The sequence below is a fragment of the Diceros bicornis genome, chromosome 5 (genome assembly GCF_020826845.1).
Source record: "Diceros bicornis minor isolate mBicDic1 chromosome 5, mDicBic1.mat.cur, whole genome shotgun sequence".
In the NCBI taxonomy this organism is placed as follows: Eukaryota; Metazoa; Chordata; class Mammalia; order Perissodactyla; family Rhinocerotidae; genus Diceros; species Diceros bicornis.
Genome location: NC_080744.1, coordinates 54,404,899 through 54,654,471, shown reverse-complemented (window position 1 = coordinate 54,654,471; position 249,573 = coordinate 54,404,899). Strand labels below are relative to the sequence as shown.

The following is a 249,573-nucleotide window of genomic DNA, read 5'->3' as shown; positions in this document are numbered from 1 at the left end:
AGTGAATTCATCATTTAGCACCTCCTTTTCACAAAGAAGCCCTAAATTAGGCTGCTGTCTGGATTTTTAAGCATAGTCTACCTTAAGTAGGCCAAGTTCTGCATCTAGGTCAAAGTATGTATTTATACTAAGTTCATGTTCCCTAAAAAACAAAACAAAACAAAAACCCAAGTAACTAGACTGTCCTAGAATTTGAAAAATCAATTTTTAATATTTGGTTCACAATTATTCTGTAAGACCAAGTTTTTTTGAATAATAAAAATGTGCTATATGGTGTTCCAATAAGAAAAATTTACTATAGGATATAAAGGAAAGGCTGTTCTGAATTAGTCTCAACTATAGACTTTTTTTAAATGCCCTTTAAAATTTTTTTTTAAATAATGAAAATTAATCCTTAATGAAGTCCTGATAAACCAAGGTCCTAGAGGGCTTTCCTTTGATGAATAAATTAAGGATTTTTAATTCACTGGCTTTAATTCAGTGGTTTACTTGCTACTCCTTGAGGAAAGAATTGGCATCTAACACAAGCTTATATCAGCTATAGTGCTCAGCAAGCTGTCTTGAACAAGGCTGACTTTCAGGAACTAGCTACTGAACAGATGAATGTGCTTGGAAGGGGTGTGACAACCATTTGCTCTCTTGAGGAAACATTTCTTCTATATTTTTCATTTCATCATGTAATTGCCACTTTTATAGCCAGTGAAAAGCTCAGTTTTAGTTCAATCCACGAAAGAGTGATTACAAATTCCATACAAGTGGAATCCAAATTTATATAGTTTTATTCGATTTTAAGACGTGGCACTATAAATTGAGAGCCTTAAAAATATGCTTGCCTTTCACCCAGTAATTTGGCTTTTTGTGTGTGTGTGTGAGGAAGATTAGCCCTGAACTAAGATCCATTGCCAATCCTCCTCTTTTTGCTGAGGAAGACTGGCCCTGGGCTAACATCTGTGCCCACCTTCCTCTACTTTATATAGGACATGGCCACAGCATGGCTTGACAAGCGGTGCGTCGGTCCACGCCCAGGATCCAAACCTGCAAACCCTGGGCTGCTGAAGCAGAGCGCACAAATTTAACCGCTACACCACCAGGCTGGCCCCATAATTTTGCTTTTAAGAATACTAAATAATAATGAATTATGTAAAGATTCAGATAAAAGGATGTTCATTACCTGGAAGCAACCTAAATGTCCATGCATACACAGTGGAATAATATTCAGCCTTTAAAAATGGTCTTGTAGATAATTATTTAGTCACTTGGAAAGCTAATAATAATATATTATTAAGATGTTTTTTTTAAATCAAGTTAAAGGTAATCCAGTAGAGGTTGGGAGATTGGCTACATAAAGCAGATTGAGCAATGGGTTAAAAGAACTAGGTTTCTCGCTGTCAGAGAAGAGAGTTACAAATATGAAAAGAGGGAAGGTTAGAATTAACCCTGCAATGTTGGATTGAAATTAGAGATATTGTTGTGAACTCACAGTTTTCAATATGCATAAACATAAAACCAAATATAAAGGTAAGTGTATATGTATTATATATAATTTATATGTACATTTTCTGACTCCGTCCACCCTGGGTGCCTGGGAGCATCAACACTCCAGCAGCAATAAGCACACCACTGCTTAGGTCTTGGTGTCTATTTACCACTCTCCATTAAAAAGAACCACCGGCTCCTTGGAGAAACAGCTTCCAGGGCTAGAGCACGGAAAGTATATAATAAGCCTGGAACATCTTGTTTCAGAAAGTAAGGCAGTACTCAAAGAACAATGGGGACGTGTCAAAAGGACATGGAAACTAGCTTGCAAGAGCTCCCACTGGCCAAATCTGGGATAATTTAATTTTCAGAATAATTAATAATAGTAATAGATTATATCCCATTGAAAACAATAGAAATCTATGTATCTACACTGATATAAGTAAATGAATGAACGAACAGAAGAAAAAGCTCTTCCTTACAGCAGAATGTCAACTAACAAATGTAGAAGAAATAATGGATTTATGGGGCCGGCGTGGTGGCATAGTGGTTAGGTTTGCACACTCCGCTTCGGCAGCCCGGGGTTTGCAAGTTCCAATCCTGGGCGCAGACCTACGTGCCACTCGTCAAGCCATGTGTGGTGGCATCCCACGTACAAAATAGAGGAAGATTGGCACAGACGTTAGCTCGGGGCTAATCTTCCTCAGAAAAAGAGGAGGATTGGCAACAGATGTTAGCTCAGAGCCAATCTTCCTCACCAAAAGAAAATAATAATAATGGATTTAGAAAATCACCATTTGGTAACTATTGTAGTAGTAATGAATTTAGTTAAGAAACATCAAGGAATGCTAAAGCTAGTGGAAGAGAGTTGGATGAAGAATGGGATATATACATAGTCTCAGAGTATCTCCACCCAAAATATTTACTAATTACAAAGGAAAAACAAGTGATTTTACAGTGCAAAAACCTGGCAGACACCACCTTACTCAAGTAACAAAAGTTAACACCATCAGTAATCAACAAATCAGATTGCGTGCCATCTCATAAAATGCAGTAAGAGAGCACAACCACCGTTTGTGATATTCCTGTCAAAGATGCATAAGCTGAATCTAATGATGAGGAAACATCAGGCAAAACCAAACAGAGGGACAGTCGACAAAACAACTAACCCATAATGTTCAAATGCATCAAGGTCATAAAAGTCAAGTTAGGACTGAGGTCATAAAAGTCAAGTTAGTCCCAGAATGAAGGGAACTAAAAAGAAATGACAATTAGGAGCAACGTCTCTTTCTGGATTGGCTCCTTTTGTGTAAAGAACATTTATTGGTACAGTTGCCAAACTTGAATAGGATCTTTGGATGATGGGTTTAGGGAGTTCTTTGTACTGTGCTTTCAAATTTCTGTAAGTTTGAAATCATCTCAAAATAAAAAATCAAGATATAAAACAATATGTAAACTATAATCCCATTTTATAGAAGTTGTACATCAAAACACACAAGATACATAGAGGTCAAAGAATATACATCAAAATATGGTTATCTCTGAGTCATGGGACTATGTTTGTTTATATTTTTATTTTCTATTTGTGTTTTGGTTTATTTATATTTTCTAATTGTTAAAAAATGAATACGTATTTTCTTTGCAATGCAAAATGTTATTTTTGTCTTTTAATGTGTTAAAGATTATGTTCAAATTTAGGATTATTTTAGCTGCAAATACAGAAAAAATTGAAAGTGCCTTAGATGAAAGATCACTTACTATCTCACATAAAAAGTGGTCTAAAGGTGGCAGCTGCAGGGAAGCCACATGGAAGGTTAATTCAGTACCTCAACAGTGACATCAATGACCCAGGCTCTTTCTATCTTAACTCTCAGTGATCTTCAGGGTGTTGTCTGTCATCCTCAGGCTCATCCCCTCATTGTAGCAAGGGGGCTGCTGCTACTCCAGACATCAAGTTAGCAACCATGTCTGAAGGCGGAAAAGGCAAGGTTTCTCTTTTTATCAGGGAGGAAAACTTCACAGAACTTCATGAGCAGACTTGCCCTCAGGTCCGTTGGCCAAGACTTTTGGGGTTACATACCAATGCCCTAGCTGAAAGGAAGCTGGGAACGTATGATTCTGACATTTCAGCCTCTGAAATGGGAATCAGATTTGCCAGCAAGAAAGAAGTAGGGGAAGATGGAATGGCTGTTGGGTGGGCAACCAATAGTATGTACTATACCATGTGCTTTCTGCTCAGAGTCTTGCTTTTTCTTTTCTTTACTTTTAAACAAATATTTGAACTTTTTATATAGCTTCAAGTAAGCCTTAAATAAACCTGTCAGTTGCAATTCATATCTTTCTGAATATGGTGTTTTTATGAGACCTTGTTTCTATTTAACTTTGCAGCTATGAGAAGGATGTTTGTTAGTGGTCTCCTGGGTTTTCAATGGGCTGAACACACATAACTGTATTCCAGCACCTCTGTGCTGATAACATCGCACATTTATACCTGGGGCCCTATCCTTTCATGATAATAATGAGCATTTATATGACACTTTATACTTGGAAAAGCCATCTATTCGTATATAATATCTTTCAAACCTTACTATCGACATAAAGGCTGTGTCCATTTAATTAAAATGAGCAGGACAATAAGGAGGTTCTAGATCTAGCACTCCAGCTCTGGGCTAGTGAAAGCCAGAGACCAGTTAAGCCTCTGGAAACATTGTCAACAAACAGCTGCACCCCAGGTACTGGCCTAGAGCTCAGAACAGAGCGCCAGTCTCCAAGGGGAGGAAGACCAAGGACAAGATGAGACTTTAGTCTGAAGGGGAAGTTCTCTAATAGGAGATTAACAGATGAGGATTTAGGAATCAGGACAAAGATAGAGATCTACATATAAGACCTAAGACACAAGAGTATTCAAAAAAATCCAGCAAGTGCTCAATAAATTTTGATAAAGGAATGAATGAATGAGATACCAGACTTCTAGCAGAGGTGATCTGATACTAAGTCATTGCATGTTGGTCTAGAAGAACTTAGCATTACTCCTAGGAACAGAGGGCCGATTGGCTCTATACTTAGGAGTCAAAAGCACCATCCTGGGAATGGAGAGAGGAATGAAGCCAATTGGGGCTTTATTAATTCAAAGTTTACTGACAATAAAAGTTATCTGGAGAGCTTCCTAATTATACAGATTCTCAGCCACCTCCCTTAGTAATTCTGATTCAGGAGGTCTTGTGCAGGGCACAAAAATTTTTAAGAGGTACCCTGGGTGGTTCTGATGCTGTGGCCAATGGAATCATCTTATATTCCAAATTAAATAGTAAGCTCCTTAAGGATCAACAGCATACCTTATATTCCCTCTGTATCCCCCATAGATTCTAACTATATGACGTAAATTCTTAATAAGCGTGTCAATTGAAATATCTCCCATTTTAAATTAGGTTACTGGAATTGACCTCTTAGGATGATCATAGAGAGTCACCTGCTGAAGAAGTTAAGATCATTCACCAGCTTAATGCTAATTGATTACTCCCATCTTTAAGGTGGTAAACATTGTGGGGGAAACAGGTGAGCAGAACACAGAGTCTGCATTTGAGGTCATTACAAACTAGTGGGGTAACAGATCTGTACAGACGTAATTTAATACAAAGCAGAATTTGATGAGTGATATGATATGAATAAAAATGTTGGGAGAAGGTTAGCTATGCCTTGAAGAACAAATAAGATTTCAATAGATGGAAAAAAGAATGGTGATTCCACTCAATGACCTGCTATGTGCCAAGCACTGTTCTAAGGGTTAGGGATACAGCAGTGTACAAAACTAAGGTCCTGCTTATGTTCTAGGGGCGAGGGGAAATAGTCAATAAACAAATAAATAAGTAATAATATATTATGCTGTGCTTGATGAATACTGATGTTCTATCTCTTGTATATGGCAGCCACGTGAAAGCTGAATTGGAAGGGAGGAGAGGTGGGAAGAGGAAGGCCAGTTAGGAGACCAGGGTAAGAACTGAGGAAGACATGACAAGAATCCATCACACAGACAGTAAGAATGGAAAGAAATAGATTCTAGAGACATTTTAGAGAGAAACTGTAGCGAGGGCATAAAGTGTCAGACCGTAAATCACTACAAGGATAGCAAGAAAAACAAATATGAGAAAGTCACACTTTTCAGAACCTAAAGACCCAGGTCCTGACCCCCCTCTGTCGTCCATTTTCATCATCCCTAGAATGAAGCTCCCCAGGGCTCCCCAGTCTACCACGTAGCCCTGGAGAGAGATGAAGGGATAACAGTAGATGCTCCCTTCTCTCCACAGGGCAATCTGCTTCTGTGGGGCTGATCCCCTTTGAGAGACACTTCTTTCCATATAATTTCCCGATTATTTGTCTTTAAGGCAACCTGTAGAATAAAGCCCCAGGTCACTGACTTCAAGAGCTCGTGTTGTACCAGGCTAACCGATTGTAAAACATAGTGGCAGGGCGCTGTGGAAGCTAAGCAATGATTAAATTTTTCAGTTTTCAATCCACAATATAGGCTCTGGGAAGAAGTATGGAGTCATGGTGTTTTAATCGAAGAACTATCAATGACTCTCACCTTTGTTTTCACTTTTATGCCCTTGATACTAACCATATATGAATAGAAGGATGAAACGAAGGAAGAAAGGGAGGGAGGGAGGTAGGAAGGAGGGAAGGAAAAGGCTTTCTGTAACTAATGGATTCTAACTCAAATTTTTGTAAATGGAATCACCTTGAATACTCTAAGGATGTTTGATGTAAACATATTTGGTGTAAAATAATGAACAAGCTCTAAAAAGAACAGAAATTCTCATTTACTGCAATTATAAAATTAATGTTATTTAACACTTTACTGATTATAACATAGTTTCACATGTATCTCATATGTCCTAAAGTTTAGACTCAGTCTTGTGATACAGGAATTGTTATTACCCCAATTTTACAGATTGAGAAGCAATTCCATGAGGTCGAGTGACTTGCCCAAGGTGACACTGCTAGGAGGTTGTGGGCACAAACTCTAGGTTTTTTTATTTTGCTATTCTAAAGAGTCCTTCTTCCTTCTCTGATTTATATGAATAATAGATCTGAATTTGTATACACTGAGTTTGCTTAAATCTAGACACAACTAATTTTTTTTTTTGTAAGGAGGACTAGCCCTGAGCTAACAGCCGATGCCAATCCTCCCCTTTTTCCTTGAGGAAGACTGGCCCTGGGCTAACATCCGTGCCCATCTTCCTCCACTTTATATGGGACGCCACCACAGCATGGCCTAGCAAGTGGTGCGTCGGTGCGCACCTGGGATGACCGCAGCGGAGCGCTTGCACTTAACCGCCGCGCCACGGGCCGGCCCCAAGACACAACTAATGTTTCTATAAATAATTACCTCTACACAGTACCAAAAGGCTTCCTTGACAAATATACAGCTTGCTATGTTAATAAGTTGCCAAGAGGTTACTGACAAGTTAGTCAATAGACAATTTTTAAATTACTCAAGTGTACCTCACTTTATACATGATTTTCTAAAATGCATGAGAGGATTTTGTTATTTAAAGAATTCCTCGGGGCCAGCCTGGTGGCATAGCCGTTGAGTTTGTGAGCTCCGCTTCCACAGCGGCCCAGGGGTCACAGGTTTGGATCCCGGGCACAGACAGACGCACCACTTATCAAGCCATGCTGTGGCGGCGTCCCATATACAGTAGAGGAAGATGGGCACAGGTGTTAGCCCAGGGCTCCTAATCTTCAAAAAAAGAAAGAAAAGAATTCTTCTTTCAGAAGTGAATTCTTGACCTAGGAAAGTAATCATAGATATGACTATAATTATCATTGCATCCATGAGGGGTTTCAGTTGTAAGCAATTGAGACCAATTCTGGCAATCTTGAGCAAAGAGAGAATATATTGGAAGGATCTTGGGGGCTCACCAAATCAACAGGAGGCTAGGGAATCATGCTTGAAAACTAGGGTGCAAGGGAGCCGGATAAACCAAGGCCACCACAGCAACAGTCTGGCGTTTCACCAGCACTCCGTGAGAATGACCCTGACCTCCAGTGTTCTTCTTGTCTGGGCCTCCACTTGGTCAGGATCCAAAGTCCTGGGAGCAAACGTCTGATGGGTTGAACATTCCTTGGCTTGAGGAGTGAGTTGACAAAGAATCAGGTCCGCTTAACTTCTGTTCATGCTCAGAGTTGGGGGGGGAGGGGAAGGGAGCACTGGGAATTGCCGTCTCACTAAGACCACCTGCAATGCTGAATTCCCCCAAAAGGGAGATCCAGATGCTACAGGGGGAGTGGAGGAGTGCTGGATAATGGATGGCAAACAGAAAATTCAGTCCAAAAATGTTCATCACAGAATGGTTTATCATAGTTAAAAGGGGAAGGGGCATGGGAACAACCTTGTCTGACAAAGAGATTTAGTTAAATAAATTATGGTTTGGTGCACCAAACCACTTTCAACCCCAAAGCTATGAAAATGATGTTAGGGAAGAATATTTAATGATCTGAGAAGATAGTTCTCAAATATTATTAAGAGAAAAAATAGATTATAAAGTAATATTTAAAATAAGATTCTATTTTGTAAATAAGAACAGTGGAAGGAAAAGTACCCTAAGTTAATAATAGTTATCTCTGGGTAATAGAATTAAGAATGATGCTTATTTTCTTCTCAATGCTTATCCCCGTAATAGCGTTGTATTACTTTTAAATTTCTAAAAGCTAGTTTAATGTGCATATTCTTTCATTAGATAGGTAACTCAATTTATTTTCTGTTTAAATATTCATATACATTATTTGTATTTGCTTTAAATTGTATACGTGTGTGTATGTGTATATGTGTGTATAAATACATATACAAATATATTGTGAATACGTATATATATAGTATGGGTATGTGTGTATATATATTCCATAACTTCGTCCACTTCCTTCCTTCCAATATTTTACTAAAACTACTCAATTGTAAACTCCCTGAGGAAAGTGGCCTTGTCTTTACACTTTTGTGTCCTACAAAGCACTTACCACACACATTACACATATTAAGTATTCAGTTTTTATTTATTGTTGAGGAAAAATCTTATTAGCCAGTAAAAGAGCAATGTGGAGATTTAGAAAAAATCACAAGTTATATTTGAATCCTGGCTTCAGTGTTTAATAACAATGTGTCCTTGAGTGAGTCACTTTATTTCTCTGAGCTCTTTTGTGTGTGAAATGGTGCTGCGGTTAGAAATTACCTATAGGTGCATATACCCTTTGACCCAGGTACTCTAGTTCTCAGCATTATCCTACAAGTAAACTTAACATTCTTAAGAAATGGCATATTTACAGGTTTATTCATTGTAGCATTGTTTGTAATCGCAAAAGATTTAAAATAACCTAAATGTTCATCAATAAAGAACTGATTGAATAAATTACAGTACAAGAGTACAACGACATCATAAAAAAGATCGGGAAAGATCTTTTTGTATTGATATGGAACAATCTCTAAGATACATCATTAAATGCAGAACCATGTATATAGTATACTACCATTTATCTTCAAAGGGCAGGGAAAATATGTATTTGTTTACATATATACGCATAAATTAGCTCTAAAGAAACTGATAACATTAAGTACCTGTGGAATGAAATATCACAAGAAATGGGTAACATTAGTTGCCTGTAGGCAGGGTAGCTGAGAGGCTGAAGGACAAACGTAGCAGGGAGAGTTTTTACTGTATACTCTTGTACTTTTAAAATTTTGAAACTTGTGAATATATTTTCTATTCAAAAGTAAATAATATAATTTAAACTTAAGGGATTAAAAATAAAGAAATAACGTTGTAACATGTTGTAGCATGTGACTGGCACTTAGATACCAGCCTCTGATAAGGTATCTATCACTGCTATGAGTAGAGATGTAAGGCTGCTTGTTCTTTTCTCCAAACATTAACCTCGCTCCCTCTGGTGGAGACGCCAAGGAGTTGCACTAAGCAGGAGAATAAAGATTGAAACATGGAATTCATGAGTAAATGCGAAGCGAATTGGATACATACCTTCATCTTCCCTAACCACTCCAGTCCGTGCCTTTTCAAAGTAGCCCTCAACTTAGGGAGACTGGCACCAGAGTGCTTCCACAAGGCACACAAAGAGTTAAAACACGTGATCACAGTGGCCAGGGGATGTAGCTCTGTTTACAGAGACCTATGGATGCATCTTATAAAGCTTCCGGACAGTATATTTTTAAATAGACATCCTAGAAATAAATGCCCAAATATTGTCCAATGATTGGGGCAAATCAACCGCTGCTGTTTTCAACCACAAGCATGATTTCTAATGAAGATGAACAATTTCAATAGCTTCCCCAATGCAAGATCTCCAAGGCAGTTGTACTGTCCTGTATTAGTTGATATCTGTGTTGCTGAAAGAGTGATATTCCATCTACATCAGAATTTTTCCTACTGTGGGCCCTAGTGAAACCTCAGGAATGTTTAAATCCCATTAGCACTACCCCCACTGGAGGTGGAACTGATTTAATTGGGAGTCAACACACATTTTACACCTCTTTGAAAAAAAAAAATCTCAGGACTTGGATATGATTAACAGAAAAGGCTCTGTATGGCACTACGAGGCATAATCAAGCTATAAATTGTATCTTTGTTTCCCAAATGAGAAACGCCTTTTTTGAAAAAAAATACAATCCACTCTTTTCCCCCTGCAACTTTATCTGCCTAGGTAAATATAATTAGGTAATGGATGATGATTTGTTAGCATTTTATTTCCTGTGTTTGCAAGGGCATTAACAGTAATCATAAGGCTCACAACAAATACCGTCAGTTTCTGATTTTCAGAGGCAAGAACGTGACTTTTAAGAATCAGCTGGGCCAGAAGCAGGCATTCTTGCAAATTAACTCTTCCTGCATTCTGAACAGGATCAGAGAGACTTTTGTCTTAGCTGATTTGCATGCACTAATTGCTAGTTCTGAGTAAATATGGAGTGATCACCTACACAATTACATTCATAAATTAATATTTTTACTTCACAGTTATTTACACATAGGAAGAAACAGTACAATAATTTTAAGGCTATGTCTGCACTTACATAATGAAGTGGTTAATGAAAGTAATGAGCTAGTCAATGACAAGCCCAAAAATTTTTCATGAAATATCCATATAAGGGAGGAAGAAATGTCTTTGCCTGAATAATTCTCATAATTGCCTCAAGATTTGACTTCACTTTCTATGCACAGAGATTGTCCTAAGTGATGCTTTGGTTATGAATCTGAATTATTCTTTGATTTCTCATGGGCGGTGTGGATGCCAAGGCTGCCTTGGCAGCCTTGTTACCTTGCCAAGGTAACAGGATTAAACCAGAGGTATCATACAGAAGGACTGGAGACAGGCTGATTCAGGCAAGTAGGTGGTGCTGAATATACAGAAATAGAGGCTTAAGCTGAGTCTAGAGTAAGTCAGTCTTTGACTGTCAATACCAAGGGGCTCCTTTATCACCCCCAGCCCAGGGTGACCCATTCCACTTTTAGAGGGGCTCATCCTTTTAGGCAGCTCCAATCCTTTGATCCAATAGACCTTGAATCTTAATGTTGAAGACCAAATTCCCTCTAACTGCTTGCTTCACATCTGGAGTCAAGGGGCCTACAACAAACCCTAATCACTTGGGCTTGGACAATCATCTCACTCATTTGGGAAAAGATCTAGCTTTTTCCCTATTTCAGTGAACAGCACTCCATCCACTCAGGTGCTGAAAATGGAACTTTAGCAGTCATTCTTGATTCTTTGCTTTCCCTCATGTTGGTCTGAGCCATCCTCATCTCTGACTTGGGTCATTACAACAGCGTCCTCACTGGTCTCCTTGCCTCCACTCTTGCCAGCCTCAACTGCACCACTGATCTCCAAAGCCTATTCTCAATGCAGCAGCCAGAATAATTCTTTAAAATGTACATATATTATGTCAATCCTCTGCTCAAAATGTTGCAATGGCTGGAACTGAAGCTGTGGAATACACTCTGGATCTGGAAGCATATTGTGGGACAGCTTCTGTGGGATAGCAGAGAGTAAAGTACCCAAGAAGAGGTGGTGGACTAGAGCCCCTCTCACTGTTTGAAGTCATGACTAGGAGTCGAGCTCCTCTGCTCAAGCTCAAGGATGCTTTGTCCCAGGGATATGATTTATGAGGAAATGAGCATCTAGGGAGGTGAAAGCACACAGACACAGCCTCTTAACCTTGACCTGATCCAATATTGCCTTGTATATTATTAATATCCCCTAGGACAGGACCTGGGAGCAGCTGCCACTAGACTGGGTTCTAGCCTGAGGCCTCCAGAGGAGATCATGTGAAGGCAACTGTAAAGTTACTAGACAGCAGGACATAAGTACAGAAAAGAGAGAAAAATAAAGAAATAAAACAAAGAAAAAATCCCACTCTAGATGAATCTGAAAACCTAAATTCTAAAACAAAAGATGAAAACAAATTTTAAGAAAGACAGCCAAACAAAACTATGATTTGAAAGAGAAATTTACTTGAGATGAAAGAAAATAATAAATTTTTTGAAAAGTCTTTAACAAATATGTTTAGGTCCCACAAAGATATACATGCAAGGATAATATTCATTTGAAATAAAAACACAGTTGTGGAACAGGTGAAAATTAAACAAACATATGGTTAATAAAGAAAACTAATTAGAAAGGGTTCAAGTGAAATTTTACACTGAATAGACTTTTTAAAAAAATCAATAGAAGGGACAAACTCTGGATAAAAGAGTTGAAGAGAGAATTACTGAATTGGAAGATAGAACTGGAGGATTCTCTCAGTATGCACCACTGAGATACAAAGAAATGAAAATACGAAAGAACAGTTAACGTACATAGAATATAATTAGTTTTGGACATAATTCTATTAAGAGTTCCACGAGAAAAGAATGAAGAAAATACAGGAGAAGCAATATTTGAATTAAAAAAATAACAGAGAATTTTGCAAAATTTAAGAAAGACAGGAGTCCTTAAATTGGAAATGTACTCTAGAAACCAACAAGATAGGAAATGAATAGGTCCATACCTACACTTGTCTTAGTGGAACTGTAAAATATCACTGTTAAAGAGAAACTTTATGTGCTATCAATGAGAAAAAAATTACTTATAAAGTACAACTAGACTAATAGCCAAATTCAGTTTTCAGATGCCAGAAGGCAATGGAGAAGTAACTATAAACGTCAATTATAATTCCACACAAGTCTGAACTATAATTTAAGAATGAAAATGAAATAAAGACATTTTCTGAAAACTAAAAGAATTTACCAGTTACTGACCCTCAATAAAATAATTACTAAAGGATGTAGTACCTTGTCAAAGAGAAAAGTGAATGCACAGGAAAAAAGTAAAATGCAATGAACAGTGAGCATTGAAATTAGTTTTTTCTTAATGTTGCTAAATTCAAATAACTATTTACTGTATATGGTGGACAGAATTATAAGATGGTCCCCAAGACTCCCCCTCCCTGGTGTGTTCACCTTGTCTAATCCCTACCTTTAGGTGTGCATGGGATATCACAACCATGATTAGGTTATGTTTTGTGGAATAGTTGACTGTAAGAAAAGTAGCTTATCCTGGGTAGACCTGACCTAATCCATGAGCACCTAAATGGGATTGAGCTCTCCTTAGAGAGAAAGATTTGAAGAATAAGAAGGATATGATGAGAGGGAGAATTTCCATTGCTGCCTTTGAAGATGAAGAGGGCCACATGTCAAGGAATACAAGTGGCCTCAAGGAACTCAGAGCATCTCCCAGTTGACAGCCAGTAAGAAAGAGGAACCTGAGTCCTACAACCACAAGGAATTGAACTCTGCCACAGCCACATAAGCTTGGAAGAGGGCCCCAGCTCCAGATCGGAATGCAGCCCAGCCAACACTGATTTTAGTTTTGTGAGACCCTAAGCAAAGAACCCAATCACACCGTGTCTAGACTTCTGACCTACAGAACCATAATAAAAAAATGACTATTGTTTTAAGCCACTAAGTTTGTGGTAATTTGTTATGCAGCAACAGAAAACTGTTTTAGGTAGATTATAATGGCTATAATTAAGAGATATTGTAGTAGAAAGAATCTAGAGAACACAAAACCAGTTAGAAATTGCTATAGGAATCTAAGATGAGATGATAAAGGCCTAAAGTGAGGTGTTGACAGTAAAAACAGGCAGAAAAAAACTAGTAACAGATTGTGAAGGAAGAGTCCATCAGACTTAGTGTCCACAATAACATGCAAGGATAGTAAACTACTATCGTGATGTTTAACTGAACATTTCATTGGAAATCAGCCATGAACTTTCTTCTGATATCTTTCTTGCTCCCATATTGGACTACTATTGAAATGTCCCATTTGATTTTAGTGCGTGTTTACATTAGCTTCTCAACTAGAAGACAAGCCCCTTGTGGACAGAATTATTTAAACTTCACTGAATTCCCTCATGGAATCAAATGTTATAGACATGAAATGATTTAATTAAATTACAACATAACCAACCACATACCTATTAGGCTGGCTCAAATCAGAACAAGCTGACAATTCCAAGTGCTGACGAAGATGCAGAGCAACTGGAACTGTCATGCATTGCAGGGGGGATGAAAAATGTTATAGCCACTTTGGTAAATAGTTTGGCAGTTTCTCATAAAGTTAAACATACACTTACCATACAACTCAGAAATTCTACTCTTAGGTATTTACCTAAGGAAAATAAAGACATATATACACACAAAACCCTGTACTTAAATGTTTATAACAGCTTTATTCAAAATCCTCAAAAAATAGAAACCCAAATATCCATCAACTGATGGAAAAATTATGATACATCCATACAGTGGAATACTACTCAGCAATAAAACAGAACCAATTACAATATATGCAACAACATGTATAAATCTCAAAAAGCATTATGCTAAGTGAAAGAAGCCAAACTCAAAAGACTACATGCTGTAGTATGTATGTATGATTCTGTTTACGTGACATTCTCAAAATGGCAAAACCATAGGAACAAAGAGGAGATCAACAGTTGCCAGGGGCTAGGATGGGGCAGGTAAAAGGGAACTTCTCAGGATAACAGAAATAGTCTATATCTTATTTGTGGTGGTGTTTAGAAGTCTGTATACACTCGTCAAAATTCATGGAACTGTACATCTAAATGGGGTGAATTTTAATATATATAAGTTATACTTTGATAAGCCTGACTTAAGAAAAAAATTACAATACACCAACAAGCACTCTGTAGTAGCGTTAATATCTGTCTAGTGAAGTAGGCCCCTGTCCAGATCTTTACAGCTTTCGAAGGCTGGGGGTAAAGCATAGTATATAATATCCTCTCTTCCTCCACCTCCCACTCCCCAACCTCTGCAAGAAACATGTATGTATTAAATTAAGTAAAGTACTTTATTTTCACACAGAGAAATCTGACAAAAACAACAACAGCAATGGTTGAGTACAACCATTGTACACAGGAGGAAAGGAGAAGAAAGCATTTCAACAGGTCATGTTCAAGGTGATGAAGAGGTCTGAAAGCAAGGAGGGCCTGCCAAGCCCTGACAGTATATTTATGCAAATGTGCACCAAGCCTTCCAATCTGTTTTTAGCACCAATGGTAGCATCCTTCCGTTCTCCACTCTCTTTGGTGCCGTGTAGCAACAGCTGCTTAAATCCTAAAAGAGTTTAGAACCACTCCAAACACAGGACACCTGGCAATTTTATCCCTACTTTCCATATCTTAGAGAGGTCTCTGCCTATTGGCATACACAGGTATCAACGAGAGGTGAAGACTTAGGAAGGTCTGTGGCAGTGTTCCCATGTTCCTACTTCTACTGACATAAAATGCAGATACAACTGTAATTTCCTATTTATATTTGACCTGACTTGAATGTAGTTTCTATATAAATGGAGGGAGTGGACTATTATAAGAACCATCTCTAATCTTAGGGAAATGGAGGATTTACCCTATTCTCTTCTTGCAATTGCAGACACAAGCACATAAAACTTCCCCAGGCACCCAAATGACACAGTTTAGGAAAGTGTGTCAAGTGAGAAGTCGGTGTCATGGTGGGGCAGGAAGGAACAGAAACAATAGTACTAGTATTTGTGAAACCAGGAATACTGAGAGGACGTTAGAAATGAAAGCCAAAAGTGTTCTATTTTAGCACGATGGCACCTTATATGTTCAGGAAGATGTAGGCATTTCTGTTTTACTATATTGGTTGTCTTTCTTGAGTTTTATCTTTAAATTCAGGATAGGGGTATAAATTTTTTAAAATGATTAAGCACTGCTCCCTTTGAGAATAGAGGAATTTGAATTTAAAATTAACAGTATTTCCAATATGTTAAAAGTTAACTACATCCCATGTTCAATATTTTCTTAAATAACGATTGTCTATAACAGGCCATTCTGAAGTGTAATAAATGACGTCTTCTAAATTCTAATAATGGCTGGGATTACTTATGACCCTTTCTGTAGCAAAAGCCAATAAAAAAGATCATATTTTCAGTATATACATATCATTTTGAAGACCCTAACGTTCAGCAGTGAGTCAATTTATCTAATTTATAGGAATATGAAAACCGTTCTAGGAATAACATTTTATGATTCTACTCTCATCAATATCTGATACTCTAAATTTTCTTTTTAAGCATCTCCATTTTCTATTGTCATGTCTGAATTACTTTTATTATTGTATTTTACCTATTTCAATGTCTACTTCTTTTCTTCTATAAATGAATTCACCAGTTGAAGTCAAAGGAGCCTAGAAACACTTAAGATTTAAAACACACTTTAATTACCATATATCATGCCATTAAGAAAAATCAGATATAGCTCTCTCTGATAAGAATTATGTTTACATTTATCTCATCATTAAATTTGACTTATTAAAAATAATTTTCAATGGCAATAAAAATGAAAATAAATACTAAAAATTGTACTATAATTGTATAATACTATATTCTTATTTTATTATTTTAAAATTTTCAACAATTTGAATGCTAGTGCAACTGTATTTCCATCATTCTCTCTGCTTGTTTTACTTAAGAAAAAATTGTTACCCATTGAAAATGTACATGTAACAGAACCTATACATAAATAAATATATACAAAATAAATATATATACATATGTATATCAGCAGACAAAACTGTAAAATGACTCTGTAAAATCTATACTATTAAAGATGCTTCAACACCAGAGATCAGAAAATTATCAGAGATTTCTTTAGTTTAGAGAACAGCATAATTAATTTCAGATAAGCCCTGTCTGGTCAATTAAGTCCATGAAAACTTTCTTCTGGTTTTTCATTTATCACTTATGTTTCCCCATTAGGCATTTTATAATAAATCAGAATAAATCCAGTTTGTTATGATCCCAGCATTGTGAGTGTTTACAGTGTCTTATTTAACCCCCAAACTGTAAAAAGACCCACACATTTGCCTTCTATTTGAATGGATATTGAGAGAAATGAGAGAGAAAAAGAAATATGGCTTTGTTTCATAAAGACTAATATCATCTAAAAAGTTAGTTTACTGTCCATGGTTAAATATTTGACCCTCATAAAGAAATTGCATGATATGCTTTTGAATCACTTTATATTAATAATTGCATTAAACCTTCAAGCTTTCACTCCCATAATTATTTTCAATTCTCACCCATCCCTTCAATTAACTTTTCCCTTTGACTAGTTTATTTTCATTATCATGTTCACTTTTCTCAAACTAAATTTTGTATTTTCCATTATACATTTTGTATTTCCATAGAATAAATAAAATTATTCTTGCCCTAATAACCTAAATATGTTACAAGAGTAGATATTATTAAATGTGTTGCAGAATTTTTAGGATTAGATATCAGAGACAAAAATTGATACCAAGTTTTAAGAATTTTACTGGAAAGTCTTATGGCATTACACTCTGGTCCCAATTTATAGCTTAGAAGATTAGAGCAAAATAACCCAATATACAGATCAACAAATACATAACAAAGCCTGACATAAATGCTTTATTACTTATGAACATGTCTCATCTCCCCTGTTAGATGATTAGCCTCTCCAGGAAAGAACAAAAGTAATGCCCCCAGCATCTAGCATATGCCTGGTAAATATTAGGAAATAAATTTTGAGTTGGTTTTGTAAAGCCAATGAATCTTTGCCCTTTATATTTATTTATCTATATTTATTTATCCCAAAATGAAATGTTATGCCATTTAAGATGTACAGCTACTAAGTTATTTGCACGTTGTACGAGTTCTACACAAGTCTAACCAATCAACTTTTTTTTTCTATTGTGAGTTCCTCCTGAGTTTACATTTCTTCAATACACCAATCATGGGGGATGGGGGTTCTTTTGTTGCCCTTTTCTTAGATTGTATGTCAATCTTTATGATATTGTACAAAGCAGAACATTCCTTTGGAAAATAATTTTTGTTCCTGACTTACCTTTTTTGCTTTTGACATGGTTTGAGATTTTATGCTGATAGAAAAAAAATAAAATTATTTTAAATGTGCAAATAAAGGCCAACAAAAAACTGTTCTCTGCATTGCATAATAGAGCTTTAATGTATTTCTGCTGTCGGGTTGGTGTATTTGTGTGATAATTTTATGTGACAGTGTAATTAAATTGTAAAACAATTCCCATTTCCTATGTATTTTATCTGTTTATCATCATTTATTTCTTTACCTTCTTTTTCTGCAATAAATATTATTGTAAGGAGAGTTAAATAAGTTAAACCAATGCAATTACTTTTACGGATTGAAATTAACTTCATATATCAATTTGTATGCATTTATACAAAGTACCTACAGCTTGGCCGGTATAAATAAATGTGTTTATTGCAGTATATTTATGATGTCACTGTGGTTTCCATGTTTGCCTTCCCTTTGAGTAATGATCTATCTGTTTAAAGTCGACATTTTAACAGTATTTTCAAACAATTTCATTCATTATCAAATAACCATTTATTACACTACGGCAATTTCATACCATTTACTGAACCCTTTAGACACTCCTAAACAATGATTTATCAACCAATATACAGATTTTAATGCTTAGCACAGCAAATATTGAAAGTAACATTAAATGGTGACTTGACAAGAGATAACTAAATTTTCTTTTTAAAAAAAATCTTGATGAGTCATGTTTAGTGATAGCCAGTGTGTATTTACGGCTGTACTAGAAATTAAGAGAAGTATATCAGATTGTTATAGTCTTCATGTATTAAGATGGTTAATTTAAAACCTACATAGACATCAACCACATAACCCCAAATATTTCTTTTAAAGGAAAGTAAAGAGAAAGGGTATCTTAACACGTTTTGGGTGCTGACCTGCTCGGTAGCTTTTTGTGCCTGGGCTTCTCCATAGGAGGGACAACATTCCTGCTCAGTAAAGTCATCGCAGGGTGACAAATCTGGGGTGATCCAGATGGATCGTGTCGTGTGAGACCAATGGCTACTGACAATAATCCTATCTGCTTGCTGCACACAAGACTTATCCAGATCATCCTCATGAGGTCTCACCATATCGTCCTCACTGTAGCATCCCACAGAAGTTATGTGTTTGTGAACTTTATTTGGGGAGAAAATTGAATTTCTCCACCCAAAGGAGCCAAATTCGTGGCAGAATGTTATCTTTGTAGGATCACACAGTTGATCCAGTGAAGCCCACAGTCCTCAGAGAATTCTGAAAGTTTAGGTTTAAAAACAAACAATTAACAAGGATAGAGAAGAGGGAGAAACAAGACAAGCTTCCTTTCAAGGAGGATCATTTACATAAAACATTAAACCTGATAAAGGTTTCTGGCAGTATGTGGGAGGGTCTGTATTTCTTTAGTTATCCACATCCAGAATGAATTAATTTGACACTAATTGCAGAAGGATTAAATTTATTCAATCTCTGTAGACTACTCCTTGACTATTAAAATTAAATGAAGATAAAAATGAATTATTCTTTCCTAGATCAAAAATTAAACACCAAACCAATTTATGAGGATGTGGGGGAAGATGAGCAGTAAAGACCACAACATGTGACTTTTTTTATCTAAAATAGATTGGAATAAGAAGCTTATTTTTTGATAGATGTATTAATTTAACAAAAAGTTCCCTTATTTAGGAGGCCCCGGGACACCTTTAGAAAATATACACTAGCTATAAGAACCTAAAAATATATTCATTTTTATTAATATTTTAAAAATATATAGCTAAGCCAAGAGATTGGTTTGCTAGAGAATGGCTTTTTTACTAGTCAAAACACAAAAAGAACTATTAAAATGAAAGAGAGGAACGAGTTTCAAGTGATTTCATTTCAGCACATTTCCCCTATACCTTCAGGTGGGATAAAGAACTGAGGCAAAAAGTATTATGAGAAAAAGTAGTCTTAGAAACTAAACTTTGAAGAAACTCCTCATTTTTCAGAATGGTCTTTAAACAAAAATGATCAATTCAAGGCAATGCCTGAAACTCCCTGAGACTGCCATCTGTTTCTTCATTTGCTGTTGCCTATTTCCTAGTCTTAGAGAATGCATATTGCTTATGGGGAGGAGGACCTACAAATTCAATGGTCAAATTGGAATTTTAAAAGAAATTTGCTGATTCTGAGTTCAGGGCTCTGTCTACTGTATTGTGCAAACCTGCAAACTGTAAATATCAATATCCCTGGTAAATATTCAGATTCTTTAAAGGATCCTTCCAATCACTTGGCATGGATTTTGTGTACGTATTTGGGTTGTCTTCTTTTTATGCCATTTTTTTAAAGATAGATGAAAGCATGTAAGATGTGTAATTTTCAGATGTTTGTACTTAAACATCCACATAATATTTTAGTAAATTCCTAAAATTTAAAAAAATGATAAGCCCAGCTTTAGGCAAAATGCTAAATTAGGTAAAATGAATCTTTGGTACCTCATAAACTACTGACAAGGAAGCTGAAGGTCTGGGGAAGATAAGTAACTTGCCCAAGGTCACAGAGACTGTAGCAGAATAAGGACCAGAATGCCTCTCCTAATTCTAATTGAGTTCCCAGCCTTCCATTTTAGCATAAGGTTCATGTGTGAAACCCTTCTATGAAAAATAATCCCATTTTAACATGAATCAATGTTATAAGCTAATTAAGGAAAGACTAATAATGTAACTTCAGGCATTAGCCATGTTATTGATTCAAATTTGCCCCCACAGTCTCTCATATTCCAAACTATAGACAAGGTATATTAGATAAAATTTTTGTAAACAGTGCCTAGGTAAGGTCATTGTCAGATGGAATAGCATCTCACATATATATATATGTAAAGTTCCTCATATTAACGGGTGACCTGCTAAACAGTTAGTACTCCATTTTTTTAAAAATCTAGAATTTTAGTGGCCAGCCCAGTGGCATAGAGCTTAAGTTCGTGTGCTCTGCTTCGGCGGCCCAGGGTTCCCAGGTTCGGATCCCAGGCACGGACGTACACACCACTTATCAAGCCATGCTGTGGTGGCGTCCCATACAAAGTGGAGGAAGATGGGCACAGATGTTAGCCCAGGGCCAATGTTCCTCAGCAAAAAGAGGAGGATTAGCAATGGTTGCTAGCTCAGGGCTAATCTTCCTCACACACACACACAAAAAAAATCTAGAATTTTAGAGATTAAGGATCATTTAAGGATGATAATTCATGCTAAACTTCTGTCATTTCATCTCTCCCCTTTACATAAATACCAGAAACTGGAAAATGTTCTTCTTTTTGTTAGTAAGTATAATTTAGCAATTATATTAGAAGAAAGTATTTGTCTTTAATTATCTTAAGGGAACTATATAAATGAAAAAGTAATGTTACAATATTAATATTTTCTCCTCAATTGTACCGAAATTTATTAAAAAGAGTTGAGTTAGTACATTTTACCTATTTACGCTAATACATATTTTAAAATATAATAGGTGTTTTGTTTTGTTTTTTTTTTTCCCCCAAAGCCCCAGTAGATAGTTGTATGTCATAGTTGCACATCCTTCTAGTTGCTGTATGTGGGACTCGGCCTCAGCATGGCCGGAGAAGCGGTGCATTGTTGCGCGCCCGGGATCCGAACCCAGGCCACCAGCAACGGAGCGCGCGCACCCAACCGCCAAGCCACGGGGCCGGCCCTAATAGGTGTTTTAAAATATAAATAATCACCTAGATTCTCTCAGTTGAGGTAGTTACTTTTGAGGAGTAAAGTATTTTTGGAATTACATTTGTTGAACATTTAGCCCATTGCAATAGTGAATTAGATGATATCACTTTTTAATTTTCATATTTGTACTAAATAAAAATGCACTTGCTTACACAGAGCCATGTTAGCACTTTTCATTAAACAGAATGAAATTCCTGGTTGACCCAACAATTGTTTGTGTATTTTGAAGTGCACTTGTTTTCTTGAAACAAGTAAGATTGTACTTTGATTCTAAAGATGCAGAATAAATGATTAATGCTTTGGTGAATGACAGTGTTATATCTAATTTTGTGTTAATCGGGATGCAGGGACTATAACTGACCGCAGAACAGTTCACCTTAGTTGATCAATTCTCGCTTTTATTTACCCAGCCCAGAAAGAATTAAAAAAGCATTATTACCGGTAAAAATCATCATCATCATCATCATCATCAATCAATCAAGCTCTGATTTTTTTCAAGTTGGAAGCTATTACTTATTTGTATATTTCTAAATATAGATGGTCACACTGCTATTAACATTTCACATCTTAAAGGAAAGAGGAAAGAGTGAAATCTACTTCCCTCTTCAAAATTAATCTTGATTTTAGCAATAAACCAAGTATGGTGATACTATGTCTGCTACTTCTGCAAGAGTTTAATAAGTGCAGTGATTTTTTTTGGAATGACCCCTATTCAGGGTAGAGGGACCTCTGTCCATCATCTTCTTTCCAAATGACAACCATGATCTCCAATCTATTTGTTGCTATGATTTTGCCAAATTTTATGCTTTTGCATTATAAAATGTATACCCTCAGTTTTAAACTCATATTTGCCATTTTTTTATGACATTGCAGAAACATCTTCACAGAGGACTTGAATGTGGACTCTAAGATTTGTTCACACTATTAGTTTTGATGAGTAATCAAAGACAGTACTAGTCTTTCCTAACTTCTGTTGAATAAAATGTGTATCCTCCCTCCCTCAAAAAACAGGACTGTGTCAGGATCTGAACTCTTGTTCTCACACAACTTCAACCCATAACCTAGCTACTTCCCTGAATGAATTGAATTCTTAGAGTCCTGTTGACTAAAACTCTCCAGCAAATAAGCCTAGTTTTCCCCTTGAATGGCCATAACCTAACTCTGCATATGGAAATATTTCCTAGACACGTGTGCTGCTGCTTCCCTCTGTGTAGTCTGTGGAATGTGGAAGCACCACGCAAAGGTGATGTGTAATATATATGTGCAGTCCAACTGGATTTTCTGAAATAGGGAACACAAATTCTCTCTGGAACAATTTCTTTTACTGGTTCATTGTAGAAAAGACACTTGTCACCATGCCAAAGACAAAACTGCTGCTGGGTTTAGTTTAGAATTTTCTAAAGCGAATAAGTGAAAAATATATACACATTCATTTCAGACTCAAGTTATGAATAATTAAATGAATATATAATTGTATCCGGTTTTACCCTCAAGCTCAACCAGCAGAGACATCTTCAGCCCATGTAAAAGACACTTCATATTTTTTCAAAAATTATGAGTGAGCTGCCAAACATCACTGAATTTATATGCTCATAAGTAAGAATAACAATCTGTCTCTAAAATTATGCAGTGGAGAGTGCAACAGCATTCAAGAGTCTAATGTACATTATGCCTTCTGAAATTTGAATTTACACAAACATTTTCATAGCGTTGTCTCAAATGTCTTCTTTATCATCTCTCATCTTACCTCTGGTCCAAGGTTGGAGGGCGGAATGGGGAGCAGGTGCAGACTCAGCATCTCTTCAAGTCTATTTGGCTGAGTGCTTTTATTTTGATGTACAAAGTATGACAAAGTAACATGAATAATTTTAACACACATACTAAAGCATATATTCAAATGAGTGTCGTCCTTCTCAAAGTTGTTCTTTTAGGACTTATCATATTGATGCTGCCATGGTGCAGGACATGTTTCAATCCCTTCTTTTGGAGCACAACTATAAAGTAATAATTGATTGCTTTTCCATGTCGTGCATTATATTGGCTCTGAATAAATTCTTAGCATGAAAAAAATCCCTTTTTAATCTGGCCTTTGACTACTTATTTTTGTTACTGGCCATTCACCTCACTCACGTTCCCACTGCTTGTGCTCCAGTCACGATGAACAATGTGCAGTTCCTAGATGCCTCTGTGCATTTGCATATACCATTCCCTCTGCTTGGAAGATCTTCCTCTTATTACTAAGCTTGAGATCACCTCCTTCAGAGAGTCTTCCTTTATCGACCTCACCTCCCACCCCCCAATCTGTTTAGCTCCCTTCTATTTAGCTGCACCTTGGAAGTAAATCCACCAGATTGCTTACTGTCTTTGCTTGCCCCTTATCTGACTAGTCTGTGAGCTCCCTGAAGGCAGACACTGTGTCATTTTTATCTGTACCCTCAGGGCCCAATAGTATTGACTCACAATATTGTTCAATAAAGGGTTTGTCCAATGATGGTTTGTGAATGGATATAACAGTTTGTCAAAAGGTTTGTGAATGGATACTTGAACTAAGTGGGTAACCTAGGATGACAACTTTGAAGGTAAACATTCATTTGAGTCCTAGTTGAGTTCAAGAATTAATGGATTATTCAATAAATAATGTTAGGCACACTATTTTGTCAGTTTAGTAAAAATCAGATTCCCTACTTCATATCATAAGCATATATACAAAATTCCAGTTAGATTTAATGTTCATATTTTTTAAGATGAAAATATTAACAACTATATATTGTATAATTTTAGGGTGAGGAGGGCCTATTTAAATATAACACCAAAGCCAGAAACCACAAAGGAACAGGTTGATGGTGGCTCTGAGCTAACGTATCACTTTCCAAATGATACCTTCTACTTAGCGTCTAGAAGCCACACTTTCTTTCCCTCTCAATTATTTTCCAATTTTTAAGAGTCTAAATATCTGCCTACTCAAGGAGGCATATAGAACAAACTAGTATTGGTAAAAATACACTTAAGATTATCCCAAAAGTCTGGAAACACAGGGAAAATAGTGTCTTTTTATACTTTTTTTCAGATTAACAATTAGACCCACTGATTAGAGGTATTTCACCTAAAAAATATACTGAGCATATTATTTTAAAATGTAATTAGTATATTGTTTGAAAACAAGTTAGTCCTATGTTTCTGACTTTTTGGACACTCTATGAAGTGTTGTTTTTAACAACAAAAAAATGGAGCCACCTAAATATTCAATAAGTAGTTAGTACATAAATTATCCATAATAAAAATTATGGTGTTAAAATATACTTATTGGCCTGAAAAGGAGTTCATAATATACTTTTAAATGAAAAGAAAAAAATTAGATTATAAACTATTAGGTACATTAATTCACTTTTATAAAAACATACATATGCTATTTATACAGTTATATGTATACAAAAATCTGCAAAGATATACATAAATGTATTAAGTGTGATTATCTTTTTTACCTTATCTGTAGTTTCTAACGTTTCACAGTAAGTATGGATAATTCATGAGATGGGGATAAAAAGACAAATACTAGTATGGCTTACTCAAAACCAAAGCAAACACTGACCAAGCTTACTAAACAATAAAGTTACTGAAATTAAAAAGAAACTAAAGATTACAAAAATCACATAACTGCATATGACTTCAAATGATTTTCTGCCACCCTGTGGGGAATACTACTCATTGCAAGACTGAAATAAGCAAAATACGGAACTACAAAAAATCCGTAACTAAAGATGAAATTGCTTACAGGAGCATAGCCCAAGAAGTTGTTTAGCTAAGGCTCTGTTGATCAGCTTTGGTTGTTTTCTCTGCTAGCTTTTTAAAAAATTTCCAGAATGGGGGAAAATAATAATACCTAACACTTATATACGATTACACTACACAAAGCACTGTTCTAACACATAGGACTTTATCTCAAAAAAACCTATCAAGTAGGTATTAATCTTTCCCATTTTATAGATGAGATATAGAGAGTTTAACCCCCCACCAATAGTGAGTAAATGTTGCTAAAGCTATGTAAACCTGGGAGCTGCATTTTTGGGTCAATGATTTAAATTTTTAAGCTTTTCAGTTCCCCTCAAGCCCCACCATTCCCTAATGCCTTACCCAAATAGTTGACTGCTACACCTTTGTAGGGATTTAGTGGGATTTCTGAGAGGGATTATGATGTTCTCCAAACTAATCTTATTTCCTTGAAGCTGTAGAGCAGTCTTGCTACTCAAAAGTATGATCCACAGACCCGGGCGTTTCAGAGACCTGTTCGTTACTGGTCCACGAGACAAGTACAGAAATTGAGAGAAGCGTTTAGAAACCTTTATACCAATTTAACAGGTAATTTTATGGCTGCTGACTCTAACGATAAAATATGTCTGATATTTTAATTTTTTCTGACCAAAGCATGGCCCACAACTAATTGGAAATTTAAAAAAACAATAAATTGATCAATCCCTACTTATTGTATATAGTTTGTATCGTATATAGTATATATATAGTTTGAGAAGCACTGTTGTAAAGCTGTTCACCCTCGAGCATTTTACCAAACTCTTCTGAGGTTTAATTCCCCAAAATGTGGCCTCAGATATTTTTCCTCCCCTATTTTCATCCATAACATACAATTATCGTAATGATCAATAAAGCTAACATAAAGAATACAAAAATGGCTCTTTGAGACTTGAGGATCCACTCCCAGCGAGAAAGGAAGCACCTGCAGCCTCAGAGGCGCCGCCAAGGCGTCTCCGCGCCCCGCCCGCCCGGCGGGAGCGTGTGGGCGGCCGCGTGGGCGCATGCGCGAGCGATAGACTGCGCCAGCTGAGGGGACGAGGGGAGGGACTCCGGGGCTTCAAGAAGACGCCACGCCTCCGCCGGCCGCCGCGCCCGGAGAAGGTCGCGATGCTGTCATTTCCGTCGGGGCTGCTCTCTGCATCCGGGTCAGCCGCTGCCGCTGCGGCCAGGAAACTGGGCCCGGGTCTCTGCTGCCGTCCGAGGGGAGCGGGCTCCGCTCGGCGCTACCTTCTGCGACCTGGCCGTCAGCCCCACGTCGCCGGCCTGGAGGGGCGAAGAAGACGAGGGGGCCAAGGCTTCCTGCGGGGTGAGTGCGGCCCGGGACGACTGGGCACGGCGGGTCTGGGCTGCGAACGGCCCTGGGGGCGGCCGTCTGAGGGGCGCGTGCCCCCGGCCGGCCCGAGAGAGGAAGCCCAGAGGGTTATCCGCTGTAGGGGGCGCCGTGGAACCTGCCCGGGAGGCGCTTCCCGGATCCCCGCCCAGCTGGGGCCCCCGCCCTTGGCTTGGCTCCGGTTTGCAGTTGCCGTCGTTGCCCCCCACCCCTTTTCCGTTTGTGGTGGTTGTGCTCGGGATGGAACCTGCCCCCCTGTCGGCCCTCCGTCCCACACTCCGGTCTGGGTGCGGTGACGGGGCCACACTGGTCCCGTGTTTATGACCAGCGTCGGTCCTGGTGCAGAACAAAGAAACGGACGTCTGATGTGCCGCGTCCCCCTCGGGGAACAGACACGGAAGCAGCATTTGTAATCAGGGCTTTAACAGACCTTCCTACGTGAAAAGCCGAGTTCCTGGGTGGATTCAGACACGGCCCTTTGCTGAAATGGTTTGGGTTTGCTGGACACATATGATGCCACTGGAGATCCACTAGATCAACTCATGTTAAACCAGACGTTAATTTGGGTCTGTTAGTCGCTTTAAACTTCCCTTGCCTGCCTGGTCCGGGAGCTCTTTGAGAGCACAGCGTTTCTCGTGTTCATCCAGGTAGTCATAGCGCCTTCCATATAGTTAGTTGAATGAAGTGTGTGATTGCATTTTAGTGCTTTCTTTATCCTTGTCTTTTCTGATTAGGACCTCTATTTCTCTTAAAGGTAAATTACTTATTTTTTTTAATTAAACGCGTTCTTCTTTTAAAATTTTATAAGAATTTTGCGATTTGTCGATGGACATGTTTCCTCAAAATTATAACTGAAGTTACCCGATTTAGTTACCCTGAAGACTATTTTTCTGATGATCTTGCACATCCTTCTCCCTTCTTGTCATTTTACATTTTCTCGAAACTATTCATAGTCTTCGTAATCTCTTCTACTGCAGCCTAATATTGTTGGGCTTAGACAGGAAGTATGACAGGTCCACTTCTGCAAACATGGAACTTGAACTAGATCATCATAAGTCAGTGCTACTGTAATCTTTAGGCGGTACAGGACCTCTGAAGCTGAGTGTAACCAAATCTGACATTACAAGCTTATTCTGTATAAAGTTGCCAGTGAACTGGAGAGTGTGCTGTATTAGAAACAGTCTAGGTCTAATCTAGGAACCAGAATGTAGTGTCATTTGCCTCATATATAAGATAAAATGGGGATAATAACACCACAACTTTATATCTCACATGATGGTTGGAACATACGAGATGATGAATGTGCAAGTGGCTAGTAAATGTGAAAAGCACTCTTTGGGAACGTGGTTCTGTTCATTCCATCTGGAGTAGTGCTGGTAGATGGAGCAGCAGGAGGAAGGCTTCTAAGAAAGGACGTGTATGTAGCCAGATGCGATAAATTAACCTTGGCTGACAGTGGATTGAAAGATGTCTTTTTGGGGCCCGCCCGGTGGCATAGCGGTTGGGTTCACGCTTTCCACTTCAGCGGCCCGGGGTTTGCGGGTTCGGATTCCGGGCGGGGACCTGCTCACTGCTCATCAAGCCATGCTGAGGCAGCGTCCCGCATAGAAGAGCCACACCTCTACAACTGTGATACGCAGCTATGTACTAGGGCTTTGGGGAGGGAAAAAAAAAAGGAAGATTGGCAACAGATGTTAGTGCAGGGCCAATCTTCCTCAAAAAAAAAAAAAGTCTTTTTAAGCTTACATCCTATAAAACAGAATACTAGTATAATATGATGATAGTAATATTCCAAAATTATAATTTTATATTACAACTAATATTTATAACTCTACAGCAAGGTGTTAGAAATCAGTTATTAGACTTTAATCTTTTTAAAGATCTCAGAGCATCTCCGGCATGTTCTGCATACTGATAATTTAATAAATGTATCTTTTATAGGAGACATAATTATCCTTTGCTTTATTTTCACAATTTTAAGAAAAGTTGGCACCATTGTAATTTTTCTTGAATTTTGTGTTAACATTCCTGATGAAGTATCTCATTTCATTCTTTTTTTTTAATTGAGGTATAATTGACATAACATTAGTTTCAGGTATACCACATAATTCGATATTTGTATATATTGTGAAGTGATCACCACAATAAGTCTAGTTAACATCCATCACACATAGTTATAAATATTTTGTGATGAGAACTTTTAAAGTTTACTCTGTTAGCAACTTTCAAATATGTAATATAGTATTCTTAACTATAGTCACCATGCTGTACATTACATCCCCAGGACTTATTTTTCAAGTGGAAGTTTGTACCTTTTGACCCCCTTCATCCATTTCACCCACCCTCTGCCTTTGGCAACTACCAATCTGTTCTCTATCTATCAGCTTTCTTTTTTTTTATTTTTGATTCCACATGTAAGAGAGATCATATGGTATTTGCTTTTCTCTGTCTTGACTTAGTTCACTTAGCATAATGCTGTTAAGGTCCATCCATGTTGTCACAAATGGCAAGATATCATTCTTTTTTATGGCCAAATAATATTTGTGTGTGTGCGTGTGTGTATCACATTTTCTTTAGCCATTCACGCATCAAAGGGTACTTAAGTTGCTGTTGTAAATAATGCTGCAGTGAACTTGGGGGTGCATATATCTTTTTGAGATAGTGATTTCACTTCCTTCAGATAAATACCCAGAAGTGGAATTCATATGGTAGTTCTATTTTTAATTTTTTGAGGACCCTCCCTACTGTTTTCCATAGTGGCTCCACCAATTTACATTCCCCAACAACAGTGCACAAGGGGTCCCTTTTCTCCACATCTTTGCCAACACTTATTTCTTGTCTTTTTGATAATAACCATTCTAACAGATGTGAGGTTATATCTCATTGTGTCATTTCGTTCTTAAAAACCTACATGACCTTGCTCTCAAGGAAGCAAGCATACAGGATTTTTCTGTAGGTGTATTTCTCATAAAGGATTTTTCTTCATAAACATATAGGCTGGCCTAAAGTATTTTTCTGTAGTGCAACCAGTGTTGCCAACCTCAGAGGAAAAAGTGAACACACATTAAGTCCTTTCATTTAGATGGGAAAAGTGAAAGTCTTGCTTGGGCATTTCCTTCTGCCAACTGTAATTGATTTCAGCATCGATGGTGGTTACTAGCATCTGTTCTACCAGCATTGTTAAACTACATAATGGTAAAGTTGCCACGTAAAATTATAATTTACAATTCAGACAGTTCTAAATATTATCTTAATATTTAATTTTTGCTTATATTGTTAAGCTGCATAGGGAAATCCCCTTCCTCATCTTTGTTGAATTTACCACCAGACCTCCCTTCTGAAGCTGTGTCAGGAGCTTGATTTTCAACCTCACTGAGGTCAGTGGCTGTTTTGAATTTATCTCTGTGACCTCCACTGATAACTGGCATAAATAATGATGTGCCACCACTACCACAAGTCTGTTGAGACATCAGGTTATTCCTGTTGCATTAGGTTGTTTTAACAAATGGCATCTTAAAGTGTTATTTCCCCATTCTAGTTTACCAAATCTATGAACAAAAAATGGGAAACAACCACAGTTAACTTGTAAGTCAGCAATATCCTGATTTCTTTCAAAGTGGTTGCTCTTATATTGCTCTTTCTTGTTTGTTTCCTGTTCTTACAGCTGCTGATGATAAAGTGCTTCCAAGAACAGTACTCTCTCAATTGTTTAAACTTTTTATCTACCTGGTGTGCTTTTCCCCCTAAAATTCGTAATGAAATGTTTGAGTGAATCTATCTTCATCTCTCCTCCTAGGTTCTGTTTAACTGGCTTAATTAATTATCCCCAAACTAAATATCCTTGTCCATATGCTGTGGTGTGTTAACATCACATGATTCAATATGATATTAAAGTAAAAATTGAATGAATCTGCTGAGAGAGCTGAAGGACTTGGGCTCTCTGTGTTAAGAGGAACTATTTTCGAGTGATAGACTTGTTCAAGTGGGAAAGCTGCTAAAAGACATGGTTTGTCTTCTAGAATTTCACAAAATATATATTTCCTCTTACAAACGAGGAATAATTTTAACAACAGAAATTGATATTGCATGTATGTGGGTTGCCCCAAATATTTTCGTTATACTTTTTGGGGGGGTAACACATAACAGGAAGCCTATTTAATAAGAAAAATAAGCCTAAGAGATTGGGCAAAACAAAGGCTTGCTATCGAGTGTTGTACCTTTCAGTTAAATATTTATTCATTTAACTAATATTTACAGGCCTATTTTGTGCCAGGTACCACTAGGTGTTGGAAGTATAGCAGGAGCAGCTTGCAGTCACTGCTTTTATTTTTGAAATACTAAATATTTTTCTGAGTATGTGGGATATTTGAAAAAGACACTCAGAACATCCTATTTTTCCAACACCCAGTGAAAAGGTGAGACAAGATAGTAGAAAGCTTTTCTGATTATTGAATTTAGGAAAATGTATTAGTTCACTTTGGAGTGAGTATCACAGAGTTGAGAAAACATTGAGAAGTATAGTGAGTTAAAAATTTGAAAGAGACTGTCAGTTTTCAACCTTTAGTAATAGAATGCTTCAGTCTCACTTGAGCATTAATTCTAGAGTAACAAGTATTAAGTATTTGGTGCTTGTTGGCCATAATTTTGGGGTCTTTTCTACTAGTTCTGTGTTCTAAGTAGAAGAGATTGTTTGGTAAGGTAGATATGCCTTTTTTGTTCATTTTCCTCTCTACAGAGAGGAAGGCTGTCAGAATAATCTGAAGTCATCATTGAAGATGTGTGTTGATTACTTTAAAATTAGAAACAGAGAAACTAAGTCAGTCAAGATTATTGTACTTGAAGTGTGTTTTGCAGTAATTTCTCAAAATTACCTGGCTCGGTGTTTTCCCAGAGAATTAAAAGTGCCTTACTCCTGTATATAAATTAACTGGCTTTTCCAAGCAAATACGTTGGTGAGGAAAAGACAGCATTTGCCATTTTTTTGTGCTTGCAAATGGGTCCTCAAAAATTTAAACCTTTCGAGAATGTTTGAAGCCTTCCCTTGAACATAAGTAAGAAGAGACCCTCCCAGTCTTGGCAGAGATATGAAGTTAGTTTACCATGTGAAATCTAACACTTTAGAAAATTTCCGGGGTAATTTTGTTGTTGTTGTTCTGGAACATAATGCATTTTTTGTACAACTTTATGCATCTTTTAAATGTTGTAATGACATAGCAAATAAGGCAACCATAAAATATGACCACATCTTTGTTTTAGAAGACTAGTTGAAGTGAACATGAACAGCTGCCACCATTTGTTTTGTTTTTTTTTGCTGAGGAAGATTAGCCCTGAGCTAACATCTATGCCAGTCTTCCTCTATTTTGTATGTGGGTCGCCGCCACAGCGTGGCTGATGAGTGGTGTAGATCTGCGCCCAAGATCTGAACCTGTGAACCTGGGCTGCCGAAGCAGAGCATGCCAAACTTAACCACTATGCCATCGGGCTGGCCCCTGGCACCATTTGTTTTATTTGATAAGTATTTTAAAAAGTTATACATACATGGTTTTAGAAGTCACATTGTTTAGAAGGATTTACTATGAAAAGCATCAGCATCCCCATCCCACCCTCTTTCTTCTTCCACTGGTGTCAACTACTTTTAACTTTGTTTTTAATACTTCTAGTGATATCTAGTGATACTTTCTATATCTTAAGAAATATATGTTTTACTGCTTTTTAAAAAATAACTTTAGTCATCTATTGACTTACTCTCATGTGGGTGAACTAAATACTCACTTATACCTCTTGCCCCCTAAAGTTGTCACAGTTTTTGTTGCACTGTTAACCAAGTTGATCTTCCTGACTTCTTAAATAATATACTTAAACTTCTATTTCTTATTCCATCAACCAAACCAATGTCTAGATTCCTCATTTTGTAAAATGAGGATATTGGTACCCACGCCCTTCCTTGGAAAAACTAAAACTAAAATTTATGGCCTAAGTTAAAATACGTAGTTGCATGAATAGAAATATTCGCTAAGTTCAGTGTCTGAACACTTATGCTGAACTATATGAGAAAAGCTTGGTATAGATGTGAAGCAAATCAAAATTTAGCATAATTATTTTATTGGACAGTTACTGAATAGCCTTCTTCAAGTGGCTCAGAAATTGTGTCATTGAAACTATAGAGAAGGAAATATAAAAGACAGCACACTGCTTTGCTCTGCTGAATCATGAAAGTGTAAATGTTGTGTACTAGTGTTCAATTTCTTATGTCTATCCAGAGGACTGAAAATTTAATTATGGATCTAGAGTAGACAATATATTTATTTACTTTTATTCCTTATGTCCTAATTGTTTTTACATAATTCACAATACCTAATAAATTTTAAATCACAACCTGGGAGGCACATGCATATATGCAACTGAGACAAATATTTTCACTGCACAATATCCTTACTACAAACAGTAATTGCTTTACTAGAAGTTATACTCTGACTGTTTTCTATTCTAATTCTTTAAAAAAAAGGAGTAGGGGCTGGCCCGGTGGCATAGTGGTTAAGTTCATGCACTCCGCTTTGGCGGCCCTGGGTTCGCAGGTTCAGATCCTGGGCACGGACTTACGCACCGCTTATCAAGCCATGCTGTGGCAGGTGTCCCACATATAAAATAGAGGAATATGGACACAGATGTTAGCTCAGGGCCCATCTTCCTCAGCAAAAAAAGGAGGATTGGCAACAGATGTTAGCTCAGGGCTAATCTTCCTCACCAAAAAAAAAAGGGGGTAGTTGCAAACCAATAAATTGATTTCATGACGAAGGTAGAGGTGAGGTGTGAACAAAGGTATAAGATTATTGCACCTTTTCAGTAGATGAAAAGTAAAGTGGAAAATAAGTTGTTATAAATTTTTCTCTTTTCACAGGACATTGGCTCTCTGGATTATCAGGAGTTTGTAGTTGACATTGAGTCCAAGCTGAGAATGGAAGGTGTGGAACTTAAGGAAGAATGGCAAGATGAAGATTTTCCAATGTGAGAAATGCTTTTAAATGAAAACAAATTTAAAACAAAATTTCAAAATTTCTCTATTGAGATGTCACTTATTAAATGAACATTGGGCTTCTTAAAGAAACCCAGTATTGCAGGGTGTTCATTTGGTACTAGGAAATGAAAGTTCCTTCCCAACAGTTAGACTAATTCTCTTGTATTTTACTTTGCAACCAAACATATATGTGATCTGTAATCTTTCATTTTTGTTTTGAACATTTAAGTTTCAAAATTTTTGTTGTTTTAAACAATACTTTAATATGGTATTTTTTAAACTAGAGTCTGAGGGGTTCCTGGGAGAAGGGGATCTTTAGGTGTCTATAAGAATTGTTAAATTTTGTGCTTTTGTTTTAAGAAATGACTTATTAAATAAGCAAGAATTTTCTAGATCATCTGGCCGGCTAACTTGACACGTTTGCATTTGTATTTACAATTTTATTGGCACCAGTCAAGTTAAGAGAACAGGAGCAAAGGCAGACCTTATATTGAAACAATGTTTCTGTGCCATCAGGATCAGAAGACCATCTCAGTGCACAGGAAGGTCCTTTAGCAGTTGGAATATGAACAGCTGGTGGGAGTACTGAGTCATTGCATAGCACATGTTGGTAATAGTAATATAGAAATGCTGAGCTCAAAAGATTTGTAGTCATCATTACCATATTCCCAATGTGAGTGACGATTTAGCTTCATCATACATTGTGTCATACATCACATTAAATTCATGTAATGAATTATATTTGTTTTATAGGTTGTGTATACTTTTTATGTTTGTTTTATAGTTGTATTTAAGAGCAGTTACATAAGGAATTTATATATACTTTTATGTGTTGCTTATATAAATATGTAAGTCAACTCTGACAGCCTGAAAATTTTTTCTTTAAAAGTGGTTTGTAAAAGATAATACCATTTATAATTGCATCAAAAAGAATAAAATATCTAGGAATAAATCTTACCAAGGAGGTGAAAGACCTATACAATGAAAACTACAAGACATTATTGAAAGAAATCGATGATGACATAAAGAAATGGAAAGACATCCCATGCACATGGTTTGGAAGAATAAACATAGTTAAAATGTCTATATTACCTAAAGCAATCTACAGATTCAATGCAATCCCAATCAGAATCCCAATGACATTCTTCACGGAAATAGAAAAAAGAATACTAAAATTCATATGGGGCAACAAAAGACCCCAAATAGCTAAAGCAATCCTAAGAAAAAAGAACAAAGCTGGAGGCATCACAATCCCTGACTTCAAAACATACTACAAAGCAATGGTAATCAAAACAGCATGGTACTGGTACAAAAACAGACACACAGATCAATGGAACAGAATTGAAAGCCCAGAAATAAAACCACACGTATACAGACAGCAAATTTTCGACAAAGGAGCTAAGAACATACAATGGAGAAAGGAAAGTCTCTTCAATAAATGGTGTTGGGAAAACTGGACAGCCACATGCAAAAGAATGAAAGTGGAACATCTGCTATCGCCATTCACAAAAATTAACTCAAAATTGATCAAAGACCTGAAGGTGAGACCTGAAACTGTAAAACTCATAGAAGAAAATATAGGCAACACACTATTTGACATTGGTCATAAAGGAATCTGTTCAGATGACATGCCTACCCAGACTAGGGAAACTAAAGAAAAAATAAGCAAGTAGGACTTCATCAGATTAAAGAGCTTCTACAAGACAAATGAAACCAGAATTAAGATGAACAGACAACCCACCAGCTGGGAGAAAATATTTGCAAAACATATATCTGACAAGGGGTTAATCTCCATAATATATAAAGAACTCACACAACTGAACAACAAAAAACAAACAACCCGATCAAAAAATGGGTAGAGGAAATGAACAGACACTTGTCCGAAGAAGATATACAGATGGCCAGTAGGCACATGAAAAGATGTTCAACATCACTAATCATCAGGGAAATGCAAATCAAAACAACACTAAGATATCACCTCACACCTGTTAGAATGGCTATAATCACCAAGACAAAAAACAACAAATGTTGGAGAGGATGTGGAGAAACAGGAACCCTCATACACAGCTGGTGGGAATGCAAACTGGTGCAGCCTCTATGGAAAATGGTATGGAGGTTCCTTAAAGAATTAAAAATAGAAATCCCCTATGATCCAGCTATCCCACTACTGGGAATCTATCCAACGAACCTAAAATCAACAATCCAAAGAGGCTTATGGACCCCTATGTTTGTTGCAGCACTATTCACTATAGCCAGGAAGTGAAAGCAACCTAAGTGTCCCTCAACTGATGATTGGATCAAGAAGATGTGGTATATATATACAATGGAATACTACTCAGCCATAAAAAAAAAGACAAAATTGTCCCATTTACAACAACATGGATGGGGCTAGAGGGTATTATGTTAAGTGAAATAAGCCAGAAAGAGAAAGACAAACACTGTATGATCTCACTGATATGTGGAATATAAACCAACACATGGACAGAGAAAACTGTATTGTGGTTACCAGGGGCAGTGGGGGCAGGGGGTGTGCACAGAGGGTGAAGGGAGACATATATATGGTGATGGACAAACAAGAATGTACAACCCAAAATTTCACAATGTTATAAACTATTTAAAACATCAATAAAAAAAAAAAGAAAGGCATAAGAGCATTTCTTGAGGGGAAATCAAAGTTATCTAGATAATCTTGATGCTGTTAAGAAAAATTATCTAGAATTTAAAAATAAGGCTATAGGAAAACTGCTTATTTTCTCAATGTTGTAACAGAACATTGTCTTATTTGGGGATGTACTTTTGTTTTGATTTACTGTTTGCTATTTATTAGGGTCAAGCCTTTGTGAAATGGATGTGTTTAACATGTAGACTTTATCACAAAATTTCTGTTCTGAAGAAAGATGACTCTGAAGCTTACGGCTTTATTGCCCAGCAGCACATTAAACAGTTTTGCGTGTAACTCAAAAAAAAAAAAAAGTGGTTTGTAAATTGCTAAAGCTTAAGAAACACTGCTTTATTCAGTTTTCCACATAATTGTTTCTATAAGCTATTTTTAGTAGATCTTTGAACTTCAAAAAAATTTTTTTTTAATTTCTGGGTTAAAAATTATGTCTGTGTCTTCTAGACCTTTACCAGAAGATGATAGTATTGAAGCAGATATATTAGCTGTAACTGGACCAGAGAACCAGCCTGGTAAGAACTTGACACTTTTAGTTTCAATGAAATGATAGACTTTGTGCTATTTTTGAACATGTTTCTTTGTCAAGGAAAAAAATATACTCAGTTTTTGTTTCATCATAGGGAGCCAAAGGATAAATTGAGTGTTTAGAGAAAGCATTTTTGGAATCCTTTGGAAATCTAACTTTCTAAAAACATACCCTTGGTTTTTGTAAATTTCTACAATAAAGGGATGAGAGGAGATCATTTTTAGTAGTAAGAGGTGGCTATAAGGTCTGCCTCTGTTATTTAAAAAGACATATCCTTGCTGGGATACATCATCTTGCTGTGATGTAGAAGCAATAGTGATCAAGATTCCAAGTGTAAACTAGTGCTCTGGGATTGTGTTTAATTAATGTGATTTTTCTCAAGAATGAAATGGTTAAAATTTTCTCTTTTTCAACTTGAGCATCTAAGCATTTCTTCTAATACATCTTTCACTTTGTTTACCCATTCCAGGCTCACTAGAAGTTAATGGAAATAAAGTAAGAAAGAAACTGATGGCCCCAGACATTAGCCTGACCCTGGATCCTAGTGATGGCTCTGTGTTATCAGATGATTTGGATGAAAGTGGGGAGATTGACTTAGATGACTTAGACACACCATCAGAGAACAGTAATGAATTTGAGTGGGAAGGTAAATGTTTCATTGTTTTTATCTGAGCTTTAATAAATGTTTGTCTTTATGTACATACATGTTTTTACAATGGCATTCTCATATTAGGATAATTGGAAAAACTTAAAACTTGATCATGAAACCAACTTAAATCAATGCTTAAGGGATATTGTTGAAATATGATGTTATTCTTTCTAAAGTTCATATATTTGTTACTAAGGTATGAAATTCTGCTAACATTGAATATTCTCATGGTTTTCAAAACTATTAATAGTAGGTTACACAGGTGGCTTAATTTTTTTTTCTTAATGGCCCAGTGCTATGAAGGTATGTTTTTTTCATGTTGCTCCCAAAATATTGGTTAATAATTATGGCATGTTCTTTTATTTAGCTGATCAGCTAAGAAAAAGAGCTTTGAAGAGACATAATTTAGGGAATGTGCTAAAAATAGTTAAGGGTTTGCAGAGAGGGAGTTCTGAAGGGAGTTCTTTGAGGGTGATTTTTTAAATAGGTTTGCCTGATGGTGCTGCACTTTGTAAACAACCAACTTGAATTAATGTATACTCAGCCCCCAAATCTTATATTCCTTATCATTGGTTGTTTAGAATTCAGAGGAATTGGGATGTGTTCTGCTTTGCATGCCTTCTTTAATTAGATAATTGCTATCTGCAGTATCTTTATATAGTTGTTAATAATTTATGTATATTCCATCTTTAAAATGATGTTTACTTCAAAGCAGTGTTTAGCACTAGGTATCTTATCTGCAGTAAAGGGTAAGATCCTTGATATGCTGTATCTTTTGTTCCTTTTTTCTTTCCTGTTTTACTGGTTCAATAAGCAGTCCAGTAATAAGCAATATTTTATAAAGATAACTGAAATAGTTTTCTGCCTATGTGTTTTGTCTCTTCTTTCTTTAATGCTGCTGTAGTCATTTCCTGGAAGGATATTTTCCATTAACAGCTTTGTCTGGGAAACAAACAACTAACATGCAGTAGGTTCCCCCTCCCCCCATCTTTTGGTAAGGACTATGATACTAAAATTTTGAAAATCATTACTTCATTAAAAATCAGCTAAAATGCAATCTTGAAATATAAATTTTACCTAATCATTGGTGCTTATGCTTTGGCTAATGTCAATTTAAAATAGACTTTTGCATGTACACTTCAGAATATTATCAATACATTTCTGCTTTATAAAGCTGATCAAATCAGAAATAATCATTGACTAGTTAACCACTTTCTATCTGGTATTATAATGTTTGGGGAATAATTTATATGATGAACAATAACAAAAAACAGTTGGGTCCCAGATAGTTACTTTAAGTAACCAGTAGTGGAAACTGTCATGGACAATGTTTTTTGGGTTTTTTTGTTTGTTTTTGTGTGAGGAATATCAGCCCTGAGCTAACATCCATGCTCATCCTCGTCTTTTTGCTGAGGAGGACCGGCTCTGAGCTAACATCTATTGCCAATCCTCCTCCTTTTTTCCCCCAAAGCCCCAGTAGATAGTGGTATGTCATAGTTGCACATCCTTCCAGTTGCTGTATGTGGGACTCGGCCTCAGCATGGCCGGAGAAGTGGTGCGTCGGTGCACGCCCAGGATCCGAACTCCGGGCCGCCAGTAGCGGAGCGCCCGCACTTAACCGCTAAGCCACGGGGCCGGCCCGACAATGTTATTTTAAATAGAATCTGGAAAGACATTGTAGGGCCAGTGTACTAAGATTTGATGGCTGTATAAATTATCTTTTCTGAACTTGTGGATGTACATTGCACTGTGATTAGGTGCTTTCTGAATTAGGCAATAGAAAAACTTTAAAGAACCATGATTTCCAAAAACATAAAATGGCCTCATATCAAGAGCAAGCCTTTTCCTATACTAGGGAAGAAATAATTAAAATCCCACAGAAGTGTAATGAAAAATTCTCTGAACAATATAATTAGATAGTAAAGTGGTTAACATGTAATTTGATTTTTATTGTATAAATAACAATTTGTGATTCAAAAATCTTTATTTTGACAGATGATCTTCCAAAACCCAAAACTACTGAAGTTATTAGGAAAGGCTCAATTACTGAATACACAGCAGCAGAGGAAAAAGAAGATGGACGACGCTGGCGTATGTTCAGAATTGGGGAACAGGACCACAGGGTTGATATGAAGGCAATTGAACCCTATAAAAAAGTTATCAGCCATGGAGGTAAGAGTTACAAAGATTGTTCAGATTTTTAAGTGCAATATCAGAAATCTAAATGCTTAAAGAAACTCTCCTTTGAGATATTACATAATTTTGAAAGCATAATAAAGATTTACCATGTCATTTTAGAAACATAACAGGTTTGAAGTAAAAGGGTAAAACCAACATTTAAAAATTGTTAATACATGCATACAGTAAGTTGAAAAGGTCGAAGATTGTGCAGTGGAAGCTGTCTCCCACCCCTAATCCTAGGACCCCAAAACTGAGACTTTACTTTCACCCCTTTTTATCTATTTATACTTTATATAGAGTGAAATGCTCTAATCTTTCTCTTTTGTAGCAATTGCAAATTTCTTTTTTTTTCAGCCTTATTGTGATATAATTGACATATAATATTGTATAAGTTTAAGGTGTAAAATATGTTGATCTGATACATTATATATTGCAAAGTGATTACCACCATAGCGTTAGCTACCATCTGTATCACGTCACTTAATTACCATTTCTTTTTTGTGGTGAGAACATTTAAGATCTACTCTCTTAGCAACTTTCAAGCACATAATACAATATTATTAACTATAGTCACCATGCTGTGCGCTAGATTCCCAGACCTTATTCATCTTATAACTGGAAGTTTGTACTTTTTTTGTGTGAGGAAGAGTAGCCCTGAGCTAACATCTGTTGCCAATCCTCCTCTTTTCGCTGAGGAAGACTGGCCCTGGGCTAACATCCATGCCCATCTTCCTCTACTTTATATGGGACACAGTCACAGCATGGCTTGATAAGCGGTGCGTAGGTCCATGCCCAGGATCCAAACCTGGGAACCCTCTGCTGCTGAAGCATAGCTCGCAAACTTAACTGCTACGCCACTGGGCCAGCCCCATGGAACTTTGTACTTTTTGACTAGCATCTCTTCTTTCCTCCATCTCGCAGCCCCCAGTAACCACCAGTCTAGTCTCTGTTTCTGTGAGTTCCGCTTTTTTAAATTCCACATATAAGTGATATCACACAGTATTTGTCTTTCTTCTGTCTGACTTATTTCACTTAGAAATGCTCTAATCTTATGAGTTTGACAAATGCCCATATAACCATATATACCCCTGTAACCTACATCCCTAGATATATGGAACATTTTCATTGCCCCAGAACATTCTCTAATACTCTCTCTCAATGAATACCCCCTCTTCAGTAACTACTATTCTAATGTCTACACTGATGATTAGTTTTGCCTATTCTAGAATTTCCTGTAACTGGAATCATATAGTATACACTCTTTTGTTTACTTCTTTGGTTCAGCATGTTTTTGAGATTCATCCATATTGTTGCATGTATCTGTAGTTTATTCCTTTTTATTGCTGAGTGGTATTCCATTGTATGGATAACCCACAATTTGCTTATCCATTTTTCTTTTGATGGACATGTGTGTTGTTTCCAGTTTGGACTTTTATGATTAAAACTGCCGTGAACATTCTTGTACAAGTCTTTTGTGGATATAAGTAAAACTTGGCTTTTTAAACTATGACTCTTAATTTACCTTAAAACCCTGAAAAAATCAAATAGCTTTACCACCAAGTAGAGAACTAGTTCATTCCATGTTTCTATGGAGCACCTACTTAGCCTATTTGTGGGATATACAAAAATATAAGACTTTGTCCCTTCCCTTAAGAAATTTACAAGTCAAATAGGGAAAGCTATGAAGTACAATTATAACTTATATCAGTCTGACTGTGCTATATAGAAGTTTACCTAGGCATTGTGTAAATAGTGCCAGAATGTTAGAGGTAGTCAAAATGCAACTCACTCTGTAGAGCATGTCCTATTACCTGAAATCCTCCTAATGCTGGACAGGAGGCCACATAGGTCAAGCAGATAGAGTCATTTCCACTTAATTTACTCTCTCCCCAAATGCATTCCCCTGCTTATTTCTATAGTCTTTATTCATCTGAAAGCAAATCACTTGAATATTTGCAGTTACATTATTCTGCCTAATTTAATCTTATTCAGATGGAGAAAACAGAATAATCTGGATCAGGAAGTCCATAGACAGGCATTAATTCAGCTAGTTCATAGGAAGCAAGTTGTGAGACCTGCCTCATGGTTTAAACCTCATATCTTTCAGAAATAGATCTTTATTTTTCTTAGGGGAAAATAATTAGGGCCATTTTATCCTATTGAATTACCACAGTGTGTTTTGTGACTAGGGGATTAAGAAAGGTAGTGAAGGGCCAGCCCCGTGGCTTGGCAGTTGGGTGCGCGCGCTCCGCTGCTGGCGGCCTGGGTTTGGATCCCGGGCGCGCACCGCTTCTCTGGTCATGCTGGGGCCGCGTCCCACATACAGCAGCTAGAAGGATGTGCAGCTATGACATACAACTATCTACTGGGGCTTTGGGGGAAAAATAAATAAAATTAAATTAAAAAAAAAAAAAAGGTAGTGAAGATTCTAATGTACTTGACATGTTCAAACCTTTTCAGTGCGTGTTTGTACACAAGAGAAGTGAAAGTTAAAGCAAAAATACTTATTACTGGATACAGCTTAATATCCAGAGATTCTAATTGAAACATCCACATTTTAGTACTGTTTTTCTTCACTTAGAATTATGTCAGAGATGTAATCTTTTCTCAGTTTTTAATACCCTAAAATCTACAAAATGGTAGGCATCATTGAATGTAAAACTATTTTTTAAAAAGTACCCATTTTAACCATAAGTTTCTTAACATAAGAATGTTTCATTGCAGGTGTTGTATTGTGTCTGCTTGGGTTATATCACTACATTTGTCTACTTGCTAAAATAAGGTTGGCTTTCTCATTATGCTAGTTTAAGTGGGTTTCTGGTTTTTATGCCCACCCTTTCCTCTTCAAATTTTGTTGTTCTTTTTTTGAGAAGAGGGATTTAAAGATATCTATGCGACTGTATAAGGTAACAAAAACAAAAAAAACATACTTTTGGATCCAGAAATTTGTGGAAGGTAAACCGCTATAATCTGTCAACCATACAAATGTCCTCTGAAAAATCTTCAGAGTGAAATCATTCTGGTGATTTTATCTTTGGTTTCTTTTTCAGGATATTATGGGGATGGATTAAATGCCATCGTTGTGTTTGCTGTCTGTTTTATGCCTGAAAGTGGTCAACCTAACTATAGATACCTGATGGACAATCTCTTTAAGTAAGCATATCTTCACAAAAATGTTTGGACAGAATTCTGAGTTAATTAGATCCCAATTTAAGGAAGTGAACTTCAGCCGGGTAAAAATTATAACTATCCCAGTTCTGGTTCTTTAAGTGAAACTATCTGTTTTCCAACTCGACAGAAAAATTGTCTTTTTAAAACTGGAAGGGATATTTCAGATTATCTGTTCCAACTTCTTTATTTTATATTTGAGGACACATTAAGTGTAAAGAAGTGACTTTTATCTCAAAATCACATGGCTAAATTATATTTACCCCCAGGAAGCCATGGAACTGAGCTTTTACTGAGTTCTCTTGAATTTCCCCAGAGTCATTTTATTTCTCAACTTAGTGCAGTTTTTTAAAACTTTATTGTGGGAAATTTCAAACATATACAGAGGTAGAGAGAAGTATATTGAATGTTTCTGTACCAATCACCCACTTCCCCAATTATCAATTTATACTTCATTTTCACAATTTATACTCCCCCCACTTCATAATTTTGAAGCAAATCCCAGACATCATGTCATTTCATTTATAAACATTTCAATATGTATTTCTAAAAGATGAGAACTCTTTTTTTTCTTTAAATAATCATAATACCAACTAATGCAGTTTTAAATTTTTAATTGTTTCTGCTCTCATTGAAGGGAAGGGAAGGAAATTGTGTAATTTGGATAACCTAGTTTGGTTATGCAAAGCAGTATTTAAGGCTTAAACTTAATTTGTTTTTACAGGTATGTTATTGGCACTTTGGAGCTGTTAGTAGCAGAAAACTACATGATAGTTTATTTAAATGGTGCAACAACTCGAAGAAAAATGCCCAGTCTGGGATGGCTCAGGAAATGCTATCAGCAAATTGATAGAAGGTATTATAAATGCAAATTGAAAGCTAGTCTGAATGATTTTTATAATGGCCTGTTCAGATAAAATTTTATTTTCTGTTGCCATTTAAAGGCATCATGTACCTGCTTTCTGAATTACATTTATTAATTTCATAGCAAGTTTCTATTTTCTCAGGACAGTTTTTTAGAATATCATTGAGGAAATCAGTTTTGATGTGTTTGATAAAGAATAACTTTAATTCCTTAGAACAAACTTATAAAATAATTCTCTCTTTCTCCTCTTTTATACCACATTGAAATTTTCCTATAATTTACATTTTGGGAAAGGATAGAGAACTTAGTACATTTGCTATTTTATTACATTCTGAATTTTGCCTACTTTATAGTGGTTAGCATATTTTATGTCCTTAAGATGCTTGTTTAGCTGTAATCTTTCTTTGGAATGAGCTCTGGAAGTGTATTCTGGGAGTCAGTCATCCATGTCAGTTGAAGGAACTTTGATCCTCTGATTGGTTTGATTTGACCATAGCTAATTTGAACTAGTTTAATCAACTCAGACCCATTAATGGGTTTCTCTTCATACCTAAACATGACATTGGCTAGTTCTAGTGATTTAAAAAAAATCCTAATGATCATTTTATTACAATGTGAAATATGCATGGTAAAACAGCAGTTTTTATTTGATCATTTTAAGTTGTCTGGGATAATGCCTTTAGTCTCTTTTTTTTTTTTTGTGAGGAAGATCAGCCCTGAGCTAACATCCATGCTAATCCTCCTCTTTTTGCTGAGGAAGACCGGCTCTGAACTAACATCTATTGCCAGTCCTCCTCCTTTTTGTCCCCAAAGCCCCAGTAGTTAGTGGTATGTCATAGTTGCACATCCTTCTAGTTGCTGTATGTGGGACGTGGCCTCAGCATGGCCAGAGAAGCGGTGCATCGGTGTGCGCCCAGGATCCGAACTCAGGCCTCCAGTAGCAGAGCGCACGCACTTAACCACTAAGCCACGGGGCCGGCCCCTGGGATAATGCCTTTAATTTTTAATCTAAGTTTTAGACTTCATTAGAATATGTTAGATCTGATTCACAGTGCCTGTTCCTGTGGTGATCTCCACTCCCACCTTTTTGTCTGCACATTGCCTTTCATGGTGTTGAAGAAGTTCATACCAGTTTCCCCCAAGTCCTGGAAAATGAAAGCAGTTTACTTCTATATTTGTTATTGGCCTCTCCCCCTGGTTAACAGAATCCTGAAGACGAGTGAATGTATGCTGGGAGACATTTCATAACAGGCTGTACTGTGGACATAAATTTAGCCAAATGGAGTAAAGTTCATTTCATAGCAGTGGGAGGGACCATCAGAATTCAAGAGCGCATTTTCTTGTGCTTAGTTGTGCATCACCTCTAAATGAGAACTCTTGGATGAGGGCTTTTCAATTTTTTGTATCAACTTGCACGTACTTATTGATGTCTTAACTTTTCTTCTGGCATTAGAGTTTGTAGAGCTTTTTAAATTTTCTTTTTTTTTTTTAACTCCAGGTTACGGAAGAATCTAAAATCTCTAATCATTGTACATCCCTCTTGGTTTATCAGAACACTTCTGGCTGTTACAAGACCATTTATTAGGTAATTTTCTGAGAGCCATTGACTTTTTAAAAAAAAAACAGCAAACTCCTTGTATGAATTTCTTGTCAGTTCTGTGGGTCAGAAATATTGAGGTAATTATTTTTATTTTCTTCCATAGCTCAAAATTCAGCCAAAAAATTAGATACGTCTTTAATTTGGCAGAACTAGCGGAACTTGTCCCCATGGAATATGTTGGCATACCAGAATGCATAAAACAGTATGTTTTGTTTTATTTCTTTAATTGTATTGGATCTTTATATTTTGACGTGCAAAAGGTAAATATTTTTCCGTACTCATTCTTTCTCACTTCATATATTATAAATATTTTGTAACTGCTCTTGTTTTTGTAACAAAGAAAAACGGGAAGAAGCCATTTTTCAACACCTTCCCCATAAGTCACCATTTTCTTCAGGCTATCAGTTGAAGAAGTAGGAGGAATTTTTTCTGGTTGTGATTCATTTATATTTTTAAAGACTGGTTACAGTTTAAGAGGTGATTTCCTGATTGGTCAGTACTAAAAAACATTCTTCAAACTTGAACATACAGCTCTCCAAATTTAAATAAATTCATCATGGCATTGAATAATCATATTACTAGAGAAATAAAATATTATTTATGTCAGCCTAACCTCTATACTTGCCAGTGGCTGAAATTTATTCTGTTTACCAAATTCCCTTACTCCTATCTCACCTTTGAAAGGACTTGGTAGAAGGCTGTTAACATAAATGCTTGAGTATCACAGTGCTGTAATATAGAAAAAAGTTTCTTTATTCTGTTAATCTGAGGTTTTAGTCTGTTTAATTGTGTCCAAGTCAGATTTCTTAAGTGAGTTTTGACTTTCTACATAGTGTATTAAATATTTTTGGTTTTGCTTGCAAACTTATATGAGTCTATTTTTAGTGCCTTTTTTTTGTTTTTGTTCATCTTAATAACATGTATATTTACTGAAATAACTCTTCCCTACCAAGGTATGAAGAAGAAAAGTTAAAAAAGAAACAAAAAAGGTATATGCACACCTTGACTGGGTTGCATCTAGACTAGTCCATTTGCATCGCACAGACTAACTTTTCCTTATTGGTTGGTTAGCTTGTAGACAAAGATAATAGCATTTGTAAATATAAACGTACCCCAGAATCCAAATACAGAGTGAATCCAAAGTTCTTGGTGCTGAATATGGCTTGGATTCAGCTTGTTTTAACACCATATGTGATACCAATTAGGAATTAAGACCACAGCCCCTCCCCTCTCCTTTTTGGTATGAATACTGATGGTAAAACCAGAGAAATTACTAAAAACACTGTTTGAAAAACCAATTACTTTTAAGACCTCTCTGTTTCGCCGTATTCTTTAAATCTCTAACTTGTGCTTTTGAAATATTTGTGTACTTTTTTAAGGAATCAATTTATTTCCTTGGGATTAATGATTATATTTACAATGCACGTATTCTTTGGCTAACCAACATTGGTTTCCTTGTACGCTTAAATGGCCTGCTAACCAGTCAAATTCTACATGTTGATAAAATACCTAAAAGTTCAATGTACCATTTAATAGTTAAACACTCTGCTTTCCATCTTAAATTTAATTTTGAATACTTCTGCTTTGAGCATAACAAATATTATCTATTAATATCTTGGCGTAGAAGATGAAAGGCAAAGATATAAAATAGTTACCATTTTATATAGTAATTGAGAAAAGTGTAGGATTTGGATTTAACTTGTTAATGGATTTTTAAAATATTGACAATTAAGTTAGCAAAATAGTTTTAATCTTTCTTTCTTAAGAGTTAAGGTGAGAGATTTATATTTAGGTGAGAGATTTATATTTAGTTATCTTTTTGACCATTCTAAGGAACCAATTTTAAGGAACTGGAACTGAAGCATTCTTAACGTTGAACACATTTTAGCTCTGTTGATGAGCAAGAATTCAGTTGATGTAAAGAATCATTGCTTTACATTTCTATATGACACTTTGCAGTTTAACAAACTAATTTTAACATAGAGACGTGGACAGTGATTTTAGATCTTGCTAATTTTTCGTTCCTTTCTAGGCATTGGTGTGTGTTTTCCAGACAACTGGCTGAAATTAAAAATATAATCTGTAATTGTAGAATATTTTCAAGCCAGCTACTTCCTGGATTTCAAAATGAATTGCTTTTGTTGATGTAATTTGCTATATTGTGCCTTTTTACAAAGTTGTTAGTATTTAATTACCTGTTAGGTAATTTAGGCATCAGAAAAAAAGTGCACCTATACTTTTTATTTAAAAGTATTGTTTGAAACCTACCACTACTATTTTATCTTGATTTTTTTTTTTTTTTTTTTTTTTTTTTACTTTTGTTTAACTTTAGATAGAATCATTTCATATATCTTTAAGGCACTTCTTAGTTTTTATACAAAGTTTCTTTAGCCTTAAAAAACAGTAAGTCCTTGTCAGCTGGAAAATAATATTCAAGTTGTAGAAATAGAGGGGCATGTTTTTAAAACCGGAAGTTAACAGAGGCTATGTGTCGGGGAGCTTGCTTGAGGTGAAATCTCTATGATGAGTACTGGTGATACGGAGGATACAAAACTGAGTGTTATTTTGATAACAATATAAAAAATATTTTTAAATGTTGTTTATCTTGGCTTTATCACAGGCCAGGGCTTTTAGGTCTGATTCACTAATGTTCAGGTGATTATAGTAATGGAAACATGTGTGAAAAGTATCTTCATATATCATACCAAATTGTTTTAAATTCCCCTCCATCAGTAATTCAAACTACTACAAATATAATAGTAATAGATTGTTGTACATTATCTTTGAAAAGTTGTCTATAATTGTTGTGTGGTGATTACATAGTTCTTCTAATCCCCCCTTGCCTAAATTTTGATGTGATCTCTGTGCAGTCCACTACTAATCCAGTCAGATTTTTAAACTACATCTAGATATTTCTGATTATTAAATTCTGTGGCTTCTTACTATCAAAATAAGTGAAAGGCGGTCCTATTTTAAGTGTACCAGTAAATTTTGGAGAATAATTATGGTTTCTATAAATATGCATTTTTATCACTGAGTTTAAAAATATTAATTGATCAATTGGTTTCATTAGTTGCATTTTAATATCGCAGGTAACAAAATCATTTTTAGGGAGTTGTTTTTCGCGCCCCTCTCTTATCACTTAGATCCTTGCCCCAGCCAATTCAACATTTTAATATACCTGTTGTCATTTGAACTTTTAATAAACTTTATGTGCATTTGTATGTAAAGTATTTTATAATCTTTAAAGAAACAACAGTCACATTTCTTGCAAGTGCCCTCTTGCCTTTAAAAGTTATCTTTCCTGGTTAGGGAAATGTTTGGTAACCTTTTTACTACGTCTGCTTCTTTGCAAAGCTTTGTTTTTAACAGAATAATATTCTACGCTAAAGATAGTCATTATTTTTAGAAAGAAAATTATTGTTTTCTTTCTAAGTTGCTGGTGTCTTATTATCTGTATTGTTTTTCATTAAACAGAGTTGATCAAGAACTTAATGGAAAACAAGATGAACCGAAAAGTGAACAGTAAGTTTGGCAATCTAGTCCAAACAAGACTGAAGAATGTGCTGATGAAGCAATGCTCTGTTTTGCATTTATAATGCATTTATTGGCCCTGTTTTTTATGTAACCTGTTACAAAATTGACTTGACTTTTTCTTAATGGACTTTTGTGTAAGGGACTCTTCACTGCTGTATTGGTTTGCAAATCTCTTGAATTTAGTTCTTTACTAGCTAATTATATTGCAATCATTTTATATTTTAGATTGCTAAATAGCAAAGAACCATACTTTATGTAAAGCAATTTTTGCATTTGTTTATTGAATGATGCATCTTCTTCAGTAAAATATTTATATGCCTAACTGGTAAAGGAAAGAGATAATATATATTTTTATGTTTTTGAGCAATATTTTTTAATGTATACTTGTCTTGTGGAAGAGTATGCAGGTAAATAAGACCATGATTTTGTAAAGTGCATGTTAGAATTTTTGTTTTTGTAAATGGTTAAATACATTTCCTGGGTAGCTTAGAAAATAAAGTTGCTCATAAGATGAGGGACAGTTAAACTGGTTCTCGTGAATACCCAAAGGTCATGTACATAATCTAAGTAAATTAGTACCATCTTAAGTTTTCTTCTCAATGTGTGTTGTTTCTTAACTCAGAAGCGCAAAAACAAGTGTATTGCACACTTTTTCCTTTTTAAACTTAAAGACAAGTCAAAAAGCCATTTTTAGAACTAGAGAACTTAAGAGGCTAAGAATTGGGGTTTGTATATATGTATATACGGGACATTTTATCTTCTGGCCAAAAGTCAGAACTTGATAAAAATCTTAGGTTTGTTCACTAATGTGAAATAAGCTGTGTGTCCAGGGTATCACTCTCCTGAATTTGTGTGAGTGCAGTGTAGTATTCAGAGATTGTGAGGAGATATTCACTGTCACTACTTTTCTGTAGAAAACAGGGGCTGCTTTTTTAACTGCTCTCAATGTGGGCACTTTACCAAAATACTTTCATTTCAGTTATTTGAACTTGTTAGGTGTTTGACCTAGTCAGATATGGTGTGTTTTCACATTTTCTGTTGAATCATGTTGACAGTACTGTAAATTGTTTTGTAAGTCTTAGAGCATCATTATATTACATTGTTTTGAATAATGCATTTGATATAAGCATATAAACTCCTTGTTCAGTTTGGTAAATACCTTGACTCTACATTCAAATAAATTGTACTTATGCCCCCAAACAGAACTTAATTACCCACAAAATCATCCTAAAACAACAGATTGGTCTAATATTGTGTCTTATATTTGTGTGACTCATACATTTGGTAAACTTAGTACCCTCCTAATAGGATGGTCACACCATGCTCCAGCTCTTCCTATAAGGTAATTTAAAAAAGAGTGTCCTGGAGTAGCAAAAGTGAAGTGGATGAGAGCTAAGCTTTTAGGATTTATTCTATCCTAGACTGAACCCACATATGGCTTTTACTGTTGCCATTTTTAGTATAGAGTTTCTATTACGAAAGAGAATTTTCCTTTACTTTTTGTCCTCCTCAGTCATAAACTTGGCATGCTAACCTAAGTCCAGTTGTGGGAGATGCTGGAGGATTCCCACCATGAGACATTCCTCTGCAACTTCCCGACTTAACTTGGATCCAGGAGCTGTAGACAGATCCTGAACTAATGTCATTGTGGTGAATAAAGCCAAAACCATTATTGCTTGCTCAGGTCTTAGAAATACTTTGTTTTGAAAAAGCAAACTAACAATAACAACTTAGGCATTCCTTGTGAATTTACCATATGAGGATTATGAATAAAGGATCATATTGAATTTAGTTGAGATCAGAGTCTGTATTTGTAGAGTTCTGAAAGTAGTCTTGCATCACTCAAAGTGTGCTGAGCTTTTTATTTTATTTTTTATTATTTTTTGTGTGTGAGAGGAAGATCAGCCCTGAGCTAACATCTGTGCTAATCCTCCTCTTTCTGCTGAGGAAGACCGGCTCTGAGCTAACATCTATTGCCAATCCTCCTCCTTTTTTTCCCCCAGAGTCCCAGTAGATACTTGTATGTCGTAGTTGCACATCCTGCTAGTTGCTGTATGTGGGATGCGGCCTCAGCATGGCCAGAGAAGCGGTGCATCGGTGCGCGCCCGGGATCCAAACCCCGGGCCACGAGCAGTGGAGTGCGCGCACTTAACCACTAAGCCACACAGCCGGCCCCATGTGCTGAGCTTTTTAAATAGGTGGTTTTCCTCCACATGAATTATCCAGTTTTTCGGTTTCAACGCTTTCTTGTGTTTATTCACTTTTGCTTTTGAAAGCATTGTTCCTAACTATAGGTGCAACTTGTTGCAAAAGTGATGCGTTTTCCTAAATACTTTTAAGTAGAAGTAGCCTATATTCTATTAGAACATTAACATTCAGAAGGAATGGTGATAACACTTGGGATATAAAGAAAGGGATGTGCTGTGAATCCCTAGATTAAAAGGAACCTGTTCTAACCTACATCTTAATGGGATCTGGTATAGGGATGTGCCCCATAATAAATGTTTCATAACTATAATACTTAAGATCATAACTAGAGGTTTGAGGAAAAGCATTTATTAAATTTTTTATTTGTAGTTATGTGACATTTTCCCTGTATCAGTCAATTTGAATTTTCCATTACTTTTTGAGGTGAAAGTACATATAATTGTATTATTTTATCTTTCTGCCGGGGTCATGGATCTGACTTAACTGGTTTAATTTGATGCTTCTATCACTGTTATTTGTTATACTTGGGCTCTGAGTGCCTCGTTTTAGTCAAAAGTTTCTTGTATAAAGTAATTTGATTGTGTTCTGCTTGATCATATTCCTAAGTAGCACCAAGGAAAGTTGCTATATTGACCCCACAGTTTAAGCTTAATAGTCTTTAACTCGGGGAGTGGGGCATAAAGAAATATGATTCTAAGTAGGGCCTAGCAGGGTAGTTGGAAAGGAAGATAACAAAACAAGGAAGAGAAAGAAAACTATGAGGGGGTAAAGAGTGAGCTGTTATCTAAGAGGATACTGAATGTGTCCCTGTTAAGGGAAGTACTGTGTGTGACAGCTGCTGGTCTCATTTTTTGTATCCAGCAGGAAAACCTGCAGGCTACACACAGAATAAGTGAATAAGGAGACTGTGGAGTGAAGGGGGAAAAGGCTGATGATGCCTATAATGAGAACTTATATTTTCCTCTGCTTTCTTTGTCTCTTCATACAGAAACAAGTTTCAACAGAGAGGGTCAGCAATTAACAGTGCTCAGATTACAGTTTAGGACCAGGTTATTTTTCATATTTCATGGTTGGTAAATATTAATGCAGTCTTCCAAAATGGACATCACTATTTAGTAACTGCACTGAATTCTGAAATTTGCTGGTTGACAAGTATATATTAGTAGCTAGAATTTCTTCAACTACTATTTCAGAATTTTAAAAGGTAAGGGATCTGCTTTTGAATAGAGACTTCTTGTAAATGACTATATAGCATTACTGTTTGGCTGGTTTTATGTGAGTGCTCAGGGAGTTTGAAAGTGTTTGATTTAATGCAGAAGTGGCTTTTTAGATTTCTTCAATTGACAGATAAATTAGCAATTAGGATATATTGGGTAGAAGAGGCCAGTTTCCTGATGAGATTAATAAGGTTGTATATAAGGTGACAGCTTCGTCCTTCTTTTTCCCATGTTACATGTGTAAAATTGCTCACATTGCTTAATCAGAGGGGAGGAGGAGATAGGCTAAAAATAATCAATCACTACCCCATTCTATTTTGTTTTCATGCCTATTTTTTCCCCATCCTGTATTGATATTTAAGAAATGGATTCCAAATCTCAGAAGAATGGGACAGAGGAATTAATGTACTTATAAGTTAGACTGACAATTCTGTTAATCTTGTCATAGGGAACAGGAACTGTATAACTTGAGTTGCTGGGAGAAGGTCAAGAATTTAGACTTGTATGGGAGGGTGAGCTGGAAAGGAAGGTGGGAGATTAGCTACTCAGTGTTCTAATAGCACAGAAAAATTACCTAGGGAGGCTTTCATACCCCACCTTCCTGTCCCAAGATTCTGAAAGAGTTAGAATCAGATCAATGGTGAGTTCCAGTAATATAACTTTTCTTTAAAGTTCTAAGTGTTAACTGAAAATAAGGTAATGAGTTGAACAGTCAAGAGTGGCACTAAAATTTGAACAGAACTATTACTTTATTGCAACTATATATGATAGATCTACTTAATTTCTTATGTTTTGAGAACTACTTGAAAAGTGCTAGGAAAGTTCACATAAAGCACTTAATAACAAATCAAACACCAGGTGAAAATCAAGGGTTTAATGCTTCCAAATTAATATATTAAGCTGTTTGCTTCAGATAGCTATCTGATTCTATCTTATAAGACATTCAACAAGAGGTTAAAATATTTGCATTTTGAAATTTTTATGCATTTTCACATTGTGTGGTTAAGGAGGAACTTGGAAAATAATATTAATTAGCTACTCCACTGCACTTTTTGTGTACGGACTTGTCTAAAATTATGCCTCTTAAACAGTTTACTTACATAAACCTAGCTAGTAAATGGTGGTGGTGTTCAGGGCCATTGACTTGCACAGCCCTTGGGACACCACTCACATAGAACACAATTCTGAGTTTGTTAGACACTAACGCACTTTGATATATATTTCAAAAATTCAAATATTTTTCTTTCCATAAGTTCGCATGCTGCCATTTAGACACAATTAATGTACTGTGATCATTTTACTACTCTTCAGATGATGTTGCCTAACCTAGTGCTGTCATTTTACAGTGTGAGAAATTCAGTACTGATGACTGTGTGTGCAAGATGTTGATATGGTCCCTGTAAGAAATACTCGAGTTGGTCTTGATTTACTAAGGAGATGTAATGTTTTATTTTCCTTTCACTTGTTAGGAATACAATAACTTGTATCCTGATTTGTTGCACATCATATTTTTGCAACGTTAATGAATTTAAATAAATCAATTGGAAAATTTGTTTTTGAGTCATTTTATCACATTTTTCTATCTTCCATTATGCTATTAAATTTTTACACTGAGTTATCTTTTAAGCCTTTCAAGTAGTTTTAAACCTTTACTCTTGTTTCTCTTTCTATGGTCTGGATGCTGCTTCCTGTTCTTCAAGGGGGTGAAGAGTTCACCCAGCTTTAATTTTAAACAATTATAATCAAGCTTTGTATTTCATGGTTCAGAATTATTTTAGTAGTGGGGAATCCCATGATGAAATCAGTTCAATAAGTGGCTGAAAACATGGCATAAATGAGAACTTGTTTAGCTTATAGACCTGCTCAGAGGTTCCAGTTGGTAACACTTGTTTTTGCATTTACGCCTTAATCGCTGTTCAGCTGCTTAGTGGCAAACAGCTGTACCCGTTACTGCTGCCTTTAATCCACACTTAGGATACCGTTCGGGATTATGTAAACTCAAATATGTATTGAAGTATTTGTCTTGCATTACCCACAAATTTTAAATACAAATTCTCCCAAATTAAAATTCTTTATGAATCACCAACTAAAAGCTTGCTAGGCTAAAGGAATTGCAGCCCTGTTTTGAATGGTAAAGAAATACCTGCTATAATCTTTGCAGACTATATCTTCAATTTAGTATTGCAGGGTCTTCAATAGTATTACCCTGAACACACGTCAGGCTTAAAATGTGACTGCTCTATATTTTCTAATTGTGCATCTAACAGTGGAGAAGAGTAGTCTCTAAAAATTGTAATTCCCTTATGAACGATTTAGTAAACCCGGTGAATTACTCGAAAAGTAAGCCTTTCCACCCGTCTAGGGCTTGAAAGCTGCGGCCACATACCCCTCCTCTCTCCACGCCCCCGCCCTCCCCTTGCATGGTTTGAGTGGCGTGTGGGAGCGGGACCTCCCCGCCCCCTTGGGTAGTGTCACTTCCAGGTTCTGCGAGCACTTCCGGGTCGTCGGCCGAGCTCTGCGGTTTCTGCGGCGGCCGACGAGGTAGTGGGGGAAGTAGGTGTCTTCTGCTGTCTCCTGGTCGCGCCGCTTCGGGGCGGGAAGCGCCTTACCCACAGGTACCGGGTGAGCCGGGCCCGCGCTCCCCGACGGGGGCTGGGGCCGCGGTCGGTTGGGTCTTCTCCGAGGGCTGCGTGGAGGGCGAGGGCCCTTCCCTGCTGGGGCCCGGGGTCGGCCCATTACCGATTTCGCTGCCGGGATGACCCTGCGGCCCGTACCTGGGAAAGGAAGGGAGTCGGCGGGAGGCTTGTTGTCCACGGGGCGCAGGCTGAACGGTCCAGCACCGTATTTTTAGCCCGGTAAATGTCTTAGAGCGTCCAGGGGGTTTGGAAGTTTTGGGGGGCCGAATATCGGGGGAGCGCATTCCTTGAGTGTCTCATTCTTGGGCTCCCTCCCTTGTTTGAAGTCTGCCTTCCAACTTCATGCGAACTCAGACAGGGGAATGAATTTAAACTGGATGGTTTGATCTAGAAGGACTAGGATTATTGAGTTACTTCCGAATGTGGAGCCTTCTAATTTAGTTTTCTGAACTACAAGATGAAGGATACAGCTGATACAGCTAAAGATTTGAGCATTTCTCAAGAAATTTTTTAAGAATCTAAGATCATTAAAGCAAGTAATTTTAACGAACGTTTAAATAACAGCTATTTTAAAATTATTTTTATTGAGGTATAATTGACATATAAAATGTTAGTTTCAGGTGTACAGCATAGTGATTCGATATTCGTATGCATTGCAAAATAATCACCACAATAAGTGTAGTTAACGTCCCTCAGACAAAAATTTTTTTTTATTGTGATGACTTTTTTAAGATCTACTCTCTTAGCAACTTTAGAATGTACTATACAGTATTAACTACAGTCACCATGTAGTGCGTTACATCCCCATAGCTTACTTATTTTATAACTGGAAGTTTGTAGCTTTTGACCCCCTTTACCCATCTCCACCCCAACCAACAATCCGTTCTCTGTATTTGTGAGCTTAGTGTTTCTGTTCGTTTTGTGTTTTAGATTCCACGTATAAGTGAGATCATATGGTAGTTGTCTTTCTCTGTCTGACTTATTTCACTTAGCAAAATGCCCTCAAGGTCCATTCATATTGCCACTAATAGCAAGATTTCATTCTTTTTTAATGGCCGAATGATATTCCATTGTATATATATACACCACAATTTTTTTATCCATTCATCCATCCATGGACACTTAGGTTGTTTCCATATGTTGGCTTTTGGAAATAATGCTGCAGTGAACATGGGGTACATATATCTTTTTGAATTAGTGTCTTAATCTTCAGATAAATACCCAGAAGTGGAATTATTGGCTCATATGGTGCTTCTATTTTTAGTTTTTTGAGGAACCTTCATACTGTTTTCCATAGTGGCAGCACCAATTTACATTCCACCACAGTGCACAAGGGTTCCGTTTGCTCCACATCCTTGCCAAAGCTTATTTCTTGTCTTTTTATAATAGCTGTTCTAGAGCCGGCCCCGTGGCTTAGCGGTTAAGTGCGCGCGCTTCGCTACTGGCGGCCCGGGTTCGGATCCTGGGTGCGCTCCCACGCACCGCTTCTCCGGCCATGCTGAGGCCGCGTCCCACATACAGCAACTAGAAGGATGTGCAGCTGTGACATACAACTATCTACTGGGGCTTTGGGGAAAGAAAGAAATAAAATAAAAAATTTAAAAAAATAATAATAGCCATTCTAATAGGTGTGAGATGATATCTCATTATGGTTTTGATTTGCGTTTCCCTGATGATTAGTGATGTTGAGCATCTTTTCATGTACCTGTTGGCTGTGTGTCTGTCATCTTTGGAAAATGTCTTTTCAGATCCCTTGCCTGTTTTTTCATCAGGTTGCTTTTTGCTCTTGAGTTGTATAATTTCTTTATATATTTTGGAAATTAACCACTATCAGATATATGATTTGCGAATATTTTCTCCCATTCTGTAGGTTGCCTTTTCATTTTGTTTGATTTGTTTTTTATATGTAACTATTATTTATATATTATATCAATTTAAACCTCTTTACTGTATTTAGTTATATTCATTGTGCTCAACATTCAAGTTCACTTGTCTTCTTATCAGCTCAATTTAGTTTAATATTTAACTCATATATTGTGTTTTTTTAGCATATATAAACATATATGTATATATAAAGTCAATATTTTGAATATGGTTCAAAATTTCTGTCTGTTTTACATCAACTACATTTGTTTTTCTTTTTACCTCTTGACCCCATTTACCCATTTTGTGCCTCCAGCTTCCTGCCTCTGGCAACCACCATTCTGTTCTCTGTATCTATGAGCTTTTTTTTTTTTTTCAGATTCCACATATAAGAGAGATCATACGGTATTTGTCGTTCTCTGTCTGACTTATTTCACTTAGCATAATGCCCTCAAGATTCATCCATGTTGTCACAAATGGCAAGATTTCATTCTTTTTTAATGGCTGAATAATATTCCATTGTGTATATATACCACAGTTTCTTTATCCATTCATCCATCAATGGACACTTAGGTTGTTTCCATATCTTGGCTGTTGAAAATAATGCTGCAGTGAGCATGGGGGCGCATATATCTTTTTGAGTTAGTGTTTTTGTTTTCTTTAGATAAAAGCCCAGAAATGGAGTTGCTGGATCATGTGGTAGTTCTATTTTTAATTTTCTGAGGAACTTCCGTACTGTTTTCCATAGCAGCTGCACCAGTTTACATTCCTACCAATATTGTACAAGGGTTCCCTTTTCTCCACATCCTTGCCAGCACTTGTTGTTTCTTGTCTTTTTGATAATAGCCATTCTAACAGGTGTGAGGTGATATCTCATTGTGATTTTGATTTGCATTTCCCTGATGATTACTGATGTTGAGCATCTTTCCATTTACCTGTTGGCCATCTCTATGTCTTCTTTGGAAAAGTGTCTGTTCAGATCTTCTGTCCATTTTTTAATCGGGTTATTTGTTTTTTTGCTATTGAGTTGTATGAGTTCTTTATATTTTTTGGATATTAAACCCTTATCAGATATATGATTTGCAGATATTTTCTTTTATTTTGTAGGTTGTCTCTTCATTTTGTTGATAGTTCCCTTTGCAGTGCAGAAGCTTTTTAGTGTGATGTAGTCCCACTTATTTATTTTTGGTTTTGTTGCTTTTGCTTTTGGTGTCAGATTCAAGAAATCATCACCAAGACCTATGTCAAAGAGTTTACCGCCTATGTTTTATTCTACGAGTTTTATGGTTTCTGGTCTTACATTCACATCTTTAATCCATTTGAGTCAATTTTTGTGTATGGTGTAAGATAGTGGTCCGGTTTCATTCTTCTGCATGTGGCTGTCCAGTTTTCCCATCACCATTTGTTGAAGAGACTGTCCTTTTCCCATTGTATATTCTTGGCTCCTTTGTTGTAAATTAATTGACCATATATGCTTAGGTTTATTTCTGGGCTCTTGATTCTGTTCCATTGATCTGTGTGTCTGTTTTTATGCTGACATCGTACTGTTTTAATTACTATAGGTTTGTAATATAGTTTGAAATCAGGGAGCATGATGCCTCCAGCTTTGTTCTTCTTTCTCAACATTCCTTTGGCTATTGTGGTTCCATACCAATTTTAGGATTATTTGTTCTGTTTCTTTGAAAAATATCATTAGAATTTTGATAGGGATTGCATTGAATCCATAGATTGCTTTGGGTAGTTTGGACATTTTAACAATATTGATTCTTCCAATCCATGAGCATGCAATATCTTTTCATTTGTTTCTGTCTTCTTCAATTTCTTTCATTAAGATCTTGTAGTTTTCAATATACAGGTCTTTCACCTCCTTGGTTAAATTTATTCCTAGGTATTTTATTCTTTTTGATGCAACTGTAAGTGCAATTGTCTTCTTTATTTCTCTTCCTAATAGTTTGTTATTAGAACTATTGTGTAGAAACACAACAGATTTTTGTGTATTGATTTTGTATCCTGCAACTTCACTGAGTTTATTAGTTCTAACAGTTTTTTGGTGGAGTCTTTAGGGTTTTTTTAATATATAATATCATGTCATCTACAAATAGTGACAATTTTACTTCTTCCTTTCCAGTTTGGATGCCTTTTATTTATTTTTCTTGCCTAATTGTTCTGGCTAGGACTTCCAGTAGTATGTTGAATAGAAGTGGCGAGAGTGGGCATCCTTCCTTGTCTTGTTCCTGATCTTAGAAGAAAGGCTTTCAACATTTCACCTTTGAGTATTGATGTTAGCTGTGGGCTTGTCATATGTTGCCTTTATTATGTTGAGGTACTTTCCCTCTATACCCACTTTGTTGAGAGTTTTTATCATAAATGGATGTTTAATTTTGTCAAATGCTTTTTCTGTCCCTATTGAGATGATCATATGATTTTTATCCTTCATTTTGTTAATGTGGTATTATATCACATTGATTTTTTGTGTGTGGATGTTGAACTATCTTTGCATTCCTGGAATAAATCCCATGTGATAATAGTGTTATGATCCTTTTAATGTGTTGTTGAATTTGGTATGCTAGTATTTTGTTGAGGATTTTTGCATCTATGTTCATCAGTGATATTGGCCTGTCATTTTTTTTTCTCCTTGTGGCATCCTTGTCTGGTTTTGGAATCAGGGTAATGCTGGTCTCATAAAATGAGTTTGGAAGAGTTTCCTCCTCTTCTATTTTTTGGAAGCATTTGAGAAGTATTGGTATTAATTCTTTGAATGTTTGGTAGAATTCACCAGTGAAGCTTTCTGGCCCTGGACTTTTGTTTGTTGAAAGGTTTTTGATTACTGATTCCATTTCCTTCCTAGTAATCAGTTCTGTTTAGATTTTCTATTTCATCATGATACAGTCTTGGTAAGTTGTATGTTTCTAGAAATTTATTCATCGTTTCTAGTTTTTCTAATTTGTTGGCATATAATTGTTCATAGTAGTCTCTTATGATCTTTTGTATTTCTGTGGTATCAGTTGTAACATCTTCTCTTTCATTTCTGATTTTATTTGAGTCCTCCCTCTTTTTTTCCTGGTGAGTCTAACTAATAAGCCTTGTCAATTTTGTTTATCTTTTCAAAGAACTAGCTCTTGTTTTCATTGATCTTCTCTATTGTCTTTTTAGTCTCTATTTCATTTATTTCTGCTCTAATCTTTGTTAGTTCCTTCCTTCTGCTAACTTTGGGCTTTGTTGTTGTTGTTCTAGTTCCTTGCAATGTAAAGTTATGTTCTTATTTGAGACTTTTCTTGTTTCTTGAGGTAGGCATTTATCGCTATGAACTTCTGTCTTAGAACTGCTTTTGCTGTATCCCACAAATTTTGGTATTTTTCCATTTTCATTTGTCTCAAGGTATTTTTTTTATTGTCTTTTGATTTCCTGTGACCCATTGGTTGTTCAATAATGTTTAATTTCCACATATTTGTGAATTTTCCAGTTTTCTTTGTGTAATTAATTTCTTGTTTCATACCATCATGGTTGGAAAAGATGCTTGATATGATTTCAGTTCTCTTAAATTTATTGGGACTTGTTTTGTGGCCTAACATATGATCTATCCTGGATAATGTTCCATGTGCACTTGAGAAGAATATGTATTTTGTTGCTTTTGAGTGGAATGTTCGGAATATATCTGTTAAGTCCATCTGGTATCATGTGTCTTTTAAGCCAACGTTTCCTTATTGATTTTCTGGATGATTTATTTATTGATGAAAGTGGGGTATTAAAATCCCCTGCTATTGTTGTATTGCTGTCTATTTCTTCCTTTAGGTCTGTTAATATTTGCTTTATATACTTAGGTGCTCCTATGATGGGTGCATAAATATTTACAAATGTTATGTCCCCTTGTTGGATTGACCCCTTTATCATTATGTAACACCCATCTTTGTCTCTTATTACAGCCTTTGTTTTAATTTATTTTGTCTGACATACATATAACTACTCCAGCTTTCTTTTGGTTTCCATTTGCATGGAATATCTTTTTCCATCCCTTCACTTTCAGTCTGTGTGTGTTCTTGCATCTAGAGTGAGTCTCTTGTAGGCAGCATATAGATGGGTCTTGTTTTTTAATCCATTCAGCCACTCTGTGTCTTTTGGAGAATTTGGTACATTTACATTTAAAGTAATTATTGATCGGTATGTGCTTATTGCTGTTTTATTAATTGTTTACCATCTGTTTTTGTAGTTCCTCTCTGTTCCTTTCTTCTTCTCTTGCTGTCTTCCTTTGTAGTTTGATGACTTTCTTTAGTGGTATACTTATATTACTTTATCTTTGGTGTATTTACTGTAGGTTTTTGCTTTGTGGTTACCATGAGGCTTACATATAACAGTCTATTTTTGATGATGATTTCCTTTGCTTTGCAGAAGCTGTTTAGTTTGATGTAGTCCCACTTGTTTATTTTTGCTTTTGTTGTCTTTGCTTTTGGAGTCAGATCCAAAAAATCATCTCCCAAGACCAATGTCAAGTAGCTACCGCCTATGTTTTTTTCTAGTTTTGTGGTTTCAGGTCTTACATTCAAGTCTTTAACCCATTTTGAGTTAATTTTTGTGTATGATGTAAGATAGTACAGCATGTGTCGCTTGACGAAAGGGATACATTCTGAGCAATGCATCCTTAGGCGATTTCATCATTTTGTACACATCATAGAGTGTACTGAAGAGGAACAAAATTTGCCACCGCAAAATATGTCTCTTAAGCATGAGAATTATTTTAGGCTGATTATTTTTAAGAAACAAAAGACTCTTAAAAGTTTTTCTTGTTACCTCCCTCTTAACTGCCTAAAAGAATTCAGATGAAAAAACCTGTCTCAGGAAGTGAGCTATCACCTTAGCATAACATGAACTAGGTGGTAGACAGGGAGGAATCTAGAGAAGCTTGTTTGTTGGGCTCCCCTCTGTGTTCTTCTGTTTCTGTGGGGCCAAACACTTGTTTTCCAAACATTTGCTCCTTTTCACCTACCTGTGAATTGCCTTCCTTCCCTTTGAAGTCCTTGACTCTCCCCACCCCCAACATCTTCTTTTGTCTTTAGCTGAGAATGGTATTTAAGGTGAGGGCTTTGGCCATGTTGGCAAGTTACTCTGTTTTCCTGGGTTTTTCCCGTGTATACATGTTACTAAACTTTTGTTTTTCTCTTGTTACTCTGTCTCATGTCAATTTAATTCTTAGACCAGCCCAAAGAATCTAGCAGGGTAGAGGAAAATTCCTTCCTCCCCTGCAGTACTTAACACAAACCTAGGCTATGTGATACTAATCTTATGGGACCAATATCATATATGCAGTCCGTCACTGACCAAACATCATTATGTGGCACATGATGGTAGTCTAGTTTCACTCTGTTGTATGTGGCTCCAGTTTTCCCATCACCTTTTATTGAAGAGACTGTTTTCTCCACCTTGTGTATTCTTGGCTTCTTTGTCATAAATTAATTGACCATATATATGTGTGTTTATTTGATCTGTATGTCTATTTCATGCTACTATCATGCTGTTTTGATTACTATAGCTTTGTAATGTTGTTGGAAATCAGGAAATGTGATGCCTCCAGCTTTACTCTTCTTTCTCAAGATTGCTTTGGCTATTTGGGTTCTGTTATGGTTCCATGTAAATTTTGAATTGTTTGTTCTAGTTCTGTGAAAAAATGCCATTGGAATTTTGATAGGGATGGCATTGAATCTGTAGATTGCTTTGGGTACTATGGACATTTTAACAATGTTCATTCTTCCAATCCATGAGCACGAAATAGCTTTCCATTTATTTGTGTCATTTTTAATTTCTTTCATCAGTGTCTTATAGTTTTCAGTGTACAGGTCTTTTACCTCCTTGGTTTAATTTATTCCTAGGTATTTTATTCTTTTTGATACAATTGTAAAGGGGATTGTTTTCTTAATTTCTCTTTCCAATAGTTCATTGTTAACTATGGCTATTTTCTAGATAACTCTTAGACTTTTGTCAAATGGGCCTGACAAGATTCTGTACTCCTACTTTGTCAAGTTTATGTCTCCCTATTGGGACCTCTTCTTACCCTTTTTAATTCCCTTCCCCTTTACTTACTTACTGATTTTACGTACTTATACTTAGTGGGGTTTTTACCTTCGTTCATTTATTGAAAAATATTTATTTGGCTGCTATTATGTGTCAGGTACTGTTTGTTCTAGACATCTCATTTATTTCAGTGAACAAAACAGACAAAAGTCCCTGCCCCGGTGGATCTTACATTCTATTGAAGGATGCAGAAAATAAACATAAAATAAGTAAATTATATAATGTGTTAGAAGGTGATGGTGCCATCAGAAAAACATAGGAGGATAAAGGGGGATTGGTAAGTTCCAGAGTGGAGTTGGGAGCTGGTATTTTAAATATGGTCATCAGCTTAGGCCTCATTAAGTACGTGCTATACTTGAAGGAATTAAGAGAACCAAGTGGATATCTAGGGGAGGAGCATTCTGGATAGAAAGAACAGCCTTTACAAAGGCTTACATAGGCAGGAATATGTCTGTCATGTTCTAAGAATAACCAGGCATTGTGTCTGGAGAAGGGCAAGAGCAAGGGGGGAGATGGTCGATAAAGTCAGAGAGATAATAAGTAGTCAGATTATTATAAGGACTGAGTGAAATGGAAGCCATGGGAGGTTTTGAGCAGAGAAGAAATATGTTCTAACCTGCATTTTCAAAGATGACCTGGCTGCTGACTTGGGATTAGAGTGTAGGGGGCAAGTGTGGAAACAGGGAAACTAGTCAGGAAGCTATTCCAAGTAATCTAAATGACAGACGATAGTGGCGCAGATCAGGGTGATAACAATGGAAATGGTGAGAAATCGTTGGATTCTGAGTGCATTTTGAAGGAATAGTTTACAGGATTTGCTAGGGATTGGATGTGGAGGTAAGAAAGGGGAGAGTGAGAGGGGGATAACTTCAAAGGTTTTTGCCTCAGCCCATAGAAGTATGGAGTTATATCAGCTGAGATGGGAAAGACAAAAAGGAGAGATGTTGATTAGGCAGTTGGATCCAGGAGTGACTTAAGGGGCAAGGTCTGTGCTAGTATATGAATTTGGGAATCATCAGCAATGATATTTAAAGCCATGAGACTGAATGTTTTCACTGAGAAATTAGCATAGACAGAAAGCAGCAGAGGACAGTGTCTTGGGACATTAAGAGTTCAGGAAGAAGAGGAGCAACCAGCAAATGATACTGAGAAAGATGAACCAGCGAATTTAAGAGAACAACCCAAAAAGTGTGTTGTCCCAGAAGCTAAGCCAAGATCCTTTATCAAAGATGAAGGAGTAATCAGCTGTGTCAAATGCTTAAGTCTGGTGAGGACTGAGAACTGAGAATTAGCTTTAGCAATGCCATTGGTGACCTTCACCATGTGTTTCATTTGAGTGCTGGAGGCAAACGCCTGTGAGGAGTGAGTTTAAGAGAAAAGGAGAGAAAAGGAATGAGAGACAGTAAGTACAGACAACTCTTAGGAGTTTTGCTACAAAGAGGAACAGAGAAAGTGTAGCTGGAAGGGAAGTGGGTTGAGACTGTTATTTTTTTAAAGATTGGAGAAGTAGCCACCTTTTTGCTGATGGGAATGATCCATAGAGATGGGAAATTTGATGGTGAGGGAGAGAAGGAATAATTGAATTGTTGGAACAATATCCTTGAGTGTACTAGAGGGGATAGGACCTGATGCACAGGTAGAGGGATTGTATTTAGGCAACAGCATGGATGGTTCAACTATAGTGACAGGCAAGGAGGCAATACCTGTACCATGTGGGTACAGGTATTGGTAGGTGGTTAGATGCAGTTTCGAGAGTCTAGATGTTTTCATTGCTTCGGTGTCCTCAGTAAAGTAGAAAACTTTGTATGACACTTAGGTACTTTTATATGTGATGTTAGCACTGTGACATACCACCAAGTTATTTATTCACTAACAAATGCTTATTGAATACATATTACATACTAGGCGTTGTTCCAGGTGGTAAATATATAATTGTGAACAAAAGTCCCTGCCTTCATGGAATATCTATTTTAGTGGCTGGAAACAGAATAAGCATATATATGTCAGCTTCAGTCAATGGTATCAATGAAAATAAAGCAGTGTAAGGGGGAAGGGGAGGTAGGCCTTTTTTATAGGTTGGTCACAGAAGTCCTTTCTGATGAAGTGATATTTGAGCAGAGATATGGATCAAATGAGGGAGTGAACCATGCAGGTATCTGGGAAGAATATTCAAAGCAAAAAGAAGAGCCAGTGTAATGGCCCTAAAGCAAGAACATCTTGCCATATTGAAGAACAGCACGGGACCAGTATGGCTGGAGCAGAGTGAATAAGAGAGTAAGTGGAAAAAGATAAGTTCAGAGAGGCAGTGGGGGGCCCTAGATCATGTAGACCTTGCAAACCATTAGAAGGACTTTGTTTTTTACTCTGAGATAGGATGCTGCTATATGAGGTTTTGAATAAATGGGTGATGTGATTTGATTTACGTGTTAAAAGGCTCAGTGTGGCTGGGGTGGGGGTGGGTAGGCAAGAGTAGAAAGCTATCACAGTAATCTTAGTGACAGATGATGGTAACTTACTGCTAGCAGTGGAGATGGTAAAAGTTGTCAGATTCTGGTAATATTTAGAAGGAAGAGCTGAAAGGATTGGCTGACAGATTGGATACAGGGTGAGAGAAGTTAATGTTGACTGTAAGGTTTTGGGGCTGTCTTACTGGAAGACTAGATTTACTGTTTAATGAGGTGGCAAACTGAGGGCAGAAAAGATTTGGAGAGGTAGTGCAAAGGGCTTCTGGACCCAATTCCAACGTATGTGCATGTGTGGAGGCTTCCCTGCACCAACAAGTTCTCGGACACCAGCAGGGTGTCCAAGAATTCAACTCAAGTCTGACACTGTCTATGTGGAGATAGAATCAAATTCCATGCGTAAAGGACTCAGTCCCATAAGACCACCCCCCACTTCACACATCAGTCACAAGTCCCAGGTTGTGACCTGTACTTCTGGCCAACTGGCTATAAATCAGAGGTTCCCATGAGCCCCTTTCCTCAGGTTCAATTAAGTTGCTAGAGCAGCTCACAGAACTCAGAGCAACATGTTACTTACTAGATCACCAGTTTATTGTAAGAATATTAAAGGATATGAATACAAAGGATATTAAAGGATACAAATCAACAGCCAGATGAAGAGATAAATAGGGCGAGGTCCCGGAAAAAGAGCTTCTATCCTCCTGGAGCCTGGGGCCCGGCAAGGTGACATGTGGAAGCATTCTGGTTCCCCAACCTGCAAGCTCTCTGCAAAAAGATTGACCAGCCGTCCTTTTGGGTTTTTATGGAGGCTTCATTACGTAGTCATGATTGATTCAGTCATTGGGCATTGACAATTGATGCAACTTCAGGTTCCCCATTCCCGGAAATCAGGAGCTGGAACTGAAAGTTTCAGTCTTCTGATCACAGGGCTGGGTCTCCTGACAACCAGCCCCCACCCTTGGGTGGAGTCCAAAACTCACCTTCATTAACATAAACAAGAAATTCCTAGGGTTTTGGGAGCTGTGAGCCAGGAATTGTGGACAAAGACCACATATATATGAAAAACATATTTTGGTCATCTGAATGACCAAATATATATTTCTTATAAATCACAATATCGCAGGTAGTATCAGGAATTGGTTTTTGACAATTTAATTTGAACTACCTACTTGATATTTCCATCCACCGTCAAGTAGACAGTTTTATATATGGCAACAAGGGGAGAAGTCAAGACTGGAGATAGAAATGTGGGAGTCGTCCGCAGATACATAGTATTGAAAGCGGTAAGCCTGGGTGAGGTAACTATAGGAGTAAAGCATATAGAGAGGGGAAGACATAAGAAGCCTTAGGGCACTTAATTAGAAGTCAGGTTGCTGAGGAGGAATCAGCAAAAGAAAACAAACAGTAGTATCCAGTGAGGTGGGAGGAGAGACCTGAGTGTGGGGTCCCAAACGCCAAAGAAAAGGTTTCAGGAAGGCAGAAATGATCTAGTATATCAAATGCTCACAAGGTGTGTAATGTGAAGACTGATATCTGATCGTTATTTTTGCTGAGTTTTACCTGACGACTGTTCCTTGAATGTGTCTCCTGTCCACCTCTAAACTGACAGTGCTGTGAAGTCCGGGATCTCACACGTGACACGGAGGAGAAGCTCAGCAAGGATTTGTTGAATCTGGACTGCTGCCACCCTCAACTCTGTCTAATCTCACACTCAAGTACGTTCTTCACATTGCTGCCCATTTGTCTCACTTTTCCTGCTTGGAATGCGTCAGTGGCTCTCTGTTACCTGCACTGGAAAGCCCTGGCATCTCTCCTGACGGGACAGACCCATCCAGACCGTCTTTTTCAGCCTCATCTCCTACCACTTCCTGTTCATACCTACACCCTAATGATACAGAACAATTTATAGTTCTCTCCACAAACTGTGCTGTTTCTTCCTTCTGTGGCTTTCCTCATTCTATTCTTTTGGCCTAGGATGACTTTCCTCCTTTGCTTGGCTAAAGTCTAGCTTGAAGAATCAGGAAGTTTTTGTGAGCTAATTCATTCAAGTCCACAGACAGCCTCCATAGTACACTGTGTATATCTCGATCACAGTTCTTATTCTCTTGAATTTAACTTTTTTTTATGTCTGTTACCCTGTCTAGAGTATAAATTTTTTATGGTCAGGAGTGTATATTTATTCATCTTCCTCCCCCTGGTACCTATACAGTGCTGTCTTCTTGGTAGGCACTCTATAAATATCGAATTTTAAGAGAACAAGAAAAAAGGGGAAGGCATGCAAGTGTAAGCTGAAGATTGTCTGGATCAGTGACTTGGCAGTAAGTGGAAAGGAATGGTACAGGGTAAATTCTAGACTAGATCAAAAGGCAAACCTTTGAAAGAAATGGTCAAGATACACATTTTAGTAAATATAATATCTATACTTTGTATAAACGTGTATAAATGTATGTCAAAATAACAATTATATAGTAATTTGCAGTTACTAAGAGTTCTGATAGTATATATGAGAATAGATGAAGTAGACTATATTACATACATGGTTTATAATTTTTTTTAATACTTTTATATTAAATTTTTAGGACATCAATGCAAGCCTGAATAAGAAAAACAATTTCTTCCTCCTAAGCCATGGCATATCAGTTATACAGAAATACCACTTTGGGAAACAGTCTTCAGGAGAGTCTCGATGAGCTCATACAGGTGGGAGACTAAAAATCAACATTTTAATTTAGATGGGTCCATAATAATTCTTGTTATATCCCTTCTCCCAGGCAAAGAGATATGAGGTTAATTATCTTAGACTGTTTGACCCAGCAAGTCAGTGTTCAGGTGAATAACTTCTGATTCCTGTGCATTATACTGTCCTGACTACAGGGCATAAAACAATGATTGAATGATATGGTTGAATATATCTAGATTTTCAAAGATTTTTGTTAACATAAAAATTGAGATTGTTCATTTTCTCCTGTTTATAAAAAGGCATATTCCGTGTAGCTTTAAGATAATTTTGGACAATTTAATAAAGTCTTTTGAGATTTAAATTAGAATTTGAATTTATATTTCAGTTTTAAGAGAATAACCTTTTTATATAAACCTCTCATCTAAGAACATTATTTCTATTTTCATATATTTTATGAGCTTTGATAAAGTTTTTTTTTTTAATATATTATTGTCCTGTGTGTTTTATTTAAAAGAAACTTGGTTCCTTCAATTTATTGAATGCCTCTCTCCAGACACTGTGAAGAAATAATAGACAAAGTTTTGTCCTGGCATTGTAACATCACTGCATGTTTTCTTTTCAAAATTATGTTTGTGTCAAGATAGTGCAAGAAAATATTGTCCGGCTTTGCTTCTTAATTGTCAGTTATGGCAAAGAAGAGTAAGGAATTCTAGTTTAGAGGCTCTGGTTAACCTCAGTTAAATTTTAGATGATAATTCATATGTTTTGTTTATTTTCTCTTTAATGTTCTTCCCTAGGAGGATTTATGACCTTTACTTTTTCTCAGTCTCAACAGATCACCCCCCAACTTGCCCTTCAGGTTCTACTTCAGTTTGATAAGGCTATAAATTCAGCACTGGCTCAGAGGGTCAGGAACAGAGTCAATTTCAGGGTAAGGATATTTTCCTAAATCTAGAAGCCTGCACCAATGGTTGTTAGAACAGTGCTTTTTAGAACCCCTACATTTATTAATCATAAAAGGAAGAGATGGCTTGATCAAATTTTGGAACTTGTTTTATAATAACTAAATTATACTTTACTTGTAAATAACCTATATACTAAATTCATCCACTTAATATGAGATACAAAGTTGTTTTTAGATTTTTATTCCCTTTCACAACTCAACCTATGTATGTTTGGCTACCTTCCCTGAAGAGTTACTGAGATTCCAAACGCCTAAAACATTATCTGCAGGATTGAAGGTAAGTGACAGAGTAATCCCTAAGGTTCACTTATGTTTTTCAAACTCTGACCTTCACCTGTTCTGGGAAATACAGAGTTATTTCTAGAAACTTCATGTTGCCTCCCACCTACTGTTAGGTAACATGGCTTATAAAGACCTGAACTGGTGGTAATAACAGTCTATTCTGGTAGCTTGTTCTCATTTGAGTCATCTATACTTTGAACAGTAATCCTAAACTGAACAAAATTATCTTTCTCAATTTGATGGTAAATTCAGATTAAAAGGCCCAATGAAAGTATCATGGTGAATAGAAATGATTCTACCAGATTATGATATTGATGTAGATATATAAGATAGTGTATGATATTTGGCTATTTTATTCATCTAATATTTATGCTTATGTTATAAGGTATAACCATAAAGTAGAAATTAAAAGGTTGAAATATATGAAAAGAACATACAAGTTAATTTACATTTAAGAGAACTTGAGTGTTTGGGGGTATTGGTTTTTGTTCATGATGAAAAACACAAAAGAAAAATTTATCATTTATTCAGTGAACATTTCAGCACCTATTACATACCAGACATTGTTCTGGATGTTGGGTATACAGAGGAGAACAAGACAGACAAGGCCCCGTTTGACTTATATTTTAGTGAAGCGATAAAATCTGCATGTATTGTATATTCATATAAGTAAGTCTCTTAGTTTCACAAGCCTAAAAGTTATCTGGAGTAAAATGTATCTTTAAAACTATAAAATTTTATCACTGGATTCTTGAATTTTTTTTTTTTAATTTTATTTATTTACTTATTTTTTCCCCCAAAGCCACAGTAGATTGTTGTATGTCATAGTTGCACATCCTTCTAGCTGCTGTATGTGGGACGCGGCCTCAGCATGGCCAGAGAAGCAGTGCTTCAGTGCACACCCGGGATCCGAACCCAGGCTGCCAGCAGCAGAGTGCACGCACTTAACCGCTAAGCCACGGGGCCGGCCCGATTCTTGAATTTTTAACAGTAATGATTCTGACAAAATTAGTTTGCTTTTGTTTTTGTATAAATAAATGTAGAAATCTGCCCAGTTTGTTATTCAAAACATGATCCTTTCATTCTAAGTTGATCCATGCTAACACATAAACTTTTGCCCATGTAGAAAATTTGTTTGACTACTTATCAGACTCAGTAGGGTTCACAAGGCCTGAATAGTCTTCTAGTTGTATTATGGTAGGCTTCTAGTTTTTGGATCTGTTTAGGCAAAGTTAAAGTAATTTGACTTTTGCATTTCTCTTACATAGTGTTTTGTAAATTTGTCTATTTTCCAAAAGCTATAAGATCTAGTTTTTGACCAGATCTGACTTTTCATTCCTACTGCAACTGCTCAGGCTTTCATAACCCCCACCTCCACCCCCACTGTTACAGCAAATTTGATCAATTTCAAGTCCAGAACGTTTGCAAATAGCCTTCTGTTTAGCTTGGTGTGGCATATGGCAAAGACAAAAGAAATAATATATTGGTAATATCTAATTTTCACAGCCATATTGCCAGATCACATTTAAATCTGTATTGTTTACTGACCTAGCGATAAGAGCAAGGACCCACTGAAAGAACAGAGTAATCTTATGTAACAGGCTAAATTGTTTGTCTTAAATCCTCATGAATTTCATATAACTGAGATCATTTAATAGAATGTTATAGGAAAAAAACATTCTTAAGAGAGCTAAGGTTTTGATAATTTATATTTTGACATTTATTACTAAAAAAGTCAAAGTATATTTACCAAGGACCTTGAACTGAATTAATTTTTAGGGAGAGGATTCAGATTGAACTAGTATATATAACTAGTCTTTTAAAGAGCCATTGTGTGCTTTTGAGAGAATTTATCTGGCAGGTGCGAGTAATGATAAACATTATAATACTAAACTTCAAACAGTAATTAAGCAAGCATTAAAAGATTTAATGGTCAAGAAAAATAGCCCTTCTATTGACACTGACAATTTCCTTTTCCCTGTCTGTTCTTTGATGTTTCTACAATGAACATGTATTATATAACTTTTTTTTTTAATTTATTTTTATTGTGGTAACATTGGTAGATTAGCCCTGAGCTAACATCTGTGCCAATCTTCCTCTATTTTGTATGTAGGTCACCACCACACATGGCTGACAAGTAGTTTAGGTCCACACCTGGGATCCAAACCGGGGCCGCCAAAGTGGAGCGCAATAAACTTAACCACTATGCCACGGGGCTGGCCCCTATATAACTTTTTAACATGTTATTTTAACTTTAAAAAAGTGTTGCCCATGGAGCTGGCCCAGTGGCATAGTGGTTAAGTTCGCAGGCTCTGCTTTGGTGGCCTGGGGTTTGCAGGTTCAGATCCCAGGCGCAGACCTCTGCACCGCTCATCAAGCCATGATGTGGTGGCATCCCACATACAAAAAGTAGAGGAAGATTGGCATGGATGTTAGCTCAGGGAGTCTTCCTCAAGCAGAAAGAGGAAGATTGGCAACAGATGTTAGCTCAGGGCCAATCTTCCTTACCAAAAATAAAAAAAAAAAGTGTTGCCCAGTTAAAAAAAATTAGAGGGTTGGAGCCGGCCCCGTGGCGTGATGCTTAAGTGCACGTGCTTCGCTACTGGCGGCCCAGGTTCGGATCCTGGGCGCGCACCGACGTACTGCTTGTCGGGCCATGCTCAGGTGGCGTCTCACATAGAGTAACTAGAAGGATGTGCAACTATGACATACAACTATCTACTGGGGCTTTGGGGAGAAAAAGGGAAAAAAAAAAAAAAGAGGAAGATTGGCAATAGATGTTAGCTCAGGGCCAGTCTTCCTCAGCAAAAAGAGGAGGATTGGCATGGATGTTAGCTCAGGGCTGATCTTCCTCACAAAAAAAAAAAAAAATTAGAGGTTTGTTGAAGAGTTTGGCCAAATGACTGTTAAAATCAGTTACTTGACCAAAGCTAAATATTATCATTTAGAAGGAACTTTTTGAATATGAAGAATAAATCCAAAATTTTATTTGAAAAAAATATTTTTTGAGTCCCTATATTTGAGATACTAAATAGATTCTAACTTTCCAGCGAAGATATTTAAATAACTAAAAATTAAAGACAGTAACGATTAAGTTTATTAAACAATTCTAAAAAGATTATATTTAAACACAAGGAGAGATTAGGTAATAATACAAGTTTTTTTAACATTTGTTGGTTCAAAAGTTATCTAATATGGTCTCATGTTAATTGTCAATTTGTTTTAATCTAAATATTGGAAAGCATTTAATAATTTTTAGTATATAAAATTAACAGCTTTCAGTCAAGTTTTGTAGCATTTTACTTTCACAATAAAACAATACAATTTCAACATACATTTGAAAGTGACTGTTCACATACTAACCATAAATCCCAGTGACATGCCTTGTTCAAATGACTGACACAGCTACCACCAATTGGATATGACAGTAACCTACATGCTCATAGGCTCGTTGATGACACACAAGTTGAGGGATGCCAGAAATGAACACTGAGGTTGGCATTTGTCTGTTTAGCTTTCCAAAGGCTCAGACTGTAGCCAGGAGCAAATCTAATTTTTAAATTTATTTTTTTTACATGTACAATTCTTTGTCCTTTTTATCACTTACCAGTATGTCATACACTGTTATACTGTGTATTTACTTGTTTTAATGACCTCCCCTGGTAACCTAAGCTCACTGATGACAGGGACGATATTTCCATTGGTTACCATTGTATCCTCAGAGTCTAGCGTAGTCTAACAAATAGTAATTATTCGTATTTACTAAATTCACTAATATTCATAGCCATCTTAGTTTCCCTAATCATTCTCACTAGATAGACTATTTAGATAGAATCCAATTTTTGCTATTACAAGTATTACAAGTACAAGTTTTGCTATTACAATTTTTGCTATTACACTGTTAGAAGTAACAGTGCAGGGAACATTTTTGTGCTGAATGCTTTTTTTCTGAATTGAAGGTTTTAGGCATACAAGTGTCTTATCGAATACTAAATTTCATATGTGAATATGCATGTACGTGTATCTCAGGTTTTGATTGTATTCTGTTGGTGTCTATCCTTGTATTTTCACCACACTCTACAAAAATTTACTTTTAATGTTCAGTACATATTCCTGCTCCTAAAAAAAAAACACATTAATTAGAAGAATGTCAGTTGCATGGGACAATAATGTTGTAGACTTAGTAGCTAATACAGTAATTCATCTGAGCTAAGTACAGGATTAAAATGGAATGTTGCTAGGAAATCCCTGCTTTTGTACAAGTTCAGAGAATTAACATACACCCTAAAATGTTGCTTTAAAAAAGTGTTTACATAAAAATTCTAATGAACTTGCATAATTTAGCCACATGAGGGCAGTAGAAATTCAACTTTCCATTAAGCTTTCCTTCAGATTTCAGGTAAATAATTTGCAGACTCTTACAGTGCTGAAAATAGTCTGCTAAAATATTTTTTAATGCTTTCCTTAGCAAATTTATCTAGTTTCTTTTTAAGTGATTGATAGGATGAAAATTAAGAAAAATCTTAAGCAAGCTAAATAGTAAATAATCATACTGTTTTAAGAATTATATACTTGGTAGCTGAGTTCTCTTGAAAAATATGAGGGGAAAAAATGAGTTTTCATGGTATGTCTGAATGTTTTGTCTTAAAGGGCTCTCTAAATACATACAGATTCTGCGATAATGTGTGGACTTTTGTATTGAATGATGTTGAATTCAGAGAGGTGACAGAACTCATTAAAGTGGATAAAGTGAAAATTGTAGCCTGTGATGGTAAAAGTAAGTATTTATCTAATTAATGTGAAAGCAAAGCTACTTGAAATCTTGACTTCTGTTGGTGTCTGTTTTTATGAGTCTTTAGAAAATCTTCATCTGAAATTAAGGGGGAAAATGGCCAATGATCCACTCCCAGATAGAGACCTGGCTTCTACCTCAGCTGGACTCTGAATTCCAGATCTTAAATAGTCCTCTTACTGACTTTAGGTATAAACATTTCATATGACACGTAGACTTAACTTCCAACAGATTGAGTTTGTGTGGGGAAAAAAATAAGCAAATTAAAAAACGTTTCTTCCCTATTTCAGTTGCAAACTTGAAGTATTTATCAGGCTTTTCACAACCACCTTTTTCTTTAAGGAAGTTTATCGTATGGTTTCTCTGTTGCTGGATACCTGTACATTTTATATTTTGAAAGTGATTATTTAAAAGAACCTTATCACTCATAATGGTAAATATCCATTCCCCTGATTGTTACCTCTGTGCAGGTGTGTTTTCACAGCAGACCTAAGAACTTGTTCAGGTCCTTAAGTGTTTCAAAAACTATACATCTCAGTTTTCTGTTCCTTGATTACTTATTTCCTTTTTGCTAATTGTATGTTAAACATATACTTACTTTTACTCTATGATCTGAACCATTTGTGTTTAAAGCAGCTATTCCTGAAATGAATAGAGAATACTGTTACTCTCCCAGAAGGGGAGTTTTGAAAAGTAAGAGAAGAAAATGGAGAAAGTAATACCCTAACATTTCTCAGGTTATGGGTTGGATTTTTGTTTTTTTATATATATTTTGGGTTTCGAAAGAAAGAATCTAATCACTGGAAAACGTAGAGAAGACAGAAAAGCACACAGAAGAAAAACATCATTTGTAACACCATCTGTAGATAACATCACTTTTAATATTTTATTGTATAACCTTCTAGTCTTTACTTAGGTATATATTTTACAGTAATATATGTATGCATATATACACATTTCCAAATATATCATTTTTTACACATAAATCATTAACTGTTCTCTTAAACATGATTTTTAATAGCTGCATAAAATTATACCTTCAGCCCTTTTTAAAGAAATAGTCTCTTTCAGATGTCAGAAAGTCTCTGAAACTAGCAACGTTACAATGACTTATACCTTTTGGAAGGTTAACTAGGAATAATCATTCTAAGAACTTTAAGCATAGATGACTTTTTAACATAGTCATTACATACTTTGTTCCTTGCTCTGACAACAGAAAAGATCCATGTTATTTTATAGTTCCTGGATCACAAGATAACATTTCTATATGTCAGATAATGTATACTTTCATATTTTTCTTATAGTTTAGGCTAGTAGCATCCTCATAACCCTTAGGTTTTTAAGTTTTTACTAGACTGTAGAATTTAGGCATTAATTTATAACTCTTAGACCTCTATCAAAATGAGTTAATCATGTATACCAGTACTGTTCAGGAAAACTTTTATATTAATGGAAATGTTTTCTGTCTGCACTGGAAATATGTTAGGGCAACTGAGAAATTTAATGTTTTAAATTTATCAGTTAACTTTAATTAACTTAAATAGCCACATATGTCTAGCCAGTGGCTACCATACTGGACAGCACAGATGTAAACTAGGAGAGTGTCAGTTTCAATCATTTGAAACATAGCTAAGAACCAAAGAGTCCATGCAGACATATGTATTATTACTTATAGGAGCTTCTGTCCCGTGGTCCTTAGAGTTTATTACTCTGGCTTAAAGATACAAGATTATCTGTTTTTTCAAATTTCAGTGGATGAAAAGTGGCAAATCAGCCTCACCTATTGCATTGTCTTCTGAGGAGCTTGCTCCACTTACAGCACAGTGTAGTAATTGATCTTCAAAGAAAAATTGTTGAGTATTCAAGAAAAGCTTAGATTGTGTCCCATGTACTCTATGTCAGCAGAAAAGAATACAGTCTTAGAAAATTTTTTTCCAAAATTAAAATATAAATGGTTTGGAATTTAGAGGTAGAAGTTTAAGTAATTAAGAAAATACCATTCTTTAGTGAGCAGATAAATGCAGTGCTACTATCAAATAAGCCCATTTTTTTCTAGAAGTCAGCTTTCTGAAATAAAGTTGAGTTCCTCATATGGATGAAGAGAAAAAGTGATTTTGGCTAGAATTTTGGTCTGTTTCTCACCAGCAATTAAATACATTTCTTTTCTGATTGTACATTACAGTTGTTTATGGTTTAATATTTTGTGACAGTAGAAGACCTGAAAAAAATATATGGTTATATAGCAGTTATAGGAACCAAATGTAGTATAACTTGGTTTTTCTCCAGCATAAATATGGAGCTAAGCATTACCTTTTTACCTCTGCCTTAAAAGGAAAGTTATTTAAGTTCTCAAGGTTTTTCCACCATCAGCTTCCCTCTTCAACCTTGCCTCGTCTTCTTCCCCACCTCTCAAACCAGCACTGCCATTAGTTCCTATTTTATTTTTTAAAAGATATTCTTAAAATATTTAAAATTAAGTTGCTCCGTGAATTTACTCTTTTTCTTGTCTATTTCCTAGATACTGGCTCCAATACTACAGAATGAATGGGAAAAAAAAAAAAAATGGCTTCTTTATGCCATCTTCTGTTATTCGGCGCTTTTTGAAGAGAAGCATAGAAGAGACTTTTTTTTATTTATTCTAGCATTGCAGAAATGACTACACTGTGCTATACTATCAGAGAATTCAGTAGAAAAAAGCTTATAACTCTGTAGCCTCTCACATTACCTTTACTATACAGCATGAAGAAACAACTTTTTTTTAATGACAAATCAAACAAATATTGTTGCCTTCCTAAGAACATTCTTTAATAAACTCATTTTAAAACTCAGTGTGAGTAATAACTGGTAGAGCTATTAAGCTACAGTATGAAGATACTAGATAAGCATTTTGAAAGAGCACCATGTTCCTTGCAAAGGAAATTAGAAAACGCATTCATTTCAGTAAAGTCAAGTTAGTTTTATCAGTTGTAGCAGGGGCAAAACCAGATTCTGGATTGGAATTTTACTTAGAAAATCTCTTTTTTTAAAAGTTCAAAACCAAGGGTAATTATGGGTGTGAAAAACCTAAGTACAACTCAACCAGAAAAAGTTAAGTTAGATAATCTTGGGGCTGGCCCATGGCCTAGTGGTTAAGTTCAGTGCACTCCACTTTGGCAGCCCTAGTTCGGTTCCCGGGTGCAGACCTGCTCCACTCTTCAGCAGCCATACTGTGTCAGCAACCCACATACAAAATAGAGGAAGATTAGCACAGATGTTAGCTCAGGGTGAATCTTCCTCAAGCAAAACCTGGAGGCTCAGCAATGGATGTTAGCTCAGGGTGAATCTTCCTCAGCAAGAAAAAAAAAATTTAAAAAGCCAAAACAAACCAAAAACCATGTTTCCAACAACATGGTCTCCACATGTAAATGATTTCTTGAACTGGCCACATTGGAAAAGTTTCATACATTCTTAAATTATCTACATCTTACCAGTTATTAGACCTTCAATACAAAGTCCTACTAAATGTATGCCATATATTTGTGTACTTGAAGGAAAAAAGTTTCCCTTGTTTGTCAATCTCAGAATATATAATAAAGAATGTGGCATTCCTAAAATATCACAGAGGGAGAATGTCAGGCACCAGGTAATTGAGTAACTGGAATTTAGCAGCTGACTCGAGATGAATTAAGACCAACTATTTTTAATAAGAACCTGGCCCTGTTTACCATTTAGTAAGAGGAGGCTTTTGACAGCCCCATCCTGTAGTCAACTCCAATTCAATCCTAGTGCACTGTGCTGAAGCTACCACATAGGCATGAAAAATCTCCTTTTTCTCTCTGAGAGGTAATAGAGTTGGCAGTAATCTTCAGCAAAATAGCTGTTCATAAACTTATTAAAATGTTACACAGGGGCCGTGGCTTAGGGGTTAACTGCGCGTGCTCCGCTGCTGGCAGCCGGGGTTCGGATCCCGGGCGCACACCAGCTCACCGCTTCTCCGGCCATGCTGAGGCCGCGTCCCACATACAGCAACTAGAAGGATGTGCAGCTATGACATACAACTATCCACTGGGGCTTTGGGGGGTGGGGGGGAGAGATAAATAAATAAATGGCAAAGGAATTTAAAAAAAAAAAATGTTAAAGAGTTCTTTATATTGTACAGTCCCTACATCTTCAGCTGTAGAAGCATGTTATGTAATAAGTGTCATCATTTGTAAGCAACCAGTGCTCAAGTCGGATGTATTTAGCAGCACAGAAATGAGACTTTCTGCTTGTAAAATAATAGCCAACATAACTAGCTTATGGGTGAGACCAAGTGCTACACGTTACGTGTATTCTCCCGGATAATCCTCACAGCAAGCCTGGAAGAGCTTTCTCCCCTTTTTACAGATTAAGAAATTGAAATTTAACCTCGCTAAATTACTAAAAGTTATATAATTAAGATTTTTCTTAATTGCAATTAGTCAAAATCAAGGCCTTTTTACTTTGGAGGTTCAACACAGTGGTTAAGAGACAAATACATTGATAGTAAACTTAAAATGGCTGTAGAAATTTCTATTTCTTAAGGAGTAAGTTATGGTTTAAACTTTTTTCCTGTTAACAGTCACTGAGATCTTACAGAAAGGAGTATAGGGCTGGAGTTGTAGACCTGTTTGGGAATTTAAAATCCTATAAATGATGTCGATAGATTGTGCTTGCAAAAGAGTCAAGCAGCATATTGACCCTAGGTGAGGAGTTTCTTGAAAGATATGGTTGACTGGCTTGACCTACTAATTGGAGTAATAATGACTTAAGCCATTCTCTGGGTGCTCCTGCAGTGTTACCTCAGCATGTCAGCATAGTCCTCGACACTCACGTTAACACTAACTTTCATCCTTGCAGCCCATTCTGTGTAATCTGTTCTAGTGTTCTCTTCCTAACCATCCCTACCAACCATCACATAGTCTGTTCCAGTTAGGACTGAGAAAGAAACAAAGTCAGATCTAAGATTTCTCTTTTGTCTTTGGTTCTGCTGTTCCCTCCATTTCTCATGCCTTTCCTTTCAGAATCAAAATTCTATGCATCCTTCAAAACCTCAACCCAGTTGTATCTCTGAGTGTAACCCATATTGTCTCTTCTCTCCTGACCTCTTACAAAGCAGTTGTTTAGGTACATGAAAAACATATCAAAGGACAGGAAGAACTGGGGTGGGCTCCAGTACTCACTCAGGTCCGCATCCAGGTAACCGATGTGGAATGCCTAGGGGTTATGCTGCATTCCATCAGTCGAAACGAGTTCTTGTACTTAGGTTAGCCGCCATACACACCTCTGCTTTTGCCGAGGTGGGAGTGCAGAAGTCATAGCCTGACGTCTCCTGTCGGCTCTAATTACCTGCATCCACATCACACGGCTGACATTGGCATCGCGGTATAGGTGTTCTAATCTTCCCGTAGGGAGAACTCGGGCCTTACTGGAATTACAGAAAGGGGTCACAGCAAGAGCTCACACCACTTTGTGCTCTCCCACCTGGCCACAGGCTCCAGTGATAATAAGCATACTTGCCTATTAATGTGGAATAAGAAAAAAATCCATTAATTCTACTGTCAGGACTAAAAGCTGGGCTTTTGTGATAATGTAGAGTCATTACTAAATGCTGTTTTAACACCCAAATAGTAGACAAAGAATAGCCTCTTTGGGTTTAATGCCAGGCTGGTCTTGTTTGGCTTGTTTATTGTGATCTATCTTCAGCTAATTTGGGGGGAAAGTGAGTATTTGATCTCTTGGTAGACATCACGTTTGGAAACCAAGTGTTTGGCAACACAGAAACAGAAGAACACAGAGGGGAGCCCAACGCCTAGGTTCCTCCCTAACACCTAGTTCATGTTATGCTAAGGTGATAGCTCACTTCCTGAGAGAGGTTTTTTTTTTTATCTAAATTCTTTTAGGCAGTTAAGGGGGAGGTAACAAAACTTTGAGTCTTTTTTTCCTTAAAAATAATCAGCCTGAAATAATCCTCATGTTTAAGAGACACATTTTGTGGCAGCAAATTTTGTTCCCCTTCAGTACAGTCTATGATGTTCACACAATGATGAAATCGCCTGATGATGTATTTCTTTTTTTTGTGTGTGTGAGGAAGATCAGCCCTGAGCTAACATCCATGCTAATCCTCCTCTTTTTGCTGAGGAAGACCAGCTCTGAGCTAACGTCTATTACCAATCATCATTTTTTTTTTCCCCCAAAGCCCCAGTAGATAGTTGTATGTCATAGCTACACATCCTTCTAGTTGCTGTATGTGGGACGCGGCCTCAGCGTGGCTGGAGAAGCAGTGCGTCGGTGCACGCCCGGGATCCGAACCCGGGCTGCCAGTAGCGGAGCGCACGCACTTAACTTCTAAGCCACGGGGCCGGCCCTGATGATGTATTTCTCAGAATGTATCCCTGTCATTAAGTGACACATGACTGTGTCTGGTAAGGGGTTAACATCCAAAATATATGAAGAACTCATACAACTCAAAAGAAAAAAATCTGATTAAAAAATTGGCAAAGGATCTGAAGAGACATTTTTCCAGAGAAGACACACAGATGGCCAACAGGTACATGAAAAGGTGCTCAACATCACTAGTCATCAGGGAAATGCAAATCAAAACCACAATGAGATATCACCTCACACCTGTTAGAATAGCTATTATGAAAAAGACAAGAAATAACATGTTGGCAGGGATGTGGAGAAAAGGGAATGCTTGTGCACTGTTGGTGGGAATGTAATTTGGTACAGGTACTATTGAAAACAGTTTGGAGGTTCCTCAGAAAATGAAAAATAGAGCTACCATATGACCCAGCAATTCCACTTCTGGATATATACCCAAAAGAATGGAAAGCAGAGACTCAAAGAAATACTTGTACACCCATGTTCATAGCAGCATTATTCACGACAGCCACAAGGTAGAAGCAACCCAACTCTATCAACGGATGAATGCATAAACAAAATGTTACATATACATACAATGGAATATCATTCAACCTTAAAAAGAAAAAAAGTTCTGACATCCTACAACATGGATGAACCCTGAGGACATTATGGTAAGTGAAATAAGCACAAATAGTGTATGGTTCCACTTACATGAGGTACTTAGAGCAGTCAACTTTATAGATTACAAGACCCTCTACCAGCAAAAAGATTACCACTCACTGAAGGCTCAGGTGATGGTTAGCGTTTTTTAGCATTAAGTATTTTTTAACTAAGGTATGTACATTTTTTAGACATAATGCTATTGCACACTTACTAGACCACAGTATAGCGTAGACATAGCTTTTATATGCACTGGGAAACCAAAAACTCGTGTGACTTGCCGTATTGTGATACTCACTTTATTGCGGTGGTCTGGAACCGAACTCAGCATCTCCAAGGTATGCCTGTATGTAGTTTTGGCTTTGCAAGATGAAACAGTTCTGAAGATTTGTTGCACAACCATGTGAACAACAATGAACTGTACACTTAAAAAATTAAGATAAATTTAATGTTATGCATATCTTACCACAATGTTTTAAAAATCTTTAAAAAAAAAAAAAATGCTGAGGGAAAAATCTGCTGTCTTCTCCCTGCCTATCCCAGATCTGTCTGCTCTCCTCAAGCCCCACCACTTCTACGAAGCTTTCTCTCACCCTTTCTATTTCCAGTGTTTCTCAGCCTTCCCTGAACTCCTGTTTCACCCTACTTAGTATTGAATTATCTACCTGTCTTCACACTTGATCTGTAGGACTCTTGAAGAAAAGAACAGTGTCTTCAGCCTGTGGGCCCCTACAGTGCCTACCTTAGAGGAGGTGTATCAGTCAGTGTCCAATCAGGGAAATAGAAACCACCACCTAAGTATTTCAAACAGAAGGAATTTTTTTTTTAATTTTTTTTTTATTTTACTTATTTTTTCCCCCAAAGCCCCAGTAGGTAGCTGTATGTCATAGCTGGACATCCTTCTAGTTGCTGCATGTGGGACGTGGCCTCAGCATGGCCCGAGAAGCGGTGCGTCAGTGCGTGCCCGGGATCCGAACCCAGGCCGCCAGCAGCGGAGTTCGCGCACCTAACCGCTAAGCCACGGGGCCGGCCCAAACAGAAGGAATTTAACATGGGGAGTTTGTTAGAAAAGTGTTCAGAGGGCTGGAGGAGCAAAAGAAGAAAGGTAAGTGTATCTAAATAGTATCTAAGGAAGCAGCTAACATCCCTACTGCTGGAGGGAGCAAAAGAAAACAGTACGACCCAGAGTCCACAGTCACTACACCGCCGAGGCTGCTGCTACTGAACCAAGCTGGCCGGTCAGCAGTCAGTTGGCCTACACTAGCCGGCCATCACTGCCACTGTGCTGTCGCTGTCAATGCTGCTGCCGCCGCTGCACCTACTGTCGCTTCTGCTGCTCTCTGGGCCATTGCTTGTGACGCTACCAGAAGGCATAAGAAAAATGGTTTCTCCCTTCCTCTCACCTTCCAGTATCCCAGTAGCGCCTCTCAAAGGCAGAACTAAACACATCCAGCTGCAGGGAGTCTGGGAAACGGAGCTTGTGGATCTCCTGGCACAGCGGCACAGAGGGAAATGCAGGCGAGTTCACGTGGAGCTGCAAAGCGCAGACAGTGTCCAGCACTCTCCCTGGACTACTCAGTATATACACCCAGCATCTTGCCAGATTTAAGATTTCCATATAACAACTATCTCCTGTACAAAATATGCTTAATCTCTCCCCCAAAAGAAAGACGCCACGTCCCACCAGTCACTATGAACATCTGCACCATGTTAATTCCTCTTCTAGTTAAGTTAACCCGCCTGGGTATTTTGTAATCTTAAGCCTAAATTGTCAAGTTACTCACACCGAAACTTTGTCTATATAACGATAGAAGGGGAAGTGATTAACACATAAAAATATGTATATAAGAAAGAAAGAAGCAGCTGGCATGGTCCTCATTTTTATAAAGCAAATGGCTATCACTGATCTTTTTTTTCATAGCCCTTATCATTTTCCTGCTGCCCTCGGTCAGCACCTTAGCTGACTGCGGTTCTTTCCCTGGTGAGGAGACCCTAAACTTCACTCCTGAAATATCTAAGTCCTTAGTGAATCTTCCTGTAATGAGTTGCTGTTAGCCTTCCACTAACTTTTACAACTGAACGTGGGAACACTAAGGAGGCACTCCACTAGGGACACATTCCTCCCTTGGGACCCAACCAGCAGAGCCCCAAGTTGCAGGTACAGGAAGCAAAAATTCTGTGAGTGGGTTATTAGATGTAATAGAGAAGAATCGTTCTCACTTCCTCCCCTTGATTCCTGGACCCTCTGGTTCAGTGACCACCCATTAGCAAAGAGCATCCCTAATGCCCAAACTGTGGTTTATAAATACCACTCATACTTAAAAAAAAAAAAAATTCCTTGGAGAATGGCTGATTAAAGGTAAAGGATAAGAAATATAATAAGCCTGGAAAGTCGTCTTGTATCAGAAAGTAAGGAAGTTATCAAAATTACTGGAGTCATGTCAAAAGGACACAGGAACCAACTTTAAAGGGTTCTCACTAGCTGTAGTAGACTGAATTAATGGCCTCCAAATATATCGGGTCCTAATATCTGGAACATGCAAATGTTTCCTTATATGGCAAAGATTTTGCAATTATGATTAAGGATGTTGAGATGGGGAGAGTATAGGATAATCAGGGTGCATCCTAAATGCAATCACATGTATCTCTATAAGAGGGACACAGAAGGAGATTTGATACACAGAAGAGAAAGCAATGTAACCATGGAGGTAGAGATTGGAGTGATACGGCTACAAGCCAAGGAATGCTGGCAGCCACTGGAAGCTAGTGGAGGCAAGGAACAGTCTATCCCCTAGAGGCTCGAGTCAGAGTGTGGCCCTGCCAACACCTCGATTTTGGCCAGTGAAACTGATTTTGGTCTTCTGGCCTCCAGAACTGTGAAACAATAAATTTCTGTGGTCTTAAGCCACCAAGTTTGTGATCATTTGGTACAGCAGCTATAGGAAAATAGCACAGGAGCCAAAGATGGGACATTTTAAGCATCATCACAATAATAATTGCAGTGAATCACAGCATAGAAACTGTTTTTAAACAATTCGTGAGTTCAAAATGATACTGCTTCTACACACACAAACTCATTTGTCACCAGGTAACCAATTCATTGTTCTGCAAACTGACATATAAAGGTAAATGACTGTACTTCAGAGTAACAATACAGTTGATAAGGAAGTTTTGCTTTATAGAAAAATTCAAATAAAGAAGGATTTGTAGAATTAGGATATCACCATTTTGCAATCCATTATGAAATAACAGACCCAGGCAATGATCATCAATGGCTACTAAAACGATTAGGTGAAAAGGTAATGGGAAATTTATAATCAGGCTGACTACTTCCAAACCCCACAGTTCACTCCCAACATTAAAAAGAACCGACATGTACCTCCTGATATAATGCAATAGATACCAACTATGAAATTTTCTTGACAAAAATTCAAACCTGAATCTGATCAAGCTTCTGGATCTAAGTACCAGTTTACAAGAAATATTGGGGACAGAGGAATATGTTAAATGATACTGCTAGGATCCTATTAGCAGAATCCAAAATATGGGGAACTGTAGAAAAAACAGACCTAACTTCTTCAACAAATAAATTGCCAAAACAAAAAGGGTGGAGGGAGAAATCTATAATTAGTAGAGATTTAAAAGATTTATGAACCCAATGGGTCCTGATTCAAATAACCCAACTATAGAACATAATTATGAAAAAAACCATAATTTTGACACAGCAGGGAAAATGAAAAACATTTGGCATTTGATTAAATTAAGGGATTGTTAGTATTTTAGATATGGTATAGTTGGTTGTGTTCAAAAAATATCAATTACTTGAGAGATACATAGTGAAGAATAAATGAATGAAATAATATGATATTTGGGATTTACTTCAAAATAGTTGAGGTGGGAAAGTTAGTGAGAGTGTAGATAAAACAAGATTAGTCAGGAGTTGATAATTGTTGAAGCTGGATGATGGGAGTTTCATTATGCCATTCTGTCTACTTTTATATATGTTTGAAGATTTCCATATTAAAAATTTCTTTTAAAACTATCCAGTATAGATCCTCATTGCTTCCAGATAAAGTCCATACTCCTTGACAGAAGCAGAACACCAGGTTTTCTGCAATCTGGCCATCATCCAGGCTCATCTTCACCTGCCCTCATTCCCAGCTGCCTCCTCTTTAGCTACAAGGAGCCACATTCAGTTCTCTGAACATACCCCATATTGTCATACATTTGGTAATCCCATTTGCCTGCCTGGCAAACCCTTTATCACTTTCATTATTTGGTGAACTCTACGGCCCAGTTCAAATGTCACTGTTTCTGTAAAACTTTAATAGTTTCCTTGAAACAGAAGTAATCCCTCACTTCAAAGCAATCCCAACATGTCATGCACAAGACACTCCACTGTACCCCATCACATGATCCCAGCATCATCTCCTCCTCTCCCACCTTACTCTGATTAAATTCCAGGGGCCATCATTATGATCACTCCCTTGCACATAATCTCAACTCTTTTGTCCCTTTCTCATACTTGCTTGAATAAATCACAAATCTGGGTAAGGCCACTCTCTTCCTACTCTATGCCTGTACCGTTGCACCTGAGTGTGGATGAGTGGCTGAGTTCTTTTTAAACTCAATTTCCCTAATGTCAATGAGTCCTCAGTGCTGCCTATCATATTTTTCTCCTTAAGTCTGGCTTATTTTCCAATTTCCAATCTGAAACAATTATTGATACCTTCTCCTCTTTCCAAACCTCCAATATCTCCTCCCCCATCCTCATCTCATAAAATCATCTTGCTGTTTATTTCACTGAACAAAATAAAGGTAATCAAAAGAAAACTTCTACGATATCCAAATGGCTAATAAGCATATGAAAAGCTACTTAACATCATCAGTCATCAGGAAATGCTAATTAAAACTACAATCTGATATAACTACCACCCACCAGAATGTTTACAATGACAAAGACAGATAGTAATACAGGCATACATTGCTACAGGAATACGTCATTAGGTGATTTCATCATTGTGGGAATATTATAGAGTGTACTTACACAAACCTAGATGGTATACCCTACTACACATCTAGGCCAAATGTTACTAATCTTATGGGACCACCATCGTATATGCAGTCTGTCATTGACCGAAACATTGTTATGCAATGCCTGACTGTATTGGCAAAGAAGTGGAGCAAAGGGAACTCGCACACCTTGCTAGTGGGAGTTAAATTGGTAGATCATGTTGTAAAACTATGTGACAGTATTCACTAAAGGTAAACATATGTCCACCTTATGGCCCAGTAATTTCACTTCTAAATACACACCCAACTGAAATGTATACACATGTTCCCTATAAAACATGTTCAAGAAGGTTCATAGGAGCACAATTCATAATAGACAAAATCTGGAAACAACCCAAATTTTCATCAACAATAGAATGGATAAACTATGGTGTATCGGTATAATGGAATATTACGTAGCAGTGAAAATCACTACCTACTGCTACACGCAACAACATAGATGAAACTCAAGGTTGAGTTTAAGGAGCCATAAACAAAAGAGAACATGGCATTTATAAAAAATTCAAAAACAGGCAAAACAATCTATGGTGTTAGGACTGCAGTTATCTTTGCAGCAGCTCAGGTAGTAATTGGAAAAGGACACGGCCACTCCAGGTTGCTGGTAATGATCTGTTTCTTGATCTGGGTTCTAGTTGCACAGGTGTGTTCACTTGGTAAAAACTAAGTTATTTGGGGGGAATTTTTGTATTTTTCTATGTATATATTATACCTCAGATAAAACATTTAAAAAGAGAAAGAACTCCACAAACTCCCACCACCACGTTGACCCATCTGTGTACATCTGAGCCCACCCACCCTGCCTGCACTCCTGTTACTGTGGGTGAACTACTCATGCTTCCACCAGAGATAGGCCTTTTTTCCTGTGCACTACATAATTACCCCCCTCTTCTTCATAAGGATGTCACTCTGGCAAGTCTCTTGTCTCATTCCTACATCTTCTCCTCTTGACTAGATCTTTCCCATCAACCTACAAACATGCTATCACTTTTCCAATTTTTAAGACAAATTTCTCTTAACCTTCAGTTACTGTCCTGTTTTTCTCCTTCTCTTGGCTTAAAGCAAAACTCAAAAGATTTATCCATACTTGCTGAATCCAGATTTGTGCTCTTTGAGCCAGCTCCAATCATGTTCTCACCTCCACTCCACAAAAACTGATCTTATCAAGGTCACCTCCACATTGTTAAATTCAACAGTCACTATGCATCCTCATCTTACATGATTTTCAGCAGCTTTAGGCATTGGCATCCACTCCCTTTTCCTGAATCACTTTCTCCTCTAGGCTTCCAGAACACTACACACCCAGTTTTCCTTCCACCACAATAGCTGCTCCTTCTCGACTTTCTTTTGTTGGTTCCTTCTTATCTCCCTGACCTCTGCATTTAGCAGAGCCCCAGAGTTCATGTGGGGACCTCTTTTCTGTCTATGTTCACTCCATTGGGACTCTCATCCAGTTTTTCATGGCTTTACACAATTCATAAACTGATGAACACCAGATGTGTCTCCAGTCCAGACCTTCTGAACTCAGATTCCCATCACATTCATCTCTTCAACTGTCTAATAGGCATCTCCAGTTTTATATGTTCGAAAGCAACCTCATGATCTTCCCCTAAAAACCTACTCTTTTACAGGTTTCCTGTCTTGGTTACTGTTAACTCTGTCCTTCCAACTTATCATCAGGAACAAGTCCTTGAAGTCATTCTTGACTCCATTTCTCTCATAAACTCAATCTGTCAGCAAATCCTCAAACTGAACCTTCAAAACATTTCCAGAATCGGACCACTTTCACTACTTCTACTGCTGCTACCCCAGTCCAAGCCATTATTGCGCGTGTCCAGATTCCTGCATAGCCTCCTAAGTGGCCCCTACCCTCGTCTCCCAGTCTGTTCTCAACGCAGCAACTAGAGTCATTCTATCAAAACGTTAATCAGATCATGTCAGTCCTCTGCTTAAAAGTTGTCAACGGCCTCCTATTTCACTCAGAGGAGAAGACAAAAATCCATATAATGGCTTACAAAGGCCTTCAAGGGGACAATATATGCTTGTGCCCTGTACTCTTAACTCCTCTTCTTCCCCTCCTTTACTCTGCTCCATTTACACTAGCTTCCTTGCTGTTCCCCCAACATGGCAGGTGTGTTCCTGCTTCAGGGCCGTGCAAGTCTTTCCTCTTGGCCTAGAATGCTCTTCCTCCATTTATCCTCATGGATCATTCCTTCATCTCCTTCAGATATTTACTCAAATGTCACCTTTTCATTAGGTGCCTCCATGACCACACTATTTAAAATTTCAAGCGTCTTCCCTCCCCACCCCACCCTAACGTCTTTATCACTTCCTTCAGTTTCTCTCTAGCACTTGTCTCCTTCTAATATACATATATATTACTTATCTGTTTATAGCCAGTTTCCAAACAACATGAGCATGGGGATTTTTGTCTGTTTTGTTCACTGCCATATTCCCAGTGTCAAGAACACTGCCTGGTAAATAGTAAGAGCTTAGTTAATGTTTGTGAAATGAATGAATGAGTTATTTCATTGCTTGTCATACACTTAGGCTTCATAGAGACAGGAACCATATCTTAACCATCTTTGTAATAAATGACTGACTAAATGGAAGAAGAAGAGATCTTCAGTTCAATTAAGGTACTTAAGGCAGGCAATATATTTAATTGTTCCTTCCATCTTTAATCCAAATACTTGATCTCCCCAAATAAATTATGTCATCTGTTCCCAAACAAGGTTATCAACTGCCTTTTCTTCCTTTCTTAAAAAATTTTCAGGGGCCGGCCCGGTGGCACAAATGGTTAAGTGCGCATGCTCCGCTGCGGTGGCCCAGGGTTCACCTGTTCGGATCCCAGGCGCGAACCAACGCACCACTTGGCAAGCCATGCTGTGGCAGCGGCCCATATAAGTGGAGGAAGATGGGCACCGATGTAGCCCAGGGCCAGTCTTCCTCAGCAAAAAGAGGAGGATTGGCAGATGTTAGCTCAGGGCCGATCTTCCTCACACACAAAAAAAATTTTCAGGGGCCAGCTCAGTGGCATAGTGGTTAAGTTCACACACTCCACTTCAGCGGTCTGGGGTTCGCAGGTTTGGATCCGAGACATGGACCTACGCACTGCTTATCAAGCCATCCTGTGGCAGGTGTCCCACATATAAAGTAGAGGAAGATGGACACAGATGTTAGCCCAGGGCCAATCTTCCTCAGCAAAAAGGAGGATTGGCAACAGATGTTAGCTCAGGACTAACCTTCCTCATCAAAAAAAAAAAAAAAAAAAAATTTCACTCCATCAAGAGAACAGCAAAGATTACAATAAGCAGAGTGTGCAACAAAAATAGTTGTTAAAACAATGCTTACCAATAGTCCACAAATCAAAAATAAAGAGGAAATTCAAACCTTGAGAGGTAATACAAACATAGTTGCTCAATTTTCCTTTCCAGAGAAAAGTTAAAGAAACAGGTATGACTCAGAGGGAAGGAAAAATCAACAGATGTGTTGGTTTAATTGTTTGACTTCTAAGATACACTAAAACAAATGAGGGAGAAATTTGATCCTTCTGATATGAAGACCTTATATTAGTAAAGAGCACTTCCTACTCACCTGAATATATTTCTAGAGAAAATTTCAATGCTTGCAAAATTCCAGCAACTGCTCCCCACAAAATGACAAGTTCACATTTTAATCTTTTTAGTTTATTTACATAAAATTTAATAATTTATTTCACATGAAAATTGACAGAGGAAGTTGACTATGAGGCCAAAGACCTGAGTTCTTTTCTCAGAACACAAGTGCTCAGGGAAGATTTCCTGCCCACCTTCCACAGCAGCAGCACATCCCCTTCCAGCCCCCTCAAAGGAGGACTAAGGACAGTCACAAAGGCTAGCAGGTGGAGAGGTCCATGATCGCCACTGCTGCGAGCAGACCTTACAGGGCTCATCTGCTGAGTGTATGACTATTCATCAGTCGTCTCCATGGCAGGGCCAGGAGTGAGGTGAAGAGGACTCAATATTACGGTGCAGGTAAGTTGGTGGTGGCCATGCCCATTACCAAAGGAGTCTAACCTCACAAAAAGCAATCACTAACTTATAACTAGAAAAGTCACTGTGTCAGACACAGAGCTAATTATGTCAGAGTCTATGGGTTGCAGGGAAAGTTGATCGTGAGAGAAAACTTGATTAACTGAATCACCGTCAGAAATGAAGAAACACAGTAATGACATCATGTCATATTAATGGGAACATCATTCAAATGACACAAACTAATTTGTATATAAATCACTTTTCCAGAGTATATTATCTGCAGAAGATCAGCTGTAGTATATACAAGACATGCCTATCTTTTATATAGTAATCTTACCCATCACAGAAGAGCATGACTAACAGCCAATTGCCTTCCTATTGTCTGACAATTATCTCTGGAGCTTCATAAAAGAAACTGTTTCACTGGGTAACGTTGTGGGGGGAGGGGGGCAAATACACACACATGCGCACACACGCACACAATTGTCTCCCCACAAGGAAATGTATAAGCCACAGAACCACAAATAGTGACCCTTCCATCATATACTTAAATAATAGAGTTTTGACTCAAGAAGCCTAAACATGGAATAACCCGACTTCTGGTTTAGCTAGACAGTTCTAGTTTATTCTTGTTTCCCAACAACATTTTACTAGCACAGCCCCCACCCAACCCACTAAAATGTGTTCCAGTTTGGACAATAAATTATATAGTGACCTTACCTAAATGGGTATTATATTTGTTACAGAACGTTAAGCTTTGGCTGCGAGGCTGGCAAAATCAGTGCTGTAATTTTCCCATAAAGTTATGGGTGGTCAAATTGGTTGAACCACCCTGCCTTTTCCCTTACAGAAAAGTCACGAATCTGGCAATGTAAACCAATGTAAACAAAATAAGGAGCACTTTCAATAATAAAACAATCAGCTCTGTTCCTCTATATTCTTTTGAATTTGCTATTTATACAGCCTGCCATGAACATTTTAGAATAACGGGGATTCTCTTGCCAGCCCCCAGGGATTTTAAATGTCACCAACAGTTATGAGAAGAAGTCTCACACTTTTATTTCTGGCTTACTACACAAAAAGTAAAGGTAGGGTTTTGAATCAGGAGCTATTTATTTTTAAGTTAATAGTACAAAAGAGAAGGCCCTTTTTCCATCCAAGTCCCCCTCCCCACTACCAAGCCTAGAATTATCAGGAATGGCATCTCCACAGCGTGAAAAAGCTGACAACTAACATTCAACTGACATCTCAGGTCTCCTGCCACACTTCCCTCCCTTACTCTCCCAAATAACTGATTCTTATTCTCACCCAGTGAGAAAGTCAGTGGAGACGCTATTGAGAGAACAGTCAGTGTTCACCCAGGGCAGAAACTTGCACAGCAGCAGATCTACTTACCCACCCTGGATTCCAGAGCCCTGCTTGCCCACCCACACTGTCCCAGCATGTTCTGGGCATGTTTGCACATGTTCCTGCCCCCCACCCACCGCACCGCCCAGGCAGCAATTCTCTCACAGGGTATCTCCGAGTTCAGTCCCGTAGATGGCCTTATGACGTAAGTACTCTTCTAAGCACTGAAGAACATTATCATCCACCTTTGGGTCAAATTTGTTGGCCAACAGGTGATGGTTCTGAAGAATCCAGTGCAGGTCCCCAGTTCCATAAATACAGACAGCCCGCTGGTGGATTCCAGAGCAAGGTTCATAAGGTGCCCCCATACTGATGTTTCCCTCATGGTCCTGCCACTTGACCAGCCTGGCAATGGCAGTCATGTCAGAGATGTGAAACTTGGGGTGGTAGGGAACAGAGCCAGGCATCCATGGTGCACGGTGAAGGGTGGCCCAGAGGTGTTCATCTGGGCTATAGGTGTCTTTGACCCATTCAATCAGTTGTCGGGATTTGGGGTTTTCTAAGACATGTTGGATAAAGCCTCGAGAAGCCACAATGTAGGCATTCCCCGTGAACATAGGTAAATTATCAGGGGGAGGGTCCTTCATCTTGCCCGTTATGTGCAATGTGTCTGTCACCTCATAGTGATATTTCCAGCGAGACCTTTTGTACTCAGTAGGTATCTCTGACTCCATACTGTTCTTCCCATTCAACATCTTGAGGGCCAGGACCATCTCGGCATTGGTCTTGATAGGAAAGTCTGTCCCGCATGTATTTAGGAAGTATTTCCATGGCACTGGGCTCCGGAGCAAGTCTTCCATACAGTTTAAGTCAGCCTGCACCCTGGACCAGGAGGCATAAACCACCCGAACCAGCTTACTGGCCATGAAGACGTTAGGGAAACATGAAATAATCGCCTTGACTGCCTCCTTGAAAGTTTCTGGGGACTTCTCATCCACATGGATGCAGTATATGTTCTGAGGGGCATACACAGCTCGCAGCAGCCTTTCAAAGTTTTCAATCTTCTCATGGATCACCATAGAGTACGCAATAGGGAAGTCTAACTCTTCTTTGCTCAGTGGGAACCGTATGAACTTCCTTTTGGCCTTAAAGTGCTCACAGTCTCTGGTCATGTTGAGGTAGTCAGCGTCTGTGAAAGGCTGCCGCTTCTTCTTGACCTCCAGGTTGTCCAGGAGAGCCCCTATCACTGCTTCCCGGTCCCCGCGGATGATCCCGGAGCAGTTGATGGGTCTCCTTACTGGCAGCTTCAGGGACTTGTACAAGATGTCCCGACAGCGCTGGCTTTGAAAATCCCTGGACTCCAGATCCACGGAATTAAAGTCACATTTCAATCTGAGAGAAAATCTCAGAGCCACAATGGCCAGCAGCATATAGCAGCCCACGGCCCACAGATAATGCTGCCGGCAGAGTTTCTTCTTCCACCAAACCATCTTCATGGGATAGGAGCTGGCTAGAGCTTGGGCACAGGGAAGGAGGAGGATGGAATCCTTGGACAGAACAAAATGCCTTCAGTTACAAACTATCCCTGAACATGCTCACAGGAACATCAAGTTCAACTCCAAAGTGATGGCAAAAATATATTTCTTCTCTAGACAAATATCCTCAGTCAAGACCTGCCTAGGAACCTCTTACACCAGCCTACTGATGGAGGTCTATAAACTGACCCTACAAACTAGCTGAGCATCCTGGGGTCAGGATGGGGCTCCACCACCCCAGGAGAGGGATAAGAAGCAGAACTGAGCACCTGCTGACGTAGAGGGGTAATTAGTAAGAAGGCCCCACCCTTCAATCCTCATTCTTCCCCCCACGCCTTACCACTCTGTTGTTAACATAGCTCTTATCTGGGGCCTAGAATTTCTGATCAGTCTATAGAGAAAATCTATGAGATTCAGACATGCAGCATCAGTTCTAGAAATCCAAAGGTCCTTATAAAAGAAAAAGTACATTTCTTGCTCTTGTTTGGCAATTTATGTATTGGGATGCTTTCACCACATATAATTTATTGGTTAGATGTGATATCTAGCCACCCTTTTAAAAAAAATGTTCTTAAGTACAAAAAATTGGATATAATCCAAAAAATGCTTCATAATCATTCACATAGACAACTCTTAGTCTATAGAAATCTAAAATACATCTACACACGGAGACACACAGAGCTACGCATATGCAATTTTTGAGTGCTTTCTATGGGCCAGCAATATTTCTTTACATTGTCTCATTTAATCTTCACAACATACCTGAAATGTACTATTATTAAACCTCCTTTATAGATAGGAAAACAGAAGCTAAATAACTTGCCAATTATCACATATATTATAAGAAGCAAATCTGGGACTCTCCTCCACTACCCCTTCCCCCTAATATTTTTGTCTGTAAGCCTAACACTTGTTCCTCCAAACCACAGCTACCTTTTAAATACAACATAGGGTACTGAGTACCATCCAAGAAAATCAGATACTATAGGGAAAAAAAAATCCCTAAAAGGAGAGAAAGAGACACAAAATGTGATACATCCTTCCAGCAATGATTGTTTTCCCTTGTTGCATTCTCTTTCTAAACATAAGATTGTATCCTCTTTAGTAACAGCTTTCATGGGAATCTAGAAGGAAGAAAAAATGAAAAATTAAGAAAATTCTCACCTTTAATAGCCTCTTTCCTGCTTAGGGAAGATCTCTTGTCAGAGTGTGTTTCTATTTCCAAGGGAAGATTGGTTGGTCTTCCATGGAAGCCAATGTGTACACCATATCCCCTGGTCTTCTTTTAGCCCCTACAAAATATATTTTCTGATATTCACAGGATGTCCGAGAAACTGTCTCAGGCTCTTCCTTAATCCCTGGAGAGTAGAGAGCAGCAGGTGGCTCTATCACTCACCTTTCAGCTTCCTGCCCTCAGATGAAAGAACAAGCTCAGATATAACACTCAAGAGCAAACTGTCAAGAACGAGTCATTCAGGGAGGTGAGCAAGACAGGGAAAAAAAATGCTGCCGATATCTGAGAAGGCAAGCAGGTATTTCAACCAGAACAGCCCAGTCTGTATCTCTGCTCTCCTGCCACAAAACCATTCATAAACACCTGTCAAAGCTCATACAAAAACTGGAAAGCTTTTTCCACCTTAACAAGGAACCATAGAAACACACAGATATGCCCCTGCCTTCTACTGGCCTGAGTCCAAGTGCCACTCCTCTATGTTCCCTCAACATGACAAGACTGAGCAATAAAAATTCCCTTCAAGGACTGTTTCTTTTTTTTTTTACTCAAAAAAAAAAAAAAAGTCAATGAAAACCACAGTTTACTCTTCAAATGGCAACTACTGAAAAAAATCCATTTGCCTGACTTTCCGTGACTGTTCCTCTGTAGGTTGTAGAAATATGCACACGGTTCCAGACTGTAGATCTCCCTCACTAATGTCTGTGAGCCTACGGGTCTTGGCAGTCTGAAGAATGGTTAACACCATATGAGCCTGGACTTTAGTGAGAGCCCCATGCGACGGGTTTGGCAATACAGTGTGGAAAACGCCTTCTTCAAAGCCGCTGACATCCTTTGCCACTGTTTTCCTCCCCATGCCCCTGCGCCCAAACCACCCCTCCCCAAATGTAGCATTCCTGGACAAATATTTGAGATAGCAAGTTTAATATAAAGAACTTAAGTAGATATCAAGTTGTTAAATAACTAAAAAGGGCTGGAGGTGGGGGGTTTAGACGACACTAAATTATTAGGGAAGTAGCTAGCACTCCTAGGCTGAAGGAATGAAGATTTGGGAATTATTAAGTTTAGAATTCGGGAGGAGGGGTGCCAACAAGCTGAAACTCAGACCTCTGAGACGGGGACACGACTCAGATGGTGCTGGGGCCTCTGAGCTCAGAGGAGGGCCCCAGGCCGAGACCCAGACCTCTTATACGGCGGCTGGTGTCTCTGTCCTCCGTTACTGTAGAGCGGATTTAACGCAGCTCCATAAAGGAACCACCACGGCGAGGTAACGGACTGACGTTGACACGGCGACGCTCACAGCAGCAGGAAGTAGACAGGAAGCAAACAGGAAGGCCCGCTCCAGCCTGGCGGTCTCCCTCCAGCGCCCCCTCTTGGCAGAGCCTAATAGGAGGCCCCTGGAAAAACACAAAACATGGTTTGCAGAGTCTCCCTTCTGGCGTGGCAAAGCTGAGTCCAGCGGGGTGGGCTTCATCTGAAGACAAAGGCATATTAACGGAGATCAGTGTTGTCTTCCTACAAGGATTGTTTACGTAGCCCCCAATATAACGTAAGGAATTTAGGTCTTTTCTGTTTTTGGACCTCCTCTGCCTGTTGCTGACTCTACATGAAGACAGGCCAATGGCAGGGAGCCATCTAGAGTCATCTGCACCCCCACTTTTATGGCCCCACTCCACCGGCCTCTGTCTTCTGCCAGCTTCAGTCACTCGGATTCTGAGTGACTCTCTGTTGTTGAGCTGTAAAATCTCTGAGACAAAAATGATTAAAGGATAAACACTTGCTCTAGTACCTGAATCTAGAAAAATCTCTCCAATTTCTTGATATCTGACTTTTCTTTGATGGCTCCCTCAGAGTCCCACCTGCTTTCCCATAAAAAATCACATCATTGAGTCTCTCAATAAAGAGAAAATATTTTGAATATTTTTTAAGGTAACCAAAATAGGTATCTACTCATAATTGTTAAATATATGATAATATAACATTAACGAATTATGGATATATATTGTTAAGATAATCTATGTATTAGGAACACCAAGTGGGTAGTAGTTATGGGCACCCCTGGGCTTTGGCAGGACAGAGCTACGTCTGAATCCTGGCTTTGCCACTTTCTAGCTGGGTGACCTTGGGCAAACTCTGTAATCTCTGTGCTTCAGCGACTTCTTTTGTGTAATTGGGGCTAATACTTATTTTATAGGATTGTTGTGAAGCTTAAACAAGATAACACATATGAGGGACCTGGCTTAATAGCTGGCATATGTAGCACCTCAATGAAGGTTATTGTTATGTAGGCTCCAGTGCCAGCCCACAAAGATCCTATTTTACTCACAGAATAGCTCAAAGAGGGTACAAATAGCATTCTTGAACTCTGGACCAAGCAAAAGTATTGATGCTGGTGATGTGGCCAGATGGGTAAACCAAGGAAAAGACCTAGTATTGTCTTCTCTGTGCTCCAGAAAGAGACCCAGTTGTAAATGGTCACCGTTACCACCGCAGAGACTGGGGATGAGCTGCAGCTGATCCCAGGGAATTGCAGCAGAGGGAACAGAATGGGGCACAGGAAGATTGGGAGCCAGGCCACCTGTAGAGATCAGGTGGGCATTCGGAAAGATGGTCAGCGGGTTCCACACCTTAACTCCATGCTGGCCTTGAAGAGCAGATGGGGCATTGGCAAGAGAGAGGAAGGGCCCGGTCCCAGCATGCCTGAGAAACCAGGAAAGTTTCATGGCAGGAACCCAGACCCGGGGTATGAGGCCCTTCCTTACGGTTTCTTTTACCCTTCCTGATGCCCAGTGGCACAGCCAGATGAGCCTGGAGGCAAATGTACCCAAGAGTCCAGGATTACATGAAGATATTTAGAAGTCCCAAGCACGGAAAATGATGAGCACTCACCTCCATCAAGTATCCGAAATAAAAGCAACATTAAACCAGATAATGGGTATGAGGAAGTCCAACACAGCCCTGAGTTTTCCCACAATGGCTACCGCTATGGTGCTGTTTATGAAATAGCAAACTCTTCCCACTCAAGCCCTCAATCCTTTTCTCCTAATCATGAGTTTAGCCTGCCTATTAGGTAAAAGCTTTGCCTGCATCCCCTGAGTTTTGAATTATAAAGTCTTGTATGTTTGTGGGAGGGTCTCAGAGTTCCAGCAGTGGGGAGCAGAGAAACTAAGCCAGGCTCACCTGGGTATATCTGGAAGAATTCACTGGAGTTTAGTGTTAACTTCGATGGAGGTTCCAGGGACTCTACAGTCCCAACAATAGGGGCAGAGGAGGGCCCAGGCAGCAGGGATCCAACCATTTCAAGCTGAATTTACAAATTGGCAAATGCACCCTTTTACTTATTTTATTATGGTAGCGTTTCCCTCTGGTAAGTGTCAGCTTTGTCCTCTCATTAGACTGGAAGCTCCTGGAAGCCATGTTCTGTACCCGTCAGCACCCAACACAGTAGACATTAGCAGAATTCCAAGGCTGGCCAGGAGAGAAAGGTTGTGTGCGATCATGGATGGCAATGGCGGCCACTGACCAACAAAGAAGAGACCATGAGGCAGAGAGGCAGGAAGCGAGAATAGATAAGCAGGCACAGGCCAAGTTAATGTGTTACTGGATGGGCTGGAGCTGGGGTTTGAAAGAGACTGAAGGTACTGAGGAAGATAGAGCGGGGGTGCTTTGAACCTTAAACTTATTTAATGTTCTGTGTCAGTGGGCTCTTGGCCAAGATGGGGCTATGATCTCTGGGCACAGAGAAGTGGTTAAAACACCCAATAAGATCAACCTTGTCTCCCATCTGGGTTGTAAAACGACGCTCATGCTCAGCTGCAGGTTGCTGGCTGGAAGGGCGCTCTCCGGTCCCTCCTAGAGCTCCATTTCCTCTAGGCACCCAATGCCATCCCTCCCCGGGGACACGCTCCACGTGAGCTGCAGTGACAGAGGAGAGAGATTCAAGAAAGAAAAAAAAAAAAGAAAGAAACCCCATAGAACTCAATAAGTACTTAGTCACTGAATCTTCCCAGGTGAAATAATCCAACTTGCTCCTTTCTACTCATGTTCCCAAGACAGACCATTTGCTAAATTGTAAAGGACACCTCAAGTCCTTACTGCCCCCCGCCCACACACACATACACACATCTTTGGGTGGTGCTCCGCTCTCTACCAAGGCCGGGCTGCCTGTTCCTCAGCACCCTAGATGGGGAGGGCAATAACAACCATGGTTTTTCTATCCCCCCACCTCACGAACTAGTCTAAACGCACTTGTCCTCATCGTGGCGTCATGAACTCGAGGGCAGGGACCTCCCCACAGCAGCCAACACGAGAACGTGCAGAGGGTAGATTCACTGTGAATGTTTCCTGAATGAACAGCTACCACCGTGTCCCCGGGAGGGTCCCCTAAGTACTGGAGTCTTGGCACCATGGCTTACTAGTAGTTACTGGAATTAATGCATAGAGGCACCCTGAAGTAAGCTCAACACAGAAATAGAATGCCACAGAGCTGAAGCTAACTGAAATCCAGACAGCATTAAAGGGGTCAATTTTTCTTAGGAAACTTTCTCGGAAGTAACCTTCCAAAAATGAGATTTGGAGGCGTGTTAAGAATGAGATTAAGGTAACTCCTACTGTGTAATTAGCAGATAACCTTCGAAATGGAACCAATAAAAAATGGTACGTAACATGGCAGTGTTTCATTCATTCAGTCTATTTCATACCTGTTGATTGAGGAAGCTGCTAAGTTTGAAATGCTAGAGATACAAACTTCATTAAGACAGTCCCTACTGTCAAGGAACTCATAGTCTTGTATGGGAGAAATATTTGAAAATAGATTATAATGCCATGTGTAAGTACAAAAAGAGATATGCACTGGGTGTAATGGAAGCCCAGAGGTTGAAACTAAAAAGGGAACAGTTAGAAATACAAGTGCAAACAAATAAGTGTGGATCTTAATGAAATCTAAAAGAAGAAGATTAGGAGTTTGTCTGGATGCCTCCTACCTTGTCTAGGAAAGGATCTTGGCTGGTGGCTACAAAAGTAACAGATACATGGGTTAAAGAAAATGCCCCCTGAGAGCAGCAGCCATTTGGAAAAAGAAAGTTAGATCCCCACTCCACACTATAAACATAGATACATTTCAGATTTAAATTAAAAAAAAAGACATTTCTAAAATTTCCAAAAAATATATGAAATATTTGATACCTAGGTTGGGAAGTCCTCTTTAATATTACACCAAGAACAGAAAATTACAAACAAAAAAGAGACAGATTTGACTATGTGGAAGCCACAAACAAAAATATAATTGAAAGTGTGAAATGGTACTTCTGGGAAAGCTCCTTAAAAGGGGGGCTAAGCCACTCTTCTCTTCCTTCTTTCATTATCATGAATGTAGTTGTAATGGTTGGAGCTCCTGCAGCTATTTAGGACCTTGAGGCAACATTGAGAATGGAAGTGATGAGCTAAAAGATAGTAATACCATGGAGCCACTTCACCAGTTCTGGACTGCCCACCCACTTCTGGGCTTCATTTATATGACAGAAGAATTAATTTTTACTTTATTTAGCCATGACTTTTTCAGGTCTCTGACATAAGCATTATTCTCAAATGGCTAACTCATATGGAAGCTATTTCCTAATTCAGGGACATTTAAAATCATAAGTATGAAAAAGGCACATGGTTCAGGGGAGTCAAGAAGCTGGTCTGAAGCCTGCAGAGTAGAGAACAGAAGCTCTAATTCCCATTCTTTCTACCACCACCATCATCTTTTGTTTCTTATTTAAAAACACATTTCAGGGCCGGCCCCATGGCTTAACGCTTAAGTGCGCGCGTTCCACTGCTGGCGGCCCGGGTTTGGATCCCAGGCACGCACCGCCGCACTGCTTGTCTGGCCATGCTGGGGCTGCGTCCCACATGCAGCAACTAGAAGGATGTGCAGCTATGACATATAACTATCTACTGGGGCTTTGGGGGGAAAATTAATTAATTAATTAAAAAAAAATAAAAACACATTTCAGAAAAGAGTCTGCAAAGGAATGTACTAAGAGTTAACCCACATTCTGGGTTGTACGATTACTGCTGGATTTCAGTCTCTCCTTTTGTCTCATCAGTTTTCTAATTCATCAAGAATGCACATCATTACGTATTTTTTAATTTTTTTAAAAAACTATTTTAGAATCATCTTAGGAAACAAAACAAGACAGTGCTCTCTTTGATCGCAGAAGTCAACCATGCTTTTTCTTTATTTCACTTCTTTGCAGGCCTGTGTGAACAGATCTAGTCTTTTACTGGGGAAATTAGGATTGTGTGTGTGTGCATCTATGTCTAACTGAATCCTGGTAGAACTACCTTTCTAAGAATGTAAAATTGCATGTTTTTATAATGAGAGCAATATAATTTAAACAAGATAATTCAAATACTTGCATCACGTAACACAGAACATCACTTCACTGGCTCAAGTTATCTTTTAAAGGAAAATGACCACCATGCCAACTACTATATGCAAATATAAAGATGGATTCAATGACAAAACAATATGCAATACATTTTAGTTATATTTTCTTGATCTTAAAAAAACAAAACAAAAACAAAAAAGCTACTGGCTCTTCATGCCATCCTTTTTGGTAGCAAATGAGGAAAATATTTCTAGGGCCCCCTCTGTGCTGTCCTAGCCCACAAGGTCTTATCAACTGTATACACTCTGGGCCCCTGGAGAATTCCAGTGTGTAGTTATGGTCACTGCCAGCTGGCAGGCGTGGATCATTGAGACATCGTGCTGGGTGCTGGGCCCTGGGCAGAGACTGTCTCTACCTTCCTAGGTGGGCAGCAGCAGGAAAGGTGAGGAGGGGGAGCACAGGCCTGTGAGAACGAGGGGAGAGTCTGACTTCTCTCCCACCCACACTTACCGGTCAGGAAGGCACAGAGTGCATACCTGAGCAGGTGAGAAGCCAAACAGACGGGACTCGGTCCTCAGTACCTCCCAGCCCTCAAATACTGTAGTTCCAGGTCATTAGAGATGAGCCTCGCCTTGAGGGATGCTTCCTGCCCCAGCCCTGGCCAGGGGAAGTCGGCAGCTACAGCTGGCGTTCCGCCTGGGTGTGTACCTGCTTCAGATCATTGACGGTGGACTCGAGCCCGTGGTGGAATTCAAGAACCTGAGTGAAAATTCTAGCTCCCTTTATCCTTGGGAAGCCCCTGGATCCTGTCCTTGCCTCTGTCATCTCATCTGTAACCTGAGTATACTAATGGGTATGCCTTGGTAAACAATTCCCATGCAAGTGGGACCACGTAGGAGCTCATAGTTTAGTAGGGAAGAGGAACAAACAAGTAGTAACAAAAAAGTGAGAAAAGTTCCAAGGGCACCTGTAACAAGTAGACCTCAAGCTGTGTGGGAAGGGGGAATTCCTGGAAGACATCTTGGAGGAGGTGGCATTTAGGCTAATACCTGACAGGTGAACAGATCAGTCAGGCAAATAGTAGGGTTCCAAGAAACAGCCAGGGTGAAGGTCCAGCTGAGTTGCCACATCCTCCAGATCACGGTACCTGTCCTTGCCCCACTATGTGCTTAGGTATTTCTCCTGCTTTCCTGTCAGTACCTGGAACTAACCAGGCTCTCCCTCACCTCTGGACTTTGACTCAGGCTGTTCCCTCCACCCAGAGAGAATGCCCACCCCTGCCTCCTCTAGGTCTCAGCTTGGCTGTGACTTCCCCTGGGCAGCCTCCCCTGACCCTGTAGCCTGGGTTGGAGGCCCCTCTTCCTTGTCCTTGTAATATCCTGAAACACTCCCTCGTCATGGCGTTTCCCACACTCTATCCTCCACTCTGTTGTCGATTCTTTCTGCACAGTACAAGGAAGTACGGTTCTTTGTCCGCCTTTTAATCCCTAGTGCCTCGCAAATAACAACAACCAACATATACTGACACTTATTATGCGCCAGGCACTGTTCTAAGCACTTTACGTTTAATCCCCATGACACATCCTATCAGGTACAGGATAACCTGAGTAACCTACTCAAGATGATACAATTAGTAGATGGCAGGGCCAGAATTTGTACCCTGGCAGTCTGGCCCCGCTCCCACCCGCTTATCCACTCCACTCTGCTCCCACTGCCCACACCAAGAGTACACGATTCCTAGGCAGGCCACCTCTCCTGGTATAATTCTAGATCAGCCTCTACTCTTCCCTGGCTGGGAAGCCACCTGGGGTGCAGCCTCTCTCTTCCTTGGATTTCAGTTTCTCCACCCATAACAGGAGAGAGTGTATCACGTGTAAGGGAAGAAAGGAACTTGCCCAAGATAAGAGCTCCACGCCCTGTGACGGGTTCGCACTCAGTAATCCAGCCTCCGAGTCAGTTTGCTTAACCTCACGCTCATTGCCTGAAGCGCACAGTGAATGTTTACAGAGTGAGCGAGCGAGTGGATGAACCCTGCCCAGCTCTGAAGGGAGGCAGGGTTCCTGGAATCTAAGAGATATTAATCTAGCACCTTCCGACTGACTCGTGGTATCCTTGCAGGAAACTTCCAGAAGAACTGTATTATATTTTATAATCTTGCCCCTTTGAAACTTGCTTTTTCTCTTTACAATACATATATTGAAAGTCATTCCACATTAGTGTATTTTTTATCATTGGAAATGAAGTTATTTCTAATGCATTTCTAATTACAAAAATGGCTGCCTTAAAAAATTATATATACATCTTTGTGTATTTGTACAGCTATTTTTATAGAATTATTAGAAGTATAATTTCTGGGTCAAAGACTATGTAACTTGATACATTTTTCATTGGCACTACCCAAAAAGTTTTACCCACTTACTGAGAAAGTACCTGGTGTTGTCCCGTTTTTGTCTTTTCCACAATCAATAGATGAAAAATGATATCCCACTATGGTTTTCATCTATGTTTCTTTGATTATCAGTAAGCTTCAACCTCTTTTCATATGTTTTTGGCCATTTGCCTTTCTTAAATTTCTTTCCTGATTTTTCTACCCATTTATCTATTGGACTGTTAGTTTTTCTTATTAATTTGTAAGAGCTCTTTGAATTTATCAATTGTTTGTCCTTCATTCTGGTTTTGTGGCTTTTTCATCCTAGCGTGTTGTTTGACTTTGACTACGGTATGAGGTTCTTTCCTAGGTGCAACACTCGATACATAGAAGTTTGCAATTATTTTATGTAGTCAAACTTATCTATATTTTCCTTTTGGCTCCTGAGTTCCATATAATTCTGAGAAAGCCCATTTTCACTCCAGAGTCATACAGATATTCACTCACACTTTCTTTTAATAATTTTTATGAGTTTTTTACCTTTAAAATTTGAATCCATCTGGAATACATTTTGAAATATGGAATAAAGTAGGGAAGGCAATGATTATGCTAGGAACAAACAGCTATGCTTTGAAATACAGTTTTTAACCTTTTGGCTTGGCACTTCAGGAAAATACCAATGAGTAGGGGGCAGCGGGGGAATGGGGACCTAAGGAAACTGAGCTGCCCCCTGGAAGAGGAGGTGTCATTAACTTCCAAAAATACATTTGATTTGGGATATGTAAACATCAGTCAGATTTTGAAAAAACCACACAATGCTGGTGAATTTGTGGGGGAAATCAGAATCTAATTTATAAAAAAGAAAGCAAACAAGCCAAATCTTAATTGCTATTACACATGGGATTTATTACTTCTATTAGGAAGCATCTAATCTTGGCCACATTCTGAGTGGCCGAGTCCACCTACCTCGGGTGCTATTTAAATAAGATACTCTTGTGGGCTCTAATCAAGTTCCCATTCACAAGCAAGCAGATACGATACGTATCATGGTCTGTGCAACTGTGCAAAGATAAATGGCACCTAACGCCAAGCTGATCCGATTAGATGTGTGGGGAAAAAAATTTTTAATTAAGAGACTAACTCACTTGTTGGTTCTCTGTGGGAGAACCAAAAAAAAAGAGGAGAGATTAGAAGGCGTTGTTCATGAAGGACGACGGAAGTGCCACTGGGAGGCCAGACAGCTGGAAGAAAGCAGAAATACACAGTGAACAGCAAACAGAATTAACTATGGGAGTATCAGGAAAACCAGCCACACAATCAAATGAGTGGCAGAATAAGGAAGCCCGTGTGGTTAAAGCAGGCAGGATACTAATGCCAAAGGAAAGCAAATCAGGACTGCTCTGGAAAGTATTGGCTGAGGCAAGAAAAGCTTGGATTAATTGGCACCCCCTTCTCCATGCCCATTAATAGAAACATTTTCTTCCTGGTACTTTGCAATGGAAATGAAGGGGGATTAGGATAATGTCTAGGATTTATGCACAAAGTTAGTTTCCAGGGACTGTCCAGGACACAGTCATCCTGATTACCAACCTCTTTCAAGACATGCCTCTCTCTCATTGTGTGACTTTAATCAGCTACATGGCTTTTCTGGGCCTCAGTTTCCTCACTGTAGAAACCCTAACCCTAATCCCTAACCCTGAATCTGAAAGACAAGCTCTTTCAATTCAGAAGTCTTATGATCCTATTGCCTGGCATCTTTGCCCTGGCAGCAACATGTCAGAGCCATGGTTCAAGAATCTTTATTTGGCGGCAGAGCTCACCAGGTTTGGAAGGAAGGAGCGGTAGTCTGGAAGTGAGTAGGCCAGCTGGGAAGATATTGCAGTGGTCCAACTGGACATGAGGGCCCAACCAGGTCAGTGACAATGGGGATAAGAGGAGAGGGCAGTGACAGACAGGAGGAACTTAACAGCACCACAGAGATAGATCAGAGAAGGTTTAGAAATCAAATCTGAAAGCTAGGAGCCTTCTGACCCCAAGTTCACAACGGCAACCCCAGGTCATGCCAGCCTGGAAAAGTCAATCATGCTAAAGCATCATTTTCACAAAAGTTCAAAACAAGACTCTCCACAAAGACACATGCATCAAAAACTTACTCGACTCACTAATTAATGACAGAAGCAAAAAGATGATAAAGCTGGTTCAAAGAGCACCTTGAGAAACTGGATATCTGTAGACATTTATAAAAAAATGTTAGACTGAGGGGCCAGCCTCGTGGCGTAGCAGTTAAGTGCGCGCACTCCGCTGCTGGCGGCCCAGGTTCGGATCCTGGGTGCGCACCGACGCACCGCTTGTCAGGCCACACTGTGGCGGCGTCCCACATAAAGTAGAGGAAGACGGGTATGGATGTTAGCCCAGGACCGGTCTTCCTCAGCAAAAAAGAGGAGGATTAGCATGGATGTTAGCTCAGGGCTGATCTTTCTCACACACACAAAAAATGTTAGACTGAAGGGCCTAGGTTAGATACAAAACTGCTTAATGCCCTACAAGATGATACAAAACCACAATGTTTCGGATCTCTCTCCTACTGGGCAGAAATTATTGCATCTCTACAAAACAAGATCTGCAAATTCCCAAGGAACTTGACTGAGTCTGAGACCTTAACAGCAAATAGCAAAGTCAAACAATGCTCATTCTTCTAAATCAGTGGTTCTCAACCAGGGCTAATTGTGCCACCCGGGGGACATTTGGCATTACATGGAGACATTTTTGGCCACAACTCAGCAACTCGGGGTAGGCAGTGGGGAGAGAGGACATCTAGAGTAGAGGCCAGGGATGCTGCTAAACATCCTCCAGTGGACAGGACAGCCCCCACAACAAACAAGTCTCCCACCTAAAATGTCAATAGTGTGAAGGGTGAGAAGCCCTGCCCTAGATAATTAACTAACCCTTGGGTGAGCTTATTAAAAAATGCCCTTAAATACAATGTCTTCATTGCAAGGATATGCTGCCCGTTTTTTTCTTATTTCCAAGTTTTAAATAATTTTTCTTAATGGTAACAGTCAACCATCTGCATTTGAAAGAAAGTAGACTTCTCTTTTTTACAAATATTTCATCTGAGTATTTTTAAAAGGTTTTCTACTTAACCCAAGGACATCAGAAAAATTCAATTACACAGAACACCCCTCCCCAGTTAGTGAGCATTTGTCTTGTTAAGATCTTACCACAGTTGCCGTTCAAAGACTATGGGATTTTTCCAGGGAGCATAAAAGTGCCCATAAATTATTTAAAAAACAAGAATATTCAACTAAAAAAAAGCAAAAACCAAAAAGATGTTCTGGTATAATTGGGGAGAAGCTGGCAGAAGGGCAGAGGTCACAGGAAGGACAGAACTGGGAGAAGACAGATGCCAACAACCACCTCTGCCGATCCAGTCTGAACACATCATCTTTCCTCCTATTCCCGCTCTGGCCCTATGGTTCCAAATCACTGCCAAGGCCACCATCCACCCAGGCCTGACTTTGCCATGATGTCTTAGGTTCCTCTTCTTTCTTTCCCTTCTATGTGAATTCTCATTCTGTAAAACACTGATGGAGCAATTATTGGCAGGCACTGAGTATATACAGAGCAAAACTGTCTTTCAGCTGCTTGCCAAGGCCCTCGGATTCCTCCTTGATTAGCTCCCCATCCTTGCCACTTTCCTTTCTTGCCTTGGTTCCGGTTCTGCAGCCACAGCTGCTTAACTTATTCCCCTGCCACGATTTAGTCTCTGTTTTTAGATTACGGCTCTGAAGCACAGCTCTGCCCATGTAACTCTCCTGCTAAAGACAAATCCCCAAGAGCTTCCCTTGCATGGGTTCAGAGAATAAAATCCAGACACCTCCACTCAGCAGACTCCTTCACACTTAACTCCCAGGCTACCTGGCTCAAGGATACTGTCGCCAACAGCAACCTGCACAGCTCCCAGGCCAGAGGACAGGCTCTCCCACCCCCGTGCCTTTCTTGCATCCTCGTTTTTGACAACTCCCTCTTCTACAGGTATCAAAAGGCATCAACCAATGTATCTGTCATGCTAAATATTTACTGGCCCCAAAATAAATTTTCCTAGCTTGAGAACACAATTTATGATCATCTACAGCATGTCTTCTGTGACACACTTTTAATAGATTTTTTTGTTGCTTTTTCACTTATAAATGAATTTTGTTACTTTTAAACATTTAAAGGTATAAGTTTAAAAACCTAAATTTGAAGCAACAAGTTCTTTGGAAAAAAGATTCCTCAAGGGAAGCAAGTGCTATATTCTTTTTACGATATCCTCACAAAGAACATTTATCATTCGTTCAACCCGTGCTGGACACAAGGATATTCTTGGTGGACCAAACGTGGACCCTCACCTCAAAGAATTTAACAGCCTGCTGGAGAATACAGACATAGGACCGTGTGTTAAGTGCTCTGATAAGGTGTTTTGGAAGCAAATATGTGGGTCGGGAGCGCTCCTGAAAGAGGTCATATCTAAGCTGAGACTTGATATTTACACCTCTTTTTTCCCATTTTATAAGCAGAAAGCTTAAATAGCAGGATTGCCTGATTCCAAACCTGAACGTCCCTTAGCACTTGTCACAATGAGGTCTAGACAGTCATTTAATCTTGTGCCTGCACCCCACCCACATCACTACTCTGGCCTGCCACCTTCATGCAGATCAAGACCGTACCTTACTCATTATGTATCCCCAGGACCAAGGATTGTGACTAGTATTTGTGCCCAACAAATGTCTTTGGAATGGAATGGATAGAATGGAACAAAATGGAAATAAAATATTTTTTTAATTACTGAATATCCTCATGCAGCTGCAAGACAAATCACCTGGTTATACTGATGAGCAAATTCAAGTAATGTCTGATCAGTTCAGTCCAATCATTGCATTTACTTCCTTAAATGCTAGGCATTTAACCTTTCTTCTCTCATTTTGGGAAAAAACCATAAAATGCCCCAAAGCCAGTTCTCAGACAAGGATGACTTGTACCTGTGCAAAGTAAACAAGGAAGTCTCAGCCACAAGTGTCCTGATCATTCTGGTGAACCATCGTTTTCCTCTACCTACACAAGGCAGGCAAGAAAGTCTCACAAAAGGGAACAGTATTAAGACAAGGGGAAACTTAAGTCAAGTCTGAAGCAATAGTTTAAATGCATTTGAAATGTATCAGCTTGGACTAGTCGTAATACATAAATAGGACTATCTTGGTCTGCTTGACCGGGTAGATCTTCAGACCAGGTGGGAATCTATCCTGTGTCGGCTCTGGCTGTGATTCTCCTAAGACTGAGGGTGAAGGAGGCAAATGCATCTCAACACAGAGATGACAACACAACCGGAAACATCTCACTTAGAAGCTTAAAACCACTTTTCATGTCTTTTCCTAATCATCACATTTCTTCAAATCTAAGACGCTGTTGATCATAAGATGCATCATTATTTCCTAAGCCACTAAGGAAGAGCAAATGCTGCCAGCCAAAGCTGGACACAGAGCTTTCTGGTCATTTAGAATGTTTACTTTAGGCTCTTTGAAAGAGCTCCTTCAGACTTATTTAGACACAAATGACCTATAACCTGTGCTCATGATCTTCTCTCCTGAACTTTCAGCATCAATGGGGTAATTCTGAGGATGTTGAAGAACCGTGGGATTCATATTTGGCTACATTTGTAGTTTTGTTTTTGGCTCAACTGAATCACCTGTCTCTGGAAATTGAGCATCTTCTGTTCAAACTCAATAGGAAGTTTTTCTAAGAAATTAATGATCAACTCCTTAACGATAGTTCAACGTGATGTGTGAATCAGTCACCTAGACATGTCATGGCTTTGAAATTTGTTCTGATGAATTTGGCAATTCTTCCTGCCTTCAGATGCACTGCTTGGCCTGGGAAAGTATCAATAATAAAGTACAGGTTTTTATGGCCTCATAGCTAACTTCCTTTCTTATCTCTCATAAAATACTTTGTTGGTGGCTTTACAAGAAAATGTAGGATTTAGCTCATGCCTCCAACAATGAACATTTGCTTCTCTTATCGTTTATGCTCTATTGTACTTTTTGTTTTAATGCCATATCATAAAGTCATTTTTTGTGTGTGTGTGAGGAAGATCAGCCCTGAGCTAACATCCGTGCTAATCCTCCTCTTTTTGCTGAGGAAGACCACTCTGAGCTAACATCTATTGCCAATCCTCCTCCTTTTTTTTTTGTTCCCCAAAGCCCCAGTAGATAGTTGTATGTCATAGCTGCACAGCCTTCTAGTTGCTGTATGTGGGACGCGGCCTCAGCATGGCTGGAGAAGCTGTGCGTCGGTGGGCACCCGGATCCGAACCCGGGCCGCCAGTAGCGGAGCGCGAGCACTTAACTACTAAGCCATGGGGACGGCCCTAAAGTGATCTTTTTTTAATGGCTCTCGCCAACTCCTAATTTGGGTCTCTTGCTCACCTCATATCCCCACTGCCTTCTATCCGGAATACTCAGGCCCTCTACCCGTAGGAATTGATCTTACTCTAGTAGCCCCTGTCCTCTATTTGCTGTATGTTTTCCAGAGTCTGAGGCTGGAACCACACTTCAGAGTGTATGTGAAGTGGGGACTGCTGTGGCTCATGGCTCACAGGATATTCGGTGATACTCATTATTACCCCCAATCTTTCAGGGTAGACTTCACAGTTGTAATTTTCAGGCACTCCAGTCTCTTCTCTTAACAGTCCAGCAGGGAACAACACAGAGAAATAATAGTTCTGAGACAATACAGTATAAATCCCAAAGGAGGAAAAGAATCTGTCTCCCAATTGTCTCCTACTTTGCAACGTACCTCCCTCTCACAATGTAGCCAATAGCTCACAGTAATACGCAAAGCAGCTGTAGTTCTTTTTCTTTGGTCCCTGCTTTCCAAAAGGAGCGTAATTCCATTAGGATAATGTCCTGTCTCGCAAATTTGAAAGTCAAAGCTTCCAGATTTTTACCACAAGAGCGTGATTACATTTTAATCCAATATCTTCTCTATATTTTCTGAGGGTGTGTTTAGAGGGCGAGGTGAAGGAAGATCGTTTTATTATTCTAGTTACACATTATTTGAGTAGTTAGACCATATTATTGCACTTTTAAGGTTTTTGATACTGTTCTGTTAGGATATGAAGAGAAAAAAGAGAAAAGCAATGTTTGTGAAATTTTTATCAAGATGTCATTCTATACTGAATATGGGATATTTTCTATGCAATTATGTAAATCACACCTATATCAATTACATATATCACCATTACATACATATTTGTGTGTATGAGTATATACGTGTGTATATATAGTATTGTGAAGCTGTTCAAGAATGTAAGCCTTTACCAGCCTAGGGTAGACCCCTAAAATGGCATAATTGCACTAATTCCTGAAAGAATAATTGAGGAGCCCTAATTTCTAGGAAGCAGCAGCTTCTCTGAGCTTATTTTTCAAATTCTTCCTCCCAGTACCTGAGGCCCCGGAGAGGAGGTTTTCGTGACGGGTGCAACATGGCTCCTTTGTTTAGGGTCGGGGGCGAGCCGGCACTGTGTTTCCTCTGCGGTGCTGACGCATCTGGGCTGGTCTGGAGGACAGGTGCTAAGGATCAGTCAGGAGTCTGTTTGAATCATTGAAGAGCCTGGGGAAGGAGGATATTATCCTTGTGGAAGTTGGCGAGAGACAATTAAGCTTGGGAAAGAGTGAAAATTGCCATTGCTGCCAAGCCCTAGGGGAGGCGCAATTTTAACTACAGAAGAGAATCATTGCTCAATTTCAGCAATCCCAAGGGGTCAGTTCAGGTCATCTGAGCTGCAGGCGCTCAAATGGGATTGAACACGCAAGGCAATTATAGGGAAAGTGCCTGTGAAGAATAAAAGGAGACAGCGCAGAAGCGGGCAGGGGTGCTTTCAGACAGCCTTCTAGGTCCCACACGTGTCAACGGGAGAGGGAGGGAAGGATGATGGAGGAAGAGCGCCAACCCACAGTGCAGGTCTGAGACACCTTCGGCCAGGATGGCGGTGAATCCCCAAGCCAAAGGTGCCTGTTAGAGAAGCCCTACGCTGCAGGAACGGGTGAGCTGCTGGGAGCAGCCACAGGGCAGTGCAGCCTCCATGTTCACTGGGCAGCATCTGAGGCTGCCAGTCAACTGTGCTCCTCTCAGCTTCTCTTTAAAGGTGATATGAGTGGGGTGCTCCATGGCCAACACATAGCCACTTCTTAAACTTGTTCAGGGAACAGTTCTTCCAAGGTTCCTGTGAGAAAACTTAGAAGAGGAAGATTGGTGGGATGAATTCCAGCCCCGTTTGGTCTCAGGAATGGACTTGACATTCACGCTGTCCTTATCCACAGTCTACTCTAAATTCCCTTCACCCTCATCTATCACCTCGTAGGCCTTGGTGGCTTCCTGGTGGTGTAACCCAAACTTGCACTTGAGGGTGTGTGCCCTTGGTAATCAGACCCTTCTAATTGCTTCACGTTAGCTCTGGTTACAATGAGGCAAGGGAGTACAAGGGGTTCCACACATATTCCTCCCTTCTGCCATTGTATGAAAGCAGTCCTGACTTCTGATGGTTATGGTCAATACCCTCATAAGATGACAACTCCTTTTCTCACCTCCAGTGTTTGGATGTGAGTAGCTCAAAGTGTCCTGGTGACAGATGTAGATTATAGGCTCTGTCCCCTAGTAAGAGTACATCCCCACTGGGAACCAGGATCTCCAGCCCTGCAGAACCCAGAGTTGTGGGGATGGAAGCACCAAGTCCCCCCCATGGGTCACTGTTCACTTCTGTTTCCACCTATGTCAGTTTGAGGCCTCCAAGAAACAGAAACAAGAGTAGACCTACAAGATCTTTATTGGGGGAAATGCCTGTGAAGGATAAAGAGGGAGAAGGCAGAAGTAGGCAGGGAGAGCCATCAGACCACAAAGCAGGTCTGACACCTTCGAAAAGAGAGAGGGTGATGGAAGCGTTGTCTGCCTTGATATGCATTCATCAAAGTTGATAGAATGATACACTTAAGAACTGAGCATTTTACTATACATAAATTATAGTTCAATAAAAATATTTTTTAAATATGAGATGTAATTTTAAAGAAATGAAACTACACAAATGGTAGATGATATGTGGATGAATTCTTGTATAATCTGGGTATGGAGAAAGACTTTCTAATGATGACTCAAAATCCAGATGCCATAAAAGAAAAGACTGATACATTTTCATAAATATAAAAAGCTTTGCATAGGAAAATAAGACCAAAAGCAAAGTAAAAAGGTAAATGACAAATTGAAAAAAAATATTTGCGGGCCAGCCCCGTGGCTTAGTGGTTAAGTGCGCACACTCCGCTGCTGGTGGCCGGGGTTCGGATCCCGGGCGCACACCGACGCACCACTTCTCCGGCCATGCTGAGGCCGCGTCCCACATACAGCAACTAAAAGGATGTGCAGCTATGACATACAACTATCTACTGGGGCTTTGGGGGAAAAAAATAAGTAAATAAATAAAATTAAAAAAAAAATATTTGCCATATATATCACAATCAAAGGACTAATATCCATAATATACAAATTGTTTTTAAATAGAAGAAAAAAGGACCAAAAATTCCAGGGAATTTACACAAAAGACATGAACAGAAAGTCATAAAGATATTAAAATTGCCCTTAAATATGTGAAAAGATATTTAGCTTTACTCATAATAAGAAAAACGCTGATTAACAATTCCAAACCTTGAAAATACATATGTTGGTGAGGCTGTGGGGAAACAGACTCTCTCAAACATTTCTGGTGGGAATGCAAAATGGTGTAACCTTTATAGAGGGGAATTTGGTGATATCTAACACAACTACACATATATTTATCTTTTGATCTAACAATTCCACTACTAGGAATTTGCCCTGAAGTTAGACGCTCAACAGTCCAAAAATACAAATGTACACGGTTATTCAGTGCAGTATTATTTATAATTGAAAACACTTAAAACTATATAAATGGCCAAACATAGGAAATGTTTGTATGGTGATCCATCAACAAAATGTGGTCCTCTGCAGCTGTACAAAGGAATGAGGAAGATGTCCCAAAACTGATATGGAGTGATTTCTGGGATATACAGTCAAGTGAAAAAAGCAAAGTACAAAAGAGTATATATTGCATACTACCTTTTCTTTATAAAAGAGGGAAATAAAAATTATGCATGTATCTGCTTTTTTTTTTTTTTTGGCAAAGAAACATGGAAAAGACAAGCCATAAAATAATGAAATTGGTTAAGCTACAAAGGAATGGGGAGGAAGAAAAAGATGGAAGTGATTTTGGAGGAAGGGACGCTTCTCTGATATTATCTTTTTGGGCAGTTTTGACTGTTAGAAGTATGATACTGTTCCATACGTCTGAAAAATCAAATTAAACAGCAAGGCGGGAGGGATAAAACTAAATGCAAATGGAAACAAATAAACCCCATTGTATTTCAAATGAATAACATAGCCACACTGAAGGCGTTGACAGGAAGAACCAACCCAAGTAACTTTGAATGCAGTACGGTTACTGTGTAGCTTTAGGCTAAAGACAAAAGAATTGCAAACAAATCTTGAATTGTTTTTAGAAAGTTTGTTTTTCACAGTGGTTGCGGGTGCAAATCCAAAACTATCTTATGCAAATTGTAGGTTTGAGCAAATGAGCGATATGAGAAATACGGTGATGTTGGGAGCCAGGGTTCTCACTGTGGAAGGACGGAAATAGAAATGTGAAATGAGAAAAGGCAAAGAACCCTGTGGGGTAAAATTGGAATGGAAGGTATCAAAGTGAACTCACGGCCTCTAAAATAGTATACAGTCGTCCCTTGGTATTGGCGGGAGATTGGTTCCAGGACCCCCCGCAGATACCAAAATCCATGGATGCTCAAGTCCCTTGGGTGGGCCCTCCATATCCTCAGGTTCCACATCCCCAGATGCAAACATGAATTGTAAACATAGTGCGCGGACGGCTGACTGTATATATATAATATTATATATGTTATGTCATATATTTTATATATAATACATAAATTATGATTATATATCTTACAATATATAAATTATATATTATATATAAAAAAATATACAGAGGGCCCCCAACTTACAACGGTTCGACTTAAAATTTTTTGACTTCACAGTGGTGTGAAAGTGATATTCAGTAGGAACTGTACTTCCGATTTTGAATTTTGATCTTTTCCCATAGCGATATGCAGTAGGACATTCTCTCACGATGCTGGGCAGTGGCAGAGAGCCTCAGCTCCCAGTGAGCCACGTGATCACGAGGGTAAACAACTGATACACTTACACCATCTGTACCCATATAGCCATTCTGCTTTTCACTTTCAGTACAGTATTCAATAAATTACATGAGATAGTCAACACTTTATTATAAAATTGGCTTTGTGTTAGGTGATTTTGCCCAACTGTAGGCTAATGTAAGTATTTTGAGCACGTTTAAGTTAGGCTAGGCTAAGCTATGCTGTTCGGTAGATTAGGTGTATTAAACGCATTTTCAACTAACCATGAGTTTATTGGGACATAACCCCATTGTAAGTCAAGGAAGATCTGTATATATAAAATTTAGAAGTCATGAATCAAATACTCTATATATAAAATATAAATCCACTGACAGAGCCTAGAAACAATGACATCCCAAGAACTATGAGCACACCTAGTTCCCAGATCTTGGCTTCCAAATGTCATTCTCCCCTGAAAGGAATCAGGGCCCTTGGAGAAGTGGATGATTCCAGGGCTGGGTTAAGGAAGGTACAAAATGAGACTGGAATATCTTGCTATGCCAGAAAGTAAGGAAGTGCTCAAAAAATGATGGAAGTGTATTAAAAGGACACAGGAACCAGCTTGAAGGGACTGGTCTGAAACAATTGAGCATTAAAATATATTAGAACAGTAATAGATTATAACAATAACTAAAATAGGAATCCATGAGTTCATACTGATAAAACAGATGAATGATATGACAGATACGTGGATCAATAGATGATGGGTGGATGGATGGATAGGCAAGTAAGGAAGGGCACTCCCTCCCTTACAGGAGAATACCAACTGATAAATGTGAAGGAGGTGGCGGAGTTGGAAAATCATCATTTTGCAACCATCATAGTAAAGATTGGTTCATGCATGGATCATCAATGGATTCTAAAGACAGAGCGGAAAGTTTAGAGAGGAGCAAGATACCTGCGTGATCTTAAAGTGCCCCCACAGATTATTTGCTAATTGCAAGGGGTAACATATTAACAATACAGTGGAGAAACCAGACAACACCTTGACCTGGTGATTAATTATCATCACCAACGAGGGGCAGACAGACATTATGTGCCTCCCGACGCCACACCCTGAGAAGGACACACGCTCTTGTATAATGTTCCAACCAGACGTGAATCTAATGAGGAGGACACGTCAGACAACCCCCAATTGAGAAACATTCTATAACATAAATAGCCTGTGTCCTTTAAAAAAAGTCAATGTCTTGAAAGCCAAAGAAAGGCTGAGCAAGTGTTCCAGATTAAAGCAGGCTAAAGAGGTTTGACCACTAAAGGCAACACATGATCCTGCACTGGGTCAGGAAAAATACTGGGTACAACTATGTGCTATATATAAAATATGCTATAAAGAACACTTTATTACATCTGTGTAAAATGGGACAATTGACAAAATTGGAATATGGACTACAGGCCACATACAAGTATAGTATTAAGATAAATTTTCCTGAATTTGGTACTGTACTGTGACCACATAAGAGAATATTCTTATTACAAAATACACACTGAAGTCTTAAGGGATAGGCATAAAGGGATATGAGCATGTAACCTACTCTCAAATGATGCAGGAAAAAAAATCCATGTGTTTGTGTGTGTCCGGGGTGTTGGGGAGAGGGAGGGAGTGAGAGAAAATGATAAAGCAAAAGTGGTAAAATGTTAACATTTAGGGAATCTGAGTGAAACATATATGGGATATTTTTTGTACTATTTTTGCAACTTTTCTGTTAGTCTGAACTTACTTCATTTAAAAACAAAAGTCTGAATGTATTTATTACAACGTAAATTTTTTTAATCCAGTATTATACACAGAGGAGAGAGAAGGGGCGGGGGGCGGGGAATGACACAAACCCCTGCCGCTGAGAAAGATGGAGAGAAGGTAGAGAGCCCCTCCTTCGCACTCCCAGGTACCTTTCAGGGGGGAGGTGTGTGCAGTAGCAGGTCAGGAGAAAAGTGAAGGCACACATTAGTTTGATTTGATGATACTAGGGTTAATTTCTATAGAAAGAGAAAAGTGATTATAGAGTTCAAAAGAACTATGCATGAATTTTTACAAAACCCTTCACTACTTGAAAAAATATAGTGCTCAGTGAGGTCTTCTTCCACCTGGGCTGTGGAACCCCAGGGTTGTCTACTCTTGCTCCCCCAATACAAGAACATATGAAGGACGTGAGCAAGACCAGTGCATAGAGCGGAGGATGGAACCAAATATTTTGGAGCAGGGATTGGCCATTCCCAGAATTTATGCCAAAGGTAATTTTGTAGACAGAGTTGGGCCACCAGGTCCTGGCCAGCCTTAGACAAAGCTACAGAGTTTGGCTTCTCTGGGTCACGGGTCAGAGCAGCTAGCTGTTTGCCTCTCTGCTTCAATTCTAGATTACTCCACGGGTTTCACAAGCTCTCTCTCTCTTCTTCCAGGAATGGTGAAATTCTTCCTGAGGCAATTCATCAACCCCATCTGGATGGCAGGTTAGGCAATCAGAACCATCCCTTCCGTGTATTCAGTGTTTTGCCTATTCTCCGGATTTCCATAACCCTGTGGGACAGGTTGGGATCCCTGGGTTATGGTGAGGCCACCAAGATGCAGAGTGGATAAATGCCACACCACTGGCGGGCTAGGCTGCCAGTGCTCAGAGATCTTCTGGTTCCAGGTTCAGTGGCTTTGACCTCTAAGGTCCCTTTTAGCCCTTTCAACCTCTGTTACCTATTTTTTCTGTTTTTAGAGGCAGGGAGGTACGTGCTTGCAAGCACTTTTCCCACTTTCCGCGTCAACACCCCTTCCTCCCTTTTGGTTTCGCCTACCCATTCCTGGAACTTCACTTGTATCTGTCACTCTTACACAAAGCTGCAGCCCTTCTAGAACAGCGAAACACCAGAAATAATTGAAATACTTATATTACAAGAAGAGGTAAATAAAGCATGCTACTTTACTGATCTGATGATACCGTTATAAAATATTAAACAACTTAAAATGGTCTTTGTAAGAACTAATTAGACTCATAAGGAAGTGTATATGATAGTAACTAGAAAATAAAGACAGATTACAGATAGAAAAGATACAGATTATAAAATTGTATGCACACTATAATTATGAGAATGTAAATTGCTTTCTTCTGAGTGAGGTCTGGAAGAGAACCTGAAAAAATGAGAATATCTACCTGGTTCTTGCCATGGGACAGACCCTGTTCTAAGGGCTTTAGAAACATTACTTTCCTTGATCCTCAAAACAACCTATAAGATAGGTACCATCATTTCCCGTTTTGTGGGTGAGGACACAGTGGTTAAGTTGTTGAAGGTTACAGAGCCGCTTAGTGGTGGAACCAGGACTTGACCCCGTGTAATCTGGTCTCGTGTTTCCCTTGTACTCCTCCATTACTCTTATACCATGAGTAGTTCCCTCACACTCCGCTACTCCCCTTATGCTATGAGCAGTTCCCTTATACTACTCTAGTCTATCTCAAGTTAAGGAACTACAGATAATTTCCTCTTTTTGTTTTTTTCCTCCCTCACTATCACCCTATTCTTGATTGCCTAACAATTTAAAACAAACAAAAGGAACAAATCAATATGACCACTTTGATCATGTTACATACATATGTAATATATATGGTTTTAAGGTCAGATCGATTTTTAGTGAGTTTTTGCTAGACAATGATTTCTAATGACCGTGAGAGAAATATTTTCATGTTGTGTCAGCTGAGAAAAGGACAGATGTTTAGCTTCATCTGAGAAAATTCACTCAGTATGTGATTGTGATTATTTGATCCACTGACAAGCAATTTCAATAGATTTAGCCCAAAATAATGACTCAAGAACTCGGTGTTCTTTTGTGTCCTAATTTAAGAAAATATTTAGAGATGAGAGGATATGCCTGGGAATGCTTCAAATTAATAGTGAATGGAGGTATAGATAGGTCAGGATTGGCCAATGGATCAATAATTATTAAAGCTGTATAATGGGTTCATGGAGGTTCATTTTACTGTTCTGTCTACTTTTGTGTATACTCAAAACCCTTCATAATGAAGGTTTTTAAAAGTACATTTACTGGGCCGGCCCGGTGGCTTAGTGATTAAGTGTGCGCACCCTGCTGCTGGCGGCCCGGGTTCGGATCCCGGGCGTGCACCAAAGCACCGCTTCTCCGGCCATGCTGAGGCTGCGTCCCACATACAGCAACTAGAAGGATGTGCAGCTATGACATACAACTATCTACTGGGGCTTTGGGGGGAAAAATAAATAAATAAATAAGCAAAATTTAAAAAAAAAAAGTACATTTACTATGAAAAAATCATGACATCTGATGTTATTGGTGCACTACTGATGTGATTACAATCCTCAAAGACTATTTCTTGGGAATATATAATCATATGTACCACAGAACAGAAGAGTAATGGACAAATTTGATTTTTTAAGGTAGTTGCATTTTTAAAAATCCAAAATGTAACTTATTCCAAGTGAAATTTTAGTAATATAGGTTTAAACTATCACACTATAAATTTCAAAGTTTAAAACTTGAATCATAAATTTATAGTGAGCACCTGTCAAAGATGTATTTAACTCATTAATGAGGGAATCAGCAGGATATTAGAGCTGGCTCCAAGGAGGATAGGAGAGATTGATAAATATATAATTAGGGGAAAAAACAATGCTGAAATACACCTTCTGGTTAATTTTCTACAAGATAAATAAACGGTAAGCTTTCAGGTTATCTTTTCTAACAAAATTATTTTCATCTAAATGAAAGTTAGTTAACATTAAATTTATGGAGTCTGGGCCCTAATCAATAGTAAATAATAAGCTAAAATCACATCTCTTAGAATCAGATGACTTAGCAAGTGTGTTAGACAATGCTGTCGTGTCTCACATGATTTTGAAAGGGCACGCAGCAATCTTAATGCCTCATTTCTAAATTTTGGATAGTTTTTCTTAATAGGTCCTCGCTCCCTGACAACCATGAAGCATGACAGTTTGCTCTATTGTCAAGTCTCAACCAGAAAATTATGTACTGGGTTCTACATGTTATCATTTCACTATGAGTTCAGTGAAATTGGCAAGGATTTTACAAATGCCTTTTTTATGCCCAGGTCTCTATACTGCGTTCTAGGTTGCCAGAATAAAGAAAGCACTTCCATAACTAGTCTGGAAAAGCTAGAATATAGACCACCTGCAGTGTTCCAGTACGCAGGTCAGCTGATGTCTTCAGTCTCAGTTTTTTCATCTGTAAAGCGAGAATAATCCCTACCTGACCTATCTCAGAGGTTTGTGCTCTTGCTCATTTAAGTTGAAGTATGTGAAAACACTTTGAAACAATAATGGCATGATAGCATAAATTGATATCATTATTAGTTTGGGCCTAGAGTCTAGACCTATGTTTATCCTCACTACAGATACAGGCGTTGGGTCTTAGGGTACCCTTTTTCTAGGGTTTTACCTCAGTTGCAGAATTTGGCAAATAGATCTATATTGCAATCTACACTTGCCATGTATAACCCGTGTTTTCCCAGCCTGCGCCAATCTTGAGGTAAAAGTGAAAATTCTGGAAGTCTATCTCTGGCTCCAATCCCCACAGGCTTTCTGGACCAGGACCTCCTCTCTCTATCCTTTAAAGTCACCTCCCAGAGTGTCTCCTGTACTCACTAGGATGCTGTATTCTCCTTTCCTTAGCTCTCTTTTGAACCCTCCACTGGCTAAAGAGCTATCTGAGAGAACCTCACAGCTGCCGTTGCAGCTGGTTTCTGCTGTTAATGACGTTGTTGCCCGTGCCAAGACCCTGTCACCCACTGCCGCTGAAGTTAGTTGTGCCTATTAAAGCCATAGATGCCTCAGTGACGCTGAGCTGAGACCATGCTGAACCAGCACTGTCAGGGGACCCTGTGGTGATGCCTGCAGCCAGACCCTCCAATGTTCCACCAAGACAGCTCATTTTAGCTACTACTGGCAGATGGACTACCAACAGTGCTGGCACCATCTCTTAACTCTTAATGACACTCAGGACTGGCTACATAATTTGCAGGACCCAGTGCAAAATGAAAATACAGAGCCCCTTGTTAAAAAAGTAAGAATTTCAAAAACTAAGAATTTCAAGATGGTGACAGAGGACATTAAACCAAATGCAGGGCCCTTCTGAGCGTGGGGCCCTGTGCGATGGCAGAGGTCACGTGCCCACGTACCTGGTCCTGCTGACACTCTGAGACTGTCTTGAAGATAATTCCCAGAGAACAAATTGCTTCCCTCATCTTTGTGCCCACAGTGTTAATTAAACTGGGCTTAACACGAGCCCAGCCTCTTTGAGATTATGCATCCAACACAAAAACTGAGCTCTTTTGGTTTGGTTGTTATTGCTGTTGTTGTAGTTGCTGCTGTTTACTTCCATCGCTGGACCCAGCAGAATGACCCATGCTGTACTCTCAGTTCCCACCCTGTACCCCAGTACCATACCTGGCCATGGCCCTGCACCTGAACTTCTTTCCTTGGGATGAGTTCTAGTCAGCAAAGTTCCTCAGCCTCATGCAAATGGACTTACGGTGACTGCCTGCACCCTCCTCCAGACAAACCAAGCACCCAAGGCCCCCCCACAATGATTGAGGCACCCAACAATTCTGGCAGCTTGATAGCTAGAAGCTGGGAAACCACTATGTCAAAACTGCCAGCGGTTTTCTGTTTAAAGGAGAGGCAGTATTCAACTTTCAGTGCTAAAGTTAATATTTCTTTTGGAATACTTTGTGGCTGTTTTGGAGTTGCAGAGGAAACAGCCAGATCCTGCCTAAGAATAGGAAGTTTGAGTCTGAAGGGGTGTCACCCTCGAGAGTGGAGCTGCATATCTGCAGGGATGTTGAGGAGAGGAGGGGAGGATTTCCTCCTTCCTGTGTGTGACATTGTGATAAGAAATCTATATTTGGTCTTCATCCCCATTTCTGGCACTGAGTTCCTAAAACCTTTGGAAATTCCTAAGTGTTGAGAGCGCCAAGATGTCTTTTGTTATGTTAATGAAGTTACTTTTGAAATGCATCTAAAGTTGGGGGATGGTTGCAGGAGAACAGAGCAGGTGATTGGAGGGCTGGAACCTTCTATCCCACTTGTCTGAGGTCCAGGGAGGGGAGAGGGGCTGGGGGTTGAATCAATCATCAATGGCCAATGACTGAATCAATCATGCCTGTGTAATGAAGCCTCCATAAAACCCCAAAAGGACAGGGGTTTGAAGAGCTTCTAGGTTGGTGAACATGAAAGATGTAAATTATATTAAAAATTTAATATGTTAACACCTTAAGGGGCAGTTGGGGCGAGTCTTCTATGAATAGAGTCTATCGATCCCAACTGACTCTGTTCGCGGAAGACTCACCCTAAACTGTTCAGAGAAAATTGAGAACAAGGGAGTGCTACAGAGGGATAAGTTTGGGAGGGTCGGGGTGGAGGGGGGCCAGGTGGGGACATGTGTGTGCACCTTGATAGCTGTTTCGCGCCGTAGCAATTCGCGCCATAAAATGTAACTGTCTGAATGTTTTGAATTAACCAATCATGTAAAACCGCGCCAACCTTTTCCCGCTTTATGCTCCCAAATCCTATAAAAGAACTTGCCCCCTAAGGCTCGGGGTCGACCCCTCTGTCTCCTGCGAGGGACACGAGTCGACCCGGAGCTCCGCACAATAAACCTCTTGCGTTTGCATCAAGTTCGGTCTTCTGTGTCTGTGGGCCCGCGTCATCCCGAGACCTGGTGAGTTGGGATTTCCCTCCCCTTCCCCTTGGGAATCCAACATTTGGGGGCTCGTCCGGGATCCACGCGGTAACCCCAGACTCCGAAGACCCCTTGGAGGTAGGCCTGAGTGACTGAGTGTGTGAGTGTGTGCGGCGCCGCAAAGTATTGTTTTATTGTTTTGGTTTCAGTATCGGGCAGCCGCCGCTTCGGCCCGTGAGGACCGAGCGGCTGCAGTGGCAGACGTGCTGGGAACTGCAGGCTGCAACCCTGGGGGACGCCCCAAGGGACAAGGGGAGTCAGGAAAGCCTGACTACCCCCTTTCAGGTAGAAAAAGAAACGGCACTCTTTTTCCCAGGGAGGACACGAAAACCCCTCCCGTCTGAAACCGCCTTCGGTTGGCTTGTACAGACACCAACCGGGCAAAGTTGTTTTTGTCTTGCTGTGTTTTTGATGTTCATTGTTCTGTTTTTGTTCGTTACGTGGACCTCATTTGACGGGATGGGACAGACTATGACGACCCCCCTCTCTTTGACCTTAGACCACTGGACTGAAGTGAGAGCGAGAGCGCACGAATTGTCGGTAGAAATAAAAAAAGGGCGTTGGCAGACTTTTTGCACCTCTGAGTGGCCCTCCCTCAATGTGGGTTGGCCCCCTGAGGGGACGTTTAATCTAACTGTTATCCTCGCGGTGAGGGCTATTGTTTTCCAGGAGAGACCGGGGTCCCATCCTGACCAACGACCATATATTACAGTGTGGCAGGATCTGGTGCAGAACCCACTCCCGTGGGTTAAGCCATGGGTAAAAGCAGAAAAACTAAGCCCCCGAGTCCTGGCGCTGCAGGATGCGGAGACACGGCAAAAATCGAAATCAACCCGAACAGCGGAGTCGGAGACCCCTTCGGCCCCCCCCCCCGGGGTCTACCCTGAGATTGAGCCTCCTCCCGAATGGCCCCCTTTCTCGCCTCCCCCTTACCCCTCCCCCGCTCCAGGATCGCAATCAGGACGGAGGGCGACTGGCTCGGGTCCCTCCGCTGGAACCCAAAGCCGCCGCGGAGCCACTCCGGACGGGCCTGATACCACGGTGGCGCTCCCGCTAAGAGAGTATGGAGCTCCTGCGGGGCCCAACCAGCTGTCACCCCTCCAGTACTGGCCTTTCTCTTCCTCAGACCTGTATAACTGGAAAAATAACCATCCCCCCTTTTCAGAAAACCCCGCCGGATTAACCGCCCTGATAGAGTCCCTAATGTTTTCCCATCAGCCCACTTGGGATGACTGTCAACAGCCCTTACAGGCACTCTTTACCACGGAGGAGAAAGAAAAAATCACACAGGAAGCAAGAAAGAATATCCGAGGCACCAACGGGCAGCCGGCAACGATAGCGGAAGCGGAAGAAGGGTTTCCGCACAACCGGCCCAATTGGGACTATAACACGGCTGAATGTAGGGAGGCGCTGTCCGTTTATCGCCGGGCTCTAGTGGCGGGTCTCCGAGGGGCCGCAAGGCGGCCCACCAATTTGGCTAAGGTAAGAGAGATCCAGCAGGGGCCCACTGAACCTCCCTCCGTTTTCCTAGAACGATTGATGGAGGCTTACCGCAGGTACACGCCCTTCGACCCATCCTCGGAAGGGCAAAAGGCCTCTGTCATTATGGCCTTTATTGGACAGTCTGCCTCAGATATAAAAAGGAGATTACAAAGGCTAGAGGGGCTGCAGGACTACGACTTGCGGGACGTGGTAAAGGAGGCTGAAAAGGTGTATCATAAAAGAGAGAGTGAGGAGGAAAAGCGAGAGAGAGAGAGAAGGGAGGCTGAAGAGAGGGAAGATAAGAGAGATAGGAGACAAGAGAAGAAACTGACCAAAATACTGGCCGCAGTGATAAAGGCGACAGGGCCAGATCATAGGCAGTCAGGGAACCTGGGCAACGCCCCACGACCAGGCTCACGCAGACGGCAACCCTTAGACAAGGACCAATGTGCCTATTGTAAGGAGAGAGGACACTGGGCAAGGAAATGCCCCAAGAAAAGGGCCACACCCAAGATGTTGTCTTTAAGAGAGGACGAAGAATAGCGGGGACGGGGCTCGGGCCCCCTCCCCGAGCCTAGGGTAACCCTAACTGTTGAGGGGACCCCTATGAGTTTCCTGATTGATACTGGGGCTGAATACTCAGTACTGAAGCAGCCTTTGGGGAAATTAAAAACAAAGAAGTCCTTGGTTGTCGGAGCCACTGGGCAGAAACAATACTCATGGACCACTTCCCGGACAGTGGACTTGGGGAAAGGAAGGGTGTCCCATTCCTTCCTAGTAATTCCTGAATGCCCAACCCCGTTGCTAGGTCGAGACCTTTTCAAAGAGGCCAGAGAAGGAATCCGCCCCCATATCCAGAGGCTGCTTCAACAAAGAATCCTAGTTCCTTGCCGGTCTCCTTGGAACACCCCTCTCCTGCCTGTAAAAAAGCCTGGAACTGCTGATTATAGGCCGGTCCAGGATTTGAGGGAAGTGAACAAGAGAGTGCAGGACTTACACCCTACTGTGCCAAACCCATATAACCTACTCAGCTCCCTCCCCCCATCACGGAAATGGTATACTGTCCTGGACCTGAAAGATGCATTCTTCTGTCTGCGGCTGCACCCAAAGAGCCAATTACTTTTTGCTTTCGAGTGGCGCGACCCTGACATGGGGGTCGCTGGACAACTGACTTGGACAAGACTGCCTCAAGGGTTTAAAAACTCCCCCACCCTGTTCGATGAGGCCCTCCACAGGGATTTGACTGACTATAGGGTTAAAAACCCTCAAGTGACTCTTTTACAGTATGTAGATGATCTACTGTTGGCTGCGGAAACCCCGGAAGACTGTGAAGAAGAGACCAAGCGCCTCCTGGCCGAGTTGGGTGAGTTGGGGTACCGGGCGTCGAGGAAGAAGGCACAGCTGTGCCAGGAAAAAGTAGTCTATTTAGGCTACACACTAAAGGACGGCCACAGATGGCTGACCGACGCACGGAAAAAGACTGTGACCCAGATTCCGGCCCCAACCTCCGCTCGCCAGGTAAGGGAATTCCTGGGGACAGCCGGCTTCTGCCGATTGTGGATCCCTGGGTTTGCTACCCTGGCTGCTCCACTGTACCCATTGACTAAGGAAAGTGGGAACTTTGTCTGGACTCTAGAGCACCAGAAGGCTTTTGAGACTCTAAAACGGGCATTATTAGAGGCACCCGCGTTGGCCCTACCAGATTTGACCAAGCCCTTCACCTTATATGTAGATGAAAGAAAGGGAATCGCCCGGGGAGTCCTAACTCAAGCCCTTGGGCCCTGGAAGCGCCCAGTCGCATATCTATCAAAAAACTGGACCCGGTAGCCAGTGGATGGCCCTCCTGCTTAAGGGCGATCGCGGCCACCGCCCAGCTGGTAAAAGATGCAGATAAGTTAACTCTGGGCCAACAGATAACCATAGTAGCCCCCCATGCCTTAGAAAGCATTATCAGACAGCCTCCAGATCGATGGATGACTAACGCCCGGATGACTCACTACCAAAGTCTGCTCCTAACTGAGAGAATTACTGCCCGAAGACATAGACTCCGGGGAGATAGGCCCGGAACCTTTTGAGAGATAGACTTTACTGAAATCAAACCGGCCCGGTATGGAAATAAATATCTTCTAGTATTTGTAGATACCTTCTCGGGATGGGTAGAGGCTTTCCCCACCCGAAAGGAGACTGCCTCTGTAGTAGCCAAGAAGATATTAGAAGAAATCCTCCCAAGATTCGGAATCCCAAAGGTAATTGGATCTGACAACGGTCCTGCATTCGTTGCCCAGGTAAGTCAGGGATTGGCCAGTCAACTGGGGATCAATTGGAAATTACATTGTGCTTATAGACCCCAGAGTTCAGGCCAGGTAGAGAGGATGAATAGAACAATTAAAGAGACCTTAACTAAATTGTCTATGGAGACCGGCGGTAGTGACTGGACAGCCCTCCTGCCCTTCGCCCTGTTCCGCGTCCGGAACACCCCACAGGGACCCTTAAAACTTACACCCTTTGAAATCCTCTATGGGACCCCTTCCCCTTTGGCACAAATAGGGATACATGACCCTGACATTATACCCTCTATACCCTTGTTAGCCCGCTTGAAAGCACTCGAAGCTGTCAGGCGCGACATCTGGAGCCAACTAAAAGAAGCCTACCAGCCCGGTGACCTGCTCATACCACACCAGTTCCAGGTTGGGGACTCTGTCCTTGTGAGACGACATCAGACGGGGTCGCTAGAACCACGCTGGAAAGGGCCCTACGTGGTGCTCCTCACTACGCCTACAGCAGTTAAAGTAGACGGTATAACTTCTTGGGTTCACGCCACACACGTGAAGAAGGCACCCCAGAATGCAGCAGATCTCTGGAAGGTGGAAAAGACTGATAACCCTCTTAAGCTGCGTTTGCGTCATGGGAACGGCGAGCAGGTCGTCCAATCCTAATCCCCACGCTCCTCAACTGCTCACGTGGCAAGTCGTCTCCCAGGTAGGAGATATAACCTGGTCAATCCAAAAAACTGCTTCCCCTTGGACATGGTGGCCAGACTTACACCCTGACCTTTGTAAACTGGCTATAGGAACCCCCGACTGGGATTTCATGGGTCGACGAGGGGGGGGCAAAACAAGCCGGAGGATGCCACTCCCCCCCTCGCAAGGGTAAACTAAAGGCATACCCCTTTTACGTGTGCCCCGGTCACCACAGACCTCGTTCAATTGACTCCTGGTGCGGGGGCAAAGAAGACTTCTACTGTAAAAACTGGGGATGTGAAACCAGTGGGACTACTTATTGGGAACCCTCCTCTTCTTGGGATTTAATCAGGGTTAGAGCAAATTATAGCCACCAGATGAGTCGGGGCTCAGAATGCAATACCTGGTGCCACCCCTTAACCATTCAGTTCACAGGGAAGGGAAAAACAATTAAAACCTGGATCGGGAATGGTCATTCATGGGGAATAAGATTGTACAAAGAACGGTACGATGATGGCCTGACCTTCTCTATTAGATTAAAAATAGAACCCCCCGCCAGCAGACCAATAGGGCCAAACGGGATCCTAGCCGATCAGAGGTCCCCTCTGCCCCAAAAATCCCCCGCCAGCAGACCGATAGGGTTAAATAGCCCCAAACCCCCCCAGGTAAAATCCATAACCCTAAATGGGGCCGTAGATATGGTCACCAGATCTGCTCTGCGACCACCATCTACGCCACCTCCCGCAGTACCTACTGAGCAAAGATGGCACAGACTGTTTAACTTAGTCCTTGAATGATTCCAACCCTGAAATGACTGAATCATGCTGGCTATGCCTAGCGGTCAGCCCCCCTTATTATGAAGGAATTGCCACCATGGGGGTCTATAATAACACCCCAGACCACACGACTTGTCTTTGGGGCAAAGAAGGGCGGCTAACCCTAACGGATGTGTCGGGGACCGGTTCAGGACTATGCTTAGGAAAAATTCCCCCAGGCTACCAGGCTCTATGTAATAAGATTGAAGTCAGCCTTCCGACTACTCCTGGTCATTTTTTGGTACCAGGACCCAATAGGTGGTGGGCCTGCACCACGGGCCTAACCCCCTGCATCTCAACTAGCGTATTCAATTCGTCACAAGATTTTTGCGTGCTTGTGCAGTTGGTGCCTAGAATTTATTATCATACTGCCAATAGTTTCGAGGATGAATTTGACCAGAGATCCAGATTATGGAAAAGAGAACCAGTATCCCTCACCCTGGCTGTACTCCTGGGACTGGGAGTTGCCGCGGGCGTAGGGACTGGCACTACGGCCTTAGTCACAGGAGAAAGGGGATTAACTGCCTTGAGCAATGCTATAGATGAAGACCTCAGGACTTTAGAACAGTCCATCTCTAAATTAGAAGAGTCCCTCACCTCCCTGTCTGAAGTAGTGCTCCAGAATAGAAGAGGATTAGATCTGCTGTTTTTAAGAGAGGGAGGACTTTGTGCGGCCCTTAAAGAAGACTGCTGTTTCTATGCAGATCACACAGGGGTAGTCCGAGATTCAATGCAAAGATTAAAGAAAAGATTAGACATGAGGCAGCAAAGCAGGGAGGCGCAACAAAGCTGGTTTGAATCCTGGTTCACTAAGTCCCCCTGGATGACGACCTTACTATCCTCCCTAGCAGGACCCTTGCTGATTCTTTGTCTCTTTTGGTTTTCGGACCATGTGTTTTCAATAGAATTACTGCTTTCATAAGAAAAAGAGTCAATGCAGTGCATGCTATGATGCTCCAACGCCATTACCAAGCTCTCCCACGCAATGAGCCACTGATAGTAGACACCGAAAACTAAGTTCTAAGATTAGAACTAGGGACAAAAGAAGAAGTGGGGAATGAAGGAAGTAAATTATATTAAAAATTTAAAAGTTAATACCTTAGAGACAGGCACCTCCACACCCTAAGGATTCCTGGTATAAGGGGGAACGTTTGTCGATCCTGACTGACTCTATTCATAGAAGACTCGCCCTAAACTGTTCGGGGAAAATTGAGAACAAGAGAGTGCTCCAGAGGGATAAGTTTGGGAGGGTCGGGGTGGAGGGGGTCCAGATGGGGACGCGTGTGTGTAACCTGATAATTGCTTCGCGCCATAGCAATTCGCGCCATAAAATGTAACTGTTTAAATGTTTTAAATTAGCCAATCATGTAAGACCGCGCCAACCTTTTCCCTCTTTATGCTTCCGAATCCTATAAAAGAGCTTGCCCCTTAAGGTTCGGGGTCGACCCCTCTGTCTCCTGCGAGAGATACGTGTCGACCCGGAGCTCCGCTTAATAAAACCTCGTGCATTTGCATCAAGCTCGGTCTCCTGTGTCTGTGGGTCCGCGCCTTCCCGAGACTGGAGTTGGATTTCCTTTTTGGAATCCTACAAAAGCATGCACAGAAGAAGAAATCTTGACCTGAAATGACCACAGAGCCCAATATTCTCCTACCCATGGAACCAAAAGACAAGGATATGACCGGAATTTAAAAGTCACACTCTTATCAGAAGCAAAGGGTCCCTCATTCAGGAAGATCTGGTGTTAAAATTCCTTCCCCACCTTACCATAAATGTTTAGAACCTATCAGAAATGTTTAGAACCTCATCATAAATGCTTGAATCCCTCTAATCAAAATCTGTCCCGCTTCCACGTGCCAGCCTATTCTCCCTAACCTCTTAAATTTCACCCCAAATCCTGAATCGAGGAGACATATCTGAGGGCATACGCCCTGTCTCCCTGCAGGTCCATCTCACAAAATAAAGCTGATCTCTTTTCCCAAAGGCTGACACCATAGTTAATTGGCCTGTTTATGCGCATCGGGCAGAGAACCCCAATTTTGTGCAGTAACAATTGGAACCTCCAATCTATAGCCAGTCAGTCAGAGGAACGAGTGACTTGTGATTGGTCTCCAAAGTTGGGGGGAGAGGCAGTCTTGTAGGACTGAGCCCTTAACCTGTGGAATCTGACACTATCTCTGGGTACATAGTGTCAGAATTCTGTTGAACTGTAGGACACCCGGCCAGTGTCCGAGAATTGCTTAGTAGTTTGGGGAAAAAACCCACACCTTGGAAATTGGTATTAGGCGATTGGAAATTGGCAAACGAGAGATGAGGAACTGGATCAAAGGAAGCTAGTTGGCCCCTATAGCAAAGCAGCCAGCAGGAGGCGAGGAAGAGCGTGAACATTCAAGTGACTCTTCCTCTTATCCCCCAGGCTCTGTCTAATAGAGGAAGAGCCTATGCGCTTTCTTGGGACAGGGATGGCAACTGTTTGGAAAGGCTGTTAAGTGATGGCGAGTGTAAACTTCCAGGGAGTGTCTGGAGCAAGAAGCACGGCTGAAGCGAGCACAACCTCAGGATAGATAAGGAGACAGGTTCGAATCATCTAGCAGTCTCTGAAACACTTGTGGAAGAGAACTCAGTTGGAAGACTCTATCTCCCATATAAAGGTGTAGACCGTGTTTTTGGGTAAAAAGGGAGGGGTGACCCCTGCCAGCTGGAGAAGTTGATGACATCTGGGTTCCATGTGTTTTACCATCTCAGACATGCCCCCTTTCAAAGTGGTGTCTATATGTTGTCCTAGGATTTCTGGCCCTTGTGCCCTTGCTTTTCCCATTACATGACATCTGTCCAACAAAGTTAGGAGAGATTTCCAGAGCAATGGCAAGTAAATGCAAGTTTCAGGTGACTCCTCTTGATATCCTGTTGAAATTTTCATGTCTGTTTCTAAGATGGAAAAATTCTGCTCACAGCACTTGAAAGTAATGAAAAAGATTACTGTGAGAAGAGACGTTACAAGTGATACCACAGAAATACTCAAAGGATCATAAAAGACTACTATAAACAATTATATGCCAACAAATTGGACAACCTAGAAGAAATGGATAAATTCCTAGAACATACAAACTACCAAGACTGAATCATGAAGAAATAGAAAATATGAACAGACTGATCACTAGTAAGGAGATGGAATCAATAATCAAAAATCTTCCAACAAAGAAAAGTCTAGGACCAGATGACTTCACTAGTGAATTCTACCACACGTTTAAAGATGAATTAATGCCAATCCTTCTCAAATTCTTCCAAAAAATAGGAGAGAACACTTCCAAACTCATTTTACAAGGCCATCATTACCCCAATTCCAAAATCAGAGAAAGACACTACAAGAAAAAAAAAAAAAAAAAGTGACAGGCCAATATTCCTGATGAACATAGATGCAAAAATCCTCAACAAAATACTAGCAAACCAAATTCAACAATACATCAAAAGGATCATACACCATGATCAAGTGGGATTTATTCCAGGGATGCAAGAATGGTTCAATATCCACAAAAAATGAATGTGATACACCACAATAACAAAATGAAGGATAAAAATCATATGATCATCTGAACAGATGCAGAAAAAGCATTTGAAAAAATTCAACATCCATTTATGATAAAAACTCTCAATTAACTGGGTATAGAGGGAATGTACCTTAATATAATAAAGGCCATATATGACAAGCCCACAACTAACATCATACTCAACAGTGAAAAGCTGAAATCTTTTCCTCTAAAATCAGGAGCAAGACAAGGCTCTCCACTCTTGCTACTTTTATTCAACATAGTATTGGAAGTCCTAGCCAGAGCAATTAAGCAAGAAAAATAAATAAAAAGCATCCAAATCAGAAAGGAAGAAGTAAAACTGTCTCTATTTGCAGGTAACAGGATATTATATATAGAAAACCCTAAAGACTCCACCAAAAAGCTATTAGAACGAATAAATGAATTTAGTAAAGTTGTTGGATACGAAATCAATATATGAGAATTAGTTGCAGTTCTATACACTAATAACAAACTATCAGAAAGAGATATTTTTTAAAATCCCATTTATAATTGCATCAAAAAGAATAAAATACCTAGGAATAAATTTAATCAAGGAGGCAAAAGACTCATACACTGAAAAGTATAAACACTGATGAAAAATTGAAAAAAAATACACAAAAAAATGTAAAGATATTCTGTGCTCATAGATTAGAAAAATTAATATTGTTAAAATGCTCAAACTACCCAAAGCAACCTATAGATTTAATGCCGCCCATATCAAAATTCCAGTAACATTTTTCACAGAAATAGAACAAAGAATCCCAAAATTTGTATGAAACAACAAAAGACTCCAAATAGCCAAAGCAATCTTGAGAAAGAAGAACAAACTTGGAGACATCACATTTCCTGATTTCAAACTATATTACAAAGCCGTAGTAATCAAAACAGTATGGTATTGGAATAAAAACAGACACATAGATCAATGGGACAGAATAGAGAGCCCAGAAATAAACCCACACATATATGGTCAATTAATTTATGACAAAGGAGCCAAGAATATACAATGGGGAAAGGACAGTCTCTTCAATAAATGGTGTTGGGAAAACTGGACAGCCGCATGCAAAAGAATGAAACTCAACCATCATCTTACACCATATACAAAATCAACTCAAAATAAAGACTTGAATGTAAGACCTGAAACCATAAAACACCTAGAAGAAAACAATGTCAAGCTCCTTGACACTGATCTTGGCAATGATTTTTTTGGATTTGACACCAAAAGTAAAGGCAACAAAAGCAAAAATAAACTAGTGGGACTACATCAAACTAGAAACTAAAAAGCTTCTATCCAGCAAATGAAACCATCAAATGAAAAGGCAACCTATGGAATGGGAGCAAATATTTGCTAATCATATATCTGATAAGGTGTTAACATCCAAAATATACAAAGAAATCATAAAATTCAATAGCAAAAAACAACCCAATTAAAAAAGCCATATCAATGGCCAAGGGACACACGAAAAGGTGCTCAACATCACTAATCATCAGAGAAATGCAAATCAAAACCACAATGACATATCACCTCACACCTGTTAGAAGGCTATTATCAAAAAGACAAGAAATAAGTGTTGGCAAGGATGTGGAGAAAAGGGAACCCCTGTGCACTGTTGGTGAGAATGTAAATTGGTGCAGCCACTATAGAAAACAGTATGAAGGTTCCTCAAAAAATTAAAAATAGAACTACCACATGATCCAGCAATTCCACTTCTGGGTATTTATCCAAAGGAAACAAAAACCCTACCTCAAAAAGATATCTGCACCCCCGTGTTCACTGCAGCATTATTTACAATAGCCAAGACATACACACCTACATACATGCACACAAACATACAGAGCAATATTATTCAGCCATAAAAAAGAAGGAAATCTTGCAGTTTGTGACAACATGGATGGACCTCAAGGCCTTTACGCTAAGTGAAATAAGTCAGACAGAGAAAGACAAATACCGTATTATCTCCCTTATATGTGGAATCTAAAACAAAAAACTAAACTAAACTCATAGCTACAGAGAACAGATTGGTGATTTCCAGGGGCAGAGGGTCGGGGGTAGGAAAATGGGTGAAGGGGGTCAAAAGGTACAAACTTCCAGTTATAAAATAAATGAATCCTGGTGATATAATGTACAGCATGGTGACTACAGTTAATAATACTGTACTGTATATTTGAAGATTGCTAAGAGTAGATCTTAAAAGGTCTTATCACAAGAAAAAAGATTTTGTAACTATGTGTGGTGGTGGATGTCAACTAGATTTATTGTGATCATTTTGCAATATATACATATCAAATCAATGTTGTACACTTGAAACTAATATAATGTTATATGTCAATTATCTCAATTTAAAAAAAAGATTACTGTGTCACTGGATCTAGTAAAAGCTTATGTAAGCGCTCAGCTCAATAGAACAAGATTAAGAAATAGCACCAACAGCTGATCTAAGTTTGGAGTGGGGGGAAAAACAGTAAAACTGTTTGCCCTCCCTCCTCTTCCTATTTAAAAAAGGGGAGGGGGCATATCAAGAAACATTAATAACCAAATAGGTAATTTTTGATCAATCAAGTAACTTAGAGCCCAACTTTGAAAGTTCAAGCACTACATGGCAATATAATAAATGCAGACACTATTCTGCAAAGAAATTAAATTTTCATTTTTACCTAATTCAGGTAAAAGATGGGGATGGTGATGGGATGGGCAGAGAGCAAGGCTGGGCCCCGACCCTGGCTGCTTCTCCTACCTTGGAAATGTCTCTCAGTCCTGTCCGCAGTGCTTGCAGGTGCCAGGCCAATCAGCAGTGGGTGCTGGCCAACCCCCAGGAGGAATGACCAGGCCAGGAGATGCACTTGCCCACTCTCTTTTTGCATCAACAGATCCATGCTCTGGTCCCGATTTCTGCAATGACTGTGATAAAAGTACCCACTCTGACCTGGGAGTGCTGCCTTCAGGACAAGCCGAGACTCAGGGAGGTGGCCAGTGCTGCCTCCAGCACCCAACCTTGGCCCTCCCCAATGCCCAAGTCAGGGACTGAGCCCCCGCTTCAGGCCACGTGGTTCTGGGATACCCAGAGAGTGGCATGGGCCCCATTACAGCTCTCGGACTTGATGTGCATATTTGACTCCTCTGACTTAGTTTCCCCCTCCCTGGGCCCCCTCAACTGACCTAACGCACACAACGTCTAACTCAGGGATAGAGAAGGGAATCTGCATCAGGTGAACAGATGTTCTCCATAACTGAGGGCTAGACTAGGACAACCCCTAGGCCAACCTCAGTTTGGGCTCAAGAAACTGACAGAAGGAAGAGACATCCCCTGGCTGGCTGAGCTCCAGCCCTGGACTTGACCACTAAGCCGGTAGTGAATGGACCCTCTGCAGCAGTACAAGACCAAGAAATGTGCCAGGCTCCTGTGTGTCTGTCTGGGAGGAAACCCCCAACAGCCTCCCATAATAGAGGGGGTCTCCAAGGAGTACCCAGTTAATTGCAAAGAAATAATCTGACCCTCTTGAGAAGTTCTACAAGAAAAAAAAAGAACAAAGAAAGAGCAAGGAGGTTAAAATCATCCCTAAAGTAGCTCTCCAGGACATTCTGGTTCTAGTCTCACCCCCAGTCCATGTTGCATCTGAAAGGGTAAGAAGGGAGTGGTCCCTTGGACAGACAAGGAACCTGTGTTCCCCACACAAGCTCTATAGGCAAGCTGGCTTTTGCCTGGAAGAATGGGAAGGTCTGGTAAGGTCATTTCCCAGGGGAAATGACCTAAGCTGAGACCTGAATCACTGACCAGGTAAAGGAGGAAAAGGGAAGAGTCTTCTAGGCAGAGGGACAGCACATGGAAAGCTTTGAAGGTGAGAAGAGAGATGCGGAGCCTCTCTAGGACAGATTATAGGAGATTTCAGATCTCAAATTGGGACAATAGCAATGGATGAGGCTAAAAAGGTGAATAGGGAGCCAGTTTATGAAAAACCTTTGTAAGCTAAGGAGTTTGGACATTTACTCCCAACGCTGAGTGCAGTTAGCAGGACAGTGACCAATACAAGCTTTAAAACTATCTGCCTGTCGGCTGGGTGGGGTATAGACTGGGGTAAGACTGGAAGCAGGGGGACCAGGTAGGAGTGTCTTAGATTAGCTCACAGTGAAATAAAACGACCTGGGCGAGCAACACTATCAGCACTTGCCCAACACTTACACTTGCACAGACAGGCAAGGTCCCAGGCACTTTACACCTATTGATCGTTTACACACAGCAAGCCCATGAGGAAGGCACCATTACTATTTTCATTTTATATTTGATGCAGAGAGAAGTTGAACAATTTGCCCGGGGCCATATAGCAGTGAGGACAGAGCCAAAATTCACCCCTTGCGCTCTTAACCATTACTTGTCCTCTCCCGAAGGTGCGGAAAAAATGGAAAACAGATTCTAGAAATAATTAGGAGGCAGAATTGATAGGACTTTGTGGTGAATCGGGTATGAGAAAGGGAAGAGTCAAGAATGATTTCCAAATCTGTAGCTTGTGTAACTGGATGGACGGCAATACCTTTCAGTGAGGCACAGAAGACGGTCAGCATCTGTGGGGGAAGATGATGAGCACAGTTTTGACATGCTGAGTCTGAGATGACTGTGGAAAATCCAAGTGGAAACGTTCAGTAAGTGGTTGAACATATAGTTTTGGAGTCCTGGAGACAGACTTAGACAGGAATTATAGAAATAGGAGCCACTGGGTAAGAATGCCCAGGGAGAATATGAGCGCCAGTAAGAGAAAAGGGCTTTAGATAGAACCCTGAGGAACACTAACATTTGAAGAAGGGCCGAGAAAGAGAACTCCAAGGAGACCTTTGGAAGAAACTTCTGAGAACATGAGAAAGTCAACAGAATGTGATGTCGTGGAAGCACAGAGAAGGCATTTCAAGAAGGAAGGGATGGTCAGGACTGGCAAATGCTGCTGGGAATTTACAAAAGAAAGAGTCTGAAAGGTTTATGGGTGATCTTAGGAAGGGGAGATGCAGTGGATTAGCCAGGACTAGGTTAGGGGGTCGAAGCAAGGTAGAGAAGTAGAGAAAGTGTATATAGACAACTCCATAGAAAAGCTTGGCTGTGAAGTGGAGGAGGGAAAGAAATGTCCAAGGAGGAGGAATGATTTTGGTTTTGCTTTTGTGTTAATATCACAGAGACCTGAGTGGCTCCTACATCATGGAGGGAATACAAAGAGAGTAGACTCGACTATAGGTAACTCAGGTGGGTTCAGTAGAGAGTTAAAGGATTTGCCATCCAGTGGTTCCTATTTTATTGGGAGGGGTCGGGGGTGGGGCATGGAATAGAACATTTCACAAACTTGTTCGATAGTCTGCCCAAGGTTACGCAGGCTTTCATTGGCAAGTCAGGACTAGGACCCAGATCTCCCAGCTTCTAGTCCTGTATTCTTTCTGTTACACAACTCCTTAAAAGGTTTCTTTTACTTTTTCTCAAGTAAGTAGTTTTGAAGTGTTATTTTTCTTATAAAATATATAATCTTGTTTAATAAATTGCTTTCTCTTTCAAGAGAGGACTTTACTTGATACGGATTTGTGGAGAAAAGAAAGTGTACTACACAGCATTTGAAATCAGTTTTACATTCTTGAGGTCTGGAGGCTCATCTACTGAGAGGGACGAGGAATCAGTTATGAATTTTAGATTGCAATGCAAGCCTTAGAAATTCATTTACAAGTTGTGCACCAAAAAACTCTTTAGAAAAATGAGTAGTTTCCTCCATTTTGGTTTGTAGTAAATAAAAAGAGAAAAAACTAGAGGGTCAAAATAAAGGAGGCTGGATTGGTTTGGATGATATTCTTAACTTTTTATAGCAGAGTTGGGGATAAACTCAATGTCCAAGAACCACAGTCTGTGTGGTGTGGCAATATATCTAAATACAGATAGATTTGAAAGATTGAGAGAGTGAGCGAGCAAGTTTGTTGTAAAAAACTTGGAAAGGACAAAATTTCACCCATCTTCTCATAACATAAAATCATATTGGTCTACTTCCAGTCTTTTTTTTTAATGCATACAAAGTCGTACTATGTATACAGTTAAGAACTGCTCTTTTCACTTAGCATTATATGCTAGGCAATTAGTCATGCCATGAGGACTTCTTTGTAAACATCATTTGAATGGCAGTGTGGGGGATCGGGATTGGCCACCCCAAAATGTGTCTCTTTGGCATGAGGATTATTTTGGCTAATGAGGATTATTACTTTTAAAAACTGCAGATATGGGAGAAGCTCTGAAGAGTAGAATTTACCCTTTGTAAGAGACATTTACATTTGTAAGGGAAATCTCCATATATAAAGGTATTTCCCTCTCTGTGCCAGGAAGAAGGGGAGATGACCTTATCTCTAGAAGCCCTTACCAATGCTGGAGGCAAGGACTTAAATCTGCCTAATAACCTTACTCTTGTTTACTGTGCTTTTCCGGTAATCTCCCATAACTGATTCCTCCCACCCCCAACATACTCTTTTGCCTTTAGCTGAAGATAGTATTTAAGATGACAGCCCCTGCCATTTTGGCAAGTTACCCAGTTTTTCCTGGGTCTCTCCTATGTATACGTGTTATAAAGCTTTGTTTGATTTTCTCCTGTTATTCTGTCTCATGTCAATTTAATTTCTACCTCAGCCAGAAGGACCCAGAGGGTAGAGGATTTGTCTTCCTCCCCTACAGCAGCGTGGGATCCCAGCCCAAAGATGTCCTGTAGCCCATCTTCCTCATTCATAGACCTGTTCTTGGGCAGTGAGTACTTCCTTGCCACTTGCTCATTTGTGTAGTCAGGTGGGGACCAGGAGCTTGGAGCTAAGAAGAGTGGGGCCTTGTCCTGTGGAAAATACAATTTCTTTATTGGGTTGGTCTTGAATTTTTTTGTACTAAAGCAGTAAAAAACGAACAAAGCAATCAACAGCAGGAAAATGCTGTTTGATCATCTAAGGATTACAATTTCTCTATTTATTCTATTTTCTAGGTTTCTGAGACAGTAATTATTTGTTTAAGCTCTCATGGGCTTCGCCTGGCTGAGAGTTTTGGACAAAGTAAGGTGTTGCCTTTCACAGCCTTGAGCAAATAAGTGAATAGGTTTAATGCCCTTCTGTCGTCCAAGAGGAAACAGTGAGATGGGCAGGCATCTCCTTGTCAAATAATAAATTATAAAAACACCCACCCGGATGCCACCTCCCACAAGACTGCTGGAATTCTGCCTCCTCTCCACCTCCTACCCGCCACCAAACAGCACACTATTTATACTATCCTAAATCATTCAGGCTAATGATCCCAGCACTGGGCCTTGGACATGCTGGGCTGCCCTTCCTCCCCTCCTTCCTCTCCACATTGAAGCCTACCTGCAAGTCCAGTTCAAGCCCTTCCGATGCTGTCTCCTCAGTCCAAAATGGCATCTAATTGAGGCAATTGCTGAGAAATAACTTATCTGAGCTTCAGTTTCTTAATCTATAAAACGGAAAGAATATTACTTAGTCATATGGTTATAGGGATTTCTGAAATAACATTTACTTCTGCCAGAAGGAGAAGTAAAGATCATGAGAAGGAAGTAAATGTTTCCACACAGAAGTGACTGATACTCCAGAGTGAAAGACGTTGGTGTTTCTTGTGACACGTTAGTTTCAGTCAACTTTGCCTTACAAAGCTTAGAGAAAGACACTGGACCACTAAGAAGCCATTCTGCGTTATCTAAAAGGTTAGTACTAGGTGTGGCTAAATCCAGTGAGGAAGGAGCCACCACTTCTGAGGCAGCAACTGTGGGAGACTGAGAGCCCTGGCCGCACGCCCTGCTTGCACAGTACAATGCAGTGTTATAGGCACCAGTGCGGGGGCAGAATGCCTGGGCTCAAATCCAAACTTTGCTACTTCTTAGTGGTATGACTTCATTGGACTAATTATTTCACCACTCTGTGCCTTAGCTTCCTCATCAAGAATGAGTTCCTACTTCACAGAGTTATAATAAAAAATAAATATATGTAAAGCCCTTAGAGCAGTACAACCAATACCTGGACAAAAATAAATGCCCTGCAGATGTTAGTTATTATTAATCAGATGCTGTTTTGAGCTCTAACTCAACTATTTTCCTTTCCTCTGGAAGAAAATTCGGATGCTGGAGAAGCAGCAGTGGGTAAACCATGGTCCCAGAGAAACCACCATTCATTTGGTCATTCCACAAATTATTACCAAGCGCTGACTAAGTGCTCTCAAAATCGGAGAATATGGAGGGGCTCTGGAGGGGACTACTGGCCTGCTAATAAATAAAATCTGCTCTAAGTGTTAGCTAACTCACACTTGTTTGTGCTTTTTATGGGCTAGACTTTGCTAAGTGTTTTACTCATTTAGTTCCATAGTAATCCTATGAAGTTGCTGTTGTTGTTATTATTATACAGATGAGAAAACAGAGGCTTCGAGTTAAGCACATTGCCCAGACCAGCAAAGGAGGTGAGGAAGAGCGTCTACTTAAAGGTGCATTCTCCACTTTAGCAGAGGGAACCACACCATATCCCTATCTGTATCATTCACAGAGCCTTGCATTTAGCAAGCTCTCAAAAGTATTTTTGGAGTAATTCATTTTTTAGTGTGCGGCTAGCTTGACCTTTAAAAAACCCAAAATTCATTATTTTTCACTTTTGAATAATACATATCAATATATCCAGCAAGAGACATTTAATCAACAGCTTTGGCATAATTGGCTATCCATATGGAAGACATACAATTCGATTTGTACTTCATGCTTTACACAAAATAAATTCAAATCGATTAAAGTTTAGTTTTAATATAAAAATAGAAAAATGGAGAATATTTGTATTGCTTAAGTAGAAAGGTGATCTTTTAAAGCAAACCAAGAAACACAGATGCTGTAAATAAGTAAACAAAAAAAACCCCCCCTGAGATTTAACCATATAACAATTAAACATCTCAGTATAGCAAAAGACAGAGAACTTCTTCTATATAACAATTAGAGGTTGCTGTGTCCTGCTGAAATTTGCAGAAATATGTCTTGTGACCTGCCCATGGTGTCTCATCAGGTGGGTACAGGGGTAGTGGAACAACAGTCTCTTACTTTAGTGGATATATAAGATAAACAGAATAAATCAACTCTTTATTAATTACTTTAATAAGTTAATAAGTTAATTCTATTCAAATCCTTTTAGCAGCAACTGGAACTTGCACAGTGCTTTCACACACATGCTGTCTTGAGCCTGGCCAGTTGGCCCAACTAGCCCATCTCTAGCTGTATCTTCAACAACATTCTTCCTCTTCTCATTTTGCTCCTTGCTATTCCTCAAACATTCTAGCATCTCCTGACTCAGGACCTTTGCACATACAGTTTCCTTCTTTTGGATATTCTTGCCCCACATACCCTCACGTTTGATCCCTCATTTCATTTAGGTCTCTTCTCATTTGATCCCTCCTCAGCCAGGCCTTTCCGAACCAAAAGGGCAGGGACTCTGTTTTGCTTCTGCTGTGTACCCAGTGCCCAGAGAAGTGCCCCGCCCATAATACGCACTCAAAAATCTATTGGATTGTAGAATTAGTCAATTACATCATTTGATTCTCACAATAAAAAAGGCTTATTTATCCAGGATATTTACATTTCTTGATTTGAACACAATACACATCCTGTATTTTTTTTTTCCATCCCTCCAGCTCAACATACTTGCCTCCCTAAAGCAGTTAAATGTTCATCCTTTCCAAAGGTGCTAATGTGAGCTATCCTCCTACAGAGATTCCTCTGTCTAAATAACTCTTGTGAAGTGAACACTTGCAACCAATACTACTGTGATATGACTCATTCTTTCCTCTGGTTGAGTTGAATCGCAGTCAGTGTAGAAACTCGAGCAAATTGACAACTGTTAGCAAGTCACCCCGAAGCATTCCTGTCCTGTGATGATTCCAGGGTCAAGTGGCACTTCATTGCAGCGTCCTGCAAGAATTTCCACCAAAACACGAAGCTGTCCTGCCACTATCTTGTGCTCACCTGTTGTCACACAACAGGCATGTCTCAAGACTAACCTCAGCAGGTTCCAGCAGGTCATAGCGACCTGATGGTTCTACATCAGGGCCACACTCAATGGCCTAGTGATTCATAGAGAAGAATAAATGCTATTTCCGTCATCTAATCCGGGGTGGAGAGGGTAAATAAACAAAATGGATTAAAAATGCTTGCACTTGAGAAGTTAAAATATAACAGGAGATTCAAGTCATGAAACCAGATTATAATAAAAGTCAGAATGAAATAGATGCTAAACAGAAGTCCAAGCAATGTGCTATGGAAAGGCACACTGAAGGGAGAAGGAGAGAAATAGGTTTTATTTGTTTGCATTTAAGGATGAGAATGCTTAGGTTAAATTGTGGCAGACCTAGGGGTGTGGGGAGGAATTTAAGATACAATAGAGAAGGGATGATTATTGGTAAAGAGGATGATAATGAGTACTTGGGTAGGTAGGACAGTCTCAGGCAAGAAGAGGGATTATTTCCTCCTCTGATGCATGGAGGCATGAGTTGAAGAGAATGCATGAGGATGTGGCGACATCTTACTGAGGGACAGCAAAGTTTACGCCACAGTCTTCTCAGAGAAGTGGATGGCTAGGTCACTGAGTGAGTGATGGCACAAGGAAGAATGAGGATGCAAGAATGAAGATGCAAATGAGAATAATTCAAAACAGCTAGGGAGAATAAGATAGATGGTAACTAGGGATAAATAAAAGAACCAAACAGTGTTCAGAGTCCAGCTTAACACTGATCACACAACTTTCAAGCAATGTGGTTCTATGTCTTTGGTTTTTTGTTTTGCCAGCACTATTTAAACAGCTTGTGAGCACACGTACAGGAAATTTTCAGCTAGGTTTACCTAAGGTGGGAAATTGACTAGGCTCCTGAAAAGAAAATCAACGGTGAGAAGAAAGGAGAATGTTTGTGAGAGCAGAGAGATGGTTGAACACAAGGTCCACCCTGTACAGAGAAACAAATGAAGCCAGCAGGGACTGAGGCATTGGGAGAATAAGGAAGAGTTGAGGAACCAGAAGTTGAAATACTACTATAGAGCAGGTGTAGGGGGCAAGAGGATATAGAAAAGGCAAAAGGTCTTCGTTGGAGAAAGGAACTCCAGGGTTTACAGTTTCAGATTCTGTAAGAGTACCTGTCCCAGTGGGTTGCTCAAGTAGAGAGGAGGAAGACACAGTGAGGCCAGATGCTGGAAGAGTCACTCATCCAGACCCTGGGGGCACCCTGGATGGTCATTAGGGACTGAGTTCTGGGCAAGCCTGAGATCCAGGGGCCAAGACGCTTAACGCATCTGGAGGAGACCAGGATGTATAAGCAGCAGGCAATATGGCTGGCTGGTGGTGGCTTAAGAGGGGATGATCAAATCACTGTCTGAAAGCAGAAATAGACAGCAGAGAAGTGGTGCTGTCCTCCTAATGCCAGCATACAAGGACTATGAGGTTGTAGGGAGGGATGTTAAAAAAAAGAAAAAAAATAGGGTACTGGCCCCATGGCCTAGTAGTTAAATTTGGCCTGCTCTGCTTTGGCAGCCCTGGTTCAGTTCGCAAGCACGGACCTACATCACTCATCAGCAGTCACGCTGTGGCAGTGACCCACATACGAAATAGAGGCAGATTGGCACAGATGTTAGCTCAGGGCAAATGTTCCTCAGCAAAAAAAACCAAAATAATAAAAGTGGCTGAGCCCCTGGGGAAGAGTGAGGACAATGACAATAGCAAGGGCTTCCCAGTGCAAGGGGTGGGAGAGTCCGGTTGGGTGAGGGAGCCAGCTCACCCCAGTGAAGGCCCTCATCTCGACCATTTCCAGGCCTCACAGTGCCTACCTCCCCCCCCCCCCCCATCAGCCTTCAGCTGGATCACTGAAACTTCAGTTGCATCATGGAATTTCCTCCTCAAGTTTGTGACTCAGCAGTGGTATCATTTTCTGTGCTCAAAGGGCCTCCAGCACTCAGTGTCTGGGTCAAAGTACTAACAGATTTGAACTCTACAGACGAACTATCAGGTAATTACAGCCGTCTGATAAAGAATGGCCTTCCCCTAAGTAATCATTGGAGGTGTCTAGATAGTCGTTGCATGATCATCAGTCCATCTGTCGGGCAACAGTTCTTAATAAGTCACCCATGAAGAAGGAAATGTTGGTGATGAAAAAGCCTAGTCAGAAAAGAATCTAAGAACCAACTATCCCAAGTGCCTCACTCACTTTTCTTCCTTGCGCTGCCTCATTCCTCTTTTCTCCCTCCCCCTGCCTCTGTGTGTCCCCATGACCAAGGGCTCGAGTCCTCATAGTTAAGGTGCTCACAGGTTGCAAGGAGGCCATGTTGGGCAGCACTCGTAAACACCAGTTTGGGTCTCAGATGCAACTGTGCTCTGGTCCTAGCTCTATCACTCCCCAGCTCTTGAGCAAATTACATCATTTCTATAAGCTTCAGTATCTGCACCTCTAAAATAGGATGATAATACTATTTACTTCATATAGGGTTTTTGTAACTATTAAGTGTAGTTCCAGAGCCTGGTATATGGTAAGAGTTTAGTAAGTGTTAGGTATTATTACCGATACTAACTATTAATAGCAGCACTGTTAATATTAAAATATCACACATAACACATATTATACATATATCTATATGCATTGATATATACACATGTGTATGTATCACAGAGCAGGTCCCCAGGGAATGTCTATTGAATGAATGAATGAATGAATGCCCACGTACTTCTCCAGGGATGCATTAATCTAGTTATAGACATTAGAAGTACTGAGAAATTTGGTTCCCCTCTTCTTGAGTATGAAAATTAAGAGCGAGTTTCCCTACAGACACTACATTTCTCCATTGGATGGAAGAGTCAACTAGGTCACCCCTATTTGCCCTTACGACCTAAGATTTATAAAGTCTACCACGGTTGCCTGCTGCCTAGTTTTCGTCACCTTTGTACCAGTCACCATTCCATTCAGTTCACCATCCATGCTGCACAGGCACCAAGGCTCCCTTCTGAAATGGTGGCAGTCTCAGATATTTCTCTCCTCAGGATTTTCTCTTCAGTCTTCTCACCCTTCCAGCTTCTGGCCATTCTCTCTTCTTCCTTTCTTTACCCATGTTCTCCATCATCTTTTCTTTGTCTACTGTCTCCATTTCTCCACTTTTTATTCCTTCTACACTTTCTGAAATCTAGTGCTTAAGTTCACCAATTTGCTGACACTGCTCCTTTTAAGAGTAGCCCTGCTAAGTCCATTGGAAACAGCACTACCCTCCTGCTCCATTTCTCCTGGGACCTCTTGCTGTTGGGCTACAGCCATTGCAGCCTGCATCACATACTCTTCTTCCCACCTCCGGTGCTCACTGGCCTATCTGTATTAGTGCGACAAAGGAGGAAGCTAGGGACCTGTTTTACTTATCGATGGCTGTGTATCAAATAACTCCAAAACTTAGTATTTTAGAACATTTAGTATCTCTAATAATGTTGAGCATTTTTTCATGTGCCTATTTGCCATTTCTGTATTTTCTTCAGTTAATTGTCTAAATTTTTGCCCATTTTTTTAGTTTTTGTTTCCTTACTATTAATTTGAAAGTTCTTTATATATTCTGGATATAAATTTTTTTTTCATCAGATATGTGATTTGCAAATATTCTGTTAGCCTGTGGCTTATCTTTTCATTCTCATACCAATGGCATCCAAAGAGCAGTTTTTAATTCTGGTGAAATCCAATTTATCCATTTTTTTCCTTTTATGGATTATATGTTTTGGGCTGTATCTAAGAAATCTTTGCCTAACCTTAGGTCACACAGATTTTCTTCTAGAAGATTTATGATTTTAGGTTTTACATTTAGATCTATGTTCCATTTAGAATTAATATTATCATATGGTGCAAGGTATAGATTGAAGTTCTCTTTTTTGCATATGGATATTCAGTTGTTCTAATTACTGAAAAATCTTTGTTGAAAAAACTTTCTCCACTGAATTGCCTTTGCTTTGTGAAAAACCAATTGACCATATATGTATGGGTCTATTCTGTTCTATTGATCTATTTGTCTATCAAATAACAGAGAGTGTCTACCACACTCTCTGTTACTGTAGCTTTATAATAAGTCTTGAAATCAGGTAGGTAATATTGTTATACTTTTGTTGTTCTTTTTCATAGTAGTTTCAGCTATTCTAGGTCCTTTGCGTTTCCACATGAATTCTATAAACAACTTGTCAATCTGCAAATAGAGTTTTACTTCTTTCAATTTAGATGCTCTTTTTCATGTTTTATTTGTACTGGCTAATGTCTCCAGTACAATGTTGAATAAAACTGTTAAAAGCAGATACTCTTGACTCGGGAGGAAAGCATTCCATCTTCCACTGTTGAGTATGATGTTAGCTACAGGTTTTTTGTAGACATCGTTTATGAGATTGGGGGTACCTAGTATGCTGGGAGTTTCTTCTTTTTAGCAGGAACGGATGTTAGACTTTTGTCAAATGCATTTGCTGCATTTATTGAAATTATGCTTTTTCTTTTTCTTTAATATGGTGAAATATGTTGATATTCAAAAGTTAAACCAACCTTGAATTCCTAGATAAATCTCACACAGTCATGATGTACTATCCCTGTTATATGCTGTTGAATTTGTTTATTTATTTATTTATTTATTTATTTTTCCCCCAAAGCCCCAGTAGATAGTTGTATGTCATAGCTGCACATCCTTCTAGTTGCCGTAAGTGGGACGCGGCCTCAGCATGGCCGGAGAAGCGGTGCATCGGTGCATGTCTGGGATCCAAACCCGGGCCACCAGCAGCGGAGCACGTGCACCCAACCGCCAAGCCACAGGGCCAGCCCTGAATTTGTTTTGCTAACATATTGTTACAAATTTTTGTATCTATATTCATGTGAGATATTGCTGTGTAGTTTTTTCTTGTAATGTCTTTGTCTTGTTTTGGTATCACAGAAATGCTAGGCTTATAGAAATAGCATGTATTGCCTCCTCTTCAACTTCTGAAAGAGGGTGTGTAGAGGTGTTATTTCCTGAAGTATCTGGTATAATTCACCAGTGAAGGCATCTGAGCTTGGAGATTGCTCGTGTGTGTGTAGGAAGATTTCTAACTACAAATTCATCTTCTTTAATAGATTTAGGGCTATTCAGGTTATTTATTTCTTCTTGGGTGAGCTTTAGCAGTCTGTGTCTTTCAAGGCATTTGTTCATTTAGTCTAAGTTGTCAAATTTATTGGCATTTTTAATCAAAGTTGTTCATAATATTCCTTTACTATCCTTTTACTATCTGTAGAATTTGTACTGATGCCACATTTTTTATTCCTGATATTGGTAATTTATTTTTTTTTTCTGGTCAGTCTAGAGGTTTATCAATTTTATCAATCTTCTCAAAGAACCAGTTTTGGGTTTTTATTGATTTTCTCTATTGTTTTTCTGTTTTTTTATTTCAATGACTTTTGTTCTATATTTGCTTCTTATGCATACTTTGGGTTTCATTTCCTCCTCTTTCTAGTTTAAGGTAGAAGCTAAAGTAATTGATGGAGACTTTTCTTTTTTTCTAACATAGATGTAATTCTCTTTAAGTACTACTTTAACTACATTCCAGGTATATCAATATGCTGTGTTTTCATTTTTTTTTTACTTCAAAAGTTTCTAATTTCAATTTGATTTCCTCTTTGGTGTGCAAGTCATTTAGAAGTGTGTTAGTTTCTAAGTATTTACAGATTTACCCATTATCTATTATTGATTTCTAATTTAATTTCACTGTGGTCAGAAAACATACTTTGCAATACTTGAATTCTTTTAAGTTTATTGAGAACTGTTTTATAGTCCAGAATATGGTCCATCTTGGTAAATGTTCCCTGTCCACTTAAAAAGAACGTATATTATGCTGTTGTTGGGTAGAGTACTCTATAATTGTTAAATCAAGTTAGCTAATGGTGTTGTAGCTGGGAACGGAGAGCTGTGGGATCCCATACCAGTTCTTAAATGCTTCAACATTTACTTAATCAGCACATCGGCCAGAATTGGTCACATAGCCCTAACATCACAGGGCTGGGAACTGTTGGGGAACACACGCATATAACAATAGTCTTGCATGTTTCTTAGAATGGAGGCAGAAGTGACATCTGAATAACACACCCCTAGGAGATGAGATCTGGAATCATAGTGTAAATGCATGATCTCCTGAAACTTTCAGAGTGAAAGTGTACCTTGCTTTGCTATAAAGGATGACCCCTGGGAGTGAGTAATGTTAGTTCTTTTTTTACTTTAGTTCCCATTCTACTTATTCCTAGTTGTATGATATTTAGTCCAGGTTCAGTAAAAACATTTTGATATTTCATTTCTTCAATTGGGTGTGTATGTGCTTCGTAGTCCCATCTGTCCCTGGGAAATTACAGGTATTGTGAAGTGACTTTACTTTGAGTTATCAGAGGCAGCAACGATAAGAGATGAGCAGAGGTCATTGCTGTTTATTGGTTTTAATTTAAATAAGATTTCTAATCCCTTTGAGAAAACTTTATAATACTTTCTGGTAAATCTTTCAACATGTTTGCATGTGTTCAACTTGGGACAAATTTCCTCATACAGACTGAGATCTTGCCGTCTGTGACTTGCAAGTTCAAACTCAAGATATACGGCAACCACTGGGAACCTGCCAAGAAGTCTTGCCCGTTATTGTCTCCCTTTAACTCTCCCAAAGAGCATCCTAGGCCTCACTACATGCAGATAAGGACACAAGGCTGCCCCACAGAACCTTAGCCCTCGTGCTGAATCCCTGAAAATCCATCTAATGTGGAACAATTGACATTTACCAGAGTTTCCCATTCTTTGTTTCATGACACACACATACACCCATCCCAAGTGTTCCATGATGGAGTGAGAGACAAATTTCTTCAACTCCCAGCCCCTCTTTGGAATTCAGATCTGTGTATTCCTCTCCCTTCGCATGTCTCATGCACTCAGACTTAAAATGTCTCAAGTTAGACTCTTGATATCCCCTCCATTAACCAGCCCCTCTCCCAACCAAATCAGCGTCTCTTTCAGGTCTCCCTTCAGTAAACGGTACCAATGGCTTTTACGAAAAACTCAAGAGTCATTCTTCGCACCAACTTTTTCCTCACGCCACTGTATCCCCAGATCCTATCAATTCTATGTATCAATATCAATGCCATATTTCCTCAATTCTAAAACAGATAGTCCCCAAAGCAGAAGTATTATGAGGATTATTGAGTAATATAGAGAAACTGCTTTACACAAAGTAGGTGCTCAATATCTACTAATATTATCCTCTTACAGCCTACATCAGATGGCCAGTAGGCAAAAGGGTGGGTTGTGGCACAGATGGCTATCACTACTCTGCATGTGTAAACTTGGCTGGGCAGCACAGGTGTCCCTATATCTGTTGCCACATTTGTGGGACCCTTCCACGGAATTTGCTTTAATTTGGATTCTTCATGAATTAACATAGTTAAGACGTCCATACTTCCTAAAGCAATCTACAGATTCAACACAGTCCCTATCAAAGTTCCAACAACATTTTCCACAGAAATAGAACAAAGAATCCTAAAATTTATATGGAACAAAAAAGACCCTGAATAGCCAAAGGAATCTTGAGAAAAAAGAAGAAAGCTAGAGGTATCATACTCCCTGATTTCAAAATATACTACAAAGCTATAGTAACCAAAACAGCATAGTACTGGCACAAAAACAGACACATAGATCAAGGGAAAAGAATCAAGAGCCCAGAAATAAACCCACACATCTACAGACAGCTAATTTTAGACAAAGGAGCCAAGAACATACAATGGAGAAAAGAAAGTCTCTTCAACAAATGGTGTTGGGAAAACTGGACAGCCACATGCAAAAGAATGAAAGTAGACCATTCTCTTACACCATACACAAAAATTAACTCAAAATGGATTAAAGACTTGAATGTGAGACGTGAAACTTCTAGAATAAAACATAAGCAGTACATTCTTCAACATCAGTCTTAGCAACATATTTTCAAGTACCATGTCCGAGCGGGCAAGGGAAACAATAGAAAAAATAAACAAATGGGACTATATCAAACTAAAAAGCTTCTGCACAGCAAAGGAAACCATCAACAAAACGAAAAGACAACCTAACAATTGGGAGAAGATATTTGCAAACCATATATCTGATAAGGGGTTAATCTCCAAAACATATAAAGAACTCATACACCTCAACAACAAAAAACTAACAACCCAGTTAAAAAACGGGCAAAAGACCTGAACAGACATTTCTCCAAAGAAGATATACAGATGGCCAACAGGAACATGAAAAGATGTTCAACATCATTAACTATCAGGGAAATGCAAATCAAAACTACAATGAGATATCACCTCACACCCATCAGAATGGCTATAATTAACAACACAGGAAACAACAAGTGTTGGAGAGGATGTGGAGAGAAGGGAACTTGCATACACTGATGGGAGTGCAAACTGGTGCAGCCACTATGGAAACAGTATAGAGATTCCTCAAAAAATTAAGAATAGAACTACCATACAATCCAGCTATTCCACTGCTGGGTATTTATCTAAAGAACATGAAAACATAAATGCATAAAGATACATGCACCTCTGTGTTCATTGCAGCATTATTCACAATAGCTAAGACTTAGAAGCAACCTAAGCGCCCATCAAGGGATGAATGGATAAAGAAGATGTGGTATATATACACAATGGAATACTACTCAGCCATAAGAAACGATGAAATCCAGCTACTTGTGACAACATGGATGGACCTTGAGGGTATTATGTTAAGCGAAATAAGTCAGAGGGAGACAGTCAAATACTGTATGATCTCCAAACACACAGAGACAGAGATTGGACTGGTGGTTACCAGAGGGGAAGGAGGAGAGAGGAGGGTGAAAGGGATGATTAGGCACATGTGTGTGGTGATGGATTGTAATTAGTCTTTGAATGGTGAACATGATGTAATGTACGCAGAAATAGAAGTATAATGATGTACACCTGAAATTTTTATGTTATAAACCAATGTTACCGCAATAAAAAAAAATTCAGATTCTTCCTTCTTTCCTAAAATATCTTCAAAGGGATTATATTATAATGCAGTTTTTTCCTTTTAACATTTTATTTTAACGTAATTTCAGACTTAGAGAAAGATTGCAAAAAGTACAACTTTTTGGTAAAAAGAATTCCCTTATACCCTTCACTGAGATTTCCCAAATTTTAATATTTCCTTACTTCCAAACCATTTGAAAGTCATTTACATGACTGGTGACATGGTGCCTCTTTACCCCTAAATACTTCTTTTTATTTCCTAAAAAGTAAGAATGTTCTTAAATTACTACAGTACACTGACCAAAATCTGAAGATTAACATTGGTACAATGCTATTATCTAATCTACAGACCTTATTTACATTTTGCCAGTTGTCCTAAGTCCTTAGCAAAGAAAATTCTGGATCATGTGCTGCATTTAGTTGGCATAACTCTTCCACCTCCTTTCATCTTAAGCATTTCTTCAGTATTTAATAACATTGATATGTTGGGTAAGTGCAGGCCAGTTATTTTGTAGAATGTCTCACCTTGGATTTGTCTGACGTTTCCTCATGACTGGATTCACATCAGGCACTTTTGTTAGGAACACCACAAAAGTGTGGCATCTCAGTAATGATAGTTTTGAAACAAAAATCTATTGGAGGGCTGGCCCCGTGGCTTAGCGGTTAAGTGCGCGCGCTCTGCTGCTGGCGGCCCGGGTTCAGATCCCGGGCGCGCACCGACGCACTGCTTCTCCAGCCATGCTGAGGCCGCGTCCCACATACAACAACTAGAGGGATGTGCACCTATGACATACAACTATCTACTGGGGCTTTGGGGGGAAAGAAAAAATAATAGAAGGAATTAAAAAAAAAAAATCTATTGGATACACAGAAAATTACCTAGCAATGCAAATAGCAGAAATTGCCTATTCTTTTCAGACTGGAAGAGTTGGAAAGATTACTCATGGATCTTGAAGGACTGTCACTTAGGGCCGAGCACTGTTTAAAGAATCCAGGTGACTTTCAAGAGGAGCCATTTAATTTTCAGCATTATATAATTCAATTAGGAATAAAAACCAAATCTATGAGTCAAATCAAATAGGAAATGCAGATGACATCCCCCATACTTTCCACTATCCCTTAAAATTATACTTGCAATTCATAAAGGTGTTAGAGATAGAGATTGCAAGCATAGGTACGGGGGAAAGTGACAGCCTGAGCTGTTAATGGCTGAAAGTGATTCAGAAGCATCTTTAGGCTCTGAATGTGTCAAAAATCTTAGAGTCAGATTTTGATACTTAAGAAAAAAGTTGTAATTATGTGAATAAGTGTATGCCATTGTCAATTAATTTATAATTGATACACAATGAGCAGGCACTTGCGCCCGTGCAAGTAAACCAGCGTACTTAGGTAAAATGCACATTTATACACACATACACCTAGTCCATAAAAAATATATATATTACTATACAATGGCAGGTGACTTTTAAGTGATTTTTATACTTTGTTAATAGTAGGAATATTAGATAAGGTTGGCACTTTTTCCTAAGTTCAGACAATGGACAGAGTCCTTAGAGAACAACGACGAGAAAAAGCAGTAGAAAAAAATCCCATGTTTGTCTTCATTGGACCAGGAAAGGTTACCTCCCTAAGGTACTCATTTGAAATGTCTCCAGTACAGAAAACAAGGGTTTATTTTCCAACTTCCAGGAAGTTGCTGAGTTCAAGATTTAGTTATGAAATCTAGAGTTCATTTTGCGTCAGTGTTGTCAGTAGCAGGGCAATAATCAGATTTTTATATCATGAGGTTCATTATCAGCTTAGCAGCAATGTGATATTGATTTAAGTTGGAACATTCTCATTTATCCAGAACAAAAGGTAACATTTCTTTCCACGCCCCCCTCCTCCGACATAACCATGTTCTCTATTCTTTTAAGATACAACAAAAGAGAAGGTGAAATAGGGACTTTTCTATGAATTAAAAAATTTCAGGTATGTCATTAGGTCAGAAATCAAATCAGCCCAATCTCCCATACCATTTTTAGCTACAGCTTGTACAATGATAGTTGATGTTAATCATCAGGATTATAACACATAATCAAGCTCACAGAAAGATAAATTATGTGCCATTAATTTTAATATTCTATAGTTATAGGTTCATTATTTTAAAAAAATTACCCATGTGTAGTAAACATAGAATATCTCTATTAAATAGAATTTTCAGTTAACCAGACCATATCTGGTTCCTAACCTTTCTGAGAAACAGATTAGTGTATTAACAATGCTATGATTATGGAACAACAAAAGACCCTGAATAGCTAAAGGAATCCTGAGAAAAAAGAACAAAGCTGGAGGTATCACACTCCCTGATTTCAAAATATACTACAAAGCTATAGTAACCAAAACAGCATGGTACTGACACAAAAACAGACACACAGATCAATGGAATAGAGTCGAAAGCCCAGAAATAAACCCACACATCTATGGACAGCTAATCTTTGACAAAGGAGCCAAGAACATACAATGGAGAAAAGAAAGTCTCTTCAACAAATGGTGTTGGGAAAACTGGACAGCCACATGCAAAAAAATGAAAATAGACCCTTACCTTACACCATACACAAAAATTAACTCCAAATGGATTAAAGACTTGAATGTAAGACCTGAAACTATGAAACTTCTAGAAGAAAACATAGGCAGCACGCTCTTCGACATCGGTCTTAGCAACATATTTTCAAGCACCATGTCTGACCGGGCAAGAGAAACAACAGAAAAAATAAACAAATGGGACTACATCAAACTAAAAAGCTTCTGCACAGCAAAGGAAACCATTAACAAAACGAAAAGACAACCTAACAATTGGGAGAAGATATTTGCAAACCATACATCTGATAAGGGCTTAATCTCCAAAATATATAAAGAACTCATGCATCTCAACAAAAAAAAAAAACTAACAACCCAATTAAAAAATGGGCAAAAGACCTGAACAGACATTTCTCCAAAGAAGATATACAGATGGCCAACAGACACATGAAAAGATGTGCAAAATCATTAACTATCAGGGAAATGCAAATCAAAACTACAATGAGCTATCACCTCACGCCTGTCAGAATGGCTATAATTAACAAGACAGGAAACAGCAAGTGTTGGAGAGGATGTGGAGCGAAGGGAACTCGCATACACTGCTGGTGGGAGTGCAAACTGGTGCAGCCACTGTGGAAAACAGTATGGAGATTCCTCAAAAAATCAAGGATAGCACTACCATATGATCCAGCTATTCCACTGCTGGGTATTTATCTAAAGAACTTGAAAACACCAATGCGTAAAGATACATTCACCCCTGTGTTCATTGCAGCATTATTCACAATAGCCAAGACTTGGAAGCAACCTAAGTGCCCATTAAGGGACGAATGGATAAAGAAGATGTGGTATATATACACAAGGGAATACTACTCAGCCATAAGAAACGATGAAATCCAGGCATTTGTGACAACATGGATGGACATTGAGGGTATTATGCAAAGTGAAACAAGTCAGAGGGAGAAGGTCAAATACCGTATGATTTCCTTCAAGTAGTAGATAATAACAATAAACAAACACATAGAGACAGAGATTGGATTGGTGGTTACCAGAGGGGAAGGGGGGAGGGAGGAGGGTGAAAGGGATAATTCGGCACATGTGTGTGGTGATGGGTTGTAATTAGTATTTGGGTGGTGGACATGATGTAATAATTTAAAAAAAAAAAAAAGTTAAAAAAAAATGCTATGTACCAAATAGAAAATAACAGAGGAACGCCTAATTTATACTGTTTGCCAATTTACCTGGTATAAATACTCCTATCACGCCCTGTTTTGAGTTATCAATGGTTTAACAACCAGCTCACAAATTTCCTTCGTACAGAATTTAACCATAGTCTCTCATAAGCTGGTATGAGTAGGCTCCAGAGTACCACCAGTGCTGAAGAAAATATCTATATGGAAGCACAGAGAGTCAAAGGATAGAAAAATGTAAATGAGAGGTAAGAGAAATAAAGCATACAGTGAAAAGGTCTTATGTTTAATTGTAGTTGCAGAAGGAGAAAAAAGAGAAAAAGGGGGTTAGAAGAGAGCTTTGACAAGATATTACCTGAGAATCCTCCAAAACTGATAAGAGGCATTATAGTCATGTGTCACTTAACGATGGCAATATGTTCTGAGAAACACACCTTAGGCGATTTCACCATTGTGTGAACATCATGGAGTGTACTTACACAAACCTAGGTGTTATAGCCTACTACACATCTAGGCTATATGGTTTTAATCTTATGAGACCATGTCATACATGTGGTCCGTTGTTCACCAAAATGTCATTATGCGGCTCATGACTGTAGTCTACCGATTTGAGAAGCCTTATAAACCCAAAGCAGAATAAAAAAAGAAAAACACTCTTACCTAGACACATGATAGGAAAACCGCAGAGAACCAAAGGCAAAGAGAAATCCTAAAATCTAGAAGTAGCCAGAGGCAAGAGGCTTACTACTTTCCAATTAGACTAAAGAGCTAACATTTCAATCTAAATGATTGAAAGCAGAAGATAATGGAAAGCTATCAAACTTCTGAAAGAAAATAATTGCCAACCGAGGATTCTATAACTAGTGACATTATCCTTCAAGAATGAAAGTAAAATAATTTTTAGGCAAAAACTAAGAATGTTACTAGCCGACTACGCTAAAGGACACAAAGAGTGATCCTCAGGCTGGAGAAGTTGATCCCAGGTGGAAGCACGAAATGAAGGAACAAGGAAGAACAAACACAGCAAACCTAAACAGAATACAAAACAACAGCAGCAATCTCTTGTAGAGTTTAGAACTAAAATATTTGGCAGCAATTGCATGTAAGCCAGCTGGGAGGGAAATGGACTCAAAGTGTCTAAAGGTCCTAAGATTATCAGCAAAAGGGCAAAAGCACCAACATTAGTTTTTAATGCAGATTCAATGCAGTCAATCCCAATCTAAATCTCAGCTGCCTTTCTGTAGAAGTTTTCAAACTAATTCTAAAATTCATACAAAGGACTCAGATGATCCAGAACAACTTTGAAAAAGAACCAAGTTTAAGAGCTAACACTATGTGATTTCAAGACTTATCATGAAGCTACAGTAATCAAAACAGCATAATATTGGCATATAGACAAATAGATCAATTGAACAGAAGAGTTCAGAAAAATTCACATATTTTTTTTTAAAACACAATGTGCCAAGCCAATGCATTGGATAAAGGATAATCTTTTCAACAAATGATCCTGAAACAATTGGATATCCATGTTAAAAAAAAAAAAAAAAAAAGAACTTGGACAGACACCTCAAATTAGCTCAAAAATCACAGAACTAAATGTAAAATCTAAAACTATCATGTCTAGAGGAAATGATAGAAAATCTTTGTGACCTCGGGTTAAGCAAAACTTAAGTATGGCATTGAAAGCATAATACACAAGAAAAAATTGATCAATTAGACTTCATCAAAATTATATACCCCTGCTCTTTACAAGACACTAAGAGAAAATACAAGCCTTAGACTGAAGAGAAATCTTTAAAAATAATATAATTTGAAAAGGACCTGTATTCAGAAAACATAAAGAACTCTCAAAACTCAGCAATAAGAAAATCCAATTTTAAAATGGGCTAAAGATTCAAATAGACACTTCCCCCAAAAAACATATACAAGTGACAAAAAAGCACACGAAAAGATGGTCATCAGTTATTAGAGAAATGTAAATTAAAACCACAAGATACCACTACACACCTATTAAGACAGTCAAAATGAAAAAGATTGGCCATACTAAGTGTTTAAGAATGTGGAGAAATTCAAACTCATACTCTGCTGGTGGGAATGAAAAATAGTACAACTACTTTGGAAAACAATTTGAGAGTTTCTTAAAAAGTTATACACCTATGATGTACTCCAGCCATTCCACACCTAGGTACTTACCCAAGGGAAAGGGAAATATATGTCCATACAATGACTTGTCCATACAATGAATGCCTTCAATAACTTGAGTAATAGTAAAAAATAACAAACCCCGCCCCACCACCACCACCTGGAAACAACCTGAATGTCCATCAACAGGTAAATGGATAAATAAACAGTAAATGCCAACTCGTCTATAGTGACAGAAAACAGATCATTGGTTTTTTAGGGAGGGAAGGGGAAGAGGAAAGGAATACAAAGGAAGGGGAAGAAACTTGTGGGGATAATATAGTCATTATCTTCATTGAGGCGACGGTTTCACAAATGTATACATATGTCAAAACAAACTGTACACTTTAAATGCACACTTTGTCTTATGTCAATTGCACCTCAATAAAGCTGTTTTTTAAAAAAACTATATTGAGGCACCACTTATTGCCTATTAGATTTTAAAAAATTAAAGTCTGACAGAACCACACAGATGAGACTGTGCAGAAGCAGGTGCTCAGGTAAGAAGGGCAGCCTCTAAGGAGAGCCTTTTGATACTATTTATCAAACTAAACGCACTTGCTCTCTGATCTGCAATGCTTCTTCCTATTCCACAGAACTACTTACATATGTATAAAAATATATCACGATAAGATTATTTATTGAAGCATGGTTTGCTATAGCAAAACAGTAGAAACAACTTCAGTATCCATCAGTAGGGTCTAATTAAAGTTAATTAAAATGAATTACAGTAAATTCATATAACAATACAATGGAGCTAAAAAAAAAAAGAGGGAAGGAGCTCTTTATGTACTAATAATGGAAAGATCCCCAGGATATATTTTTAAAGGACAAGGTATAGAACAGTATGCATATGTTACCAGGTGAAGGGAGTGAGGGGAGAGCGCAAGCAAGAATGAGAATAGACAGACTAGCCACAGAGGTGGAGATGATATTTGTAACACATACAACAAAACATTCTCCTTTTTGCAGTCAGAAGACAAGAAACTTTGAGAAAAAATGGCGAGACTTAGACATTTACAAAAAAAGATATCCAAATGGCCAACAAACATGAAAATGTGCTCAGCCTCATTAGTAATCGGGAAAATGCAAATTAAAACCACCATGAGATACTTTTACAGACCTGCTGGATGGCTAGTGTTTAAAAGACTAACAATACCAACTGTTGGTGTGGATGTGAAATAAACTCTCCTGCACTATTGGCTGGAGTATAAATTGGTTCAGCCATGTTGAAAATAGTTTGGCAGTGTCTACTGAAGTTGAAAATATTCATATTCTGTGACTCAGAAATTCCATTCCTTGGTATATAACCAACAGAAATGTGTGTACGTGTTCACCAAGATAAACGTATGAAAGTGTTCCCAGCAGCCTATCTTCAATAGCCCCTATAAGTTCCGCACACCCAATTTCACTGTGTGGGGAGGGGATTTTCCACACCACTAAGCAATTCTCCAACACCAGCTGAATGTCCTACAATTCAACTCAGTTCTGACGCTCTCTCCAAGTAGACAGTATCCGATTCCACAGGCTAAGGGCTCAGTCCCACAAGATCGTCCTCCGCTTCAGCTGTCATCTGAAAGCCCAAGTTGTTATTTAGGCTTTTGATCCACTGGCCATAAATCAGAGGTTCCCACAACCCCCTACTTGAGTTTGATTACTTTGCCGGCTCACAGAATTCAGAAAACTTGTTTACTCAGTAGATTACTGGTTTGTTACAAAGGATATTAAAGGAAACAAAAAAACACAAGGCAACAGCAAGATGAAGAGATACACAGGGCAAGGTCCCAAACAAAGGAGCTTCTGACCTCCTGGAGCTGGGGGCCTGGCACAGTGACACGTGGAAGCGTTCTGTTTCCCCAGCCTGGGAGCTCTCCAAACCCCCTCCTTTTGGGTTTTTAATGGATGTTTCATTACATAGGCATAATTGATTAAATCATTGGCCATTGGTGATTGATTCAACCTCCAGCTCCTCTTCCCCTCCCTGGAGGTCAGGGTGGTGGGACTGAAAGTTTCAGCCCTCTAAATCATACGCTTGGTTCCCCTAGCAATCTGCCCCCATCCTTAGGTGCTTTCCAAAGGTCACCTCATTAACATAAACCCAGCTGTAGTGAAAAGGGGCCTGTTGTGAGACATCCGGTTAGCCTTTATGGCTCTGAATCAATTTCAGAAACTGAGGACAGGAGACCAGTTATTATAACAAAAGATGCTCCCATTGCCCTTACTGCTCAGGAGGTTCGAAGTGTTTGGGGAGCTGTGAGCCAGGAACTGTGGATGAAGACCAAATATATGAGAAATATATGTTTAGTCATTCAGATGACAAAAGTATATTTTTTTATAAATTACAATATCACAGCCCCAAACTGGATACAACCCAAATGTTCACTGACAGTAGAATGGATATATCAATTGTAGCATATTTACACAATGAAACTGGGTTCCCAGCAATAAAAATGAACCAACTACAGCTACATACACCACGGATGAATCTAACAAATTAAATGTCGAGCAAAGAAGCCATTACAAAAGGACACGTAACATATGAACCCAGTGATGCGACAGACACCAGCAATTCAGAGACGCACATCTAGGTGATAAAACTATTAAGCAAGGAGATAATGACCACAATAACTTAGTAGTTACCTTTGGGGAGGGGTTGTGATGGAGAGAAGAGGGCTTAGGGGATGATGCAGTGTTCTATTTCTTGACCTGGATGATGGTTTCAGTGTTTACAATAATTGAGCAAAGCATTATACGTTCCTGCTCTTTTCTGTATGCATCATATTTCATTGTAAAAATGTTTAAGGTATACAAAAATCCTGCTGCCACCCACCCTCTTCCTCTGCCACCAGTTTCTACACCTTGACATACAACCACTTTATTAGTTTACGTATCCTTTCAGAGTTTTTTTTTTTTAATGCATTTACAAGGACATGTCAATATATACTCTTACTACCACCCTTTCTTTTACACAAGATATAAGCAAATTGTTGTTCTCCCCCTTGATGTTGGTTGGGTTTTTTTGTTTGCTTTGTCTTTTAGTTAACAATAGATCTTAGAGATTTTTCCACATATTCTCTTCTGCAGCTGCATAGTTTTCCCTTGTATTTATATACCATGGCTAGTCCTCTACAGGACATTTGTTTCTAATCTTTCGCTATTGCAAAAGTTTCATATGTGGTTTTTAAAATACAATACATCCATGCCTTGGAATTCTATGCAGATATTAAAAAGCCTGGGGACAGACCCTATGTATGAACATGGAAAGAGCACCAAGATGTGAGGAAATGACACGTGAAGTGACACATAAGTGAAAAAACACAAGGCACAGAACAGAACGTACTGTGTGATCCCATTTGGGTTGGGGAGATAGATTTACATGCTTTTCTGTGCTAGCTGATAGATCCCTGGACTCGAGAAACTTAAGTGGTCTCGGAGTGAGACAGGGCTGAGGTGAGCAAGGAGTCCTCCATCTTTCGTCTTGTACTATTTGGTTCTGATTTTTATCTTGTATGACTTTTCTTAAAACATAATAATTTAAATAAAAATGGATAATGATATCTACCTCATGGGCTAGTTGAAAAGACTAAATGAAGCCACCTATATAAAACACATTTCTGTGAAGTATAACACAATTCACCAATATCACTTCCATCATTCTAAATAGAACCATGTATCTATTTATTTAACTCTATTCTAATAGTAAACAAGAATCACCCAATTTAGAACTTCCATCTTTAATATTCTTGATGGTTTGAAACACAAGACCAGCAGCCATCTGAGGATGCTGTGCAGGCCACCGAGAGCTTTGCCTGTCCCTCCTTGTCACCGCCCCGAGATCATGCCACCATCTAGGGCTCCCTGCTTCCAGCCTTGTCCCTGGCTGTTTACCACACAGCAGTCACAGGGAACAAGCAAAAACATAAGGCAGTTAGGCACTCCTCTGCTCACAACTTTCTGATGGCTCTCAACTCAGCCAAAGCCAAATTCCTTACAAGGCCCTTGAAGGCCCTACATAAGCTGTCCCCACCCCTTCCAATTCTCAGCCCACTTCTACCTTCTCCCCATGGCTCCAGCCAAAAATCTCTTGGCTGTTCCTGGCACACCTGCACCTCCTTCCTCAGGGCCTCTATACTCACTTGTGTTCCCATTACTGGAACATTCTTTCCTGGTTATGAACATGGCTCAGTCCTACAAGTCATTACTCAAATGTTGCCTTCTCAGGAGAACCTTCCGTGATCACCCACTTTAAATTGACACCCCTCCTCACATCCACACACACCCTATCCTCGTTTTCTGGTTTATTTACCTCCACAGCATTTATCACCATATATTATATTGCCCATTGCCTCCCCCCCACTGTAAAATTTGCTCCATGAAAGCAGGGAGTGTATTGTCCACTGCTGTATTCTCAGTCCCTAGAACAGTATGTGCCACATAGAAGGTGCTCGAGACATTTTTTGACTGAATTCTGGCCACAGGGAGATGGAGTAACATGTTGAACTAGTTTACTTAACTACCTGCCAAAAGACAAGACAAGAAAAACTTGAGTAGGTAGGCAGGCCACCCAGCTGTTGGGGGTGCTTTTTAAAATCGGAGGAGTGTATGTATGTAATGAAAGCAGAAAAAAGCAGCAGAAGAGATAATAGAATCATTTGCCTAAATTGACAGGAGTTTACAGGTAGACATGAGTCAGGCAGTTGCTAATCATCATACAGGGCTTCCAGCTGTCAGGCAATGTTCAGGGTTACAGCCTCCCTGATGAGAGATAGGGAGCATTCTTGCAACAAGTGAACATAGAATCAATACTAATATTAATGATAAAGCAGGAAAGGTTCAACACTGACTCCGTGCTCATGATAAATGGATTAGCAGATGGTGGAGGTTGGGAAAGACTGGGGCAGTTCCCGGGTAGATGGAATCAGATTACAAGCAATAATTACCTCTCTTCCAATAACTCCATGGGGGTTCTAGCCCTAGTGTCAAGCTTGCTGTCAGTTTCATAACTCTGCTTACCCATCTTGTGGCTCAGGTACGTGGTTGAATTTGTCCTTACCACAAATATGGAGTCCCTGAGATGAGAACAATGGGAGGGCCTATGAGTCAATAATTTATGAGTAACTGTCTTTACTGAGATGGTGTGGTCGGTCACTGCTGGATGGGACCCCCTAATTGGGCCTGTGAGTCACAAGAAAACTAGAGGGGCCCAGAACCTGAACATGAGAAAGGACCGTTATTAGACAACCCCAAACAACCACACAGGAGAAGCTGCACTTCCTTCAACACACCTGTACATGGACCTGGTGGTCCACCAGGTGGGAATGTTCTTTGTATTGCTTGCGGTCTGATCTTCTATAAGAAGAGGTGGAATCTAATTCTTGCAGAAAGAGCTATTTCAGTCTGCTTTGGGAAAAGCTCTGCCTTCTCTCCCCATTTCTTTCCACCTTCCTCTTCCATCTCCTCTCCATCCCTCTTAGATCCCACTTCTATTTCTCTCCTAAGTTCCATTGACTACCATAGCTCGAGACCTTTGAGCTGGAGGATGTTAGTGGGGGCAGGGAAATTAAAAGGGAACTATTCTATGTCTTCTGGATGTTTTTCATTCCTAGAAGCCTGAACAAGTTAATATTTGGTTATTTACTTATACCCTCATTTATCCTAAAAAGAGGATTTAATTAAAATATACATAAAATATACCAAGGTAACAAAAATTAGGAATGAGTAAGAGAGATGAGGCAAAGAAACAAAAGGGAGGCCATAAAATGGAATCAGGAATGTGGCTAATACAAAACGCATACTAGGAAGTCTTATGCCCTTAATAAGGAGGGCTGCAAATTCTATTCTAAATTTTCTAGATTAAAAAAAAACAACAACACAAAGACTTAGTAACAATCAGACCTAGGGTCTGATTCAGAAAATAGAATGGTTTGAGAAATATATACCTGACCTGATACCAATAGGAGAAAGAAATTCCTTCTACAGATATAATGTAATGAATGATGTCTCAATAATGTCTTGAGAATGGAGAAAGTGACGGTTTCACAGAACTACTTCCTACAACATCCCTCAAGGAAAACCATGGGCATCTCTCCACAGAACCATTGATAGAAAGCAATTCTGGGGAGTCCAGGCCCCAGACATCCGCTGGTCTGGCACACCTAGCTGCACACTTGCAGCCCACAGACTTGGTTTAGCTTGGACTGTTTCGTGATTGTCACTGCTGTTGTTTTTAAAGTTAATGCCCTTAGGGGAGGCATGCAAGCCCCAATTCTCCAGCCTCTATTGTTTTTAATCCAGTTACTTTATATACTTATGTTGCATAACTGGTTCCTGAAGGTATTGCCTCGGAGACCCCATTCATTCATCTACTCATTCAATGGATATTTTCTAGCAACTTTTATTGCCTGGCACTCTTCTCTGCAAGCAAACAAACAAGAAACATATCCTGCCTCAGGAAGCTTAAAACCTAGTGGAAAGAAACAGGCAATAGATAAGTAAAAATATGTGGTATATCAGATGGATAACTGTTATAGAAAATAATAAAGCAAGGAAGGGCGAGGGAGTGCTGGAGGGAGGAAAATTTTAGAGTAGCCAGGGAAGGCCTACACTGAGAAGGTCGCTTTTGAGTAATGATCTGACAGAAATGAGGAAGCTGTGTGGGTATCTAGGGGAAAGGCAAGTGCAAAGGCCCTGAGGTAGGGAGGGGCCTGCCTTATTGGAGGAACAGCACACAAGCTAATGTGACCAGAGCTAAAAGCAAGGGTGAGCCAAGAAGCCCTAAACGGAGAGAGGAAATGGTAGAAGGGCAGGGCAGATAACACAGGGCCTGGGAGATCACTGTAGGTACTTCAGAGGAAGCCATTGGAGGGTTTTGAGTGGAGAAATAGTATCACCTGACTTAAGTATTAGACGGACTGCCGACTGCTGGACACAGTAGATCAGCTAACAGACTATTACAATCACCCCAATTTAGAAAAATGGAGTGATTGTACAGTCTTCAAGAAGTTCCCCATAGGCTTCTTGCAGCCTTTGCAGTGGTACCCCCAGCAAACAGCAGGTGTGTAGCCAGTTCAGGGAGAGCCAGTTCATAGGAGAGCTGAGAGCATGAACTGAAGAGCCAGACCAAGACCGGTACCTGAGGAGACCATCTCTCCTCCCCTCCGCAGAGGTGAGCTGAGCAAGTCCTCGGGTGTCAGTTTTATTCTGCTCTAAGACCAGGTGACTGACATCCGCGGGAGCAGGGCTACGGTAACTGTCGGCTGGAAAACACTCAAGCAGCAGCTACAACACAACTTTCAGTCATTAAAAAAAAAACGTTGCCTGGGGAACACTCAGCTTTGAGCAGTCACTTCCTTGTGAGGCCTCCAAGACAAACGAGCGGCAGGGTAAACTGAAAGGTAACAAATCAAAGACTGGTTTCCTGGGTTGTCATAATCAGCTACCAAATGATTAACAGCCAGGGGGCCTGAGCGTGGGTCATGGGCTTGGAGAACAATAGCCCTTTTTTCCGGTCTGCGAGTGACTGTTTCCACGTGTCCTAGAAGTTACGGCACCTGGACAGGATGTGCTCCCCACAGGTGACCCAAGCCTCTGCGAGGGCACCCATGTGGAATGGAAGGGAGCCCTGGGCACCCCAACTCTGCAGCTCACTGGGTGGTAACCTAGGGCAAGTCGTGCCTCCTCTGTGAGCCAGTTTTTCATCTCTAAACTGGGAGTTTTATGAGGACAAGAGGAGATTATGAATGTAAGTACATAGCACAGTTCATCGTAGGGACTCACTCAATTCACGTTGGTTCCCCTTTGCCCACCACCTCCCCAAGGTTGGCCAAGGCAAGGTCCCCAGCAAGTCCCCCTCCACTGCTCCAGCACATCTGACTGCTTTTCTGTCTGACTTGCCTTTCCCTGGTTAAGGAAGGCTGAAGCTCCCCTGTCCACGAGGAAGGCCTAAGGAACCTCCCCCAAGACTTGAGCAGTTGGTTCCTTCAGAAGGCCGAGCAGATCCCTGGCACATTCCTGCTGTGATCTCCGACCCTCACACGCCTCCATGCACTGCCCTTGCCCCATGCACACCCACAACCAGGGAGAAAGCCCTGGGTGAGCCTCCATGGCAGAAGGCAGGGAAAGCTCCATAGAGAGGCCTGGCCTGGCTGAGCTCTCATGAGAACCCAGGCTCCCGGAAACTCAGTGAAAATATTTCTTTCTCTACCAAATAAAGAAAATGCAAAGTTGCCTAAGAGGGCTTCATGTTTTAAGACAAACAGAAAAGAGGAAGTTCTTTTTGTGGAAAAGAAGAGTTTTCCTGGGTGTTTAGTATGTAAGCAAAGGCTGTCCAGGTTGAAAGAATGCTAGGAGAGCTAGGAATTAGGCCATGGCCCCCTGGACACAGAGGACCCAGACACTCCAGCCAGCCACCCTTTGTGACTCCCCGGCAACCTCCCAGGGCGGTGGAAGCTGCCAAGAGGCTGAGGAGCCAACTGACAGATACACGAGACACACAGAGGCAAAGAGAGGAACTGAGTCATGCAAAAGATGGAGCCCAAGATCTAGCAAGTCATGCTGCCAACATGTGTGGCGCCACCTGGGGCCCAGATCTCTCCATCTCAGCTCTCCTTGGGGTGGTAGGGAGGGTGACATTCAGCTTTTCAATTCATAGGCACGTGTCCTCACGGTGAACCCACATTGCTTGAGATAATTTGACTCTAGTCCTACCCAAGGAAGTCATGGTGCCACCAAGCCCCTGCCCTTTCTAGAGTTGTTTCTATCTAAAGGACCAGCACCACAGCACCCGAGTCCGAGCCCCTCTTCTCCGGCTGGTGCAGGATAAACACCTTCCCCCCAGCCCCACCCCAATTCTTGGCCTCGGCTCCTGTCCTCCTGCTCCTCACAGCCCACCAGTCTTCTGGTCACACCTCATTACCGCAGATATCGGATCACGCGATGTGAGAGAGAACTCTGGGGCCTGAGAACTTGGGGGTCACCTCTGCTGGATTTGGGGGCTTCCAGAGCTTCCTCCCACACACGCTTGTGTCAGATACATATCTCCCCTTCATGAGCATCTCCCCACATTAGGTTGGTTTCATCAGTTTCAGTCCACGCAGCTGCACTCGTCCTGACCTCAAACCCAAGTTCAGATACGTCTCAGCTCAGCTCCACAGGCACTGACTACATCCCCAGGTGACCCAACAATCCTGCCACTTCAACTGCACAGCCTCCACTTCAGAGGAGCAAGGGAGCTTAAATTCATCAAGTCCGCACAATGCTTGAATCCTTCCTGCTATAATTAGTGGAGTGTATCCTCCTTGAGGAGACAGGAAGCATAGCCCCCACAGCCCCCTCTGGACAGAAATGAGTCCTCCTAACCTAGTTCTTCCCCTGAAACACACCAAGTCAGCCCCCTCCCTCCTCCTAGGGGGAGCCCTTCCAGGGTCAAGTCACTTACCCGCCCCCTTGTGTTCTTTCTTCTCTCCTCCTGGCTAAACATCTTCAATTCCTCTCGTTGCCCCCTCAGATGCTTCAGTTTTGAATCCCCTCACTAGCCTCCTCGCTCTTCTTTAAATATGCCCTGGGCTCACAGTGCTTCTCTCACCTTAATGTATAAAAATCACCTGCGCTCTCCCTGTCCTTCCCCCTCGGGTTCCATAGGTCTGGGTGGGGCCCAGGAGCCTGCATTTCTAACAAGCTGTAAGTGATGCTGCTGCTGCTGCTCACCACTTCGAGTAGGAAGACTTCCACTTGGGATCACCTGGAGCTTGTTAGAAACGTGACTCTTGGGCCCCATCCAGATCTCCTGAATCAGAATCTGCAGTTTAATAGTATCCACAGGTGCATAGAATGCCCTTTAAAGTTTGAAAAAATGGAGGTTGGCAACCATGGCTGCATATTAGAGTCACCTGGGAAACTGGACAACAATCCCATGGTCCAGCAACACCCCAATTACATAAGACCAATTACATAAGAGGGTGGGATCCAGGCATCAGCGGTTTTAAAGCTCCCCAGGTGATTCCAATGTGCAGCCAGGGTTAAGAACTCTGCCATAGAGCATCTTAAAGTCCAGACCCTACCTTTGAGACCACTGCCAGAGAAAGGCAGGACTTGCTTTGTTGCCTTGAACTTCTCCCGTTGCAACCTGGAGTCCCATTTGTTCTGGGCACCCATCCACAGTGCTGACTCTTTTTGAGGCAGTATAGAGCTGTGGTTAGGAGCTCTATTTCAGAGTCAGGTAGACCTGGATTTGAATCCTGATACCAACATTTATTGGCTGAAGGACCTCAGAAAATTTACCTAATATCTCTGTGCTTCATTCCCTCATGTATAAAGTGGAATCAAGATGGAATCTACATCCTAAAGTCATTGTGAGGGTTGAATTAAATGAGAAAAAGCATGTACAGTTGTTAGCACAGCAGCAGCCCCATAGAAGTGCTCAGTGATGGTTAGCTGCTGTTATTAACGTTGATCCTAAAACTCCTGGACGTTTCGCATGAGCCGCTTCTAAGCCACATTAAGTCATCGTATAGGTTGAGGTTTCCCTTTGCGAGCAACTCCTGTTTAACCAATTCTTGCTAACCTAGGCAGAAAAGAAGTGTATTAGAAGACTTGTGCCCAAAACTAAGCACAGGAATGGAGCCAGCTGCCAGGATCTCAGCTGGAACTGTCAAGTGCTGTCCTCAGAACGATTCAGTCCCAATGACTTCCATGAGCCACTTGGCTCAGAGTCTGATCTGGCTCAGCTCGGGTTGTTTGCCCCCTTTGTGGGAGGTAAGGGGCCCTGTGAATAATACTCCCAACAGGACCACTAGGAGGAAGCTGGTTCTCCAGAGAAACCAGAGGCTGTTACCTAAAAGAAGATGGAGGCTGGCCAGGCAAAAAGAGATGTCTGCCTCAGCCCAGCTGTATTTTGAACCCAAAGGCAGGACCACGTGTTTATTCTTACCACGTTTTTTAATTGAAGTTGTTATTTCCTCTTTGAGTGCTTTTTAAATGACAGCTTTATTGAGATATAATGCACATACCAATAAAAATTCACCCTTTTAAAGTGTACAATTCAATGGGTTTTAATATATTTACAGAGTATCACCATCATCTAATTCTAGAACATTTTCATTACTCCCAAAAGAGACTCCATTTCCATTAGCAGTCACTCCTCACTTCTTCTCCTCTGCAACCCTTGCCAACCACCTGTCTACTTTCTGCCTCTATGGATTTGCCTATTCTGGGCATTTCATATAAGTGGAATCATAGTATTTATCCTTTTCTGTATCAAAATTTCATTCCTTTCTATGGCCAAATAACCATATTTTGTTTATCCAGTCATCAGTTGATGGACATTTGGGTTGTTTCCACTTTTGGGTATTATGAATAATGCTGCTATGAGTATTCTTGTACAGATTTTTGTGTGAACATTTGTTTTCAATTCTCTTGAGTATATATCTAGAAGTAGAACTGCTGAGTCACGTGGTAACTCTATGTTAAACCTTTGAGAAACTGCCAGACTGTTTTCCATAGCAGCTGCACCATTTACATTCCCACCAGCAGTGTATGAGTTCCAAATTTCTTCACATCCTCACCAACACTTGTTATTGTCTGTCTTTTTTATTTTAGCCATATTAGTGGGGTTGAAATATTTCATTGTGGTTTTTGGTTTGCATTTCCATGATGACTAACAATGTTAAGCATGTTTACATGTACTTATTTCCTATTTTATTCTGTTAAATTCAATCCGTGATCTCAAATGATCACACAGTCGGATCCTGTTCCTATCTTTGCAATTCTTTCAGTTCATGGTCAACTGCAGATATCATGGGAGTACCCTCTATAGCCTGTTCTCCAAAAAAAATTATTGAACATCTTGGGACAAGTGACTGGACTCTACAGTACGCCACAAGGAATCTCTCAGGTTGGCCCTGAACCTTATTTAGCTATCTCTGAGTGAGAGTGAATTCTTCTCTCCGTGACTCTAACTCGAACCACCTCTCCGCCCAGGCTGTATGGCTCTCTCATCACCCTCTGCCCTGGAGTTGCTTCTCTGTCCTTCTGCACTTTAAGCATGTGTTCCTTTAGCCACCTGGGCCTCTTCTTCCCCACATTTCTCAGCTTAGCCCCCAAACTATAAAGTCTCCAGACCACATCCAGGGAGAGGAAACCATGTCTGGTTTCTTGAGAAATACTCAAAACCTCTCCTTCTGTTTGGTTGGCTTATTAATTCCTAGGTTCACCCTCCCACCTAGGCACGATGCTGGGGAAGATAAGACCCTTCCTCATCTCAGTCTGGTATCTGCTCCTTAAGTGACCAGGGCTCCCAAATATGCAGACTCTCCAGCACCCTGCAGCATGGCCATGGTCTGACTGAGCAGCCAGAAAGAGGCTCATCAGCTGGGATGGATTTGTCTCCTGTTTTTGGTTCCTTCATCTAGAGCAGGGATTTTCAAGATGTGGTCCATGGACTGCCTGAGTCAGACTCACCTCAAGGGTGTTAAAACTCCAGAACTACTGAGGCAGAATCTCCATGGGGTGGATCCTGAAAAACCTACATTTGGAACAAGGTCCTCAAAGATTCTTACATACACTAAAGTGTGAAAAACAGACATCTAGAGGTATTATTATTAATTTATTGCTAATCGACACACATGTATTCATAGGGCTCTTTAAAAACTTATATTTTTGCCCAAGGACACACATCCCGTAATGAGCAGAGTGAGGACTCAAACACAGGCCTTCTAGTTCCTTGCCTCTCTGCTCCTCCCCCTATGTATCATATCCTCGCTTTTGTCTGCAGAAGCCTCAGGGCCAAAGCCTGATTCGCAGTCACCTGCCTGACACCAGAGAGCCTTGTCACTTTCCTGGAAGGTGAGGGGTCCCTGGATCTCACTCCATCTCTTTAGTTCTCTCTCCCTGTCCCTTCCAAGACATAGGTTTCAAACCAAGAATCCTGGAATATATACTAAGCAGCTGTAGGATAAATATCCATGTAACTCAGATATCAGCTAATTTATGCCAACTTTCCTCCACCACCTCATCCCCTAGCAAGCAGAAGAGACTGCACACAAGTTTAAATAACTATAGACCCAACTCAGCGTTTTGCACCAAATCATATCAGAGATTACTAACTTGCCAGCAATTGGCTGTGTTTGATAGAGCGTCCACCTTGGTCCAATTAGCTGTGACCAGGGGCATAAGCCATCTGGGCAATGGAGACTGTGTGCAGGACAGTTTCACTTAAAGAGTTGTGGGCACAGAAGTCACCATAACTGATATTTTTAGAATAATTCACAAAGTGGTCAAATCACAGAAGGACTACTGAAAGCACATTTTATGATAAGTAGTGTTCCATATAGTTTAAAGCTATTTGCTGATTCACTAATGCTTCAAATAGAAACAACACCATCTACTCTTATATCAATACATGTTCAGTAATAATCATTTATTCAGCAATACTTATTAATTACCTATTATCCAGAATACAGTTTATATTTTGAGAGGGATTCAGGGCCTAGAAGTGGTGAAATCACAATGTAAAGAGAGAGCTTCTTCCCACCAACAAGCATTTTCAGTTGAAAATAATGAACACCCCATGAGGCTTTATTCAAAGGGTCAAGCTACCCACAACTGCCTACAACAGGCAGCAGAGAACTACTAACAGAAGGTGTTACAAAAACATCTGGAAAATGTGTCAAGACGAGTGATGAAAGGGAAGAGGGATTTTTTTTTCAGGCTGAAACTAATGAGTTTTACACACTGATGCTATGATGTTATCTTCCACTCCTTTCTCACTCTCCTCCCTCCCCTTCTGCTGCTTTAAAGGACTGTGAAATGCAGACCTAAGTATCCACTGCACAAAGGAAGGCTCTGACACCGGAATTCCTTCCCATAAGGTTTAGGGATGTAACATGGTTGCAGGAGGAAACACACTACACCTGCAGTCAAAGGATATAGGAGCTCAGCCTGCATCACCAGCTATGTGACCTCGACCAAACATCCTTGAGATTTAATTTCCCTTTTTGTAAAATGGAAACAGTAATTTCTTACTCATTGGGTTGTTGCTGTCCAAATTGAATGAGGTATGTATTTTGAAGTGTCTGGCACATTGTAAGTATTCAATTAACCTTAGTAACTTCAGTTTCTTCATCTGAGAATGAGAATAATGATAGTACCACAAGGGTGTTATGAGGCCTAAATTTTTTAGGTAAAATTGGTTTGTTAATTACAAAGTTCTATGCATGTATCAGGTCATCAATTTAAGAAATTTGAAAGTTGGGGAGGGATAGGTTTTTCTTCATTGTTTCTTTAAAATCTAGCTTATTGCCCCATCTAGTGATGGACTTTATGGTTCTGGAAAAAGAGCCAAAATGAGTTTAAGCTGGAATGATTTCTTCCCAAGTCATATGAAGCCAGAGAATTCTACACCGTCTACCTTTCAAAACACCTGTTTAAAAGAAATCTGCAATAAAATTTATTTTTCACGTTGCCCAGAAATAACATGTAAAAGAGAGAATGTGCATAAAGCACTTTGCATGGAGTAAGTGTTCAATGAACGACTCATTCGGTGGTCCCCAATATTTTCACTTCACCTTCCTTTTGGTGTTTTACTCCCAAACACAGACCCTTTAGAAAGATTAGTTAGTAAAAGTGCATTAATTAAACAACAATTAATTCATTTTACTTTTTATTCACCAAAGACCTTAACCCTTCTGTTATTATTAAGTGGAGCTTCTAATTAGTGTGAGGCAGGAAGCTGCACTTCAAGGAGCTGTTGTAATGGGAGACAACATAAGGAAAGCTGAAACTAGTTAATCTGCAAGTCTTTCAAGGTTAGCATCTGACTTCTGTTAGATATTTTGAGATATTTGGGGAAATGTGACCATGCCTTCAAGTAGATCACTGTCTAGGGAGAGGACACGCAGGTACGTGTAATGGGACAGTATTTTTGAAATATACTAATGTACTGGTGTCTTACATCACTTTGCCCTCCACCTGCGCCCTATTCTGCAGAAGCATCCATTTGCCCAAGAGGGAATGAGGATGGTCACAGCAGGAATGCAAAGAGAAAGCAGTCCACCTTCAGTTTTGTAAACCAGAATAGATATCCTGAAAGCACAGAAAGACAAATCTTAAAAGCCAGGCTTTGCCATGAGAGAAAGAATTTTCTAAATTCCTTTAACTCTTATTACTGGCAAAGGCCGTGGGCTTTAGGCCAGGTCATAAACCAAACCTGCCTCCGTAATGCAGAGAGAACACCCCCTCCTACCATCAGGGGCTTGGACTCCCCCCACCCCCAGGAATGAGGAGGATATGACTGGATGGAAGGCCATTCTGGAGAGGAAGCAGAAATAGAAACCCCAGCTCTCTCTTTCACCCCAGTGGAGTGTGAGGAGGAGGGAGGAAAACTGATGGACATGTCCTCCCTTTCCTTCCTCCTGAGGTGAAACCCAGACGTGCAAAAACTGTTACAAATGCCAAGGTATGGCGACCGGGACCACGTGGCTCTCAGAAAGAGAGGGGGGAGGGGCGGCCCTCCATGGGAAAACTGTCGCTCTCCAAGTTCTCTCACAGCCTGTGGGAAATTCCCATACGGAGGGGACCGAACTGTTGCAGGGTGTCTTCATCAAGCTAGCACCCCAGGAGAGCGGATAGTGAGGGAAGAGCAAGAAGCCCCAGGATCGGGTAGGTGAAAGAAAGAGCCCCTCCCCCCACCCGGCACACCAGCACAGCCAGTCAGCCAGAGCGCCCATGGACAGCAGTGGGTTCAGAATACATAGCTATTGTCTTTGGTGAGGAAGATTGGCCCTGAGCTAACACTGTGTCAATCTTCCTCTTTTTCCTTGAGGAAGACTGGCCCTGTGCTCACATGCATGCCAATCCTCCTCTATTTTGTATGTGGGACGCTGCCACAGCATGGTTTAACAAGTGGTGCGTAGGTCCACACCCAGGATCCGAACCTGCGAATCTCGGGCCACTAAAGCGGAGTGCAGGAACTTAACCACTACACCACCAGGCTGGCCCCTAGAATACACAGCTCTTGACCCCTACCCAGTGGCAGCAGGTGGAAGCTGCAACCAGATATTTTCAGCATGAGGAAAAATAAGCCCACTCCCTCAAGCAGTATGCAAAAATATATTAAATCTCCAGACCAGAAGGAAAATGACAAGCACCCAGAAATCAAGCCTGAAGGCACTGAAATTTATAACCTAACGACAGAGAATTCAAAATAGCTATCAAAAAAGCTCAACGAATTACAAGAAAATACAGAAAGACAATTCAATGAAATCAAGAACTTCTTCACAAAAGAGATTGAAACTATAAAGAAAAACCAATCAGAAATGTTGAAGATAAAAAACACAATGGAGGAGATAAAGAAAAATCTGGAATCTTTAAAGAACAGAGCTGACAATATGGAGGAAAGAATTAGCAATATTGAGGATAGGAATGCAGAAGTGCTCCAGATGGAGGAGGAGAGAGAACTCAGACTAAAAAGAAATGAAGAAATTGTCCGAGAAATATCTGACTCAATTAGGAAATGCAACATAAGGATTATAGGTATTCCAGAGGGAGAAGAGAGGGAAAAAGGAGCAGAGAGCTTGTTCAAAGAAATAATAGCTGAGAACTTACCAAACCTGGCAAAGGAGCTGGAAATAGAAGTGAATGAAGTCAATAGATCTCCTAAATATATCAACACGAAAAGACCCTCTGCAAGGCCTATAGTAGTAAAGCTGGCAAAAGTCAATGACAAAGAAAAAATATTGAGGGCAGCAAGACAAAAAAAAAATAACGTACAAAGGAATTCCTATCAGGCTCTCAGCCGATCTCTCGGCAGAAACTTTACAGGCTAGGAGAGAGTGGAATGATATATTCAAAATTCTGAAAGACAAAACCTTTCAGCCAAGAATACTCTATCTAGTGAAAATATCCTTCAGATATGATGGAGAAATAATAACTATCCCAGATAAGCAAAAGCTAAGGGAGTTCATTGTCACAAGACCCCCACTACAAGAAATGCTCAAGAAGGCCCTCATGACTGATAAAAAAAGAGAAAGGAAATATAAATCTTGGCGTGAGGAGAAAAATAGATAGACAAAATCAGAAAAATTGCAGCTCTCCAGCAGAATAGGTTAGCAAACACTTAATTATAACATCAAAGATTAAGGGAAGGAAAACACCAAAAATAAATATAACCTCATCACTTTAAACACAAACTCACAATAGAAGATGGAATAAGTTGTGACAATAATAACTTAGAAGGAGAAGAGGGAAGGGATGGAATCAACTTAGTCTAAAGGAAATAAGAGGTCATCAGAAAACGTACTATCTCATCTACGAGATTTTTTTATACAAACCTCATGGTCACCACTAAACAAATAATTAGAACATACAATAAATAAAGAGAAAAGTAAGAAAATCGTCATACAGAACTACCAAACTGAATTGGTGGTCCAAAACACATGGGACAAGAAACAAAGGAAATGCAAAAGAACCAGAAAATGAGCAAAAAAATAGCAACATTAAGCCCTCATATATCAATAATCACTCTCAATGTAAATGGATTGAATTCTCCAATCAAAAGACACAGAGTGGCAGGATTTAAAAAGCAAGACCCAACAATATGCTGCCTCCAGGAAACACATCTCAGCTCTAAAGACAAACACAGGCTCAGAGTGAATGGATGAAAGATGATACTCTAAGCTAATGGCAAACAAAAGAAAGCAGGTGTTGCCATACTTATATCAGACAAAGTAGACTTCAAGATAAAACCGGTAATAAGAGACAAAGAGGGCAGTAGATAATGATAAAAGGGACACTCCAATAAGAAAACATATCACTTATAAATATATATGCACCCAACACAGGAGCACCAAAGTACATAAAGCAACTATTAACAAACCTAAAAGGAGATATTAACAACAGTGCAATAATAGTAGGGGATCTTAACACCCCACTTACATCAATGGATAGATCACCCAGACAGAAGGTCAATAAGGAAAGAGTGGATTTAAATGAAAAACCAGACAACGTGGACTTAACAGATATACATAGAGCACTCCATCCAAACACAGCAGATTACCATTCTTCTTAAATGTGCATGGAACATTCTCAAGGATAGACCATATGTTGAGAAACAAGACAAGCCTCTATAAATTTAAGAAGATTGAAATCATAACAAGCATCTTTTCCAATCATACTGGTATAAAACTAGAAATCAACTACAAGTAAAAAACTGGGAAAGTGACAAAGATGTGGAGACTAAACAACATGCTACTGAACAACCAATGAATCATTGAAGAAATTAAAGGAGAAATATCTGGAGACAAATGAAAATGAAAATACACCATACCAACTCATATGGGATGCAGCAAAAGCGGTCCCGAGAGGGAAATTCATAGCAACACAGGCCCACCTTAACAAACAAGAAAAATCCCAAATAAGCAACCTTAAACTACACCTAACATAATTAGAAAAAGAAGAACAAATAAAGGCCAAAGTCAGCAGAAGGAGGGAAATAATAAAAATTAGAGCAGAAATAAATGAAATTGAAACCAAAAAAACTGTAGAAAGGATCAATGAAACAAAGACCTGGCTCTCTGAGAAGATAAAAAAAATTGACAAACCCTTAGCCAGACTCACTAAGAAAAAAAGAGAGAAGGCTGGAATAAATAAAATTAGAAATGAAAGAGGAGAAATTACAACCAATACCACAGAAATACAAAGGATTATAAGAGAATACTGTGAAAAACCATATGCCAACAAATTGGACAATCTAGAAGAAATGGATAAATTCTTAGATTCATACAACCTCCCAAAACTGAACCAAGAAGAAATAGAGAATCTGAATAGACCAGTCACAAGTAAAGAGATTGAAACAGTAATGAAAAACCTCCCAAGTAATAAAAGTCCAGGACCAGATGGCTTCTCTGGAGAATTTTACCAAACATTCAAAGAAGATTTAATATCTATCCTTCTCAAACTATTCCAAAAAATAGAGGAAGATGGAACACTTTCTAACATATTCTATGAGGCCAACATCACCCTGATACCAAAGTCAGACAAGGATAACACAGAGAAGGAAAACTATAGGCCAATACTGCTGATGAACATAGATGCAAAAATCCTCAACAAAATATTAGCAAACTGAATACAGCAATACATTAAAAAGATCATACACCATGATCAAGTGGGATTTATACCAGGGACACGGGGATGGTTCAACATCCGCAAACCAATCAATGTGATATACCACATTAACAAAATGAGGAATAAAAACCACATGATCATCTCAATAGATGCAGAGAAAGCATTTGACAAGATCCAACATCCATTTACGATAAAAACTCTCAACAAAATGGGTATAGAAGGAAAGTACCTCAACATAATGAAGGCCATATATGACAACCCACAGCCAACATCACACTCAATGGGGAAAAACTGAAAGCCATTCCTCTGAGAACAGGAACAAGATAAGGGTGCCCACTCTCGCCACTCTTATTTAACATCGTACTGGAGGTTTTGGCCAGAGTAAGTAGGCAAGGAAAAGGAATCCAAATAGGCAACGAAGAAGTGAAACTCTCGCTGTTTGTAGACGACATGATTTTATACACAGAAAACCCTAAATAATCCATTGGACAACTATTAGAAATAATCGGGTGCCAGCCCGGTGGCGCAAGCAGTTAGGTGCTCGCGCTCCGCTGCAGCTGCCCAGGGTTCACCAGTTCGGATCCAGGTGCGCACCAACGCACCGTGTGTCAAGCCATGCTGTGGCAGAGTCCCATATAAAGTGAAAGAAGATGGGCATGGATGTTGGCCCAGGGCCGCTCTTCCGCAGCAAAAAGAGGAGGATTGGCAGATGTTAGCTCAGGGCCGATCCTCCTCACAAAAAAAAAAAGAAAAGAAATAATTGACAACTCCAGAAAAATTACAGGGTACAAAATCAACTTACAAAAATCAGTTGTATTTCTATACTCTATTAACGAACGATAGAAAGAAAACTCAAGAAGACAATCCCATTTACAATCGCAACAAAAAGAATAAAACATCTAGAAATAAATTTAACGAAGGAGGAGAAAGACCCATACAATGAAAACTATAAGACATTATTGAAAGAAATTGATGATGACATAAAGAAATGGAAAGATATCCCACACACATGGATTGGAAGAATAAGCATAATTAAAATGTCCATACTGCCTAAAGTAATCTGCAGATTCAATGCAATTCCAATCAGAATCTCAATGACATTCTTCACAGAAATAGAACAAAGAATACTAAAATTCATATGGGGCAACAAAAGACCACAAATAGCTAAAGCAATCCTGAGAAAAAAGAACAAAGCAGGAGGCATCACAATCCCTGACTTCAAAATACACTACAAAGCTATAATAATTAAAACAGCATGGTACTTGTACAAAAACAGACACACAGATCAATGGACAGAATTGAAAGCCACACATCTACAGGCAGCTAATCTTCCACAAAGGAGCTAAGAACATACAATGGAGAAAGGAAAGTCTGTTCAGTAAATGGTGCTGGGAAAACTGGACAACCACACTCAAAAGAATGAAAGTAGACCATCTTCTTTCGCCATACACAAAAATTAATCCAAAATGGATCAAAGACTTGAAGACAAGACCTGAAACTATAAAACTCCTGGAAGAAAATATAGGCAGTACACTCTTTGACATTGGTCAATGTTTCCATATCTACTTGGACAAGGAAAACAAAAGAAAAAATAAACAAGTGGGACTTCATCAGGATTAAAGAGCTTCTGCAAGGCAAATGAAACCAGGATCAAAATGAATAGACAACCCACCAGCTGGGAGAAAATATTTGCAAATCATATATCTGACAAGGGGTTAATCTCCATAATATATAAAAAACTCACACAACTGAATCACAAAAAAACCTGATAAAAAAATGGGCAGAGGATATATGAATATACAGATATACAGATGGCCAATAGGCACATGAAAAGATGTTCAACATCACTAATCATCAGGGAAATGCAAATTAAAACAACACTAAGATATCACCTCACACCCATTAGAATGGCTATAATCACCAAGACAAAAAATAACAAATGCTGGAGAGGATGTGGAGAAAAGGAAACCCTAACTCACTGCTGGTGGGAATGCAAGCTGGTGCAGCCTCTATGGAAAAGAGTATGGATATTTTTGAGGAATGTCCATTATGGATTCTTTGGATAAGAATGTCTACTTATCCAAAGAACCTGAAATCAACAATCCAAAGAGGCTTATGCACCCCTGTGTTTATCGCAGCATTATTCACTACAGCCAAGAAGTGGAAGCAACCCAAGTGTCCCTTGACTGATGACTGGATAACGAAGATGTGGTATATATATACAATGGAATACTACTCAGCCATAAAAAAAGACAAAATCGTCCCATTTGCAACACCATGGATAGATCTGGAGGGTATTATGTTAACTGAACTAAGCCAGACAGAGAAAGACCAACACTGCATGATTTCACTCATACATGGAATATAAACTAACACAGGGACAGAGAGAACAGTTTGGTGGTTACCAGGTGGTTGGGGGGTGGGCACAAGCGGTTAAGGGACGCATTTTTATGGTAACTGACAAACAAACGTACAACTAAAATTTCACAATGTTATAAACTATTATGACATCAAAAAAAATCATTCAAAAAAACAATGCCCAGGTACGTTTGAGGAAGCTGAGAACATCGTGGGGAGAGTGGAGAAGGCTCAAGTCTTAAGAAACTCAGCATGCGTCCTGTCCAACATGGTTTGGGCAGCAGCACCCCAGCTGTTGGACACGTGAGTTCTTGGGCAGATTCTAGGGTGCCCGGCTGAGGGCCTGGGAGGTGCTGATGGACCAGCAGGAGCCTGAGGCAAGGGCAAAGGGACGGCTCCGTCCAGGACTTCCGGGCAGATAGGAATCAGTGCCCAGCACAACGTGAGGCACACCGTTAGCTGGCAGCAGAGGTGGTGTTGGTTTACCGGAGAACACAAGCCAGGAGGTTCCAAAGAGCCACACAGCACCGGCGGAAAAGCAGGTACGCGGTGTGGCGGAGCCGCGTGACCATCGCAGGCGCAATTTACTCTCCTTTAGCATTATGTCCGTGTGGGTCCAGTCAGGAAAACAGAAACCTCCCTGGATATCTCAGACAGGGAATTTAATACAGAGACTTGGTCATCCCGGGTGTGAAAACCGAGACGCCAACAAGGGACAGGGAAGCATCCAGAGATCATAAGAACAGGAAGCCCTGCCTGACCGTGCAGCTGAAGGACGACAATTAGCCGCTAGGTGGGCACTGAATGCCTGAACCGTAAATCGCTTCATTTTATCAACATATTAAGATGTAGGTAAATTCTTCCCCCGGATGTCTGCCTGGCTCCCCCCTCACCTCCATCAGGTCTCTGCTTCTCAGCAAGGCCTTCCCTGGCCGTCCTGCTTCCACTGGCACCTCCCTTCCTGGCACTCCCCACGCTCTGCCCCTGCTTTATTTTCCTCCATAGCACTTACCATCAACCGGCATACGTGGTACGTACTTGCTTGTTATTTTCTCTCCCCACCCCCACCTCCCGCCAGAATTAACACTCCAAGAAATGTTGGTCTGTTTTGTGCACTGCCATGTCGCAGCCAGTGCAGAGTCGGTGCTAACTCGCTATTACTGTTACAGCCTGTCTGTCACACTGTCCCGCGTACTCACCGGCACAGCCCCCTTCTAGCTTCTCTGGTACTCAGTTGCTCGTTCCAGGAAATGAGAGTTGAACTCAGTGACCTCCAAGGGCCCTTCCACTGACCATTCCTTGGTCTGGGTTCCTCCTATTGAAACAGATTCCCTAGGAGTTTCTATTCCTTCCACGTGGGGGCAGCAAAGGACAGAGGGCTGACGAGGTGTGGCGGCAGAGCTCGCGCTTCCGTGACGACAGCAGGAGATGGGAACGTGCAAACATCTCACTGCCCTCCATCCCCGCTCCTCTGCCGCTCTCCCTCCGTGTCTCAAAGAGAAGTCAGATCCTTGCTTTATTCGTGTCCCAACCGAGTTCCAAGAAGAATTGAGTCACAAGTTTGAAAATTAAACAAAGCAGAACAATTAGGGATAAAACAGACCAGAGACCATGAAGAGCAATCAGACACGCCTGAGATAAGCTAATTACAATAACTGAGCACTGAACTTAGCTCCAAATTTCTAGGCATCCAGGCACGCCGGGATTAGAGTGAGCACTCACCTCAAATGCTAAATGTGGAGGGGAGCAGCCAAAATCCTCAGTCATCAAGATAAATAATATTTTAGTACAATATTTCTAAAAATCTAAATTAACAAAAAACATCCATGATCAACAAAATGTCAAAAATTTAAATAAAATTATATAAAACATGTATATAGGGGCACACATTTTTCTTTTTGCCTCAGTTTCAAAGGGTCATGGTTGGATCTGGTCTTCATTTAAGGTCTGATATTTTGTTCATCATGCATTTTTTGCATTGATTTTGATCTTAAAAATACTGCATTAATATTTTATTTATTTTAATTACGGAGTTTCTGGTGTCCCTTTACATTTTCCAAGCTGAATGCTTCACTTTGCCTAATCATAGGCCTGCCAGGTCCCCCTCACTAGGGAGCATCAGAATCACTTGAGTCCCCTGGACCACAACCCCTTGCCAGACATCCTACGTGCCTGCAATGTCCTGGTGGAAACCTGGCAGACACAGCACACAGGCAGCCGCCACTGTCCCTCCTCCTGACTGACACATCTTAGCTCTTCCCTCCGAGTCTGGCACCAGCCAACTGATCCTTCTCAGCACAGTGCTCCAGGCAGCAATATCTACTGATCAGAACTGGCAGATGAGACAAAATCTTATAAAGACAGATCTGGGAAATCATCTCTGATAGGGACAACTGACATAACATTGTAGAGATGAGGCTGTAGGAAAGTCTCAGGTCCAAAGCTCATTCCAGGCTGACAGATGAAGGTACAGAGTTGTGGACAGAGCTGTCAGGTGAAAGGGTGAGGAAATTATTGCTCCAGACCAGGGCTGTCCAATAGAACCTTCTGCGAGGATAGAAATGTTTCACAGTTGCATTTACAATACCCTAGCCACTAACCACATGTGGCTATTGAGCACTTGAAATGTGGCTAGTGCAAATGAGGAACTGAATTTTTAAATTTATTTAATTCTGATTACTTTATATTTAAATTAAAATGACCACATGTGACTCATTGCTACTGCATTACAGTGCAGCTGTAGATCTACGAGTCTCAAATTTAACCTACATTAGAATCATCTGCAGGACTGGGGAAAGCAGGTTGCAGAGCCCATCTCAGAGCGTCTGATGCAGGAGGTCTGGGGAGGGCCCGAGTGGTTACAGTTCTAACAGCTTCCCAGGTGATGCTGATGCTGCTGGGCTGGGGACAGGTTGAGACCACAGATCCAGACTGTATTCTGATTCCAAACAGCTGTGGGATACTGAACACATCACGTTATGCCTTGGGCGTTGGCTTATCTTGCAACAAAATGGCAGCGTGGGCTTTGAAGACAGATAGATATGGACTCAAATCCCTGCTCCTCCATTAAATAACTATATGACCTTCCTTCATCTGCTCCATCACAAAATGGAAATAACAGTACATACCAAATGGGGTAATTACAAAGATTAAAGGTGATAATGTATATGTCATTCAATATGTTTTTAAGGTCACTTCCTGCTCAGAAAGTGTATTAAATGGGATTATATACATGAGCATGTAATTTATAGTACAAGAAATAAGAATTTCCATAAAATAATTCTGTCAAGATTCCCCAGTGCCAGTATATTAATCTATTGCTGTGTACAAAAAAATTACCCCAAAATGTAGTGACTTAAAACAACACAAATTTCTTCTCACAGTTTCTGTGGGCCAGAAATGTGGGTGTGGTTTAGCTGGGTCTCTGGCTCACTGTCTCTCATGAGGTTGTAGTGAAGCTGCCAGGGCTGCAGTCTCATCTGAAGGCTCAACTGGAGGGTTGGGGAATCTACTTCTTCTCTGTTTTTTTTTTATTGTGGTAAGATATACAAAAATTTTACTATTGTAACCATGTTTAAGTGTACAGTTCTGTGGCATTAAGTACATTCACAGTGTTGTGCAACCATCACCACCATCCATCTCCAGAACTTTTTCATTTTCTCCAACTGAAACTCTGTACCCATTAGATACTAACTCCCCATTCCCCACCTCACCCCCCAGCCCCTAGCGACTATCATGCTCTCTGCCTCTATGAATTCGACTATTCTAGGTACATCATACAAATGGAATCATACAATATTTGTCCTTTTGTGATTGGCTTATTTCACTTAACATAATGTCCATCCTGTAGTATGTGTCAGAATTCCTTCCTTTTTATGGCTGAATAGTATTCCATTGTACGTATATACCACATTTTGCTTATCCATTCTTCCATCAGTGGACACTCAGGTTGCTTCCACCTTTTGGCTGTTGTGAATAATGCTGCTATGAACATCGGTGTACAACTATCTATTCAAGTTCCTGCTTTCATTTCCTTTGGGTAGGGGGATTCACTTCTTAGTTCACTCACATGATTGTGGAAAGTGTCAGTTCATTTCAGGCTATTGGAACTGAGGGCCTCGGTTCCTTGCCACACCACATGGCCCTCTCCATAAGGCTGCTTACAGCATGACAGCATGCCTCTCCCAGCACAAGTGATGAGAGAGAGAGAGAGACAGAGAGAGAGAACAAGAAGGAAGCCACAGTCCTTTTATAACCTAATCTCAGAAGTGACTAGCCATCACTTCTGCCATCTTCTATTCATGAGAAGCACGTTAATAAATCCAGCCCACGCTCCAGGGGAGGGGATTGCACAAAGGGGTGAATACCAGGAGGTGGGGATCACTGGGAGACATTTTCGAGACTGCCTACCACAGCCAGAATCTTGACGCTAATCGTCAGATGGGTCTGCAGTGCAGTTATCTATATAAACAGATACCTAGAAAAGTCCTTTAACTCTGGATTTATGTGGATGACAAAAAAAGGTTTTGAAATTAATTGAACCCAAAACCCACAATGAGAAATATAATCTACTACACATTATCATAAGTGTAATTCTATACATTTAGTGGGATTCTGAATTCACCTGCCAGTTTTTCCCTACCACAGAGCTGATGATTGTCTGCACACAATGCACACCTTTTGTCAGCTTAGCCCAGCCACACACTGACTCGTCCAGTCTATACAAAGAAGTCTCGAATCCCAGCTGGCCTTTCAGGCCCAGCCCCACCTGCTCTGGATCTCATTTCCCAACTTGGACTCTGGGCTCCCACCCTCAGCCTCCATGTCAGCCTTTACTCCTCCTGATGTGGAGTTTGTCCTTTCCCCAGCTCTGATCCCACCCATCCCAACTCTCTCAACACAGGCCCCTCTAGTGGATGCGCCTCATCCCAGGATGCTCCAGTCATGAGACTACCTAGCTCGAGAATCTGCCTAGCCCTGCAACACATTCAGGGACTGTCTCCCTTCTGGTCCTTGTCTATTCAACTCTTCATGCAGGCTCGACTGCTCTTCTGTGTCTCAGGCTGGGATATCACTTTCTTCAGAGGTTAGAGTCACTTCCCATACGTGGTCCCAGCAGATAATGGGACACTTTGGACCAAAACATGGACCCCATATGCTTTCCATGTCACACCACCAATATCTCCCCTCCCACACCCCATTTTTCACCACTTGATACTCAATATTGCATAAACTATTTCAGCATTTTGAAAACTATAAACTAGCCTCCTCTTTTTAATTCTTATAATCTCCATTCTGCAGATGAGAAAACTGAGACTAAGAGAAGTTAAGAGAACTGCCCAAGGTCACACAGCTACAAGAGTGCAGTGACAGGAAAACTCCATATAGTTACTATGGAGTTTCCAGGACGTCATGAGTGGTGTGTGGGTTTCTTCAGGCTGAAAGGCTAGTGAGATAACCATAATTTAGAGGGAGCCATTTTTGTCCTTCTGCTCTGCACTCACCCAGCATATTCCATCTCCCAGTGCACAGAGCTGCAGTCCACTACCTAGGACAGCCCAAGCACAGAGGATGAAATGCCTGGGATCCTGCAGTCCCATGGCACCAAGTGACCCCCTCCCTTGTCCACTGACACACCAGAGGAAAGCACCCGACCCAAGCAAGGCTAATAAGATTGTTTCTCTTAGGTATTTAGAACTGGAGCATTAGAAAAGCAAAAGGACTCAGATGGGGGAACTGTCAGGTCATGTACAGACAGGGCTGGAGTCGGTAGCCTGGCAAGTCAGAGTTATGTGGGAAGCAGGGATGTATCTTTAGAGGTAGGGTATAGACTGGTTAGGTGCTTGGATTGGAAGTAGGCTGCCTGGTCTGAATCATGGCTCCCAGTTACTAGCTGCAGGATTTGGGGCAAGTTGCTTAACCTTTAGGTGACTCAGTTTTCTCACCTGTAAAATGGGGAAATAGTACTTAACTCATTATTGTTATAATGAAATGAGTTAACACATACCAAGGTCGCAGCAGGAGCACATAGCATGCTAGAAACTGCCAGCTGGCATGATTCTGGAGGGGAGCAGGCGCCCGCAGCCTCAGAGAGCCATAGATGGAGCAGCTCCTCGTGACTTCCCAGCTCCCGGCAGGGCTGCCAGGACTTAGAGCAGACTTTATTTCAACCACCAAAGGGTTTCCACAAGAAGGTAAGAGGAGAATTTCCTATGGCATTTTACCTAATCAAATGTTTGCCTTACACTAAAAGACTTTAAATTTAAAAATCATACACCACATTTATTTGGAAATTTTATTCTTTTTATTGCAAATTTCTGGTAAAGGAAAGAACACGGAAGCAGATTCTCATTTAAACTTTGGTGATAAGAGTACGCTGTAGCTCAGTGGCTCACAACCTCACGGCACATGAATCACCGGGAGCCCTTGACACGTACCGATGCCCGCGCCCCACCTCCCAGAGTTCTGACTTAATCGGTCTGGGGGGCAGCCCCGGCATCAGCAGCTTTGTGAACTCCCCAGGCGATGGCAACATGTAGCCAGGGTGGAGAACCCCGCCGGAGCTCATGCCATGGGGTTGGCAGCATCAGAAACACCTGAGCGATTCAGCGGACAGACAAGCATCACCTGCTCAGTCACACCCTCGACCTGAGTCCAGCTGGTGTCCTCTGTCCCCCTCTTCCCAGGTGTCACATGTTCTGATTCTTCCTCCTCAGAGACCCCAGAGGAGAGAGACGCTGGAGGGGCCGTGGCTTGTGCTTAAACGTGGAGAACTGTACTAGACACGGTTACTCTATCACAAAAAGAAATTCACTTTCTGATTGCAAAAGAGCATTCCTTTTTTTTTTTTCATTGTTAAATGGAAATAGTCTTCCTATACAGAGATGCAAAGGTTCGTGACAAAACAAGGAAATATGTGTTGGATGACATATTCCTTATGTGACTTATCAGGTCCAAATTTTTAAAAAAACTTTTGTCAAGCCATTGAGGGTAAAATATTATATACTTTCGCAGCATATTTTATGTGGGTAAACAGTAACAGCCAGTTAGATATTCCATTTATAATTTATCTTAAAAATAGAAAATGCTTTAATCTTCCTGAGTCCTTGGCAAACCAAAAAAAATTTTTTTTAAATGTTTAAAGTATTCCTGTTTTCTTTTTCCTGGGCACCCTCACACTTTAGAACGGTGTGTGTCTCCTGTCAGTTTTCACATACACAGGTGAATAAACAGCACTGGTGCCAATTTTCAATGACTGATCCAATATGGAGACTGAAAATAAAACACCTATTTTCACAAAGTTGCTCAAAATGAAAGTTTCTTGACAGTGTTATAAATGCAATATCAATTTGATTCTCTGTCCATACAAAAGTATGAATTTCTATTCCGTTAATAATACTGAATGATTAATGATTAACGGTGATAAAATTTTTACAACATTTAAAAAATACATAGGATCCCATTTTTACATCATCATATTGATGTATTATCATGCCTTCTACTTTGTCTGCAAAACTTTTCTAGGGTACAGTGCATTGAAAACCAAGGCACAAGTCTACAGTTAAATTAAGTTCATATAAACCTTAGCACTCTGTGCCAATTTTGAAAACATTTAGAGAGGAGATTATATAGCCTGAAAAGTTCTCACATCCTATTATGATTAATGAACAATTAATTGTGCAATAAACAGACTATTAACCACCATTCTGTTATTAAATATATGGCTATCACTATACAGGCTGTGGATAAGTGAAAAAAGTTTTCAATATTAAAACCTGGTATAACTAGGTGGTTGATGTAGATATTGTGCCTTGCATTATCTAGATAATTGTCTTAATTTTCCATTTTAATTTGCAATCTATATGGCAGTTATCAATTTTTAAACTATTTCATTACATAAATGGTGGGTTTTTTTCCAAATGTTAAATCCCCTCCCCCTACAAAAGACAGAAGATTTACAAGAAGATAACCAATATAAGAAATGCACAGATAACAATAATGAAATCCAAATATGGACTCAAAGGTTGAATTCTAATCTATCAGGACATTCTCTTGATTTAGGGTGAGGAGCAATACATTCCTGTGACAATTCGTTAGTTTCTTAATTTAAAAAATCACCATGACATTTTTCAAAATAGTAAAGTCTTGGCTAGAGCATCAAGCATTGAAGGAAAATTAAGTCTTTTCACTCATAAAATGAAGGGGATAAAAGCCTTTCAAAATCCAGGGGGAGAATATTCCATTGAATTTAGAGAAGTGGAATAAAGCGGTAAAAACTGTATTTAATACTTTTAAAGAAAGAGTGTTTTCAAGACTCAAGGTAAACATTTAGACCCATGAAAACACACCTCTTGGCACATGCACGCCATGAATAGAACAATCCCGAACGCAGCCACAGCCTGGCTACAGAAGTATCTAGCTCTTAGCCCCACTGGTAAAACCACCTCTGAGGTCCTTGTCTCAACTCCCCTCACATGGGAGCGTCTGGCTTCTGCATCTGTTGGATTTGCTTCTGTAGCTGGTCCTTGTCTAGCTTCATCTTGGCTTCGAGCACTTGCCTGAGGGATCCTATGCTTTCATAGATGGCTGTAAACCCTTTAAAAAGAGGTAAATTTTATAAGAGTTAATATCAAAAAGCAATGCTGTGTCAAATTCTACAGCACATAGTAATGGTTGATTTCGGCAAAAATTATCCATAGATGCTAAAACTACTGGAGTGAAAGTTTGATGGGAAACAGGATAGTCACAGTTTCATAGTATCTCCCTACAGGTTACTTTTTCATTACAAAGGGGGAAAGGAACTTCTACAATGGACAAATCTGGCAGATACACTTTAACCAAGTGATCAAAGCTAATGTTACCAATACTGGGAGAGACCAACATCATGTACCCCTTGATAAAGTACCCTGGGAAAGACACATCCCTTCTGTGGCATTTCTGTCCAAAACACACAAGCTGGATCTAATTAAGAGGAAGTAAACAGACCCAAACTGTGGGACATTCTACGAAATACTGGCCTGTATTCTTTAATGATGTCAACATCATGGAAGAACTGATCTAGATTAAAAGAGATTAAATCAAGAAACATGATAACTAAATATGTGTGATTCTGGATTAGAACTTAGATCAGGGAAGGTTTGCTATAAAGGAAACAATGGTGAAAGTTGAGAATTGAATACTACAAAACATTTCATCGCTATTACACTGTACTATAGTTATTTAAGAGAATGTCCTTGTTCTTAGGGTTTAAAGACTGAAATAATAAAGGAGTAAAAAGGCATCACGACTTCTGCAACTTACTCCCAAGTGATTTAGGAAGAAAAATTATATTCATACACACACACACACACAAAGAGGTTAAGCAAATTTCCAAAATGTTAACAATTGGTTAATCTAAATGAAAGATATATAGAGTTTTTGGACTATTCTTACAGTTTTTCTAAAGTTGAAATGATTTCAAAATAAAAAGCTAAAAAAATGAGAAAATCCCCATCAAAAGAGCATTTCATATTATTCTGTATTCCTACTGGTTTTTAAAGTAAATTTTTAAAAGGTCTTGTCTTCATTAATAAATTTAGAATTTTCTCTTAGAAAATTTTCTTTACGTGACAATTCATGAAAAAAGGTATAAAAATTACTTATTAAAAACAATGTTCCTTGGAAGCAACCTAAGTGCCCATCAACAGACGAATGGATAAAGAAGATGTGGAATACAACTATACAATGGAATACTACTCAGCCATAAAAAAGATGAAATCTTGCCATTTGAGACAACATGGATGGACCTTGAGGGTATTACACTAAGCGAAATAAGTCAGACGGCAAAAGACAACTACTGTATGACCTCACTCATATGAGGAAGATAAACAAACACACACACAGATTAGGAGCACAGGTTGGTGGTTACCAGAGGGGAAGGGAGTGGGGGGAGGGCGAAAGGGGTAAAGGGGCACATATGTATGGTGAGGGATGGAAACTAGACTTTTGGTAGTGAACACGATGTGGTCTATACAGAGGTCGAAATATAATGATGTACACCTGAAATTTATGTAACATTATAAACCAATGTGACCTCAATAAAACAAAAATAAAAACAATATTCTTATTGAATGGAAAGATACAACATATTACTAAATAAACGAGTAGGTTACAAATCTGCACGTATAGCACGAGCTGTCATTTGAAAAAGCACATATATATCCTAGATGTATACATAGGTATACACAAAAATGACCTCTGGGTGAGAGAAGTTATGAGTATTTTAAAAAATATTTTGTGCTTTATGCTTCTCCACTAAGAAATGTATTGTTTTTGTAATAAGATAAAACTTTTTAATTTTAAAAAGGCTCATATGCATTTCTTGTTAAGTACTCAATATTAATAACCTCAATGGTATGTTGAATAGATGATAATAAATCCACTCAGGAAATTATGCAAAGTTAAACATAGATGAAATATTCAAATGCCATATTCTAGCAGCTGAAAAGATCAAGAGAGCAAATTTTTTTATCTTTACAAGTTCTTCAATTCATAAATTTAATTGTGGCTTCTACTTAAACAAAATAATAAACTTTTGGTGGTAACAACAAAATTATTCTTGAGATAACTAACTACTTTTATTTCCATGTGGCCAAAACAGAAGAATTCCACAGAAGAAAATTATGGAATTATAGAATTGGAATTAGGAGAATACTTTAGTCCCCCTTCTCACACTACAAGACTGTCTTCTTTTTCCTGACCACGATCAAACAGCCTCCCCTTGAACACCTTCAGTAACAAAGAGCCCTCAAGCTCACACAGCCTCCAGGGACCTTCCAGGACCCATCAACTGAAGATACTTCTGCCTCATGTTGAGTTAAAAGTCTGTCTTGGGGTAACTTCCACTTATTGGTCCCAGTTCTGTGTTCCTGAGCTCAGAGTGTAAATCGAATCCCTCCTTTATATGACAGCACTTCAGAACTGGAAATCAGCTTTAACATTTTCTTCTAAACAAGTGTGAATTACAGGCCCTGTTGACTTCTGAGGAGAAGATCATTCACCGCATGGTGGTATACTGCCAGCAGTATGAAATAACCTTCAAAAGCCCCTCCAAGATACATGCTTCTTTCTGAGACATACCGACCGTGGCTGGGAACAGAAAAGAATCTGCAGATGGCACTAAAGACAATGCACAGCGGTTGCAAGCTAAGCAATTTTAGTTTTGTTTGCCTGTCCCTCGTGGTGGCTCTTCGTGCACTGGAACTGAAACATTTTAGTTCAATGCAGCAGAGCTACTTAGAAAATCACCTACGAACATTTCACCGTTATCACCATTAGCTATGTTCACAGGTAGTCGTAGGGGGATACTAATTAATTGGTTTTCAGATCAAATAGCAAATAAACCCTGAGAGCTGCTTTCTTTCTGGCCTACCAGCATCCACCTCTGCTTTCATCTCCCTCAAGTCCTCGTTCATCTGTAACTCCAGCTTGCTGATCCGCCCGTGCACCCTCTCCTCTTCTTGTTTGCTTCTCTGCACTTCCATCGTCTTCTTCTGACTCTCCTCTATCTTGTCGAGTCTGGCTGACATCTGGCTGAGCTTCTTCTCCACGTCCCTTTCGCTGGCTCCCTAAAAGCCATGGTAAGAATCGGACTTGATTACTCCAAAAAGAGTCTGTACTGCGTTCGCCTCAGTCCTGATATCATTTAACAACAGTCTGCAGGGAGCAGAATCACAAAGCTTGCTCATTGCTCACCTCCATAATCATTCTCCCCTTCTTCCTTAACACATCCCCAATTTGCAGGTGGGTATAAGGTCACCCAGAAGAAAGCGAACATTTTCTCCTGTCTCCTGAGTTTGGTGTGGCCGTATGGTTAAGTTCTGGCCAACAAGATGTAAATGCAAGCGTAGGTGGCAGCTTCCAGGAAAAGTTAAAAGACAGCTGAGGCATGTTCTTGCCCCTCCTTTCTTCCTTCTGTTCCTGGAATTCAGACATAATGACTGGAGCTCTAGCAGCCACCTTAAACTACAGGACAAGGACCACTCTCTAGGATTGGCAGAGAGTTCAGCCAGAAGGATGTGAGGTCGCTGAGGGCTGACAAGCTACCACGTCGGCCCTGCAATTCCTACACCCAGACTTCTTTTATGTGCAAGATAAATAAGCTTCTATCTTAGTAAAGCCACCATTATCCTGGAGTTTACTGTTGGTTATTAAACCAATCCACATGTAAAATAAACAGTGATCTCAAGACCCGGACGCCTACAGATGTCTTATTATGAATCTAAGTAAATCAATCAGTAAATCAGATAAAAATATGGAGAACACTTAAAAAATATTTGAAATATTAAATATTTTCTTTCCTTTCCTTTCCACGAAAGGGAATTTGGGCATTTTTACGGGACTCTGTGTCCGCAGGCGAGCTTTGGAGGCCATGACTACAAACACCAAGCTGTAAGTGGGCCATGGCATGACAAAGCTCTCCCGATGGAGTTCACTGCAAAGTCTGCAATTCACCAGCTTGGCATGGAGAGAGAGAGCAGAGCCGCAGGGGCAATCTGCACCAGTCACTTCCGCTCCATCGAAGTCCAACAGGAAGAAGCAATGCAGGAAAAGAGAAGGGAGGGGGAGATGTCAGGCTAGATAACCAAACCAAAAAACATTTGCTTGCCAAGTACTGGTTTCAGAGCCTATTTTCAATATTATATATGCAAGGCTTTCTTGATATGGTTTTTGAGCAGTTCTGCAAACCTCAGTTCTGTGGGAGAGTGGGGTAAAAGCAGAAGGAAGATGGAAAAGAAAATGGTGGATTCTGTTTACATGTTGCACTGTGACCCCTCATACTGCGGTCATAGTGTGAGGGCCGGGCCTGGAAGGGGAAATGTAGTCAGCACAGTTTTTACCAGATCCTGAAATTAAAACAAACTGGGATTAAGTTTTACTCATCATGAGTTTTATTTAGAAATGCAGCTGTATCATTTGGTTCACTGAGGTCTTGACATAAGTTCATCTTAACTGAAAGTACTGAAATTTTCTACTTAGCTTTTGTTAACCAAAACAAGTCAAAGGGCTCTGTCTCTTTATAACAAATATGAAGAATCAATGGGAACCATGGAAATGGATTCTAAAGCAAGAAACAATTGAACAGCTTAATGTGTTGCTACATAAATCAATGATAAGTTACTAGATATTATTCAAATATTGCAGGCCCCCACCAAGTAACTTTACTATATTATTGCCACACATCAATACCTACACTGTTTTCCTTAACAACCAAGGAAAGCTGATCGATTTTCTGTAAAAGTTCTTTCTCTATCCGTTCTTGTTCCTGTTGCAACCAACTCCGTGCAGATAAAATCTGGTTACTGAGTTCCTCAATTGTACCTTTAAATCTAAAATAAGAAAGTTAGCAAGTTAGATGTAAAACAATTTTAAAATGACATCAAACAACCTCCATCTCCAACTATCAAATTTCTCATAAATATGTCAGCATTAAACTCAGCTCACTCAGAATTACTGCTTAACTTTTCTTAGAATTGCATTTAGCACTAAACTTGGAAGCGTGGGAGGGAAGGAAGATACAACGGAGAAGCACTTGATACTACTTCCCACCCATGAAGAGCTAACAGTGAGGGCACTGATGTGTCACACAGTGACACAGAGACACACCAGGTGTTAATCTCTGCAGTTCAGAGGGTGCCCAGTGCTCCCGGCTCAGAGGACACAGTGTCCCGGCTCCCCTCCAGGCTCCCCTTCTTCCCTGGGCTCTTCCTCCTCTCCTTTTTATCTCCTAGAACTGGAGCCTGGCTCCCTTTCTCTCTAATGTTCTCCAAATTGCTCTTGCCCCAGACAGATATTTCCTAATTTAAATCAAAAAGAAAATTGAAAGGGAAAAAAAACACCCAACCCTCCATTTCTCTAGTCCTCTCCCTTTCCAAATACCTTAAAATAACACTCCATACTTGCTACCTCCCCTTAATTACTTTTTTATTATTTTTATAAGAAGTGTAATAAAAGTACAAAAGAATAGATGCAACTTAAATAATAATCATAAAATAAACACCCATTGTGGGAGAAGCCCCTAATTATCTGCAATACCTGTTTTCTTCTTTTTCTCTATTAAGAAACCCTCAAATGTGAACTGGGTACATGGCTGCCTACCAGAGACTACATTTCCCAGCCTCCCTTGCAGCTAGGTGTGGCCATATGACTAAGTCAGGCAATGCGACACGTGTAGAAGTGATAAGTACAATTTCCTGGTCATATCATTAAAAACGAAGCTTTTGGCCTTACCTGGGCAGGAAGCCAAGCCAGCAGCCCCACTCAACTGTGGAGCTCAGCCTGCAGCCCCACCTGACGAGGGAGACTGACCACGGACCACAGTAGCTTTACTGAATTCATTTATTCTAACAGTTTTTTGGTGCAGTTTTCTTAGTTATCTATGTATAAGATCACGTCATCTGCAAACAGGGAAAATTTTACTTCTTTTTTTCTGATTTGGATGTCCTTTATTTCTTTTTCTTGCCCAATTGCTCTGGCTAGGACTTCCAGTACTCTGTTGACTAGAAGTGGTGAGAGTGGGCACCCTTGTCTTGTTTCTGATCTTAGAGGAAAAACTTTCAGATTTTCATCACTGAGTATGATGTTAGCTATGGGCTTATTATATATGGCCTTTATTATGTTGAAGTACATTCCTTCTATACCCAATGTGTTGAGCGTCTTTATCATGAAAGGATATTAAATTTTGTCAAATGCTTTTTCTGCACTTATTGAGATGATCATATGATTTTTATCCTTCATTCTGTTAATGTGGTATATCACATTGACTAACTTGTGTGTATTGAACCATCCTTGCATCCCAGGGATAAATTCCATTTGATCATGGTGTATAATCCTTTTAACATGCTGTTGAATTTGGTTTGCTAGTATTTTGTTGAGAATTTTTACATCTATGTTCATCAGGGATATTGGCCTGTAATTTTCTTTTCTTGTAGTGTCTATATCTGGCTTTGGTATCAGGGGAATTCTAGCCTCATAAAATGAGTTTGGAAATATTCCCTCCTCTTCAATTTTTTGGAAGAGTTTGAGAAAGACTGGCATTAATTCTTCTTTAAATGTTTGGAAGAATTAACCCATGAAGCCGCCTGGGCTTTTCTTTGTTGAGAGGTTTTTTTGTGTGTGTGTGAGGAGATCAGCCCTGTGCTAACATCTGCCAATCCTCCTCTTTTTGCTGAGGAAGACTGGCCCTGGGCTAACATCCATGCCCATCTTCCTCGACTTTATATGGCACGCCGCCACAGCATGGATTGCCAAGCAGTCCATCGGTGCGCGCCCGGGATCCAAACCAGCGAGCCCCGGGCCGCCGCAGCGGAGCACATGCACTTAACCGCTTGCGCCACCGGGCCTATTAATGATTCAATCTTCTTACTCATTATTGGTCTGTTCAGATTTTCTATTTCTTCATGATTCAGTCTTAGTAGGTTGTATGTTTTCAAAAATTTAACCATTTCTCTAGATTATCCAATTTGTTGGCAAATGATCGTTCATAATAGTCTTTTATGATCCTTTGTATTTCTGTGGTATCAGTTGTAATGTCTCCTCTTTCATTTATAATTTTATTTATTTGAGTCTTCTTTCTCGTTTTCTTGACTAGTTTAGCTAACCTTTTGTTTATTTGGTTTATCTTTCAAAAAAAACCAACAATTAGTTTCACTTATTTTTTCCCATTGTTTTTCTATTGTTTTCTATTCTCTATTTCATTTATTCTGGTCTAATCTTTATTATTTCCTTCCTTCTGCTATCTCTGAGCCTAGTTTTTTCTTCTTTTTCTAATTCCTTGAGGTATAAAGTTGTTTATTTGAGATCTTTCTTTTTTTCATAATGTAGGCATTTATTGCTGTAAACTTTCCTCACAGAACTACTTTGCCTGCATCTCATAAATTTTGGTATGTTGTGTCTCCATTTTCATTTGTTTCAAGATTTTTTTATTTCCCTCTTGATCTTCTTTGACGCATTGGTTATTTAGGACTGTGATGTTTAATTTCCACATATTTGTGAATTTTCCAGTTTTCCTGCTGTTATTGATTTCCAGTTTTATACTATTGAGGATGGAAAAGATACTTGATATGATTCCAATCTTCTTTAATTGGTTAAGACTTGTTTTGTGACCTAACATAAGATCTATCCTGGAGAATGTTCTGTGTGTGCCTAAGAAGAATGTGTATTCTGCTGCTGTTGGATGGAATGTTCTGTATATGTTTGCTAGGTCTCTAGTCGGGCAGGGCTGCTACCTGTGCTCTGAGGTGGAGGGGACCACTGGCTGGGCTCCCTGGCCAGGTGGGGCTGCTGGCTAGGCTGCACAGTCAAGCAGAGCCAGTAATTGGGCTCCTCACCTCTGATCAGGTGGGGTTTAGGCTGTGTTCCCTGGCAAGGTGCTGCTGCTAGTTGAACTCCATGATTGGGCAGTGCTGCAGGCTGGGCTCTGCAATTGCACCTGATCAAGTGGGCCCCCATGCTGTGCTCCCCAGTCAGATGCTACCACTGGCTGGACTCCAAGTTCAGGCAGGACCACAGGCTGGGCTTCACGATCAGATGCGGCCTCAGGCTATGCTCCACAATTGGGCAGGATGCTGGTTGAGTGAGGTCACTAACCAGACTCCCTGGTCAGGAGGGCTGCCAACTCTACCTCGCAGTTGGGTGGGATTGGAGTCTGTGCTCTGCAGTCGGGTGGAGTCGTTGTCTCGGCTCCCAGTTGAGGTAGGGCCACAGGCTATGTTCTGCTTTTGGCCAGGGCTATTGGCTGGGTTCTCCGCTTGGACAAGGTCACAGGCTGTGTTCAACAATTAGGCAGGGCCATGGACTGGGCTCCAAGGCTGCCTGGGGTCACTGTTCAGGCTTCCTAGTCAGGCAGGGCCAGATGTTACAGCTTTTATTTTTGATTGTTTTATTTTCTAGAAGTTTTATTTGGCTGTTTTTCAATTCTGACTGGTCATTTTTGTGTGTGTGTGTGAGGAAGATCAGCCCTGAGCTAACACCCATGCCAATCCTCCCCTTTTTGCTGAGGAAGATTGGCCCTGAGCTAATGTCCATGCCCATCTTCCTCCACTTTATGTGGGACGCCACCACAGCATGGCCTGACAAGCAGTGTTTCGGTGTGCGCCCAGGATCTGAACCCGGGCCGCCAGCAGTGGAGTGCGCGCACTTGACCGCTAAGCCACAGGGCCGGCCCATGACTGGTCGTTTTTGATAATCTCTTATCCCTTAGTCATACTTTCAAAATGTGTGTGTGTATGTGTGAATGAATACTCACACATACATATACATACACATATATACATACATACATACATGTATACTTATTTTATCCAATAATTCCTACATAAGCAGTATTTAGAAGTCTGATTCTGCTTTTTGTTGTTTCTTCTATCACTTACGTGGCTTTTTTCCTTGTGTTGTTTTATAATTTTTTATTGTACATTCATGTTCCTTAGAACTTTATCTGTTTGTGGGGAGACTTGAAGACTAAGGATTTGCATTTGCTTCTGCCAGGCATCTCAGGCCATTACCAAATCAGGATCATTCTAAGATAATTATCCACTGTGGTTTTCTTCAAGCTTCTTGGGTAATGTGAATTCTAGTTCTAAACCCATATAAAGGTTGCATTGTGGTCTTGAATTTTCAAGAAATATCTTTTACCCCTCTACCCAGAGCCAAGATTTAGACAGGTAAGTTTCCTATGATCTCTTTGTGGAATGGGAGATTTTTCCTAGTTCATCCATCTGGGGTTTCACTTCTTGGGTCTCCAGTCTGACCTTCTACCTCACACAGGGCCCAGGGTTTGTCTCCTTCCCTCTGTGAATAGCCTTTGTATCTAAACTTATAGACTTTAAATTGTAGGAAGAAAAATACAGATGTTCATGTCTGCTGACTAGTAATATCTCCTAAGGAAATAATTCACAGAAGGAAAAATACTAAGATGTTGATTTTCCTCCTGTGTGATGGAAGGAAGAGGATTGGAGAGATCTTTCCCTATTTGGCCAGCTAGTAGGATCTATGAGAAATGGTGATGTACTTCAATAATTATATAAATACAGATAATTAGAGGAGAGGAAATGTGGTTTTCATAAGAGAATTCCTGTTAAATTGGCAACAACCGTGAAACGGCATTAAACGTGGAAGCAATGAGATGTAAGAACCAAGAGAATGATTAATTTAAACTTTCCACAAGCCTCTAACAAAGTTCCACACTGAAGTCATCTTTAAAAAGTATATTAAGTCAAATATATATGTTTATGTATGTACACACACATGCACATATATAGTCACTCTTGGCTCTGCTTTGGCAGGAAAATGCCAAGCTCATGAAGATTTATGATGGGAAAAGTGTATGGTTTTGTGATTGAGCAGAAGGGCAGCAGATGAGTTTCCCTGTGGACACGTACAGTTTACAGCGTCACTGTAACAAAATGGGAAAGTATAACAAATCATAGTGCACTCACTACATACTTCAAAATCACCCTAGTGCAGACCTCCCCCACCTAGACCCCTGCAACAGAACGCCTACTGACTGATGCCCCCATCTCCGCTCTGGTTCCCTGTGATCCGTTCTCCAACTGCAATCAAGTCCGTTTAAAAAATAATATATAAATCTGATTATATCACCTCATCTGCTTACAATCCTCCAATGGCTCCTTACTGCTCTAAAGATAGAGACAAAAAACATCCCGAATGTGGTCTGCAAGGCCCTGCAGGCTGGCCCGCCTCCTCGGCAGCCTCGCTGCCCCCTCGCTCTCTGTTCCAGCCACCTCTGCCATCTTGCAGTTTCGTGCATGCCACATTCCTCCCACGACAGGCTTTTCCCTCTCATATGTTCTTCTCTCACTCTCTACCCAGTGAATTCCATTCATTCTTCAGCTCTTACTCCAACATCGCGTCCTCAGGAAGGCCCCAGATCCAGGCCTCTGTTATTCACTCCCATAGCACCATTGTATTAGTTTCCTATGGCTGCTGTGACAAGTTACCACAAACTTGGCGGCTTAAAACAACACAATTTTTCCCTTACGGTTCTGCAGGCCAGAAATCTAAAATCAGTTTCATCGTGTGTGGGCAGGGGTGGTTCCTTCTGGAGGCTCTGAGGGGAGAATGTTTTCCTTGCCTTTTCAGCTTCCACTGGCCACCTATATTCTAGCCCTTTCCCCCATCTTCAAAGCACCTTACTCAAATCTCCACTTCCATGTCACATGCCTTCTCTCTTGACTCTGACCCTCCTTCCTCTCTCTTACAGAGACTCTAGGGATTACATCGGGCTTCCCCTGATAACCCAGCATAATCTACCTACCCTAAAATCCTTAACTTAATCTCATCTGCAAAGTCCCTTTTTGCCACATGAGGTAACATATTCACAGGGATCAGGACATGGTGATATTTGGGAGACCATTACTCAGGCAACCACAACCGTGTACCTTTCCTTCAAAGCACTTATCACCATTAGTAATAATACAGCATATGCTTATTTAAGTCATTATTTGATTAATGCTCATCAACTCCCTAGACTATAAACTCCAAAAGGATAAGAACAGAGTCTGAGGGGCCGGCCTGGTGGCGCAAGCAGTTAAGTGCATGCGCTCCGCTGTAGCGGCCCGGGGTTTGCAGGTTCAGATCCCGGGTGCGCATTGACGCACTGCTTGTCAGGCCATGCTGTGGCGGCGTCCCATATAAAGTGGAGGAGGATGGGCACGGATGTTAGCCCAGGGCCCGTCTTCAAGCAAAAAGAGAAGGATTGGCAGATGTTAGCTCAGGGCCAATCTTCCTCACAAAAAAAAAAAAGAACAGAGTCTGTTTTTCTTCATTATTGGATCCTCACCACTTAGGCCAGTGCTCAATAAATATTTACTGAATGAATAGATAGTTTATTATCCAACCACTAAAAACAATAATTCAGAAGCTAAAATGGCAACATGCTACACAGAAACTTTTCCTTTGAACTTCCAGTATTGTTTTCACTTTATGCAATAAATAAAAATCAAGAGGAAAAAAATGGTATTATTGAATATGCTCATAAAAAACCAAAACAGGGGCCAGCCCGGTGGCGAAGCAGTTAAGTGCGCGCGCTCCACTGCGGCGGCCTGGGGGTTCGTAGGTTCGGATCCCGGGCGCGCACCAAGGCACTGCTTGCTAGCCCATGCTGTGGTGGCGTCCCATGTAAAGTAGAGGAGGATGGGCACGGATGTTAGCCCAGGGCCAGTCTTCCTCAAGAAAAAAGGGGAGGATTGGCATCAGATGTTAGCTCAGGGCTAGTCCTCACAAAACAAACAAACAAACAAAAAAGAACCAAAACAATGTTTATAAGTTGATTACTTACTTAGTATCCAAAAGCTGAAGCTGGTGGTTACTATCTCTGTGGGACATCTTCAGTTTGGTGCTTTGCTCTGATATTGACAAGTCGACTCTGTTCAAAAGCTGAGAAATCTGGAAAAGAAACTTTGCTTGTAAATATCACATCTAATCTTTTTAGTGGTAATTTCAGATAACGGTTAGTAAGCTATATTCTAGTCAATGGCCTTAAGATTCAATCTAATTTAATAAATTCATTTGGGAGTGCGTCTCATCTTTCCACTCCCATTTTCTATCACACACACCCATCAAAAATCCAGACCAAGAGCACCGCCAAAATATTCACTATGCTCCTTTATGCTGTGTAAAGTTATGCTGTGTAAAGTTATGCTTCACTTAACTGTCCAGTTCTCTGATGAGCAAGCCCAGTTCCTGCCCAGGACCGCCATTTCCACCTGCAGGTTACCTTGGAATTTCTACCACCGGTGTGGCTGTTAGTCACAGAGAATGGAATTCTTATCGCTTGCAAAATCCCTTAAGGTCCCACATTTACCTCTGTATCAAGTTAAGTCACCAGAAAATATAATTTGTAAACTATATCCCTCCTACTCCTTTCTCCCACTACCTACCCATTTCCCTTGTCTTTTTACTAAAATTTAATAAAAAACTAGTCCTATATGAAATGTCTTTATTTTCTGCAAAAATTATGATGTTCAAGGTTCCTTACTTAAAGATTCATGGAACAATTATGTATCAGATCCAAAACAAAGAAAAAGTCTGTTTGTTTTTATGAATTTCTAGATGCATTTTACTTGGCTTGGCTACTGGGAAGCTTAATATTTCCTTAGCATCTATTTTTTGATGTAATAATTCTGTCCTCACTCAATCTTTGAAAAAAAATATTAGACTTGTCATTTTATTCTTTTTTTTTCCTTGGTTTTATAATATGTGTTTTTTACATAAGTAGATTTAGATCCTTATCGGATATAGTTAGGAGACAAGTATTTTTAATCCAATAAATTGACCAGATGCCCCAGTTTACTGGAATAATCTCTCTTTAAATGAAGAATAGCAGGTAGGGCAGATACTGTGGAAAAGTCCTAGAAGACAGGCCCCCACTATGGCAGAGAGAAACTTTTAAGTGGCCAAAACACAAATTATGAAATGCCAAGAGTTTTGCTTTGTGACATTAGTCTGTGAATTTCAAGGTAGAATACTCTAAAATTCATCAGCCAGCCTGCCCTCTCGCTTTGTCCTAGTTTTTTCCCATATACAGACTATGGGATGGGGTCATACAAAGGATGAGTCTCAGTGAATAGGGTAACTACTTCCTAACCAAAAACTGGGACGAGTGGCAGTTAAAAGAATGCTTGCTCATTTACCTACACAAGACGTAGTTTTGGAGTTATAATTTAGAATTTCCAGAATATATTAATTGTTTTAGGAATGAAGGGAAAGAATCTTTAAAATTAGGACTGTACTGAAAAATCTTTGCAGTTTGGTTGCCATACCCATGAAGTGCCACTCCAGCAAAAGAGAGGAAGGAAGAAATAAAGAAAAGAGATGCTCACACTGAGTGCCCTAGCTAGTTTCTCCTGTCGGAGATAATCAACACCATGTCACTCTCAGCCAAGAACAAATTACCCACTTTTAAAAGGGGACCTGAAACAGGTCATACCTGTCCCTCTGCATCTCTTATTTTCGTTTCCAAGACGAGCTTGGCAGCTTGCTGCTCTTTGTTCAAGTGCTGGAGCCCCTCGTAGGTCGTTTTGTGCTCCGCGGAGAGTCTGGCTATGCTGGCGTCACATCTGCCCAGACAAACAAAGCTAATTCTTGTGAAAGTTTAAAAACAAGTGCTATTGTACACCATAAAATGCATGACCCCACTCAAAGAAACTGCACTATGAGTCACCCTTTTTAACAGAGGTTTAGAATTCAGAGAGCTGCCCTCATTATGGTTTTTAAGTTAACCCACAGGGATGTTGCTTAATAAGACTAGGGACGTACCCATCAAAGTAGCAAAGGCTTTCCAGCGCTCATGAGTACAAAACCGAATATGCAGCGAGAGCCCAATTATAAAAAGCTCACACAGTGTGCCAGACATGGTCTGCTGCTCTTCAGGACCACGCCCGCCCTTGCAAGTTCGGGGCCTCTTTGGATTTTGGAGGCAACTTCTACCACATTTGAAAGTACTACTCCTAACCCTTCACCAAATCCCCTATAAGGCTGCGCGCTCTGAGTGGGTCTAGAGCAGGGGAAGGCTCTGCAGCTGGTCCAAGCTTCAGTGAAAGCTGCTCTGCCCCTGGGGCCTTACAACTTGGCACTTCCATTGGCGCTCAAGACATCTGTGGCAGACAAGCTGTGTGTGAAGCTCTGTCCAGCCCTATCAGGAGAGTCACAGAATGGACCCCTAGGGACAGAGCAAAGTCCTGCCCTGTTCCTGCACAATCATTCCTGCTTTGCAAAGTAGCTGCTGGCTTGCTACTGAGCTCTAGTAGAGACTGCAGGCCTAAGCACGGGACACTCAGTGACCACGCGGTCTGGGCACCAATCGTGAACACCAAGCCATCAAGGTAGGCACGAAGCAGCACTCCATCTTTGAGGGGTAGGGGTACATATAGACATCAGGCTTGAACAGGTCCTACAGCCCTAAGTAAATTACATGAGCCAGACTCCCACGGCATCTACTCCTGCTACTGTGCCAGCTTTCCCTCAACTCACACCTGTGGCCTCTTGAGGAGTTCCTGATGACCAGGTGGACTGAGGGAGGAAAAGTCAGGCCTAGTTCACGGATGGTTACCCCCAATATGCTGGCATCTTCCAGAAGATTTTTTTGCTGACACTTAAAAGCCCACTCCGGGGGCTGGCCCAGTGGCATAGTGGTTAAGTTCACGCACTCTGCTTCAGTGGCGCGGGATTCACAGGATCAGATCCTGGGGGTGGACCTACACACCACTTATCGGCTCAGGGCCAATCTTCCTCAGCAAAAAGAGGAAGACTGGCGGGGCTGGCCCTGTGGCTTAGTGGTTAAGCACGCGCGCTCTGCTGCTGGCGGCCCGAGTTTGGATCCCGGGCGCGCACCGACGCACCGCTTGTCCGGCCATGCTGAGGCCGCGTCCCACATACAGCAACTAGAAGGATGTGCAACTATGACATACAACTATCTACTGGGGCTTTGGGGGAAAAATAAATAAATAAATAAAATTATTAAAAAAAAAAAAAAGAGGAAGACTGGCAACAGATGTGCGCTCAGGGCCAATCTTCATCACACACACAAAAAAAAGCCAACTCAGGAGCAGCCCTAAAGGGTATTAAGGAAGGGAAACCCTCACAGCTGACAGAATATCAAACGATATATCATGGGGTTCATTTTTGCCTAGAATAAGAGATGGCCAGACATTCATGGGAATTGGATAATGGCAAGAGACTTAGAAAAAAACGTATTGGAGGACTGGTGACAAAGGGTAGAGGTCATATAAATGGGTCACTCAGAACTGACAGAGCATTCCTGCTCCTTGTGAGTGCTCTCTGTATCACAGGGGCAGAAGCCCCAAAACCGTACTTCCCAGACTCCCTTGCCCTCAGGGTTCTGATTTAGATTCCACCAATGAGAGGCACTTAGGCGAGATTTGGAAGGCAGAAGAGAAGGAGAAGCCCTTATTGTCCCCTAGCAGCAGTGGGCAGAAGACACATGGGCAAACGGCAGATGTGAGGTTTACAGCCACTGCCAGGCACACGCCTGACCATCATTCACTTCCGTGCTATTGGCAGCTCAGATTATCAACGGCTCCTTTCTGTGATTCTTGCACTTCCTATTTTCCTGAAGGCCAATAACAGTTTCCTTCATTTTGCTTCCCCAAATCTTCCAGTGGTTTTGCAAGCTCTAATTTCCTGTAATAAATCCCTTCCTGCTAAAATACTTAGAGTGGTTTCTGTTTTCTTGATTGAACCTTGATGCAGATAGTTATTAAAATTTGACAAGCAAGCATGCAAGATATTAACCAACTATCTCCGGATCATAGGTGATTTTTATTTTATTTTTCATTCTTTTCTAAACTGTACAACTTTCCTGAAATAAGTATGTATGATTTTTATAATCAGAAAAAAACAATTACACAAAGAAAATATTTCAATCAACAGCCATGTACAAAGAATATGTTACAATTTTATGGAATATGCACTATCCTATCATCTTTTCCTGGGCCCCTCATGCAGCAGAAAGGTGGCTGGGGTACAAGGAAGCCACAGCTAGAGACATGTGGGATAGAGTCACTGTCATGAAAGCAAGGTCAGCTTCAAGGCAACACACAGTAGTAGTGAAGAGGCTATGGTTGGAAGCCCAATCCATAATTCATCCAGTCAGTCAGTAAGTATTTGGAGAATGTCTATTATGTGTCAGATACTATTATACAAAATAGGGATAATGCGGGAACTTTTTCTCTCCAGTACATACACTACATTAACTAGAAATTTAAAAAACATTCTTATGTCATCATTATCAAAATGTTATTCAGCTGACCGTATATTTTTCTATTATTGAGGGAGATTACATTTGACATCTCGTTCTTGTTCATTATCTCCCTGATTCAGACAGAGGAGTTCAGAAGATAGTCTGGGAACTTGCCGAACAAGTCATTATAAATACACACAGAGAAGAACAAGCCTGTGGCTGGTCTCACTTCCAGTAAATCGGCAGTCTACAATCTCCCTAAAAGCACTGGGGATGTATTCTTTAAGATGTATATCTGCACTGAGGCCTGAACAAGGTTTCTGTTCTATTCCCTAAGTGATTTATATACTGAAAAGAGTCTCACTCACCACATCACATAGAATATTTGCAGTCAGCTTTCAAAAACATCATATAAATTGACACATTAAATTATATCCCTCCAAAAGCTAGAGAAAATAAAATATTATTGACCTATAGATTATAAGCCACAAATAAAGTTTAGAGAGCATGCCAGTGCTTGGTAGCCTTTCTAATAAGCTATAAGATTTAACCAACTTACTAATCACTTTGTATGAAAACGCTGCAAATTAAAACTACTACCTGGTCTTTCAGCTAAACATGGTGGACTGAACACATGCTCTTATATTGGCTCCTGCCTGAAAATCTATCCAGATGACACCAGATGAATAAAATAAGTATAAACCCACAAGGACAAAAAAGAAGGGATGAAAGTGGAAAGCAGATAGCTGGTACAGAAGAGAGAGCAAAGCATGTGTTTTGCTAGAGCTAGTGCTGTAGGCTTGCTGGGGCTCTGTATCTGAAAACCAATAGAAGTAAGAGGAAGTTTTAGTTCCCACAGGGCAACAGGGGCAAGAACCGACTCCACTTATGAGAGAATACAGGAACCAGGGTAACAGATCAGAGGCTTGAGTGGGGCTCCACCAGCTAGGGATAGCTTAAAAAACAAAAATCAAAAAATCCTGGGATCAAATAAGTTTAAAATAAAGATGTTTAAGAGACTCAAAAAATCAAAGATAGATTAACATCCATCAGACAACTCTAAATTATTAAACAAAAACAGGCAGATATGAAAAAAGAACAAGTGGATAAGAGAAAAAATTTAGAAACTCTGGAAATAAACTACACAGTTGTCTTAATAGACCCGACAAACTCTAGACTGAACATAATTGAAGATAGGATCAGTGAATTAGAAGATCGTAGCAAGGAGCTCACTCAGAATGCAGCAAACTCAGACAGAGATTTAAAACATGAAAAAATAGTTAAGAAACAAGAAGGACAAATAAAGAGATGGTAACATACGTCAAAGAGGAGTTGAGCAGTTCCAAAAGAAGGAAACGGAGAGAATGGCAGAGAAGCACTATTTGAGGTATGAGTGCTGACAATTTCTTAAGACTGAAGAAAGACATGAGTTTTAAAGTGTTCAATGAATACAAAGTGGGGTGAGTAAAAATAAATAGAATGTGGTGAAATTCAGATAACCCATGATAAAGATAAAATCTTAAAGACAGGTAACCTATCAAAGACCGACTGTTAGACTGACAGCACACAATAGATGTCAGAAGAAGATGAAGAAATATCTTCTACAGATTGAGGGAAAATAACCCATCATCCAAGAATAAGTGCAAAATAAAGACAGTTTCAGACATACAAAGATTAAGAGCTGTATCGCCCACAAACCTGTACTGAAAGAGTCACTAAATAATGTACTTCAGTAAGAAGAAAAGAGCACTCAGAGAGGAGTGGGATGCAAGAAACAATGGTGAGCAAACTGAGAAACTCTTGGAAAATTTAATTTATTGTAGACTCTGAGGAAAGCAAGCTACCAGCTCAATTATCCCAACTTTCTTAAGTCCTTACTTGGTATTGACTCACATTTTCTCTAAGCAAGTTGAACAACTTGCTTAGCTCTGTCATTTTGTTAAATGCTACAATCCTTTCTGGAAGTAACAAAAAAAATTTATTAGGACAAAATTTTTTTTAAATATTGACAAATATTTTTAAAAATATATTTTAAAACATAATCTGACAAGCCACATATGCGCATTTTAAAAATTTCAATATTCATAATAAAATGTACACAAATTAAAGCAACAATTATGTCATTGTTCTTCTGTATTGGAAATCTTTTTTAATGTTAATGCCCAATGTTGGAGTTTGTAGAATCAAGCTATATCACACACTACACGTGGGAAAATAAATTTTACAAGCTTTCTAGAGGGCAACTTGGTAGGATATACCCCAAAACTTGACACATGAATATGTTTCTATGTACTTTCAATCTAGGTATTAACTCCAAAGGAAAAAAACTGTGAGCAAAGAAAAATCAAACTAAATACAATTCTGTATAAATTCCTTGAATAACTTCCTGCTGTTTTAGGATACAGACCAAAATCCTTTAAAATGCCCAGGAAAAGTTAGTCCCTCCCCACCTTCCTCCCTGCATCGTCTCACACATTTCTGTCCCTTTTTCCTCTGCACTCAGCCACAGTGATTATATAACAGGGCTGTGAACTTACTTCACTCTTTTCCACTTCGAGGCCTCCCCACTAAAACCCTAGTGCCCGGCACATTCCTTGCATGTAGTAGAGGCTCAGTAAATATTTGTGAATGAATAAAATAAGAACTATTTACTATGTACCATGCACTGCACAAGACACTTGACATTATTATTTCATACAGTCCTCACAAATCATCCCCATTTCACAAACGATAGTTAAAAATAACACCAAATACAGACCTTTCTTTTTTGAGTTCATAATTTTTTATCTGAAAAAATTATTTAAATCATACTTGGGGAAATCCGAGGTTTTAACATACCATGAAATACAAAAATATTAGAGAAACGCATTATTTTCCAACCCAAACATGAGCTCACTGGATGGAAATTGTCAGGTATCACTACATCAGACCAGTTTCATCATCTTTACAAAGCTGTTCACGGGACAGACTATGTTTGAAAAAGTTATTTGGAAAGGTCTCAAAATCGTCCTGAAGCTCAGGGCTCACTGATTCTCATTAGCTATAGCTTGGCTTCAATACTGTGTCTCACTTGGAAACACAGACACTACAACACAAATTTCCATTAATAGAGGAGAGGTTAAATACATTAAATTAGGGTACCTAGATGTAGCAGAATACTCCATATCCAATTTAAAAACATGCTAGACCTATATGTATACTGGAAAGAGGCCCACAATATATTGTTATGTGGAAACACTCAACTGGCAGAATAATATGTATAATACTCTACAAAATTAAAATCACACTGCCAGGTAATTATTATGCCGCAAATCATTATATTACTGTAATGATAAATTATTACCTTATAACTATGTATGAGAAAAGTCTAGAAGGACAGACACCAAACTGTTAACATTAGTTATCTTTCTAAGGAGTAAAACAGAGCTAGGGGCTGGTGAGCCTTCATCATTTTACTTTATATATTTCATAGTATGTCTGACCGTTTATTACTAGCACATATCACTTGTGTCCCTTTATTAATAAAGGGGCAGAAGGCTGGGAGGCAAGGAGGGCACAGGGTGGGGTACCAAAGCCTCCCGTCAGGAAATATACACAGGGAAATCAACTCTGGTTTTCTTACATTTAAAACAATGTTATTGGGCCGGCCCCATGGCTTAGCGGTTAAGCGCACGCGCTCTGCTCCTGGCGGCCCGGGTTGGGATCCCGGGCACGCACCGACGCACCGCTTCTCCAGCCATGCTGAGGCCGCGTCCCACATACATCAACTAGAAGGATGTGCAGCTATGACATACAACTATCTACTGGGGCTTTGGGGGGAAAATAAATAAATAAAATCTTTAAAAAAAATAAAAAATAAATAAAACAATGTTATTCTTATTCTCGAATGTTTCAGAAAAAAATTTATATATGAAAGAATAATGGAGTAAATGGGACAAAATGTTAATACGTGGTAAATCTTGCAAATTTTCCGTGTGAAATATTTTCAAAATATTTTTGAAAATATATAAGAAACATATATAAAAAGGGGAGAAGCAATTTGCTCTTTCAGTTAATATTGAATCAAAGACATCATTCCTGTCTTTTCAGAAAAACACTCATAATACAGTGTCATGCATAGCTCACAGCTTTAGTCAAACAAGGGTTTGCAATGAATCCAACCAGTTGTCCTATTCATCCTGATGATATATTATAAATGAACCAATAATGTACTCATTCTAGATTTTCCCTCTTCAGATCTTTGGGCAGCTATTTCCCAGGTGTAGCTCTTCGCTGTGGCCATGAGGTGGCAGAATGACTCTATCTCTTGGCTATCAGATCAGCGATGGCAGGGAGGTAGGTGGTCAGAAGTCCATCAACAGAGTCCCAAAGGTCTAGCAACAGACATGACTTGGGCAACATGCTTAAGCAGAACTTCTCTTACAGCTTGTGACACGGTGGCATAGCACACTGAAGGCAAGGACATTTAAATCATTAAGCAGCTCATCTTCCACATTACAATAATTATTTTATATATGTGTGTATACACACATATATATGTGTATATATATGTATACATATGTATACACACATATATAAAATAATTATTGTATATATACATGATTATATACACCTAATTACTGTATATATACATCATTAAGCCCTTAAGTGCTGGCAATAATTTAATTGAATTAGACTGTAGAGCAATTTATGTCCCAGGGCATTGTCAAAAAACAGTAGATCAAATTGCCAGCAATTAGTGGAGTCTAAGATTTCGGTGTGATACCAACAGGGGCAGACAGCTTAATAAAAGATCAGAGAAAGAGACAGTCAAAGAGAGCCTTGCTAAAAAAACTATCATCGCAGGGTGACTCTGCACCCTCTGAGGAGTGACATCAGAGGCTTCATGTTGTGGGGGAAATAGACATCCCTAAAATAGTCCAGCCAAGTCACTAAACAAACAACAAAAACAAACCCGGGGGGCAGTATCCAGGACTGCTACAATATATCACCTAAAATGTCCAGTTTTTAACAAAAATTATGAGACATTCAAAGAAACAGGAAAATATGAACTAAACACAGGGGAAAAAGCAGGCAAAAGAAACTGCCTGTGAGAGGGAACAGATGTCAGATTTAAAAGACAAAGACGTCCAGACAGCCATTATAAATACAGGGTGATCAAAGAAATAAAGAAAACATGCTTTACAAAGTAAAGGAAGGTATAATGACAATGTCTCATCAAATAGAGAATAACAATAAAGAGAGAGAAATAACTTTTTTAAAAGAACCAAATGGACCCAATCAAGAAAATGAAAAGAAAACTGTTACAACAGGGGACAATTTTTTCAAATCAGATATCTGATAAGAGAATTGTATCCAAAATATGTAAAGAACTCCTACAGCTTAATAATAAAAAGACCCAATTTAAAAATGGGCCAAGGATCTGAATAAACAGATCTCCAAAGAAGATATACAAACGACCAATAAGCACATTAAATGATGTTCAACACCAACAGTCATTGGGAAATGCAAATCAAAACCACAAGATGTCACATCACACCCACTAGGTTGGCTATAATCAAATAGGAAAAAAGTGTTGGTGAGGATTTGGAGAAATCAGAACCCACATACTGCTGCTGGCAATGTAAAATGGTGCAGGCACTTTGGAAAACAGTCTGGCTGTTCTGTTCCTCAAAAGATTAAACATAGAGTTACCATATTACTCAACCATTACACTCCTAGGTTTATATATTCAAGAGAAATGAAAACATATGACCACATAAAAACTTGTATGTGAATGCTCATAACAGCATTATTTATAATAGCCAAAATTTTTAATCTGAAGATGTCTCATTTATCTTTTTTTTTTCTTTGCCCCTAGACTTGCTTACCTTGAGGGAACTTGCACACCTGCCTCAGTATACAGATATTTCTCCTGTAAGGCTCTGACACCATGCAAACAGACCTCACAGAGGAAAGTGGATGTGGCCACTGAGTCTTGGAAAAATGCAGAAGACAGGCCAAACAATGTTCTGGTAGGAAAGCTAAACTCCCTGAGCTCTGCTTTAGGGAGAAATGGAAACTCTCTGAGTAAGTCCTGTTTAGGGTATGCTATGTTCAGTGGGGTAGGCTGTCTCCCACCTCCATGCAGAATCTGCCTTTGCCCTTCCGGGCTGATCCACAGGGGAGGTATCAGGGCTGGTTTCCTACCAACTACATCACCAGTGGATCCATAAACACTATAAAATAAAATCTGAAATAATATAGCAGCCTAGTAATTTAAGAATATCACTTAAAAAGTTCACACTTGGGGCCAGCCCGGTGGCGTAGCGTTTAAATTTGCGCATTCCGCTTCAGCGACCTGGCGTTCGCTGGTTCGGATCCTGGGCGCGGACCTACTCACCGCTTATCAAGCCATGCTGAGGCAGCGTCCCACACAGAAGAGCTACAACTCTACAACTATGATACACAACTATGTACTGGGGCTTTGGGGAGAAAAAAAAAGAAAAAGAGGAAGATTGGCAACAGAAGTTAGTGCAGGGCCAATCTCCCTCAAAAAAAAAAACAAAAAAGTTCACGCTCCTTCAATACAATGACATAATCAATGCAAGAAAGCCAAAATTTTGCCAAAGAATTTTTATTTCACAAGAATTTATTTCAACAATCAAAGTCTCACTAGTATTCTGGGGGAAAGATGAATATAGCCACAAAACAAAGCAAAAATACATGGTGCTCACGACAAATGTTTTTGATTGTTTCAGAGTAAAAGCATTTGTTACAGAACAAGCTGGGTAGAGAAATTAATAAGAGACTGCAGAAGAAAAATGTAAAATTCCTGAAGGTATTTCAAAATAATTTCTCTGTTTTGTAATTAGGACCAGCATCGTGAGGATAATTTCTCTGCTGCTGCCCTGCGATGATGATAGTAGCTCCCCTGTGCTGTACGTTCACTCCATTCCACACTACACTAAAGCTATTCCATACATTGCTGCCCTTAATTTTCATCGGCAACCACAGTGACTAGGAAGATCCTCAGAGTGCTCCTAATGTCCCTGGGGTGAAAGAGCTCTTTTCAAAATTTCCAATCCATCATGGACCAATACTTTCAGAAAAATAAAATTAAAATGAATTACAAGAAAAATGAAATTCTAAAACACACATGTAAAATATAAGTCTCAACTTTGTATTATTGGATTCAATAAACATAGTATTTCTCTACCACATTACACAGGTCAGCTGAGCTCTCCCAGCACGTCCTGCTACAAACACAACTCCAATTGCAAAAACACGAGAAATCATGGCATGCTCATCACCATGTCTAACTTCTACTGTTATATCTTCTGGGCAAAGGAGGGGATGTACTAACATTACGAAGAATTTGCTTTGGGGCTTCATGAATATATTCCCCACTAAAATGGAGTTGAGGCAAAACAGCTTTTGATGAGCAGAGTCCCAAACATTTGACCACCTACCTTGCCACTCGTCCTCGAAGATCTCCCAAACCAGAGAGCTGACGCATCTCCAGAGTCTTTAAGGCAGAATTCGTTCCGTAGCTAATGTTGTCCCGGGCACGGATCTGCTCCTGGAGCACCTGGACCACACAAATAACCACCAAGGGAGAATTTGCATGCTGCCACAAAAGCATTTTATACTTTTGCTAAAAATAAGGATGTTTAACTCCTTTCATAAGAGGCTCCTTTTTAACAGTCACCTGATCTACACATATACAGAGAGTAGGGGGCTTACAAAGAGACACCTCAGAGATCACACCTGGACCAAGTCCCTTAATTTACCAATAAAAACACTGAGACTCGATGTCTAGTGACTTGATGGAGGTCCCGCTGCAGGAAGAGGCAAAGCTCAGACCAGGACCCCGGACTCTTGGTGTGCAGTTCAGAGCTCTTTCCACCACTCCACGCTGTTTTTTGACAGCATTGTTTTAAGTGAACAACCCTAAATCTTTTAGGAAGTAACAAATCAAGAGCAAGCGGGGACGAGGGGGATCAGACAAACAGGTTCAAATTTTGGTTCTTCTAGCTGTGTGATCCTGGGCAAGTGTCCTAAGTTCTCTGAGCTTCCTTTTCCTCATCTGTCAATAGTAATGGTGACTATAATCTTAAGGCCATTATTAATATCACATAAGATAATTCATATAAAGCACTTAGCATAACGCCTAGTACACAGTAAATACAGCAAATCCTAATTATTCTTTCTAGTACAAATTCCATAACAATATTTATACTGAAACGGCAGAATGGTGTCTCGTAGGAAAGACATTAAAGGACAGCAAAACTGCTTGAAGATCAAGTGACCCAACATAAAAGCACGAGCTCGCAGAGCATCCATCCTGGGAAATCTTCAAAGGAACGACGGAGAGGATGAGGACACCCGTGGTGTGTACTGAGCAGGTACTAGGAGGTGCCGGTGCTGCGCTGCCTGCTGACACGCACCAAATGCACACAGCAACCCTGTGAGCGAGGGGCTCTCGGGAGCCCCATGTCACAGACCAGGAAGTGAGGCCCCAACAGCTGCAATGACACGACCAAAGTCACATGGGTAGCAAGTGGCTAGACGGGACTGACCCAGACTCCCTGCCTCCAGAACCTGCACTCAAAACCACTCTTGCAGTGCTGCCTGCCAAGAACAGGAACACAGCTGAAGCTGAAGCCTACAGACAGACAGACAGACAGACAGAGAGACAGACAGACAGACAGACTGGAATACCTGAGTCCTAGGTAGCAGGAGACCCCTCAAAAGCAAAAAGTTACCTCAGACGTTTCTATTGAACATTTCCCCACTCTTTTGCACAACTCCTCCTTCCCCACCCTTGCCTCCTCCAATGATATTCTGTCCTTCACGACCCTTTGCCCCTAATATCTTCCGGCTCCTTCTTTTCAAAGAAAAAGCTTTTGATTTTTTTGTATCCTTTCAACCATTTTTAAAAATTTTTCTATCTCCTTGATGTCAGCTTAAGTATTTATTAAGTCCATCTTGCTTTGTTCTGGTTTAATTCTTTTTTCAGTAATTTTAAAAGATGAGTACTAAGTTCCTTTATTTTTAATGATTTCTTTCTCAACAATGACGACATTTTCTTTTTAGTACAGTATTTGCTATTTCCGTAGGTCGGATACGAAGCATTTTCTTTTTTACTGTTTCAATTTCGGTTTTGAATTCCTCTTTGATCTAACCATATCCAGGTATCTAAGGATTACTTAGAACTGTGTTTCTTCATTTTCAAGCAGTTGAGTCTTTTTTTGTAATTTTTATTATTTATTTCTTATGATCAAAAAATATGATCTGTAAAATATTTAATTTTTTGAATGTATTAAGCTTTGCTTTGTGGCTCGTGACTGATTTTTTCAAATGTTCCATGGCCCTGCAAAAAATTATCTGAGGAACAAAAGGTTCAACATTGTCTATTAAATTGAGTCTGCTGATTCCATTATTCATTTTTTCTAAATCTTATTTATTTTTGTCTACTAGATCTCTCCAGCCCTGAAAGAGTATTATGAATTCTCCCACTGTAAAATATTTTCATCAAGTTCTCCTTACATTTTTAATACATTTTACTTTATATATTTAGCTGCCATTCTATGTGGCATATACTGATTTATGATAAAAGTGACTACTATTACCATTATATAATAACTTTCTTCATCTGATTTAGTGCTTTTAATATTTTCACCATAACTAATATGAATATTGCAGCTATGTTTTACAAATAATAAAGCAAACACTTGCTTGGTCTAACTGGAACCAGGCACTGTTCTAAGTGCTTTAGGTATGTGAACTCATTTAATCCACACAACACCCCGTGAAGGAGGTACTATTATTATCCCATTTCACAGGTGGTGAAATCTCTAAGCCATTAAGTAACTTGCCCAAAGCCACAGCCAGTAAGTGACAGAGCTGGGATTTGAACCAGGGAGTCTGGCTCCATAGACTGTGCTCTCCATCACAACACTACGCTGCTTTGTTTGTGTGTGTTTTCATTCGTCCTTTCATCTCACTTTATGTTTATAATTTATGTTGCTTTTGTTGTTGTTTTCTTTCTCCTTTATTTTGACTGGTTGAATCAGGTCACCATTCATTGCCTTTTCTCCCCTTGTTAACGGGGAATGTTCCCGGATATCGCTGTTCCATGAATGGTTACCTTCCCCTTCCCAACGTTCATAATCAAATGCATCTCTACTCCAGGCCCTATTCTTGTACAGCTCCCCCTCTCCTCCATATGAGACACTCTGCACACCTCACGTCCACCCTCCTTCACGCTTCAACCTCACGTGATTTATTTGGGAACATTTTACTTTCTCCCCTCTTGCCCTTCCCCCACCCCAACTAGGCTTCACTATAATAACTCATACTTCTAGTTGGGCTATAATTAAAATTTTGCTCATAGGATGTCTCTTCTATTTCAATTTTTTTTTCTTTTTTAGCACTCTGTTACCCAGTCCCAGGCATTTCTCAATCTCCATTTACAGGAAGTGATTTAGGTCTTTTTTTAAGGATCACTGATTACCTTTGTGCTTCTCCTTTTCATTTTCTCCTGTCTTTAGGGTCTCTGTGCAGACTCATTGTCTTTCGATTAGAGTCCTTTCTCTAGGATTTTCCTCACATAAGGCACTTGGCCTGCCATGTGCCTGAACCCCTGCCACGTTGAGAACCATCCTACCCTCATCCTAAACAGTGGGTGATACACTGCAAGTGTGAGACTTCTTTACTTACAGGCCTTTCCTCCCAGTGAACTTTGAGGCTGAGAGGAAATCTGACACTTCTTCCTCTATAAGTATCTTGGCTACTTATGCCTAGAAACTTGTAAGGTTTTTTCTTCATCTTTGGAGTTCAGGAACTTTATCAGAATACGGTCATGCGTTACTTAATAAGGGGGATACCTTCTGAGAAATGTGTCGTTAGGCAATTTCATCATTGTGCAAACATCACAGAGTGTACTTACACAAATCTAGACAGTATAGCATATTATACACTTAGGCTGTATGGTACTAATCTTATGGGACCACCACAGTGAACGCGGTCTGTCGTTTGACCGAAATCTCGTTATGCAGCATACGACTGTATACCTAGTTGTGGATCTTTTTTTCATTTTTAATTCAATTTTACCTGGAACTCAGTGAACTTTTCCATCTGTAGTCTCAGATTTTTCTTCAACTCAGGTAAATTTTCCTCTTCTGTGTAACTATTATTTCTTCTCCATCTGCTTGTTTCTCTTTCTGGAACTCCTATTATTCGCATGTTGAGTGTCCTGGATCTGTCCTCCAAGTCCTGTATCTTTTCCCTTGTGGTTTCTCTCTCTTTGTATTTGGCTCTGATGTCTCAGCATCTCTTCTACTTTGTCTTGTGGGCAATTAATTCAATTCATAAAAGTAACCGTCCTTGCCCCTAGTTCATCTACTGACTTTTAAACACTTAAGTTCAAGGAAGAAATTTTATGTTGTACTTGGATCTTCTTAAATGCCACCTTAGTCTGCTAGGGCTGCTGTAACAAAATACCACAGATGGAGTGGCTTATAAATGACAAACATTTATTTCTCACAGTTCTGAAGGCTGGGAAGTCTGAGATCAGGAGTAGATTCTAGTGAGGGATCTCTTCCTGTCTTGCAGATGGCTGCCTTCTCCCTGTGTCTTCACATGACGGAGAGAAGCTCTGGCCTCTCTTTGTCTTCTTATAAGGGCACTAATCCCATCACCGGGGCCTCACCCTTATGACCTCATCTGAAGCTAATTACCACCCAAAGGCCTCACCTCCAAATACCATCACGTTGCGGGTTAGAGCTTCAACACATGAATTTGGGGAGGGACACAAACATTCAGTCCATAGTGTGTCCTCATTATTTTTCATTCAAGGTCCACCTATTATTGCATCCAGCCCTGTTCTAAGGGCTCTGCCTATTTTTCCTCCCTCTGGCTGCTGGGCACCCTTAGGTGTGACATTTCTTTTTGTTCTCTGCTCACTGAAGTGAGATCAAGCAGGTGGTCCTGAGTGTAGTGAAAGGAGTTTACGAGCTGGAGGTGCAGCCAGTGAGAGCAGAGCCAGTCTGCAGGTGAGGCGCCAGGAGGAAGCCTCTCTGCATCCTGCTCTCCGCAACACTCCCCCTGGAGGCAGTGGGGACACAGCCCACCTCTACAGCCCCTCCTTGCCTCCACCTCTGTGAAGGCAGGAGACTGGCCTTCCCTCTCTGACTCCTAAGCCATGGTGTCCAGGACCTCACTCCCAGGCTCTCCTGGGCCAGGTCCCTACTGGCTCCCCCAGGCCTTCCTGCCAGCATATCCCAGCTGTTCAGGAAGGTAGCACTGCAACGGGGAAGAGTGGAGACAGGCACGCTGAACCACCACCTTCCCATTACCTCTGTGCCAACCTAGAGGTTTCTTAAGGATAAATTCATGTGTACCTACTTGTTACTATTTATTTCTAGAAATTTGATGATTTCTAATATACTGACAATTTGCAGTCCAATTTGCAAATGAACAGGAAAGCCCTATTAGAAACAATGTAATTATGTTTACATAAATTGTTTTTGTGCTTCCTTTTCTCAACTATTTTTTTCAAGGATAACATACATGCAAAAAAGTGCACTTACATAAATTTTTTAGGATTTTCAAACTTCCTGGTAAAAAGTAGAAATTAGCAATGTGAAGACTCTGTGTTTTCCTTATTGGAAACCTGGCTGGAGCCACTATAGATGGAGTGACAGTAACAGTAAAAACATATTTCACTGAAAGGAATTTGGAACTGCTAGACCTATCTGTTACTTGCTGTAGTTTCCAGCTTTTTCTGAATGAACCTGCTCTATTATGAAGACTGCAAACCAGTTACAATCACCTGTGAATGACAAAACGTTAGTCATCTGAACGCATTCTTGTAAGAAAACTTCAGATCTGACTAATCTGGGTCTGACACTCTCCCACTGATGAAAAGGCGCTAGTGTTCTCTTTCTCTTTTAGTAGGAAGTAACACTTATTAGCTATAGTTAATAGTAATACTTATATTTTTTTGGATGTGATGCTTCAAACCTTTGTTTATAATAAGGCTTAAGACCAGGGATTCTCAAACATCTTTGGGGTGCATAAAGAATCCCTAGATGGCTTGTTAAACACACAAATTCCTGGGCCCCACCCCCAGAGAAACAAAGCTAGGGACTGGGCCCAGAAATGTGGATGTTCATGGTCCACAGTCCTCTCCTGGAGAAACACTGCATTAGACACTGTAGAAATGACAAAGGCTATAACCAATCTTATTTCATTTGAGTTGTTTCTCAATCAAAAAATCACTAAGCAAATAAAATGAACATCAATTCACAAAAGAGGCACTAAAACGTCACATTTTTTAAAAAGTTCAACCTTTCCAGTAAGCAAAGAAACAGGAAATAAAAATCATACCATTATAATGTACCACTGTGGTGTGAATATTGATAGTGGGGGAGACTGGGCAAGTGTAGGGGCAAGGAGTATATGGGAACTCTGCTTTCTGCTCAATTTTGCTGTGAACCTACAACTGCTCTGAAAAATAAAGTCCATTTGGGCCGGCCCTGTGGCTTAGCAGTTAAGTGCACGCGCTCCACTACTGGCAGCCCAGGTTCGGATCCTGGGCGCGCACCGACGCACTGTTTCTCTGGCCATGCTGAGGCCGCAGCCCACATACAGCAACTAGAAGGATGTGCAACTATGACATACCTACTGGGGCTTTGGGGGGAAAAAAGGAGGAGGATTGGCAATAGATGTTAGCGCAGAGCTGGTCTTCCTCAGCAAAAAGAGGAGGATTAGCACCGATGTCAGCTCAGGGCTGATCTTCCTCACAAAAAAATAAATAAATAAATAAAGTCCATTTAAAATTAAAATTTAAAAAGTCAAACCATTTTCATCTATTAAAGAAGCAACTATTTTTAATTTATAATACTAAAATGTATATCAAAAATCAAAAATGCAGAGTTGGCCCTTCCTGATACATCTTTCTGGAGCGTGGTCCATCAAAATATATTCATAATGTTCATAACCTTTGACCCAGTAACTCTAGTTCTTGGAATAATCTTAAAGGGAAATAATAAGAAAAATGACAAAAATATCTGCACAAAGATGTCTTGGTAGTGCGATACACATAACCAGTATTTTACAAGGCATCTACATGGTACATTATTGTGCAACCAGTAAGAGGTTCATGGAGGGCTTTTAAAAAGAAGGAAAATGTTTACAATCTGATACAATCAGGATACAAAATAAATATACAGCACAATTCCAGCTGTGCATAATGTATAAGATACACATAAAATAATACTAGAATATTCACGTTTCACTTATCTCTAGGGTGGGATTATGGTTGATTCCTCTTTTTTGTACTTTCCAATGGGTTTACATTACTTTTATAACCAGAAAAAAAAAGTGTGTGTGTGTGTCTCTTAATGATCAGAAATTTAAAAAGCCCATTTAACTTTCAGAATTCTTATGCAGATGAATAAGATATTGTATTAGAAGTGCTTTCTTTGCGTAATACAGAAAAGAATTATATCTGAGCTTAACACAGTATTCACATTACTGAAGAGTTATGTGAAAACAGAAGGCTTAAGAGAGCTTACTATTTAAAGAAATTCTATCATGAAGCTTTAGAAAAACAATCCCTCTGTAAAGCCAGTAATGTTCCCTAATTTGTCATTTTGGAATAATATATCATCATGATGTGTTCACTTAAAAAAGGTTAAACCTCTAAATAGATCATCAATTCTCCGTTATTGTCAATTCAATTCAAGAAACCGTTTTCTGCATGCCTACTATGTGCTGTGCACCAGGCCCACCTTCAGGGAGCTCAGTTGCAGCAGGAAAGACTAGAGGGTGGTAAGCGCAGGGCCCAAGTCCATATGGTAACATGTTTCACACGAGCAGAGAAGAGGCCAGCCACCTGGAAGAAGCGATGTCTCAAGTCTTCATTTATTTTTTCTAAAACATGGTCTTCAAAGACTCCCCTTCCCAAAGACAGTAGAAAACGGCAACCCCCATCCCAGCCCTGCATCACGCTGTTTACACAAAGGTGATGAGAACCCAAGCCCCGGGAAACTACCCACCCAGACAGGCTAGTGTTGCCTAGGAACGACCAGGAACGAAACAGCTCTCCATGTGTCTCCAACTCATCCTAGATTTGTGAGGATTTGGAAACGAAGGTGTAACTCACTATCACCTGGAGAAAGGCCCAGGTGAACAGGGCAGGGCCTTCCTTATAAGATGGTATCTCCCTGCATGGCTTTTTCATCTTCACAGTAGCACTTAAAACTCCCCCAGCTGCAGCCTTACGTATCAAATTTGCCTTCTTGGCATTTCCACCTGGATATTCAAGAGGCCCCTAAAACTTGCCACATCCTAAACAGAAGTCTCTCGATCTCCTACACACAGGAAGCCCTGTCAGCTCTACCCCCAAAACAGATCCAGAATCCATCCACTTCTCTCCATCTCCCCCAATCCAAGCCACAGTCACCTCGCCCCCCAACCTGTTTCCATTCTCCATGCAGTAGCCAGAATGATCTTTTTAAAACACAAATCAGGGCCGGCCCCGCGGCTTAGTGGTTAAGTGCGCGCGCTCCACTGCTGGCTGCCCAGGTTTGGATCCCGGGCGCGCACCGGCGCACCGCTTCTCCAGCCGTGCTGAGGCCGCATCCCACATACAGCAACCAGAAGGATGTGCAGCTATGACATACAACTATCTACTGGGGCTTTGGGGGAAAAAAATAAATAAATAAAATTAAAAAATAAAACACAAATCAGTCTGTAAGCAACAGGAGGGCAAGGATTTTTATGCACCAATGTATCCCAGCACCAAGAGTGTGAATGCATTATTTTAACTCCTTTGCTTAAAACTAAATAATAGCTTCCCATTTCCAAACTCTAAAATTCCCATCACAGCCTTTGAGGCTTAAGATCTTGTCATGACAATCCAGTCCCATTGGTCCTCTTTCTGCTCCTCAAACATGTCAAACTTCTTCCTGCTTATGCACTTGGAACCGCAGTTCCCTCTCTCTGGAACGTTCTCTTCCCTGTGTGTCTCCTCCCCCCATACCACCACCTTGGCTTCGCTAGCCCCTCTGTCATTCCAGTCTCAGTTCACATGTCACCTTACACCTCCACCACCTTCCTAAAATAGCCCCACAATCACTCTCCATCATATTATCTTATCAGAGCACTTGACGTAGGCTGAAATTACCTTGGTTACTCAGTGTTTACTCCTGTAAACCCCACTAGAATGTGCAGCAGGCCCAAGAGCAGGGGCCTTGTATGCGTGGGTCTCGACTGTAGCCCCAGTGCCTCTAACAATGCCTGGCTCCTGGCAGGCAGCTGAGTAATTTATCAATTAATTTAGCTCCATGTTCCAAGATTAGGTCTTCGACATTGAAGGCTCAGCGACTATACCTAGCTGGTGCCTAGAGGTGATCAGGTCCTTAATGACAGACTCAGACAAGCTAAAATGTATTGGAGACAAGGGCAGACACCAGAACACCAATTCATTAATTTACAGTGAAAAACCTCTATCAACAGAACTGAACAAATACTCAAATTCCATTCTATTCACTGTCTTCTCTCCCTAGAGTCAAGCCACATGACAAGCCAGTCTAATGGGCAGAGTTAAAACAAAATGAATTTGGATAATGTGATGGTTAATTATGCGTCAACTTGACTGGGCCACAGGATGCCCAGATGGCTGGTTAAACATTATTTCTGGGTGTGTCTGTGACAGTGTTTCCAGATGAGGTTAGCATTTGAATTGGTGGACTGGGTAAAGCAGACAGCCCTCCCCAATGCGAGTGAGCATAATCCAATCCATCGAGGGCCATAATAGAGCAAAAACGAAGAGGAAGGTGGAATTCACTTTCTGCCTGACTGAGCTGGGACACTGATCTCCTGCCCTCAGCACTCCTGGTTCTCAGGTCTTCAGATCTGGACTGAAATCTACACTATTGGCTCTCTGGCTCTCAGGCCTTCAAACTACACCACCAGCTTTCCTGGGTCTCCAGCTTGCAGACGGCAGATGGTAGGAATTCTCAATCTCCATAATCATGTGAGCCAATACGTTATAATATATATATATATATATATAATATCTATCTATCTATCTATCCCTTTGGTTCTGTTTCTCTGGAGAACCCTGACTAATACAGGTGATAATCACTGAAGTCCCTCTGCTGATATACCTATTCCAATGGGACAAGATTGCTTATCTGCAGGCTGAAATTCCCTTTTTAGGTAAAATACATGAAGGCTAGTAGCCAAGACTCTCCTCACTGACTAGAGGCACATGGAACCAAGTTCCCATCCATCCATCCAACTATAGTATATGTTAACATCATCATCCATTCTTCTGCTTTGACATGCTAATAAAGCCCAACTCGGCATGCATCACTTGAGTTCAGAAAACTCTTCAGAAGCCCATTTGCAAATTATTAAACTAGCAAATTATGTATAATCCAGTCAATTAGATAAGGCTTGATACAATTTCTCATAACCCAACTAGGTCAAAGCCAACACCCCAAGCCCGCGGGACATTATGAAGCCTGATCATGTGGAAACCAGGAGTAGGTCTGCGGATTTTAACCAGCCGGGTAGCAGACTCCACTGCCTGGCTCCCCAAAGGCAAAAGATACTGCAAAAGCCCTAAGGGGACATGGGGGTCCCAACCACTTTCCCAAGCCCTCAAACTGGCATGGAAGGAAAAGCTCACTAACAACAAAAGGGCCATGGAGTGCTTACAAGGACTTGGGTTCCAGGGACTGATAAGAGCTTAAATCAAAAACAGTATGGATAATCCAGATATGTATAATTCATAGTTGACTACATTACCTCTTCTAAATTTATAATGATGACGATAATTTGTGGAAAGTTTCTAAGGAATAAATAATTGATAACATATTCCACATAACAAGGCAAACTGCCAATGGAGATGACGGGCAGGGATATATTAAAACAAGATTCTTTCATTCAACATCCATCAAGCACCTACTGTGTGCTAGTACACAAGAGTCATCTGTTTTGATGGCATCTGCTGATAGAACATGGGCAATAATCACAGGGTTCTAGAAGGGCCAAGGACCCAGAGACTTTGATTATGAAACATTTATTGAGCACCTACTATGTGCTAGACACTGCAGTAGGTGCTAAAAATAGAAAAATTAAGACTCAGTTCTAGCTCTTGAGGATCACATAGGCTAGTGGTTTGACAATACATTTTACTTTTCTTCCTGCATATAACTGTATGCAGAGCCACATGATAGAGACTCATAAAGACTATTCAAGGCAAATTTACCAAGATGTAGTAATAACATAACACAATTTGATTAGCTCTATCAAATTGGGGGATTTACATGTTGAGAAGGGCTTCAGCTTTAGTTTTGAAATACAAAATCACCTGCAGGGACAGATTTTTACAAAACAAATACCCAGTAAAATTTTACTGAGTGAACTGAAAAACAAGTGTAAACCCATAACAAAAATAATTTAAAAACCAGGCAATTAACAGAAGAAATTTATTAAGAATCTACAGACAAAAAATATATCTTTCATGTCACTTAAATACAATTTGAATATTTTCACACCTCTTTATTTTAAATATGCAAATATTCCTTTGCATAACCTACCCTCCCAATTTTATATTACTTATAAATAAAGACTTCCTTTTAGTACTTTTTAAATTTTAATCTACACTATGATTTCGTTTTTAAAAAGTTTGGCTACAAGGTGGCAATTCTGATGTCTCATCAAGCATCCTAATTTTGGTTATGTTTGGGTAAATGTGCTTAGGCTCATAAAATATATAAAAACTAGACAATTAATGTTTCATATTGGAGTCTAGTAAATTTCTAAACTTCCTTCTGTTACTTTATAATGATATATAGTTATCACCAGTCATAAAAAAGTAAATGCTCACATATGCAAAGTAAATTTTTTACCAGAATTAGATTTTACTCAGTGTTCCCTCTCTACAATGGAAATCATCTTTTCATTCGCAAAACTGTACATTCCAAAAATATATGTAAATGGAAGAGTGCTGTCTAGTTAAGGCAAGAATAATCATTACATAAAATGTGTTTCAGATGGAAAAACAGCAGAACTGAAATTACTTTAAAACTCACTGCACTGAGCCAGCCCTGATGGCCTAGTGCTTAAAGTGCAGCGTGCTCTGCTTCGGCGGCCTGGGGTTGGTTCCCAGGCGCAGAACCACATCACTCCTCTGTCAGTAGCCATGCTGTAGCAGCGGCTCACATAGAAGAACCAGAAGAAGTTACAACTATACACAACTATGTACTGGGGCTTTGGGGAGGTAAAAGAAGAAAAAACGAGGAAGATTGGCAACAGATATTAGCTCAGGGCAAATCTTCCCCAGCAAAAAAAAAAAGAAAAGAAAAAGAAAGAATTTGGCATTTAAAAAAACTCGCTGCATTGTAAATTGTTTAAAAAATCATCTTAAAGAAACACATTAAAGAAAAATTGTGTTAAAAACACACGTTACATACAGCAACTAGAAGGATGTGCAACTATGACATACAACTGTCTACTGGGGCTTTGGGAAAAAAAAGGAGGAGGATTGGCAATAGATGTTAGCTCAGGGCTGATCTTCCTCACCAAAAAAAAAAAAAAAATTCTATTAAAAAAACATACCTTAAAGAAAAACAATTAGCAAAACCCTAAATGACTGATGACTTTAGATTCCTAAGTATGTTTGCTAATGACTCTAATTATCTAAGCAGTTCAATGAACTCACATTAAAGGAACAATGGGGCAGAGGAGAACTCAGTGAGAACTAAACCTAGATTTACCTAGAATTAAAGCTAGAACTAAAGCTAGTTTCATGAAGAAATTCTTCCTGAAGAGGTAGAAATACTCAGAAAGCAAAGAATGGCTGAAGAGCCATTGTCTAGCACAATGTTTGGAGCAAAATGCCATCAACGCAAAGATGAGTAAGACAAGGTTCCTTTCTTTTTGAAGAGCTGACAATCTATCAAGGGAAACAGACTTGTAAAGAAACAAGGTCAAACCTCTTCAGTAAATGCTATGGTAACACTGGCAAGTGGTGGATGCTCAGGACACTTTATGGGAAAGGAAATTGAGATACAGGAGGAACTGGCAGAAGGGCTTCCTTGAATGAAGGAACTCTTAAACAGCACTGAAGGCTCAGCTGAAGCTGGAATTATATATTTAAAATGGTTCCGATGGTTGGATTAATACATAACAGCTAACAATTTAGCAGCTAATAATTGGCAGCAGCTAATATTAATACTAATTAATATAAATATTAGAAGCTAATAATTTGCAAAGGGGAAATTATTCCCCAGATTCCGCAGTTGCACTATCACCTGTTATACTGACAGAAAAAATTCAGTCCAGAGTTTTCTAAGGGCTTTTTCCTGAGCACAGCAATGCCAGAAGAGATTAGCTCCAGGCTCCAGTCTGTCCATCACCCACATGAGAAAAGGGAACCCAGCTGAATACACACAGGGAAACGCTGGGCATGGAAAGAATGGAGAGGTCACACGATTTTCTAACATGAAACATAGGGTGCTTGTATTTTTTTTATAATGCATTTCTTTGCCATTGGTTGAGTGGCTGGGAACCTGAGAATCATTATTTATCCCCAATCACTTTTTGATTTTATCTATCTCCCTTTCTAGATTTGGGTGTGGCAAGGCTGTCAGTCTTCTAATCTATCTCTAATCCTTTTCAAAATTGAAATGTTTAGGGCCCCGCCCCAAGGCCGAGTGGTTCAAGTTCCGTGCGCTCCGCTTCAGCGGCCTGGGATAGTGGGTTCAGATCCCGGGCACGGACCTACTCTACTCACCAGCCATGCTGTGGTGGTATCCTATATACCACATAGAGGAAGATTAGCACAGATGTTAGCTCAGGGCTAATCTTCCTCAAGCAAAAAAAAAAAAAAAAAAAAAGAAGAGGATTGGCAACAGATGTTAGCTCAGGGTGAATCTTTCTTAGCAAAAAAAAAAAAGTGAGATGTTTAAGTTGGAGTTCTTCAATTTTCTGAAGGTGCCAACTTAGGGTTGGCAAGTTATTCAGCCTCTGGGATAAAATTGCTTTAGCACTCAAATATAAAACTGGAGAGATCATTCTAATTTTGATACCACCTTCCAAAAACAAGTAAATTATCTACAGAAATCTCTTAAAATTTCCATGCCCCCTCTGATGTCATTAGAGTTCTTTGGTTGCAGGTAATTGAACCTGACTCTGGCTAACTTAGAGGGGAAAATGGAATTTATTGGAAGGATATAGGGGAGAGTATACACAGTCAACAGGGCATCTGGGGATCCAGACAGAAAAAGACACAAAAGGCATTTCCTAGGGTCCAGTATCCTGCAGGCACAGCTGCTGCAGGGAAGGCACTCCAGCCATTTCCAGTCCATGGGTCACTCTGCTCAGGTTTCAAGTTCCATGGGTTCAGTGTCTCAACACTCTGTCCTGAGTTATGAATTCCAATCCTCTTTAGCTAAAAAGGTGATAAGGCACCCTGATTAACAGCCATCTGGCCTGTATCCAATGGAAGAAAGGTAAACCCCAAAAGGAAATCAAATTGCTGTCACCAAAAGAAATTGGAATGGATGCCATCAGTCTCCAAAGCAAGAAAGACTGGCTACATCCTCTTAATAACAAACACAGCGCTTTTCTTTAAACATAAGAAACATAGAGCAGAAATTCTAGAATCCTAAAGACAAATGCACTTTAATTAGGGTACAGTTCTGAGTGAATTTCTGTCCTTAGTAAATACACGTGAGAATCCCAGAGAACAGTGAAAGTTGGTAATCATGTGGTCTTCACTTAGGCATAAGCAAAGGGAGAATTATGAAAAAAGAAAATTAACTATGTAAATAGCAGCCATAAAAGAGCTGGAATAGCTGTATTAATATCAGACAAAATAGACTTTAAGACAAGAAATATTACTAGAAACAATGAGACATATTTTATAATGCTTAAAAAAAGGTCAGTACATCAGGAAGACATATACAATTATAAATGTATACACACCTAACAACAGAGCCCCAAAATATGTGAAGCAAAAACTGACAGAATTGCAAGGAGAAATAGACAATTTAACAATAAGAGTTGGGGATTTCAATAATTGATAGAACAAGAGTCTTAATAAATTTAAAAAGATTAAAAAAATACAAAATATGTTCTCTGCCCACATGGAATTAAATTAGAGATCCACAATAGAAATAAATTTGGGGAAACCCCAAACATTTGGAAATTAAACAACACATTTCTAAATAACACATGAGCCAAAAAAGAAATCACAAGGGAAATTTTAAAATATTTTCAACTGAATGAAAACAAAAACACAACATACCAAAATTCATGGGAAGCAGCTAAAGCAGTGCTTAGAGGACACTTTATAGCTTTAAACACCATTATCAGAAAAGAAGAAAGATGTCAAACCAATTACCTAGGCTTCCACCTTAAGAAACTAGAAAGAGACAAACCAAATCAAAGCAAGCAAGAAAAAAGGAAATCAATGAACTAGAAAACAGAAAAGCAATAGAAGAAATGAATAAAACCAACAGTTGGTTCTTTGAAATGATCAAAGACTCATCAACACTGTTAAGATGGCAATTCTCCTCAAATTGATCTATATATTCAAAGCAATTTCTGTCAAAATCTCAGCAGGCTTTTCTATAGAGACAGACAAGCTGATCCTAAAATTTATATGAAAATGCAAAGGACCTAGAATAGCCAAAATAATTTTGAAAAGAGGAACAAAGTTGGAGGATTTATACTACCTGATTTCAAAATGTATTCTAAAGCTAGAAATTCAGGCAATGTGGTATTGGCATAGGAAAACCATACAGATCAATGGAATCCAGAAATAAGCCCTTATATTTTATAGTCAATTGATTTTCGACAAATGGGAAAATGATAGACTTTCTTGGATATCCATATGGAAAAAAAATTAACTTAGACCTTTACGTCACTTGAAAATTAACTCAAAATAGATCACAGACCTAAATGTAAGAACTAGAACTAAAACTTTTAAAGAAAACATAGGAGAAAAATCTTTGTGACCTTGGGTTAAGCAAATAGTTCTTAAGATACAACACCAAAAGTATAAACCATAAAAGAAAAAAACTGATAAGTTGGACTTCATTAAAATGTTTTAAAACTTGTGCTTCAAAAGACACCATTAGGAAAATAAAAATAAAAGCCACAGAATGGGAGAAAATACTTGCAAATCATCTATCTGATAAAAGATTTGTATCTAGACTATTTAAAGAACTTTTACAACTCAATAATAAGACAAATAACCCAATTTAAAAATGGGTTCTGACACATGCTACAACATGGATGAACCCTGAAAATATTATGCTAAGTGAAATAACCCAGACACGAAAGGACAAACCCTGTATGATTCCACTTATATAACATACCTAGAATAGGCAAATTCACAGAGACAGAAAGTAGAATAGAGGTTACCAGGGGCTGAGGGGAGAGTGGAGTGGGGAGTTATTGTCTAATGGGAACACAGTTTCTGTTTGAGATGATCAAAAAGTTCTGGAAATAGCTAGTGGTGACGGTCACATACAACATTGTGAATATACTTAATGTCAATGAATTGCATACTTAAAAATGGTTAAAATGATAAATATCTTACTGCAATAAAAAAATAAATTTTTAAAAAATGGGCAGAAGACTTGAGTAGACATTTCACTAAAGAAGACATACAAATGACCAATGAGGACATGAAAAGGTACTTAACATCATTAGTCATTAGGGAAATGCAAATTAAAACCACAATGAAATACCACCACACACCCACTATAATGACTATAATCAAAAGGACAGATGATAAGTGTTGGTGAGGATGTGGAGAAACTAGAACCCCCACACATTGCTGGTGGGATTGTAAAATGGTATAGCCACTTTGGAAATTGTTTGGCTATGGTTTAAAAAGTTAAACATAAGCTTACTATAAGACCTGGCAATTCCACTCCTAGTAATTTACCCATGAGAAATGAAAACATAAATCCACACAAAGACTGGTACACAAGTATTCACAGCAGCTTTATTCACAATACCTAAAAACTGGAAACAATCCAAATGTCCATCAACTGATGAATTGATAAACAGAATGTGGTATATCCCTACAATAGGATACTACTCAGACATAAAAAAGAATGAACTACTGATACATGCTAGAACAAGACTAAACCTCAAAAAGATTATGCTAAGTGAAAGGAGCCAAATGCAAAAGACTTCATATTCCAAGATTCCATTTATATGAAATGTCCAAAAAAGACAAATTTATAGACAGAAGGTAGATTAGTGGTTACCTGGGTCTGGGGTGGAAGTAGGGATAACTGCAAACAGGTTTATATAAATTTGCAGGGGTGATAGAAATGTGCTATAACTGAATTGTGTTGATGGTTGCACAATTCTATAAATTTACTACAAATCATTGAATTGTACACTTACAATGGGTGTATTTTTGTGGCTTTTAAATTATACCTCAATAAAGCTGTTAAAATAATAAATAAATACAAATCTGACACTGAAAAAAAATGAGGCTTAATTTCAGGAAGCATAATTAAGACACAATCTCCATGACTTGAAACAAAAGTTTTCCTTAATCCAGCCATATACCTTTTCTTTACATATTTAAAAATTATATGTGAAGGATACTGACATTGTTCAGTGATGGAAGCCCTAAATGATCTTAAGCTTTCTAAATTAAATTGTGTGGTCCGTGTGATTGCTCAATAAATAGCAGTAAATTTACAAATTCTAAAAATAGACAATATTGACCTTTTATTGGGCTCATTTCAGAGAAAAATAAAGCAATAAAAGAGAAGTCTGCAAAGCAATTCAGATCTCTAGATTGTGTGAGTAATAAATTGAATTATATATAATCATTATGACCTAGAAACACTTAGTGAAGCAGCAAAGGCTAACCTAATAACTGATTTAATAGCTGTCTTCAACGATATGAAGTGTTTTACAGAGAAACTATTGGACTCGTTCTTCTCTCTCCTTTGAGAGCCAAACAAAACAAAGTGATTTAATAATCAGCAAGGTAAATTTAGATTAAACATAAATAACGCTGACAGTAACTGCTATCAAATACTGGAATTTAACCAGGATATCAGTTCAAACTGTTTCCTTGGCGATCATTAAGAATAGACAAGACAGACAGCTTTGGTCTGAACGCATTCCTGCCCGGAAGGTGGGAGTTGGACTTGCGGACCTCCTAACGTGGAGCGGGTCTGTGGAGGGTAGCGCAGCCTACCTGACTTGCACACACCTTACCTCGATATCCCGATTCAGTTGCTTCACTATGGCAGTTATGTTTCTGATGTGCTCTTCCAGGAAAAGCCTGGCCAAGCGGTCGCCTCCCCCTTTGTTTTGCATTTTCTGCAAACTGTTGACGATGTCGTCTTTAATCCGGAAGGCATGCTCCACGAGGGCGGCAGTGGTCTTCTCGTGGCAGAGGATCCTGTCTTCCAGCTGCTCCACTAGACTTACAGATGAGTAGGGAGCCATGGTCAGGGACTGGCTGTGTCGAGGCATGGTTCTAACGCGCCTACGGAAGGGAGCCACATCACCAGGGTTGTTAATCCGGAAAAACTAACTTTTAAAGCCAGATTCAAGACTCCCCAGAGAAGGAAATACAAATTATCTTTCCCTATAAGCTAAACGGGGTTTGAGGGAGGGTTTTCTTTATGAGCCAGGCAGCATCTTTAAACAATTGTACCCAGAGAGTAAAGTGTGCTGGTAGCAGGCTCCATGACCTCCAAAAGCAAGAGGAATTGGAGACACTGAGAGGTCTCCCCAATCTAAGCTGTGTTATCAAGATCAAGCTTATTAATAAAATTTCTGACACGCCCTCCTCCTCCCTCCCCATGAAGCAGTGGTTACAAATTGAAATGCCTATGGGGTCAGGTCAGGCAGGTGACACAAATGAGCGAAGCATAACACATATGATGCAATAGGCAGTGGTGGGGACTTGGAGCACCGGAAAGGGCATTCCTCAACTAAAGGGAGCCACAGTTCTGCTCCACCCATTACTGAACATCTGGGAATGCAGGTCCATTTTTCCAGATCATCTGACATTCAAGAAGAGCCAGGAAATACAGACTTGTATGTGAAATTGCCTGATTTTTAAATATTAACAACTCATTTAAAAAGTATTTAAGATGATACAGGCCAAACAATGTATTCCTATGAGCCAGTTTTGGCCTATGGACACCCAGCTGCAACTTCTGATTTAAAAGGGTTAACAGGGACATTAGCCCCCAAACCCCTCGAGTTACATTTTACTGTTGACCAGAGTACAACTCTACTGCAGGGCCACGGTGAAATCTCCACCTCTCATGTCACTGAGTGGTCCACAGTATCCTACAAATTGAAAGCCGGAGAAGGGACACAACAGTTCTTCTCTTGCCCTTGAACAAAATCATTCTTGGATAATGTAACAGCCTCAAGGCTTCCTTTATAATGACCGTCACACCCACTAGCAACCCTCATGGGATTGGTGGAAAGGAAAAGTATACCTTAGATGCATATTTTCCATATATTATACCTTTCCTCGGTGACAAGAGAAGGAAATACAGTGCTCCGTTGGGCCATTTTCTTTTTAATAATTCACATCTGTTGAAAAAATAAGCATTAAATTATTTAACAGTTTATATCTAGAACTTAAATGACCCTTAAAGCTTATTACTAAGTTACTAAGTGGGTCATAAATTATGCTGACAAGTTGATCACTTACATTATTAAATACTTTATATCTTATATATGAAATAAACAGAAACCGTTTCCAAACAAGGAGAAAAGAATCAAGCAAAATCAAAATGCTTCTGAAATTAATACTGCTAAGCTTTGCTAGACAGATCAACAAGGATTGTTAAATGGAGTTTCCTGAAGTTTCCTCACCTGCATTTCAATCTTGAGAAACCACTTTTATAGAAACAAGATAGTTTCACAGGCTTATTCAATCTTGTACTTCTCTGTAGAAATTTATAGGAAACTATCTTAGCAAATTCGATCTCAGCAAATTTAGTAAATTCTACAGCATATTAAGAAAACTTGTTTCTAAATTAACCTTAAATAAAACAATGCATGATGAATGGGATCTGATTTGGGGGAACCCATCTATCCACTAAGAGAATGAGAATGATATCCTTCATTAAAACTTTATTATAAGATACAATCATTCATATTATATCTTGCATATAAGGAACATTTGATCATGACAACACATTAGAAATCTGAACAAAACAGAAGGGTTTTTAAAATATTTCATTACTTAGGTTTCTCAATACTGCTGTTAATTGCCTTAAAACAATGAATGCCTAGTAACCATGATCTGATTCAGTAATTAGTTCTCATTTAGATGCTCAATTCAGAAAGAATTTCTGATTGAAACCATTGTTTTGGCATCATCTCTCCAGTGTGTTATTTTTAGAGTTTCAAAGTGTGAACATTTCACTTTCCTAGACAAAGAACTTTGAATTTAAACAAATTACATTTAAGAAAAAAAGTGATTCATGCCAAACAAGCTATGATGCCAAAGGAGTTCTTCAGTATCAAAGATAATAATTTCTGCCATTTAGACTACATAAAATTAGGCCACTGTGGAAGAAGTTAATATTTAGGATGATAGAATCTTTATAATTTTAAAGTTGTAAAATACCTTAGTTGAGATATTAATCTATAGAGTAGCCCAAACTAAGAAACATTTATTTGGCATCTATTAGGCAGCCAAGTAACCTAAATAGTAGGACAAAAATTCCCTCTCTCAGGAAATAATAAAAATTAGAGCAGAAATAAATGAAATTGAAACCAAAAAACAGTAGAAAGGATCAATTAAACAAAGAGTTGGTTCCTTGAGAAGATAAACAAAATTGACAAACCCTAGCCAGACTCACCAAGAAAAAAAGAGAGAAGGCTCAAATCAATAAAATTAGAAATGAAAGAGGAGAAATTGCAACGGATACCACTGAAATACAAAGGATTATAAGAGAATACTACGAAAAACTATATGCCAACAAATTGGTAAATCTAGAAGAAATGGATAAATTCTTAGATTCATACAACCTCCCAAAACTGAACCAAGAAGAAATAGAGAATCTGAATAGACCAATCACAAGTGAAGAGATTGAAACAGTACTCAAAAACCTTCCAAATAATAAAAGTCCAGGACCAGATGGCTTCTCTGGAGAATTTTACCAAACATTCAAAGAAGATTTAATAACTATCCTTCTGAAACTATTCTAAAAAATAGAGGAAGATGGAACACTTCCTAACACATTCTACAAGGCCAACATCACCCTGATACTGAAGCCAGACAAAGACAACACTAACAAGGAAAACTACAGACCAATATTGCTGACGAACATAGATGCTAAAATCCTCAACAAAATATTGGCAAACCGAATACAGCAATATTTTAAAAAGATCATAGACCATGATTAAGTGGGATTTATACCAGGGACACAGGGATGGTTCAACATCTGCAAATCTATCTATATGATACATCACATTAACAAAACAAGGAATAAAAACCACATGATCATCTCAATAGATGCAAAGAAGGCATTTGACAAGATCCAACATCCATTTACGATAAAAACTCTCAACAAAACAGGTATAGAAGGAAAGTACCTCAACATAATAAAGGCCATATATGACAAACCCACAGCCAACATCATACTCAATGGGGAAAAATTGAAAGCCATTCCTCTGAGAACAGGAACAAGACAAGATTGCCCACTCTCACCCCTCTTATTCAACATAGTACTGGAGGTGTTGGCCAGAGCAATTAGGCAAGAAAAAGGAATAAAAGGAATCCAAATAGGCAATGAAGAAGTGAAACTCTCACTATTTGCAGATGACATGATTTTATATATAGAAAACCCTAAAGAATCCATTGGAAAACTACTAGAAAAAATCAACTACAGCAAAGTTGCAGGGTACAAAATCAACTTACAAAAATCAGTTGCATTTCTACATGCTAATAACGAACTAACAGAAAGAGAACTCAAAAAGATAATCCCATTTACTAACAGAAAGAGAACTCAAAAAGATAATCGCAACAAAAAGAATATCTAGGAATATATTTAACCAAGGAGGTGAAAGACCTATACAATGAAAACTATAAGACATTATTGAAATAAATCGATGATGACATAAAGAAATGGAAAGATATCCCACACACATGGATTGGAAGAATAAACATAGTTAAAATGTCCCTATTACCTAAAGCAATCTACAGCTTCAATACAATCCCAATCAGAATCCCAATAACATTCTTCACGGAAACAGAACAAAGAATACTAAAATTCATATAGGGCAACAAAAGACCCCGAATAGCTAAAGCAATCCTGAGAAAAAAGAACAAAGCTGGAGGCATCACATTCCCTGACTTCAAAATATACTACAAAGCTATAGTAACCCAAACAGCATGATACTACAAAAAACAGACACAAAGATCAATGGAACAAAATTGAAAGCCCAGAAATAATACCACACATCTACGGAGAGTTAATCTTCGACAAAGGAGCTAAGAACATACAATGGAGAAAGGAAAGTCTGTTCAGTAAGTGGTGCTGGGAAAACTGGACAGCCACATGCAAAAGAATGAAAGTAGACCATCTTCTTTCACCATACACAAAAATTAACTCAAAATGGATCAAAGACTTGAAAGTGAGACCTGAATCTATAACACTCCTGGAAGAAAATATAGGCAGTACACTATTTGACATTTGTCATAGAAGGATCTTTTTGAATTTCATGTCTATTCAGACAAGGGAAACAAAAGATAAAATAAACGAGTGGGACTTCATCAGACTAAAGAGCTTCTGCAAGGCAAATGAAACCAGGATCAAAATGAACAGACAACCCACCAGCTGGGAGAAAATATTTGCAAAACATATATCTGACATGGAGTTACTCTCCAAAATATATAAAGAACTCACAGAACTGAACAACAAAAAAGCAAACAACCTGATCAAAAAATGGGCAGAGAAAGTGAAGAGATACTTTCCCAAGGAAGATATACAGATGGCAATTGGCACATGAAAAGATTTCAACATCACTAATCATCAGGGAAATGCAAATCAAAACTACACTAAGATATCACCTTACACCTGTTAGAATGGCTATAATCACCAAGACAAAAAACAACAAATGTTGGAGAGGTTGTCAAGAAACACAAACCCTAATTCACTGCTGGTGGGAATGCAAACTGGTGTAGTTTCTATGGAAAACAGTATGGAGAATCCTCAAAAAGTTAAAAATAAAAATACCTTATGATCCAGCTATCCCACTACTGGGTATCTATCCAATGAACCTAAAATCAACAATCCAAAGAGGCTTATGCACCCCCATGTTCATTGCAGCATTATTCACTATAGCCAAGAAGTAGAAGCAACCCAAGTGTCCCTCGAATGATGATTGGATAAAGATGATGTGGTATATATATACAATGGAATACTACTCAGCCATAAAAAAGACAAAATTGTCCCATTTCCAACAACATGGATGGACCTGGAGGGTATTATGTTAAGCGAAATAACCTAGAGAGAGAAAGACAAACACTGCATGATTTCACCCATATGTGGAAGATAAACTAACACACAGACAGATAGAACTGATGGTTACCAGGGGCAAGGGGGTTGGGGGTGGGTACAAGGGATGAAGGGAGGCATTTATATGGTGACTGACAAACAATAATGTACAACTAAAATTTCACAATGTTATAAACTATTAAGACATCAATAAAAAAAAATCTCCTCCCTCAAGGGCTTCACAGCCTATAGAGAAAGGCAGACATCTAAACCAACTGGGAAACAAGGGGATAAGTGGCTATGTAACCATATGAACAAAAACACATGGGGAGAAAACACTACCTTGAAAAGATATATGCACCCTCATGTTCATTTCAGCATTATTTACAATAGCCAAGATATGGAAACTACCTAAGCATGCATTGATAAATGAACAGATAAAGAAAATGTGGTATACATATGCAATGGAATATTATTAAGCCATAAAAAGAATGAAATCTTGCCATTTGTGACAACATGGATGGAACTTGAGGGCATTATGCTAAGTGAAATAAGTCAGAGAAAGACAAATATTGTATAATCTCACTTATACATAGAATCAAAAAAAAAAAAGCTCATAGATATAGAGAACAGACTGGTGGTTGCCAGAGCAGGGGGTGGGTGAAATGGGTGAAGGGGATCAAAAGGTACAAACTTCCAATTATAAAATAAATAAGTCCTGGGGATGTAATGTACAGCATGGTGACTATAGTTAATAATACTGTATTGTATATTTGAAAGTTGCTAAAAAAGCAAATCTTAAAAGTTATCATCACACAAAAAAATTTAACTAGGTATGGTGACAGATGTCAACTAGACTTACTGTGGTGATCATTTTGCAATATATACAAATATTGAATCATTATGTTGTACACCTGACATTAATATAATGTTATATGTCAATTACACCTCAATAAAAAAAATTTTTTTAAACAAAAAAAAAAAACACATGGAGAGGAAAAAAGAAGAGGGCTTCATTTTCCCTGGGTAGAGCTAGGTCAGGGAAGAACTGATGAATATGAGTAGGATTTGCCAGCAGAGAAAAAAGAGATTGTTCCACATGTTCTCTCCTCCACACTCCAACACCACGTCTACGTCCTTTGCTCTCAACACTCTGGCCTAACCCATTCTTCCAGCCTCATCCTGGGCCACTCCTCACTGTATTCACCTTCTCCAGTCAACTCTAACCCTCCCCACTGCCAATCCACCCCCCACTGCACTTGAACATGTCATGCACTTTGCTGCCATCCTACCTTTGCCCATGTGCTCTATTGATAAGGCCCTTCCCATCCCTGCCTGCCTAGAAAACTCATATTCATCACTTAAGGCCCCACCAGCCCCTCAATTCAATAAACTGGCTCCCTTGTTTGTATTTCTTTAGCTCTTTATTCTGTGTGTTTTACACTACTTATTATGCTCTATTATTTTTAGCCATTTAATAGTCTATCTCCCCTTTAAACTATACGCACCTTAAGAGTACATTTCAAATCTTAATAGACACAGAGCTGACCTAGAAGACTCCACACGTTTGTTAATAAGAGTATGACTAGAGTTTCAGTATCAGAAATTGCAGCAATAAAGGCATTAGAGAACATGGTTTAGTTAAAAAGTATAGTCCTTTACTGAAACTGCATCCCAAACACTAAAACTCAGTATAATACCTGTGAATGAAGGGAGACTTTTGGAATCCCCTTTTCTGAAGGTCATTTCATCCACCTGGAATTATTCTGCCTGAGCTACAGAGCCCCACCACATCAACTTTCTGATAAAGGAGCCAATCCACCACTCATTGTCTGAGATTGCTTTTCAGTAACGAGCCTTCCTATCACCAGGCGCTATGCACTCTCGAGGACAGGAAATGTCACCGGGCATGAGTTCACAACACACGCTGAGGTCTGCTCAGAATTGGTGCCCTTTTCATGACTGCAGTGGGGGGCTGTTTATCTGTTATGCAGCTTAGTTGGTCAGTATCATGGTTCTTCGCCAGAATAATGGGATCTACATTGCAGGTGAATAGGATTAAAAATAAATAAGTCACTGGATTAAACAGCTTCTCAAAGATCGTTTCCAGATCTTCCCACTGTCATTTCTGGCTTACCTGCCTCAGGTCATCAGCTCCTGTCATTTATAAATCTGATCTCTAGCACCACAAGTGGGTCTACCACATTATTAGGCAGGTCTGCAGCGTACCCTGTTTTGATTGTGCCATATTTCGCTGTTATATTATCAATCTCCAGCTTATGAGTTTAAAAAACTTCGGGAGGGGCCAGCCCCGTGGCTTAGCAGTTAAGTGCGCACACTCCACTACTGGCGGCCCGGGTTCAGATCCCAGGCGCACACCGACGCACCGCTTGTCCAGCCATGCTGAGGCTGCATCCCACATACAGCAACTAGAAGGATGTGCAACTATGACATACAACTATCTACTGGGGCTTTGGGGAGAAAAAGGGAAAAAAAGGAGGAGGATTGGCAATAGATGTTAGCTCAGGGCCAGTCTTCCTCAGCAAAAAGAGGGGGATTGGCATGGATTTTAGCTCAAGGCTGATCTTCCTCACAATAATAAAAATAAAGTATACATAAAAAAAAAAAACTTGGGGAAATTAGGGAAAGGGAAAGGTAGGTAAAGCAAGGAGAGATAAATTGAAAGAAATAAGAAAAAGTAAAATTATAATGACCAAATATGCCATATATCAATAGAATTTGGAGGTCCACACAAGAGTAAAGGGAGACGCTATCAGCTAAAACAAAATACTTATTTGTAATTATAAGGATTCTGAGTATATATACATAAATATAGATTTGAATATATATTCTCAGATATATATATATGAATATGTGATATTTTAATTACAAAAGGAAACATTAATGCCAACCAATTATATTTGTATAAGTAAGATGACACTGGGTCGAAATACCTACAGTACCATTTTAATGTAAAATGATACATGAGTTTAATAAATTAAAATGACAATTTTTACTGAAAAATTAAATACCAATCATGTAAAAATTATATTCGTTTTTCAATTTACTACTAAAATGCAGCGCTGATGTGTTCTGCTGAGTGTAAGAATAAAAAAAAAGGCGAAGCATTTATGAATAAAGTGGTTGTAATTTGGTGGTGGAAAAAAAAAATGCCTATTTCCTCTTAGTTAAAAATAGAGTGAAAGGATAGAGGGCGGAGAAGAGCTGAAGGTGTGTCTAGAAAGACAGGTGGGAGTGGTTCTGGAACTTATCTGTAAGGTCAGGCTCAGGCTTTTGGAGTTCGTTCTGGGCCAGGAGGATGGTTAGGGAGTTGTGAGACCCAAGGATGAGGAAAGGCAGGCGGAAGTCAGAAGAGGGGAGAGGTCGCAGTGGTAGATGCTGGATCAGAAATCCAGCCAGGATGGGACAGGGCAGGAGGGCTGAAGGTTCACCAGGGCCTCTTCATTCCTCCCTCCCCAACTCCCTTCCAGCTCTTCTCCCTCACCTCCCACTGCCTCCCCTCTTGCAATTTCCTTGTTCTTTTCCACCACTCGTTACCATCCATTCATTTTCCTTTACCACTTCCCTTTTCTTAAATTCCCATTTTCACTGTCCATTTTCCTTCCTCCTACTGTCTCTCCTTTCCCTCCTTCTCTCACTCTCCCCTTTCACAACTACAGTCCAACACACTTTTCTATCACGGAAGACATGGGTGCTGGGGTCAGAAAGACCGTTATTTGAATCCTGGCTTCCCCACTAACTGTATGATCTTAGCAGGCTGGCCCTATTTGTCGGGTTGGGGATGACATAAATAATAGCTGCTCACTCTTATAGTGGTTACCCCGTGTCAGGCATCATGGGGCACATTTACGTGCACTGGTTGAATTCATCCTCACAATCGGTGGTAAACGGACAGCTCTTATTATCACCATTTAACCAGAGGAAACTGAGACTTAGAAATGTTCAGCAAGTGGCCCAACGTCACCGGAAGGACCAGAGCAGGGATCTGAACCTAGGGCCTCAGCCTCTTCATCACCAGAGATCACCCACATGAGGATGTGGGGTATCCAGAACAATGACTGACCTTAGGGCACTGGATATGCTTCCAATGAGGGCTAGTCCCTTTTTCCTCCCTGACTAATGTCCCTTTATCACATCTGATAGAAGATATATCGATTTTTTTAAAATAAAACTTTATATAAAAGGTTCCACAAATAGTATTCATTCAAAGAGATATAATATTGTTTACCGTGTGGGGTTAGTGGGAAAATTATTAGGTACTTGCTCTAACACTTTTTTTTTTTGTGAGGAAGATCAGCCCTGAGCTAACATCCATGCTAATCCTCCTCTTTTTGCTGAGGAAGACCGGCTCTGAGCTAACATCTATTGCCAATCCTCCTCCTTTTTGTCCCCCAAAGCCCCAGTAGATAGTTGTATGTCATAGATGCACATCCTTCTAGTTGCTGTATGTGGGACGCGGCCTCAACATGGCCGGAGAAGCGGTGCATCGGTGCGCGCCCGGGATCTGAACCCGGGCCGCCAGCAGTGGAGCGCGCGCACTTAACTGCTAAGCCACGGGGCCGGCCCAACTCTAACACTTTCATTTGGCCAAAGCTGTTCATCCTGCCATCAGCGTGTGCTGAGGTTAGAGCTGGACTGAAGCAATGCTACTGCCACTTGTGTTTTTGAAACCAGAGCACATACATGAAAAGAAACAACTTGCAATACACATATTTTGTACAAAGAAGTTTGGAGGATTTTAAAAACAGCTTTTCTTAAATTGAAAAATGCTTTTTATGATTAATAAAGTAACACAATATAAAAATTTAGGCTCTACGTAAAAGCATAAAGAATAAAGCGAAAATCACCACTCAGAAATTGCTGATGTTTATATCAATTTACAGTTTTTTAAGATCTCTTTAGGATACATATAATTTTCCTTTTTGAAAAAAATGAAATCATACTGCATACTATGTGTACCCTGCATTTCCTAATTGACACTACATTGTGAACATCTTTCCACGTCAATATATAAAGATATATACCACAATTTTTAATGCCTGCACAATATTATGTTGAATGGATATACCATAATTGTTAGATAGCCCTTTACTGACGGACTTTTACACTGAAACACTATTTATAATCATGGTTTAGTTCAACTTTTTGGTCTCTTATTTTCCTTTCCTTTCCTTTTTCAACGAAATGACACAAGCAGTATAAAAAGTCAATAGGGCAAATTGCAAGCTACTTTCAGAATTGAAGTGAGGATCAGACTCTGACAATGAAATCTAAAGAATCAAGAAGGGATGAAATCAGTGGATCTGCAAGAACGATCCAAGATACCACTCATACTCACAACCGAAACAAGGCAAACAGTCACCCCACTTGAGATCACTGGTTCAATGTCAGCCCTCGGCTCTCCACTGTGAGCTCCATGAGCAGCTGTATCGCCACAGGTGTATTTCAAGCACCCGGCACACAGCAGTTCATCAATAAAGGTGTGCTAGATGAATGAATCTCAAGGACAGATGACTGAAATGAAGTCACGTCGTAACGCTGATTTTAATCATTTGAATTATATTCTGACTAGAGAATGAATGTGCACCCAGAAAGAGGGATGGTATACACAGCAACTCTAGTAAAAGCAGAGTTTGAAGAGGCAAAACATATCAGTATTTCCAAAAACCTAAGAATCTGGGGCAGCAGGAAGAGTTCTACAACAGAGAGGGATGCATTAAGGTCTCACGGTCCAATGACGTTAGCCACTAAGATAATCCTGCTCACTCCTCTTGCCCTGAGCCCACACCCACCAAGCTCATCGTTTAGCTTCCCTTGTGAATGTGCGTAAAAGGAGAATATGCAGGAAGCAGCAAACACAAGCCCCAGTCTATCTGCCAGCTACTTTTCTCATCATGAATTAATACATTGGAATTACACTCTGATGGAACCAGACCTGGGTAAGTGGGTCTTCTGAACCCTGATCATCTCTGACTGCCCTAACAGTGATGAATATCTAAACCCATGGCCCTGAAACGTGGTGATCACAACACGGCATCTGTTGTGGTAGACAGACTCATACACGAGGTGGTCCCCATGATCCTCGCCTCCTGCAGTTCACACCTTGTGTGATCCCTTTCCCTTGAGTGTCGTGGGACCTGCGACTTAGTCTTAACCAAGAGAATATACAGCAGAGACCAGCCCAGTGGCAGTCACTGTACTCAGTCAGCAATTATAGTCAGCTGGAATTCTGACACCACACCACACAGTGTGTGGTTCTGCTCACTGGGAATAGAATATTTATTTTACAATCTCACTTTCACGTCATTTAATAGATTTCTAAATGTTTGTCTAGCTTAGAAAAATCTCAAAAGAATACTGAAGACAGAAGAAGAACTTGAACAAGTTTTTTTTATAACAATTGGCTCTGCTCTGGCCAGCGGAAGTAAATTATAAAATAAATCTAATTTGCCACAAGAGATACAATCACAAGAGATATCAGTTCATCCCATCAGATTGGCAAAAATCAAGTGTGACAAGATCATATATTGACAGGAATATGTATGGAACAAAAGGAACACCAGATGGGAATGTGGATCGGTACCACAACTTTGGAAAGCCATCTTCAATATCCAGTAAAGCTGAAGATGCACAAACTCCACAACCCAATAATTCCACCGCTAAGAAACACTCAAAAAACTTGAACATGTTCACAAGGAGACATTTACAAGAATACTTAAGGTAGAGTTGTTTCTAAGAGCAAAATAGTGGGCGGAAGGGGCACTGAACACCCATCATTAGGCAAATGGATGAATAAATCATGATCTATTCATGCAATGAAAGAACACACAGTTGTGAAAATAAACAGATTACAATGATAAATCCCAATGTGAATAAATCTCACAAATACATTAAGTAAAAAAGCAAGTTGAAGGAGGATATGGGCACTATGACATTTTTAGAAAGGTTTAAATATGCCAAATCTATAATATCTAAAGATGAATATGGAAACGACAAACACCAAATCAGGGTCATATTTATCTGAGTGGGCGATAGAGGGCATCAGACAGCGGAACACTGGGGGTTTTGACCAAATGTATAACGTGTTACTTCTTCAATTAATTTTGCATTATATTATTAAAAAAGAGAGAAAATTACACCTCCCTGGCCCCACTTAAAACAAAACCAAATACATATGCTATTTTCACAATGACAAAAATTTAAATAAAAGCTTTTTCAATAAAAGAATGAACCAATGACAAAAAAAAAAAAAAAAAAAAACCCCACAGAAATCGCCCATTTAGAGCTATCAAAACCAAGAGACGAGCCTGACACTGGGTTTAAAAGACAATATGGTTCAGATAAAATAAGCTTGCTGTTAATTTTTTTTTTACTGTAGTTAACAACACATAACATAAAATTTGCCATCTTAAACATTTTCAAGTATACAGTACAGTAGTGTTAACTATGTGCACATTTGTGTACAATAGATCTCTATAACTTTCTCATCTTCCAAAACTGAAACTCTATATCGATTGAACAACTACTCCCAGTTTGCTGTTAATTTTTACCCACTCCCTTGTGGGCACATAATGAGGCTTGAGCCCAGCACCCTCAGTAAAGCTTTCACCGAAGCCCTGGATTGCCCAAATCCCAGGGAATCGTGTATAGGTCCAGTGGCTCAGGGCTGCCATCAGTGGGGGCCACCAGCACAGCATTCCAAAAGCCTTAGGCTCCAGGGACAGCGTAAGTCCCTCCACAGGGTCCCCAGGCAGTTATTTCTAATGTCTTTTGTAAAACTGGCCTGGATCTCACTTTGCAAGACTTGTTTTCTTTCCCCTCCACTCTAGCACATTCACAAGAGGAATTCTGTTGAAGGTAGAAAGGTGAAGGGTGGCTGAATTTCTGACCCATAAAAAATGAAGTTCAAAATGCTCAAAACATTTACGGGTGGCCTTGCAGCCAGTGCAGAGATTAGTGCATCACTGATGAGATCCAGTAAATCTGCAACATACACGCGGTCTCTGTCAGGTCCAGATGGATTCACAAATGGACTGGAATCATCTGGACCCCTGGAACCCAAGAAATGGCCACTGATGTTGCTTTAATCCACTCTCCACAGTTTAGAATGATATTAACATTTTCAGGAGAACCCCTGCAAAAACAGATTGGTTTTTGTTCCCATCTATTAATAACAGCTATTTTGAAAAGCTATTTAAATCTTCTATTGTTATTTGAACTTTTCATGGATTATTATCTCCCCAACTGAGCTGCTATGGGGCAGCAGGAACCACATATCACATGAATCTGTAACCCCCGTGAAGCCCAGCACATGTCCCTTCACAGACCCTCAGAAATATCTGTTCATTTGCTTGTTTGTCTAATTTGGTGAGGCCCATCACTTTAATTATTGAGTTGCTCTGCCCAAATGACATATCGATTGCTGACTCAAGGTCCCTTCCAGCTGTGAGCCTGGCAGACGGCTTCGGGTTGCCCTGCCGTGTGCACGGGTGCTCACACATGCACGCACCCACACCAACAAAGAAGTGTCTGAATATTACTTTTAGGGTGTTTTATTATGATCAACAGCTATATTTGACAACTTTTCTTTCTAGCATTAAAGAAGACACATTACCAAATGTTAAAAAGGGAATCTGCCAAACGCAACAGCAAGAACAGAAAAAATATTATTAAAAGCTGGTGTAAACTCTCTACCTACTAACCACTGACACCCCCAGACGCACTAAGGATCCCACAGAGGAGGGGAAGGCGTGACTTTGTACACTCATGCAGATACAACGCTAGTTGTGACTTTTGGGTTCTCTCCTATGTGAATCTCTGACTGACAAGCTAAGGATTTGGGCTTGGCAGAAGGACCCAGCCTCCAGTCTGTGCCCTCCTTCCCACACACAGTGGGAGGGGGCTGGACTTTCCTACTGAACATGGGAGTCTATGAGAGACTCTTTTATTTGGAGTAACAACTTGAGTTCAGCACATTAATTTTATAACTATTTTCGAGAGAGCAGGGGAGGACTCCTGAGCCCTTCCAGAGATAATTAAAAATGGGGAAAAAAGAAATCTGAAATAAACAAAAAGCAAGCTGAAGGCACCAGGGGTTTCTGAATAACATCTTCCCGGTTAAACAATTTTAAGAATTCCATAATGTGAAAGCAACCCCCACACATTCTCTCCCACATAAACACGCTTTTTATTTAAGCCCCACTTGGCTAAGCAGCAGAATCTCCTGCCTTCACTTCTGTAGCTACTTTACCCAGAGAGGATGTCATCTGTACAAAAGCACTCTGAAGAGGGAACAAAGGTGACCGCCAGCCAGCAAGGGGAGGCACACCTCGAGGAAGGACACCATCGTTCAACACCCTCAACAACTTACCACCCTAAAATCTGATTCCTGACCTCAAATACCAATTTTGCCTTAATAGAGACTGAAAAACTCAGGCCTTTTGATGTTTGTCAACCAGCCCCTTCCCAGTAACTTTCCTCATGTGCCAGAAAGATAATCAAGCAAGCCATTTTATTATCACTGATAACTACATTTTTAAAATACCAAGAACCACTGAGCCATGGGGGAAAACATCAACAAAAGACCACTTAGTAAAAAGCAATTATTTTTATCTTTTTTACTTGCTTTTTTACTAAAAATCCATGGAACATAAAACCACAATCAATAAGTCAAAAAATAAAATAATCAATATAGGGAGAGGGAGGAAAATAGAAGAGTTATGAAGAGAAAGGAAGAGGCAGGAAGAGTGAACTAGGCAAAAGAGGAGAAGGAGGGAAGGGAGCGTGGAGGGAGCAAGGCAGTGCCGATGGGAGACAAAGGAGAGAGTCGCCTAGACAATGAAGAGGAGAGAAACAGGTGGTTGGAGGGCTCGGAGGGCTGGAAGGGAGGATGTGAGCCTGAGAAACTGCTCCTCACACATTCAGCTGCTCATTTGGGGTGTGAAGAAATAGATGGGCCATTTTTAATATGCTATCTTAGGTTTCTCCACTCTTTTTTTTTTAATCAAATATGTCCTTTCTTTGTCTTGACACACACACAGAGTTACGATGTCATCGGGGAAAAATCATTTATTCCACTTACATCATGGAAATACCTGTTCAAATCACCCATCATTTGCTAAAAGGCCCCATTTTGAACCAACATCCACCTGACTCTTGGAGTAAGGCCTGGGTCTCACACCCACCATGGTACCAGATGCTCGCAGCCAACTCTAAGGTCATCGTGTGCATTCGCTTGATAATTTTAACCAAGTAATTTAGTCCAGTCAACAAATATTCATTGAGCCTCTACAGTGCTGAACAAGACACAGCCCCCACACTCAGGAGATTCAATTCAATCGCGAGATAAAACAGACAAGCCACCACACAGGAGTGGAGGGGCCAGTAGGTGCCACAGGAGTGGTACAAACCAGGCGTTGGCTCTGGGCAGACGGCAGGATCTGTTAGCCCTGGGCCATCAGTTCAAGCATGTCAGGAGCAGGCGTTTGAGTTGGACATTCAAAGGGGTGGGTCAAGTAAAGGCAGGGCGGCTTGAGAAAGGGCGGAGGGAGGACAGAGCAGAGGAAGGACTGACTAGCGAAAATTACTGGGCACACAGGTTCCTGTTGGTAAGCAGTGGAAGGTAAGACTGGGAGAGTCACTGGAACCGTGTGCGGGGGCCTTGACTCCACAATGGTGTGAAACAGGAGACAGATAGGAGGAACAGAAAGGAAGGGACAAATTGTGGGAGACTGTGCAAGCAGCACCTCAACACTCACTGCCCAACTGGATGCGGGGGTGTGAAGAGGAGAAAAGTCAGCATAAGCCAAGTGATTGAGAGCAGGTTACAGAGAGGATGATGACAGCAGCAAAATCACTAAGGAACACACTGAGAGGGACACAGTATCCCCCCAGAGGATGGCTAATAATGGATAACCTGAATCTATCACGAAAAAACACCAGACAAGCCCAAGTGCAAGGGTATCCTACAAAATAACTGGCCTGTACCCTTTCAAAGGGTCAAGGTCATGAAAGACAAAGAACAATTGAGGAACTGTCCAGATTAAAGGGACTAAAGAGGCATGACAACTAACACAGCACCAGACCCTGGATTGGACCCTGGACCAGGAAGTGACCTTTTTTTTAAAATTTTTTCCCACTCTTTTGCTAAAAAGGACGTTATTAGGACTATTGGTGACACTTGAATATAGTCTGTAGATTAGATAATCATACAGAATCAATGTTAGTTTCTTGATTTTAGATGCTTGTTATGCAAGAAAATGTCCTCTTTTTTAGGAAATATACACTGAAGAATTTGGAGGGCAGAGGTAAAGGGGCATCATGTAACTTACTCTGAAATGGTTCAGAAAGAATTACAACAACATATGTACGTGTGCATGTGTGTGTGTATACACGTGTGTGTGTACACGTGTATGTATATATACACGTGTGTGGGGGTGTGGGGGGAGACAGAGAATGTGATAGAGTGAGAAGGATAAAGTGATGTGGTAAACAGTTGATATTTATAGAATTTGAGAATTATTTAAACTACACTTGCAAGTTTTCTGTAAATCTGAATTATTTCAAAATAAAAAGTTAAAAAGGGAAAAATGACTAAGGAAGCTGAGATGAAGAGCTATTTAGAGACAAAATAGTTGGGCTTCTGGGTATCAAATTCTGAATGGAATTTGGGAAAGGGCAGGGTTAGACACACAGATTGGAAGGCATCTGGGAGGCCTGAGTAAAACCTGTTAGGTCCACTCCCTAACAACCAGTGACTTACTTACATTATCCTCATTTCTCTCTGCTTCAATTTCTTACTGCATAACAGGAATGAGAAGAGTGTCTGCCTCATAGGGTTGGAGCGAGGATTAAAGGACATAATACAAGTGACCCATGGCACTCAGTGAGGCACAGGGTAACTGCCCATTAACAACTCATGCTGGCTTGGAGAGGAGGTTGACCAGGAGAGGGAGAAGGGAGGAGGCAAGGAAAGGAAGAGAGAAAGGCCAAGGCCAGAATCCCACAGGATCCCACGACCAGAAGTCAGGAGGAAAGAGGAGACAAATGATGTCCGAGTTGCATGTGAATAACCAGTGACACAGGGACAAGGAAAGAGAGAGGCTCAGGAGGAGGGTGACCGCCAGCACCAGAAATCCAGGAGGAGGGAGACCGAGTAGAGGCCTCAGCCCTGCAACCAGGGCCCCTCCACTGGAGCCCTACAAGAAAGAAGTTTCAACAGAAAGGTGAGGGTGAAGCCAGAAGAGGTGAGTGGGCCAGTCAAAGGAGGGAAACCTGAGGAATTCACCACAGTAGCACGGTGCAGAACTGCGCTGCCCAATACAGTAGCCATCAGCCCCCGCATGACTATTTAAATTGAATTTAAATTAAATTAAAATTAACAGAAATTCGAAACTTAGTTCCTTAGTCACACTAGCCACATTTCACGTGCTTAGTAGTCACATGTGACTAGTGACTACCATATTGGACAGCACAGATATAAAATATTTCCATCATCGCAGAAAGTTCTATTAGACAGAGCTGGGACTCTCAGTTCTTTTATTATGAGAAGGGTGACTTGAATCTATGGAGGGGTGAGGGTTGAGGCAGAGTAAGGAGGGACCAAAGAAAGTGGAGAAAGGGAATAACAAATGGAGCAAGTTCACAAAAGAGGCAAGAAGGAAGGGGAAAAGTCCAGAGAATAGAGTGGGGAGTGTATGTAGGTTAATCTTGGACAAGGGAATTGTAGATATTTTCTTCCTCAGAGAAAGAGGAAATAAAGCAGGACAAACATGGGTAAAGAAAAATGCTTGAGGTGTTGAGGAGGGTACAGTGGGAACTTACATTGAGGTAGAGGGCAATAAAGTAGGACGTGCACATCCTTAACCTTTTCAATGCAAAAAGGCTATCTCCTGAAAGGAAACTGACTGCAAGTTTAAGGCATGGAAAAGTCTGGCATAACTTCTAAAGGAATGCAGTCAAGAGTTAATAAAAGATGGATTTTCTTTTTCATAGAAAAGCAAGATTTAGGTGAAATTAGAGCCAGCATAAATTTGCAATGGAACCAGTCTGAAGGTCTTTGTGACTTTCTCCTAGCTAATTTGGCAGGCTGGGAGAAGAAAAAGCAGATAATGAGGGTGATTTTGGATTGAGGACTGGAATATGAGAAGTCCAACACATTAAGGCAAAAGATTCTGGGATTCCAGACAAAACTAAAATGGCTGGCCCCATACAGACTCCAAGTGGAGAAGTGGAGCCATAAAGGGATTGGAACAGCAAGTGATTAAGGGACCAGAATCTTCAGTGATGGTTAAAATCTGCTGCAATAGGTGGAAAGAATCAACTAAGCAGGCTGAAGTCCAAACTGAAGTCCAGACCTTGAAGGTGGAAAAAATTCGCAAGACTAAACAAGTCCAAAATGTGAGTGGTTGAAGGAAAGTGGAAACTGAAGACATGGGAGTTGATGTTGAGGACCTTGAGGGACTTCAAGGTCAATGAATTAACAGAGCCTCAACATGAACCCCTAAGTCACCAGCAAGAGACAAGGTAGAGAAGAGAACTAAGCTAGCTGCTTAGTTGCTAAGCTAGATGCTTTTTTGTAGCATCAAGTGAAGTGATTCCCAAACCTGAGTATACATCAGAATTACCTGGGGAGCTCTGTTTTCTCTCCCCATCCTCCCTCCTCCTCTTTCTTCTTTTTGGGTTTGTTTTTAAAATAACGATTTGTAGGTCTTGCCTACCTTGATGATTCTAATTTGGCGTGTTTGGGAGAGTCCAAAGAGCCACATTTCACCAAATGCTCCAGGTGATTCTGAGGAGCCACCAGGTTTGGCAAGCACTGATCCAGAAGACAAGAAGGAGGGTATGGGGCACAAACAGACAGCATGACCTTCTAAAGAGGAGACTTTGCTAGTGATGGGTTAATGGTTTGGAGGTGGCACTGAGAAGCAAGGGCAAAGGTCAATCCCTGCTGCGGGGAGTGGGAGAGGGCTGTTCTGAGGGAAGCTGTTCACTCAGGCTCTGGTGCTGGGGGAGGGACAGAAGTTGGACTCAGCTGCAGAAAAATGAAAATACAGGAGTGTGGCTGCAGGGTGGAAGAAAAAAGGGACAGGCTGGAGACACACAGGTTAGTGGTCTAGAGAGAGAGGAGGCTGAATAGTTTGTTACTAAGGGTTCCAGGTGTCCTGAGGTGTGATTCATTAAAGGTTTGCATGGCTTGGTGGCTGAAGTCCTGGGCAGTAAGGATTTTTCTATCTGAATGCTACCAGATTCCTAACATGTTAGCCATTAAAGATTATTAAACTCTCAGGTAAACAAACTTGCAGAAGCTTATTCATTAACATTGAAAATGTTGTCTTCCCAACCCACATTTTTATACAGATGAAATCAGACTGGAATGAATATCAAGGGTAGCCTTGGAGCAGAAAGCCAGAAGGGGCAACCCCAGGGACCTGTAAGAGGGACAGGGCATTTCTTCCCTTCCCTCTCCTTGGAAGAGGGAAGTTTATGAACTGAGAATATAGAAAGGGGCCTGAGTGTCTTTTTAGCACCAGCCAAGGCTAAAAATAGAAGAGGTGTCACAGCCTACTGGGTCTTAGGAGCTCCCTCCCCACACACACACACACTGTGACAGGGCTCCAAAGGCTGACACAATGTGCAAATCCCAGGGATGGTTCTCAGTAAAGAATATATTTACTTGCAAAAGCCCAACTCTTATTTAAAGAGCAAGCTACAAATGTTTGCCCCTGCTTCTAAGAGAGCTGCACTTCTGCGGATTCAAATCATTCTAGCATTATTTCTGGTTACTCCTATGAAATAATTTCTAACACTGACATACACAGACTTTAAGATGAGGGCGTGAGCACAGCCAAGCACACACACACGCACGCACGCGCACACACACACACAACCTCGTGCATACTGAAGAAATGACTCACTTAATTTGCTGCTCCCTGCTACTATTGGGTTTTGATTGTACCTGTTCAAACACAAAGTTTCCTATTAGATTAACTACAGGAAAGAACAACTCAGGAGTATTAACCCTGATTGTGTTCATGACTTTAGAGCACCCAAGAGGTTTTAACCTGGGCATCTTGAGAAGCCACTCTGTGGACCACGCACTGCTTTCTCTCCATAATCTTCCGTAAAACCATAATATTTCCTGCCACTCTGAGAGCCAATTAATGGAAACCCCTCGTAGAAAAACCTGGATAAGACTTGAGTATCTCGTACCTGCACAACGGTACTTTGGAGCCCTGTCTCAGCTCACAGTACAATGGCACAAGAGCACTGTGGAACTGCAAGGAGCCCAAGCCTCTCCTTTTAAAGATGAGAAAGAGGTGGGGCGGGGGGGGGGCGGTGCAGAGGTTACCCCGTCCAAGGTCACTCAGCTCTGAGTAGTGGGATGCTGACTTACCACTACCCCCTGCCAATCTGTGCACCACCCCAGCTCCCCCAAACAGTCCCTCGGGGCTTCTGTTGGTTTGCTAGCATGCAACCTCCTCCCGGCCCCCGCAAAAATGCAATGCCAGTTGCGCTCTGTGCCCAACTTCATCCCTTGGCGTCAGCATACAGTTAACCCTCTCGCTGACAGCTCGTCACATGGGCCACGCGCAGCTCTCTCTCTCTCCCCCAAGTCTCTCTACCCCGCGGCTGCCCCAAGGTCACCGGCGGTCCCAGGGAGCTCCCGCCGCCGGGGACCGGAGGACGCCCGGCGGGGGGGCCGGGGCGCGGCACTCACCGGCGCGGGGGGCGGGCGCGCCGCGGCTGCCCATGTCCTCGCCGGCGCGGCTGGGTGCGGCGGCCGCTGGCGCGGGCTGTGCGGGGCGCCCGGCTGCGGGCCCGCGCCGCGGGGAGCGCCGTCCAATCAGCGCGCGCCTGTCGCCTGGCCCGGCGCGCGGCCCGGCCGGGTTCGCGGCTCCCGGGGGGCGCGAGCCGCCGCGCGCCGCCCGAGCCGCTTCCGGGCGCGTTGCCTGGACGCGGTTGCCGTGGCAGCCCGAGCTGGAGGCTTTCCCCGCGCGCCCGCGCCCAGCCTGGCGGCGCCGCCCCTCCTCCCTCCGCGTTCCCACACCCGAAATAGCCTCTCCTCGTCGCTGCTGTTTCCCCCAGAGCGCTCCTCCAAGCCGCTCGGAGTTGGCGGGCGGGGATTCGCTTATTGGAAAAGAAATGCTGTTGTAGGGCGGGTTCACTTGAAGGGAGAGGTGTTGAAATGGTGCCTGATTAAGATAATAGCCATGGTGGTTGCCCTGTAATTCTCTTCGGAGCCCTAACATCCCTTATTTACTAAACCTCTTTCCCACAAAAAGCGTTATCTATCTCCCCCACCCCCTGCCAAATTGGGGAGAAGTTATTTTATTGGGCCGCTGTCTGGTAAGCAGCTCGCGCGCTGATGCTCCACCTGTGCAGGTGAACTAGCCCTCGCGGCTGCCAAGTGCCATTTAATGAATCACCTTGACACCCGCCGCTGGGACCAAGGATCGTGTCTCAGCGCGACAGACACGACGCAAGAAAGAACTGCTACCACTCCTCTTCTGCACATCCCTTCCTCCTCCCTTCTGCTTCATCCCCCTCCTAGGACGTCCTAACTCTTTCCACCTTCCTCTCAATTTGGATTCTGAGCGGGATGCACAAGCCGATCCACTCATAATTTTGCTTCTTCTACGTGGGCGGGATTTAAGCAGAGTTGGGGACCCCCATCTTTGCCCGCCTCACCGCCTCAGGTTCACACTTCTTTCGTGTAGCTAGTATTTACCCAGTACCGGCGTTCCTGTCGGTCTCCCCCACAGCCTGTGCCCCTTGCAACCCAGGAGAAGGAGCAAGACATGGTAGAAAGATCCTGGATTGTGGAGTTAGGCTGAGCTGTTTCAGAATCCTCTCTCCAGCAGTTACTTCTGTGTGGTCTTGGGTATTCTACGGCTGT

At 40.0% G+C, this 249,573-nt stretch overlaps 4 protein-coding genes and 1 long non-coding RNA gene across 11 annotated transcripts; 2 read left to right on the top strand and 3 right to left on the bottom strand.

Annotated features, from left to right (window-relative positions):
• Positions 1-26,615: 26,615 nt before the first annotated feature.
• BNIP2 (BCL2 interacting protein 2) lies at positions 26,616-49,557 on the top strand. 3 transcript variants are annotated; one of them, XM_058541716.1, is made up of 11 exons: positions 26,616-26,728; positions 33,651-33,757; positions 36,889-36,956; positions 37,440-37,616; positions 39,615-39,791; positions 42,851-42,953; positions 43,693-43,824; positions 45,332-45,418; positions 45,537-45,635; positions 46,387-46,422; positions 48,911-49,557. In XM_058541716.1, exons 2-11 carry the CDS (start codon positions 33,708-33,710, stop codon positions 48,960-48,962), a joined length of 981 nt encoding a protein of 326 aa, XP_058397699.1. In that variant the 5' UTR covers positions 26,616-26,728; positions 33,651-33,707; the 3' UTR covers positions 48,963-49,557. The 3 variants fall into 3 exon arrangements, with proteins under 3 accessions (XP_058397699.1, XP_058397701.1, XP_058397700.1); XM_058541717.1 differs by lacking the exon at positions 46,387-46,422 and having other exon boundaries at positions 26,619-26,728; XM_058541718.1 differs by lacking the exons at positions 45,537-45,635; positions 46,387-46,422.
• A 5,348-nt stretch (positions 49,558-54,905) lies between these two features.
• GTF2A2 (general transcription factor IIA subunit 2) lies at positions 54,906-76,965 on the top strand. 4 transcript variants are annotated; one of them, XM_058541720.1, is made up of 6 exons: positions 54,916-55,010; positions 67,029-67,134; positions 67,999-68,119; positions 68,926-69,030; positions 73,996-74,122; positions 76,656-76,965. In XM_058541720.1, exons 3-6 carry the CDS (start codon positions 68,048-68,050, stop codon positions 76,679-76,681), a joined length of 330 nt encoding a protein of 109 aa, XP_058397703.1. In that variant the 5' UTR covers positions 54,916-55,010; positions 67,029-67,134; positions 67,999-68,047; the 3' UTR covers positions 76,682-76,965. The 4 variants fall into 4 exon arrangements, with proteins under 4 accessions (XP_058397704.1, XP_058397703.1, XP_058397705.1 ...); XM_058541721.1 differs by lacking the exon at positions 67,029-67,134 and having other exon boundaries at positions 54,906-55,010; XM_058541722.1 differs by lacking the exon at positions 67,029-67,134 and having other exon boundaries at positions 54,924-55,017.
• Positions 73,436-81,993, bottom strand: LOC131406135 (uncharacterized). Its single transcript, XR_009220064.1, has 5 exons — positions 81,826-81,993; positions 79,318-79,562; positions 75,918-76,030; positions 74,736-74,779; positions 73,436-73,464 (listed from the first exon to the last, which is right to left on the bottom strand). It is a non-coding gene; the product is annotated as an uncharacterized LOC131406135 (long non-coding RNA).
• Positions 81,994-91,258: 9,265 nt separating this feature from the next.
• Positions 91,259-178,648, bottom strand: GCNT3 (glucosaminyl (N-acetyl) transferase 3, mucin type). Its single transcript, XM_058541713.1, has 5 exons — positions 178,571-178,648; positions 138,288-138,393; positions 137,570-137,770; positions 94,293-94,420; positions 91,259-93,140 (listed from the first exon to the last, which is right to left on the bottom strand). Exon 5 carries the CDS (start codon positions 93,087-93,089, stop codon positions 91,755-91,757), a length of 1,335 nt encoding a protein of 444 aa, XP_058397696.1. The 5' UTR covers positions 93,090-93,140; positions 94,293-94,420; positions 137,570-137,770; positions 138,288-138,393; positions 178,571-178,648; the 3' UTR covers positions 91,259-91,754.
• Positions 178,649-183,675: 5,027 nt separating this feature from the next.
• FAM81A (family with sequence similarity 81 member A) lies at positions 183,676-248,435 on the bottom strand. Of its 2 annotated transcripts, XM_058541714.1 has the most exons (9): positions 248,395-248,435; positions 228,668-228,735; positions 227,395-227,668; positions 209,580-209,698; positions 199,357-199,486; positions 197,707-197,813; positions 190,603-190,738; positions 188,782-188,977; positions 183,676-185,966 (listed from the first exon to the last, which is right to left on the bottom strand). In XM_058541714.1, the coding sequence occupies exons 2-9, from the start codon at positions 228,712-228,714 to the stop codon at positions 185,842-185,844; spliced, it is 1,134 nt and encodes a 377-aa protein (XP_058397697.1). In that variant the 5' UTR covers positions 228,715-228,735; positions 248,395-248,435; the 3' UTR covers positions 183,676-185,841. The 2 variants fall into 2 exon arrangements, with proteins under 2 accessions (XP_058397697.1, XP_058397698.1); XM_058541715.1 differs by lacking the exon at positions 248,395-248,435 and having other exon boundaries at positions 228,639-228,723.
• Between the last annotated feature and the right edge of the window lie 1,138 nt (positions 248,436-249,573).

What these genes read in the sequence shown, in the direction of transcription:
- BNIP2 (XM_058541716.1), top strand. Translation starts at nt 33,708, where the DNA reads ATGGAAGGTGTGGAACTTAAGGAAGAATGGCAAGATGAAGATTTTCCA. An exon ending in TAATGAATTTGAGTGGGAAG is followed by an intron (nt 37,617 to 39,614) that starts GTAAATGTTTCA and finishes TTATTTTGACAG; the next exon opens with ATGATCTTCCAAAACCCAAA. An exon ending in CTGATGGACAATCTCTTTAA is followed by an intron (nt 42,954 to 43,692) that starts GTAAGCATATCT and finishes TTGTTTTTACAG; the next exon opens with GTATGTTATTGGCACTTTGG.
- GCNT3 (XM_058541713.1), bottom strand. Translation starts at nt 93,089, where the DNA reads ATGAAGATGGTTTGGTGGAAGAAGAAACTCTGCCGGCAGCATTATCTG.
- FAM81A (XM_058541714.1), bottom strand. Translation starts at nt 228,714, where the DNA reads ATGGCCCAACGGAGCACTGTATTTCCTTCTCTTGTCACCGAGGAAAG. An exon ending in TCTCTTGTCACCGAGGAAAG is followed by an intron (nt 227,669 to 228,667) that starts GTATAATATATG and finishes TCCCTTCCGTAG; the next exon opens with GCGCGTTAGAACCATGCCTC. An exon ending in TAAGAGATGCAGAGGGACAG is followed by an intron (nt 197,814 to 199,356) that starts GTATGACCTGTT and finishes TTTCTTTTCCAG; the next exon opens with ATTTCTCAGCTTTTGAACAG.
- GTF2A2 (XM_058541721.1), top strand. Translation starts at nt 68,048, where the DNA reads ATGGCATATCAGTTATACAGAAATACCACTTTGGGAAACAGTCTTCAG. An exon ending in GTCTCGATGAGCTCATACAG is followed by an intron (nt 68,120 to 68,925) that starts GTGGGAGACTAA and finishes ACTTTTTCTCAG; the next exon opens with TCTCAACAGATCACCCCCCA. An exon ending in GGAACAGAGTCAATTTCAGG is followed by an intron (nt 69,031 to 73,995) that starts GTAAGGATATTT and finishes TTTGTCTTAAAG; the next exon opens with GGCTCTCTAAATACATACAG.